General features: G+C 32.8%; 7 protein-coding genes across 12 annotated transcripts; 3 read left to right on the plus strand and 4 right to left on the minus strand.

The window, feature by feature from the left end:
- The first annotated feature begins 21066 nt into the window (after positions 1 to 21066).
- On the plus strand, positions 21067 to 25906 carry LOC113404459 (innexin inx7). The gene is made up of 8 exons (XM_026645353.2): positions 21067 to 21221; positions 21958 to 22250; positions 22653 to 22830; positions 23773 to 23920; positions 24006 to 24195; positions 24495 to 24645; positions 24739 to 24928; positions 25262 to 25906. Exons 2-8 carry the CDS (start codon positions 22011 to 22013, stop codon positions 25422 to 25424), a joined length of 1260 nt encoding a protein of 419 aa, XP_026501138.1. The 5' UTR covers positions 21067 to 21221; positions 21958 to 22010; the 3' UTR covers positions 25425 to 25906.
- Positions 25907 to 30186: 4280 nt separating this feature from the next.
- Positions 30187 to 83123, plus strand: LOC113404415 (innexin inx1). 3 transcript variants are annotated; one of them, XM_064220894.1, is made up of 8 exons: positions 30187 to 30501; positions 49224 to 49597; positions 59708 to 59815; positions 61156 to 61311; positions 74319 to 74476; positions 74719 to 74913; positions 76174 to 76335; positions 77796 to 83123. In XM_064220894.1, the coding sequence occupies exons 2-8, from the start codon at positions 49346 to 49348 to the stop codon at positions 77851 to 77853; spliced, it is 1089 nt and encodes a 362-aa protein (XP_064076964.1). In that variant the 5' UTR covers positions 30187 to 30501; positions 49224 to 49345; the 3' UTR covers positions 77854 to 83123. The 3 variants fall into 3 exon arrangements, with proteins under 3 accessions (XP_064076964.1, XP_026501085.1, XP_064076965.1); XM_026645300.2 differs by having other exon boundaries at positions 30187 to 30497; positions 49217 to 49597; XM_064220895.1 differs by lacking the exon at positions 77796 to 83123 and having other exon boundaries at positions 30187 to 30497; positions 49217 to 49597; positions 76174 to 76339.
- Positions 83124 to 85536: 2413 nt separating this feature from the next.
- LOC135194839 (U-scoloptoxin(16)-Ssd1a-like) lies at positions 85537 to 87349 on the minus strand. Its single transcript, XM_064221007.1, has 3 exons — positions 87172 to 87349; positions 86048 to 86174; positions 85537 to 85776 (listed from the first exon to the last, which is right to left on the minus strand). The coding sequence occupies exons 1-3, from the start codon at positions 87332 to 87334 to the stop codon at positions 85683 to 85685; spliced, it is 384 nt and encodes a 127-aa protein (XP_064077077.1). The 5' UTR covers positions 87335 to 87349; the 3' UTR covers positions 85537 to 85682.
- Positions 87350 to 89428: 2079 nt separating this feature from the next.
- Positions 89429 to 91581, minus strand: LOC113404417 (uncharacterized). The gene is made up of 3 exons (XM_064221009.1): positions 91423 to 91581; positions 90073 to 90199; positions 89429 to 89667 (listed from the first exon to the last, which is right to left on the minus strand). The coding sequence occupies exons 1-3, from the start codon at positions 91514 to 91516 to the stop codon at positions 89574 to 89576; spliced, it is 315 nt and encodes a 104-aa protein (XP_064077079.1). The 5' UTR covers positions 91517 to 91581; the 3' UTR covers positions 89429 to 89573.
- A 7985-nt stretch (positions 91582 to 99566) lies between these two features.
- Positions 99567 to 101784, minus strand: LOC135194840 (uncharacterized). The gene is made up of 3 exons (XM_064221008.1): positions 101644 to 101784; positions 100080 to 100206; positions 99567 to 99773 (listed from the first exon to the last, which is right to left on the minus strand). The coding sequence occupies exons 1-3, from the start codon at positions 101735 to 101737 to the stop codon at positions 99674 to 99676; spliced, it is 321 nt and encodes a 106-aa protein (XP_064077078.1). The 5' UTR covers positions 101738 to 101784; the 3' UTR covers positions 99567 to 99673.
- Positions 101785 to 107564: 5780 nt separating this feature from the next.
- Shakb (shaking B) lies at positions 107565 to 238598 on the minus strand. 4 transcript variants are annotated; one of them, XM_026645295.2, is made up of 7 exons: positions 238325 to 238598; positions 195534 to 195690; positions 193998 to 194130; positions 192211 to 192370; positions 112138 to 112357; positions 110090 to 110213; positions 107565 to 109917 (listed from the first exon to the last, which is right to left on the minus strand). In XM_026645295.2, exons 1-7 carry the CDS (start codon positions 238421 to 238423, stop codon positions 109512 to 109514), a joined length of 1299 nt encoding a protein of 432 aa, XP_026501080.1. In that variant the 5' UTR covers positions 238424 to 238598; the 3' UTR covers positions 107565 to 109511. The 4 variants fall into 4 exon arrangements, with proteins under 4 accessions (XP_026501080.1, XP_026501081.1, XP_026501082.1 ...); XM_026645296.2 differs by having other exon boundaries at positions 193998 to 194134; positions 238325 to 238597; XM_026645297.2 differs by lacking the exons at positions 192211 to 192370; positions 193998 to 194130; positions 195534 to 195690; positions 238325 to 238598 and adding exons at positions 129404 to 130189; positions 176990 to 177173.
- LOC135194836 (uncharacterized) lies at positions 213264 to 219900 on the plus strand. The gene is made up of 6 exons (XM_064220938.1): positions 213264 to 213626; positions 217522 to 217676; positions 218151 to 218241; positions 218630 to 218776; positions 219478 to 219597; positions 219676 to 219900. The coding sequence occupies exons 1-6, from the start codon at positions 213564 to 213566 to the stop codon at positions 219898 to 219900; spliced, it is 801 nt and encodes a 266-aa protein (XP_064077008.1). The 5' UTR covers positions 213264 to 213563.
- Positions 238599 to 243793: the final 5195 nt, after the last annotated feature.

The following is a 243793-nucleotide window of genomic DNA, read 5'->3' on the forward strand; positions in this document are numbered from 1 at the left end:
GTAGTGCAAACTATTTGAGCGTTACCAATTTTGTTATAAGATTGTAAATACATTAATATTATTCAATAAAGACAGAAAAAAAATCTTATAACATTTAAATGCCAATGCTATTGCTAAAGGCAAGAATACAATGTAAATACAACTTCACATAAACTGTCTTCATCGTCACCATTACAAAAACATTTTAATGCTTGAGAGTTTCAAATAAAAGTTATAAGAAAGGTTTCGGGGGAACTAAGACTGTTGTGAGAAAAAATATTTTCGTATAAATTTCATAATTACGTTGCGGATGAGCTATGCTCGTAATATTGTCATTTGAATTGAATTTTGGCATGACGGTAGAGCTGGTAATGAATACATAAATACCTCACGATTCGGCAACGCACCTGCAAGCCCCCAGGTGTTGCAGATGTCCATGGGCGGTGGTAGTCACTTTCCATCAGGTGAGCCTCCTGCTCGTTTGCGATCTATCACATAAAAAAAATTCTCTTCAAGTCGATGTGAGAGCTGCCTTTATTTTTCTCGTAATACAATGGAATGCGTTGCGCAAGTACGCGATCATATGGACGCAAGTTAAATTACATGACCTATAAATGCCATTAATTTTCTTCCATTACTAAATATCTTTGACTATATTTTATATTTTATCTTTGATTATAATTCCTTTGGTTTAGTTTGAGACGTAAATTGTGAGTTATTTACAATATTACCGTTGAGTAATCTTGCATAACATAAAATTATTAAAAATATGATTGCTATAAAAAAATATATATATTCTCAGTCGAAACGAATCAACAAATAAAACGTCATGTTACAGTGTTGAATTAAATTTAAAGTCGATTCTATCGAGAAGAACCGGCAAGAAATTCAGTAGTCACTCTTTCCATTTTAATTAGACAGTATGTCAGTAAAATACAATATTTTTTTTATACATCCTGCCTTGAAATCTATAAGTACTAAGTTCATAAGCAAATATTTTTTTATATGCTATTTTGGTTATCTTTTTTCAATTATTTATGTGAACAAACCATATGACCTCTGTGACATTTTACATGCTCATTATTAACATAGATTCAAATCTCACATGGGTCTGCAAACACCGAGCGACTTTAAGTGAGGAGGATCGACGATCAGGAAAATGTGTTGGAATCTGACATAACCCAGTTGACGGAGAACCGGAAGCGAAAGCGAAAACGAAAGCAACCGGTCGAATGGTGACGATGATGATGAATGTGGTCACCAAACATTTTGTATTTAGAAGTTTTGAGACCTACTAAAAACCTATATAAAATGTAACTTGATCCACCTATCTCTACCATACGATTGCAGGTGGTCGCGGGACTGCATCGTTACTGCATAAGTCATAGCTCTTGCAATTTGTATGACGAATGTAAACATCTTATTAGTAATAACATAATATTTTATCATAACATTCATAATATTTTAACAATCAATATTTTAAAACTAGTAGAGATCACACAGAGAAAATCGTTGTGTAAATTCTCAACATGTACAGCGTAAGTTGGACCAGTATCTATCACAAACATATATATTACGGGAATTTATGTATATCAAAGTTCTTCGGGTCAAGCGTAGGTAGAGCAGGAACGTGAAACCTATACAGTGCTCATTAATAGCAGTTATCTCGAAGATAGATCGGCAAGGCCAAAGCAATTGCCGCATCCCGCGGGACCCCGGCCAATTAACTTATGCCGTGACGAGGTGCACATCATGTATTTAAAATACGGGACAGGTTAAGGAATTTAACGTGTTAATCACGAGTAAGAAACGAGATTACGTCTACAGAATATTACATTCCGTTCGTACTCTGTAGATAAAAAACTGATAAAATATGGCGGCTATAGCGTTACGTTCGATTTTTAGAGTTCTTAGAATTTACGGTGTATGTATACGCGTCATTATCTTGGTCGAATCAGAATGATTTGCCGGATTTTGACAGAGTTGCCCTTAATTAGTAAGTGTTTTTCTCGAGCTTTCTTATTTCACTAAAAATAGATATTAGAAAATTAAATAAAAGTTATTAAGTTATTTAATTAAAAAAAAAAACTTCTTAAATTATTTACATAACGTGTGGAGTATCAACACATAACAATATATATAAATATGTTTTCCAAATAGCGTAGGTCTGTAAGGACATCCTCCTGCGACTGTTCCTACAGTTTGCTCCTAGGTAAATTTATACACTTTAATGGCCCCGACGATTGTAAATTATGATTTAAAATATATTATACAAAATGTATGCTAGTATATATCTATTTTGTTGTACATAAGTAAATAAGATCTCATTTATTGTCTTATACAGTGGTATTCGTTTTTAAGACCGTCTGTCTAGGTACCACTCACTCATCAGATATTTTACCGCCTAGTTTTAATACCTAGTATTGTTGTATTTCAGCGTGCGTGAGTGAGCCAGTGTAACTATAACCACAAGGGACACAACATTTTAGTTTCCAAGGTTGGTGGCGTATAAGCGATTTAAGGAATGGGTAATTTTATTATTTCTTACAGCCCACTATCAGTACACCGTATAACTGGTGATCACTTACTATAAGAACGCCAATTCGCCCGCCCAACTACCCATGATATAACAAAATAAAATCTAACTTTAAAATTATATTCAATATAATTTCATGTTTTAACACCGAAATGTTTAACTTAGCATGAGTTATAATTAAGTTGACTTTTACATACCTTTCTTTGTATAAAAACTTGTTTATTTATTTATATCTGTCTGATTGTATCTAACTAATGACAAATGTGTTGTATTCGAAAGGCATTATACACGACAGAAGTCGAGATGAAATTTAACCGAAACTTGAATCTCGCGTTTCAAACCTGAGCATTTTCAAATTTATGTTTTTAATTAATCTTGTGCTAATCATTTTGAAGTTTCAGGTGTCGAAACACGTCTATCCGCCTGGTTATGGAATAAGCTTCAATCCTTTTCTACCTCTACAGGAAGGGCGTTACTCAGCACTATGACATTTACAGTTTTCTACTTATTCTGAATAATTTTTCAGTAAAAACATAATCGGTGTATGAGTTTTTGTTCTAATATTATATCTGAGGTAATAAGAGGATATGTTCTGACTATCAACACACATCCAAAACTAAAAGATAACTATAATTTTTGAGGAGTTCTTCGTTTAGTAATGAAACATCAAAATGAGTTTGTGTTTTTTTTTAAATTTAAAATAACAATCTTTGATTGCATCTAATCGAACCGATCAAAGTAGCTTATCCTATCAATTATAGTCATAAATAAACAAAACGTGTCGTCCTGGTAACGTACTACTTTTAATTTCCGTGGGGAAGCCACGAATTATTGCTTGATTGCTTTGACGCAATTGGGGATCTTAGAGGATACGAGTGAAGAAGCATTCTGACCGCTTCAGTGGGTAGGAACTCATAACCGGGTCACCTCCGAGGATCTTCGGAAGATATCTGGTATAGAATATTAATGCGTTTTTTCCCACATTTTAGCGAGCAAATTTTCTCATTAAGTCGTATTTGTATTTTATCGTATTCCTAAATATAAACATTTTGTAGAAGTGGAATTGAAGATTCTTGATTTCGTTATTTATTTTGTAAACATATATAAGTGACATACAAGTCATAACAGGCTTAACTGCTTTGACTAGGTTTGTTTAATTGTTAATATCCAGCAGGTTTCTGTCCAGTCAACAGACACAACAATGACTATGACTTATATACGATTCACAGAAGAATCATATCTGTGGAAAGAATACGTCAAGCTAGACTGAAAATTATAAATTCAAAATCGGGCAAACACCAAACTAAATCAAAATATACTTTATTCAAGTAAGCTTTTACAAGCACTTTTGAATCATCATTTTACAAACTACATTAAGTAAAGTTATCACCGGTTGGGAATGTAGATTCTACCGAGAAGAACCGACAAGAAACTCAGTAGTTACTCTTTTACAACACTCAAAATACAAAGTGATGTTAGTTAAATACAATTATATATGTATGTTGTATGTATATGACATATCCTGTATTAGATCCAGGCTTTTTTATTATCTATATAACAACATATAAAAAGTTAAGCAAAGCCTAAAAGTATTTCATAAGCACCGTCGTGCAGCTGCAACTCTTAGATAGATGACGGAACCTATAAGGGAGTTTTAACATACTTGTAAACTTTCATATTCTTCTAATCAATAATAAAATTATTTCACGTACAGACTTCTTTTTTTACTTTGTGTAGTTAGTTGAAAGAGCGTGTTTCGAATTATAGTCATAATGACAATTACGTAATATATAAATTGGAGTGTCGTGCGCAATTAGGAGCGGTATCGAGTTTATAATTTATATCAAGTTTCTCTGTTAAGTAATGTATCAATTAAAACTTATCAAAGTCGCATTTGTTGTGTACTTTTGCCAACGGACACTCGATACATTCGCCGGTACGTTTACATTTCCTTATGCTAACATTTTGCCACAGTGTAAGATTTATTCCTGTTATTAGTAATTTAGTAACTATATAACAATAATTTATTAAATAGCTACGTAATATTAGATAAATATATGTATATATTATGACCACATGGAATGGTTTATCACAATTTCTTCGCTGTATCGTATTACCCTCTGGGAGAAAAATGAATCAATTCTTCTGTCACCAGTGGACGCGAAAACTATCAAATGGATTTTTATACGGTTTTCGTCGATGGACGGAGTAATTTACGAAGAAAGGTTTAATACATTAAAGGTTTTGTGTAAATTGACTGAAAAATGACGACGATTGATGAAGATGCCGGAAAAAAATCATGAAGACTGGACGCTTTACTGATGTGCACCGCGCAAACCAATGAGCATATTTCTTGGCTTGCGATATTACGATATAAACATGTTATTACAGTAAACCCTGATTCTACTTACATGGATCCGGGACGGGTAGCTTTGGTTAAGGTTTATGCAGTATTATTTTAAGGTCGAAGTGACTCAGCTGCAAACGGAACAAAAACATAATTTCTACTAACATTTGAATATTTAGTTCAAGTAAGTAGTAAGTGTTGGTAAGTTTTGTCTCCATTTGTGACACGGCTAGTGGAGGGGTGGAGCATGCTTTAATTATAATTACATCATTATCAAACCTGACATCTAAATACGCGTAAATAGATCAAGAATAATAGCAGCAAAAATTTGATCATCCTAATAGTCAATCTTTAAATCAATCCAATTTAAAGTTACATAAGTATAATGGTGTGAACGAGGCCGCCATTAAGGCGATGATGAATGTTCGTCTGAGTCACGGGCAGGTAACTCAGAACCTGATCTGTTTTTATATCTCACCCTCCGGTTAAGGTTGTGAAGTGTCGATGTCTTTATATCGATCATATTTTTTTTTATTAACTAATAAAAAAACTTATCAATGTGTTTTGTATTATAAACAAATAAAAAACATTTTCATTGTATTTATATAATTAGTAAAGCGTTAGTTTTAAAAAAAATGTGCAGATTAATTCGATGCAATATATCTAGATGATTAAATTATTTATTATTACAATAGAACAGTGAGAAATAAATTAATAACGTTTTAATTCATGTATGACAGATGTATCGACGTGAAAACCAAGAACGGGATACAACGTCGGTCGTCCAGCAGCAAGACAGTTGGATTGTAGTACAAAAGCCGTGGGCTGAATAAACTAGGGCACGACCGTGATTGGTACAGACAAGAGGAAGCCCATACTCTAGTCGCGGATGATGTTAACGATGAAGATCTAAATTATGTTTTATGAGTAGGTAAACCTTGTTGGATTACCATAACCATGAAACTTAAGGCATTTAAAAAACGAATAATAGTAATGTCTGCCACATTAAACATGACCCAACATCAAGCGGACTGTCCGTGCCAAGCAACGCGATAAAGGATCATAACATCAAATTCACCCTCAAGTAAAAGCCGTTACACAAAGACGCTAAGAATGTTAGTAAATAATATTTAATACAGATGTGGATATGTATATGAACTTCTATAATGTACTACAATTTAAATACGCAATTAACGGAGCGAAACAAAACAGATGTTTAAACTTGAAAAATATCACGGGTGCCGTTGTTGGACACAACTATAAATAAAAAAAAACGAGGTTGTGAGTTTATTATCAATAATGTTTGTAAGTCGTTATTGTGACTACAATTTTGACAAATTATAGTTATAGACTTAACTATAATTTGTCTAATTTTTTATCCTATCACTGGCTACCCGTCTTGGCGTCACTTGGCTACATTAAGGGTATATACACAAATTTTAGATTGAAGAACAAACAAAAATGATATATCGACTTTTCGCTTATATAATATGTTTGTACTATACATATAAACATATACGCCGTAAAACGACCACACCCTCTTCTACATAGATTACACAGTGACGACAATACTGACAGTATTTTTGAGTATTTTTTTATTAGTGGCCTGTATTGCGCAAGTAATACGCAAACCATTCTAATGTCTCCCATGACACATAGGATACTAAGATGTTTGATCTGTTTCAAACTTTGTAATATTGTTACATAATAATAATCACGACAATTGAAGATCATACGGAGTTAATAACTGGAAGTTTCAGATATATAAGACGATAACAGGGAAATAAACCGTTCCAACAGATCAGTCTTATTCGTGCCTCATTTATACGTGACATTGGCAGAATAAATTGCGCATAAGTCAATTAAATAGAAAAAGAAAACAAAATATTAATAAAAAATTCTAAAATATCATACCCATTCATTCGTTCATTCATTCGCGTTTATGTGACTGTATGTTTTTAGTTATTGGTAAAACAATGTATACTTGTACGAAGGAATTGTTGTCGTTGAAGATTAATTGCAGTTTAATTCGTCGTTCGTCATTTTAATGTTAATTCGGTTGATCATTTAAGACCATAATATGAGCTTTCATTTGGAATATTTACCTTTAAATACTAATAAATAACTATCTGTCAATCTTACACTACGTATCCTTCAGGTAGAATGTACTGGATAGACACTTATGAAATTCTTCAAGTCAATTGCCTATTGACACATTTTCATTGACGTAAATGAAAATGCTTCTGGATAGGCAAATAATTGTATATGTAAAAAAATAAAAATAAAGTTTTTTTGCTTTGTATAGCCCGTTTATTGAGGATGTTTGTGACTATAAAACTTCGAGCTAATCATTTAAGAACAGCTGCAGTAGCCATAAACGTCAATCGAACTGGCAAAATATTTTATAAGATCGACATAAGTTTATTCTCCTTATTTCACTCTAAAACTAATATACTAATGTAAATGCAAAATAACTCTGTCCGTCTGTTTATAACCTTATTATAGCTAAGCTGATTATTTTTAGCCGATCGTAATGTACAAAACTGTAAGTATTCTTAAGGATAATTAGTAATATATAAATAGTACGAACAAAGATCTGATTTTATTGATATTTTTCCCTTTATAAACAAAATGTAATATATATGTATTTCTTAGTAATGCGGAAGTATAATTCGATATCAATTTTAATTGTCACAGATAGTGAATTATGTGTAATAATTACTAATTATTATCAGTTGCTAGAATTTTTCGATGACGATTACTGTAACATTTAGTGTAAGCATTGGTATCCATCAGTTTTGCTGTACGCAATACCTGATCTATGTTAATTTGGTCAGGAGCGCTCTCGACCTTCCCGTGGGTGCCCGTGTGATGACTCGTTTAAAAGAACATAAGCCGAGGTGGGTGACATTATTCTTAACCAAAGTCCGAACAAGCACACCAATTTTAGTTTTGGATCAGCGTGGTAAACTTTACTCCTAACCAAGGACTCCTCTTCTCAAAAAGATTCTCTACTTTTGAGGTATTAGCCCAACAGTGTGATATTTAACGGTTTTTACAACAGACAGGAAGTTGACGCATGTTATAAATGTGCGCGACTAGCGGCTTGGATTGCCTTGCTATTTTAAATTCTGTGTACATGGATACTCTGCACATAACATTTGGATTTCATGGCTGTTGGAGCCTCTAAGCACTCACGAAGTCGGCGCCCCTGAATTAGATATAGCTTAAAATATTACCACCTCTTTCTTACATGTGGGTTTAAAAAAAGCAACTATTTTAGATCCGTCCGATATGTCTGAGTTAATTTTACATATATTGAAATGTTATCTCTTGTTTATGTGTGAGGTTGAAAGATAGCAAGTCGTTTAGTAAAATTAATTTATTTAAGATACTGAGTATCTAGTAGGTAGACAGGGCAGGACCATTATTTGTGTAAACACTATTTCGGTCGTAGCTTGAGACTTCGGTATACTGTTTTATTTAATGAGTCGAAAATACATATTCACTAAGAGTCATTAGTTTTCTAGTATACAATATTAAAAACTGTGCGGGATATCTCTCCATATAAACATTTTTATCTTGGCACGATCCGGTGATTGCTTCCAGGACTACGTATATTATGAGCACTTTTATGTATGCTATATATGTGTGTACACACATGCGTGTGTACATCTTTCATTCTAATCGTGAAGTTAAGTAAATAGTAATAATGTATGCTATACTGAAATAGACCTAACATCTCGTTAGCGTCCTGATGCCAATAGAAAATTCAAGCAACGTTCTTTATTTAACTTCAAAGACCAGTTATTATGCAAATTGCATCGTGTTTTTGGTCACGCATCGACGTGTATGGACTGGAGTTTTGCCTAGACAATATAACGTCGTTAGATTCTGAATCGGAGTACAAACAGTTTTTGTTCATTTGTTAAACTTTACTGTATATGGTACTAGCGACCCGCTACATCTTCGCAAGCATGCCATTTATTATTAAAGAAAATAATATGCTGTTAATATAATTTATATAGTGTAGCACTCAGGAACAATAGAATCTATTGAATAGATCTCTTTACCAGTGATAAGCTTTTAGTATTAGATTGTTAGTTCCGGAGATACAAACTAACAAATTATATTTTTTATTCTGTATCTAATGTATAATAAAATATATCATATTTTATAAAATAAAGAAAACGAAGATGGCTTTAGTGAATGTAATGTAAAGTTGAGCATTGTTATATTATTATATTTTATTAAAGGAAAAAGAATAAAAGATGTACTGTAGAGAAGGCAAGGCATAATATTAGAAAAAACTGTAAGATGTTTTTACCTTAACTTTTGTATTCCGAAGATAATTATTGAAATTTATTATTTTAATAAAAGCTTGATTGTTTTTTTTGTTTCATTTAAATTAATCTTTGGGTCGTTTCATTAATTTTTTATAAATGTGTATTAATTTCCAATGAGTTCGTTCGAAAATAATTAGCAACTTATGTACCTATGTGCATACAACTGTTAGAACATTTTCAGAAAGTCTGATAATATAAAAAAAAAAAAAAAAAATGTACATATATTAATGCTATGAATCATTTTTGAATCGTCAATATTTAAACATTACCATCGTTTCGGAAAGCAGTCTCTGGTGAGAAGAAACGGCAAGTAACTCGCATAGTTGTTCTTTTTAAATAAACAGATTTACAATGCTGTTTTTTCATAATTCGTATTTGATCAGTCCTGTGATGGACCCGAGCCTAATACCAAGAGATTTTTTCTAAAATGTTTTATTTTAATGAATAATAAGATTTATTGCTTAATTTAGTTTTAATAAACTTATTAAATTTGTTAAATTGTAATTCGGATAGTTTGTGTTTTTATGTTACAACTTTTAATTATATAAGTATAATTTTCACTTGCTTGGTGACAACACAAAAGTTGCAAATTTTATTTAGAGAAGACGCAGATTCATTTAATACTTATTATTTACAGTAAATATCAATGTTGAAATAACGAAATTAATCAATTCTTGACATTTTATTTTAATTCGCTCATTAGTTTGAAATTCTTTCATAATTACTGATTTCGAAAAGTTAATTAGATTATAGTTACATTTTAAAACATGCCTAAATTATAATAGATGGTTATTACTTTATAAATCATTCAACTTAGTTTATTATACAACTTTAATAAATGATTATATTAATAAATAGCGACTTTAACAGATTATAAATGAAAAAAACAAAAAAAAAATTATGATATGTTTATTTGTCGCTGGTTTGATAAAATAAAGACTCAATTTTTTTTCTGTGAATTAAAAACATTTATTTTTTTTATAATTTACAATAAGTACTTAGTTATAATGTTCAATAAATAACATTGTACTAACGAATTTTTACTCGCCTGTGAATTAAAAAAAACAACATTTAAGACTTTACATATCCAAGGATTATATTTTTATTAATATTAATTATGTTTGCCAAACTGTCATAATTCGACGAAAACAAATAATGAAAGAAAAACGTTTGTTTATAATGGTTTTCTTTACATATAGTATAGTAAAGTATATCGTAAAAAAATCCGATCTTTTACTTCATACATTTATGTGTAAAAGTGATACAAACTTAGCTTAATAATAATATTATTGTAGATCATTAGCATATAAGTCACTTGATAGTAAGTGAACGATGGCCTATCAATTGACCCACAGATATATTGACAGTGTACTGATCAATGTTAAGATTGAGCGAACCAATTCGTTAAAAAAGGTTTTAGTCCAAGTAATATCAGTATACAACTTGCTCGACATTAACGTGAATGTGTCTGTAAATGGCATTTACCGGAGTTTGTCTGCCAACATCAAGATATTCTTTTTTTAAAGTTATTATTACTAGAATGATATTAATACTTTAGGTTTTTTTAATTCTGTAAGTACTGTAACAATATATAATAAAAGTAAAATAAATACCTACTTAATGGCAATTTTTTTCCAATATAATAATGTTTGCAAACTGCCCCAAGTAGCTTACAGGTCTAGAGATTTCCGACGAAACATGTAGTTTGAAAATACAAGGTGTAAGCATTGTGCTTCGTGCTAGCGTATTTTATTCCAAAAAGACGATAACTATACTAGTTTAGTGCTACAGGAGGGGGGGGGGGGTGTTACAGATCCGTTCAGTCCTTTTATCGTAAATAAGTCACAAACATCCACTCGCCAAAATTTTCACATTCAGAATATTTGTAAGATTCTTATAAAGGGAAGAATTTATTTAAGTATTAAAACGAGTAATTTGATAGTTTGCTAATTACGACATTATAATGTAGAATTTGAATAATTTCAATAAGTTTAACCTCATTATAGTTTTATTAGGTAATACAAAACCGCAAACAATATTACATTACGAAAGTCCGATCGGATTCAAAGTGACGCAGCTCGTGATATCGACATACGCACATCACTATCCATGCGTAAACGTGGTAGTCGCGTCTACTTTCCTAACGGGTCATTTTATCTCCCTTTCCCACGCATTATTATCTATCAGCTGTCCTTGTCTGCGTAGGAGTTAGTCAACTATTTGGGAAGATTTTAGAGACCCTCTCCGTGCATCGGTAGGAATCGACAGTTAATATGTCCACATTTTTATGTCTTAATTTCATAACTCAATAGATAAAATAAGTCTGTCATGGTAACTGAATATTTAGTTACCGTTTTCAATGAATCGACTCATAAACTGTAACTTGTAAATCACTTTAATAGTAAGTTTAAATAACAGTATTAGTAGTCCATAGTTCCATACGACATATTTTCTAAGAAATTCTTTCGAAATATGTTTATTATATTAAGTTCACATGATTTAAAAATTTAATAAACTTAGAGATAAAAAATACAGATAAATAATCATCATATAAAATAAAGTTATAAAATCAAGTTAGTAAAACTCACTTGCGCTCATATCAGGAACGGGTCTCCTTCATGTGTGTGTATGTGTAACGTGGACACGAATACAATACACACGTGTATCGCGGGTCAGACTGGTCAGGTTTTGGATTGGACTTTGTCGCTTAGGTCCTGTTATGACCTAAGTCTAGGTTAACTTTAAGGACCAGGTGATTTATGTGATATTGTGTTAACCTTGACGGCAAATATGCCTGTATTTTAGGATGTATTTGTGTTTTATTTAATATACATATTTCTTGCTAGTTCTCTTTATAAATACCTATTACCTACATATTTGTAACGAGATTATTTTGAATACTATTCGAGACGGTAATTAAGAATATTCATTTTTAGATTAGGTATAACTCATTCATAATTGTTGATATTTAGGCGGAAATAAATAAACGATTACTTTGAAAATGCAACGAACGTATATTGTTACGCACAAAAGGTTAAGGCTTACGTGTCAATCATCGATTAAGACAAAAGAAAAAATATAAAAGTTGTCAACTAATGAAATAAGGTTGCGTTCTTATATGTCAATAACAATACATAGCTTAGTGGCAAGATAAGAAGGATTAATTCTTTAAACACAAATGCGGTACAATAGTCAAACATAATATATTGTATTTTATACAACGTCTTAAATTTTAAAGGCACTTTAAAATCAAATAAGGTAAAGTTAATTTTATAATAGATTTTAACAAGATCGTAAAAATTCATTCGTCCCGTTTTTCAACCAGATCGCGATGAAGAATGCAGTCTCACTGGCTCCAGACACGCACACATCCACGCGGAACAAACTAATTTACTTGTTTATTGTGTGTGTGTGGCTACTATAGTACACTACTGCTCTATTATAATTTAAAAAAAAACTTTTTACGGCACATAGTCAAATATTCCCCTGAAAAATAACTTAATTGCAAACTGTCTTTATAATTTATACATTAATACCATTGCCGGTAAATATGTTAAAAAAAATATATATATGGGAGATTTTTTCTTTTATGTTGTTACCTACACTTAATTACTTAAAACACATTTAAATAACGTTTTTGATGTTATAAGCAATTGCATTGTTCTGAATTGTTTCGATTTTGAACGGACAAAATGCTCACAAATGGTAATTTGATAAGCAGTATGTTGGTACATCATGGTAACAATACAAAGCAGTCAAGATATGCACCGTGTGATGAAAATTTAAATTTATTTTTTTTTGTACAAAATGTACGATGTTGTCAAGACATTTCAACAATTGTTTTCGCATTCGATAATATCAAAATGCAAATAAGAAACGTATTCCGTTTGGAATGTTCAATTCTTGTCTGATGTTCATCATTTGATAATATGTGTACGCTTATGAAATATAGATATATGTTTATAAAAATATGTACTTCAATTTAATTTACAACAACCAGGCGACAGAATATAAAAGTAACACACGGAAATGTTTATAAGTAAACAGAAAGAAGTTTACGATCAAGTGATTGTCGTGAGGAATATTTGCCGATTTAAGCTCGTTTTTTCTCGGAAATTACCTCGAAGAGACGATACCAATCCAAAACTATTCCTTTCGTATCTGCTTAGTGACTAGAATTGTTATGATTACTTTGTAAATTATTAAGAAAGTTTTGATTTGTCATAAAGAAATAAATGAAAAGGAAAACAATCCTTGTTATACGTTCCCGTTGAATCGCAATTCCAATTGCTTGATGATCATACAAATCCTTTTATAACAAGTAAACACAAAATACAGCGTGTTAAATTTTTGTTAAGTAACACTTGTGAGAATTGAAGCGAATTTGACGTGACTTTATTCAATAGTATCTCCACGTGTCTTAGTAGTCGTGAGCCACACATTTGCATATTTTATTGCAACAAATGGATTTTTAAAATTCGATACTGTTACTGGCTTTCCAGGAACCGGTAATATTATGACACTAGTTAATTGATGACGACGAGAAATATTTCGTTATTTTAATAAAATAATCATCAAAACATATAACAGCTGCGTTATTTATGCTTCGTTAGGATATGGCTGCAGATCATGAGGTTCCAAAGATTTCAGATTATTATTCAGGACAATAGGACATTAAAAGTCACCACAATTTGGTGCCAAGAGTTGGCCAGGAGTTTGGTCTGGAGTTTGCAATTTGGTAGTTTGCTCGGAAAGCATAAATAGCCGTTAGCCAGGAATATAGCAAAATATACAGACTTTTATTCCATCCAAACCGCTTTGTAGGAGCTTAGTGGAATAAGTTCCAATATTTCTCCTCAAGAGGTGGGTTTCTCTCAAGCTGTGGAATGTTTGCAGAAGTATAATTCACTTGGTTTAAGTGCCAAAATTTACGCGATAAAAGCAAGTATGAACTTGTATATAACTAAGGGCATACAACGATAACGCATGTACGTATATGTCTAGGCTTGTTTTAAAACGTTCTATTAATCAGTTGTGACACGGAGAAAAGTGTAATTTATTTTTTTGTTTTGATACTTAGTAAGCTTGGTAGATTGACAGGCTCGGTGGTGATAGGTTGGATTAAATTTCCAACAGCAGTGCACTCTACTAAGATTAAAATATTAGTAGCACTGCAGTTGGATTCTATGTCATTCTAAATACAAATTTAAAATAAAAAAATACTTGATTTGATTAATTATTTTTCCGTGTTCCGATTTGAAGGGTGAATTAGCCTGTGTTATTACAGGCGCAAGGGACGTAACATCTTAGCTTCCAAGGTTGGTGGTAAATTGGTGAAGATTGGAATGGTTAATGATTCATACGCCAATTGCTGATGGTGGTGGTGGTCCAATTGCAATTAAAAAATACTGGTTGAAATTAAAAAAAATTATCTAGCTATCATGGTATGGGCATGTTATGCGGAGGAATGAGGACCATGTTGTAAGAAGGTCTGACTGTGAAAGACAATATGGCTGGAAAGAATGTTATTTGTGAGATGACGTCTGACAAAGAAATATGGAAGAAGAAGGCATGCTGCGCCAACCTCAAATAAAATTGGGGTAAGGGCAGGAGGATGATGATTTTTACATTAGCTTTTACTTAAGTGTCAAAAGTCCAAAAGTCGCTTACTACGTTTAAAAATACGTAAGAATCTTCATATGCATTTGGCTTGTATGATTTATTTATTTGTCGTATGATATGTAGAAATGTGTATTGAATTGCAGGAAACAGCTGTTATCTGATGCGTTAGTCAGATATGATAGCGTGTTAACAGAACGGTGGACTATTAATAGACATTACGAAGAAACTTGACATTATAATAAATCGACTGATATTGTTTTCTAATCATTTGAACAATTCAATAAAATGCATGTGTTTTCTATTATTATTTGAAATGTATAATATTAATAGATTAAAATTAGAGAAAAACCTTGGTAAAATTTTTCAAATCATTTTTGTTGCATAAAAATCTTCCAATGTTTTCCATCAAGCCGCCGTGGTGGAATAATACAATTCTTAGATGTCTTTCGAAACATTGGAGGTATGTTTATCTTCGTTTGTCCATTAATTAAAAAATCAAAACTATAATGTCTTTTTAAATTTGAAATTCGAGTCGTAATTTTTTAACTTTTTATTACGTATTGTTCATATAACTTCATTCACGATAAGCCTCGTCGATAGCGTTGATAACCTCAATGTTTTATCCGAGAGTGTTCGACTTGAGCATATACGACCTATATTCCATGTAAGATCGTTGTGACATTTAGCAATCGAATCTACTAAGCTTTGCGATCTAAAATTGATATAACAGGCTGTTTTATTTTAAATCATTTGTTTAGTTAATATAATGTTATATTGTTAGTATTGACATGAAGATAAAAGAAAAAAGACGCCTAGAATGTCTAACAGCCTTTTCATTTTGGAATTAGGTACAAGACACTAATACAAGACATGAATAGATAAGTACAAAAGAAAATTACAAATAGCTACTGTAAAAATAATGACCGCGTGAAATGGTGACAAGAACGCCACGAAGAATCGAATGAATACTATCAAGAATAAAAAATAGTAATTCTGATTCTTCGAGCCATAAATAAATCAACCCAATTGTCACCAGAGGAAGCAACAAGAGAGGACATTAAGTATATGCTTAAGAAGAGCTTAGATTCCACTTATATGTTAAGTAGCTAATACCCGGTAGGCGTTGCTTTCCAAATTTATTTTCAAAATCGTTTTTCAATATGACTTGAGCGCCTTATTATGGAAAGGTACCATAAATGCATTACGGTGTCTATGTCGCAGCCATTTGGTTAAAATAGCCATTCGATGTAGCCTGTAGTGTGTACAAGAAAGTGGTTAGATTTGATATGGAAGCGGCAGTGAAAAGTCCAGTAGTGGATTGCAAATTATATGCCAAATTAATGGTTTAACAAAGCAATATTATTATACCATAAAATCTTTAAAGTGTGGTAATGACGATAGTAACTATATAGCTGAGTTTTTCCAAATTCCTCTCAGTTTGTCAAGATGATTATAATCTAATGAATATCCTTACCTGGCTGCAGCTGCTTTACTGTTACAGTACATGTAGGATACATAATGATTTAATTTTATTTATTTACTGGACCATGTAAATTGGTGGGAAAGAGTTAATGTAAATTCTTCTCAAATTTAATGTATTACTCTACCATTTTTAATATATGTGTCTTTACTCTACCATCGTTTCGAAAAGCAACCTCCAGCGAGAAGAAAAGATAGAAAATTTGCATAATTGCTTTTTAAAAAATGATGGTACCATTCACAATTATTGTTCTTAATCAGTCCCGAGCTTAAATCCACGAATCATCTCGATCCAAAAAGTATTATTTTAATGAGTAAGATCGATGATGTGTGCCGGAATTTATTACTCATTTAATTGATGTAAAATACTTTAGTTTAATACTATCCGCACAGACTACCCGCACCTATCAAATACATTAAGTACTTTATCAGTTAGATACTATTAATTAAGTCGATTTTATCAATCTGTTTTTAGGATTTCAGACGTATGATGAAAAAATAATTTCCTTATAGTTTTAATCTCGTGGATGTCTGTCTCTGGATAACAGCCTATTTTTTTCCAAATCTCCAATAAGAAAACATTAGAATTTTTTAGCAGTATTGAGTTCAGTGACCCTATCGCAGATGTACAGCGTACAGCGCAAATAATTTGAATCGAATCGAAGCGAGCAATGACTACAAATTTTAGAATTAAAGGATAGAACAATAAGATCAATAATCGACTTCAAACCAACATTACATACATTAGCAGCCTGTAAATCTCCCACTGCTGGGCTAAAGGCCTCCTCTCCCTTTGAGGAGAAGGTTTGGGGCATATTCCACCACGCTGCTCCAATGCGGTTTGATGGAATACACATGTGGCAGAATTTCGTTGAAATTAGACACATGCCGGTTTCCTCACGATGTTTTCCTTCACCGCCGAGCACGAGATGAATTATAAACACAAATTAAGCACATGAAAATTCAGTGGTGCTTGCCTGGGTTTGAACCCGAAATCATCGGTTAAGATGCACGCGTTCTAACCACTGGGCCATCTCGGCTTCAAACCAAGGGTCCCTCATACTGTAGTTACCTATCTATATGCTACCTTAGAATTCATATTTGTAATGGTGGTAATCTCCAAAAAAACAAAGCACAATTCATAAAATACAATCAAATCGGATATCAATATTACTTTAACCATTGTCAAAAACATTTAAATCAATCTATTCGTAATCCGAATCACCGTTTATCTATGATTAGAACTATCAACACTCAAACTTAGTTAATCCTTTAACCCAGAGAGTTAATTATAAGAAACGAATTTATCACGCGATTTTTATTGACTTCTGATTAGAATTAGACGACGTAGAGTTATTTAAGTTCTGATTAATCTAATGATTTATTGACAAAACAAATTAGAGCTTACGGTGATTAGTACTGTGCCACTTTATTAAAGAAACTGCTACATCAAACGGTATGTGCTTAATTTTGTGCAAGTCTAGGTGGGTATGAAACACTTTCAACCGCCTTATATTAAAACTTTTAAGTGCTGTTTCGGTTTAATATTGAGTGTGTTAATGTACTTACGGGTTCCAAGGGACAAATCATCTAACTTTCCAGGTTTTTTAGGTGTAATTACGCTGTACGTAGTGGTTTTTTTTTTGCAGTTTTCTAAAACAAAGGTGACTACTATCAGGTGACCCATTTTAGTGACTATTTTCTTAATATATACATACTAATATTATAATATATAATAAAGCTGCCTGGATATAAAAACATGCAGGCACATCACACTACGAAAATAAAAGAAGATACACCAAAGGCACGGACAGTCTGTCGTCGTCGAACATCTGTGGATACTATAAGACAATATAATAATAATCTATACTAATAAGTTACTCTGTCTGTAAACCCTAAAACTTGAGCAAAGCCGCGGACGACAACTAGCAAAATCCATATTATATTCATATTATAAATGCGAAAGTAACAGACAGACAGCTGTCTGTCTGTCTCGCTTTCACGCCAAAACTACTAGACCGATTTAAATGAAATTTGGTACACAAATAGTCTAGAGCCTGAGAAAGGAAAGCATGGTGTAAAGGGTTGAAAAGGGGGATGAAAGGTTGTAAGTTGTTGAAAGTATTGTAATTTTTAGAACTAGAAGCATAAAACTTATATTTTAGGCTGTACACTTATAAACTAACTTATCATGACACCCACGAAATTCTACCCCTAAAGGGGTGAAACAGGATTTGAACGTTTGTATGGATGTCCGTAATTTTTTAAGTTAGAAACATGAAACTTCATTTTTGGGATACTGATTAAAAATGAGTTCATACGTATTTAAGTTTTTCTGGATATTTTACGCCTAAGGGGAGAAATAGAGTTTGACATTTCGTATACAGGTTAGTCTGGAAGTCCGTCATATTGAAGTTAAAAGCAAGAAATTTTATTTTTAGGCTACCGATTAAAAATGAGTTGATTCGCATTTAAGCGTTTCTGGATATTCTACCCTAAGGGCTGAAATACACACCAATGTGGTATACAAAGAGGTCTTACATTAACGTAATATTTTAAGTTAATTTGTAAATATATTCATATTCTACGCGGGCAAAGCCGCGGGTAACAGCTAGTACATATATATTCTAGGGTTAAGAGATTGTTAGTTTGTTTGACGCGCTACTAATCCAATTTGGAGTATTATTTTTCGTTTGCACATTTATTGAGTTTATAAACTATACTAGCATTAAATAAAAAAGGGGCGAAGAATCAACGAAATTCAAACAAATTGCGTTCCATGTCGATTGGTCATATTGTCACACCGATTGGTTCAGTAGTTTTCACGTGATTGACGCACAAATTTGATATAGACACCTAGTTTTAATACTTTGTAATGACATTGTTACAGATAACACACTTGATCCACGTCTGGGTTTGAGCAGTAACGTGAATGAAAATGTGCAGAGTAGCTACGTTTAAGGAAGTCTCTCTTGCTGTTTATGATTCCTAGGAATAGGCGGTAGATTCAAATGTTTTCGTTGAGGACATTAGTAGTTAATATGGTATTACTCGCCGCTACGTCTAGCTGTGTTTGTTAAACGGCAACATCATATTGTATGAATAAAATCATACTGGACATGGGTGTCTATGTCGGGTTAATTTCTGAAAGTAATCCAGAAGTTTTATCATATTATGTTCTTTTATAAAAATGTGATTGTTATTGAATGTTAATTATATTCTGGAAATACATCCAGAATACTTAATTTTTCGCTTTTAGTTTTTCATTTAATTGATTTCAGGAATCTCACTACGCTATATAACAGGTAGTAAGGTAAGGCAGTGAAATCAGTTGATTAATTTAAGTGTCAAATAAATCGTAATGTATATATAACATTGTCAATGTAAACAAATTGGAACAAAAAAAAATTATACGCTGGTTTGTTTCAATTCATCTCGTCCTAGTGGTGGAAATAAAACGTGGTGATATAACATATTTTTCAAGCTAAAATTCTGCCAAATATGTATTCAGATCCATGAACGCGCATTAGATTAGCGTAGTGCTATCAGCTAGTAGTAGTAGCTCCTCAACAGGAGCTGATGGAGACAAAGTTGCGCTTGACATGAGTGTGTAAACAATGTTTCGCGTAGTTTAGTATGGGGGTTTGCGCAGATGGCACGGGCAAGTGGTTCGCTGGTCGAGGAGAACGACTTTGCTCATGATATTTATCACATGAGTATAATTATTGTCGTGTTAGCTTTAAATGTATAATAAACCAAATTTAATAATTTCTTTAATTTATTATTAGTAGTGTAGTCTTTTCCCCTATTCCGTGTTAATATCCCGGGTCACAATACGCAGTTGCCTTAGTCAGCCATTTTTGTATTGGTTGTAGTTAGTATAAAAATGAGAATTATCTTTCGACAAATCGTATCTTTACAGTCAAAGGATACTTCAAATAGGGCCTCAAAATGCAACGCGTCAACTCATTTGCATGATAAACTACGAGATATTTTATCTTCAGAGATACATACGCTCGAGCGATGCGATCTTTAGATAAATTCCATTACAAAATTTGCACATTAAATGTATATTTTTCGAAATTTAAAACAAATAAATTTTGTAACAACACAAAATGCATTTCTTTGAAAGATGAAAGAAGCCTTCTAGTTAAGTGTACCAATTAACCTAAAAGATCTCTTTTATATAAGATGAAGATGGGTTGGAATGCAGAGTACCAGGTACCTTAGCGCACCTTAGAAGAGACTCAGCACTCCAGCAGGGGATTACGATAGGCTGTGTAATATTATATATACTAATTAAATAAGATACAATTTAAGATTCTCGCAATGTTTTCCCCGTCAAGCTATGGTAGACTAAGAAGCCCTCGAGAAAATCTTTGTTGTGTAGAATGAAATTAAACTTCATAAATTATTAAAAAAAAAAATACCTAGAGATTTATGGCATATTATGCACGCTGCATAACTGTCTCTGCAGTCTAGTAAATCGTCGAATATTGATCAATCACATCAACGAATCTGAAATGAAAATAGTGACTGACGTGACATTTCATTTAAAACGAATGAAAGTACAGATAAACAAAGTAATAACATGTAGAATTAATTTCGAAGCTGACATAATTTTGCATAAACATGCTATGTTCATTTGAATTCTCATAATTCAAATTACAGAAAACATGCAATAGCGACCTGCTGGCTCGGATCAATAAAACGCCTTTAGCTGTCGAAATCGTATTATTGTCTATCAGTAGTATCTTATCATAATCAAATGATAGCGCTGACATACAGCACTTGGCTGAAGTGTGAAGCGCACGCAGTTACGCGTACCGCTTTTGTTTTAAATTTCGGTGATTACTGTTCGTGATAAGTTAATGCAAGTTTGATAACTATAGAAGGGTGTGGAAGGAACAAGGTGAGTTATGGAATACTATATTCTAGAAGTTTGTCGTTATGTTCACTAAAGGTGTTAATAATTGGACATTTGAAGTGATATGATTTAAGATTGATTTAGGGCTATTTTCTTGTAAAATATGATTTCCTTGGTTACGAGTGGTAAAATTGTCTGATTCGAGTTAATTTTTTTTTATTCAAAGACTATCTGTCATATCATGTTATTCGTTACCTTCTGGATCCGTAAGCAGCATGATAGCTTTTGAAGTACGTATTGTTTTTTTTTTCATCATAATCGGGCATTAGTCATATCCATTTAAATTTTATAATAAATCATACCTAAATAGCAAAAAATTTAATTTATTAATAAAGAGGTTTTATTTTATATGTATTAAGGAAAGCGAACTCTTTTTTACAAGGCAGTATTAAGTCTGTTAATTATTGTTAGTATTGCAGAGTATGAGGTGAGTGTTCCTAAATTACTAGATGAACATAAATTGTCTTACTTATATGCGCTGTTTAGAGGAGGTTCTGTTAAACCCTGATTTATCTCTTTCTGTCATCATTGATTTGATATTTGAAAGAAGAACACACCCAATTTTTCATCAACCACGTCTAATATATACCAATCTAAACCTGTAGACAATTATCTCGCTTTTTGTATTGGTACTATAATTTAAAATAATTATAGAGACATACTATCTAACTGATGAAATATTGTAAATACAATCAATACATGTAAACTCTTTTAATTTTAGGAGCCGGAAAGCAGATGATTTAGGACGTAAATGACATAGTGGACTAAATCAAAATGTTGGCGGCATCTCTGAGCACGCTCACGCCGCGTATACGGTTCAATTTTTCTAAGCCAAAGATAGAGAATTTTGTATTCAAATTACACTATAAACTTACTGTCACCATACTCCTGGCTTTCGTTATCTTGGTTTGCGGAAGGGAGTACTTTGGAGAACATATCAAATGCATTTCAGATCAAGGAGTTCCTAAACATGTTATACAAACTTATTGCTTCTTCATGGCGACTTTTACAATTGTAAGTTTTTAATTGTATCATTAAATTGTTATTAAGGTATTTCAGAAATCTATAAATTCAGTGATATAAATGTGAATGTGAACCAATTTTGTGACATTTGTTAAGAAGCAAGCGTGAACCAAAAGGAAGGGCGAACTACGCAAGTTCTAGAAGGATTTTCGTCACAAATTGAATAACACGTGGAAGAGGCCGCAGGTTCACCTCCTTACATACAAGTTAGACGGTGAAACGGTCACAAATACGGTTGAACCCTAAAATATCTCATAAACTAAATCATAAATATGCAGATATCCTAATTATATTTTCCTTTAGTTAAAAATTGAACAATAATACATATTTGAGAAAATGTCTAGTTGTTCTATGTATAATTTCGTGGACCACTCTAAAAAACCAAACTATCAGGTCCGGCATTACAACGAGAGTCTTCTTGAAGGCGGTTTCTTGCCTCACCCGGGTGTTGGTCCTATTCTTGCCACGGATGAAACATTGCACCACACTTATTACCAGTGGGTGCCTTTCGTACTCTTCATCCAGTCAATCTGCTTCTATTTGCCACATTACGTATGGAAGAAGAAAGAAGGTAAGTTAAAACGTGTTTTACATAAATATAATTAATTAGTTTTATTCAAGTCTGAGTAGATACCACTCATCACATATACTGCCACCTACTAGCAATACTTTGTGTATTTCGGTGTGAAAGGTGAGTGAGTCAGTGTACCTAACTATAGGCACAAAGGAGATAACATTTTAGTTATAAAGGTTTGGTGGCGCATTGGCTTTGCATTTCTTACAGCATAGTCCTACCTAACTATAAAAATAACATTATATTGCCTCAGTTCCTTTTATGGCATATCTGGTTTGTGAGAGAGGGACACAGCATATTTCAGTCTCAGCACGTCTATTAAACGTTACTGAATAAGAGGGAAAATCAAAACATTTAGTCTCGTGGTAAAAAATGAAAATATTGTTCCGTTTATTTTTTCTATAAATTAATGTTATAGTTTTATATAGATTTTTGACTATTAAATCTTAAATATGCGTCAAATAGAATGTCAGTGCTATCTTATCTAAATAATTCAGGTTAATGTTAAGAATTCTGAGAAAAATGTGTGATGTTTTATGGTTGTGTTTATTTTTTAGCATTTTTTCAAGACATGTAGGTTGTTAGGTTTGAACATACTTTTGTCTGTGCAAATAGCTTAACATATCAAAGTTTCCTAAATGTAAACTATAACATTTCATTTTTTATTTTCTGAGTAAGCATACCGGATCACCTGGGACGGCCATGTCTATAATTAGCTGTCTACGCTATTTTCAGATTGCAAAGAAACATAAACAGTGACAATTAACACTGTAATTTCTAATTATTTACTTCGAAAATAACTTATGTTTCAGTTAAGTATTTTAGTGTAACAGATCCGCTTGACAGTTTTATCGTAATATCTGACTTATTTCTATCAGACAGATTAGTTGCAAATAAATAAAACACTTTAATAGTGATTGAGTATTGTTTGTTTTGTAGGAGGTAGGATAAAGGCACTCGTGGATGGATTGCAATACGCAAGCTTAGCGTTAGCAGAGGAAGATATGAAATTCGGCGCTACAACAGTACCTTCTAAAAAGACCATAGAGAATCGAATTGATGTCATAAAGAAAGATATCATACTAAGGTATTTTGGTAGTCTTTATTTATTAATTGAAATCTTTATATAGTTATTTTAAGTCTGTTGAAAACTTTTTTTTATTTTCCATCAGGTTACGTGTTAGCAGAACTTGGTCGACTTGGCTGGTGGCGATGGAAGTGGTCAACTTGCTTCACGTTATGTTCCAAATTTGGATGATCAATTTGTTCCTTAATGGGAAATTCATCAGCTTAGGAGCGAGCGTGCTTCGATACAAGGAATGGAGTATGATTGCAGATCCACTAGAGACGATCTTCCCCAAGGTGACACATTGTATGAACAGTAGAATAGAATGTACAGTCAGCATGAGTGGCGACCAGTGTTGATATCAATGAATGTTAAAATGATTTCACTCCAGGAATTATGTCTAATTTTGAAATAATGTAACAGACATTCGATGAACACAAAGTATCAATAATGATTTTCACAATAAATTATTAGAGGAAATGAATTTTATTGATTAATTGAACTTTTTTGATGAAATTGCCATCTTTTACCATCTTTGTTAGTTTCAGGCGAAAAGGAATATTTATATCACGTTGACTATGTTACCCTTTTGTAGGTCACGAAGTGCACGTTCCATAAATTTGGTCCCAGTGGCTCGATCCAGCAGCACGATGCACTCTGCGTGATGGCTCTCAATATCATCCACGAGAAGATATACGTCGTACTTTGGTTCTGGTTGTTGTTCCTCTTTATCGCTTCTGCGCTCGGTAAATATACATTATTTATATTGCGAAATACTGAAAGGGGAACCTAAAACGTCCTTTGCAGAGATGATTACAACTTGCTTTTATTTGTTTCAGCTGTTATTTGGCGTATAATTTCGTTCTTCTTGTATCGTCGTTCACTAAGATTCAACGAGCTGTTGCTACGTCATGCCTCGCATAGAAAATTCAATCCTTACAATGTGATACAAGTAGTAAACGGCTGTAAATTTGCAGATTGGCTCTTCTTATATTATCTCGCAAAGAATATGAAAGGAATTGTCTTCCAGTAAGTTTCCGATATAAATTTTATTTTTAGCTGGTAGGTTGAGGGGAAAATAGTGTATCTGATGGTAACTGGTTACCCTCTGGCGTTGTAGGTGAAAACCATCCTTTACGTTTATTTAGCTGTTAGACCAAGATATCTGACCCTTGTGCTATTAATTAAACTGGCTAAACAAAATTTTGATATTTTGTTATGATTATTATATTACCTATATGAGGTACCTTATAGACTTTTTAATTATAATCTATTTTTATTACCTTCGATATGCATATATTTCATCTCAATTTAGTTTTGTAAATAGTTTAGACGTTTTTCATAAGTTTTTCGTTCTTCTAGGCAATTGTTTGAGCGCTTAGCAGAGGAGTTGCAGAAAAGAGACATGCCATTTGATCAAAATGGCCACGAGGAAAAAGGTGCAGAACCAGTACTTTTAGGAAAAGTTGATTATGCAGATGAAACACTCCCTTTGAAACAAGACTTAAAGGAGAAATCCAATTAAAATTGTAACTTAACTAAGCTGTGATAGCGAAATACGATATAACTCATTTTGTGATCAGCTTTTGTAGCGATGCTCAAATCTTAAATTTTACGAAATTTTACACGACATTTATAACAGAGATTTTCAGTGGCATAATGCGAGATTCTTGAAAAGACAATAATATTATGTAAATATTTAAAAATTACTTTAAGATTTTGTTCAAACAAGAATCCTTCTCCGTAAAGACATGAACAAAATGATATTCAAAATGTCTTTATTACAAAATCTTTAATAAAATTATAGATTGTAAGGTAGGTAGAGTAAGTTATAACGAACCAGGGTATTGAAAAGACAATCAACCTCAGTTTTTCAGCCATATGGTCGGCCTTATAGTTGACCTTAAAAGTTAAAAAAAAAAAAACAATTCGTTAATAGCTTCATTGATGTTTGCACACATAAAATTGAGTAAAGAATACATCGAGCTGACGTTGATGAAACACCAATTGCGTTAATTGATGTCATTGATGTAGTTTGTTGAAATTGGTTCAATTTTATCGTTAGAAGATTTGTTTTATTCACTACATGCTTATTTGTAAATATATACGTTCTAAATGACAGTGAAAAAAGACGTTTTGTGGTTAACATTTTCCAGTGTTAGTTATTTATTGTTATTATTTCACATGATAGCTTTGCAATTGTACAATTTGATGTTTGTTTCCTCATTTCAATATTTTTTTCTCGTAGACCTTATATAAAATTACAGTAGCTATTTTAATGGATCGACAATCATCCCTTTGGATAATTTTTAATGAAAAGTATTTTGTAATATTATATTAATCCTCACGATATGTACTGTTGAAAATTATGTGAAATATTTCAATGTGGGTGAGCTTATACTCAAACTCAAACTCAAATTACTTTATTCAATATAGAAGTATTATACTTACTTATTGATAGTCAAATTAAACACTACCACCGGTTCGGAAAAGGAAACAACCCTGACCTGAGAAGAACCGGCGAAAGAACTTCGCGGGTCCTTTTTTTTTTTTTCAATCAAATTAAGTACATATATTGAATATGATTAGAAATAGCCATATATAATCAATTAATGTGCATTTCATAATTGTTAAATGGATTGTAGTATTCTTTTCTAATTTTGGCTTATACATCATATAAAATTCCGTTTATATAATATAATACTAAAACTATAAAATCATATTTAAAGTTAATTTTAAAATGTACCCCAAGAATGCTTTGTGTTTTATGTAAGTTTTTATGTAAGTCCTAAAGAACGTCACGATAAAAAATTGTTTAAGTGTATAAATAAATATAAATATTGGACAACATCACATACATTACTCTGACCCCAATGTAAGTAGCTAAAGCACTTGTGTTATGGAAAATCAGAAGTAACGACGGTACCACAAACACCCAGACCCAAGACAACATAGAAAACTAATGAACTTTTTCTACATCGACTCGGCCGGGAATCGAACCCGAGACCTCGGAGTGGCGTATAAGAAACAGCATATCTGTAAAGGTTAATAAAATGTTTACTTCCTATTAATTCAAACCGCAATAAAGATACGAAACTTTATTTAGTTTAATTATATATTAAATTACTACAACAATAGCGTAGATAGTCTTTTGTGTGTAATTAAATTATAAGTTATTGTTAAATTGACATTACGATTGAAAATGTTGCCATTATTGTATAATATACATATTATGAACTTGAAGTTGTTTAGAACTGTGTTATATTATGAGGTGTGCATCGTTTGATATAAATAGGTTTTATATTTTGTAATTATGTAAAGTATTAATTATGAGTAGGTATTATAATTGTAATAAATTTATAACTTAATAAACTTTTTTATACTTCCACTAGGGTCCACTTTAGCTTATGTCCTTCTTTGGAGTTCAAGCAAATTCGGTTCAGTGGTTTCATCGTGAAAGAGCAACAGACAAACAGAGTTACTTTCGAATTCATAATATTAGTATATATTTTACAGTAATTAAAAAAAATAATGTAAATGTTAAGTGGCCTTTTCGAATATGTAATGGTTTTTCATAACTTGAATCTATTGAAAGGCTTACAAAGTCAACCACATGTCAACCGTGGGAACTATAACCTTATATAGGTATATTTACCTGCGTAGGTTGTTCTGACACAGTGGCTTATTACTTATTAATTCTTTATTATTGATCAAAATTGTAACCAAAGCCAATTATGCCAATGATGCCAAAGTAATAGATTAGATGAACTAAAAAAATCGGAAAACAGAGAACGTATTAAAATCACGAGCCAATTGTTTCACTGAAATTAAAACGAATCCTGAAATAAATAACGTTTTTCTGTCAGAACATCATGCTTAGGAAATCTTGTTCAAGATAGCTTTAGTTACTTTTGGCTTGCGGAACGAAGGAAGGTACTGTACACAATCCTTATACTGGCGTGAAGTAACTTACGGTTCTTTGAGTATCTTATGCAATTTCTCATTGTTTCTGATTTGGTCATCTACGTATACTTAATAGAAAATTCCACCCTCCTATATTTTTGCATCATGCAGAACATACGTGGACCCCGGAAATAATGTTATAAAATAACTTAAATACAATATATATGAATATAGTAAGGTCTTAATTATATGTTTAGAATTAAAAATAGTTTCTGTACGAATCATGATTGCGTGGAATGGCGGCAAGAATGCAGCGATTCCTCGTTCTATGTTTGTACGATTACTTACTTTTAATTACAGATTTTTCAAAGTTAACATTAATATCGAAACAAAGAAAAGCAGTTAAAATATAACTAAATTATATCCTTGCACATATAAATTGTCATAAAGGAAAACAGTATAAAATACTGAATCCGAAATGCGTAGAGGTCAAAATTTATATCTCATTTAATGGTCAGCTAATTCGTAATTTTAAATAAATGTCAGGTGAAATGATTCAGAGATGACGTGTCTTTAGTTTAATTTTCAATATTTGATCAGAGGATGGCTGATGCTGCGGTTATTAAGGGTTAGCTTCCCACATATCCCAGATATCCCAGAAAGCAATTTAGTTTTCGCAGGTTTCCCCACTGTGAAAAAAGGTGGATGGATAAGTGATCGGTGTACCTAGTTACCTACTACCAGCAAAGTGAGTATCGTATAGAAAGCATCTAGACCACGTGTAACGATAACTTATTCTGGAAGCCGGTTTACTTGAGAGTATTGACCCTAGTCGGAGGCTGCGGGACGCGCTTTAACCTACTTAGAAAAAAGCCAGTTTTGTATTTAAATAATAAAAAAAAATGCCTACTGATTTTTTTCATTATGTGTGGGCAAATGTATTCATACATGCGAAATAATAATTAAATTAGTTATAAGCATTATTGTTATTTTTTATTTACTCTAAGTTCAAGTAAATTCACTTTATATTTTAACCAACTTTTTTTTCTTAGAATAATAACATAATTGTATAATTGAATGTTATGACGTCATCGTTTTAAATTAATAAGATTACCTGAAAACTTCCTTATTCCTTGAAACTGTATAAAGAATGTTCATTTACATCTAATTACTTGCTAGGTTATTTTATATAAAAACCATCGTATGCAATAAAATGAAATTGGTCATATATTTCAATTAGCTGGGTTCATAATATTGGTATTTAAACAACGATTCTTCTGCCAGTAGATATTAAAAAATATTTACTAGCAGAAGAATACTGATCAGGTTTTGATTTAAGATGATGTACTTTGTTAATTTTAAAAAAAGCAGCGTGCGTTTCTTCTGTGTGTAAGTGAACAATACAGATAGAAGGAAAGATAATAAATAGCAATTATTATAACTTTTAATTTTTGTGATATATTTTCTATATCAAGAGCACTTTAAAAAAAAATTGTTAAAAATATTTTTAAAAAATTGAATGTTAGCAAAACTTCAAGCTTTCAACTTCATTTTCTTTTAATAAAACTATCAAATTTTTCAAACGTTTTAACCTGGAAGAGTAATTTGGGTAATGGAAATACATTTAAAGAAATGCAAACGTCCCGAAGCATACGAATCTACCTGGAATTTTGGCCTCACAGGTAACGAGCAACTGGTTCTTTTTTTGATAGCACACATGTTGTCGTTTCCTAGTAACTTTGAATTTACATGCGCAATCATCATCATACATCGATTAATTAAGACTTTGTTTATTTGAGTATCGTATTTGCACAAGGGAATCTCTTATTTTACTTAAAAAAATATGGTAAAGTAAATATTTAAATAAGGCATTTTTTTGTAGAAAAATCTGAACAAAATGGTTTAAGTTACAATAAATTCATATTTCAATAATAGATTTAGAAAATTCTATTAAACTAATTTGGCTGGAGACTGATTCTGCCCGTGGAAAAAATAAGGTATTTTTTATTTATTTTAACTTATTTTGAGTAAGTATTTGTTATAAAATGTCAACCATTTATGAGTTTTTACTTGATAAAAAATCTTATACATATCACTGTAAATTATATAAAAACTACGGGCAGAAATATATGATTATATTTATTTGATTGTGTGTAATCACTTTTTGTAAAAATATTTCATGAATTTACAACCGCATGAATAAGAGTAATTTTATTACGTAGATTGAAACGTTTATTTCTTTAAATATTATTAATGGTAACATTCGCGATAAGATGGCGCCAGCCCGCCATTGTCATTAGTAAGAGCAGACATTATTAGTGTTGTCTTATTCTATCCTTGTGATAGAAAGTATTGTTGTCTCTTTTACACTTAGCAGCAGATGTACCGGTGCTCTGGCATAGTAATGTATCTGTACTGTATCTGTGGAAAAACAAAATAAATTGTCGTGTGTACGGATCAGCCGTGTGTTAAATCTAACAATTTGTCTTTCGTTTTCTTTCGTTTTATGTGTTATAATGATAAATAACACGATATTTTACTTTGAAATTTTATAAAGTCGTGTGATATTTTCGTATTTATGACTGACGAGAAAGTATTAATTTAAATTTCGAAATTCGATAAGTTTAGTACAGGGAAATAAACATTGGCGAAAAGAGGTAAAAGCTGCCTAAAGCATACTAAAGACAGTGTTTTGGTAAGTAATATATATACTTTTTAAAAATACGTCCATTCTAATTCATAATTTATTACCTTATTTGGAAACTTGGAGATATATTATTTATTTATTAATTTTGCATTACGATTTTAACTATTCTTTGTTGATGGTAAATATTTACCCTACTGTAAAGGAAAACAGACTATATTTTTTATATTTTTAAAAAATATAGATAATATTTAAATGTCTTTCGTCATTATAAATAAATTTACGATAATTACATTATGTTATCCAGAGGTAAATAAAATTTATTAATAAATATAAATGTATTTGTCTTTTCAGTATGTATTTTTCCATTTACCTGAATAGTAATACTAATTATTTCAATCAGGGACATTAAATCCGATATAGAGTATAAGTAATATGTATGTAATAAGATATGTTTCCTTTCATATTTTATTTATAAGAAAAATGTTAATCATAAAAAGTCTGATATAATTATTGTTTTGCTTGACTATATATAATTTAATGCGAACCCAACCAAATAATGTTAAAAGTTCTTACAGAAAAAATTGAGGTATTGACTGTCCGCTGAGAACTTTTTAATTTTGCTGTGTTACATTGTCTAGGTCATATTTATTTACTGAGATAAATATTATATGTATAATTCACCAATCTCATTATTTTATATAGTAAAGTATCTACAGTTGGTTCAATGTGAACCAAAGATTAGGCAATAAATTCTCAGCTCAATTGGTGACTGCTATACTTTCACTTTAAGAAAAAATGCTAAGCTCAATAAAAATGCTGTGGCATGTCTAGAAAGTCAGTTTTATTTGTAAACTAAATGAACACTAAAATTAACATAGCTATGATGTGTCTTGTTATTTGAATAATATCTTTAATTTGTTAAAACTTAATATAACAGAAATTATAGTCACTATTTAACTTAATAAATATGACTCCGTGTTTTCATGAATATAATACGACTAATTGTTGAATGTATTATAGGCATTTATGATAATTTTTTATAAATATTTGTTGCAAAACCCTCATTAGGTATCTATAGGGAATGCCCTATGACACAGTGGTATAGTTTATAACTTTATATTGTAACTTAGCACTTTTATAAAGTCACTAAAAACATATATTATAATAATTTTACACATATATCTTGCTTAGGTGAAAAGAGCAACTCTAAAAAAAATATATTATATAATTATTATAAATGCTCTCCCAATTATAAATATATATAGTAATAATTAGAGTTACATTAAATATATATTACAAACACATTTACCTATATTATTGTATTAAATTTGTTGAATGAAATTCTTTTCTAATCATAATAGCTTTTCTTACATATCGCAAAAGTCGCCTTTTGCAAGATAGATGATTAAGATGCTTAAATAGGCAAACTCTACATGGTTTAAATCAAAGGCGCTTCCTGCCATTTTTACGCTTAGATCTTTAAAACTACGCAACGGATTTTGATGCGGTTGTCATCAATAAATAGAGTGATTCAAGAGGAAAGTTTATAAGTATTACATACATACATATAATAGTGAAGACAAGCCAATAAAACCAACTTAACTTAGCCGGAAAAAAATAAATTATTACGTTTGTTCTTCAATTTAAAAGTTGTATATAGACCCGTGCGAAGCCGGGACGGGTAGCTAGTTATTACTAAACTAAAACCTCTTCCAAGATGTCTTTGAAATTCACCTAAAAGCTTCTTTGAAAAATTAATTTGGCGCACGTGCGTGATACTTTCGGTCGGGGACCGCGGCGCATTTTTGTTGGCCACATCGCGGTCAGACCGTATAATTTGGTCCATCCTGCTCCCGCTTTAATAACCTTTAATGGTACATAGACTGGGGCGGTCTCACTTGATTTATGACAACTAGATCAAAGACCACCATAATCAGAACTATGAGGTTACACACATTTAAAGTTGTTCCCCACGCTTTAACAGTTCAGAAAAATCTGGTAACAATATCGTTGATTATTCTAATGGCACTTTTCGTAAAGATTATGTTTTAGTTCTGTATTGCTTTGATTTAAACGTGTTTTTAACATTTGTCGGCAGCTTGTCGGATGTTATAACTCATCTTCATGTTTTTTATGGAAGATTTGACTTAAAAGTTCATTAAAACTATTTTCATATACTGATATAATCAGGTATCCTGTAAAATTCCTGATACATATTACATGTCTAACAGCTTTTCCTATATATTTGGGGGATTTATTAAATAATGGTGTATTTTTTTTTTATTTGGCTGACTGTCACTGCCCATAACTACCACTACCAATTGTCATTGGTGCCATAGGAAATATTAACTAAACCTTATATGGCTGATGCGCCATCAATGTAGAGAACTAAGATGTTACGTCCCTTGCCTGTAGTTACACTAGCTCATTCACTCTCTCAACCGGAACACAGTACTAAGTAACGCCGTTTGCAGCTATGATATGTAACGAGTGTGTGGTACCTACCCAGACGGGCTTGCACAAAGCTCAAGTGAATGATGATAAAAAAGGGGAATCAACGTTTAACTAAATCCACTAAAAATGTTTGTAAGCGTGGCCGTAAGCGTCTTTCGATATAATATCAAGTATGTATGTAATTTTTTTTTAAAACTAAGCTAGTAATTTCGTATATTCCTAGATTGTATTAGCGTTAGCACAAAAAGTGTGCAAAATTTCAGCGTAATTTATTGTATGCCTTTTACTGCCTTATAATTGCATGATTTGACCAAAACATATGGAACTGGTGAAATTAATAAATAAATATAAGAAAGATGTACCCATCTGTTAGTATCATGTGGCACACATCAAATAACAGATGAGGTCTTATCTTGTCCTGTATCTTAGACTATTAGGGCGGTTCTTCAAGGACTGTACTTGCCCGAAATTTAACAATCCATCATTTGATTTCGAGTGTTCGCCTGCAATCATGTCAGTTGTTTACACCATAATACTCGATTCATTTTCACTGACGTAATGTCACAAATTATATCAATACACACTGTAATGCTCAGTTCTCACCTACTTATGTAATACTCTAATCTAAACTTTCACAGTACAGGCTAAAGCTCACGGCATCAAAACGCCCTTAGGCATAGATAGTGTCTGGGTCATTTCTCAACCGATATCACGTGAGAAAAAGTAAAGTTACTAAGTCTAAGGTTTGTTAAGCCTTTCCAGAAAGCCTTATAGTCTTTTATAACACGCTGCGCTAAGCGGGTTCTTAGCTTGTCTGTTTGTGCTTGTCTGGTTTAAGATTCCATCATAACCCATCGTGGCTCCAAAATGTCATGTATTGTAGGAAGTCGGCGTAGTTAGTAAACCTTTCTGAAGTGATCTCTAGTTTATTAGGTTTAATAGTAACGTGATACAGAACAGTACACCTGCTTGGTGCTCGTTCGCCTTGACCGCGAAGGAGACTCGTTTAAACCTTATATTTATGTAAATTATTATATAGCTCAGTTAAGCTTATCGATGATTTATTGTCATGAAAATGTCTGGAGTCTAAACTCGATCTATATATCCCTTGAAATGTTATTTTTGTGGCCAGTTGGTTACATCAAAAGTCCTTGTCATAGTGTTGATAATAGTATTTATATCCACTGCCTGTCATGTTTTTTAGTAACATAATATTTTCTTGTTTCGTACTCGTCGGAGTGTGATTTTTTTCGTAGTCGGATTACAGTTTTCATACTCATTTGTTTATAATGATTTGTATTCAATGCGTTCACTTATCGTTCATTCGATCGATTTTAAAATTAATGCAATTATTGCGGTAAAGTTTCTAGGAGGATAGATAAAGTGAATTTCACAATTGTTGAAGCGTTTAGAATTAAATACGACAATTGTTGATCATGCGAGAAGTCAAATACTTTTGGAATTCCCAAATATTTTGGCATTTTCTACAAACTAAACCGACAATAGTTCATTGGAAAAATCGAAGATTAGGTCCGCTGGTGCAGCGCTGTCGACGTGAAAATACAACGCAAGCCGGGTACTAGGTACTTTATTAAAAAAACATGAATATATCACGAATAAAATGTAAAATAACTTTGCTGTTATTAAACAAATTGTACACCGGTATTTGAATCGTTATTTAATACGTATATAATGATAATGTTTGACCTCAAAATTGCATAACATTCGTGATGTAATGTTTTTATGTAGGGATTAAAGCAAAGATGCAAATACCGAGAGACATTGTCTCAAATCAATTTGAATAACATAAAGCCACGTCACCACAGATGAAAAATAATAAAAAGGGATAATTGACGAGTTTTGTTTTGTTATAAAAGTTTCTGTAATTAAGTTGTCAACAAACAATATTCCAATTATGTATAATCGTCGTTGGCTTTTCAAACCGCTGCGAAAAAATTGCCGACTATTTCAGTGGAAGCGCACCATTAAATGTCAAACGTAGGCAGTGAACGAGAGACGTTAATTTGCGTGTACTCGCTTATCATGAACGAGGTTTGCTATTCATTAATATTAACGTCTTTATGAAGGTGATGACATAATAATGTTAAATTGCGATGTGGCAATTAATATTTAGTTATTTATGCAGGTTGCATTTAGCAGGAACAAATTGTTAGCAATTAGAGGAATGGCATTGTTACGTTTGGGAACTTGGCATTCGTGCACTTCTTTCTCAGTCTCATTTGCTTATTGCGTGGTCGCAACTTTGAATAATCATTATTAATTGTCTTTTCTATGTTTTATATGTAAATGAGCTACCCGATGGAAAATAGTCTCCAGTGCTCATAGACATTGCTACCTTATTAAATATTAGTCATTGCTCAGATCACCCTTGCGCCCCTAAGTACTGAAGTTACACTGGCTCATACACTCTTCAAACCGAAACAGAACAATACTATAAGTATTGCTGTTTGGCGGCAGAATGTACCATGACTCGGTTGTACCTTCAGAAGAGCTTGCACACATCTCTACCAATAGTGAACGCCATTAACGTAATTGTATTTGAAATGCATCTCGTACTCGGCGTTACATAGAAATTTTAAGGAAGAATTACGAAATGAACGAAAAAAAATTTTGATCATGTATATATTACAAAAAATAAAAAAAGTATAGAAACAGTCTACCTAATGTGCAACTAACTTTACTAATCCGTTACTTGGTCTTGAGATGTTTCGGAGCTGTGCCTACCGTGCTCCACTAATGAGGGGTGCTGGTTTCGCGTTAATTAAGTGAAATAGAATTAAACATATACAATAGCAGTGACATTTCGGAGACGTGGGGCTCTGCTACATAAGCGACTCTTTGGTGTAAAACTGTACCTACAGCGTTTTTGATACAGTTTAAGCATGATATTTGCAATTATTATGAAACTGTGCCTAGCAAACCATGATGATGAATGATTTACAAATTATACATAATTTTGTGAAGCATTCGCAAGATTAATCTATCAATAGCTAAAAATATATAACCTATTTCGAAAAGGAACTTATTTGAATTGAAAATCGTTTCGAATCATAGATGATCTATATATTAATATGTCTATGAAGGAAATGATTGTTCTAGTGTAGAAGGACGGATTCACAACTAATTTTTAAGGTGGCCCGTGTCTACCTACATTTAAAAAAACCTCGAAGGCAATAAGGATGCTACTACTGGGACCTTAATCGAATACTCTACCCCTAAGATAATATTTTTATATCAAGATATAGTCATGCTTACCGTTTATATATTTTGTATCACCTCGTCTTTGTTAATAAACCCGTCGTTATTATTTCAACAAGCGACAATCATTGTAGACGACATTGTTGTTTGTTTACAAATGTTTGTTTATTTGCTAATATATATCAATAATATTAGCAGAACAAGTGCGGACTGTTTAAACATTGAAAATATACGTCGTATACATAAATGGAGATTTCGTAAATCGTTCGTATATACATATATCTCATATTCACATAATATATCCCGGTTTTCTGTTTTAATCAAATAAATTATTAGTTATAAACAATTATGATAATACGATCAAAATTAGGCCAAGTCATTTGTCCGTACTATGGTCATACCGCACTCGTCGTATTTTTTCATGTGTTTATTTAAATAAACTCATCATACCTCTACTTACATACCTATTACTTTTGTTATGTATTTAAACTAAATGTAAATTCTTCTTATTATAAAAGATACGTTTTTATGTACAGAAATTGCTTAAAAATAATATATACGGAGTTACAAATCGACTGGAATGAAGTTATCTTACTTGTTAAAGGGGAATCGTTTATGTGACTTATTTATTAAGGATATATGATTTTCCGAATATTTTCAATGATCATACATACAAATATTTGTTGTGTATTTTATAGTGATAGGTGAGTGAGCCAGCGTAATCACAGGCACAAGGGACATAACATCTTAGTTCCCAAGGTTGGTGGCGCATAGGTGATGTAAGGAATGGTTAATATTTCTTACAGCGCCTTTGGGCGGTGGTGACCACTTACCATCAGGTGGCCCATATGCTTGTTCGCCAACCAATGCCATAAAAAAAAAAAAATAGTTTTGACAGGTTTCGCTTGCGCGGGAATGATAAATTGTCTTGGAATATCAATATCTCGGAAAAATCAGAAAATGTACAATACCTACATATACAGCAAAAAATCATTAATATATATTATATCATATAAGGATCTGCGTCCGTTCTGAGATTAAGATATATGTATGTGTTAAAAGTGATAATTCATGCATAGTTCATAGTCAATGCAAGTTCAATATTGATTGAATAAGTAGTTGTTGCGTGCATCCGTTAACAAACAAGCAAAACTTGAATGGAAAGCATTTTTTTTAAATATATCAAAATCTGAATATTCTTTATTCAAGTAGGCTCATAGAAGCACTTTTAAATTCGCCATGTTATAGTATATAATTAAATGACGACCTCCGTGGTCGAGTATTGTGTACACCGTTTTTTATGGGTACGCCACTCCGAGCTCCCGGGTTCGATTCCCGGCCGAGTCGATGTAGAAAAAGTTCATTAGTTTTCTATGTTGTCTTGGGTCTGGGTGTTTGTAGTACCGTCGTTACTTCTGATTTTCCATAACACAAGTGCTTGAGCTACTTACATTGGGATCAGAGTAATGTATGTGATGTTGTCCAATATTTATTTATTAAAAAAAAATAATTGAAAACTACCACCGGTTCAGAATGTAGATTCTACCGAGAAGAATCGTCAAGAAACTCTTTAGTTACTCTTTTTCACCATTTCAATTACAGGGTATGTCATTAAAGTACAATTGGGCACAACGGTCACGTTAATGAGGAAGTTTCATGATGTTGTTAATATTATATTCAACGTAATGGTATTAAAATATAGATCAAAACTAATCCATCACTGAAAGAATTTTTGAAATCCATCAATAAATGACTTAGAAATAGATTATTAAAGTTTACGTATTTTAGTACGGAACGTCTATAGTTTACGATTCGCCTGTGACGTCATTTGACCTGTTCGGTATCACCGCACCACGAAACGAATCATTCAAGTATTTTTCGTGTTTTTTAACGTAAAGTCGTTTTATTATTTTTTATTTATTAGTGTTTAGTTTTTATTTTACTATAATGGAAGAAGGTTTTGTCAAAGGACAAAGTGATAATTTGCCTAATATTGATATATACACAGTGATGGACTTTTTTTCTTCAAATCCGTTTTATGTTAGTGCTGAAATAAAAGGAGTTAAACTTTTTAAGTAAGTACATCCTTTTAAGTTTATTTAACCAACCACATGGTCTAACTTACAAATATGATTTATAAATAAAAAACCTAATTATAAGTAAAAAACAGATTCTAGTTTAGTACTGGTTGTTGGTTGTTTACTTGAACTCTTTTGTTTCTCTTTTTATTTGGATGATTCGAATCGATTGATTCTGGAAATGTAATGTTCTCTGGTAGCGGATCCTCTGTTTCATCTGACTCCATGGCATCACACTCAATAATTTCGAAACATTGAATAGAAGACGATTGACTTGAAGTCGACGGTGCTTCTTTTGTTAAGACTTTCATAAAATTCAATCCGACATCTTTTTTCATATGCTCCTCGTTCTTTTTGAGGTTTCACTGCCTTTTGACAGTCAAATTTATGAGAATATATTTCGGGTTTTAACTTTAATGTTCCCCCAACCAGTCGATGTTTTACTAAATTTTCTGTGTCATTTTCAACCTGTAAATAAATTATATTTTTACAGCACTTAAATAAATTTACATAAAATATATAGTTATTTTTACTGAATCAGTTATTCCAAACTTACTCACGACTCAAAAGATATATTAATAGTTACTTACATCAAAATGATCTTCACACACATATTTGGTGCTTTTAGGGCCAATTAAATCACGCTTCATTACTTTGCACCATTTTTTCCTTATTGTTATATTATTTGGTACACGAAAAAATATTTTATTGGGATTTTTAAATGTTGTGCTTTGACACATAGGAACAATATAATATTTGTAAGCATTTTTTTTTAACTTCTGCCATCGGGTAATAAACAAAATACAAATCGAATGGCATGAGCAACTACACAACAATACATTCGTATTTCGTACGTACTCGGCGAACACCCGATGTGTCGTTTAGGTCAAATGACGTCACACGACGGAACGCCACGTATAACAAAATTATTCTTAAAACCCCAACTTCAAAGTCCCATAACTTTCTTATTTCTTAAGATATTTTATCGATTCTTTCACGTGTTTGTTTTATTTTATCTAAATTTTTATAATGTATCAAAAAAAAAATTATGTAAACTTCTTCATTAGTTACAAAGCGAATACTATTTTAAATTATACACATTTTGATCGAAATAATAATTAATTTATATTTTTCCTTTTTTTCGGTCACGTAGTGATGTTTTGTTTGTTGCTTGGTCTTGTGGTTGACCGAATGATATTCATTATATTATTTTATTTGTTTTCCTTCCGCTTGTCACTCTTTCATTTGTCCTCTTTCCGAATTATTGCCTCTAAAACCATTTTCCAATAGAAGCAGCAAATACAACATGCGATTTGTTTATAGCTCTGATATCATACTCTTGTTTTCGTCCCCATAAGGGGGGAGCGAAAGTTTAGGCGTTAGGCATATTTATCCGGGATAAAAACCGTATCTGTTCTATTCCAGATCATATGTTCTGTGCCAAATTCCATTTAAATTCATACATCCAGCCGATACACTTTAAATGGATCTTTTGATCTATATTATATTGTAATGGATTCTATCTAACGTACCTAATATAATTTTTGAATCTAGCTAGCGAATCTTTCTTTCAGCGCTCTCATATATTACATAATATTTTGACAGTTTTTCTTACTTTAAACAAAATTAATCAACCAATCATTGTGGTTTTTTTTTGTTAATAATCTTTATCATCTTACGCAACGTGTTCGAAAGAAAGCGCTGTCGGTTCCCGATGTTGATTGGATGTCAATTGGTCGTGACATGATGATTGGCCAATTTGGGCCGACTTTGCCACGAGTAGCTGATAAATGCAGTCGATACACTCACATTCCACACTAGAACTTTAATTATACGGTAACAAGTACCTTTAACTGTGAACCGAGATGGCCCAGTGCCCAGTTAGAACGCGTGAATCTTAAGCGATGATTTCGGGTTCAAACCCAGGCAAGCAACACTGAATTTTCATGTGCTTAATTTGTGTTTATAATTCATCTCGTGCTCGGCAGTGAAGGAAAACATCGTGAGGAAACCTGCATGTGTCTAATTTCAACGAAATTCTGCCACATGTTTATTCCACTAACCAGCATTGAAGCAGCGTGGTGGAATATGCTCCAAAAACCGTCTCCTCAAAGGGAGAGGAGGCCTTAGCCCAGCAGTTAGAAATTTACAGACTGTTATTTGTTAATGTAATGTACCTTAAATTGTTTACATAAGTAGGGTATTGTATCGTACTATATTGTCGTCTGCCTTAAACATGACTTGACACCAATTATTTCTTTTAGTAGTCAATAAATATTAGTATTGATTACGTCGTTGGTTTAGTGGCTAGCTTATAGGGTCGGCCAAGAGTCAGAGCCATAGGTCAGTCCCATAGCAAGTTATTTCGTTTTTCTGTTGAAAAATTATCAATAGTAGCCGAGAATCTGTTTACATTCCCGTGCCACAGAATGTACGTAAAGTCGCCAGTACTGCACCTGAACTCTCAGTTCGTGTCGGATTTGCTCTTCTATTGGATGATGAGAGTGAGGGAATACGAGGTGCACCTGTGTTGCGCAATTCTGCACTGTAATATGTCCTTCGCAGACACATGTAGATTTTGTCATGATGTTTTCCGTCACCGCCGTGTGCGAGATGAATTTATAATTTATTGATAATAAAACATATAAAACGCGTGAGAACTCAGTTATGTTCAATTATTTATTTGTAAATGTTACGAAATCAACAATAAATGATTTCAATTTTAACACATTTAATTGCGTAATGCTTAGACCACTTCTCAATGTCAAGCTCATTGTTAGAGATAATTCATTCATTGACACAAAGGTAAAATTAATTTAAGCGTTTTCCGGTAAGTCTAATTGTATTTTTATATTACATGCATATAGATTAGTTCCATTGACCTCGGCTGCGTCATTACGTAGACGAGGAAATACCAGTTGTGAACAAGAATTTTTGTTAAAACAGCTGATTATTTGTAGGTAAATAGTACCACACCTACTTTGTTTTATTTATTAATGAAGTCGAGTATTAATGAAGTTATTTGCCGTAACCAGCTAGATTTAACGATAGTCTTCGATTCTTTAGCTGCAAGGGAATTTAGCTCTACTAGTCTAAATACTATAATAAAGTAGGTCGCGTCGGTACGTTCGTTAATTTCCGGGCTAAACCTTGGAAATTGATGCAACATGTGCAAGTTCCCCTCTTGTTTCTTACTACGGCGGACTCTAGGTGAGTTATTAAAACATTCACTATGTGCTTAATCAAAATATCATTAAAAAACTTAAGAATATGATGAGAGATCGTGGAGTTTGTACCCGTTGATTTTCGTACGTAATATTTCCTGTGTAACTAGAGGCATAAGATATATAACAAGTTAGTTCCTAATTGGCGATGTATAATTTTTTGTATTGGGAATAGTTAAAGTTTCTTACAGTGTCACGTCGATAGGCGGTGGTGGCATCTTACCATCAGATGTCCATTTACCTATATTACAAAGAAGCATACCTATGTAAATTCGGGGAGAAAAGTATCTACTTAGTGTGCTTTTACTTGGTGGTAGGGCTATGTGCAAGCTCGTCTCCCACTCCCCACTCATAAGATATCTGCCGCTAAACAGCACTATTGTTGTGTTCCGGTTTGAAGGGTGAGTGAGCCAGTGTAACTACAGGCACAAGGGACATAACATCATAGTTCCCAAGGTTGGTAGCCCATCTGTTCGTCCGCTTACCTATGTCATAAAAAAATAAAATAAAATAGAGTTTCTCGTCGGTTCCTCTCGATAAAATCTTCATTTCGAACTGGTACTGGATTAACATTTAATTGAATACTGTAGCATGACTATTCGGATGCTTTTATAAGTCTACTTAATATATATATATTTTTTTTTTTTTTGATTCTGCGATTGTGTCAGATTTACTCTGAGTACACAGGCCTCTCGCCGTTTTGCATTAGTCATGATATACACTATTTATTTCGATTCGACCTACGTTATTGCGTCATCTTCACATTAACGTCATTATAATAATTAAGTTTATAAATTGTTTATAAATAGTCGTTGATTCCATTGTTATTGAATCAAGGCAGTTTTCACTGTCGCAAAGAAAAACAATTGTCCTTTTATGCAAATTTTAGCGCTTTTTAATTTCTATCGTTTGCGTAGTGTTAATTAGGTAGGTATGGGTATATTGTATAGCATCCTAAGGTCCTGGGTTCGAAGACTGGGTCCGGTCAAATAAAAGTTATTGTAGTTTTATTAAGATTATTTAGTTAGAAGCTAAGAGATTGGAGGTTGGAAGTGTTTGAAATTCCGAGCACATAGTAAAATAAGGAACAAAACTGCATTCAGGTGCAGGACAGATAAGAGTTCAGACTCTTCTCTTCTTCCGTGAAAAATAATTACAAACCATTCAGTGCCTCGGCGATAGTGTTATTAGTTGTAATATGTTTGTATATTAAATCCAATTTTCTAATGTTATCCTTATAAATGAATTAACTTTATTTGCGTATTTCGGTATGGAAGAGGTTGAAGAGAGCCTGAGATCCCAAGTATACAGCGCATTGTTAATATTAGAGACAAAACATAATTTTGATAGTTTATTTGTTCACTGCCTCTGACTGACACCGAATTGTAAATTGACGTAATTTATTATTTAGTTTAAAGTAAGTAATATATTTAAAATACTTTAGATAAATAATGGTTGCGATGTGTTCATAGATAACGCGTCACTTAGTAGTCACTGAAATAGTTCAACGTCCCTACTACGTTATTTTATATTTCTTCAAGTTACTTAACTCTAAAATAAGACTCAATGCATACGTGAAGACATCGTACAGACACTTCGTTTCGTTTCGTTTCGTTTAAAGAATTAAGTAGACTGTTAATTTATCTTTGTTTCAATTTATTTATGACGGCGGATATTAATTCATTTTCAAGTTGAAATAAAACGTAAACACAGAATCATTTAAGTGTATCTGTTGTTCAGAGTATAAGGTAAGAAAAAGATAAAGAAAGAAATGATTTTAAACTTTTTAAAATGCAGCAAATGCATTTGAATAAATCTATTTTAGTAGTATTCATATTAGGGTATAATTTTTTAATACAGAAAATGATATGATATCAATATTATTTTGCATCCTACTTAGTTAATTTTGCTCTCTTAGAATTGGATCGTTATTAACGAAGAGAACCCCTACATACAACAAACAAATTTTACCTCTGTATAGTATTAGTCTAGATTTGTATCGATCGTAACAGTTTTAACGGTCGGCACGATTTCTAGACCTGGTAATTGATATGTTTAGGAAGCTTCGGTGTTTCCACATCAACGCCTTCATAGTCGTCTCGTCTTTTATATATCTTACCCCGAACAATCTCGTGGAACGCTTTGTTAGTTATTGAAGCCCTGTATTTATTTGAATTATTGATTAATAAACGATAGAATAGATTTTGGTATCGAATGACTTGATCTAAATGTATACTGGTCTCTGTTGTTTTTAGCATGAAAAGTTAACGCCTCAATAGGTGATATTATTTGACAACTTTCATTGAATTGCAATTTATTTATTTATTTCACAGTGGATTATAAGAAATATACAATAAAAATAATAATAAGCGCATCGAAAAATCTTATCTCCACGGATACTTTCGTATTGGAAACATAAGTTTGGCTGTATGTACTCGTATCATGATTCTTAATCCCTATATATAAAACGAAGTCGCTTCCCGCCGTCAGTGAGCGTAGATCTTTAAAAGTAAGTAACGGATTTTAATGCGGTTTTCATCAATAAATACATTTATTTAAGAATAAGGTTTGTGTGTAAATACACACAAACATTGTATGAGATCGCTATGAAGCGATAAGGTTTCCAAAATTGCACTGTATCCATGTTTTATTTTATTTTTTTCTTTGTGGCGTACAATCAAAAGTATATAAAAAAAAACATAGCAGAGAAATTCAACTTTCCTAGCCGGAAAAATAGAATTATTTTTATATTTATTCATCATTCTAAAAGTTGTATTATATCTTATTGTACCCGTGCGGAGCCGGGACGGGTAGCTAGTGATGTATATAAGTAAAGATGACAGTTTTTCTCAATTTGTTTCTGCTTTCCATATTATCAAAGAAAGAGGTAATACGACGGCGATTACCTCATGGCGAAATTATTCCTGAGCATATCTGGTATAATGATTATGAGGTCACATACTATTGTCGCAGACATTGCGATATATATATTTGTGGCCATTTTAAGTTATTTGTTTTTACAGCTATTTTATATTTTAAAATGAAATAATTATAATTTTCTCTTAGTTGTGGATAAACTGTTTTAAAAATGACGAAACTATATCGGAGGTATGGACTATGCATAAGGATCGTAACACATTTGCACAACAGATTCTCTAACGGTATGTTATCTACGTCTGTGTAAACACGTTTTATATATTTTTGAAGGACATTGTACACATGGTAAAGTATGATATTGTTGGTAAAATCAACACGGACTTCATGCATGTAGATTTCATTGTTTCCAGCGATCCACCATTGACGACAGTACAAATGAATTTAAGCTTTATACCGTTGTAATAAGGACGTAAAATAGTCAAAACGGGAACACAGAAATATTATGTACCAGTAACCCAAAACAGTGGGTACACGATCACGAACAATCGGTCATTGAGCAACGAAAGTTTGCGCAACTGCTGGAAAAGATTCGGTTAAATTACATCGTTATAGAATTGAATTAAAATACTATATTATTGACACATACATAATATTGACTTTTCAATTGTTCTTAAAATAATCAAGAACATATTTTATAATTTTTGTAGTCCGTTAATAAACAAATAATAATATATATATTATTTATATTTTATAAGCAAGCTTCAGTGTTAATAAGCACCTTCGGCCATTAACACTAATACTGCAAGAGGAATCAGCTAGTCTTAAACCGCCGCCGCTTCGGCCCCAATCTAACAAGATAAAATAATTCTTTGACCCTATAATTACGCTGGATCGATCACCATTCAAACGCGAGTATGGTTAGTTCTAGTGTTCGGAGATATATTACTAATAATACGAAAGATAGTGTAAAAACGTTTAGTACGTTTTATTGTCTATAATTTTCGTAAATATTCTAAAGTTTCTACTTTAGATGATGTTTATGATTTTTTTTATCAAAGTTACGTTCGAAGTTATGATTTGACCTGAGATGATTAGCTATAGAAATATTTACCTTAGCATGTATGCGATAAAAGAGCATTGAACTGAATGGGTTCTATGGAAAGAGAAAATTATCTGAATACTTTTATAATATCATTTTAACCCAAGCGTTTATTGTATTCATTTATAATTTGCTAGATTGTGTCTTAACAGTATTAAATAGCAATGTAAATTGTTGTTTCTTGGAACTACAGTAAAGTGTATAACTAATTAATTTTTTTTATCAACACAATCGAAGTTTATCAACGCCGGCAAATATAACAATGTCCATTTAAATATATGTATAGGATTATAAAGTATTATGAATAGGTTGACTTTAAATTAAGCTTCAATATCTATATTTACGGAAATATGATAAAAGTCAAAACAAATCAAAATATACTTTATTCGAATAGGCTTTTACGAGTACTTCTGAATCGTCCTTTTACAGAATCGTATTAAACGTAAAACTACCGAAAAGAACCAGCAAGAACTTACTATTTTTAAGAAGTTACTCTTTTTCAATATTTAAAATACAAAGTTTAATGTCCTGTAAAACTATCATAAGTACCGATAAATGTTAGCAAGTTCTAAATTTATTCATATTTTAGATGAAATTTCAACTGAAAGTTGTAGTTAGTGAAAGTGTATTTATAATCTCTGTAACAAGCATCTGTTGGCAGTTTTGTAAAAAAAAAAACGTGCTAGTTAGTTACACAAATATTATGACAAATATTAAATATCTTTATGATGCTAAAATATCTCTATTTGAATTTTCGTGTACACGGTAAGTGTTAATAAACGGATAACGACAATTTTATTATCGACTTTGAATATACATTTAAGTGAATTTTTTAGCGAGTTTCTTCAATAAATGTAAATATTTGATCCTAGCTTTTACTGGGCTTATTTTTGTTCTTACCAAAGTCAACACCCGTGTAGAGAAAGTGCGTATATTGTTTTATTAATTATTTTCTTAAAAACTCAACAGTATCTGTTACTTTTAATGTTACTGATATTTACAATTTTTTTCTTCACTTTCGATCACGAGATGAATTGTAAACCTAAATCAAGCTCATGAATATTTTGCGGTGCTTGTTAGGTCTGCATTTTGCTTCTTTGCGCGTTGTGGATATTAATAAGATTTTAGTAAAAAATAATGCATCTGAATAAATAAAACTTATAAATATATTTTACGGAGTAATCGAATTCTTTGCCAATTCATTTTTTAATCTATCGCGCTTCTCAAGTTTTATTGATTAACAAATTGCAATTATAATATTAGTTAGATAAGAAAACCTAGAACTATGAGACTATAGCCTATTCTAATCACAGAAGGTGTAAAGCAAATAAATAAATTTAATATTGAACTGTTATGATATCATTTTAGTCGAGATCAGTTATGGTATTCAATATATGGAATCAATGTTGACGATGTTGTTATCAGAACTTGGCTATAATTAATATATATAATATATAATTTAAGATATGTTAAACAAGAACAGTTTGTATAATATAGCAGAGTTTTTAGCAAATCATATGAAATATGTTAAATTTACGTTTTGTTTATCTTCTATCGGACTAGGTTGTCGTCACCGAACTGCATTACGAATTTGTATTTATCTTGACTGTCTATAAGCATATATATATAACTATAGCCACTTGGCCTATATCATATATAACGTAGAGACTTATTTAATTTTTTTTTAATAAACGTGCTGTAATATCGAATTAGGACAACCATGTCCTGTAATGATATGTATACAGTTTTGTATTATAAATAAATAAATGTAACACTTCTATATTGAATGAAATCTTCATTTGACTTTACAAATGATTCGATGGATTGAAATTAATAAAAAAAAACGAATAAGGGAAGGGTCGTTAGCCATTTGAGCAGGAACTGTTAGTAATGTATAAAAACAAAATTTTAATGAATAAAGTACACTACGTTTTTCTGAAATTTCTTTAACAAAAAGTGTATTTTTGTTATCTACCGAATGCAGATCTACAGGAGATCAATCAGTAAGCAAATCGGGGAGTACCAGTGCCTCGGCTAATTCCACATAAACATTAATTAAGTTTTAAACTTGTCGTTAATATTTTGTGGGTAAATGTACTGTAATGGGTATATAGATTACGTATTTATACATAACAGAAGTATTACGTAAGGACGTGTTTAATTTATATACATTAACTTGATTAATGTGAATATAATATGAAATCAGATTAGGCAAACGATTTTCTAAGATTTATTTAATTACATGTTTAAATATGTATATATCGTGGTTATTATCGTTTCGGACTTCATATATCCATCGTGTTTAAATGTCGACGTTTGTTCGTTGGACGTTTGATTACCAAAGTGAAAATTTAAAGGATATTCGTTGATTTTTATGCAGGATATACAACGTCTATATTCAGAATCTGTGGTTTTAAATTGATTTTATTTTGTTAATTGACGTTTCAAAAATGCTCATGTGACCCTACTCGGATTAGGTATGTTTTGTTTTTGCGGTAAGAAGTAGAAGGGTAAATATAAGAAATAAGTTATCGGAGCATGTGTTTACCTTAGATTAGAGAATTTCAAGTGATATACGAAGTTTCTCACGATGATTTCAATCACTGCTTAGCGAGGTATTGAGTGTAACACAATCTGAACGTACGAGAAACTTGGCGTAGCTCTCGTCTATCGGTGCGATATCCACGGGTTCTATCAATTTGACTTTCAAGTGTTAGTGGAGCACGATGCTCGAAATATGCCGATACAAATGTTGCATGTAAATCTATACATATAATAAAATTGTAGTGTCTGTTTGTAATATTAAAATAACCCATTTTACGAAATGCATATGTATGTATACAAGGTACATGTACCAAAATATATTTTTTTTACAATTTTTGTCTATCTGTCTGTCTGTTTGTTCCGGCTAATGTCTGAAACGGCTGAACCGATTTCGACGGGACTTTCACTGGCAGATAGCGGATGTAATAAGGAGTAACTTAGGCTACTTTTATTTTAGAATTATATATAGAATAAAAATAAAATTTTTATAAGTGATGGATTCGTTTTTGTTGATGTGACATAAGTCAATTTGTTCTTAATGACAAGTTGATAAGTTATTAACAAATTATTGTGTTGATTAACTACTGTGGTTAAAGAAGTAAAGGGCAATTTTATAAGTAAACTGATTTTTATGTTTCCAATATTGAACTTAAACGAATTAAATTCAAATAAACATTACAATTATAAGTATACCCGCGATTACTCTTTATCTAAAGCTAAAAACTTTGCGACTAAACATTTTTTGATTATATTTTACATGAAACATATTTCTGGGTGACATGTTACTGCATTGCTAACAGAAATGTATGACCAAAATATTCGAATATTCTCACTGCTGGTATGCAACTAAAGAGATTTCCATGCCATATAAAATTACTGAAAGAGCGAACACCCGACACCCCCGCCCCCCCTTACATATTGTTACCCGTTTACATTTATTATAACTGACAATTGATTCTCATGACATTGGGAGACGTTTTTACTGCCATTAAAATTTTATAAGCAGATAATTTCCGTATCAGAAATGCGAGACTACAGTTAGCGTAAAGTAATTCAACATAAGCTTAAATAGATATTGAAATATTACAGTTTATCTTTTCTATTTTTATTTTAAAATGTGATATCTTTATGGTTATTAAAGCGGATCGTGAGACAATTCGAAACTCCGACGGGTCATTGGAACGGAACGAAAAAAGCTATTAGCTTTTGTTTCTATGATTAACTTGTTCCCAGCTCATTTCAGTTCCACTCAGTTATCTTTCTTTGTTACAGACGAAAGCTCAGACAATAAACAAATATCGCAACGTCACATTCCGCGATATCAATTAGAGAAGACTGATTTTTATTAGAATACGAACATTCCTCGAATGATGTTATAGAAACGAATAGAATTAAATCAAAATGTTCAAGTTACTCGGAGGTCTGAGCGTGTACTTCAAGTACCAGCCGGTGAAGACTGACAATGCCGTGTTTAGACTGCACAATGTGTTCACGACGGTGCTGCTGCTGACCTGCTCGGTGATCATCACGGCGACCCAATATGTCGGACAGCCGATACAGTGCATCGTTGGCGGGGGACTTCCAGCGAATGTTGTGAACACTTTCTGCTGGATTACTTCGACGTTTACTATGCCGGATGCCTTCGCGAGAGAGGTTAGTTGAACTTGATTTTAAATCATGCTTTACCGAAAAATAAAACCACTTTTAATACGACTGTCCAAAAAAGGAATGTCTTTTCAGGTTTTATGTATGTGTATACTTATGTGGGTTCCTTTATTACATTTTAAATACCTAAACGGATTTGGATGTTTGAGGTGTCGTTTGAATCGTTACATCATCCCGAGCAGCCCACAGGCTATAAATAAATTGACTAAATGTTTCAGAACAGTCGTGTTTTTTAATTTCGTGGTAAGTAATAGTTTATTAGTCCCGTGTGGATATGTATCACCGGCTTACCAACGATTCTGTTTAGATAGTTTGAGTCGCTGTATTCAGGTTTTAAGGGCGAGTGAGCCAGTGTAATTACATGCACAAGGTATGTTCTCAGTTCAAATCCCATTTCTCACACTGGTCATGTCTAGGAGTTGAGGTGACCACTTACAACCTTTATAAATAACTAAGAAAATTTAGCCACTGACCAATGAAATGTAACTGATTTTAATTAAATCAGTGATGTTGTTATATAAGGTATGAGGCATGTGGATGATTAAATATTTTTATTTTAAACTATAATTAGTCTTAAAATTATTTAAACTTTTTGCAAATGATGACAATTGTAAACCATAATTATCATCTAATATCATCATAAAAGGTAATTATAAAGATCATCGCAGTACTCGTTTCCGTAGATAAAAAAAAACCGCAACTATAATGAGCTTTGAAAGGTATCCTAACGTTTGTTGGATTACATATAATTTCTATAAATGAGGACTTCAATAGAATTTCTACGAGTCGAGTACTAAATAAATTATGAAAAACTTTACAAAACACATCGCTGATTTCTTCTCTTTTGGTTTGAACCATGTCTAGTTGTTCGTATCCTATCCATATCAGTAGGATTTTTACTACGACTAACAAATGTACGGGTTATTCTCTAATATTGAACATTTTTGAATTTCAATGTTTAATACGTAATGATTTTTTTTATGATCGTCTAGAACTTTGTAATTTTGGAAACTATATATCCTTAAATGTCTTTAAATGTGTTCGTTTTGCGTAGGAATATTCTCTAATGAATAAATTAATTTTAATGAATATAAAATTTAATGAGATGTCTACACACTAATAGCATTTTAATACGCGTCCCGAGTTTCATTCATGTCTTGAAATATAAATAGTCATAATCCGAAAGATTGTTTTTGAAATTTGCCAATTTTATAAAAAATATTTGAATCATAAATGCCTGTATAAATCTGAGATTACATATAATAACATAATCAGCCTGTAAATTTCCCACTGCTGGGCTAAGGCCTCCTCTCCCATTGAGGAGAAGGTATGGAGCATATTCCACCACGCTGCTCCAATGCGGGTTGATGGAATACACATGTGGCAGAATTTCGTTGAAATTGGACACATGCAGGTTTCCTCACGATGTTTTCCTTCACCGCCGAGCACGAGATGAATTATAAACACAAATTAAGCACATGAAAATTCAGTGGTGCCTGCCTGGGTTTGAACCCGAAATCATCGGTTAAGATGCACGTGTTCTAACCACTGGGCCATCTCGGCTCAATCTGAGATTATATTTGTATATTCATGTATTTAGTCCAATATTTTTTTTAGAAAAATTAAACAATTGAAAGACTCAGAACATTAGCTGCATTTTCTATTCATACAGCCAATTTTAGATGCTTGCTGAAGCAGCTACTAGTTCCTTTATTTGTAGGGAATATTTAGTGTTTGACCGTAAAGTTAAATTTACCCTCAACTTACCTTTGTCTAGTGTTAGTTTATTACAAGTCGTTAGCAAATAACCGTTGGTACGTCCATCCGCTTCACTTTCAGCGTTGGCAGCGCGCCAGAACTTGGCTATTTCAGCGAACCTTTCAATCCCTTTGTCGACACTGTGTTTCTTTGTCTCGTATTGTTTAAATTTGAAAATAATCTTCTCAATAAAAATATAATGTTTGTGTTTTTGTCGTCTAAGACTTCCTAAATGATTCACTCGATTGAGACGAAACTTGTGTGTTGTTCTACTTACGTGTGCGGAAGCGGTCCAGAAATGACAAGATGTTTCTTATAACGATTCCTGTCTGATGTCCTTCAATATAGACGTTGGTTATAATCGTAATGTAAGTAGGTTCGTATTGTGATTTATTTTTATGAGATAATTTGACAATTACGTCGGATTTGATCGGCGAGACAAAATTCATTCGACAATTGTTGCGATTACGAATTTAGCTTTACTTCAAATTAGTCGCTGATCAATGGTAAAGAGATGGATTGCTTAAAAGTAAGCGATTGTCAACGTCATTTTCCTACCGTCGTTTGCTGGTCACGATCAAATACCTATCATTTCCGTACATTTCCATATTTTTCATAATTTCGTCTAGGCCCATCTATAACAATGTCACAGTTTCTGTGTTCATAATTTAGTTACAGTGTAAGAAATGCTCGTGCGACGTTATTTAGTAATCATTAGTTTTTATCTATCTCTCATACATTATGAAGCGACGTAACGCTTAAAGGTTATATCAGTAACATTTTCAGATATATGAAAATTGGTTTGTCTCTAATTAGCAACGTGTTTGTTGTGCAGGAGTCGACTAATTTGCGATGCATCGTTAAGTTTTGTTATGTTTATGTTACGCCTGCACATTTTATAAACAAAATGTTGCTTGTGTCGTTACTCGCTTGTTAAACGATGTTGATATTCAAGATATTTTTTTATTTATTAAACATTTATAATAAACATTCATAATAAAGTTTTATTATAAATAATGTTATTTCAATAGAACGGTTTAAAAAAGGAAATGTTAAGATTGCTTACCGACTAGTGACCACAGATGCACATATAATATAGTCTATTATATAATATTTATACATGGAAATATTGGTAGTTGTTTTTATTACGTTTTGGGTTCGAAGCATCAGTCAGGATGGTAAAAATGAATACAATAAATAATTAAAAAAATTGTTTAGTAAACAAACCGCTTTCGAGCATCACTTCAAACATGTTTCGTTTCGAAAGCATTTAATTTGCTTTAGACAGTATTTAAAACATATTGTACCTATATATTTATTGACCTATCCCGTCCCAGTACTGCTGAAGAGCTCATTCCATCGGCCTCAGTCCTTCACTGTCTCCATCCAATCTCCGTTCACAAAACAAACACCTTCGCGTCACTGCTTCCAAAGACGTTAGCCATCTGAAATAATTAAAAAATATATATTAAAACCGTCCAAATAGCACGAGTCAATAATATTCAGTATATCGCTTGTTTATATTCCAATTGGTTGGGGTCGAAGCAATCAACGATCATGACATAAATCGGAGAAGATGAGTCGGGCTAGGTGCTGCCAATTGAGAAGTAACTGCCCACATCCTCACTCAAGCTATGACGTATCAATATATCGTTTTGCTACATGAATTGGGCTCTTAATAAAAAATCTCTAATCATTAACTCGGTTCAAATAATTGAACTAAATTGAAAAGGTTCTATATTTTTTATTTGTTTGCACAATAAATGGGGCTTCGGTTTTCTTTTATAAGTAAAACGTAATATGTTTCTTTGATAGATTTATTTGGATCATTACGGGTTATGTAATTAAGTGCATAACAATTATTTTTTTATTAGCGGCACTTATTACATTTAATTTTCGAATGAAGAAGCTGTTGCAATAAACGAAGCGAACCCGAATAGTAATGAGGCCATTGTTCCACTTATAAAAAAAACTATTGAAAAAAGAATTTCATGGAATAATAATTAATGTTGCGATCTTAACATTGCAATCCACAAGTTGTCAAACATATATACATATATGAGAACTGTTATTGGCCTAATAGTTATTAAGTATTTGTTATTTTTGTTTATCAACGGCTGTATGTTCTCCAATTAAATAAATAAATAAATATGTTCAATGAAGTTCACTATTTTTTATTCAGGTTTTTCCAATGAAAAATTTTAAACAAATGAGCTGGATAAATCATAGGTATATGTGTCATGAATGAGTAAAATCAAAGTGATTTATAAGATGACAATGCACTTCTTGAGGTACTTACATAGGTTAATAGGGAAATATTTAAAATATATTAAACGCTGTAGGTATATGTCCCATGCAGAGCCAAGGCGTACAATCCTTAAAAGGAGGTTTGGAGTTTTTAAATTACACATCAAGAACAAAATAGGTTTTATGTTATGAAATATGATATTATTTCTCCCAAAGCGTTTGATCAAAGTTGTTGCATTATCTGTATTATGTATCTTATATGTATATAATTATATATAAAGTAATATATAATCGAAGGGATTTCTTTAGATTCGTTAAAATAAAAATGCCTCACGTCAAAGAAACAAAAATTATACATTATACTCCAAAAGCTTGTAAACCCACAAGCACACATTATAGCAAAAGTGTCGGGACGGGCGAAGTGTTACACTTTTTCGCCAAGTGTCGAGAGTTTGCGAACAAGAATTTCGTCCCAAAAACCCGTATGTTATGTCTGTCTCGACTGTTGTTAAGTCGGCTTTAGTCTGTAGCTAGACTATCAATTATAGTTTTCTTTGTTTAAAAATGACCCAATCAGTGAAACCGATTCTTTGCAATTTTACAAAAATATACGTGATCAAAGAATACGGTAACATTATTGTTATTTTTATGTTATTCTATGTTCTCTTTTTGAGGACGATGATTTAGAGATTATTTGACCAAGCTGCGCCAACGCAGGTTGGTGGTGCATATACAGGTCTCCTTAAGATCTTTTATTTCACCAACGAGCTCAAATAGATCAACACAAATGTGCTTAACTTAAAATTGTGTTGTGTTTGCCCGGTTTGGAACCTGATTTGGACCAATTCGGTGTTTATTTCGTTCAAATGTTCGTCTCGATCATTTAGACCTTGTAGTATAAGAATTTAAAAAAAACATTTGGCTGAATATGTTATAAGTTAGAATCAAATTGAAGACCTCAACATTCATAATACAAGAGCAAGATTGACAAGATCAAAGAGGTCTTTAATTTATCAATCGGGAGTCTTTGATAACCGAATTTAAAATACCGTTGAATTCATACAAGGCTGCTGTTGTTGTGTGATCGTTGGCGTCTCTTTGAATCATCTTCATTCATTATGATCTTGGGTCAACCAAGAGTTATCTTAATATATATTTTTTAATGAACTTGATCTCAAATTATAATTAAGATAAATATTTCATAAGTATTTATTAAATATATTTTTATTATCCGTGTTTTTTGAATGGAACACTTGCCAACTCTACAATTGTTATCAAACTGACCTGTTTTTCTTCTTATATTGTTATTTGAAGTCAATTTTTTACGCCATTGTTTATAAACATATAAGTAAGAAAGTCGAAATCTGGAGCAATGGTGTATCGGACCGAGAAATGTCGATTAGAGAGATGTCGAAATAAAATGTGCGTGTCTACATAAAATATTATATTTAATATTTACGTTTATGTATGGAGCAAACGAAATAATATTCTAAAAACGTAGAGCAAAGCCAAGCAGTCTGAGAAAACTAAAAAGAAAAAAAATAATCCGAAAATACATAACGTATTATATTTTTCCTCATTCAATTCTAAAAACATCAATGAGTCAATAATAACTACTAATAAAATTATCACAATCATTCTAGCATGGCTAACGCGGTTAACTTCATCCAGCAGAACTGACGATGTTTAGTCCCTGACTGGTACCATTGGTAGAATAGAAATATAGTATAACGTTGAATATTAATTCCATATGGTGTTAAGGACAGGCGATAAAGTTTATTGTCCTAGGAACAAGTGTAGTGAGCCGTGTCTCATGAGATTCGTGATTCATGACGTGTATCACGTGCACATGCATTTAATTCATATTCCTCATTGAATTACCATTTGTGCGTAGCTAGAGAGAGGTGAGGACAACGAAATTTATTGTATTTTGCTAGGGTTACCAACGCGTCACAATTAAAAAGTCTTTTGTGAAAATACTCTTTAATAAAAATGTGTTTGTTTTTTTAATATGATCCTACTAGGTATTGACCGAATGTATGTATGGTAGGTATGACCCGAATGAAAACTAAGTAATTATAAAAGTATAAATATAATACAATGCCTCCTTTATTTAACATCAAACACATGATAGAAATAATAAATGATAAAACAATAAAAGAAATAAAATACAAAAAGCGAGGTCTTAATACTTTAAAGGCAACGATAGCTCGTGACCACGACAAGAGCAATTCTGTCTAAACCTCTGGCAAATATAAAAAAGTATCGTCAAAATCCGAACATAATTATATAAAAAATATAATACTAGTTCGCGAATCCTCAGCTTCGCCCACTTGCAATTCAGTTTGTGACGTTTTCCTTGCACAGCAGTTACTTATGTACAGTCGGGGTAAGAAAAGGTTCGTCACCTTAAGATCTATTTTCGTTTGCTCAGTATGAGCGATAATCTGCTTTACCGATCGAGTTTGACATATTGCGTCGCAATGTCATTATAAGTCGTATCTAGAAAAGAGTAAAATAGCGTTTAAAAGCTATTATAATAATAAGATAGAGTAAAATAATATATACTCGCATCTAGTAAGCCTCTAATTGTTCCAGTTGGCTGTCGGTCGCCGTCATTACCAACTTTTCACGAAACCTCATAGTCCTTCGTGAATGCTCGCGTAACATCGGAGATTACGACATTGTCTTGTCTCTTATAAAAGAGAGTGCATAGTAGTAATCCTACTTCCTACTAATATTATAAACGCGAAAGTTTGTGTGTATGGATCTGGCTGATTTCTCTGAGGTGTCGATGTATGTTTGTTACTCTTTCACGTAAAAATTACTGAACGGATTTGGATAAAATTTGGCACACAGATAGAATATGTACTGGAATAACACATAAGACACTTTTTATCCCGGGAAAAGATAAAATCTCTAGTGAACGCGGATGAAACCACAGGACGGAAGTAGTAAATAAAATAATAAAAATAAATAGTAATTATGGTAAAATTTATTCATTTAAACAAATCTTATTTATTTTATTAAAAACGAGTATATCCGCCATTCGTGTCGATCACAGCTTGTAGTCGCTGTCGCAGTGATCCAACAAGGCGAGATTATATTTCGATTCCTCTGAAGCCCTCCCAGACACTTCGGCAATGTTCTACGACAGCTGCTTTGGTTCTATCGTTATTATTTATCAACCGCTGCACCATCCAACCCCATAGATTTTCGATAGGGGATATCCGCCGCTTTTGCAGGCCAAGGAATCACCACCACTTCCCGGTGCCGATGGAACCACTCATCACACGTCACGTCATTACATTAACCGTCACTTAAAATAGCGGCCAAATAATATTACAAGCGTTTTTATTCTAAGATTGCAAGATATTGCAACCAAATATATGACAATGACAGACTTTGACAATTCAGTAGAAGATATCTAATTTAAATCTTGTAATGACTAATTAGGCCATAAAAAAGTTTTTATGTTGATATGACAGTAGGCGTAGTCCAAAGATGTTACACTATTTTGAACCAAGTTATCATACTATGTAAGTTTAATTTTATGTGCAGTTGTCTGTTTAGTGCTTCAGATTCAAAAGGTACTAAGAGTTTACGACTTGATAAAGGAATGAATTTGAAAACTGACGAAGGTTTTCTTACTCTGACTGTACGTAATATGACAGACGATTGGTGATATTTTAGTTTACGAAGCATTGTGCTTCATACTGTTTTGAAATGTCAAGCTATTAGCAAAATTGATAATTATTAAATTTATGGTGATTGTGTATGAACATAATGTGGCATAACTTAGAGGACTTGAGATTATTTATAATTTCTTATTTGAGATTATGGCTTTATTAAACACTTTATCGCCTCATATCCGACGAATAAATTAGGTTTTATGATAGTATTTTGGCTAACTATTATTCGGTACAACTCACTTATGATGTGTTACTTTTACTTTCATTCATTTAATATAAAAACATCCTTACATAGGTACACATTTAAAAGAAAATTTTCACTCTCTACCTAATTTCTCACCTATAAAAACTATTTTATTAGCTAACGAATTTAAAAATAGACTATTTAAAAGTATTTATTGTACCATTGCCGTAATGATTGCAGTCTCCGGAGTACAGAGTAGAATGTCTTCATAAATGCGGACAATTTGCTGGCAATCTGAACGAATGTTTTTTGATTAACTTATACCTTTTTGTTTAACTTGTATCCTGTTATCTTCCGTGTCGTATAAAAGTATTCGCGATCCGGCACGTTTTGCATTTAATGCGCCTGCGCGTGACGCAAGTAGCATGTCTTAGAATCTATGAATAATTATATCTTAAGCAATTTAGTGACGTTTCATTTTATAATTTATTTTTGTATTTAAATATTAATACTTAAAATTTAAATGCGTAAAATATAATTTATGAAATAAAAAAAACCAGGAAACTGAAGATTGATAACACTAAACAGCGAAGTAAAATATATAATGTTATTATATTGATACCGTAATTTATTCTTTGAATGTTAAAAGCAAACATAAATACAATGTTATATACATGGTTATAAGTTAATATAACATTTTGATGATGATAGATTTTATTGGCGATTTATTCAAAAATATATTTAAATTCCTCTGCCCAAAGGTTGCCTGGAAGAGATCGCTGCTGAGCGATAAGGCCGCCTGTTGCACCTCATGCAACTTTTTGTTTCAATATTGTAATTTTTAGTTTTAAGTTTGGGTGCAATAAAGTATAAATAAATAAATAAATAAATAAATAAAATAAATTAGTTCCAAAACATTTGGCAATATTTACACCTAATGTAATATCACTAAGACCTAATCTATTTTGAAAAATAACATCTCCGATTGATTGTGTCGAATTGGTTTAAAATTCAGTTGCAAGATGTTACAGGTTTAATTAACAAAAGCTTATAAAAAAAATTTTCATCGATCTCAGAAATGCTTACAATATATTTCTATGTAAAATTATGATTATGGAAATATTTGAAAAGGCACTTGCGGTTCAAATTTTTGACAGTGATTCATGTTCAGCAGCGTGATGTCATAATAACAGGCTGTGCTGATTCGCATCGGCACTGATAACGGTTTGGAAAATTGACCCAATGATCCAGTGCCTCGAAGACTAAATATACTGATTAATTAGCATTTTTTACGTACCTTAGTTTAGTAGGTACAATATAAATAAAAAATGTTATAAGTTTTATTTACATATATCCTATTCCAATGGAAGTAGGAATAAAGATAAACAAACCTTATGTACCTTAGATTTAAGTATTACATGCGATTTTATAATAACTCAGCTAAGAGTTTATGATTAATATATTTTTATTTATAATACAACACTATTACACTTAACTACTTGTATCCACATTAATTATATTTCCAAAATTCTGATAACAGTTTCGTCGACGTTCAAAACACAATTTTTTCGCAAATCCCTAGTGAATATCATAGATTAATCAAGCTCTCGACCAATGATATCGCGTCAATTTTTTGTCAAATGTCGACCTATCAATAGTTTTTTTTTTTTTTTAATCTAGCTATGTAAATATGCCACACTAATTACTATGTTAAGATCAGTGGGTTATCGTTATGGGTTCCTCTCGATCAACATTAACAGCCTGTAAATTTCCCACTGCTGGGCTAAGGCCTCCTCTTCTTTTGAGGAGAAGGTCTTGGAGCATATTACACTACGCTGTTCCAATGTGGGTTGGTAGATACATGTGGCAGAATTTCATTGAAATTAGACACATGCAGGTTTCCTCACGATATTTTCCTTCTACGACGAGCACGAGATGAATTATAAATACAAATTTAGCACATGAAAATTCAGTGGTGCTTGCCTGGGTTTGAACCCGCAATCATCTGTTAAGATGCACGCGTTTTAATCACTGGACCATCTTGGCTCTCATCGTCTTGATCGGCCAACGCTTATATACATAATCATTTCTCTTATCTCAAATCAGATCTCTTCGACAATTTCAATTGCCGTGGGATTGTTTTGGAACGAAAAAATAAGAATGATTGTGCTGTTGTTATTTATATGTATGTCTATTTTAACTGTATTGGTTTTCCAGGCAGGCAAGGAGGTCGCACACCCGGGTGTTATGAACGAGTATGACAGCTCACAAGAGAAGAAGTACTACACGTATTATCAGTGGGTGTGCTTCGTGCTCTTCTTCCAGGTTCGTAGATTAGTTTTATACAGGATTTTTTTCGGCAACCTTGATCAAACGTTGTACTTATCAGACCGTCATCCTGTTCGGCGTAATTAACTTTTTCCTGTGTGTCTATGTAATGACGTCTAATTGATCTGATAATTTAGGTTTTTTGGTCACGAAATATACGCAAAATTGATTTTCCTTTAGATCTAGTATTTGTCCGAATATCTCGTATTTTATATGCGTATTTATTTATCCAGGGCGCAGACTACGTCAAATATATACCAAATTTCATTGCTATTAATTTAGTTGATTATTTTCTAACGGATAACAAACATTAACTTATTACTTTTGTATTTTTAATATCGGTTTGATTGTTTGAACAAGTATTTTTATTTGGATTTATTTTAAGAGATTACCGTAACCTTGAACTCACAAAGCGCCAAATTTATAATAGACTTTAAAAATAATTGTAATCTAGAAATATTTTACTATTAGGTATATAGGTAAATGAAACCAGGATATGTATATCTCAATTAAATATTACTTCGAAATCACTGATTCATAGGTGATGGTTATAAAAACGGATTTACCGCATAGGAATTTTACTTAAAAGTTGACATAACATGTATTAATTTAAACAATTTTTAATTTATTTTTAACAAATAAATAAGAAGTAATTAGCTCGCCTAAAATAATTTTAAAGTTAAAGAAGAAATGAAATAAATTTGTATGAAATGTTATAGAGGCACTGTTACAAGTACTAGTAGTAATACTAGGATGGTTTAGTATAGTTCACTAAAACGTTGCAATAGATAAAGAAAATGAAATTGCATTTGTATTCTTGCTAATATTATAATTTCGATATTTGTTGTGTTGTGTTCACTAATTTAATCATCATAAGATTTTGACCTCAGGCGTAGGCGAAACCGTAGGTCGAAACTAGTCGCTTATAAAGGCATAGTTTAATCATGGTATAAGTTAATTAGGCCCGTAGACAGTTATGTGTGTGACTTGAATGTCGATGCTAAAGTGGTGATCACACGTGCCAATACGGGCAACAGTCGCCACCGTCTACAGTTAACGGTGCTCTAGACATGTTAACAACCTGGTTATTAGTATTTAAAATTTGACCTAGAACAACTAGTTTCTTTGAAAAGACTTAAGTTTCATCGGGGACAGATTCGAGGCATTCAAAATGTCACCGACCCAATAATATTAATCTGTAAATATATTTTTAAAGTACATAAGGAAATATGAAATAATTATCCGTGTTTTAGTTCGAACAAAATTTACAAGAAATATCACGTAATTTTATTGATAGCGAGAGATTCGTGTGCTGAATTATGTTGCGTTTGTTCTAGGCTATAATGTGTTACACACCCAAATATTTGTGGGACGCGTTCGAGGGTGGACTCCTGCGCACTATCGTTATGGGGTTGAACATTGGCGTCTGTCATGCCGAAGAGAAAGAGAAGAAGAAGGAAGTCATCATCAACTACCTCATCAGACACGAAAGGGTGAGTGTGGCAATTTGTTTGATTGCTGTCTCGTTAAGGTTCAATCCTTATTAATATTAGTATGTCTCCCGCGAAATTTGCGTTTATTCAAAATATTTTTTATGAATTTCGAAACCTAGAAGAGGTTTTGTTTTGATTTCATTTTATTGTAAAATGCAAGTAATTCATCTACATTTGGCACCAAAATTATGAAATTATTTTAAATAAAAAATTTAATATCCAAATAGTGTACATTAGTTCAGTTAGAATTGTCGAAAAAAAATTGCTTTAATTTGGTTAATGTTTTTCATTTTTTTTTATACAGCCGTAGTACCGCTCTTTAACCGGCCAGTAACTTTTTTCCGATCTCTAAAATTAACTCTTCGTTAAATCGTAACAATTTAGTAAATTGCAATCGAGAATCCTTTTTATTTTTCTGCACATCTACGGCTGGAGCTCTTCAAAATGAGGCCATAGCCAATTTTTATATGCGGCTATCGTCCCGTAATCACTGGGACATAAATCGGTACGATATTTATGTATAAGATGTGTATAAAATATGATAGAATTTCAATATAGACAGTAGTGTGATACCCATGCTATACTAGTATACATTTTACCTAAAATACATAAATTTGAAATAATATATGTACTTTATTCAATACTTAATTTAATGTATCGGTCATATTATGATTTTAATGCTAGTTTAATTTTTTATTCGTCTTTTACTGTAAGCATTTCATTTAAATGCCAATTAAAATCGAGTTATTATTATTCAGTTATTAATAATGCATTGTTCAAATTTCCATAATAACTTATTTTCGATTATCATTAAAAATTAACGTCAACAAACAACACAAAACCACAAAATTATAATTAAAAGGAAAGTCATTTACATAGCCCAAAAATATACATGCCCTAAAATGTACCCCTGTGAAACATCAATTCTTAGTACAAAACCAAAAGACTTTATTCCATCTATGGGAACAAAATTAGGAGATTTCCCTCCATTAAACATTGCAATTTTGTAGCTTTTTTATATAAGCTAACTAATAGCAAAGAAATCAGACAAAAAACAAAGGTAACAGACGCCCTCACACGAGCTCTAAAATTGAAATGGCAGTGGGCAGGTCATATCGAGATACAAAGACAACAGGTGGACAATCAATGCCACAGTGTGGAAAGGGAACATCGGCAAAAGAAGGGTAGGGAGACCGAGTAGACGATGGGCAGACGACTTAACGGAATTAACAGGAAAGGACTGGAAAAATATCGGCAATGACAGAGATGTGTGGAAAGGACTGGAGAAGGCCTTCACCCGAGGAGGGGTCCATAATCAATAACAAAAACTAACTTTTACTAACATTTAGACATAAGCAAAACACTAAAATTTAACAAACTACTTACAAATACCAACATTAGATTTGGAAAATTAAGGTTATGGAAATAATGGGTTTATTATTATAATAAACTAATAGCTACAAACACCATCAATCTCTCGAGATTAATCTCAGAGTACACCATTAGCATTGTGATTTCTTCCATGCATCGCTTATATGCTTAAAAAGAAGGTAGGTAGAGTATTCGTATAGTTTCTTGTTCGAGATAATTCCGTTTAGCACGCAATGTAATTTTTTTGTATTATTTTATGTCATACTAGCGGAATCTGCGGCTTTTATTTATGTAACCTTATCGCACACAAACCGTCACCTCCTTCCATCTAAATCGGTTCAGCGTTTTAAGCGTGATGAGGTAACAGACAGAGTTACTTTCTCATTTATAATATTTATTAGTATAGATATGTTAAGTTTATTGATAATATTGATTAGGATTATTGACTTTATCGAAAAGGATCACGGGTATTTTATATTCATAGTAGTGTTGAATGCTGACAACTCCGATTCCTTCTCGATTTTTCGTTACTAATTCGCAGATAAGTGAATTGAATATATTTAATCAAAGTTACTTTTTATTTATTCAGGAGTGACTTTTTTGGATCGCAATCACAATATTACAATACTTATTGATTTTTTTATTGGTGTTGTAGTTGATAACTAGTCAGAAACTTTCACAAAACTGCCAGTAAAGTACTAGGTTTTAACTAGAGTTTGATGGACGTATAGTACACGAAAAAAACAAGCATTACGATATATATTATCCAACATTTATATAACCTCACTATATAGTTGCCAAAGCGTACTTACTACCACAAAAAATATAGAGAAAAATCCAGAAAATAGCAGTAAAACATTAATAGGATGTTATAAACCAGATTTTTTTAATAATATATATATATTTTAATTATTTACGAAAATGTCCAAACTTACCTTTAATTAATTCTCAAAGTTAATAAGAATCAATCCGGTCAAAACGCAAAAGCTAAACAATGGTCACACCAAGCGAATATCAATTAGTGCTGGGAGCGAAGACGCGTGTGTTGCCTCCTTAATGTTGCAAGTTCATTGCTTGGAAATGGTCGTACGTTGAATTGCAATTATATTTGTCGGCGTAGAAAGGATGTGCATTTTTTTCAAAATGCGAAATGAATATTAATAAATTTCAAATGCTATTATAATGGACAATTCTTATGCCAAAATTATTCTTTTATTTTGTGTTATCGGTTGCCCAATGTTCCACCTGGTACCGCCCATAGATATTGGCGTAAGTATTGATTATTTCTTTCAACCTTAATGCGATACTCATTGGAACTGAGATGGATATACCATTGTGCCTGTAACACTGGTTCTTCAAGTATTGCTGTTTGCCGGTCGAGAATTTGATGAGTAGGTGGTAACTTTCCAGACGGCTTTGCACAAAGCCCTGCCACCTAGTAATATAATAAGTTTTACGAATATTTTTGAATCGGCAACTTGGCTTAGCTTTCCACGGTTTCTAGAATATTACTCAACTGAAGATAGTATGAAGATACTCATCAAAAGTTTTTGTATTAAGTATGCAAGTCTGAAGTTTTTGAGTTGTTAACAAATGTGAGTTACCTTTTTGTCCAGGGTGATTTTGGAAAAATACCCATTGTTCCGTCCTCATTCACAAGCCAGTCATTCTATTTTGAAATTTACAAGAAATATCGCATTATATAAAATAAGATCATTAGGTAGGTTTCGCTTTTGAACCTTTTCCTAGCGTCTATGGACCGTGTCGAAGCGAGATCGTGACAGACAATCAAAATTGCACCAATATTTTTTGTACACGGTCGTTGACCACGATACGTTCAATGATCGGTTGCGTAACGTAAAACATCATCCATCAACGTTTTCCTATCAACAATACCTTCGTCTATTTGGCACAAAACGGCAATGGTTGTAGTACATTTCGAGCTATACCGTGGTTCGTTACATTTACGGTTTTGAAATTATGACTACATAGAAGTTTTATTCGATTAGCGTGACTTTTCCTCGTTTATCGATTCTTTGTGACAGCTGGAGTGAGTCATGTAATGAAATTTGTTTCTACGAAATTTCCCCTATCAAGCCTTGGAAAGTCTTCAATTGATCAATGTTTACATGAACAGTTGGCTTTAATTAAAACACGTCGTGTTTACCCAAATTTCCATTTCTGCCACTTTCTATTTATTTTTAAATTTAAGAATTTGCTCGGCTTTCATCTTTTATTCATTTTGCTTGAAATTATTTAATGCGTTTTATAAATGAATAAATGTTTTACTACCGTAACGAGTCAGACCTTTATAAGAAGTCACGGAAGTTAAACTTGAATACTGTTAAGCATCGCTAATCATTGTTTTTGTCGATGAATTTGAATAATCCTTTATTTTTATTGTTAATATCTTAGTCACATTTGTAATGAGTACTGCTTTTAAAATTGTAATTTGAATGTTGTACTTAGATATTATATTGTATACACTCGTTTGTTTAGTTAAGGCACTAGTGATCGTCTTGTTCAAGTCTGCGTGCGTGTTCCTAACTTACCGTGGTACGTGCTTACTCGAGCATGAAGCTCATTCAATAGTCACAAGTGGCCACGTGTTTTCATGTAATTGTTCCGTGAATGGTCTGTTTTTATGTTTGTTTTTTTTTCTTCAGTCGCTTCTGTATCCGATTCTGGTAACACTTGAATATGCTTAGTTTCTCACGTTTGTTTGTTTATTCAGATGGCATGTTGCTTACTACGAGTGCGTGTATTTGTTTTGCTTATTAATCAGAAATTAAATGTTAATAATGTACATACTGTTTCAAGATAAACGATCTTATACAACATAGTTCGAATTTGTTGAACAGACATACTTGTAACCTTTTTCATAGCTTCGTCATCTCTGCCCAAAATGTCAATATTCAGGGCGTAAAATTCTAAATGATCAACTTTGTGACGAGTATAATAAATGGCTACGTGGGCCGGCATTGCTACTACTTTTTGCCTTAATAACGGTACATAATACTTGTCGCTGTACGAGTCAATGTACGCCGTGGAATTGATTTAATGACGGCTTCAATCATTCTCGACCCTTTGCAGGATATAAAGTTTTACTTTGTCAAACAATATTCTGTATGCAATGGAATAAAAAAAATCGACAATTTCAAAAAATCTTTACTAGTTTTCAATAATTTATATTTAATGTATGCAATATTTGTTAGGTCTATTAATAATATAATACTACTAATATTAATTAGAATTAGCAACTTTATCAAGGAGGATCAGCAATTAACGCAGTAGGTATTTTATATTACGAGCAGTACGGGTGTTGACGTCTCGTTTTTAGCTCTCAATTCTTTTTCTACTTCGCAGTGTAGTAAATTAAATATGTTTAACAAAAATTACTGTTTATTTATATAGAAGTTTTATGTTATTATAACAAAATTTTATACGTATGATTTATTAACAAAAGGAATATTTTGGAATGAAATATAATACAAGAAAATAAAATATTGTACCGAAAAATATTACTCGGCATTGCCCCCGTTTTAAGGGTGTGTGCACCGGTGTAATTGACGTCCCCTCTTGTTCATATAACATCTTAGACCCTTTGCCCGTTGGTTGATGGAGTACCTACCGACGATGTAAATAGTCATTTATGCTTCTAGCAGTGCCGGGCGTATGCGACCATTAGTTTGCCTATTCGCTTGTTGCCCTTTTTAAAATATTTTCATTTGTAGTAAAAAGTTATATTTTTGCCAGTTCTTTTATGTAGTATCTACATTCCGAAACGGCGATAACTCCAAAGTTAAAGTAACCTTTTAAAAGTCCTCGTAAGAACCCACTTAAATAAAGTTTATTTTTAAAGTCACAAAACCTAATTTGCAACCACTTTCAGGGTTAATGTATGCCAGTTGCAAAAATAAAAACAAGTTAGATACGTGAAATGTACCTAAACGTGACGCATCCTTACAATTTTAATCTTAAATCCCGGGCAACAATAGATTACTTATCGAATCAGCAAAATATATATTTAAAAAATAATGATCGCCCACTCGAGTTATAAAGCTAACATAATATGACACAAGGAAACCGAACCCATCACATTCTCTATCGAACTTATAACCGTAATGAGTGGTTATTTAATCTTGAACGCAGAACGTAAAACGATCCACCATTAGTGGTAACTTAGGCGTCGGCTTACATTTTACTTAACACAGGATTCGATACCACGTGTAAATTGACCCACACTCGCTTCCACGAACGGACGTTATGTGAATTGTTAATATTTGAATGTTCGACATTATGTTCTGTCTTGTGATAATTTAGAGTGTTAAGTGTTTGTTTCAACACATCCTCGTTTCATTGGTTCCATTACATTACGAACCGGTGGTAGTTTCACATTAAAAATTCAAGTGTTCGTAAGAGTCTACTTGAATAAAGTAGATATATTTTGATTGTGATCTACATTACAATGGTTTTAAAATACGTGTTGAATGGAATGATACATTTTTCTTTATTACTAATATTTTATGAGCAATTCTAGCGTGTATCCTATTAGTGTTCACATACGTTGCATAAGTAAAACCGTTATTCAGTATTCTAATTTTATATTAGACAAGTTTTTAATTGGCTACGTTAATAAATATTAAGCAATTATTAACGTCAGAAAACCTGTCAAATTATTTGATGAAATTCTGTTGCACGTGTACGTTTATCTCTAAATCTTTTTTTAAAGACGGTACGAGGTCTTTGCCCAGTTGCCATTAATGTTAGCCACAGGTATGGGTTGTTATTTTAGTGTATCCTACTCCTTGCTAGCTTTTTATATAACAAGATAATTCTGTATCACTTTAGAAACGTGCCGATGGTAAAAAATCTGCCGCTGCTTATACAAAACATTCGGATAAGAAACTAGAATCCGGAGTTCAATGACTGTGTATTGAATGCCCGAAGCAAAACCATGATTAGTGTATTATCGAAGCTTTATTAGTAGGTATTTAAAGCACAGACGATAGATGATTATATGATACTACTTTTAAAAAATGTTTTGAAATATTAACTAAGGCTTTTGATCAATTTAATATCGCTGAAGTAGAATTTATCTTCCCCATATAAAACCTCTACTTCTAAAGTGAACTTTAATATTTGTCTTAAACAGTAGTTCGCATATTTCAAGATACTGCGTCATACAAACTATGGTTATTTGGATGCGGGTAAAATGATCAGAGTTGTAATGAACAAATAGCATCGGTGTCCCGCTAGGCGCTTATCCAGGCTCCATTCTTTACAATGTGTATGGGAGAGACTCGATTGGAGGACCACTTCAATTGAACACAACTTACAAAGGCGCGAATTGCAATAGGGCGAGAAAACAAAAAGATGATCAAACACTTGTTGTAATTTTGGATTTGTAAAGAATTTTATAGATAAGGTTTATTGGAAATATATATGTAAGGGTCAGTGTTGTTACATGATCATCGTCGACGATATTTGTAATGGTTTCTAAATTATCAGTTAATCTATTATTATTACCAAAACATTAAAAACGTCAATCTAAAAATATATATAATAAGATATAATTGTTAGAAGATACAATATATACAAATCGAAACGCTTTAAATGTTTAATTTTATATTATGTGTACGTCGAATATATTTCAATAGCAGTACAACCATTACAAATTGAGGTTTTTATTAATGTTTAAGGATGCGTGAAATAATTGCAGCGACAGTTTACGTAAATTCGTAATGCCATAGTATCATGGTGGTATAAGGAAGATGATTGCTGACTCGATCCATGTCACGGCACGCAACAATGACCACTCGGGTATGGCAGCGTGCATGACAGCGATTGACATAACCTCGTTTACGAACTGATCGACATATTGCTCGTTTACTTGTAGCTGTAGCTACACGTTTAGTTCCATTTTGGACATTTCTATTATTGTGGTTTTTATAACAAAAATCAACGCGATTGTTCTTTTGTTTTGAAATGAACAAAAGAAGGACATAATCAAATATGATAATGAAATAAGCCCCAAGGATATTTTTTAAATGTTGCTATGAATATTTTTGGTGCATTTTTTGATATATTAAAAAACACCGATCTGTTCCACGACTTCCATATTTTATAACCTAATATCCTAAGATGTAAGGGTTATAATTCAACAAAAATGCTTTGCATCTTTTCGGAAAGTCCATCTATTGCAAAAACTACCAGGTGCGGGTTTTACAAAGGGACGTCGCCATCTGCCTGCCCTGATTCGACATAATACACTAAAACGATACAACGGCTTCGCTAGGGTGGCTAAGGGCACTTGAATTTTGTATTTTTGTGTTTTAAAGAGCATAGCTATTTCATATTCTTATATTTATCTGATAGTTAAATTTTATTTATAAATCGATTTACATGAACAAAACAAGAAGTCACAGATTATACAATAATATCCTTGAAACAAGGATTTGATATTTATGGATGGTTTTTGTTGACAAATTTACCATTCGACATTACGACACACTTATGTTTAATTTACGCGGTTTTTCTGTTGTTTGCTCGACAGCTCGAATGTTTTATTCAAACGGTCTGTGATTTGATGCAGAATCTTAAAGTAGAGGACGGGAAATTCAATGGAAAGCGAATTATTGATACCAAGAAAACAGACACGTTTTATGAAAGTTGTCTTATCAGCGAAAACTGTGAAATGATTATAGGTACCTACTTTTATGGAGAGCAAACAAGAAAATGATCAAATCTTTAGTTATAATTTTGTAGTGAGTAAATGCAAATGTGGTCGTCTCTTTGTTTGTTTTATGATATAGATTGAGAACCAGCAAATTGACCACGTAATTGGTCACCACCGCCTATAAACATTGGCGCTAACCATTCCTTATATTGTCAATGTACAACTAACTTTGGGAACTTAGATGACGTCACTGGTCCATGTAGTCACGCTGGCTCATTTAATCTTTAAATCGGACCACCAGTGGTAAGTATTGCTGTTTGGCGGTGGAATATGTAATGGGTGGTGGGTTTACCTAGACGTGCTTGCACAAAACCCTGGCACAAAGTATTTTATTTGTAAACGAAAAATACTCATCGCCAATTCGCTGAAACTAAATTATGGCAGGTGTCTTATAAATATACAATATTTTGTAAACTAATCTAACGGAAATTTACCCCCTCAGGGTGTTTGTAATTCACGCCCATGGGAGCGAATGTAGGTAAAAGGATTTTAAATAAATAAACACCCTTAGTGAATTGTAATTATATTATTATAAATTATTTATATTGTATGCCTCGAACGCGGTGTAGCGTGGTTTTTCATAAATTATATTATATATACATATCTAAACGAACCCGCTCGAATTACGTAGATACGTTACGTTTACATATATAGTTTTTAAAAACAAAAGTTCGAGCAGTAACTTAGACTAGATTGGCAAAACCCAGCCCGCATAGGCGGGCCGACCGTCAGGGCGTCACGGTAGCATGCGAAAGTGACCCCGTGGCGCCCGCCGAAAAGACGGAGAGGGTACCGCTGGTTTTTTAGTGGGTATTCCATTGATCTGGGCGCACTCGGCGCCCTCGACATCGGCGAGTCCCACATACCCCCCCCACTTCCATCATATGGGGGAAGCGCGTAACGTATTTTTCCAGCGAGAAAAAAAAAGAAAAAAGATTGGCAAAAACCATCCGACGCGGTTAAAATTACATAAATAGTTGGTTATCAGTGTTTATTTAATTGACTTCAATATTATATAGCAAGCTTGCTTCGGATTGAACCCGTAATCTTAGTTTAAAATGCACGTGTTCTAACCATATCGGGTCCAAAGCTATTTTATTTCAAATAAACAACAAAATAAAACATATAAATTCAATTCTCTATGTATTTATGTAGTTGTTACAAGCGGGGAAAAATGATTGTGCTAATGTCACGTACATTGGAGATTAGCAGTCCGTCCCGACTTCATACTGGTAAAGTTCATACAAAGTTACGTCCTTAAAGTTGAAAATATCTAAAAATCATTTCTTAGTGAGCGTCGCGAAAGGAAAAACTATGTAAAATTTCAAGTCAATGAGACCTAAAGTTTTGGAGATCTCGTGACGATTGATATTGCGCTTGCATAGATGAGTAGCCCGCTATAAGTTATAATTTATATATATTGTTATCTCTATCAAAACTATAAATATAAATGCGAAACTAACTCTGTCTGCTATTTCTTCACGCTTAAACTGCTGAATTGATTTAGATGAAATTTGGCATGGAAATAGTTTTTGTCCCGGGGAAGGCCATAGGCTACAAAATTAAAATCAAAATATACTTTATTCAAGTAGGCTTTTACAAGCACTTTTGATTAATTCGTCATTTAATAAACTATATTAAGTGAAGCTACCACTGGTTCGGAATGTCGATTCTACCGAAAAGAACCGGCAAGTAACTCAGTAGTTACTCTTTTTCAACAACTAAAAATACAGTAATGTTAGTTCAATACAATTATATATGTATGTTATATATTCTGCCTGGTATTCAACAAGCAGTAACTCCACGCTTTTTTATCATCTATATAATCTTGTATCGAATAATATGCCTTCTTTACTAATGTATTTTTTACAAATGATTTCAATTTATGAAAAGTTTTTTAATTCACCCACCGAGGGGGTAAAAATGGAAGTAACGGTTCGTGTATTATGATGTTTTATAAATTGTTTGCTAGTAAACACCGCCTCGGCTGTTAAACAAGGACAATCAAATTCATATCAATTTGGAAAGCATTTGATTTCTTCAAAGCGATGGTTGTATTAGCATTAGCAGCCTGTAAATTTCCCACTGCTGGGCTAAATCTCTCCCTTTGAGGAGAAGGTTTGGAGCATATTCCACCATGCTGCTCCAATGCGGGTTGACGGAATCCACATGTGGCAGAATTTCGTTGAAATTCGACACATGCAGGTTTCCTCACGATGTTTTCCTTCACCGCCGAACTCGAGATGAATTATAAACACAAATTAAGCACATGAAAATTCAGTGGTGCCTGCCTGGGTTTGAACCCGAAATCATCGGTTAAGATGCACGCGTTCTAACCACTGGGCCATCTCGGCTCATGGTCGTATAACATAATGTTTTGATATTGGACATTGTTATACGTAAGCTGTTTCAATTGTTATGTTTCAGATCATATGATTGTTTAAATAAAGAGACGAGCCGCTTTGATGAGTGATTTTAAACATATCGGATTATATGCACGGATCATTGTAATTGATACTGTAGTAAGATAATCTGGTCGCAAAGTTATCTTTGGGATTTATTATTTTACTCTCACCAGTCTATGTGGTCTAGTACGGGCGAGCTCTAAGGTGTATACGCTTGATTTGATGTGCCTTGCCATGCCTATTAATCGTTCACTGCGACTAGTTTCACTTGGAGCGATGTAAGGTTGAAAAATCAAAGGGTCTTCCGAATTTGAATGCTCCTGTTCTAACGTATAATAATTATCATAATGGTCATTGCTTATCGGTGTCATAAATGTGAAAGATCGTATGTTTGGATGGTATATCGTATACAGATAGCTTATCTGATACCTTTAACAAATAACCCCCGCCCCCCCTTATTTACACGTGGGAGGTAATTATTATATGTAGTTATATTAGTCGACTTCTCATGGATTTCATGGCGTATTCCATTAGTTTATCATATAATTTATAAATATTAAAAATGCAGTTGTTAACGTGAGCGAATTGATGAGATGGCGACTGTTATAATGGAGGGGTATAATCTATCTGTGTTTAAACACGATACAAATCTATCCAACTTATATACTAAACTATTGAACCGATGTTAATTACAATAGACATTGCGGTAACCTGGGCTCTCGATAAAATGGTCTTAGAATATAAATTATGGAATCTACAAGAAGAAAAATAATACACCGACTACGTTATGTGGACCAGATATTTTGTGTTAAGTAATTTTACTCTTTAGTTTTATCATAACTTTGATTTTGTTTACTTTTGTCTATGTAATGGACTGATAACAGTGCTCATGCGTGTATTAATGAACATCGTATATCGCGGTCGTAAAGAATAACGTCTTGGTAACATAAACGTGCGGGTCACCTCCCACTGCGAATTTCAAAGGACACTACTAGTGGCCGAAATTAATATTCAAACTGAGCTAATATAATAGATTTAAGATCGAATGATGTCGTTTATAGATATTTAACATTCATATTACTAATTTAATACTAATATTCGATTTAATTTTATTTCGTCACTAGGATAGTATGAAATTAGACCGCGTTTATATATTACCGGAAATACTTACAAAAATATGTACGTTACAAATTTTTTTTTTTAATTTGCTATTATTTGTATTGAGAGGGCACAGATTATTTCGCCAATGTCACATGCGAATAGCATTTCTAGTTCTTCTCTAAAAAATTTAAAACTATGATATAATTAAAAAAATGCTTATGGGAGTGACAGTACTTTTGAATTATTAACATGAAGACGCGGTTTTGTTGCTTCATTATAATGTTCCGCGCGCTCCAGGTGCGTTTTGTGTTACAATCTGTAAATAATAACTAGTTGAGTTTGATTCGTAAGACAAACATACAGTTTGTATGTATGTTTGTCCACGAATTTCTCGAAAACTAAAAGTCGTATCGAGATGATCGAACGCCTTAACTTGGGAACAGTGTAACTTTCATTAAAATCCAGTAGTTTAGGAGAAATAGGTAAATTACTCGTAAGAAAATATAGGTAGGTAGTTGTACAGTTATTATTATGTTCTTTCGTAAAGTCGTTGAATTAAGAACTTAGTAATTTTGAAGTCGGTTTTTTTGTGGCTTATATTTATGCCTGATGTCATTATGCCTTTAAATGTCAGAAATGCCTGTATATTAGAAATGCGGGTACTTTATATTAACGACTACGATAACAGCTGACAATTAGATAACGCAGTAATAACGAGTTGAGATGAAGCAGTGGATACAACTAATGGTTGTGATTGCCTAATGACCTCAAAAGTTCAATGAAAAAAAGAACTTTTCAAGGACGTTCCATACATAAATCAAGTGTAATTATTGAAATAGAGAGACATAAAGTCTTAGTTCCTCAGTTTGTAAGGAATGGTTAATATTCTTACAGTGTATGTCTATGTTGAATACCTCCTATTGTGTGGCTCATGTGCCAGTCCTCTTACTTTTAAAAAAGTCAAAGTTAGCATACATAGTCACGTATTTGTGGCTGTGGCCACAATTACTTAGTGGTATGGCTTTCTGCAAGCCCACTTGTCTAGGTACCAGCTAGGTACCAGCCATTCAACAGATACTCTACCGCCAAACAGCAGTACTCCATATTGTATTCTGGTCTGAAGGGTGAGTGAGCCTATGTAACTACAGGCACATGGGATAACATATAGTTCTCAAGGTTGGTGGCGCATTGGCGTTGTATGGAATGGTTAATATTTCTTACAACGTCATTGTCTACGGGCGGTGGTGATCAACTGCCATCAGATGGCCGATTTACTCGTCCGCCTACAAATATTATCAAAAACAAACAAGTGCTTTTGAAAGAGCTGTTACGCGTATACCTTAAGTTAGATAAGGTCACATAAAATTAAATAGTCTTTTCTGTGATTGCAGACCCACAAACTCTACGCGTTAAGATACTGGGGCTGTGAGTTGCTGTGCCTCATCAACATCGTCCTACAGTTGTGGATGATGGACGCCTTTTTCAACGGCGAGTTCTTCTCATACGGTACTCGCGTTCTAGGATACAGTGAGGTGCCGCAAGAAGAGAGGTTTGTAAACATTCTTTGTAAGGTTCTATTTGTTTTTTCATGCCCTAAAGCACTAACTGCCCAAAAAGGAGAGTAATGTTTTCGGGGTCTATGCGTTTGCGAGTTTCTTTATTCCCCCATAAAGTGAGTGCGAGAAACACTGGCTATAAAATACAAAAAATATAATGGCCTTGTGTTTTTTAAATTTCGAAGATAATAAAATATAATTAATATTTTATTACCTTTACTATTTTCGTTTACAGATACGATCCAATGATCTACGTGTTTCCACGCGTCACAAAATGCACCTTCCACAAGTATGGTGCGTCCGGCACCATTCAGACGCACGACTCACTCTGCATCTTGCCTCTGAACATCGTCAACGAGAAGACTTACATATTCCTCTGGTTTTGGTACATCATATTGGCGATCATTCTCGTACTGCTCGTTATATACAGGTTAGATTACGTGTGTGTGTGTGTGTACATATATATTTATATCTTTCTCCGCAGGTATTTGCGTCCGTGCCACTTTGAATTATATTTCCGTACTATACCTTATATTAATATATTGGTATTTTTAAAGCTTTCAACGGTCACATTAGTCAACCTGATGGTGACCTCTGACAATTTATTGTTGGTTGTATTTAAAGTATTGTTTTATTTATTAATGCCCAGTTGATGGTGGTTCTTATCTATGTGGTTATGTGTTTATTGTCCATGGAATTCCACTGCGTAACTCAATGAGAAATGTAATGCATTTGTTTATCAGTGGAGTCGTACTTATCCGACATATCGTATCACATATACTTAAACCAGTTAACGATCAAGTCAAGGTCAGTTTTAGAGAGAGTTTTAGACTACGCTAGATACTTCAAGCCGGTCGTACGACCAATAATGCTTGACCAGAAATGCAAGAGCAAACAGCTCTATGTACAAACTTGACGCGCTATTACTTTAGTTTGAGTTCGTGTAATAATGACGTTACAAAACTTTAAAAATTCTTTTAGGGTAGTAAATGGAGTCAATAGAGGTAATAGGTATTAACCTATTATTAGTAAGCAATTTGGCTGATATACCAAAACCGAATAGTTTTGATCCATTGTTTTAACAAAATTTGGTTTTTACCGTCTAAGTCTTCCTAATACTACCGTCTAAGTTAGGATATGACTAGCATCGTTCAAACTCGTAGAACTTGTTTACATGTCACAGATAGGTTGGAATGTAAAGTGCATTGGGTTCCTTTTATAGATCATTCGAATGTAGATAACTTATTAAAAGTTTCGGTTTATTGCATCGAAAAAGTGGAAAAAACATTTTAAGTAGGCTTTCATCCTAGTAATGTATAACGTCTTAATTATCAAGGTTAATATTTCTAAAAGGCTAATTGCTGTGGACGCTAATGACCACGTCCATCTGGTCACCTGATGGTGACTCACTTGTCAGTCTGCCTGCCTATTAAAAATTAAAACAAAATGTACAAATTGTTACTACGTGATGTTTAGGGGTTTTTTAATGGTTAATAACAATAGTTTCGTTACACTAAAAAGTTAATATATTTTTTCAAATAAGCAAATAGACTATAATTAGATACGAACCTTATCAGTTTATTAGGTTCGAACCCGCAATCTTCGGTTTAAGACTCCGGTGTTCCAAGTTAATTTCTAGTGAAGGAGATACGTCGAATGTGTATTCAAATAGCGAACGTTCCCCGAACAGACTGATAATAATCTTCGTGCCGACGGTGCGGCCGCGCCTGCTGCACGCGCGCGCGCGCACCATCGCCATGGAGGCGGCCGTGCTCGTGTCGCAGCGCACCGACGTGGGCGACTGGTGGCTGCTCTACATGCTCGCGCGGAACATGGACCCGCTCATATACAGGTGAGCCGCGCTGTGCTTACGAATTCACCGGACCGGTCCTGTTACGGACTCAGTCCGTTATTTTGTGTTGTAGGTGTCCGCTTGTTTGTATCACTTTGAAATTGTCCTATTTTAGTATGAATTTTTATATTTACATGTCCATTAAAATGATAGCGTTCCTCTTGCCGCCTCAAATACGATTTGAATAGTATCAAGTATGATAGAACCGTGTAGGTAATACTATGACTAGATATGTATTTTCAGTCAACCGTTGTGAGTTTATTACGGGAACAGTGAAATGCACCTTAGATAATAAACTTGTCGAATTGTAGCACGACTTGTATCTGTTGTGTTCTGCAAAACAATGTTGTATTGTTGTTTTCCGGAAGGCGAGACTGTTGTCATATCGGAAACGAGAGAGAGTAACTTTCACTTTAGTTCGCACAACTATGTTAGTGTCTGCTCTATTGTCGTTCGTGACTAAACGTGACTGCCTGCCATGCCGTACTTTGAAGCTTACCTTTAGCGCGCTTTTTTATATATTTACTAGCAGCCCGTTCCGATATGGAACAGGTGTGTAAGTAATCCACGAAACATATCGCAATGTAAACCGTCCAGTAACTAACTTAAATACAATATATATGTAACAGTATTTAAAACGGGATATTTACCATGTTTTTTATTTTTATTTGGTGGAGCTCGATATTTCGACATTATCTACGAATGTCTTGTTCACGAGACTCTCGTGAACAAGACATTTTAAATACTGTTAGTAATAAAAATAACCATGTTAATTTAAAATCTAATATATATGTAGTTGGTCCAGCCGTTGCCTAGCCAGAAGGAATGATATAGGCACTGAAGATTTATATGTGTATACATATAAATGTCTAAAGATAAAACTTAAAATGTAAAAGGTTAAGGTGAATAAGGCAGTAGAGATACCACACATGAACCTTACGACGTCGTGACGTAGAATCAACGTTGCACGTCGTAAAAAATGATGTCACGACGTCGTTACGCCCTACGTTGCAGGGTATGGACCTATTCGATCACGAAGGTCGTGTCCATATCGATGGTCGTGTAATATCTATATCCCTCCACGATAAATACAATTGCCGTGCATTGGCACGAGTAACTGACGCTCGCTTACATGATATTTTCATTACGTGGGACGACTTAAGAGTAGAGACAGCAAAATAATACATATTAGATTATATTTGGTAAGATTTTTTGGCGCGCCTTCGTTAGTGAATCTATCTATACGATGACGTAACTTATGTATTGCTGTACAGTATACGTAATATACGTAAACAATACTATCTTTTGCGAAGTATTTTATCCATTTTCAATGTAAGGTTCACGTTTTGTCGACGGGCATAATCAAATTAGCGGGATTGATCGCGGTTTTATCTCTAATTTGGTGTATAAAGTGGACATATTGATATGTTATAAACGTATATTTTCTTTAAATATTTCAGGGAGCTAATCTCGGAACTCATTAAGCGAATGGGGGAGAAGAGCGGAGCCCGCGCGTGACGACCACCTAAATTTACCGCCATCGCCATCGTCGGCGACTGACAACGCCTCACAAGTTTGTATATAACGTTTATTATTCAATATCCAGCTTCATCCGGAGTACTAGCTATATTTTGTTATAAAGACACCACGAGCGAAGAGTTTAACATTACACTTGGATCATTTATGTATAAAATAAAACGTCCAACGTGCGATAGTGCGTCGTTGGATGATTATGTTAAAAATATAAACTTCCTTGTAAAATGTTACTTATAAGACTTCAATATATTAAAAAAAATATCATTTTAAAATGTACCCGTCGGTGGTGTATACGCTTAGTAGTTTATGAGCCGATGTGTAGCCGATAATTAAAAACACTATGAACCAAAATGTGATCCACTTTCAAATTATTTCTTTAACACCCTACCGAACAGTCGTAGTGTTATGAAATGCAATAAAATAACTTTTAAAAGATTTTTTACTTCAATGTGACAATACAATAAAGTATAATTAGAATGATTCTTGAATAATTGACATAAGCGTAACTGTTTTAATACTATTATGTAAGGGAATAGTGCCGTTTCGATTTGTCAAATCTGACAGAACTAGAATACTTGCTATCTCTTTTAAACACCATCAGACAAGAAAGAGACGGCAATTATTTAGTCTTGTCAAATTTGTTACCATATTGTGTATCATAAAATCGTAAATACATATTATGAAAATGTATTAATATTGCATGTAAAGTGATACGACTTTTCGTTCGTAATGTTTGATTATACTGTACGGTGATTAAAGGTCAGTGCGATTAAACAAACTTTAAATTAATATATGCGCTCGCGCAGATGCTTAAGTCAATTCTAAATAAGTTCGTACAGACCACTGATATAAGCAATGAGGTGCTATCTCTAGATAAAAAGTAAAAATGTCTCACGGTGAAATTAATGTTTAAATAAAAAAAAAAAAAGTTTACATTCAAAATTATAACTTTATATCAGCCCTCTTCTAGACACGTTATGTAGTTTCCAAAAATATTTTGTCTAGAGATAAAACATCATTGCTTCTGCTGTCGTTACTAAATTAAAGTGAAAGCAATATCTTGAATATAGAAGTATTAAATTCGAATTAAATGTTCCTAGCCATTTTAAAAATAGACGTTTCAAATTCAGCCGATGTATTATTTTATAATAATAAAGAATCTTATTAATCCTATGTGCTATCAGCGCGATATGAAAACTAAGGCCTTTGATATTATTAGATATTAGTTATATAAAGTAGAACTTAAGAGAACATAAGTTAACATTCACTGCCATTGTTAAAATGTTTCCAAGTCGAAGAGTTAGTCTTAAGATATGTCTTAAAATATATTATCTTTTAATAAAATTAACTCATGATGAAAGATGATAAGGCTGTCAAATACTGCAGAACTAAAACTGATTATTACTTGAACTGAATTTGAACTATGAAAATGTACCGTACGCATAAGAATATAAAAAAGCCGAGTGATCTTATCACTTCGCTTCGCTTCGAGGTGTGCAGTAGATGAATAAAAAATGATCATATATCTGATTTTCATGCTATCGTTACATCGTGGGTTAATTTTATTAATAGGGAAGCATTCTTAAACCACGTATATCTTATACCTCTCCACCATTCATACCTAAAGAGATCTTATTCCTTCCTCCCAAGTTATACTACACATTTTTTAAATTAAGAACGCCTCGTTCTCTAGCCTTCCTAGAACCCCCAAGAGAGACCTCATCCATCCTCATGCAGCCCAGTTTTCGCAGATCACGTAGTTTACGAACGCTTCCCGAGTATTGTAGAGATGCTAGTTCGTACCAGATTTTTGGTACACTATAAATCATTTTTTATACGAAACAATAAAAATATGATGATTGAATTGTAAATAAATATTTCCAATTACTCATGGATTCCATGACACTTCTAATAGCAGTTTTTTTTTATGCGATTTTTTTATAAACTTATAAAGTTGTGTGACTAATTAGTATTGTATCTAAAAAATACAGTTTTGAATTACAATGTGATTATTTTAATTAATCAAGCGTGATTTTTATTAAATTTATTTTAAAAGTTATATTTAAATACGTTTACGTATTGTCTAACTCTTTTATTATAGTGACTTTACCTAATCTCTTTCTCTTTCACAATATTCATACGTGTCAAAAGAGACAAAAACAAGTCGATCTGTTTCTATTCGAATATAATAATTGCATGTCTTAAATGAAGGTTGTAATTAGATTAACGTCTATTAAAGTATTTGTATATTTAAAGTTCGCAAATTTTGAGGGACCTGATATTTTATTCGATTTTATTTCCACGAGATAAATTAAATAATTAAATATTTGCAGTGTTGCCATGTACGATACCAACTACCAACGACTTGCAATAAGGCCTCGAGATATATTTAAATGTTTATGTGATTTGGTGTTACATATTTAATGTAACAATCGTGTATTGTTTTATTTAAAAATAATGTCATAGTAAGTAACAAAGGTTTGTTAATTTTGACGTTATAGTTATGTGGTCGTGACGTAGACAAAGTGTGTTCGTTTAAAAAAAAAATATATCTCATAACAAGTATGAGCTGTATACGTTTGAGTCTTTTGAAACTAAATTTCAACTTCTATAGATGTTTTAGTGATAATTATACTAAATAATGTCTTTAGAAGTTCTAATTTGAATTGAATTAATGTTCGCAAAATTTTTTGCCATAATGACGTGAAATTAATCAGCACATATAAGCCTCTTTATTGGCTGGTGTTATCAGTAAATCGCGCCTTGCGTAGCCGTTGGTAATATAATTTTTAATTACTATTAATAATAATAGTAATTATGTATGTATGTATTACTTAAGTAATATGAATTAGATCTGTAAAGTTTTCCGTTTGATATTCAAAGTTTAGTTCTCAGTACAAAAAATGTACTGCGAAATCTATTTGAATATTTCTGTCCCGTTTCATAAAAAGTTAAAACAGTATAAATATTTTTTTATCAATTTATCAATATAAATTTAATGTGTGATGGTCATATTATATTCGTTTTTAAAATGGGTGACCGCTAAGCGTTATGTTATTTCCATATAATTTTTTTAGCGAATTTGCCAGCGAATATTTGTAAATACTGTTTTGCTTTTTTTTTGAAATAGGATCACTAGTAAATCTCTTTCAAAAGTCTCGTATCGTTTTTAATATTTTTTTAAGCCTACAATAAGAAATGTTTGTGAATTAGAGAGACTTCAATTTTTTTTTTTGTAATATAAATAGCGAGTGCCAATAACCCGTTTTTTGAATAAGTTTTTTTAAAAAAGACATTTATAATTAAGTTAGTTTTGTAACATGTATTCGTCTCTCAGAATTATTTTGTTCCGTATTTGTTTAGAAATATTTTAACCACATGTATAACTTGTTTACTATTTTACAAAAATGTAAAAGTAAAGCACAAAAATTACTGAAATAAAAAAAAATATGTACGAATGCACATTTTCCCTGTATTGACTTACATTAGGTGTAGTGTTGCCAGAAAAATGAACTGAATGTATAAATGATAGACTGCAAAACGCCTTTCTTGTGTACAATGTGTTGGAGTGGCAGTGGGATGACTGTATGTACGAAGTGATGACATTATTAAATGTATATCGATATTTCGACATTAAGAAGTAAAGACTAAGTATTGAATTGTATTCAGAAAATCAATTTATAATTACTATTTAATAAACGCCATCTAGTGTCAACAATTTGAACTGTAATTGAACGCGGTATCCAGCGGTATTCGTTTGAACTAGATATATTGTAATAATCGCAACTATCGGCCTGATGCGTGTTCGTTTATCATATTGTGCCTCTAATTTATATGCTAAGGGGTTTTTTGAGATATTTTACAAAATGTAAAGCCAATTTTTAAGTGTTAAATCTATTGGAGTTGTTAAGTTTTTTCATGTTGTCATTTCTTAACGTGACGTAGCGAGAGATTATCTTAAGAAAATTATTATATTAGAATGGCTTGTTTTTAAAAGTTGTTTAGCTGGTATAATCCAGCAGCCAGCACGAGTCGTGATGGGCAGTAGTGGGGGCAAGTTCGCACATGTACACTTATGGCCAAATTACAGCCGATTGACAAGTGGTCGACCAATAGGTGACATGCATCGACTGATGGACCAATCGCGTACAGACTCGTCGCCATCGGCTGCTTCACTCCTCCAAAGAATCCACTCATGGCACTAATATATGTAATTAAGCACTCATTTCAAGTATTACAACGAATACTATTCAATGTAATACGAATATCAAACTATTCGGCAATTACGAATAATTCAACGAGCAACCAATTTAGTAATTTAAAAAAAGGTTTGACACAAATGTTGTTGTGAGAAAGGTTTTGAAAATGGATGTGGATGGATATAGAGGTAGGGGACGACCCAAGAAACCATGGATGGATTGTGTGAAAGACGATATGGTTAGAAAGAATGTTACTAGTGAGATGACGTCCGACAGAGAAGTATGGAAGAACAAGACATGCTGCGCCGACCCCAAGTAAAATTGGGATAAGGGCAGGAGGATGATGGTTGCTGGTCGAGGTCTCCTTATTTTTGAAAACAAGGGAAGCAAATGTTAGGAGATCGAATAATTGTTAAAGATCAAATGTCAAATAATAATTCTACTAGAAACGTCGCTACGTCACACATTTCATCACATTATCGTTCATTCAAACTTTAACGCATGCCATAATCAATACATTTGTTTAAATTCAAATTTAACTATTGATCATTAATGTTACAGCTTGCGATGCAGAATCTGATACGTAAAACTAATCGCTTAATAATTTCGAAAATTATATCGATAATAATCGCAATATCGATATATCGGTACAACGCGTTTCGATCACTGGACACAGATTATAAAACATCCAATAAATTTAGCGGCGTTCCGATACGTCACAAACGATTTTACGACTGAATTTTTTTATTGTTTCTTTATTAACTACGAATTTCATTTGTGTCGGCTCATTTTGTAATTAGGAGTTAAGTTAGTTTTTAAATGTCGCATTTATTTTAATTAAGATGTAAATTTCTTTTTTTAGAATGTTTTGAGTGTGATTCGAATGTGATCGAACATTCTCGAATTTTTGACGTATTTTAAATATACTAGATGATACTAGTGAAATTTGTAATACTTTATTATTTATTACAGAGCTATTATATGTTAAGTTACGATATATTTAGCATGTAAGGATTTCGGTTGAAAGCAAAATATATAATTTTGATTTTTTTATTATGTCGTTTTAATTATTGGTCCAAGAATTGTTCACATAAAATGCATCATCACAGTGTCGGACTAGCCATACAGTCGAGGTGGCGTTGCCAGTTGCGACCAAGCTTGCGCGGGCCCTGGACCGCGATCGTACTTACCAGGGACTTATCATCCCCGCTGTAATTATAAATGCGAAAGTAACTGTCTGTAACCTTTTCAAATAACTAAAATATTATAAAATATTATATTATTTTCATTGTACATGGAAAATGGTTAAAAATATATATATATATATATATATATCCCGCTGAGTTCCTTTCGCCGGTTCTTCTCAGGTACGAGGTGCTAAATTCCGAACCGGTGGTAGATTTTTGACAGTCAATAAGCAAGTTTAAACACTTCTATATTGAATAAAGATTTTTGACTTTGACTTTGAGTTTGACTTTTCACGTTTAAACCAAAGATCCGATTCAATGGTTTTTTTTTTTTTATGAATATAGTTTGAGTCCCGGTGAAGAACAGGCTACTTTTTAATTCATCCCTCGAGGGGATTGTGGTTTGTGATTTAGGTAAAGTTTTATAAATTTTGCGCAGGTAAAGCCGACGCTTCAGCTAGTACTGCATATAAATAATACTCAAATGTCAAGATATGTTCGAGCCAGAAGGCATGTTATTTTATCCGCAATAAATTTTATTTTGTAACGAAAAAAATAAGCACTCTCACAAATCTTAATACAGATTTTTGTTCGAAAATGTAGAATACATTTTAATGGTACGAGATTTTAAGTTCAATAGGCGGTCGTGACCAAAATGGCCTTTTCCCTTCCTCTGCCAATGCGCTTAATTTTATTATTCATGCAATCACGAGAGTTGTATATATTGACAATTCGATGAAAATTCGAGAAAAAATATCTTTTACAAATATAAAGTTAGTCCAAAATATTCAAAGAGAAAAAAAAGGAAATAAGGGTTTAAAAATAGTAACAATTTAGTTAATAGACAATATTTTTTGAATAGTTAAAATGAATTACTCAGAGACGGTTATTTTTCAAAAATAACAAAATGCATTAGGGGAAATATTCAAAGGTAATCTTGTAAAGAACCACAAGTATTCTTACGAAATAGCAATTCAAATTAACTTAAAATTTCTAGGAAAGATACATAACTTACGGGGCGACAAATATCCCATTTTATTAAAGTGATCATTTAAGAAATTAATCCTAACCAAGCAACCTCAACCTCTCAAAAACAATTACAAAAAATTCATCCATCGCAAACATATTAAATTTACATATTTTAGATATGACATTGACATTAAATATCAAAGGTGCATAATCTGCGATTCACTAATCAATTGTCAAAGCCAAATGACAGATGACTTTATTAAAAAAAAAATGTATATACAGTGCGTTACAAAGTTTATAGCACGATAAAACTGTAGATATCAATGATTTTTGTAATTACAGTCCTAATAATACTTAGGACTGTCCATTCGTTTATTATTCAAGATTACATGAGTCGTCGAGAAGTCAGGCAAATAGAATATTTGGCAAAAATGAAAAGTTGGCAAAAAAGGAGCGACGAAATATTTTTATTTACCGGAAACATTTTTTAATCTACAATGTTACCGTATAACCTATAATAGTCTATAATATACTTATGAGTATTGAGGCGAATATGCGTACACGCACATGAATATCGATGTGCTTACAGTATTGATGTACACTTGATGCTTGTATCCGTATAGTGTAAACATGTCATATTTATGATGTATATTTTTTGTAAGATGACATACATCTTTCAGAAATTTCTATTTCGTATTCTGCGGTGAGTTTCGAGATCGTTCTTATAGAATAGCTTCAGAGATTAGGAACAGCTAAGAATACAATAGGTAGTTTTCGTGACTATTAGTAGTAAGTATCCCATCAAAAACATAAATGTAAAAATGAGAGCCAAGTCCAATATTATGATATATACCTTGGTTGTTGACTTCAACGACAAAAGAAGTGAGATCTAAATGGGCGCCAAGTTCAATGGTCCTTCCTGAAATTTTATTTATAACTACATAAAATATCATTTCTTCTTATAACTTAGGATAATATATTGTTGCCTAAGGTCTGTCTTGGCTAGTTCTCATATGCTAATTATATTATAGCCTTCGCAAGTTCTAAGCCTGTTGTAAACAAATGAATTTCAGACACAAATTAAGCACGCAAAAATTCAATAGTACTTGTCTGGATATGAACTCGCAATATCTGGTTAAGATTCATGTTTTCTAGTGACTAGAACTGGTGTCTAGATATTTGACCATGCAAAAATATGCTCACTACTTATATACTTCTATTTATACATAAATCTTAGAATAAATAATTGAGTAAAAACAAGCATTAAATCATAAGCAAGGCTTTATTACATTCACAACAGTAATGACCACACATGTTTTAAAGATTATATTTTACATCAGGTATATTATATTTAGTCGCATTTAAAAAATGGGCTGTATAAATAAAGCTAACGTTAGCTGTAAGTAAAAGTTTATACACTGTTCAGATTGATACGTAAATGGAGACTTAACGAGGTTTAAGGACAAGCAAGTCGAGGACAACAGGCTGGATAGGGCTTCTCTTTGTCCGTTATTACTTTACAGGGGGGCATCGCCACCGCTACACCACATCTGTAAAATAATTTATATTCTATACTAATATTTACATTACATTAGCAGCCTGTAAATTTCCCACTGCTGGCCTCCTCTCCCTTTGAGGAGAAGGTTTGGAGCATTTTCCACCACGCTGCTCCAATGCAGTTTGGTGAAATACACATGTGGCAGAATTTCGTTTGAAATTAGACACATGCAAGTTTGCTCACGATGTTTCCCTTCACTGCCGAGCAGTGAGAGATTCGAGTAACATGTGTCCACATGTAATAAATAATAAAAAGTAACTCACGTCACATATGTGATCAGCGTCGTGCTACATCTGTACTCCATACAATTACCCGGAGTCTCGGATGGCCTCGACTGACCGAATGGGATGACCGCTTTCAGATCATCTATGTAACATCCTTCTTGGTCTCCTGTTATAAAAAAAACCTTGATGATGTGATCTCATACACATACTCATTATTGCACATAGAATTTGCTACGTAATTGAAATCTAATTTGAAAATTAGGGCCAGTAAATTACTCGTATTAATTACCAGCAGGCAGGTGGCAGTTTGGCTTGCTTTTCCGTAACACATGATACCATTTTATTACATTCATTTATTCCATTGTGTGTATCTATGTGTTTATGTGTGTTTGCGTGTGTGCGCTTGTGTCACACACACAACGTAACTTCTGCATTTATAATATTAGAATGATAAAATTTTGTTTTAAAAAATATCTTTATCCATTCATAATCAACAAATAACTTATTGATGTAAGGTTAACAAACACTTTTGAGAACACTACCGAGAAGAACCGACCAGACACTCAAAGTAAGTAGTTAAGCCTTTTAAACAATATAATAAAATGCACATGTAATAATCATGTTCAATTATATGGAAAAAAATTTAACATGTGTTTTTCATTTAGCTGTAGGTAAATGTAAAATGGTCTGTGAAATTTAATTATAGAATCGAATACTCTGCCCCCGGGATGGATGTATTAACTTGATCGAAAGCTTGATAATACAAGCTTATTTTTACTTCACGTGTTTATACAGTGTTTGTCACTGTTTCTTGAAAAATTATCGAGTTTGTTTTATTATGCAATATGTAGGTAGGCGGACGGGCAAAGGGGCCACCTGATGTTAAGTGTCAATGTGACACTAACCTTGGGAACTAAGATGTTATGTCCTTTGATTCTTTAGTTACACTGGCTCACTCACCCTTGAAACTTGGAACATAACAATACTAAGTATTGCTGTTTGGCGGCAGAATATCTTATGAGTGGGTGTACCGACCCACAAGGGTTCACACAAAGCCCTACCACCAAGTTTGTTATGGACCGAATGGAGGCTCTTAGTTCTTAGATTACAAATTTTAGATTAGATCTCAGATCTGATATTTTTAGAGAGGTAATCATTCTTACTGAATTCCTTTGGTTTCGGTACCAAGGGGCCGATGCTGAGAGCAGCGTAACCGACGCACATACACGCGGACAACACAACCAGCAACTTGAACATGTCGGAATCAATATCGCCACTGAATTGACACAGAGTTTGACCGTCGGGGCCTTTTATCGCTGTGACCATGTCGTTATCATATTGTCTTCGTGCTACTATTATAAATATCAAAGATTTTTTTGCTCCTTTCCGGATTTTTTTTTGTACCTCATGAATAAAATTATGTTTTAATTGACATTAAAAATAAAGGCAATATACCATAGTAGAAGACCTAAAGATGCCGACAGATGTACGTGGAGATGTATACTTAAAAAGAGTGATAAAACATAGAACATAGATAATACATAACAGCAAGTTTAATTGTCTTCTAGCGAGAAGCCACTGGGTTATGTAAGTAATTCTTTCGCGGGTCATTGAATACGCTTTTACAACATTGTCTCAGAAAAAATCCAAAAAGGATGATTAATTTAGTGAATCAGGTGATACTGTCTAGCACAACTCGTTCTAAAAAAAATGTTATCTGCAAAGTAAAAAAAAAACGCCAACGCATTTCTTCCCAAGCCAAAGGTCTATTTTTGACAATCAATACGTTGTTACTTGTAATTTCCCTTATGGATTTGCTAATTGCCGTATCCAATTCTCAGGTTACCATTGCTATAAGTTCAGTCGTAAGAGTAGTAAGTGGCAGTCGTGATTACACTAATAAACATACATAATTTTAATATGTTACCATGTGTAATGTTAGTAAGATAAAGATTTTCGTTAAGATACGAACTCGTGTCAAAGGGCTCCACCATATCATAAATTTCAGTTGCATCACTTATCTAAAAATAACATTAATTGGGTTTTTATTACTTTTATATGTTAATACTATTATTGTGTGTTTTCTGCTGCTAATTTGATTGATGTACTTGCTCTGTACTCTATGGGGTACTTAATCGGAAATACATTTTTTTTATGATATCGGTAGGCGGACGAGCAAATGAGCCACCTGATGGTAAGTGGTCACCACCGCCCATAGACAATGGCGTTGTAAGAAATATTAGCCATTCCTTACATCACCCATGCGCCCCCAACCTTGGAAACCAAGATGTTACGTCCCTTGTGCCTGTAGTTACACTGGCTCACTCACCCTTCAAACCGGAACACAACAATACTGAGTACTGCTGTTTGGCGGTAGAATATTTGAAACACTTTTCAGAATCCCGCTGAATTTTCTTGAATTTTAGTCGGCAACGGCACAATTAAAACCCTCTTAGGCAACGAATTTTTGGAACGGTATTTAAACAGTCTTACTCATAAACAGAACACTTAACTCCGATTTACATTCTCCTAACTTTCAAAACTTAATTCCATACAAACGTTCATCCTATGTTTCGCCTTTAGGTGATGAGTTTTCAAACATCAGAATTGATGAATTTACATTAAAATTTTGTCTTTCGTCATTGCGTCACCCAAAGCCTAAATAGTGACATGACGCAATTTCTGGTTATGGAAATAATATATGATTTAAGAAACTAATAAATAAATATTCTGTAACATAAATAAAAAAATAGTTTCATTGACCTAATAAATACATATTTCTTATTATTAAAGACGCTCGATTTTACGGATGCATTTCTTTCATATTTGAGTTTTTTGTATCCGAATTATACAAGCCAATGTATTGTACAAAGACGAACAAAAAATGACTTAATTATATGGTCACATGGGGGCGGACAGTTCGTTTGTAGGCTTTTGTTTACGAGTAGAAGAAAGTTGATTCAATTGGTGATGAAATATTACAATCAGTGTTCAGATTCATAATCATAAAATAACCGTTCCCCTTTCTTAATGTTTAGTATCGAGCTGAAATGTCGAGTAGCTTCGTTTTACGTCCAAATGTCTACTCCACGAAAATCCTCGTTATTGGTAAATAAAATTGTGGGTCTTCTGTCAAAGAATCTGTGAATCGAGCGCATTGGCTTCTACACCGAAAAAAAATATAGAAAGTTTCATTGCAGGCTTATTTATTTTTCTATACAGATTTTTATAGACGGTTTCTAAAAAATTCTCGACTTAATTCGTTGACGATGGTGCTTGTAATTATTCCGATAGGAAATACAATCGCGGCTGATATTTTTTTTTATAATTTAATAATAACTATAAATAAAAAAAATACAAAACGTTGTAAAGGTTGTAATCTGAAATAGAAACCTTGGAATTAAATAAAATATATATATATCATTAGGTAGAAAATAATTTAATTACATTATGTAGGTACCTAATATTTTACAGCAGGTATATGCAATTTGGTTCTGTTAACGTTAGATGTCAGTAAAAGTGTAGTACAGTACAGATTGACACATAAATGGAGACTAAAAGAGGTTTAAGGACACTCAATTCGAGGACAGCAGTCTGGATAGAGCTTCTCTTCGGACGTTACTATCTTACAGGGGGGAGCCGCATCCACCGCACCACACCTGTAAATATTGGACAACATCACAAACATTACTTTGATCCCTGCTATGCTAAAGCGCTTGTGTTATGACCTGTAAAATAAATAATGACATAAAATATAATAAATTAACATACTCAGTGTATGCTTCCAAGCAAACAAAAAAGTAACAGCCCAAGGCGCCTAAGCCTCTCCTTGGCGTGAAAGAGGTTTGGAGTTTACTGCACCGAGCTGCTCCAATGCGGGTCAGTGAATTTGGAAACATTATCATCCAACACGAGCATTTTTTAAATGTTTTCTTTCACCATCGAGAACCAGATGAATTATAAACGCAAAAGCACATGAAAATTCGATGGTGCTTTTCTGAGTTTGTTCAGTAATATTAAGTTAAGAGTCCCATACACGTTACAAGTAATAAAAAGTAACTCACGTCACATATGTGATCAGCGTCGTGCTACATCTGTACTCCATACAATTACCCGGAGTCTCGGATGGCCTCGACTGACCGAATGGGATGACCGCTTTCAGATCATCTATGTAACATCCTTCTTGATCTTCTGTTATAAAGAAAAAAACTTAATTTAGAAAACTTACACACACATATAATATCTTATATACTCGCATTAATATCGTAAGCCGATTGTCCCAGAGGTGATAGCTGCATAAAAAAATCGGTTATAGAAAATTAAAGAGGAATGTTGATTTACTAAAGTGTTACGATTTAACAATGAATTAATTTTAGAGAGCGGACAAAAGTTACTGGCCTGTTAGGGAGCGGTACAACGGCTGTTTAAGAAAAATGAAATAAAAAACATTAACAAAATTAAAGTAAATTATCGTTTTCGACAAACTCCAATTGTAACTGAACTAATGTGTACTATTTGATATTAAAAATTTAATTGTAAAGAGGTTTTATCATTTTGGCGCCAAATGTAGATAAGTGACTTGTAGTTTACAATGAAATAAAATCAAAACAAAACCTGTCATAGGTTTCGGAAGTCCTAAAAATCTTTTGAATAAATATCTTCCTAATATTATAAACGCGTTTGGATAGCTGAATGTTAGTTACTCCTTACTCAGATTAGTTCACGCTAGAACGGCTTAACTAATCTGTATTAAATTTGGTACAAAGGTAGATTATAGTATAGACAGCACATAGATTACTTTCATGAATTTCATTCATAGATGGAGAACGTGTTAAGCACGTTTTTTTTCCAGGATAAAACGCCATATAGGATAAAAAGATCATTTGTTAAGAGAGAGCAAGGGAAACTAATATTATCTATAGACATAAAGGTGCTTAATAAATATATATTTATAGAGTCAATGATCAACGTCCAAATGCTGGGTAAAGAGATGTAGAGTCCATTTCACCACTATGTTTCAGTCCGGTTTCGGTTTTGTATGAAAATTAATTACTGATTTGAGCTATTTTATTTTGAAAAGTAAACACTTCTAAGGAACAATTTTAACAGTAATAACTATAAATGAATAACATATTTTATATATCTAGTGATTTCATATAAATATATAATTTGACAAATACTATACCAATACCAATTCATACAATAACTGGATGATTTTAATTAATGAAATAATGTATTCGTTATATAAATATATCGATAAGCACTCACTGACAATCCGTGTATACAAATAAATAAATATTGTAATTATACATAATACACTAAACAACATTTCTATCCATTCGAGATGCCGATAACACACGTGTTAAGTAAATAATTGTTATCAGCATTGTAGCAAGAGGGATAACAATTCTTACTGAATTCCTCTGGTTTCGGCTGCAAAGGGCCGATGCCGACTGCAGCATAACCGACGCACAGACACGCAGACAACACAACCAGCAACTTGAACATGTCGGAACAAATGTCACCAATGAATTGACATAGAGTTTGACCGTCGTGGCCTTTTATCCACGTAAACAGGTCGTAATTATACTTGCCTTGAAACTAATTATCGCCCCGGCTTCGCATGTGTGCAATATATTAATAAACAAAATGAGAAGTGTGCTTTGCAAGTAAATATTAAGTAAAAATATTTATTTTAAAGCGATTATTTAATTTATTAGTTAATTAATTAGTGTGTCGTATGTCAATGATACGTATGAATTAAACCAAATTATTGTTAATCGTAGTACAAAATGTGCACGGCATATGTATTCAAATTTGAATAATTTATACGATGGTCAAGGTAAAATAGAGTCGCTTCTCGCAGTCTATACGCTCAGATCTTTCAAAGTACGCAACGTATGTTAATGCGGTTTTCATATAAGAGTCATTCAAGGGAGAGGTTTATATGTATAATTTCAACTTTCCTAGCCGGAAAAAACAAGGTACGAGTCGTTTGTGCGCAAATGATTTTGGCTACGAATAGACTCTATTGGTTACAATAATGACACATGTATCTTTATAGTTACATTTTTGCTATAATTTTTCATAATGACGGTATGTAATATGTTCGCGCTAAATTCTTTGACGAATGGTTTATTTTCTTTAAAATACTAATTATGTCAACGCAGTTAAAATATATCAGAGGCATCATAACATTGTAAGCAGGATTTGTGAATGTTTTATGCATATATACCAGTTTTGTATTGCATAATAACTTATAGACAACTTTATAATAAAGATATTAAAATATTTTTTTTCTTTTTGGAACAAAGTTCTTTTACATACAGTCGAGTGAATTGGCAGAAATCGTGCCATGAAAAACGCGTTATACCACACTCCGGACGATCTTCCCTCTCTTTCTATTTCTCTCTGTCCTTTTCTATTCTATTTCTATAATATGGTTTCATAGAATATTATTTCAACTATTTTTTTGTTATTGTTTTAATTTACACGGGATTTTTAATAACAACTTTGTCAAATGTCAAATCATTCTATTATTGTAAAACATGGTTTATTTATTTTAATGTCTATTATTTAATACATTATATATCGAAGACAAATTCGTTCCAACCGGATGTCCCACGACACCTCCAGAGTTATAAATGATTTCTTTTAAATTAGCTTCACTTGTAACCAAGTCTGTATGCAGACTAATTTAGGAAATCAATGTACCAATTTTATGTTTGCAAGTATCTGTTATTAATAATGTCGATGCTAAAGTATGAAGTATCCTTGGGACGGGTAGCAAAGTTCTCAAATGGCTCCTAGTACGTACCTCGAGTTCGTTTGACATATCTCATACATAGAGCTTTGGTAAGCTATATGTTGATGTTAGGGTAGATTTGTTTTATTGCAGCCTGAGTGAACTCACAATTATAACCACTTGGGCTATATCATATATAATGTAGAGACTTATTTTAAATATTGGTTACAAACGTGCTGTAATATCGAATTAGGGCTACCAGGTCCTGTAATGTATACAGTTTTGTATTATAAATAAATAAATGTTTTACACGATGTCGTATTTACCTTCTTAAGATCTTTCTTAAGATTAAATATCTTCTACATTTAAAAAATCTTTACCCTTAATTGTTGGAAGTTTTAATAATAATACATATATTTAATATTACATTGCTCATTGTGTATCCGTGTGGTTGATACTTTGTGCAGCTGTTAATGGTTCTCGGAAGGTTCTGCTGTAGTATCATCAACATACAATACTTGTACTGAAGTTGTATCATATAAACTAGGTAGTTAATTAGGTAGCAGCCTGTAAATTTCTCACTGCTGGACTAAGGCTTCCCCTCCCTTTGTGGAGAAGGTTTGGAGCGTATTCCACCACGCTGTTCCAATGCGGGTTGGTGGAATACACATGTGGCAGAATTTCGTTGAAATTATACACATGCAGGTTTCTTCACGATGTTTTCCTTCACCGCCGAGCACGAGTTGAATTATAAACACAAATTAAGCATATGAAAATTCAGTAGTGCCTGCCTGGTTTTGAACCCGAAATCATCGGTTAAGATGCACGCGTTAACCACTGGGCCATCCATGTATATGTATTTGCATAGTAATAATTAAAACATTAATATTATTATGCAAATGCAAATATCCTATTGAGCTAAGGCCGTAGCAATCAGTTGCTTACAATGTTCTCTTCTGTCTTCTTCCGTCTTCTTGTTGTCTCCTTCTATATCAATAATGACTGAAAGAGAGAAATATACATAGCATACACGCCTTATAAAGTTTATAAGTATAATGTATGAATATATCAAGCATTAATAAGTACGACACTGTAGTAATACCATCCCTGTTGGGCTTCATATACGTTTTTAAGTGGTTGAATTAATTTTTCGTTAGATCAAAATAAATCCTGAATAAGGCCTCAATAGTCACATCTAGTTATACATAGTCAGGATTTCGTTTTCTCTGAAAAAGTATTTCTCAAATAAAGATTTAGGTCAAAGTTACAAATATGATAAAATTCGAGTTATAAACAGTCCGAACTGCTCTTATTGTTATTATTTAAACACTCCACGATTCGACAAGAACTCGCGTAAAAATAATATCTTAACAATTTGGCAAACAACATGATACCATATTTATTTAAAGATAAGTCCAAAGTCTGATTTTTCATGCTTACATAGCAAAAAGTTGCTGATGAGAAAAAAATATGATGTGCTTAGTGTGTTTTTTAATTAAATTAATAGACAAACATTTGTGTGAGGTTAACACTGACCATATTTATGGCGATCTAGAGACAGTGTCTTATATCTTTTTTTATGATGTAGGCATCAGTAGATCACCACCCTCCATAGACATTAGCGCTCTAAATGATATTAATCATTATATACACGGTCAATGCGCGACCAACCATGGCAACTAGGAGGTTATGTCCCTGTGGTTATGTCCTAGTGCCTACAGTTACACTGCTTCATTCAACCTTCAAACCGGAAAACAAAAATACAAAGTATTGCTGTTTTTCAGTAGGATATCTGATGAGTAGATGGTACCTCCAAATGACTGAGTTTCTGCACGTATAAAAGACTTACAGATTATAATAAAATACTAAACTCTAGTTATCTCAGAAAATGAAAATAAGATCAAGGTATCAATATAAGCCACTGAGCAACTGTTACTTTATTTAAGATGTACATATATGGGTCACGTCTGGTGTACCCCTTGGATCTCACTTAGGTCAAAACTTATTATTGGTGCATATCAATGAATTTCAGGAAGTATTTAGCATAAGTATTTGTATATTGTCTTAAAAATCTAATTATAATTATATTGGTTTTATAAAATGTACTTGTTATAAGGTAAGTTTATTCTACAAATGTTGTTTACGTTCTTAATGGTGACGCACTTCGTCTTGTTTATCCTTTTAAAATTGTTATTTAAGTGTTAATTAATAAATGTATAAAAAGTTTGTATTATACTTAGTACATTAAAACATTAGTATTACAACAAAATAATGTATGTAATTAGAAAACGTAACATTATATCTGTAACCATTAGATATGCTGATAACAAGTACGAAACAAGGTCGTACTAGAAAAAAGTACGGATTGAATCTTATTGAATTTCATCAGCTCAGACTGTTGACAGATATCAATAGCAGCGAAAGACAACACAACTAACTTGAACATGTTTATAAGAATATCGTTGCAGTGACCCCTCACTTGAACACATCGTTATGATATGCTAGGAACGTATTAGACAAACAATATTATTTATATTGAGAAGTGTGAGACTGTCACTGTCATTAGGCATTAGGCCATTCCATAACCGATCAACAGCGTCGCGGGATACGCACGGAGCGTCCACATTTTACGTAGAGAATATTTTGTCGGTGCCAATGCGCTAGGTTGAAACGTTATATTAGTGTAGTAGTCCTAATATGATTTAACAATAAATAGCTAAGCTGTTCTATGCATCGAATCAAAATTTCTAAATAATTTATAATAACGATAATCCGATCGTAGTTTCACCATGACATGACTGTCGCACTAAGACTTGTCTCCTTATAACTCCTCAATAGTTAACAGCGCAGGCGTGAAACTTCGTATGTGCATTTAATTGTGATATTTCGTTCTTAGAGCCATTGTTACAGGTCTATTGCATTTAGGGTTGGTTCCTCACGAGACAGTCGCTCGACAGTCAGCAGCACATACGATAGTTTGGTAAACGCATGCAATTGTCATAGCCTGTTCTAATTCGAATTAAGATGGTTGTCTTGCTATTCAGATCTCTGCAATTACCGGTAAAATATATGATGTTGCAAATTCTATCATGCTGGTTACACGGTACTCATGAAGTAACTTCAGGTCACAAGAAAGTATTGAAGAATAGAATTTTAGTAAATTAACAGGCACATGACCGAATTGGATTAAAATGAAAATATAATAATCGAAATGATGTCTTGTCCCGAAAAATACAACAAAAACTTATAGATGCTATTTTTTTATTTTTTTTTTCGATTTCCCTTCGACATGCCTTGTGTCAATTAACTATTTTAACAAAATGTAGGTATTTCTTTTTGTTAGCTTGATAATCAGTAGAACGAAGACTTTAGGCGGAGTCTCCGGTCCTGAAGCCATAGCGCTTGATGGCGTGGCACTTCCTGTCTGCTCCGACTTCCGATATCTTGGTTCACTCATTCAAGGCGATGTCGAAATAGATCGAACGGTGACGCACAGGATTAACACAACGTGGATGAAATGGCGGTAGGTTACGGGAACAATTTGTGAACGCCTTATTCCCCTTAAACTTAAGGGGAATATCTATAAGACTATGGTCAGACCTGCTGTTCTTTATCATCAGATCAGAGTGTTGGGCTAAAAAAGGGATAACTGAAAGACAATTGCATGTGGCGGAGATGAGAATGGTGAGAGGAATGTGTGGTTTTACGGATAGAGTAAGGAGTACATAAGAGGAAGTTTGAAAGTGGCACCGGTTACCGAGAAGCTATGTGGAAACCGGCTGTCATGGTATGGATATGTTATGCGGAGGATGATCATGTTTTGAAGAAGGCCTTGAGCATGGATGTGGATGAATATAGATGTAGGGGACGACCAAAGAAACGATGGAAGAATTGTGTGAAAGACGATATGGTTAGAAAGAATGTTACTTGTGAGATGACGTTCGACAGAGAAGTATGGAAGAAGAAGACAGGCTGCGCTGACCCCAAGTAAAATTGGGGTAAGGGTAGGAGGATGATGCTGTAGGTATTTCTTTTTACCTGAAAAGTATCGGATAACTTATCGCTCCAATGCCGCCGTTTACATGCACTTACGTCTTTTGTACGTATTTACGTCTCTTGTAACAAATCTTACCAAACTTGGGTAGTTTTTCTTAATTTTTATAATACTTGAAATTAAGTCATTGAATTAAAAAAAATGAGTTTCTTTAACCAAATCAATATATTTTTTTTTATTTTTGAAATTTATATACATATGTATAAGCGAAAATCTCAAACTAACTCATCACGAGATTTCAAATATTGGACTTAAAATTTTGCAAAGTTACTAGTTAACGTAATTGCATGCTTCTTTTATTTAGGCTGTATTCATGTTTTATTTATTTATTTTATCCTTGTGATATACAATAAAAAGTATAAAGTAGTTTCACAACGTGGACGTTCACTAAGAAAGGATTTTTGAAAATATCAACTTCAAGCGGGGAAATGGAGAGACAACTTTATATGAATTTTAAGCAACTGTTATATCCTGGTATGATCCTGGTACATAAGCTGCTAAAACTAAATAAAATTATAGAGGAAAACCCCGTATTTGTAAGTATGCACCGATGTTATCTATGCACTTTTGCCATCTCATAGTTCATTGATCCCTTTACTAAAAAAACTTTGGTGGCGAGAATCAATAAGCTCTTTGAAGGCGGTTTGGACTGGCGCATCGGAGTTGAATTTTTTTCCTTGTAAGAAGTTGTCCAAATTCGGGGAAAAATGGTAATGTGTTGGAGCAAGGTCCGGGGAGTACGGTAGAGGTCGCAGTCATTCCAATTGTAGCTCATCTAACTTAGTGGTTGTTTGTTGTGCAGTGTGTGGTCTTGCGTTGTCGTGAAGCAGCAGTAGTCTAGAGCGATTGACCAATCTGGGTTGTTTATCAGCTAGTTCTTACTTTATGGTTTGCACTCGCTGATAAAAGATATTTGCCGTAATCGTTTGGCCAGATTTTAGAAAGCTGTAGTGAATGACGTCGGCGCTAGTCCACCATACACTCACAAGTAACTTTTTCTGAGTCAATTTTCGTTTAGGACAGGATTTGGTTGCGTCTCCAGGGTTCAGCCATTGCGACAAGCGCTTCCTATTATCGTACAGTATACAATTTTTATCGATTTAAATTCCCTTCATTATTGTGTCGGTTGAGCAAAGTAACACAGCAGTCGACGCGTGGTTGCAAGTTCGATTCACTCAATTCATGAGGTACCCATCGTTCAAGCTTTTTTACTTTCCCGATTTGCTTCAAGAAAATTAATACAGTTTTATCACTTATCCTCAAGCCTGCAGCTATATCTGAAGTGCTTTGTGATGGATCCGCTTCCACAATAGCTTTTAATTATTCATTTTCTACTTTGGTGTCCGGCCGTCCACGGGGTTAGTTCTGAAGGTCGAAATTTCCAGAACGAAAACATAGAAACCAAAAACGTACCGTGCTTTCTTTTGAGACACCAGCGCTGTATACATCATTAATCCTTTGAGATGGTTCTGCAGCACTGTGCCACATTAGCACTCCGTAAATATACCGATATTTGATGTTTTCCATTGTGCGGTAATAATCAAGGAAAAAAAAATGACGAAGAAACAAATGAATAACTGTTTTCAAAACTCAACTGTATCAGCTAAATTAATTTATAAATTTAAATTTGGAATTCTTAACCAAAGAAGAGATATTTCAGATCAAATTGGTCAGTACGACAAAACGCTAATTTCATATGTAGAGACCTAATATTAGGCTAAGTTACATATTACTTATCAAAAACCGACCCCTACCAATAATTATTTTAAGCTTCAATGCGGAGATTCTGCTATTCCATTGCCTCGATTGAGAGAAGTTCTTGAATTACTATAATCCATTGAACTCCGTTATTTTGTGTCTTCTTGCACTTCAATCTTTTCGGGGGTTGTTTTATGCTGGTGAAGTCAGTACATGAGCTGACCATCATTTTTGGATTTGCTATTTATTATTATTAGCCTAGTGTAGTGAGGAAGGCAGCCAGTTGAGTCTCAATCTCTGTACGGATCCGAAATCAAAATTCTTAATCAGTAATATTTTACTAATTCTAAAACGTAAATATTATTTAATTATAATTCTATAATAAAACAATCAATGTGTTATTAAATGTTTTTCTCTTTTTTTAAAGCAAACACCTAAAGCTCATGTAACAGTACAAAGCTGAGGCGGCAGACAGTATTATATAGCATCGATATAAAGCACACGAGTCGAGCGATCAGTTTAAATTATATTAAATCTGTAACTTAGGTATGAACAGAGCCTGGATTTTTAAAAAGTTATCCCTTAAGATAGATAGTTAGGGATGCAAGCTTGTATGAGAATTAGTCACTTACAGGGCTGCCATTAGAGCCAACTTATATTACACATGTGAAATGACGTCATAAGTTAGCAGTAAAAGTTTTAGCGTATATGTTGATTTTTTTAACGCATTTAAAGAAAAGCTTGTTTTTAAAAAGGTTTTTTTTACTTTTAATTTATGTTTTACTTTTTAGTAATTAAACTCGCATTCGTATTCGCAGTAAGTCCTTACATTTGATACCCATATTGTAGGAATGAATTAAAAAAAATATCCGCCATCTTGGGTATTCCGCCATGCAGGATTTAGAATGACATCACTAAGCGTACATTGTCATCCAAACTGAATGTATATACAAAATTTCAGCTCAATCGGTTAAACATAACTGCTTTTAAATTGTGTTGTAACAGTTCACTCGTACATACTTACATTGCAAATTAAATAAAAGCTTGTACAAAATAATAATAATTAAACAAAAATCATTAGGAAGAAAATAATTTAATTGTATTTAGTTCAGTTCACGTTAGCTGTGTGAGTGTACAGATAGACGCGTAAATGGAGATTTAACGGGGCTTAAGCACAAGGACAAACAGCCCGTGGACAGCAGTCTGGATAGAACTTCTCTACGTCCGCTACTTTCTCACAAGGTGCCTCCACAGCCACCGCACCACATCTGTAAAATAAATTATGACATGAAAAAAAAAATTAACATGCTCTGTGTACGCATCAAAGCTAAAAAAGTAACAGCATGGTAAACCCACTAGTTGGCTAAGGCGACCTGTACTTGATTTGAAAGAACTTTGAAAGTTATTGCACAACGCTGTTCCAATGTGGAATGGAAATATTTTCATCTGACACAAGCATTTTTTCTCGTGATGATTATAAACACAAAAGCACATGCAATTTTTTTATGTTCTTTGAACCAGTGATATTAAGTTAAGATTCCCATGTATCTAAAAAATAATAAAAAGTAACTCACGTCACATATGTGATCTGCGTCGTGCTACATCTGTACTCCATACAATTGCCCGCAGTCTTGGATGGCCTTGACTGACCGAATGGGATGACCGCTTTCAGATCATCTATGTAACATCCTTCTTGATCTTCTGTTATAAAAAAAAAACCTTATTTACACACACACATATCTGGACAGATGGATATTATGTCAATTACGCTAGAAGGGCTTAACGGATCTGAATTAAATGTGGCACAGAGATATTGCCTGAAATAACACAGCTTTGATTTTTATCCTGGAAAAACGTGCCTAAAACCTGTTTCCCTTCCCCTCCCCTCATACGCGCCGCTGTTTTTCTTAGAATGAAAATAGTTTCAATAGCTGTAGCGTTACCCCATAGCCAAATACCGTAAGACATAATGCTATGAAATTAATCAAAGTATTATAGTATATTAATCGAGTAGTATCAACATCAGATAGTTGTCTAACTTTTCTAGCTGCTTGTGGTGCGGAGCTGAGTCTCCCTTTCAGGTATGATTTATGACTAAAGTACTTTAAGTAGATAAATTTAGATCAATATTGTTTAGTTAGTATAAAATTTTGCTTTCTTACATTAAGGCAATCATTTAGAACTTAATTCTTTTTTTGGAAACCAACTTTGTTTCAGTGATAAAGCATTTTTAACATTTTCTGACAACGTTAAAAAGTAATGAGATAACATCAGCAGACAATATAATATCACAAATAAAATAAAAAAGGACCCAAAATGAATCCTTGTGGAACACCCATTCTTTTAACAGATTCAGAAGAATTTATTCCATTAACAGACACCTGTTGAATGAATGAGGTATGAATCAATGAGATCCGGAGCTTCATCATTAACACCGACATGTTTTAGTTTGTACAAAAGAGTTTCGTGCTATACACAATCAAACGCTTTGGATAAATCACAGAACATGTAAATATCATTCTGTGATTTCTTCCATGGATCTATTTCAAAGTATGGTTTATATGTCTAAGTAGTGCCATTCCAGCACCAGTTGTTGAGCGAACCCTGGTAAAGCCGAATTGTTCACTATGAAAAAGAGTACTTATACAAAATTGAACCAGAATTTTATTTAACAATTTTTTTTTAAATATTTTGCTCGGCGATGGAAGTAAAGAAATAGGCCTATAATTACACGGATTGCTGTTGGACTATTATAATAAATGTATCAATTAATACTGTTACCAAACATTTGTCAAAAATTATGGTTATTTACGGAGTGACATCATACCACATAAGTGATTAGTTCTTTCAATGTTAAAACTTTTAATTTTAATAGCTTTATAATATTTAATGCAGTAACTCGTTGACAAGAAAATTCAACGCTACATTTAAGAACATTTCATCCAACATTTCATCTTTTTTATCGTACCGTATTAAATATTCAAAATGGCTTTATATTTTGTATTAATTATATATTTTATTTAAATTGAAATGATTTATATATATTATTTTACAAAAACTACAAATTCATAGAATATTTTTAAAATATTGTTACACACTAGTTAAGTATATAAGTGTAAGAAAGGTAACAATTCTTACTGAATTCATCAGGTTTCGTCTCCAAAGGTCCGATGCTGACTGCAGCATAACCGACGCACAGACACGCAGACAACACAACCAGCAACTTGAACATGTTGGAACAAATGTCACCAATGAATTGACACAGAGTTTGATCGTTTGGCCTTTTATTGCTGTGAACAAGTCAACATGTTCTCATACAAATTTTATAAACTAGCGGTTCGCCCCGGCTTCGCGCGGGTGTAATTTATTAATAAAGAATATGATATTTGTGCCTAGCAAGATTTACTTTTTTGTATAAATTAGTTTAGAAAAGAGAAATATGAATTATAGTTTTAATGTACTGGACAGCTACAAGAGACATAGGACAGTGTTTTAAAAAAAAAAAAAACTCTTTTGGTACTGCTTTATATGGCTCACCAAAATGAAATGAAATGAAAATTGTAGATATACTATAAAAAAGTCCGGGATAGCATATATTTTTCTACTAAGTTAAACTATTAATAACTATTTTTTAAATTACAGATTAGTAAAAAGCTACAGGGCATAGTGAAGCCATTTTTTCCAATTCATTATTAATCCTTATTCAGATAAATATATTACTTAAATATTATTATTATGGGTATTCAATAAGGATTAATATTGTCTTTTATATACTGATATATCATTTGAATACATATTTTAGTAGGTATCACCGTTTCCAAATTACGTGCAAATAAAAAAAAATGTTCGTTCCGAAACAGGTGGTCGGATGGCAACAGGCTGTAACAATAAATCTTGACCTTGGGTGATAAAATCATCCAAATTTAAGTAAAATTTATCTATATTTCACAGTAAAATTACTCTACTGTCTGTACGCTTAGAGCTTTCCAACTACGCAACGGATTTTAATGCGGTTTTCATCAATAAGACAGTCATCAACTAAGATTGAAATTTATATGTATAATATTATAGTAAAGAAAAGCCGAGAATTCGATTCGAAGCCGATCGTTTCATTTCCGAGGTGTGGGTATCAATCATAAATTCACTAATTGTATAATAGCCTTTAGCACCGAGCGTTCCGTAACAATTTTTTTTTAATTTGGCATAAGAGGCATTGTAACGCTTTCTGGGATCCTGTTGTACCGTATACATTTCCCCACAAAGTAGTTACTGACTCTATGCAGTCGAGTTACAGGAGTAACAGGTTTGTGTTTGTGTTGTTCCTTGTACCAATGATATGAGTATCACATTGTATTATAATATCATTAATATTTTTCCGTACATACATACATAACATTACAAAATATATATTGAGAAGCAACAGCAGAAGCAACATATATATCCCAGGACCCATTGCAACTTGGCATCAACAGGTCAAGAAACGCAGTTGAATCAATTAGATCCATCGATTCCCCATTTACAAGTACATCAGCTTTTACATTTTGTACATTTGGTTTACTAAATTTTACAATTTTTGTTTTTTTATTATTTAGCCTAAGATTATTTACGCTAAACCATACTATATCAGAGATAGCATTGTTTACGTCGTCATACTGTATCTGTTTTCTATTAATTTTAAAAGCTAAGGAGGTATCATCAGCAAACAATACTATATCATGTTTGTTCCCAACAAGAAAGGGCAAGTCATTAATATATATGAGAAATAGAAAAGGTCCAAGAATTGATCCGAATTGTGCAACAGCCATGTAGTGGGGAAACTTCGATCGGATTATTATTAGTATATATAAATTTTGATTCGACACAAAGAATAGCTAAGCTATTTACGTAGTGTCCTCTTTTTTTATGTTATAGGGGGAAACGAGCAGGAGGCTCATCTGATGGAAAGTGATTACCACCATTCATTATTTTCCATTCATTCATTATTCAGGGTGTTGACCGGGAGGGTAGAGGAGGAGGTGGAGTTTCTGACGGACCATAGATACGTTCGTTTAAAGATCACAGGTCGCCAAGACTAAGAGGGTGCAGACCTTGCCGCCAAGGACTCTGGGACAGTTTACCTCCAGGATCGAGAGGTCCTATAGCCAGGGGGCGATGGGAAGCTGGTCCAGTGTCGGGTAGGCTACGGCGTTACACAGGGCTCGGTTCTCAACTCAATACTATGGAACGTCGTTTGGGGTGTTGTGCTACACAGTCACCGTCGTCGGGATTTTAATACATTGTTAATCTTTATTCAGATAAATATATGAACTTACTTGGGTATTGAATTATGATTCATATTTTCTTTTATAATATATCATTTGAATAAATACTTTAGTAGATATCACCGCTTCTAAATTACGTGCAAACAAAAAAAACAGGTGGTCGGATCAGCTGTAAAAATAATTTTTGACCTTGGTCGTTAACATTATCCATTATAAGTAACATTTGATCTATGTTTCACAGTAAAATTATTCTAAATTTAAATTTTATATTAGTATTAATATTTTCTAGCAAAGCATGCTTTACATTTTCTTATACATATATAGTCATTCAAGGCTTAAAACATGCATATTATACAATAATATAATAATAAATTCTCGGCTTTTCATTAGAAAAGCCGAGAATTTCAGCTTTCCTAGCCGGAAAGAAACAAAGATTTTGTAATTTGGAAGCGATGATAGCTTTTAAAGTACCTAAGCCAATAACCTTCGAATAGCCAAGACCCATGCACTTGAAGCAGTACAAAGAGCGCTGCTTCAGTACGTACACCCTGGATGAGCTGACTACGGACGACGACGGGTCCGCGTAAAACCTCTCCACACCTTACCATTTCAGCGGGGAAACTCAACCCGCGGGCGAATGCGGCGATTATCTTATTTTTGATGGCGGGTCGTGTAATCCTATCACCTACATGTCCACCTTTCTTATGGAACTACGTTGGCCACCCGATCCAACACAGTGCGGAACTCCGAGCGGTACTGTTGTCCCGGTCACCGAGCGTCAGACTTTGAGTCAGCCATTGATCCCGAGGTCTTTAAGTTTCACGCCCTGCTCAGCGCGCACGAAAGTCTGGACATAAGTGACGCCCTTCTGCTCCGCTTTCAACACGCTTGCAGCGCTACCACAACTGCATATGGTTGAGCTGCGGCCTGCTTGGCCGCTGGAAGAAAGAAGAAAGAATAGAAGAAGATACCTGCCTTCTTTTTTTAAGCACAGTGGACCACCTTTAGTGGAATTGTCTCCGGCGTGGTAGGAGCGCTTGATGGGCCGGTGTTAGGTGCTGGTGGAACAGCTAGAGGTGCCCGATTAGGTGGGGGTATTTCGGCCTTGAAGCCGGATGGACTGAAGAATCGGCAATTTGTTGGGCCAACTTCCGCTTCTCATCCGCAACAACTGCAGCTAATTCAAATGCCGATTGACGAAATATGGACTTAAACTTCTCCATCTGAGCGATTTTTTTCAGATTCTTTATAAACTCTCTTTTTAAATTAGAGTATTTAGCTACTGCGGTTCGGTTGCCCCTCCGATATTTTTCTGAACTTTCTAACAAATACTTAGATATTGTAAACTTAAAAAAAAAAATCCCGAACTTATTCACGATTATGTGTTAAAATATTAATTATAAACATGTCTTAAGAACGTTGCTTCATTAGATTAAAACAATTATGTTTTGTAACTATATATATTTATAATGTATATATATAAAAAATCGGATTTGATCCCCCAATCCATTACAAAATTTACATTTTATATCAACCAGACCATCTCGGCTCATCTCTTGTCTCAGCTCATAACTGTATGCATAATTTATATTCATAATGAAAAGAAACTAAGAGCCAATGTTAACTATCAAACTTACTTAGCTGAACTTCGTATGTACCACACACTCATCAGATATTCCACCGTCAAACAGCAGTACTTAATATTCCGGCTTGAAGGTTGTGTAAGTCAGTGTAGCACAAGGGATGAAACATCTTAGTTCCGAAAGTTGCCATGCAACAAATGCATGATTGGTGCTGCGCATCGGTGATGTAACTAAAGGTTAGTATTTCTTAAAACGCCAATCTCTGTGGGCGGTAGTGACCATTACCGTCTGGTCCACACATCCGCTTATCTATTTTATATAATAAAAAGTAAAAGTTACCAAGCATGTCATTATAGCATGTAGGAATAAAATGGGATCCTTTCCTCATAGCCTGATGAGTGATATACGGAACGTTCGAAGCGAACTTTATCGTTAAATTTAATCTTTTCCGTAATTACTATGTTCTTAATTGTATTTATAGCCGTAGAACTCGTCCTAGATACAATTTTAGACATTAACAGTTAAAAGGAAATTGTTCTTTATTAAAAAAAAAAAACGAAGATAGTCGAAGAAATGATTCGCTAGAATCGCTTTCTTAAAAGATTTTAGTGCAAAAAAATAGTTAGGTGATACACCTCTCAAGCAAACTTTATAAAGTCTATTTGCAATAAACACTATGTTCTTTGAAATTTTAATTTTGTATTGTAAATCCTGTCCTTTTGGTCTCAACAGCCACACACTATGGAAATTACACGGGTATGTGCAAGAAAATTTACACTTTCGTAGTTCGATTGAACGGCCTAAATGACAGGTGCTTTATCAGGCGTACAACTGTCTTACGTATCTAGAAAGCGTAGAAATGTAACAAAATCAAATATTTTGCCAATAAAGAATGATGTAGTTCGCAATTTGAATCTACAAACTACTTATGCTTAGCTATATCACCAGCTTATCTCATGGGATTGCCTATATAAGGTATGGCTTTCTTCATTTGGAACATTTCAGGATATCCTGATCCTGAGATGTAACTATCATCAGCTATATTCTTCTGTTGATACTGCTTATTATACTGGCGTTTGTCGTTTGATATCATACTCTAACTGTCGTAATATTTGCCTGCCTGAAAATAATTGCTTGTCTCTCAGTTTTATTCATAGTTAAATTGTAACCTTCGTTTAATTATTTTATCTTACAAATGAAATCTAAGAATAAATGAAAGAATTCCTATATTTTCTTAACTAACGTTGTTGGTGACTTATTAGTGTAGCTATTTAAGTTATTTTCTTAATTATAATTCAGATCAGTAAAACTTAGCTCTTTTGTAAAGTATTATAATGTGTTAAAAAATCTTGTAAAATAACAATTCAAGGGATTGTAAGAGCATTTGAAGTGTATATTTTGATTTTATTAAGCAATATTATTATACTCTTTGACAGCCTTTGCTCGCCATCTTCGGTCAGGGACAAATTCCGATGTCGTATCTTTCGTAGAGAATTCATTTTATTTATCTCTCAGTAATCGTAGTCCTGCTATTGTAATTACCTCGAAGATGTTTTTATGAGCTTCGAAGAGGTTAGTGAATCGTCTGCACCGGATGTTTTTAATAAGGAAGAAATAACCGTCGCAATAATTTAACACACACGTGATCTAATTTAATTTATTTTTACTTGTTTTATTTTTGGAGCTGAGACCAACAAATGTACATCCTGGAATAAATAAGATTCTTTTTTATGATAAGGGTAGGGTGACGGGCTATCAATTCGGTGTAACTACAGGCACAAGGGACATAATATTTTAGTTACACAGGTTGATGGCGCGATGGCGATAAAATGACTGGTTAGTTTTTTTACAGCAGCAATGTCTATGTGCGGTGGGGACCACTTATCATCAAGTGGTCTATATACACTTACATATGCCATAGAAAACTCGAAATTTCATGAGATTTCATGCATTCGCTAAGTTTGTATCTCATATTTTCATAGAGCAATTTTATTCACGGGACAATCGTATCGTAGGTTTTATTTTAAATAAATATACGAATCTCTTTTCCCTGCTCTTGTCCCAAACAGCGGCTCGTCTTGTCTGCGCAGCGTGTCCTTTCATTCCATTCTCCTCTACTATCATTCATTTGATCGTTCACATCCATCTCTCTCATATCCCTCCTCACACACTCTATCCCTGTCCTCAAATCTCTTTTAAAAATGAAAATGGTAGATATTTTTTCCATTATTTATTTGTTATTTTTCATGGTAACCGTCTCCTCTTTACAATGTCGCCTCTATTATAACTTTGGCACAATATTTGGCATATTTTTTCTACGTATTACAATACTGATCCGACTCTCATTTATCGTAAATCTGCATACACTTTGGTTTAAAGAGCAACGAATGAAAACAACCTGAGGTACACCCGCTTCGTGACGAAACGCAATGGTCTTTGTTATTACGCGGTCGACCCCGATTGTTTACATTTATTCCATTATATTAATGACTAGATAAATATACATGTTTGTGTTACTAAGCCCCGCAAACTAGATTCAATTTATATTAGAATTGAATGAGAACTTTCTAGAAAGCACTTTCAAACATAAACACGAAATGTTTTCTCAAAAACTCAAATTACAGTGATGTAACAAATCGAAATTTATACATTTTTTTAAACGGCATCAATTAATATTCTTGCTATGATTACTGATCGTCGTTTGCTGGGCCAGTAACATAGCTATATGTCCACTTTAAACCAATAATAAATTATAAAACCTTTTATTTTACTAGATATAAATATTTATAAAGTGAACGCTTAGAGCTATAAACAATTTGTTGTGATGTTAAACAGTACTAGGGTCGTAATTAAGATACCCAAAATATAATTATCTTAGAAGAATTTAAAAGCGAACATTTTGGGTATTATAATTATAGGATTCTAGTCAACGTCTAACATTGCGATTAATACAAAACAATTGTAAAGATGGTGCCACATTATCCTTTAAATCGTTATAGACAAACAACCGTCATATTAACAATATTCTCTACTAATAAACACAACAGCTTTTTAACAACTTTACATTTTCTAACACGATTAACGCATTAGTCACAACTATACCATCGTCTAACTCGGTACTAAACTCTAAACCATTTTGGAATCATTAATATACATTTCAAAATAATCCAAATGCAATTCAGGATTCACGGACTTACGTTCGATTATATTTTTCAATTATTTTACAATTTCCATAATGTCAGTCACTTTCGTAAACGTACTTACTACTTTGAACACGTATGAGTGATTGTCTATTTTTATAGTTTCGTTTCGACAAAAGGAACTTATTTAGCAGTATATTGTGTTAATTTTATGGATGCTGCTTATATTCTATAAATATAAGAATCATTTCCTTTAACTGTATTAAAATTGAACGTAAAATGTCTTTTGGCGCGCAAAAGGTAAGTACGTCAGTTGTAAATGACCAAAGTGGACGCCCGACTCGAGAGCTCTGAAAGAGAGAACATATATATGTACCTATATAATGCGTTATATATAATGCATTTTCCAATTACGATAACTAACGCTATAATACTTATTCGTTTCTTTATTATTGCTTTAATTCCTTCTTGGTCTGTCAAATCCTTGCAAGTGAGAAATCGTGTAAAAGGTAAACGACGTGCCATCTGTGTGCTTATTCTCGAATATTAGCTAGAGTAGAAAAAAACGAAGCGGTCTTGACAAACAGTTACTACGAGCAGCGAAACTACAAGTAAAAATACTTCTAAAAGTTGAACACTAGTTATTCTAACGGGATAGCCGTCACTGTCGACTTCGATAAGGCTTTCGATAGGATTCATCCTGAGATCACATTCTTAAATATTAAGTACAATTTATTATTTTATTGCATATTTAGAATTGCACTGTACGATTACGAGTATCTTTTAAACAAGTCTTTGATATATTATCGTACACTCCGCGTAATAACAGTCCGGCCTGGGCGAGGGGTGCCGCAAGGCAGCTGACTTAGCCCGTTTTAATTTTGCTTACATACGAACAAAGAGATTGTTCTCTTTGTAGTGTGTAGACACTTGATGAGTTCCAGCGCACTTTAGACGGGCGGGTCCATGTCGCGCTGCAACGACGTCAGTCACGTGTGGAAAACCCACCCTGGGATCGGAGGTCACGCGTCCGGAACGCCGTGAATGTGGTGCTGGTAGTTGTGATTCAGCTTATTAGCGAACTCGTGCATTATATCTCTGAATATCACGGAGTCAAGGTTCTCTCCGAGAATGTAGAGCAAGTACCAATCACCCATTTTACTCCTCCGAACGATGGTGTCGACGTTGTCTCTCCGCACCAGCCTGAAGCGCATTCTCATCATGTAGACGCGCATGCGCGGAGAGAAGATAATGACGATTCGATAGACGAGAGTGATGAAGGTGAGGGTGCCGAGGATGACGAACCAAAACCAGAGGAATATATAAATCTTCTCGTTGACGACGTTCAACGGTAAGATGCACAGCGCATCGTGCCGCTCGACCTCCCCGGAGGACCCAAACTTGTTGAATAATGTGCATTTGACCATCCTGAAAATAGGAAAATTATAACTGACAGTTTAGATATTCATATTTATATAGTATATCTCAACAAGCATTGCTATGATATACTTTAATAATTTAAATATAATTTTATTGGATGGTAGACATAATATTATGTAATTAATTGTCAATAATCAGCTATTATGGAGCTCTTATTTACCTTGGAAATATATAGATCATAGGATCTATCCGGTCCTCTTGGTCGGACTCCATGTAGGCGATCACATCCAGACCGAAGGTCATGAACTCGCCGTCGAAGAAGCGGTTCATTAGAAACATTTGCCCTGGAACAATTTAAAATAATACTTAATCAAAAGTAAAAGAGCTTAAGTGTTTTATATCGCAATATGCGAAATAACTTTGTATAAATAGAAGTTCATAGTTGATTTTATTGTGATATTATTTTAATTTAAGATAACATACATTTATACAAGTTAGTTTAAGACGATATCAGATTTGATTGTGAGAAAGCGTCGGGAAGATAAAACTTAAGTAGTATGTGTAAACATATAGATATATATTCGTTATACGCAAGGCAAAAACAGTATTCAGTATTGTAGTCATATGAATGAATCTTCATATTATTGAAGGTAAAACTTATTATTTTCAACGTATAGCCCTACTTCCGCTAGTGTATTCAATAACAAAAACAGCTCCCTTCAGCGCGGCCAAATTTGCTGCCCATGCTGTCCCTACACGGCTGTGGCTAGGAAAACAGCGATTTATAACTAAACTATTTTAGACCCGTTGATGTATAATATTAAGAGCTTCTATAATTACACAAATATTTTTAACTGTTAGTAATCTAAATAAATGATTTTAGATGCTGGAATGTAGAAGTATTTATTACATAGATTTTTTGATTTTATGTAAATCATAAAATATATACCATAAAAAATAAACCTATTAAAAATACAGTACATATATTATTTACTTCTCATTCTTGGTAAGTTGGCTGTATAGGCTGGACTTTTGTCTTAGTTTTAATAAAAAACGAAAAAAGAAAGTTATGCAATATGTATAATTATATATATTTTTTAAACTGACAAAACTCCACAGACGTTTTGTCCTTGTCTTTGGACTATGTTCTATTACGTATTTTAATTGAGTTTAGTATTTCGTTTTTTTTTTGCATGTTTTCTTAACAGATATAATTATAGGTTAAAATATGTATTTAAAATATCTGTATCTTATTTGAACGATCTGCAGTAAGTTTAAAAGTAATAATTATCTCATAACCTATCATTTCATGGCCTAACGTTTTCACAAAATGAAATATCAGTAAGCCATCTGTCGCGAGCGTCGCCCTGAATCACCAACTAGTGCAGCCATTGTAAATCATATATTGAATTAAATAACAACCCCAGGCCTTTGAGAATTATACTTCACGTTCATCTTTTATTAAAAAAAAATACCGGTTTTTCTGTTTGAGATTAGACTTCGGGACTGATTTACTAATCACAAAGATTGACTGAGACCATGTTCTTTTTAATGGAGGTGATTTTTGTGAGGATAAAAACAGACATAATAGATAAATAAACGCTGACCAAAAAATTGGTGTGACATTGTAGCCATGACAGTTTTACTTTACTTAATATTGTGTATATTCTACTAAAATAAGATGATTATTAAATTTTACTGCAATAGCCAATAATGCCATATCGTTACTTTGTCCGAAGTTCTATTTTTTACACAAGACATCGAATGCTTCAAGGAGTAGGTGACTGCGTGGACGTGCGACAAGAAAGCATCAGTTCCCCTTATTATCATATTATTTGGATCCCAGAAAACGTTCAAAAATATTCAATTATAAAATTTAAAAGAATCGTTAAAGAGCGCTTGTGTGCTAAGGGATATTATAACACTAATGACCTTTAAGTTGATTGCACCTTGGGAATGAGTCGATCGCCTCCAGGCTGTTTCAAATAACGAAAATATTTTTGTTATTATTGTACATGAAAACATGAAATCTATACCTACATGTGAAAATGAAATGTAAAAAAAAAAAATATCCCGCTTTCGCCGGTTCTTCTCAGGTCAGAGATGTTAATTTCCGAACCGGTGGTAGATTTTTGTCTATCAATAAGCAAGTGATCATCATTTCCATATTGAATAAAGATTTGTGACTTTGACTTTGACTTATCAATTTCCAAGACGAAAAATGAATTAACTAAGCCTATCAGGTGTTATTTGTAAAGAGAATCTCACCTATAACGTTTATAAGAGCGAGCCCTTCGCACAAGTAGTAGCGGTAGGCCCACCAGTTGTGGTAGCGGAGATTCTCCCACAAATAGTCCAGTATGAGTTTCTTCTTCGTCTTCTTTTCTATCTCGGTGCAGACTCCCACATCAAGATCCATCATCAGCGCCCGGATCTTTCCCCCCTCCCAGGATTTCCACAGCCAGCGCGGAGCGTAAAACAGCATCGCCTGGAGACAATTGAATCACATTGAAATATTTGCGATTTATACGGCATCATATATATACAGTTGAATCGATCAAGATATGCTTTGTTCAAGCACTTTTGAATCGTAATTTTACAACTTAATGTTATTTATCGGTACCGCTGGTTCTACAACAGTAGTTACTGATTAGCTGCAGCTAATCAATTAAACACCGAATTGTAAAAAAAACAACGCAAATAAATATCATTATCATCATTACATACTATAAAACGAAGTCGCTTACCGCTGTCTGTCCTTATCTATGCTTAGATCTTTAAAATTACACAACTGATTTTGATGCGGTTTTTTTTAAAAGATAGATTGATTCAAGAGGAAGGTTTATATGTATAATACATACAGAATATAGGCAAACACATTTTTTGCGATTAATTGCAAACGTTGGCTGAACCCTACGAGATAGATCAAAATAATGTACTACAGTATTGTACACCTTAAAAAGGTCTTCAAATAAGCCCGGTATGGTATATGTCTATCTCTTAGGGATAACCCACAATAACTATTTTTTCGAAGCCATTATAAGCAATACAGCATTAATCTTTATCCAATTAAGTTAAATATATTATGCATTTAATATACGTACATCGATATGGCCCTTTACACCATGTAATTTAAATGAATATTTTCCATATCACAGATTTAAAACGCAGGGACATAGCGGTTTGTATTTTCTAACGGCTGAAAACTGTGAACGTTGTAAGACATTCTGTAGTATATTTATTATGATATATGTAATATAAAGCTAAATAATTTACAAGCATAAAATAACAACATTATTTTGAAGTCGTTTATAAATTCTCAGTTCATAACCCATCATGAAATAAAAATATTTACCGATTGTTTTAATTAAATTTAAACATTAGTGCTTTGAAAATAAAGTCGTAAATGCAGTAGTGTACAGCGATCAATAAATATATTTGCCTAGACGGCATCGTAAAGCAAAATTTTATGGATTTGTAGCATTACACTTTCGACGCGAATGTTTAGTGGCAGCATTTCCATTAGCTGCCGTTTCAAAAATCACCGTAGCGAAAGATGTTCTAATTATTCATTCTGCGTCGATAGATGGCGTTAGTTTCTTTAATAACTTGGTAAGAATTGTTGCGAACGTTCGTCTAATGCTGCTGAAATAGTCATTGAATAGCTCCCTTTTCAGTTGTTTTCTTGAAATGTATGTATGTATGCTTGATTCTATATTTAAGTTATTATGCTTTCCTGCGGATTGGTGGGACTCACTACTCAGATGATTAAGTCACGTTTTCTTTTACGTTCTACAAAATATATTTAAAATAAGAACTCGAAATATTGAGAAGGCTTGCGACGGATTTACGACATTTTGCTTCTGATGTAACAGGATTTATTTCTAATTACAAAAGATGATTTGGTTACTACAGTTTTGTTTAATATTTTTTCATTTAACTCATTGACGATATGCTTATTTTTCATCTATTTTTATTATTTAAATTTAATTTTAAAAGTATATATTCGTAAAATGTTTCAATATTTAACGTAATGTACACTTTGTGGTAGCCATTTGTGCAATCCCGTCTGAGTATGTACCTACTAATTATATATTCTTTAAATGGTGAGTGAGCCAGTGTAACTACGGGCACAAGGGAGAAAATATCTTAGTTCCCAAGGATGAAGACGCATTGGTGTTGTAAAAAATGGTTAATATTTTTTACGGTGCCAATGACTAGTGGCGATGGTGACCACATAACAGCAGGTGGCCTATCATCTGTCTGCCTATTGTATACAAATAACTATTATATAAAAGATAATAACTGTCAATAGTATTTTTATAGGAAACAATATTTGTCGATTGAAAAACTTGAGTCGAGATGGCCCAGTGGTTAGAACGCGTGCATCTTAACCGATGATTTCGGGTTCAAACCCAGGCAGGCACCACTGAATTTTCATGTGCTTAATTTGTGTTTATAATTCATCTCGTGCTCGGCGGTGAAGGAAAACATCGTGAGGAAACCTGCATGTGTCTAATTTCAACGAAATTCAGCCACATGTGTATTCCGCCAACCCGCATTGGAGCAGCGTGGTGGAATATGCTCCAAAAACCTTCTCCTCAAAGGGACAGGAGGCCTTTCGCCCAGCAGTGGGAAATTTACAGGCTGCTAATGCTAATGCTGAAAAACGAAATTAAAAAAAAAACGCCTGAGTTCCACATTTGTCTTAAGATTGCTCATAAGACAGGCCACTTTTTCATTACATAGATCTTCTATATACCTAACGCAGGATAAGAGCGAAACCCGAGACTCTCGGATTATAAACTAAAGTTATATCTAACGGGTCCATCTCCACTAGTTGCTCGCGATGTGGATTGCCAGCGTCTTGTACGAGCAACAGGTAATGTAACCATGCTCGAGCGAGTACGCAACGAAATGCAAAGATAAGAGTAGGAAGTGCTGTCGTCAGTCGATGCGTTTGATACCTTCAACAATACGAGTATTGGTCGGAATGGTTCGCTTCTGTAAAGTGGGCCAATAAGAACAGTGTAGCGGATTTCTGGCTAATGTTGGATTTGAACGCTTCGATTCGTCGAGGTTTGACACAGTGACAGTTTGCGTAATATTTTTGGGATCGTTACGTCATTCTTTGAGTGGGATTTCCCTAGATTTAAAATTCGAATGTATTCCAATTGAAAACACAAATCGATATTTATTGGGATATGATACTCTAAAAAGTAAGGTATAAATAGTTTCCGGCCGCGGCTTCTCCCACATGTGGGGGGAGAGTAGGTTTATAGGTATTTTATGTGCTTTTTTTACTTCTGACCATTCTGTTGTATGCTGTCACGAGTATCGGTTGTGAAGTTAGGACGTGAAAGCGAAAGAAACTAATTAATTCGGATGTAAAAGTTAGTGAAACTCAAACTCAAATTAATTTATTCAATATAGAACCATTACTCTTACTTATTGATAGTCAAATGTAACACTACCACCGGTTCGGAAATTAACACCTCTGACCTGAGAAGAACCGGCGAAAGAAACTCAGCGGGTTTTTTTTTTGTCAATTTTATTGTTTATACAATTGAATATGAAAAGTAAAACAATCAATAAAATAACTGACTAAACATTATTCTAATAGTATAAATTCCTTTTTCTTGTGTGTTCGTTTGTTCGCTCACTTCTCTAAATTACGATGGATCCCAATTGCTAAAAATTTGAATGATGCAGGATTGTTTTTTAAATCGAATGCGTTTCAATATTACGTTAAATATTGTATAAAATTTTGATACATTGTTGATTTCGCCTGATGTCAATTTTACTATAAATATTGTATATATAATTTGTCATACTAAAATATTGTAATATTGTATGACACAGGGTTAATAAATACAATAAGAAGTAACTCTTAATGTCTCACTGTTAAACAAAAAGCTCCACTCCTCTAGAGGTTTTTCGAATGTTAGTGGTTACGTATGGTACAGGATTTCTTCCATCACACCATATTTACTTGGTGGTACGCCTTGGGCAAATCCGTCTGGGTAGCTACCCAGATTTAGACGGGTTTGGGGTTGCTCATCATGTATTCTACCGCCAAACAGTAATACTTTATATTGTTTTGTTCGGGTTTGAAGATCGACTCATCAAGTGGAACTACAGGCACAAGAGGCATAACATCTTAGTTCCTAAGGTTGATGGCGCATTATTTCTTGGAGCGCAAATATCTTCAGGCGGTGGCAATCACTTATCATCAGACGAGTCCTTTGTCAGTCTGTCTTCCCAAATTTTATTGCTTAATCGTCGAACGAAAATTTATTAATTATTTACAAACACAAAATCATACGAGAATTCCATTAATTTTCCGGATTTGAAATGAAAATTCAATTAAAATTATAGATTTGTAACGATGAAAATATAAACTACGTTTTACTTTTTATTAAACAATTAACGTCATATGGGAACACTATCAAAGTTTTTATGGACTTACGTGACATTTCACGGTCACGATATAATGTAGCCCACAGCTCGTCTATTATTGTAGTGAGTTATTGTCGCAGTCGCTGTTATTAGTGTGTTGATTTATTGCGGAACCTGGCAACATTTGACGGTTTGTGAATAAATGGCGGGATATTAAATAATAAATGAATACAGCAGCAGATGCTAAGTAAAATAATTTGTTACATTATATTAACCCATTAAATGAGCCGTTTTCTTTAGCTCCTTGGATTTAAAACTACTCGTTTTTAAATCAACTCATGGGCCGCTTTAAAAGTGGTAACCGCCCATAGACAAAAGCGCTATAAGAAATATTCGCCATTCTTAACATCGACAATGTGCCACCGACCAGGGACTATGATTTCATGTCTCTTGTACATTTAATTACAATGGCTCACCATTCCATCCGAAACGCAATAACAGTAAAAGTGATGTTTGGTTATAGGATGTGTCGTGAGTGTGTGGTTGGACCAAGCTTGCACAAAGCTGTACCACCAAGTAAAAACGTATCGTTGGGAAATCCATATTAAATAACAGCCATATATGTGCTCAACCACCATCCAGTGTAGTGTAGTATAAGTATAGAAAAAATACTCATCAATTAGTCAATGCGATACTTAAATAATTAAAATATACTCGATCAAAACGGACATTCTATACGGAGATTAGCTAACTGGCGAACACAAGTGCGTACAGAAGAGTATAATTCTATGCCTAAACTTAAAAATCCGATAGAATGGCAATCTGTCACCGGTAAGAGTTCAGGAGTGGGACCAAGATTTTGACGTGATTTGCGGTATAGATTCTTGTCAGATTCCGGGCTGTTACTGAGGATTTCTCAACAGAAAAAACCTCCAATGAACCACTTACTTTTGCGTCAGTAACTTTAGGTACTCAATCATTGATAACTCAACACTGAATTTTACTAAATATTTATAAAAATATATTTCTCCCGGTTCACTTCACATTGAATTCACAATGAATTAACTTTAAAAAACCAATGAATATATGATTGATCACGTTATAAAATAAACTCACAGTTCGTTGCACTTGAATGATAACAATAGGTTTAAAATAAAAATGCTAAAACTTTTGTTGTCATTTAAGCAATGTCGATTTTAGTATATTTTTAGTGGGTATTCAAACGGACACATTCATCATCACGCGTCGTTTCGACTGACTATCGTATGTAGGAGCTCGCTGGCCAGCGCTTCCGACTTCTAGAGTTATGATTGTGACGTTTTAGTTCTGAGTCCCGACTTTTCAGTTTCGGTTCAGTTAATTTCAGACTTGGTGCAGTTAAAAATCGATTTTCTATATTTTATTACCGACTTGGACGTGATATGAGCAGAGAGAAAAAAATGGTTGCAACATTTTAAATTTAACGTTTGAGTGAAACGCTTCTGACGTGCTTCGCCGGCTAATTGTTGATCCCGATTCTATTCGGATCCAACTTCGACTTTTCCTCACAGAAATAAATGTCAGCTTAATCGTAAAACGTCAGCTGAGGACCAATGCTACTTATTTATATCGGTTATAATACGATCCCTATTATAATCCGATCTAACTTCGATCGAAACGCAACTGGAGAATAGGAAAACAGATGAATAGCAAGGATAACTTTTCGATTCGATTGCGAGACAGTAACAGTTTGTTAGTGGAATAGGCGCCCCGATATTGTTTCACTGCTATGATTTTAATGTGTACGGATGATGTATGTACGGTATGTTGTTGTTGACCGTGGATGAGAAGGGCCGATGATCGGGCTCAGTGGCGCGCCTTGCCTACGTCCAGTTACTACAGGCATGAACTGATTCTACGCCTAGATTTGGCTCCAAACGAAGGAAACTCTCAACGGACCACAGCATACGTACCACATTTTGTATAACTAAGCTTGTTCTTATAAAACTAAAAGTCAGTATGTAAATATTGCAGTGCTGGGCTGAGGAGAAAGTTTCTCTAATATGGGTTGGTGGATATGCCAGAATTTCATTGATATTAGACATGCAGGTTTTCCTTCACCGAGCACGAGATGAATTATTAACGCAAATTAAGCACATGGAAATTCAGTAGTGCTCACCTGGGTTTGTACCCTCAGTCATCGGTTAATATGCACACTTTCTAACCCCTCGGACATCTCAGCTCGTAAAAGTCTTTACTAAAAATTTTGTTATTGATCAAAAGATCTCATCTTAATTCCTAACCACTTACAAAAAAGTAATGACAAATGACAGCTACGAATTTGATGATAGTTTTTTTAATCTGTATTTACATATTGATAAAACTATATTGTGTTTATGATTAAAAATACATAACTATAAAAAGTTAAATTATTAAATTTTCTTGTTTTCGTTCTAAAATCAAAAAAATATTGATTACTTTTTAAATTAGAAGCATTTAGCCAATTATTTTGTGAAAAAATATTTTAAGACGATGTAATTAAAAAAAGTTTTTGTTCAACAGCGCTCTTTATTGTTATTTGATTCAATTTTCATTAATTTATCATTATTTAAATATGTATCGATAAAACATACATAATGTATGCGGAAATACGCGTGCCAACGATTCTAAGTTGGAGAGTTATGGCCGCGACATTATGATTTCGAGTTAAACCTTTGCTTGGCAGCGGCTAAATTTTGTGCAAATTGTACCCATAGGAATAGTTACATTAAATTTAAGGCATCGAATATAACTTTACATTTAAATTTATACTAAATTGTTACATACCTTAAGGAAATCAATTTTTTTTTATCTCAAAATTAGTTCCTGCATTATATATCCTGTGGTTAACATTTTTAAAAGAACTTTTAGTATTAATACAACGGGAAATTGAAATGTTTTCTAATTAACTTTCACTTTTTAAAATTAGGCTGAAACTAAACCAAAAATTAAAAAATATGACGGGCCACTGTGTTTTGAGAGTGTCAAGAAACGAAAAAAAGTAATAATGACATTTTTGACAGTAACATTGGAAATAGTGCGGTTGGACGTTTCTTCACTCTGACGCAACTTCAGGCTCTTTTGTGTAATGCAGTTGCATTTCGCGTAAGCAAGACGTGCCTGGTGGAGCGTCGTTACTTTATTATAATATCGAAAGTGCTGATTGTATTACTGTTATATTGTAAAACCTTCAAACACGTGGTTTTAATTCTCCTCGCCCGCCTACCCACGATCGCTCGGCAGCCACAGATGGATACAGAAAATAATGATAATGGCAATGTGTCGTTAAATATATATATTTTATTCGTAATTCGCAATAAAATATGTATTTGGCAAACATATTTAAATTTAGAACGTTATTTATTATTTTAAAATTCGTAACATGGCTACTGAATATCAATATAAAGGCTATAATATACTTTATCTGACGAAACTATAAACTATAAGATATGTATTATTATTAAAAATTAGCGGCTGCAGATAATTATAATTTAGGTCATTTTTAGGAGCAAAGGACTAATAAAGGACTGAAAAGGGAACTTGTCAGGACTTCGTTGTAAAACGCTTAAAGCGACGCACGTCTCTGCGGCAACTTCATCACGTCGGCGCGAGGGTGCTCCACACAAGTGTAGGTTACATGTTTGAGTGTCTGCTGTGTTCTAAGTATTTTTAGGATTATTATTTTTAAGAAATTTATAATAGCTTGTGTTTTTGTTTATTCGTTTCACATATAGTTATATTGTCTACACAATATTCATCAATTATAAATAAAGTCAATATAGATTAGAAGAATTTGTTGGTACGTTTGCGATAATCATGACTAAATAATGTTTTCTGAATGTCATTTATTGAGAAAGGATGAAAACAACATAACATCACGCTATGCTTCAAGGAGAAGCAGCTTAACGCTTAACGCAGATGAAACCACGCGAAGTATAAAGTATTATATAACATTAATTTTATCAAAAAAAGAACTGACTAAATGTACTGTGAGAAAATAAATTATGAATAAATGAAATTCGAGCCCATAAAAAATATGTTGTCAATCTCCACCTTCAACTCTCCGGGGTGGTAAATTTTCAATTGTAAATGGAGCAAATCGGAAAGTAGCCTCCTAAACAAAACAAGAATTGATAAATTTATTCATAAATGCCGACGTTCACAAGTAATAAACATATTATAAAAAAATTACAATCGAATTTAAAAACCCCTTCTTTTTTAAATCGCTACAAAATCTAACGTCTTACAATTTTATTTATGTCAATTTTATTTTTTTATTTTTTAGAGCCGAGTACGCCCAGTTGTTAGAACGCGTGCATCTTAACCGATGATTGTGGGTTCAAACCGAGGCAAGCACCACTGAATTTGTTTGTTGAAGGTGCTTAATTTGTGTTTATAATTCGTCTCATGCTCGGCGGTGAAGGAAAACATCGTTAGGAAACCTGCATGTGTCTTATTTCAATAAAATTCTACCACGTGTGTATCCACCAACCCGCATTGGAGCAGCGTGGCGGAATAAGCTCCAAACCTTCTCCTCTAAGGGAAAGGAGGCCTTTACTTTACAGTTACTGTTATTCTTTTCTTCATTTATTTTTCTTATACATATATGATCACTTTTGATGAACGTTAATTTGACAAGACTGAAGGGAGATCAGAAGCAGCGGTTGTGCGCAGCGGTGTGCCGGTGTGCGGTGCGGTGTTGCATTGAGAAAAAAATATGATATTTGACAATGACGACATACGTCATGTCATTGTCAAAAAATAATCTAGATTTCCCATACGATGTTTTTTTCGAGCGCCCACCGGGGGCGATGTGATTTTATAATACTTTTTTTTTAGACGCACGGGTAATTTTTTCAATCCAAGTCGATTCCTTTCATGACATTGTCAAAAGATAATGTATGTATATTTCCGCACGCTTTTATTACTCACCGAGCAAGATGTGATTTTTTTATATATCTTTAGATGCACTGGTAATGTGTTTTCAACACACGATGACATACTTCATATCATAAAAAAAACCGTTTCATTTTCCCTTTCCATATTCGTTGAATACCAAAATATACAAATTGTATATTCTCATGATCAACATACGACATATAACGTTAGTTTTACTAATAATATCGAACTTAAACTTAACATTGAAAACATATTTTCAGTACGAACATTGGTTTCCAACGATTTAAACAAATAGCGAATTTAACGCTTCATTAGTATACCCGAGTGACTTAGGTGCCAATATTTCATCGCTTTACAGCGGTTTGAGGTCGTAAATGTGAACTATGAAAACAACGTGTTAGTTATTTGTTATTGATAGTTGCTCGTTAAGTGGACGGCTTTTAATAAATTAAAAATATATTTTATTTCACGGTACTAATAATTATGTATAATAAATAAGGTAACAGATCTTATTTACCAGTGCTCGGTAAAGGTCTTCTGTTAGAAAAAATATTTGGAGACATGTTGCCACAATACTCGTAAGTCCGGCCATATCCGATCAGGATTTGTGGACGCGATCTTCGGTTAAGAGAAGAACACTTTTCTTCTATGAAAAAACAAACTTTATTTTTAAATTTAGAACGCCTTCTTGAATGATATTGGGTATATAAAGTTTCTAGGCCTCTAATTTCCAAACTCCTCACTCTGAGGGACTATTTTCATTTACAAATTCAATTCGTGCTTTGGGGTAAAGTGAAATATGTTTAAGAAACTGCATGTTTTGGAAGGAATTCTGAGACATGGCTATTTGCCAGTAAGTAGTAAGACAGCGTACTCTTAGTAGACATGTTAAAGTTTTAAATGTAGGGGTACGAAAATGTTCAAAGACGAAGAAATAAAGTGCGTGTTACTATGAGAAGTTAAACTTCCTCGGCGTAAAATTACAATTAAATAATAAAAATGTACTTATTTATTTAAAAAGATCATAATTATTATTATGGTAAGTTAGAAATTATTCTAAAACAACTGACATTGTTAAATAAGATAAGCTGTGAAGTTGTCTATTTCGAAGGACTTGACGTTACGGTTTTGACCCAGATTATTTTTTCATATCGCGCCGAAAGAAGTATAACTCCAAAAACACAATCAAACACCGATTGAAGATTCAAATCCCGGAAAACACTACAGAGATTCGTAAGTGAGATGCGCTCATACTTTATATTTCGTTGCTACATAGTTTTTATATTATATTTTTTCTTTTGATAATGGATTCATAGTTTCCACGTAACCCGTACAAATTTAGACTTGCATTAAGCCGGGCTTTGCCTATCTGAGAGCAAACTTCATCTGCTAACGCTCATAAAGATAAAATATGACTCCGCAATAAACTAAAGTTATCAAATCTAATGCTTACAGAACTAGAGCAATGCGCCTGCGCCGGTGAGAGCTATGAAGCCTCGTTTAGATCGAAAAGTGCTTATGCTAGTCAAGACGATTTATTTTAGTATATTTGGAAGTGAATTGGGTCAGATGATATAAATATTATGTGCGTATTTATTTTTTTAATATACATTTTATGGGATTTTTTATAGCAAAATCTTATGAACAACGGCGTTTGGACAGTAAACATTGGAATTTTGAGATGCTTAGCCGTTTCAGTACAAAGACAGTCAAATTATAAGACTCGCTTGGTTATCGGTAACCTGCCACTCGTTCTGGAATAGATATCTCGTAACCTCACTTGATAAGAACCGGTGAACTGTACGGGATCACATTACCTTAAGTTTAGCTTCCAAATTATCTTACTGTGCTTGAACTATTTTCACCCTGAGACATACGTCTACGTCAATAATAAATATGTATAAATTAAAAAAATGTTTTTATGCTCACTTGAATTTTCTCCTCCCGTCTAATATGTATTATATAACTTTTACATACGACGTTTTACAATAACAGCGGCGAGGTACTAAACCGTGATCGCTCATTACTGTCTGGACATAATATTAGCTCGTCCACTTGAGCTTCCATTATTTTAACGTACTTTAGTATTACGAGACGAGGACGTTTTCTTGTGAAAATTTTACGCTTATTAATACATTCGAAACTAACTTCATAGTGCAGCACTCGCGTAACTGTTTCTCCTGCATTGTATTCTAAACTCTTAATGCAGTTTTAATGGTATTGAATATTATGATTCTTTAATAAATAAACATTTTAAAACACAAATTGTCCTTTAACAAAAAAGGTGTGGAGTGGACACCCGAGTCCAAAACATTAGAGCAACTTCTTACGATCATGCGATATAAATGGGTGATACCAACCTGAATGGGCTTGCAATAAACACAACTCAGTATGTGTTATGGTTATATAAAAGATTTTGTCAGAAAAGCGCCATCTGTTGGCGTTAGGTTAACTTTAACAAAAATGGTCTATTCTGCATCGTTGGATATGACAACTGACTGGCAAGGACTAATTGCGAGGAAATTATTACTATTAAAGATTACTCTGGGCTTAAGATGTCCTCAACTTTCAGGTCAATGACTGCTGGTGGCTGGTAGCAGTGAGAATAATTAAAATGCACACATCATATCCGGAAGAGGCGACGTCTATGTTAGTGAACATTTAGGCCTCACCGAAGGCCTTAGGATGTTGCGACTTTGAACCCTTAAGTGGGTTCGGAACATCTGGCTTGAATATGCGGCATGCAGTCTGAAGAAAAAGAAGATATACCTGGGTAACGAGATAAGCATTAAATATCAAACCCAGACTACGTTACGGGCAGTCAGGAAGTGCACCCACAATGTATGTGGCACGCAAATTTCTCTCAACTGTTATTTTTATTTATTGACATACTCTGTGATTAAAATGACAAAGAGTAACTACTGAATTTCTTGCCGGTTCTTCTCGATAGAAGCTCTCCGGACCTTTGTTAGCTTGACATTCAATTCATTCTTTAACATGACGATTCGTAAGTGCTTTTTTGAGCCTACTTACATTACATACATACATTAACCGCCTGTAAATTTCCCACTGCTGGGCTAAGGCCTCCTCTACCTTTGAAGAGAAGGTTTGGAGCATATTCCATCACGCTGCTCCAGTGCGGGTTGGTGGAATACACATGTGGCAGAATTTCGTTGAAATTAGACACATGCAGGTTTCCTCACGATGTTTACCTTCACCGCCGAACACGAGATGAATTATAAACACAAATTAAGCACATGAAAATTCAGTGGTGCTTGCCTGAGTTTGAAGCCGAAATCATCGGTTAAGATGCACTCGTTCTAAACACTGGGCCATCTCGGCTCTTGAGCCTACTTATTCAATTACTAAGTCTACTTGAATAAAGAATATTTTGAATTTGGTCATTAAACAAAAGCCTGTAATTATAATGTATTATATTTACTGGTGTAATTGCTACCGATGGTCCGTTGTATGTTATGTGGGATAACATTAGCGTCATATTTAAGCAGAGTCTATGGCTTCTTGTTTCGTACATCAGATTTGTTATTTTTTATAGTAAATCTATACTAATATTATTAATGCCAAAGTAACTTTGTCCATCCATCTGTCTGTCTGAATTTGATGACATTTGGTATGAAGAAAGTTTAAGCCCCAAGTATAAACAATCATCATTCAAATAAATATACAGCAAAAGCAAAAAAACTGAATAAACAAATCGTTTTTTTTCTCGATAAGTGACTGTTAATGTTTCACTGTTTGGCTATGTTAGTAAGAAAAATTTTGTAGTTACCGTTTAAAGTTTTTACAAATATTTTATAATCAGAAGGCTTGAACCCTCAATTTTCGGCTACGATTTATGCAACCACGAAGCCATATCAGCTGAATTGAATTATATTCAGATGCCTCATGAAAACAAACCCACAATAGTCGTTATTTAACTGGAAACAAAACGACTTATGAATTAGGGTAATACTAAGAGCAAAAAAACGCAAAGAAGCGCGTGTATTATAGCTCACATCCAGCTTAAAATACTGGAAGCGCTTTAAAAATAAGATAATATTCGCGTTACAATTCCTTAGCATAATATTCAAGCAATGAATGTTGAAAAATCATAATGTGGAAACGGAAGCAAAACGCTTACCGCATACGTACATAATACTCGTTTGTAAATAAGTCTGTGTACTTTTTAGCATTGCAGGAAACAGCTTCGGATGTTAAAAATAAGAGCTGTAAGCCATTATGGAGAGAATAAACAGAAAATTAGGTCGCATTTTTGTTTGTTAAGATGTGAAGGCGTCGGCCGGTCGAACGCTAAGTATTGGTCGTGTCATTTATTTTACGCAAATTTTATACAGATGATGCTGTGGAGGATTTGATTTTAATTCCATTCCATTTCTTACCTTCGAGGAACTGTGCTTGTTTTTATTTTAAATAATATTTTTTATCTGGTTTCAATTGGCTGTAGAAGTCAGTGTTATTGCCTATAGGCGTTGAAAAAAAAGATAGATTATGGTTTAAGTTATTTGATATTAGATAGTGGAAAAGTAAACGACCAAGGTCTAGAGTATGGCCCTCTTCTCTTTATGAAAAGGTTTCGAGCTTAAACATCACGTTGCTTCACGTGTAAGTTGGTGCATGAGGAAGATTTTCACGATGAAAATTACAGGATGTCTTTCAGCTAAAATTCGTTTGTAAAGTAAAAATATAGAGTTTAAATAATCGGTGTCCTTGATTTCATAATATTCGTGCAACAGTTTGTAGGAAATCTATTTAGTAATACCGAAAATTACTTAATATTTTAGAAAACGACTGACACATAGTTCAATACTAGAATAAATGCATGATGCAAACAAAATCTGGAGGCGCGGGGAAAATGTTAACAATACGTTGATTAAATATAAAATAAATAGAGACTCCTCACAGACCTGTTTATCGGACCTTAGGTGTATAATTCTGTTATATTTCATGGGCCAGGTTGTATCACAATCGAATCTTCAAGATTACTATTTTAATTGCTGTCTGCGGTATTTTTTGTTTGCGCCTTCTTACACACAGTTCGATGCAATTTAATTAGGACATTGATAATGAAGATTAATTTACGAAGTCTTAACAGACTCTAATCAGGATGACCCAGATTAAGAGACTGAGGTTTTGTGTGCGAAGCCTATCAAATTGATATGGCGGTTAAACTAACTGTCATTTAAGGTTCTATGAAAGGATTTTAATAGTAGATATGAATATTTTTCTTAAGGTTACTTCGACATATTTAGTAAAAGATATTTTTTAATTACAGACAAGCTTACAAAAGAATTTGGTATCTAATAATAATGTTTATTTGGTATAAGCATCGTGCCCAGTCGTAAAAGGACTTTCTCCTCAACAGAAGAGGCCTTTTTATATTAATAATAACTAGTTGCATCCGCGGCTTTGCTCTCGTTTTAGTGGTTGGTTGCCAGATGCTATACATTAAAATGTACTGATGAGTTCAAGCTGGCTTCATACCAAATTTCATCGAATTTGGTTCAGTGTTTGCCCGTGAAAGACCAACAAACAGACAGACAGATAAAACGACTTATTTTTGCATGTATAATATTAGTAACTATTAATAATTGTAACTTCTAAGATTTAAGACGTTTTGTTGTGTTTTCAACTTTAAAATTTCGATATTATTACTAAAACATTATATTATAACGTATGTATAAACATACATATAATTTCATACTTAATCTTAATCTTATATTTTTCTAATTAATTTGCTTCTTTGCCTGCAGAAAAACATTAAACTAAGCAACGCAAGCCTCGGTTCCAGTCAGGCATTTACTTGCCGTTACTTTTATGGAAATACTAAAATTTAGAATATCAGAATATAAGCGCCAAAAACGAATGTGAATACTGTACATATAAAAGACAATGAACAAGATAAGGCCAGTAAGTTGATCGCTTTACTTTTTAATTTTTGGTTCTGAATATTTTTAGAATTACGGGTATCGTTTAAACAGCTTTAAATCAAGAACACCTCAAGTTCGATGTCATATTTTTCAAAGAAATTTAACATCATTTGATAATATCTAATTGCGTGATTTAAGTATTGTACAAGTAGTTTTTTTGTTTTATGTTTGTGAACACCGCGGGGGGTGTTCACCAACCATGCTTGAAAGCGCGTTCGTAAGTAGATTTCTTGTTTTACATTTCAATCAATAATATCTGTGCATAGTGTTTTTAAGTGAAATTTCTTCGAGTATGATGAGATTAAATATTAAAAGTATTTAAGCGCAACGTATTAATGATGTATCTTTATAGTTAAAGAGATTTAGCGTTGTGGTCGACGTCGCCGCGTCGAGTCGAGTGGATTCAGTCATTAATAAGTGTTATCCTCGGAATATTATTTTTATTGAGATTAAAATAATTATTATTAAACTTATGGTCGTATTTTTTTTTCCAAACAGTATTATATTCTGGAACTATGTACTTTAAGTTTCGCATGTAATTATTCCATATGATATTCCTTGTAAGACTTGCTTTTTCGAATAACGAACAGATACGGTATAGCTTTTAGATTGATTGTTTTAAAAAAACGTTTAAGTCGATTTTTATTGATTGTTAATGTGGCGTTATTTTTTTAATCGGATATGGGGTAGATGGGATTATAATTGACGTCAGGCTCCAAAATCCATTTATTTTTAATTCGTTTATTTTATGGCTTTATCTTAGGGTTCGAGTGTTTCATTTGACGCTACTGCAAATCAAAATAATGTGTGTTGAATAAATCTGTCTACGATTTGACTAAGTCTGAATTGTGTTAGATTTGAAAAAAGGTGATATATATATTGAATGTAATTTTTTAGAAATACAGACTTTGGAGCAGCACGCTGCAACATATTGTTGACATATTGGTAAAAGTAGTACCGGAGGTGTAGCCGAGGGAAATATTTTGATTACCCCGAATTCCGATCCATTTTCATTAACGGCCCAGAATAGCATGTTTACGGATCGTTAAATCTTTCATAAAAATTTAATCGGGTCGAGGTATAAACTATTGAACTTTTGTTTGTGTCGTTGCAACATCCATGTGTCTATCAAAATTTCTTGAAAACATATATATATATTTAAAAAACTGACTGATAGTCCGAAAGCTTCCTTTAACCGATATTATGGCTTTGTGCAGACTAATTATTCTACCAAGGTGTGTCAAAGTTTAACCGGTTTGAAAGGTGAGTGAGCCAGTATGATTGAAGACACCAAGACAGATTTCGCATCGTCTCAACAAGAACTATATAATAGATAGATATCCGAACATAACTTCCGAATCATAGTGAGAATTCTTCGATAACTATAGTGAATTAAATCGGAATATTTGAATGAGATGCAATATAAAAATGATTACGTACTTTATAAATTATGATCGCGTGGCATGGAGGCAATAATAGCAGCACTTCCCCGACTCTAGTCGAAACCGAGCCCTGTCACCAGTGGAGGAAATAATATGGTATTATACCCTTGTGAGTCCAAGGTCCGAGTGCAATCCGGCTACTAAGATATTAACCGTCTTCAAAATGTACTAATATTTCGCTTAATCATTAGTCTTGAAAATGCATCCTGTGTTTCGTATCATTTCAAACAGACCGTACTTAAATATGATTCATATATTTCAATAAAATTTCAAATGTATTCTCTGCTTATGTAGATATGTAATTATTTTTCAGGAAAATGACTGAATAGCTTCCAGTACGTCGGGTATTACGAGCGGCATTACGGTGGATTCATTCGGAAATCTGCCTGATGACTGTTCAGTCTCTTGAGGATGTGTAATCCAGATTAAAAATAGTACAGGATATGTAAGACTAAAAACGGATGTGCTTAGTTAGAACTGCCTTTACAAAAGCTATGACGTATATTTTACGTGTCTAATATTTCAGGCACAAAGAAATATTTTATTTATTATGCTGGAGATTTTATAACTAAACGGTAGTTCAATAAATATTCCTTTAATACCGTCCTATCAACTACTATAAACACTTTTTGATTCAGTGATTGTTTTCATAACTGTATTTATTTATTGATTATTTATAAAAATTAAATCATTTGAACTTCTGATTTGAAACTGATTTGATTACATATGTTATAAATAAAATAACATATAATAAAAGAGAATCATCTGAAACATATTTAAGAAATATTTTATCGAATGCGTTAGAAAAGTTATGAGGCTAAAACTTACCTGGAAAAATAGGCAGAAGCAGACCCATTGGTAATACTTGTATATCTTCCTGTCACTCATATCTTCCTTCCCTTTCTCTCGGCTGTTCCCGATGCCGGGGTACGGCACCTCCACGCCGACCTTCTTGTGGAAGAAACTCTTCAAGGTGTACGTGGAATGGATCCAGCAATACGTGTTCAACACGTCCTCCGGAATATCTTTGGTGTGGATACAGTCTATAGGATTCCCCACGTATTGCCTCGTAGTCACGATCAAGCTGAACGCTATCAGCAAGATGACGGTGATGGAGTAGTGTAACCTGAACACTGGCGAGTCAATGTGTACATAGTTCACCTTTATAAGATTTTTTAAACCGCGAAAAACGTCTAACATCTTAAACGCTTGAGACGGATCTCACATACTCTTTGTCCCCTCTCCGTCACTAACATTATTTTGATCCGCTACTCTATTTATTGTTTCGAAGCACCAGAATTTTTATAATTAACTTTTTTTTAAATTCACTTACAGTTCGTTGTTGGTAAGGCACTTTTTGTAATGGCAGTGGTACGAGCGTTGGTCATTTTATCATAGACTCCGTTTGTGCTGGTGTATTTTTTTTGGTATTTTTATGAACTTTAGAAATGATACCATCGTGTCATATTTTCTACGTTTCATAATTTATTGTTTTTCGACGCGATCATTCGCCGCTCGTGTCCATGTTACGAGCAGCTATCTCGGCGTTCGGTGTATTGTCATCAGAGTTTTAAGTTAACCGGACCCGAATTACGGTTTGTAAATTTGGACGACCTAGAATATATTTTTGATCATTAAGTAGATTGATACACGAATGGTATCATAAAACGTCACCGATTCTCCGGAGCAGACGATGTTACAAACAGAACAGTCAGATAAAGAGTGCAATGTAAAACTGAAGGTCTGAAGACGGAAATTTACTAAAAATTATGAAGTTGTAACTTTTTGCGACTCTGTTTTTTCCTCATTTAAATAATATAAAAACTTTTTAATTAAACCTTTTTATTATTAATGACAATATTATAAATATTCTAAGCTTAATCGAATGTGAATTTCTTTAGACATTTTAATATTTTTTGCGATGATTTATATATGTACCCACAAATAGGGAAATTATAGTACAAATATAAATAAATATTATAATTGTTGGACAATTTTTAAATTGTTAACAGAAATGCCCATAGACATTTGCGCTGCAAGAATATTAACCATTACTTATATCTAAAGTGCCAGCAACCTTGGAGGCAAAGATGTTATGTCCCTTGTGCCACGGCATTACGAAGTATTGCTGTTTGGCGGTAGAATATCTAATGAGTTGGTGTTACTTACCCAGACGGGCTTGCACAAAGTCTTATGACCAAGTAAATTTATTAACTAAGGAATAATATCTCCATAAATCTATGATTTTTCATTGTATAGACAAACCTGTTATTTAAATATAATTCAAAATTAAGTAAAAATATTAACGCGTTTTAATTCGACTAGTTTACAGTAAAACCAACCTTATCGCGTTATACGTACTGTCTCTTAAAATTTCTAGTTAAAAATATTTTCAACGAGGCTCCCCAACATGATATTTCCGAGAGGGCTTATATTTCTGAATAGACCGGAGCCCTACCGACTTTATATGGGTATGAATTATGTTTAACGAGAAATGCAATTCCGTTGCCGGGGAAGTTACTTTATTGAATGTAAGTACTATGATTTTGTATTCATTAAAATACTTTCTGTTGACCTGTTGTTGCTTCATTACATATTAAATTATGTAGATATAATTCAGCTCTGAAATGTGGTTTGAATCTGTTTAATAATGTCATCCTGACTGATTTTGGAAACGGCGACCAATTTTAACGGATACTAGTGAACTACGCAGGACATAATATTGTAGGGCGACACGAGTGTGTCAAAACACTGATGCACTCTATATTCTCCCATTGTCATAATACAACCTGATGGCAAATCTGACACGACCGGAAAGAGTTTAGTTTTGAGGCACAATTCCAGACTCTGGTCTTTTACTTAGAATTTTACAATAGAAATCCCTATTACTTTTTAGCCTGACCTGGGGTTTATACTCGGGATCCCGAGATTTGCGGCCTGATACCTAGCCACTAGAAAAACGAAGTAGCAAAATCTGTGTATAATACCTTATTTGAAGATGAGTTGAAATTTAAGAGTTTTATACGTAAAGCTCGTATTTCAAATAATAAATTCAATTTTTGTGTAGAAAAATAAATATCACTCATTATAAGATAAGCTAGATGATAAAACGTGAAATTAGTAATTTTATTTTATGAATATCTATTTTATTTAATTCATGGAAAAAACTGATTGAGATTCTTTTCGGTCCTCCTCGTTAGAATCTACATTATGAACCGATGACTGACATTTAATAACCTCTTACAAAATGTTCAAAAGCGCCCGTTGAATTAAACGCGATATTTTTACTTTATCATCGCAAGAAATATATTTAAACAAAAATTAAAGTCAAATAAAAAAAAAATCATGACACAAAATCACATAAATATTTATTAAAAAAAAAATCTTTGATCGTGTCTCATTAAAACACTTTTATAACGAAACAGACGATTAACAACAGAGTGCATTTGCGTAAATAAAACGAAACAAGATGAAGTACTATCAATATGTCAGTTGGTAATTATAGGAATTTATAAGCGCGGGTCGAGTGTAAATGTTTCAGTTGACTTTCGTACACCATTTAAAGATCCGAAGGTGAAACGATAGAGCGGCGTGACTTCGATGACATGATTCTAATGGCATGTTCTAATTCAGGATCCTCACTCTGAGAGGAGACATCTGATACGCTTTTTTTAACATTTTAATAAATTATGTACTAGTAATAAATTATTTTTAAAGAGATTAATCCTTTCACTGATTGAATGAAAGTTGACTGACGTGAGATTCTGTTTTTTTGTTTCGGTTTGAAGGGTGTCAAAAGAGTCTTGACATCTTAAATCTCTAGCTTGGTAATGCCATTGACGGACATGTTCTCTATGCCTTTAGTGTATCTTGAATTTGTATTTTCTATTATTATTTTTTCGTGCACCTGCTTGCACTTCTCTGAATGCTTGACCGTTTGTGTTTCTAATATGCATATAAACAAATATAATCCAACATAATTTCGATTGGATATTTTTCTTGTTTAATTAAACATTGTATAAACTGTTTAAATAGGTTATAATTTGTACGATGATTTTACTATATTCAACCACGTAAAACTAGTAAAGTAACAGCCTGGTAATATCCCGCAGCTGGGCAAGGAATTCCCCATTCGAGAGGAGGTTTTGGAGCATACTTCACCACGCTGCTCCAAGGCGGGTTGGTGGAGTTCAGAGCCTAGAGTATAAGCTCAGAATCATCGGTTAAGACTCACGTCTGATTCACTGGCCATCACGGCTCACAGTCACTCCCACGTGTTATGGTTCAATTGCCAAGTATCCGCTCGGTCGATTGAACGAAGATTTTTCTTTGAAATTCAATATTTTCTGAACGAGCGGTTTTCTGATTTACACTATTATGACAGTAGCAATTTATCAAAAAATTTACGTGAGTTTCTGTTCTTAGAACTATTTACGGGGATAATGCTTGAGTCACTTGCGCATGCGCCGCGCCGGCCGTCGCGTTTCTTTGATGTTTTATGTATGAAGATAAGTGTCAGAAGCGTTCGACATATTTTCCGTTGGTTTGTATTTATATGACATTTAGTATTTTTTTATTATTTTTAACACCATTAATTTAATCGAGGGAAATTATTTCAACGAAGGATGCGTATGTAAAAACTTATTTTTCAAGTTTATGTTTGAAGTGATATTTCATTTGGCGTGTTATTAAAAATTGATGAGTGTTTTTTTTTTTTTTTATGATGCGCGCGCACTGGTTTCCATAATATTAAGCGTCAAGATACACCTTACCTTATTTTACAATGTTTTATTACAAATTTACGTTGCGTTTGTTTATATGTGTGAGTGAGTATTACAGCAGTGTTGAAAAAACAAGGAATTAAATTTATCGTAATCATAATTATTATTTAAGAAAATTAATATTATTTTATTGTAACTCATTACTATCAAGAAATTAAAAGCTATTTTGAATTACGCCGTAGAACTTTCTCGCGGACGTATATAAGTACAAATCTATATGCACCTTTTTTTATTAAAGTTAATCTTAATGTTCAATTTTGTAATAAAAAAAAAACCTAATAAGAACAATTTTAAAGGTTGGATCAGTAATTTATGTCATTATACATCATGATTATAAAAAAGGTTTAGAAATTTATTGGCACTTAAACTATATAGTTTATAGTTCGTGTAGAACCGGTTTACACTAGCTCGTAGCGGAATTTTATCATAAATTCAAATTATTTGAAAAAATACAAAAGAAAAAATTGGTAAAGAAGGCATATTATTCGATACAAGATTATATAGATGATAAAAAAACGTGGAGTTAATGCTTGTTGACTTCCAGGCAGGATATATTACACACATATATAATTGTATTTAACTAACATGACTGTATTTTTAAATGTCGAGAAAAATAACTACTGAGTTTTTTGCCGGTTCTTCTCGGTAGAATCGACATTCCGAATCGGTGGTAGCTTCACTTAATATAGTTTGGTAAATGACGTTTCAAAAGTGCTTGTGAAAAGCTACTTGAATAAAGTATATTTTGATTTTGATTTTTGATGATTAAAATTGCCATATTGAAAAAAATATAGAATCGCTTTCAGATACATACATTTCTCAAAAGTTTTATATATGTTTTAATGCAATTTACGTTGTAATTTTAGTGCATATTTATTTTAAAGTATAAGTAATAAGATTGTCTTATCTATTCTAATATTGTTAATCTGAAGAGTTTGTTTGTTTGGTTGAACGCGCTAATCTCAGGAACCAATGGTCAGATTTGTAAAAATGTTTCAATGTTAGAAAGGCTATTTATCGAGAAAAACTAGAGACATTACACACACTTATATATCATTACGATACGAGCAATAAGGGCGCAGTGTCAATGAAAAATGTTGCAAAACCGGAGAATATTATCATTCCTTTAGTGAGCTTCCGTTACGTGCGCTGTGTAAACGGTTTAATCTTCGCAAAAATCATATTTTACAGAATATCATATATAGCCGAACTAAGTCGAGCAGCTTGTCATATAATATTAGGTATTGCCAAAAGTAATTTGGTTACTCAGTAGCTGACCGGTCGTAAAATTTTACAGTCACTGTTAAATTTAATCAAAATTTTATTTATTTTTTCATGTGCTTGATAAAACAATGGAGTATTTGAAAATCATATAGACAGTTAAGTCCTAAACTTAAAAACACGATTAAGGCAATTACGTACTCCGTTTATTTATCGTTATTAATACGTAATTCGTTTATTTAAGAAAGATCGTTACGATATAATATGAGTCGGTTCATAGTAGGCGGTAAGTCTTCGCTGGGACCGATATGCGTAACGGGTGTCGAATCTAATAATAATATATTTTATAAAAGCATCTTGTAATGGGAATTTTTGTTGGCAATTTATGATAACCGGGAATATATATCAAAGGACTTAGTTTATCCTTTTTTAATTAAAAAATGTTTATACTGTATGTTGCTTAGTCATAGACATTACTTTTTTATTTAAAAAGTTAATGTCACTTTTGAGCGGGAAATGAATAAAGAAATGTTTTTTCATAGTTGCCAATGTGGAATCTTAACATATTATATAGTTATTTCTATATAATCTACATTTTTATTTTATACTAGCTGTTACCCGTGGCCTTGCCTGCGTAGAATATGAATATATTTACAAATTAACTTAAAATGTTACGTTAATGTAATACCTCTTTGTATACCACATTGGTGTGTATTTCAGCCCTTAGGGTAGAATATCCAGAAACGCTTAAATGCGAATCAACTCATTTTTAATCGGTAGCACAAAAATAAAATTTCGACCTTCTAACTTCAAAATGACAGACTTCCAGACTAACCTGAATAATAATATCAAACTCTATTTCTCCCCTTAGGCGTAAAATATCCAGAAACGCTTAAATACGTATCTACTCATTTTTAATCAGTATCCCAAAAACAGTTTTTTGTTTTTAATTTAAAAAATGACGGACTTCCATAAAAACTTTCATCCCTTATATCACCCCGTAGGGGTAGAATATGCAGAAACACTTAAATAAGTATCTACTCCTTTTTAATCAGTATCCCAAAAATAAAGTTTCATGTTCCTAACTTAAAAAAATCCATACGAACGTTCAACCCCTATTTCACCCATTTAGGGGTAGAATATCCAAAATTCCCTCCCGAGTGGGTGTCATGATATGTTATGTAAAATGTGTGTTAGTAAAGTGTACAGCCTAAAATATAAGTTTTATGCTTCTAGTTCTAAAAAATCTAAACATGACAATACTTTCAACAACTTACAACCTTTCATTCCCCTTTTCAACCCTTTACAGAACTTTTTTCCAAATAAAAAGTAGCCTATGTCCTTTCTCAGGCTCTAGACTATTTGTGTACCAAATTTCATTTAAATCGGTCCAGTAGTTGTGGCGTGAAAGCGAGACAGACAGACAGAGTTACTTTCGCATTTATAATATTAGTATGGAAGTATGGATTGTTATTTCAATCGCTAGAGAGCTCCGATAATAACCGCGTCCGATCGCTGCTAAATTCTACAATGAGACAGTGCTACAGGGACAACCGCGGCCTCCGACGCGCCTATAGCACGCTCCCGCCACCCCGGCCTGCCGGTACCACCGCAAACGCTACGTTCCGCAATTTTTAAAACTGTAATCTCTTCGAAAATATTCATTTAAATCGTATAAAAATCCGTTGCATAGTTTTAAAGATTTAAGCATAGACAGGAAAAGACAGTCAGCGAGAAGCAATTTTGTTTTATACTATGTAGTGGTAACAAATAGGTACAACGTACTCAGTTTTCACTCATTAGGAAATACAAACCGCTATGTCCCTGCGTTTTAAAACTGTAATGTCTTCGAAACTATTCATTTAAATTACATGCTGCAAAGGGCCATATTGATCTATATTTAATGTACAATTTATTTAAGGTACCTAATTGGATAAGGATTAATGCTATATTGCTTAAAATCGCTTCGAAAATAAGCCATTATTTCTCGTAAAAAGTAAACGATAAAAAATGTTTATTGTGGGTTATCTTTAAGAGATAGACATATACCATCGCAGACTTTTTTATAGACATTTTTGAGGTGTACAATTCTGTAGCACATTATTTTGATCTATCTAGTAGGGTTCAGCCAGCGTTTACAATGTAAGGGCAAAAAAATTATAAATTTACGACATCACATTAGAAACTTTTAAAATGATCAGTGTTACTTAACTATATTGTCTATGTATTATATACAAAAACCTTCCTCTCGAATCACTCTATCTATTAAAAAAAACGCATCAAAATCCGTTGCGAAGTTTTAAAGATTTAAGCGTACAAAGGGACATAGGGACAGAGAAAGTGACTTTGTTTTATACTATGTAAAGAAGATGCAAAATTTGTTAATTAAACAGAAATATGTATAATTTAGTCACAAGTTATTAACAACGCTATAAATTAAACACAATGTTTATTTATAAAAGCTATTAAAAGTAGCACGGAATGAGAAAATCACCAGCTAATTATTTCACCAAAGGAAATTGCACAATTTATGTTAAACCATAATACATAATAATCTTTCTTTGGGGTAAAAAGGAATTTGAACTTTAATGTACTACATTTGGGTCTTAATTAGAGTGCATTTTATCTTTTGAGGGTAATCACCTCATGATCTGGAATACTCATTGTACAATGTATCGTTCGTAATCTTATTTTTGTTTTATTTTAAACCTTAGCCCTCAACAAATAGAGTTTAGAAAGGAAACGATGTTTTTTTAAAAATATTGTTTTAACTCATTTCAATCTTTTAAATGGTTTTTATTTTGATTTTTAATTAGCAGACATACTAGGCCCACATGGGGCCATCTGATGGTAAGTGGTCTCCACTGACCCTACATTGGCGTTCTGAGAAATACAATACAAAGTGTTACTGTATAGTCCACTATCGATAGACTATCGATAGTATTACTTTTAACATAAACTATCGATACTCCAAAACTATCGATACTATCGATATCCTGAATAGTTTTGGAGGTCAACTATCGATAGTTCTGCAACGCTGTTCCAGATTCAACACTGCCTCATGTCACTGCCAGAAACGTCAGCCAAGTCGTGCGATCCGGCTCACTTAAACGTTGAACTGTCATTTCGATTATGTTTTTTTCACTAATTGTACCAAATGTATCGTAAACGAAATTAACCGTCCTAATTACACCCACTTGGCGAAAAGTGACGAATTTAGTGAATGAATAATACGATCTAATTAAAGAGCGTTCAGCTTGCCAACTTGGCGGACGGGTGACAACAGAAAAATTATTTAATAGTTGATATTTATTAAAAGAAACGCTCCTACCATTGTTTTCGTCAACCTTGGCCCAGAATTTCGGGTTAATTGTATTTTAAAGTATCTCCATCGTGATTCCGAACGATACTATATTATAAATTTGATAACTTTTACAGTACATATATTGTTTTTTTTTTTTTTTTTAAATGACTTTTAGTGTTTTTAAGTTTCTTGTACGAACCAAACGCCAGCTACGGACGGTATGTAAATTCAATATTTTTTTACTCATCAAAGAAATTTCTAACAGTAAACTCAAGAAATAAAAAATCTTATCAGTAGATTAAAAAAAAAAGTATTATTATTTTTAAAAATAAAAAGGTTGACTGGCTTTTGCCGGTTTAAAAAAATGTGGCCGGCACTGTGGCTTATGTCACATAATTATATTACTAATTAATTATATAAACATATAATATATTTATAACAGTTTATATTAAGGCAGTATATTCGAAGAAATATCATGTAGTTTATAGAGTAATTATTCTGTCCTCTTTGTTACAGGTCTATACTTGTATGCCTGCGTTCTCTATGAACGCGTAGCTTTGTAAATTACACGGACTATTAATATTAGCCTTTTATTTAAATGGTTATTTTATAAAGAGTTCATGAATTTATAATATATATTTGTAATAGAACTTTTGAACTCTGATTTAAATTTGCAAAGTCAATAAACATATGTTAAACGTTGAAATAAATTAATAGTTGAATTAAAACATTTAAAAAAAGTTTCTATATGCTCTTGGCTGTCAAGAAGTTCCTTTGTCTGGAGCTATTTCTTTGTGTAGGATCAGGTTATGCTTACCATGAAAATGTATTGACATCGGAGCTGAACCAACATGTAAAATTACAAATCCGTGGTTTAAGAAAGGCTTCTAATTCAGCTTGTATGATTCAACCAAAATAAATTAACAAGCAATCATTGCAATTAAAATAAAAGCTTTAAAAATATATTAATTATATATTCTGCCTTGCCCTCGCCACTAACATATACATTTTACATAGTATATGTGGAATGTATGTATTATGTCGGTAGAATAGCCCTTGCTATTTTTGCGCACAGATAATGTTAGCATTAAAGGTACTTGATGGAACATTTCAAAATATTAAATGTTTCAAATTCAATGTTTCAATTACTCAGCGAAGGTCGACACAAAACAGTTGCCAAGCAATTATAGATTATAATTTGATGGTGATATTATTTCAAAAGCTGTTTAGATATGTTTTTTATTTATATTTTAATATAAGAGGAAACATTAGGTGGTACCGCCCGTAGACATTGGCGCTTTAAGAATTATTAACCATTCCTTTAAACGCCAATCTGCACCAACATTTGGAGCCAAGACGTTAAGTATCATATGCCTGTGGCTCATTCATCTCTTAAGCCTAAACACAACAATACTGATTATTGCTGTGTTGCGATATAATATCTGATGAGTGGGTGGAACCTACCAAGATATTGAAAAATATTGGAGTAACGTATATAAGAAGGTTCGAAAATCACAGCTGGACAGTTCTTATTATATTGAAAGAAAATTGGGAGCTGAATGCACCACGGTACTCTAATGCGAGTCGTTGACCACATATGTACCTCATTTTCATCACCATGATTTCTATACCGCCAAGCGCGAGTTGAATTATTAAAACGAAATTATTCAAATAAAGCCATCGCAGCTCATCAATTGCGTCTAAAATAAATACTTACATTTTTAAAATAGTGAACACTAATGTTCTTCTAATATACGGTCGCCTCTGTAAATCAAATGCTGCTGCGTTACGTTGCTGATGTTGATGTTAAAAAAATAGTTTTAAATTGTTAATGTTTTAAATGAAATTTCATTTCTTTTTATTTCGTTAAATTATCTTTCGGCATATATGTTTATCTAAAAAAAATATAGTTTTCTCCCGGGGCTTTGGCCGCGCGATAAGGAAGTAGGTTTGAGGTATAAGAATAGGGCCATGTCTTTCATTGGGGCTCAAGCTTGTTTGATACAAAATTTCAATAAATTCGGTTCAGTGGTTTAGCTGGAACAGCGTAACAAACAAACAGACAGAAATACTTTCGCATTTATAATAAAAATACAGATTATTCTTAATTTAAAAAAAATAATTATAATAAAACATTTCCAAAATTGTAAAGTTGTTTAAAATGTTAAGCTGAAACAGTGCGTTTTAGTATGGAGTCGCAATATTAATACGATGTTCAGACAACCGAAAATCTATACGACAGTATAAATCTTTAGTTTTACAATTATTCCGGGTTTATTTGTGCGAATTCCTAAGATTTTATGTACTTTATTGTATGAATAAATTGCATATTCAATGAGAAAATCGCTTATTTTGCTTTTATAAGCACTATCATGCTGTCCAGTTTGTTATATTAGATGTCAAATACGAATCTATATTTATATTGTAAAGCTGGACTAGTCTGGTGGCCAGTTTATGCGGTCGTAGATCCTATGCTTTGGATTTAATTTGTGGTACGGCTTTGTCCAAGCGCGTCTGTAGGTACCTGTTTATTACATATTCTATTCATTATGATCCTGTTTGAAGGCGACATAACATATTGGTTCCAACGATTGGCGTATTGGCGATGCAAGGACGGGTTAATATTTCTTACGGTCCCAATGATGGTGGCGAACACTTACCAACGGGTAGCCGTGTCTCGTTCATACGATAGATGCCGATGTTTTGCTTGTCGGCTACTTCATTCCCATTATAATATAACACGAGATATACGTATAAACGGGATTGCGAGTAATACCATAGGCGGTAATTCGTAAACACTGTACTGCAACGATCTGCTCCGACCGACGAGAGACGTGCAACATTACGATTTCGTTCAAACAAACTACAATTTGCTTTGAAAACTTTTGTTTAATTGGATGTTTGATCCCGTACTTTTATGACTGATTCGAAATTCGAATAAATCTTCTTTATATTTTTTTGATAATTCGAATAGAATACGTTATTACGTTTGAATTTTAGTAGTTCCTTTGTTCTTTGAACGGTTTGAAAATCGTTTTCGGGAAGTATCTTTTCGATTATTATATTTCTTTGAGGTAGCGTCGTTAAAGTGTATATGATATTTTTGTTTCTTTACCAGTGGAAATCATTGTTATTTATGGTTAGCTTCTCTTAGAAGACAAGGTTATGTGGTTTTTTAACTATTGTTTTTTTTTTTTTGTGATAGCATCCGTATACATCCTAGCCATTTTTTATATGATCGCTGCTAAGAAAAGGTGACTGGAAAAGATTGCTGTTTGCAATAAGATTTTGTACTGAGCTTACTTGATTTACTTGATTTTGTCAAAGATTGGATATCCAGTGTAATTTAAATATTTAAAATATTTAATTATATATTAAATTTTCGACTGACAATTGACTTAACGCAAGATTATTAAGGTTTTCAATTTTAAGAGGTTTGGGAAAGGAATTTTCTTGATGTTCATATGTTTTGTATACAAGTATTTTGTTTCGCAAGACGATCAAATCCAATCAAATCAAAATCCTTTATCTAAAATATACGCATTACACATATTGATTGTCAAATTTAAAACTGCCTCGATTGCGAATTCAATGTACTTTTTTATGTTATGGTTGGTATTGAAGCAGAACATACATTACTAAATACATATACATATACAATACAATGAAATATATCGCACGAGTAACAAAATGCTTTGGTAACTTTACGTTGATATAATTCTGTACAAATATTCTGATTTAAAAGTGCTTGTAAAAGCCCACTTGAATAAAGTATACTTTGATTTTGATTTTCACATTTAAATTAACTTTGTTTTTGTAGTTTTGATTTACTGTTATGTTTTTAGTACAGGTAGGTACGGGTTAATAGGCCACCTAATGGTAGGTCATAGATGTCATAGACGTCATCTCATCATCTATCCGTCATCAGCGCTGTAAGAAATTTTAAACATTCCTTACATCGCCAATGCGCTGCCAATCTCGAGTGCTAAAGTGTTGCATCCCTTGTTTCTCAGCAATACGAATACTACTTACCACAACAATACGAAGTTACACACACAGCAGTGTTTCGCCGTAGAACATCTGATCAGTCCTACCACCGAGTAAACTTTAAAGTTACTACAAAAATCACAGATACGTTATATATTTTTCAAATTGAATAAATTAACATTCTATAACATTAAAAGTGTTAATTTAAAGCATTAATTTAATTATATTATATACAGTATTTTTAATCCATTTAATATATTGCAATAACTTGGTTATTAAAATATCTACGGTTTTAGAAACTTTTCATCCAAACGTGCTGTGTTAAAATTATCTAATGATTCATACACTACACGAATATCCTAAATAGTTCGACTTCCTCGATGACTACCATCCTTATGTTTATATTTAGGATCTGTTCCAATGGTACAAAAAACGCAAATAGTGTACATTCTGCGAAGTATCTTATATCATGGTTTTATTTCTTGAACGCAAATTCTTGCAAAATGTATTCATAGAATCTTTTAATGTGCGTATATAATTGTCTGATTTAGAACGACTGCAAAACGTTTAATATAAATATATATTTATACGTCAAAGATGCATCGGTTGTTTTATCTGACACTTAAAAGAATGACATTGTTGTCTATAGTTCGTTTGGGTGAAGAAGATCGATCGCTTGCGAATTATATATATATATATACCAAATTATTAAAAAAATAAAAAGGGAATAAACGATTTTTAAAGAGTAAAAATATTATTTGAGTCTATCTGTCAATAACCAAAATATAATCAAGAAAATATATAATATTACAAAATTGAAAAGTATGTTTCTTTGATCAGTTTCTTGAACGCGCTAGTCTCAGGGTCCATGAATCCGATTTGAAAAATTATTTTAACTTTAGATAGCCTATATAAATGTAAATGGTTTAATAGACAATAATACGTATAATATAACGATACAATAAATGGGAAGGGAGCGGCAATGCTTAAACGTGAGTGTACGATGCAGCTAGTTTTTATTTATACATTCGTCAAATTTATAAGCACATTGCGATTTTGATTATGAACTAGTATTAACTGTACATATATATAATTTGCATTGCACGATGGAAAAGGGAACCGACAGCTTAGGTGAGACGCAAAATTTGAAAAGAGTCATGTATTTTGAAACAGACTGTCTGGCTTATATTTTGAATCAGATGGATTTTGGATAGAGTAACTACGATAGGATTTTTACACAGGCTATTCTGTACTCACTTCGTATCTCATTCAATATTCTTGAACACCGACTTACGATGGTACGCTGTTTTAATTCCTGTATCTCTTAATTATTATATTTATAATAAATTCAATTTTACATAAATCACTTTCTCATATTTCACGATCGCGTTCTGCGTTGACGTTTAAGTTCGTTCTTACAGAATAGATCTACCGTTCTTTATTATATTAACGGCGCACATCTAACGTGCAATTTTATTATTGGGATATAGCTCAATCGTATGTTGTCTGTGTATTCATTCTATAAACAATATTAAGTTAACTGTATAAAGTTCTATGAACTATGAAATTAATGTCATAATATATAATAAAAACATGAAATAAAATCTCTTTTAAGAACGCTGTTTGTTGATCATCTCTGACGCAATTTCGTCATCTCATATCTAAATATTTTTCTGTACATCTGTACACCGTTTTATTATAAACATCGACTTCACACGACTCTGGAGTCGCAGATCACACTGTCAGATGCCAGCGTCGAGAACAAGAGGCTTAGTGTACTAAGTCTCAGAGACGGGTACTCTTAACTATTTCGATTCTTGTGCACGATGCATTCATATTATTTGAATATATTATGCTCTATTTTGTTAACCTATTTCGCATATCATTTTATTTATTTTAAACGCTCAGTAATTACGAACAATTTCGGGCGTTTTCTAGTTAGTTTACTGGGTTTAGTTGTATGTCACAACTTTTAAACATAACGATTTAAAGGTACGTTTATGATCTTAAAGATATATTTATTTTTATTTTTAAAATAGTTCAATGCGTTTTTCTATTCAAAAAATTTTCATCGTAACTATTGTTCAAAAATATATACCGCGTCGGTAAATTCAGAAGGGTTTTATTACGAGGTGATTTTTTGTTCTGTTATTTACATACTTTTTATATTATAGGATTAACCGTCGAATTTTCTTAGAAACCCTCCTGATCAACTATGATCGTAATGTTTAGCGATTCAATTCGAACTCACAGATAATGGAAAGTGAGTATTACCGATTTGATTACTTTAATGATTCCAAATAGACTCGTAATGGATAATTCACCTTTTCTTATATAGAAACGAAATTAGAATATACGCAATTACTAACGTAGTATGAACAAATTATAACAATTTGTAATATTACAATGTACATGGTATTTCCAACTAATAATTATTTATGTCTACTCCACGAGAATGACAATTTTTATAATGGAATAATGACCCAACTTAAGATTTTATTATCTGTAGAAAAAGGATAAGTACTACTTATCCCTTGGGCGGGCTTTTAAAAACAAAACAAAGATTGTAGAAAAATAAAATGGCGGTGTTTTTGTGATCACAAATATAAATATAATTCATAAATATAGAAATAACGTTTAAAATTTAAGTAATAAAAACTATAGAAATTAGTTTCTTACAATAGTAATGAAATTATGTTTTATTATTTTTTAATTTCTCGAATCTTTTCGAATAGAAGATGTCATTATTATTTTTTTCATAAAATTTCCTTTGAATTGGGACGCACGGAACACAGTTCTTACAGCCAGGAATAATTTTATCATCACCATAGTTTATATTAAAATGAATTATTACAAATAAAGTTTCATCTCTCGTCAAGACATGATGTATTATTTTATACCTATTGATCATTTTAAGATTGTGACGTTACGATCGATGACCAGATTATCAATGCGTGAAAATCGAACATTAGTTTTTTTTTTTAAATGTACATATGTAGGTGAACGGGCATATCGTCCACTTGACGGTAAATTTAATCACCATCGCCTTTAGATATTGGTGTAAGACGCACATCGTCAATGCTTCCAACCTTGGGAACTAAGATGTTATATTGTTTAAGAAGAGAGAAGCTGTAATATTATAAAAGAAGGGAAAATTATATCATATAAAAGGAAAAGCCATACGAACTAATTTTGACTAATTTCAGTCAAACAAACTAATATTAATATGGTGATTGGCCTTATCCCCAATTCAATGCTCCGCTATTGAAACGCAGATAATTATTATATTAGAGCTTAAGGAAAATTTAGGTTATTTAATTTGCAAAGGATTTTAATCTAGATTGCCATATTGTGAGCGAAGACAATCTCTGCATTTGAAGTTGTCTATGTTATTACGTATCCGTTTCTATTTCCAATTCTTTTCTTTTTCTATTCTTCATTCAGTCTTCATTATAAAGTTTTAATTTCATAAAAGAGTTAATATATGAATTAAGTTATGGTAAGTGGTCACCATCACCGCTTGACACTGTTACACTCCTTACACTCTGAATTTACCACTAACCACGAATACAAAATTTTATATCTTTTTACCTGTAATAACACTGGCTAACTAGAATAAGTCAAGATTGTTCGGTAGGTAAATTATACAATCAAACGTTGCCTTCAAAATTAAAAATAAATTGTAAACAGTGTATACTAACCTTTGTATAATTCTAGAAAAGTGCAAGAAACTATATCGTTCTAACTCCGGAAGTGAAGATAAGTATCAAATGACAGATCGTGTATCCGCTTAAGCGAGTACTTGTCTAGGTAGTCTAGGTAGTCTAGGTAGGAGACTAATAGTATTACACGTGTAAGAGAATCTTGACGTTTCACTGGCTTATAATAACACCTAAGACGTATTAAATGTATGTACAGACGGATATTACATAGTAACAATATGAAGGCAGGATCCAGACTAAATATATATAAATCATATTTTCTTTCAATAACACTAATAATTATTGCTCTGTTATTTCACTTTTTTTTTACGATGAAGAAAATATTGACAGAAGCATTATTTTCATTACGGCCTCGATGTACAACTAAAACTTAATTTTTTTTAATAAACAGTCAATGTAAATCATGCCAGCGGAATGGTGGCAAGAATGCTAGCAATACCCCGTTTAATTACAATTCCGATCCTCTGCCCAAATTATAATTTGATAGGATAAGATAAGATGTTAAGTTTATGTGTGAAATTATTACACTAGTCCACCCAATACCTTCAAACCCAAAAACAAGACAAATAATTAGCATTTGGAGGAGATTAGCGAATGAAGTTCAGTGGTTCAATCTCTGTTGTCACCAAGAACACTGATTACAAGTTACACTGGTACCACTTTTGAAAGATCAGAAATTTAAGAAGATCTTAATGTATAATTTGTATCCAAAATGTCCATAGCAAGGAGCATTTATTTTCCAATTCATTTTAAAATCGATATTCTTAGAGGACAAATATAATATATTAATTTTATACATTACTAGCTGTTACCCGCGGCCTTGCCCGCGTAGAATATGAATATATTTACAAATTAACTTAAAATCTTACGTTAATGTAATACCTCTTTGTATACCACATTGGTGTGTATTTCAGCCCTTAGGGTAGAATATCCAGAAACACTTAAATGCGAATCAACTCATTTTTAATCGGTAGCCCAAATATAAAATTTCGACCTTCTAACTTCAAAATGACAGACTTCCAGACTAACCTGAATACGAAATGTTAACACCTATTTTTCCCTTTAGGCCTAAAATATCAAGAAAGGCTTAAATATGTATCTACTCATTTTTAATCAGTAGCTCAAAGATAAAGTTTCATGCTTCTAACTTCAAAAATGATGGTCTTCCAAACTATCCTTTATACGAAATGTCAAACTCTATTTCTTCCCTTTGGCGTAAAATATCCAGAAACGCTTAAATACGTATCAAATAACTTTTAATCGGAAGCGCAAAAATAAAATTTCATGCGTCTAACTTCAAAATGAAGGACTTCCAGACTAACCTGTATACGAAATGTCAAACTCTATTTCTCCCCTTAGGTGTAAAATATCCAGAAACGCTTAAATACGTATCATCTCATTTTTAATCAGTGGCACAAAAATAAAGTTTCATGCTTCTAACTTAAAAAATGACTGTCTTCCAGACTATGCCATATACGAAATGTTAACTCAATTTCTCTCCTTAGGCGTAAAATATCCAAAAACGCTTAAATGCGAATCAACTCATTCTTAATCGGTAGCCCGAAAATAAAATTTCATGTTTCTAACTTAAAAAAATCCATACGAACGTTCAACCCCTATTTCACCCATTTAGGGGTAGAATATCCAAAATTCACTCCCGAGTGGGTCTCATGATATGTTATTTTATAAGTGTACAGCCTAAAATATAAGTTTTATGCTTCTAGTTCTAAAAATTCTAAACATGACAATACTTTCAACAACTTACAACCTTTCATCCCCCTTTTCAACCCTTTACAGCACTTTTTTCTAAATAAAAAGTAGCCTATGTCCTTTCTCAGGCTCTAGACTATTTGTGAACTAAATTTCATTTAAATCGGTCCAGTAGTTTTGGCGTGAAAGCGAGACAGACAGACAGACAGACAGAGTTACTTTCGCATTTATAATATTAGTATGGAAGTATGGATTGTTATTTCCCTCGCTAGAGAGCTCCGATAATAACCGCATCCGATCGCTGCTAAATTCAAAGTGCTACCAACTACAGGGAGAACCGCGGCCTCCGACGTACCTATAGCACGCTCCCGCCACCCCGGCCGGCCGGTACCAACGCAAACGCTACGTTCCGCAATTTTTTAATCTGTAATATCTTCGAAAATATTCATTTAAATCATATGCTGTTAAGGGTTATATAGATCAATATTAAATCAACAATGTATTAAGAGCGTAGTTTGTAAGCGTGGGAATTCATTTTAGAACACACACATAGGTACTTTTCAATAATACAGTTGCATTGTGCAGTGTATCGTACGCATCCCCGGAGATAATTAGTTGCTTGTTTTCGGTGCAACGAATAAATTAAATTTTCATTGCGCGTTCATAACGTAGGATTTATAAAAATACATTTAATTACGAGTAATGTATTAGCTATAAGGTTGTCACTCGCAAACGCAATTATAAATTATTTGTTAGCATAGGGTGCGGTCAGAGTGCATTAAGATGCCAAATATTCATTATGATTTTTATTGTTTCAACTGCTTTCGTCTAACTAAATAATAATAATTATTTTCTTGATATTTTAAGGTTGGTAGATATACCGAATTAAATTAAAGTAAAGACACATTAAATAATCACTTCTTAAATTTTATAAATATAAATAACGAAGTTAAATATAATTTTTTTCAATACTCTATTTTTAAGTAAAATATTCGAAAAAAATATTTTAAATCAACTTCTCGTCCATTTCGGTACAAATACTATTTTTCATAGTGAGCAATTCGGTTTTACAAGAGGTCGCTCGACAACTGATGCGAGAATAGCACTTCTTAAACATATTTACGATGCTTGACAAAAATCACAGAATGCTATTAGAGTATTCTGTGATTTGTCTAAAGCATTTGATTGTGTAGAACACGAGACGCTTCTTTATATGCTCAAATACTACGGTATTAAAGGTAAAGCTCTTGATCTCATTGCTTCATATTTAAGTCAAAGAGTCCAGCAAGTTTTCATTAATGGCATAAAGTTTTCTGGATCTACGTTATAAATGAGTGTTCCACAAGGATCAATTTTGGGTCCCTTTCTATTTCTAGTATATATAAATGATCTTCCTTTCTATGTTAAAGGTATTTGTGTTATAATGTTGTTTGCTGACGATACTTCACTGATTTCAAGGTAGACAGGAAAAAACTGACTATGACGATGTGAACGGTGCATTATCACAGATACACGATTGGTTTACAGTAAATAATTTAATTTTGAATACTCAAAAAACGAAATGTGTAGTTTTTACCCTACCAAATTTTAGAAAGCAAAATTATAATATATCTTTAAATGGTTGCCGTCTTGATGTAGCCAATATTACGGTTTTTTTTGGGAATAGCATTGGATTCCAAACTTCAGTGGAGTCCTCATTTATCGTCCCTGACAGGAAGACTCAGCTCCGCAGCATAAAAATTAACAATTGTGTCCCACGACACTCGCGCCCCACCCTTATGCTAACTTGTCTATGTGTGCGTAGACGTTTTGCGAAATTATAAGAGTCGGCTCGAAATAAAAATTGACGTGCTCTCACCTTGGGCTCTGGGGAGGGACTGAAAATTTATTGACAGCGATGTCGAATAATAAGTCAAAACCGTCAAATGATTTTCTCCATACTAAAATGTATGGACGACGAATGCCAAAAAGTAAGCAATATTTAAATAAAAATTACTATAATATTGTGAGATATAATAGAAATTGAACACGGTGAACTTATTATTTACACTTTCGTGTCCCCATTTAACCAAAAATACATGTATAAACTAGCCGCTAAATAGCTTAAAAAATGTTAATAGAAAAGGTCGATTTCAGTGTTTGGAGTGATGTTGACGATTAATTTACCAGGTTATTGATACAAATTTTATAAATATCGTCCGGTGAAACTTGAGATATATCTATTGAGATACTGAATGTATTTTTTCATCCATAATCAATGCTCCAGTTTTAAGATATTTTAAAAATAGTAAGCGCTATTTTGGCGTTCCGCAAGGACTGTCCTCTTAAAGGTATTTCATTGGATAAGGATTAATGCTGTATAGGTTAAAATCGCTTCGAAAATTAGCCAATATTTGTGGTAAAAAATAAATGACAAAAAAATGTTATTGTGGGTTATCACTAACAGATAGACACATACCATCGTGGACTTTTTTGTAGACATTTTTGAGGTGTACGATTCTGTAGTACATTGTTTTGATCTATCTCATAGTGTTCAGCCAGCGTTTACAATGTAAGCGCAAAAAATGTATAAATTTACGACATTACATTAGAATCTTTTAAAATTATCCGTGTTACTTAACTATATTTTCTATGTATTATATACAAAAACCTTCCTCTCGAATCAATCTATCTATTAAAAAAAACCGCATCAAAATCCGTTGCGTAGTTTTAAAGATTTAAGCATACAAAGGGACATAGGGACAGAGAAAGCGACTTTGTTTTATACTATGTAAAGACACAATGTTACATGCTTTAGTGCTTATTATATAATATGATCCTCAGTAAGCTCGTCTTATTTCCCGTGTCTTCGTGGAAGCCATAAAACTGCAGCTTACTTTCAATAACGCGTCTTTGACAGTGCACCTGACTCTTGGAGCTCAGGGTCTGGGGGATTATCGGAGATCTCATTATTATTCGGTTTAGCGAGTGAAGTACATTCGGATTAAAGGAGTAATTGGATCTCGCTTCGTTTATTTTCATCGATACGAAGATAAAGATTAAACTTTAATATAAATAGAATATAATCTTAATAATATTATAAATGAGAGTTTTGATGGATGTTTGTTAATCGCGTCAGAACGGCTGGATGGATCTGGATGAATTTAGTGTAGAGATTAATAGTCTGGAATACAACATACTTTTTATTCGGAAGAAATGTACGGTACCCGTGGTATAAATTCGGTTTTGGTTTTCATAGTTTTTTGCATTTTTGCCGGAGAAATGCATGATTCCTATAAGATAGGATACGAATTTGTTTGCTTGAAGTCGATAAAGTCTGGAAATACGGAACGAATTTCAAAAATCTTTCTTTTCATTCATCATCGAGTCCCAGTTCTAACTTCAGTAATATTAAGATTATAGCCTGAAATAATGGTATTTGTTGTTTCATAAATGAGCCAGTAGGAAAAAGAGCTACGAAGCTGCTTTATCCGGTTGCGCCAACTTCGATTCGATGCGATGAAAACGGACATAACTTCGAAACGTCAGAAGTGAGTGCCTTGCGATTTAAATATTTTGGTGATAGGACTTTGTGCATGCCCGTCTGACGAGTCGATGGTACCCACCCAGGGTAACATCCACTCGTCAAACAAACGCAACAATATTTTGTATGTTGTGTTTCGGTTTGAATTGCACAAGAGGTATCACATCTTATTTCCCATGATTGGTGACGCATTGACTTGGTCTCTGAAGATTACTCACAATCAGGTATATCCATAGGTCAGTCTTCCTACCTATTAAATAATTGAATTGAAATTGAACCTCAGCGACGCCAGAAATGGAGAAACAGATTTTAATTCCTAATCCTTATAAATTCCCGGTTTAACGTTGGAAAACAAATACAAATCGATATATTATTGTTTACGTTTGGTAACATATCCCAACTTGACCCAAAACTCGCATGTAAGATCAAAAGCAGTTACGGCATCGTATGAAAACACCAATAGAAGGACGCTTATCATTGCTGCTAAGATAACAAAAGCGATCTGACAGGTTATGATAGATTTGGCAGTGGCTCTCGTCAGATCGCGTGCCAAGATGCGCCGGCGCATCGGCCGGTGATCCGCGCTGATGCCTTCGAGGAAACAGACGAACATACGTATAGAGCATTTAAATTATATATATATATATATAAACAAAACTGAAAGAAGTTTTTTAGTTTGCTCAACTTACGTCCGCTCCGTTCATATTGTTTTGGAAATGATCATTAAAATGTTTTGACTACTCTTTGTAATTACATCTACTTTTAAGACTAAAATAAAAACTACTTCACGAGCATTTGCTATTTGAGAGTATTAACCATCTTAACTTTTCAGTTATTCTTACGTCTTTATACAGACGGAAAGAAAATATTTTGATTTTTATAATGATTAATTATTCGTCGTTAAAAATTATTTAATGTTATGTTGGTTACATGTTACTTACTCTGTATAAATATATGACATTGATATATTAATTGCAAAAGTAAATAAATTAACAGCCTGTTAATGTCATACACAACTGGTTATAGAATAGCACTGTTGTAGAGTTATTGTGAACAAATTCGAAAGTCACCGCAGAACACGATCGTGAAATATCAGAAAGATATATGATTCTTTACATATAATAAATAACATTTTAAGGATACTCGCGTCATACACCATAAGTCGGTTTTCAACATTTCAGTGAGATACAAAGTGGGTCTAAGCAGAAAGTCTCTGCTGACTGCTTAAGTTTGGGAAGAGCCCAGAGTGACATTTCTCTTCTGACTACGTTGACATATTAAGCTTTATCTAAAAAAATATACTGATTACATATTTACAAGCTTCCTATAATATTACAATTTTCAAAGTTATAATTTAATCGGATTTGTGGAAAAATATTATATTTGTCACCTCAGAACTCCTTATCTATAAATTTATGGAATAGGTGACATACGAGCAGGAGGATCATATGATGGAAAGTGACCACTATCGCCCATGGAGGTCTGCAGATGCGTTACCGATCTTCAAGGAATGAATAGGCTGAATATACATACCGATTTGGAAAATTATTTATTTGTTTGGTAGTCTATACTTCCCGGAAGTATAGACTCATTTCCATTTAAATTTGAAGAAAAAATATCACAACTAAGTATATAAAATATCGGATGACTTTTTTTATTGGCTCGAATTTTATTCACAATTTATCCAAAGTCAAATGGTCACTTTAATTATAAGTGGTGACCATCTGCCCATAGTCAGTGGCGCCGTTGAAGAAAAACCATAATTACATCGCCAACGCCCCAACCCTGAGAACTACGATGTTATCACCCTTGTGCCTGTAGTTACACTGACTCACCCTTTAAACCGGAATACAGCTATACTAAGAATTGCTATTTGGCAGGAAAAATATCTGATATGTGAGTGGTATCTTCCAAGACGGGCCTGCACAAAGCCCTGCCACAAAGTAAATTTCATTATTCCTAAGAACAATCTCGTACAGAGGACAATTCAATCTGTAAAAATCTGTATTTACTCGTTATTTATGAGGTTAAAAGTGTCATAGTAGATGGCGTAAGATCACATTCGAGTCAATGGACGATCGAGTGCCAAGACGTTTTCTTGAGATGAATTGCTGTTACTAATTACTGTCTCTACATTGTACCTTCTGTTTTTTTTCTACGTAATCTTTTTCAATTGTTTTTTTATATACATTTTACCTACTACATATGGATGATATTAGAAGACTATCTCTACATCATTACTGTTCTCCTGGTACTATTTCTCGATTTTTTAAATATTCTCATATATGATATGAATGTCTTCCTTCACTCACAACGCGTTTAATTTTTTTTTTTAATTAGTCTATACATCTAACTTGTGTTTTTTGTCGTCTTACTTTCTAACTTTCTAACTTTTATGGTAATCGTCTCATGGAGATTGATGATGATCGCGCCTGATTTCGGTCACAGGGGCCATACTCAAGGGAGACCAGGGAAGAAGGCATATTATAGTGTACACCATAGATGCACTCTCAATTCCCTTATCTTATAATCTGATGGGCCAGTAAGTCGACCGGAAGGAGATCACGCTCGCTCACTAAGATATATTGTAAGGACGAGCGTCACTCACGCCAATGCCCGCTCATAATGATACGCGGAGAAGCTCGCCTTCGTGTGTAAAATCTTATACTCGTTTGGTTAAAGAATATTTTATTGAATAGAGTAACCATAATTATGGTTCATGATAAACCACAATGATAATTTCAAGCTTTGTACGTGTTTTTTGAATACTTAGAGCGTTGATATGACTTTGTGCAGCCACGTCTTTCAGGCTACAACTCACTCAATAAATATACACACCAAACATCAGTATACTGTATTCCGATTGAATGGTGAGCCAGTTCAATTACAGACACAGCGGACAAAACATCTTATTTTATGGCGTTTTGAGAAATCTTATTACAGATATCCATGGCATTGTAACCACTTCCCATGAAGTAATCTATTCCGCTAAATGCCATATATATAAAATATATAAAAATAAAGTATATAAAATATCATATAACATAACATTTGCGCTTATAACAGGCAAACCGAAATGAATACAAAATTAACACAAATTATTTGAATGTACGGTCTTTGAAAGAAAATTAATATTGTACGATGCGGCTCATTGTGGTCTGAGAAAGTTGAACAATAGCCTAATAATGTTATAGAAGTGTATTTTATTATTTGATAGAAGGTGACAGTTAAAAGTTCAATGATATTTTTAAAAATAGACTTTTGGGTATATTTATCATTTGTGTTTTAATGTGTTGACGAAGCCACTAGATACGAGTAGCGTAAGACCAGATTTTGTGGAGATTTTTTGGGGAAGGCCTTTGTCCTTTTGGGAACTATAATAGTTTTTATTTATATAAATTCATAAAACTTAGGAAACATAAAACAAAACCTCATCAAACATACATTGATTGATTCTCCATACAAAGTTCCAGCCAGTTCCAAAGTTCCGGCCAGCATTCTCCATACAAACTTAAGAGATCATATTCGTGATAAAACTAACCTGTCTCCTTCCCTAAGACTCGAACTATTTCCATACCAATTTTCATCTAAATTGAATCAACGATGTAAATGAGAAACAGGTAACAGACAGAGTTACTTTCGCATTTATAATATTAGTACGGACAAACAAAAATTTAAACGGAATAAAATAAAATATCCATACGATTTTGGATTTGTAGAAAAACGTTTTATTTCCGCTGAGTTGCCACGTCAAAAAAAAATAAAATAACACATCAATTTCCAATCCACCACAATTACAAATAACTTAACCAAGTCTAGAGTTTTTTTTACCGTACATATTGCATCTCTGTTGCAATATTAATAATATTAATCTATATAATAATAATAATATTAATGAATTTGACACATTTATTCTACATACACCATACCACTCTATTAAAATTATTTAATTCAAGTGAATTTAGACCTATCTAAAAAAAATAAACGTCAAAATACAATTAATACCCAAAACAAAATTAATCTTGTTATATTTTTCGAGATAATTTAATTAGTAATGTTAATCAAATATTAAATAAAATAGAAAAATGTTTTGCTATCCGTACTTCCCGCTATTTATAAATCTTTTCTTTATTGGCACGCGTTTTAGGATCTGTACAAGGCATTACAGGATACGAGCAAAAAGGATACAAGATATATACCCGTCAAGAAAGATAAAAAACTAAAACTAAAAATAAAAAATATATTTGTACAAAATGGATGACATGGAAAAGACTTTAAAACCAAAACTCAGTGTGATTGTGATTAATACATATAGTATTAATGCTATTTTAAAATCTTTCTTAAAATAATCAGGTTTACTTGTTTACTTCTTGATGGTCAATAAAATCTATCACGTCTGAGAATATTATAATAACTTAACCTGAAAAGAGCTGTTGCTAAATACAAAAGGATTTTTTACTGTCTATTTTTTTTAAATTGTTTACAATACAATAAACAAAATAACCGGTGATTCTTTCATTCCCCAGAAATAATTTTATGAAAATTAATGACATAAGATTATTTTTTATCTGTCAAATTTTGACAATTCTATGCCTTTGGCGTTTCGTTCTATTATTTAATTGAATTTAGTATTTTTACTATATTTATTTCCAAGAATATCATCATCCACAAAAACAAAGTCATATATTATATATGACGTACTATATCTGAAATAATATAGCACTCTGTGTCTATATATAAACTTATTTTTGACACAGGCATTACAGATGCTGTTTTACGAGTGTGTATCGAATAATGTATCGAGTGGATTGAATAAAAGTCGATTTATTCAACGAGATAAGGAAGTCATTGATCCAATTGTGATACCTTATAATGTACGCCCGGGAACATGCGCAAGAGTTGTAAATAGCACGTAACTAGGTTAATCCCCTGTCGGTTTTTTGCCGATCGCCAGACTTTTAGCTCGTTTCGTTCAGTCCATGTATAAACGCTATTAAAGGAAATTTGTGAGACTGAATTATTGTTCGTATTTCTAAGTAACTGACGAAGGTTTGGGTAGATTTATCTGTTATTATGTAGTAGCTACTGACTTTTATATTTCTGATGAAACTATTCAATCAAATACTTTTTTTTGGAACGAAGTTCCTTTACGCGTCTTACATTAGAGTGAACTGGTAGAAATCACGTAAAGAAAAAGTGTTATTCCCCCTCGATCTTTCCCTCTTTCTCTCTATTTCTTGTCATGTAATTAATATTAATCGAGATGTTATTTAAAACACGATACACAGAGAAAGCAACTTCGTCCCGACCGGGTTACCACGGAACCTCTCTTTTTAGTTTTAAATTAAACTAATCATCCAAATAGGGTTAGTATTTTTTTGTGATTTAATCTTATGCTGCCTGATTATATTTTCTTCTTAATTGATACCTCTCTGGTATATAAGGTGATCTTTCAAAGTTAGTATCGGTACTTCTGTAGCCGATGTCATTGGTCAACGTATTTAGGTAAAAAACTAAAGTGTAATGTTATTTAATGGCTTCAACAAATATTATTGAAAAAAATAATATATACGACGTTTTATGTTTTTTAGTTTTTTTTTTATTGTTAGTTTGTGTCCCATATTTTATAAGACGAATTTAAACAAAACTTGTTTCTTAATAATAACAGATAACATTTTAAAAACGTACTGTGTAAATGTGTATGAAATCTGAAATCCGCTCCGTACTTTTTGATATCGAAACTTTTATGAAACAAAGTTGCCGCGAAACTGTTCAAAAAAGCGCTAACGAAAGCTGTTTTCGGCACAATGCATTTTACGAAACGTTAGCCGTTCGCCACAGCTTTGTTTGGTTAAAAATAATCCATAAGTCCGAAGTAATATATCGAAAATCATCCATAAAATTTTAATCCAAAACACATACAAATGTAGCCGATAAATTGAAAAAAGCGAAACGCTGCTTTTGCATTTATGTTTGAAAAACTAACGTTGATTTTTAGTCTGTGCTGAAAAAATATTTTCACCTGCTTGCAGATTTTATTGTATATTTATGAATACTAGGTCGCTCATTGGTCGAAATTCGACCGCCGTTCATTGCTAAAAAAAAATATAATATACTACGATTGCAAAGATAGAGAAAATGAGGCTGCGTTGGACGATACCTTGTCGTTATTACAATGAAAAAAAAAACGTACAAAACGTAAAAAGTGACATTGATTTTTAATTTAGTATGACGAGTGTTCTCTTTCGTAGTGTGTGTATATATGTCTGTGTCAAATGCATGGTAGTATGTGTAATTTGTTTTAAATTACTTTTACGTATTTCTAATATATATGATATGTATTTATTTCTATCTCTCATTTTTACGCTCTGAATATTTTTATTTCACTTATAATTTATAGATAATATATTTATAAACATACGAATTTGAACAGTATATCTATATCACAACATTTTTAAATCTAATACTCTGTTTCACCAAATTTAAGACTGAGGAGACAAGTGTTAAATTCATGTTATTGTAATAAACGATTTTTATGAACTACATAAAATAACCTGTAAATGTCCCACTGTTGGGCTAATCTTCTCTATTTTTGGCAAGAAGGTTTAGAGCTTATCACACACGGTCAAATTGTCGTTTGTAAAATACAAATGGCCTCTGCCGCTGACTGGGCCATCACCAATTGAACTGCATATAAAAGATAAATTGCTTAAAATGTACGTTAATTAAATTTGATTTTAGATTCCATCATAAGTAACATAAGAACTGACTTAAAAAAAGTAGAAAAATTGTACGAGTTCCCGATAAAATACATATACCGTTGGATGTTGGAAAAATTTAAACGATCAACTTGTAAAATAACTTTCAGAAGATAAACTGAAGATCTATTCGATATTCATCTTAATTTCAGCGTCGAGATGGATCTACGAATAGACACAGATATTATTTAATGTTTTTATAATTCCATAAATATCAGCTACGGCAAGTAGTATGGTGTTTTTTAATGGGTTCCGTGGAGTAGAATAAGGTTCTCCAAGTGTGGGTATCGTTAGAGATGATTAATAGGAATTAATTAATAATGTACGTAACGGTCTCAACCTCCCTTCGTGTACTTGCGAAGAACCAGAATAAGATAAAAAATACATAACTGTAGTATGCACAATATAGTACTGATCGATTATTTTAAAGCGATCTAAGCTAAATTCGACGAATTTCTAAATATTGTGCAACTAAGCAAGACAAGTGACTTGATTATTTTGTCAAATATAGAAATATTTAAAAGAGAACAATATTAGTATTAAATCTGAAAGTCCTAATATAGAAACGAGAATGGAGCCAAAAAAAATATGTTATTAGTTTTATTTGACAATAATCAAAATATTATCAATAGGACCTCGGTATTAGATCTTAGCAATGTTAACGTATTTCGGAGAGCACGCAAAACATTGGTCCAGCGCTCGAACTTTCCCCACAAATTATCATTGAACGTTTGATATATCTCACCGGGAATTCGATACTGAAACTAATTTTCATCACCATTTGCTATCCTTTAAATCGCAGTTAAATATTAAGTACTGTTCAGAGTATTTTATATACACGAAGCCCGCTTAATAACTCGTTTAGTACAAAATATATGAACAGCCATACAGTTTACGTTATAAAGCTCTATTGCCTGGAATCCGAGTGGGTTATAAATAACAGTCAAATAGTAGTCGTCGATAAGTGAATCTATGAAGCGATAGCCCGATGTACACGTTTCATAATATCTCGTAAGAGAATGTTCGTGATCAAAAATATTATTTGATATTTATTTGACTCGGTGTTAGGGTTTTGTGAGGCTTGCATAAAGCCTTGCAACCAAATAACGTTCCAGAGTTTTTAACCGCAATCTTAGGTTAGAATAAAATTTATTTTAGTAATTTCAAATTCTAAAAAGGACTTAAGACTTCCTAAGCATAATGTTACTTAAATTTGATTAGTTCTAAATAAATATCCTTGTTCTTTATTAATAGTATTAGATAGGCAATTGTATGTGTTTATAAATCAGTTTGTTTAAGAAAAACATTTTTTTAAAGACAACCTTTGTAATATTTACTTATCACAGTATAACTACCGACATAATTTACATTATAATAAACGTAAAACGTAAACAAAACCGGCCTAAAGACCAGACTTGTTCCGCGTAAATCATCCCGTCGATACGATAATTCGCTAAATGTTTTTAAAATTACAAAGATCATTTCAAACAGAAATAAAATTAACGCAACCGTATGCCAAGTTCGCTCGTCTTGTATTTCTTTCTCTGACGTATCGGACTTAGAGTTAGTTTACATTTAGTCGGTCCGATAGTTTTTTCATTGGTCTGCTCAGTTTTGACGTCGTTGTCGACTATTTTTGACAGGCTCTTTAGATTAGTCAATTTGTTTAAAATAAATTAAAACATTGTCTTCTTTTTCAATTTGTGTTGGACGAATCCAAGATGGCCCAAAAAAAAGCAAAGCCGAATTTTCCTATGCTTCATTTGTGTATAATTCAACTTGTGCTCAGCAACGTAAGAAAACATCGTGAAGAAATCTACATATGTCTATTTTCAATTAAATATCATATGTGTGTCCAACCCGCATTGGAGCTGCGTGATGGTGGAGGCTCCAAACCTTCTACTTCAGAATAAAAATTCAAAGAGAGAGGAAGCCTTAACCCAGTAGGGGGACACTCACAGGCTGTTAGTGTTAGAAAAAATAATGACTTTTCTATTTGTGACGGTGAAGGAGATTATAAAATTTCAACCTCAGACTTAGTAACTGTTTAATGTTTTAATGTATACGCTTTTACAACAGAATGCTAGAAAACGTTCAAAGGCTTTCGTAAACGAAAATAAATATGACATCGTGACTGAAGGTCCGATAAATATGTCGTAGCTAGTAGTTTTACCGGATCCGAATCAAAACCTGCTTAGTTAAATATATATATTTCTCCGTACGGCAGCACTCGACGAGACGATACATCGAACTGACTCCAGTCCGATATAAAGTGAATCAATGTTACTTATATATTTACACTGTGGTAACTATATTTACTGTTATTTATTTGAAAAACTATTCTGGACGATAGAAAAATGCCTGCGTTTTACGTAAAATAAATAATTAATGAGGTAATTAACGGTGATCGATTGAGATCTGAAATTCGTGTGCGTAATTTAAACGCAAACTATCGTGTTCGCGTTTACAAATAAAACATTACGGAGAAACGTCACTTCATAAATGATTTTGTATATGAAAATGAAACGATCTGTAAACGTCGTATAGAAGAGTGGGATCCTCTCCATTCAAATAGAAGATTTGCAGTGTATAGTATATTAACACCTGTGGCAGTATTTTATCCGATTCATGTGGGTTTCAATTAGATACATTTTTCAATCAGTAAGATTGACGATAACTCTCGATGATAGGATTTTCTTCTGACCCGTCTGGGTACCTCCAACTCATCAGATATCCTTCCGCCAAACAGTAATAATTGGCATTGTTGTGTTCTGATATATAGGAACGTAACATCCCAGTTCCCAATTGGTGACTCATTGGCAATGTAAGAAATGGTAAAAAAATCTTACGGCGTTAATGTCTATGGATGTTGGTGACCACAAAACATTGGTTGGCGTATTGGCGCCAAAGTTTATCATAAGAAGCGTTACTAACTGCTACCCGTTTTACAAAACATATTGCTCTTCTTATAATTCTAAATATATATAATTAGAGTAACGTGTCGTATAATAAATGTCAAAGCTAAGTTTAGTTATCTAATAATAGTAATTATATTTAGAACATTTATTTATATGTACGTTATTGCATCGCTTAAAGAACACATCACGTTAGAATGGAATAGTGCGCTGAGGCGGTTTTGTGTTGCCTATAGTGATATTTCACAGACAATTATTTGAAAGAAATTTCGTAAGAAAACGACAAAGTGCAGGAAAAGAAGAAACAAACTATTGTTAAAATTCTATGACATGATTCTTGGATTGATGAATGAAAGACAACTGCATGTAGCGGAGATGAGAAGGTTGAGAATGTCTGGAGGTTGGAGGAAAGGTTGGGAATGAGGAAGTTTGAAAGTGGCAGCGGTAAGCGAGAAGTTTTTTTTTTTTTTATGTCATAGGTGGCAGACTAGCAGGAGGCTCATCTGATGGAAAGTGACTACCACCGCCCATGGACCTGGGACATGAAACCTGCTGTCATTGTATGGGCATGTAATGCCGAGGAATAAGGACCATGCTGTGAGGAAGGTCTTGAGCATGGACGTGGACGGATATAGAGGACGGGGACGACCAAAGAAACGATGGACGGATTGTGTGAAAGACGATATGGTTAGAAAGAATGTTACTTGTGAGACGACGTTCGACAGAGAAGTATGGAAGAAGAAGACATGCTTCTTTTTTATTTGTGTTTATAATTTTGTGCTCGGCTAGAATGATTCGTGAAGATTTGCATTTGATAAATTAATATTGATTTTTCGAAAAAAAAAAAATTACGATGTCATAAATTCTTAGCGCATATATACTATGCAGGATATAATTGCATTTGTTTGACATCACTTTGTACCTTAAATGTTAAAAAGAGTAAGTACTGAGTTTTTTGCTGGTTCTTTTCAGTAGAATCAACATTTCGAAGAGGTGGCTTCGAATTTAAACCAATTCTGTATAATAACGATTCAAACGTGCTTGTAAATATCTACTTGAATAAAGTATATTTTAATTTTCATTTAGATATGATAGTGTTATTACATTTATGGGGAAGAGTAACTACTGAGTTCCTTGCGAGTTCTTCTCATCAGAATCTACATTTTGAAACGTTGTGAGTTATTTACATTTACATGAGGATGACTCTAATCGTCAGACAGTCAGACTGGTTACCTAAATTTTATTAATTCAATAATAAAACGATTTAAAAAATATATTATATTATATTATATTATTAGTTTATTCGATACGACACTTCGTTTATTAAATCCTGTTAAACGTTTGAAAATTATTCTAAAAGTCCACTTGAATAAATAATGTTTGATTATTATCAAATTTCATAAATTTAAGGAAATAATTCTCTTTAAGCTTCAATCACTTACATCAACTCTTTTAAGTAGGTCGACGTATACATATATATAATTATATTCATTTGATATATTTTTATATTTTCATATTTTCTATCTATCTATCGAAGCTATTAGAAGAAATTACTTGTTGCGGTTACTTTGATGATTTTAACAATTGGTATATATTTACGAGTTGTCTAATGTCTAAGCCTAGTTCGTACGTACATATGTGTATATAAATAAAGATAGACCCAACTTCAATAATAATAATAATAATTGAATTATATTTGTCATTATTGCATATGTCGTACGTAATGAGTAATATATTTGAATGACATAACTATTTGACAAATAAGAACCGTGTCGGCTTGACTGCCTCGAGCTGGTACGCCAAGCAAGGCCCAATGGGCTATAAATACAACAATAATATTAGCTCCAAATAACTTCCTAGACTTTAAATAGCTCGCCTGGAGATATGTTTTCATCGACAGAAAGCGAATATACACTACTCGCTGCAAACTCGATCAATGTTACTGGATAAAAAAATAAACTTACGATTTGTTATACGATTTACGATTGTAAATAATTGTAATGATCGTAACAGGTTTCTGTTACTATCAAGGCTTTCGGAAAATTCAAGGTTTATTCTTTACGATTGTGTAAGGCTGGCCACAGACGGAGCAATAGAAAAACTGTTCATTTTTTTGTACTCGATCAGGCGATCGATGTACTATATGGAAATATGTTCAGATAAATTATGTTAAGATTCAAGTGGAACTTTTAGTAATAGTTCTTCATGCGTGGAGTTTTGTATCAATTGTTTCTTTAAAAAAACTCATGTATGTCAGTTCTATCTAATCGAAAATTTGAAGTGTTATTGTAGGACAAACTGTAATTCACTTACATATTTATTACATATCATAGAAACATATTATTATGTGTATTAATATGTCAAAAATAGTTATACTAGTTTTGGCGATCTATTTGGTCTGATATACACTAATATTTTTATGTAAAAAATATCGCTACCGAGCGAGGTATCCAAGCTTACTAGAACGAATAACACGAAAATAGAAACTTCTATCAACATTCGATACGATATATAAACAACCCAAAAAAAAACGTATACGTTCGGAAATTTAATAAAATCGATATAAAATGCCTCGTATGTAGGCTGCCTAACGATTAGTTAATGAAGTTTGTTTTATCAGTCAGTGCTAAAATATTGCGCATAACATAACATATTCTTCCGGGGAGTGTTATTTGTCGTTGTAAATGTATAAACAATAAAGACGTATGTTGGTTTAAGTTTACAAGTGGGCGGATGAAAGTTTCTGGTATCCGGTGTACTGTTGGTATTCGTTATATTAAAAACATCGTGTTTACAATAAAAAAAAAAATAATCATTGCCTTTCGCGTGGGCTTTATCAAATGCTTTGTTTATATTTAGAGCAATATTATTAAATATGTTTTCATATGTATGGTAATTACCGAGGAGTACATGAACTGAATTAATATGTTTAACGTCGTATGTACACAATTTATTATTTTATTTTAATGCTCAACTACCCACATGGACAAATGATGTACTGTTTGGTATTGATGTGGATAATGTTTGCCTGGTGTGCTGTAGTCCACGGTATAATGTCTTACGGTATTTTGTGCAGTCGATATAAATACGATTTTTGTCCTGCAGAAGAGGGCTATTCGGGAAATTTATGATCTCGGCTCTTAATCTTCACTAAGAAATAAATTTAACAAAAGGAACTTGTTACCTCTGTTACGGGACTACACGGGGTTAATCATTCTTTTGTGCAAAAATTTATACGCAATAAGAAAATTTAACAACGAAGGCCATTAAAAATATATATAATATGTTTTGAATCGTTTGTTTACTTAAAATGATTAATTTATTTATTATAATACTGACAACATCGTATATTTTAACATATATTTGGAATCCAGCGGTCGCCTCTAGTTCGATTTACTTAATAAAGTCAAAGTTGTTGATATGAGTAAGTTGTTATGTTTCTTGCTTATGATCTTAGATCTAGTTTCGTTTTTAAGTAAATTATTTACCAAATAATAGTGTACAGTGTAATATAACAACAATTGAAGTATCTGTCTTTGATATCTAATAACTGACATTTTAAATAATATTGTCGTTTCAAAGTTTCCAAAATTAATACAAACACTGTTTTTGTTTTCGTCCGTCTGTCTGTCCAACGTAATCTACATAACGTTTACAAATTACAATTGTTAACAATATCGTGTAGTCTTTATTTCAAAATAAATTGACTCTACACAATGTTTTTAACAGATTATAATCATACAAATTATAAACATATATATATAGAAACTTCTTTCAGCATTTATCATTTCTCCAGAAAAGATATATACCATACCAGCGTCTGAGATATATAATTTTATCAGAAAAAGTTTTTTTTTTGTCATTATACAAAAGTAGCGCGAATGAAACCGCGAGGCCCGAGTAATATGTAAAATCTAAGTAGGCCTATATCTGATCTTCATATGGGAAACAATGCACAAACAAGAACGCTCGCAGCAAACGCCATCTTTGAACAAAAATTACAATATTCTTACAATAGCTATATAGTTCGCAGTCGCGGTCAGCGACACGAGGAGTTCGTAAAAGCCTAAAGCACAGTTGCAAAAAAAATATTCAACGGAAGTTAAATTTCTCTTTGTTCAACTATGAATGAATGCTGCATTGTAGCATTATAGAGGATTTTTTTTTGTCCTTTTTCTGCATTTTACCGAGCATTTTTAACAAAATTTTAAGTCCTGCGTTTTGTTGAATAACATTCATACGCTAAGTACGATGGATTAAAGTAAATTGTTAGCTGGCTAGCTTTGCTAATGACGATGAACGTTAGAGAGGGACAGCTGATCTAATGTTACTAATTATTGTAGCTGACTTTTTCAAACTTTTTTAAAACAGTGATCTTTTTGATTTAAATGTCATGCCTAACTATATTAACGTGCTAGTCGACTTTGTATATCTTAACTAAGCCAAAACGCTCAATTCCTATCTTAATAATATGCTTTAAAATTTATATATAAATTTATCATCCAAAAATCGAACCATTTCAATATTGAATATATCAATAACTAAAATATAAAATTGACTTATCTAATAAAAAGAAAACGTTCCAGTACAGGCGCCCTAAATTTAAAAATGACATGTAGGATGTTCTATCAGACCGGTATAAGACTTCGACGTTCGAGAGTCTATTTTTTTTTTCGCTCCCTATTACCAGCTACGCGCATCTTATTTCCGTCGAATTCCCTTTACCGAACAAAAGACGATTGACGGCTTTTTAGCGATAGGACACGAAGTACTGGCGGTACGTTTATGATGACCCAGTTCAGGTGCTCTTTTGTTGTTTTGAATTTCAGGATAGTATTACTTTTGATTGGTCGTCGTACACGAGCTTATTATTACCGAACTGTCGATATTGAAGCTCAATTGGAGGTCGATGACCTCGATATTTGTTTTATTCGTGTAAGTTTAATGCATCGTTTGCAGTGGACTGCTTTTATGGCTGGAGATCTTGGGGTCCCGGGTTCGAATTGGGGGCCGGGCTAGATTAAAGTTATTCGATTTTTCAACTCTTCGGTTGTGTCAGATTACAATTCCACATGAATTTGAGATTTTTTTTATCATGAAAACATATTTAAATCAATTCGAAGTCTTATTAAAATTATTTTTTAAATTTGTTTTAATGTTTTAAATTCTGAATAATGCATTGAGACTACTGATACATTATTTATTCCTGTTGTTTGATTTCTTAATCTGTATAATGTTTTACTTTTTACATAAAAAAAATCTATTCTAACATTATCAAGAAATAAAATATATTTGTTTGTCACTTACAAACACACAAATTTTACCACGAAAATGACATTATTTATAAATATAATAAACACTCTTCAATTAATCGCCCGCTAGTTATGGGAGGCGTTCGAAGACTTTAGGTATAATAAAGTTAGCCTATATCCTTTATTGGGATTCAAGCTTGCTTTATAGCATTTTTTATCAAATTCGTTTCAGTGGTTTGGCTTGAAAGCGGTCGGAAAGGTTGGAGAGAAAGACACACACGGAGTTACTTTCGCAATTATAATATTAGTGAGGAATGGATAATGTTGCCACCAGCACTATAAGTGTGATCTCCGTTCACTAAGTTGAGTTGAACTGTTCTAATAATTAATATATCAATTACAAGACTTGACGCATACATACGAATTAGTAATATAAATATCAAATATGAAATATAAATCGATAAGGAACCTTTAAATAATAAAAAACTAAAACTAAAACGAATGTTAGTAATTATTGTTTGAGTTAAGATCATCTTAACCGATGATCGCGGGTTCAAACCCAGGCAAGTACCTACTACCGAATTTTCATGTGCTTAATTTGTGTTTATAATTTATCTCGTGCTCGGCGGTGTAGGAAAACATCGTGAGGAAACCTGCATGTGTCTAATTTCAACGAAATTCAGCCACATGTGTATTCCACCAACCCGCATTGGAGTAGCGTGGTGGAATATGCTCCAAACCTTCTCCTCAAAAGGAGAGGATTTTAATACAATAATATAAGTCATGTACTATTACGTCATTTATATTTTCTATATTAGTGACGTCATAAGCAAATGTCAAAGTTTCCTTTAGAAGCAAAATCGTTAGGCGTCCAACGTCCCACAAAACGGTTCTAAAACTGCAAGTGTATACATCTTGACATTCAGGGAAATCCAGTGGCACTCAAACTGTGATACCGCTGCTCACCCGATAAAACAAGGACCCTTGAGGTGCTACAGTACCTTATTAGATACAACCCTTATTGTGTAAGACATAAGAGACAAAATGCAACGTAATCAGAGCCTACATGCGCCCACCGTTCTAGGAACGTGACTCGCAGACAAAACTCTATGCGTGAATCCAATTAGGACTTGGAAGCTTATTTTTAGTATATTCGTTCTAATTGGATGTATAAGTTTATTTCCTTAAACTTATACTGTGTTCTCTAATTATAGTTTTATTGCACGACTTCTGTTTGTACGCTAGGTGGCGCTGTATGCTATGAAAATTCTAAGTTACTTTGAAGAATTTTGAATAACTGATTCACTTTGAACCGAACTTTTGTATATCTTATCAGTAGTTATCGCACGCGGGTTCGCTCGCTCGGTTTGTTCGTCAGATATAAAAAGCAAGCATAAAAAGTAGCCTATATCCTTCGTTGGAATTTAAGCTAGCTTCATGGCAAATTTCATCAAATTCGGTTCAGTTATTTGCCCGGAAAGACCAACAGATAGACAAAACGAGCTACCTTCACATTTCCAATATTGGTAAAGATCAGTCGAAGTATTTTAAACGGAAAGTAAATAAGCATTTCGGGCCTTTTATTGTAGACGGCCATACTATTTGTCATTTTCACTGGCATTAGCGATACCTTGTACTGCCAATGCACTAGAAACGCTTAGATTTATAATTGGTAGGCTTTTGTGCAAGCTAGTCCGAATATGTACCACGCAGTCATTAGTTATTATCCCGCCAAACAGCTGTCCTTTTATCGCTGTTCCATTTTGAAAGGGACATAAGTACCATTGGTGCCATTAGACTATTATGTGAGTGATGGCGGTGACTTAAGCCGTTACTGATATCAGCTACCAGAATGTTTCGTCGGATTTAATCGATAAATTTAGTCAGAAGTAACTCAACTATAAAAGGAAGCGAATCACAAAGCAATTGACTCTGCAATTAACTCTGAGAGCGCTTCGGATGGATCAAAACGCGCCACGGGAGTGGCTTTGTACAGCCTTTAAAATGTTATATACAAATTTTTTATCTGTGTCAGAGATAATTCAACATCTTGCTTGTATTTTGACTGCTATTAGCCGACTTTAAACAGAAGGAGGTTATCAATTCTTATTTATTTTTTGTTTTTATCTTTCTTGGTAGCATAATAGGCACAAAGGACGTCACATCTTAGATCCCAAGGTTGGTGGCGCATTGGTGATGTAAGGAATGGTTAATATTTCTTACAGCGCCATTGTCTATGGGTGGTGACCACTTACCATCAGGTGGCCCACTTGCTTGTGCGCCTACAGATAACATAAAAAAAATATTATTATTATCGACCGATTAAGATAATAATATTTTTTGATGGTTTATATATTATACGCCGCTACCTAAGAGTTGGTGTGATTTTAATTTAAAAAAAAAATGAATAGACTACATATATTGAAGAATATGACTTTAAATCTAATTAAAAAAAAATATTTTTTTTTTGTGCAACGATTACGATGTTCAGTTCAGTAATTAATTCCGAACACACACAATAATTTTATATATTATATAATAACTAACCATATGTTAAATCGTATCGTTTAAACGACGATATTAATATACATTTAACACGATATGTATTTACGAAATAATAAAACTGATCATTCGGAGTGCCATAAGGAAGGCTTGGATAACCGTAAAACTCGCTAGTGATTTTATGGGAGTGACATCTATGGATAATGAAAGGTATATGGGAATCGTTAAAATCGTGGCCTTTACTAAACACGCGCTTTGCGGGATTTATTATATATTATTCAGTTTAACCGACGGTGTAGCCGTGAAGGATAATGTTTGACGGATTTAATAAGACACGTTGTCGCGAAGTTTTCGAAATACCACCAAAATATTTATTCTAAAAAGTACACGTATTTCGAATTTCCATGTTTTGAGTATTTTATTCGACTATAAAAATATTATTTGTATGACACTAGAGCTCGATAATAGTTAACAAAAAAATTTTTAAGTAAGTTAATGTATGTAGGTCTGTATGATCATTGTATAAAATAAAATAATTATTTGTTTTAGATAAAATTCAAAGAACAACATCACCAAGTAATAAAATACGACTTTTGTAAATCTTATTTTTACATGATATTTAAATTTACTCATTGACAGAGCGAATTACTAAAAAAATGTTCGCTGTGTATATACATAGGAACATTCTTTTTTTAAATTGATTAATCTACGAATCAAACTTCATATCATGGTGAAAATATTGAATAACATCGATGCGTTATACTTGCTTATTGCCTGTCAAAAAACATTCACCGGCTTGGAAAGAAGTGACTTGTGGGAAAAATCAGCTAAAGAAAATCAATTAGAAACGAACACATCGATAAATTAATTTATAACAAACGAGAAATGTAATTATCGATTACTTAAAGTTAAAACGATGTAGAGTTGAAGTTAATATGTTCGTTTTGTTTTAGTTGTTTGTTAAAGATTTATAATACAGCTCGTGCCCGCGAAACTTTTGCTTCATTACTGATTTCTCATTTCATCAAACATCTGTAACCTTATCTTGTGATCTTATCTTATATGTGAAGTGATCTTATCGTCATCTAAACTAAAGTACGACAGTAACTCTGACGATCTGAAACGCTTTCATTAAAACACTGAACCGAATTTGATGAAAATTGGATAAAGAAAACTTGCTTTTATATACCTCAATACTACGACTCCTAACACTTAGTCATAACCATAAAAAAAAAAGTTTCATCAAAATCAGTTCAGTCGTATTTATAACATACCTGCTAACAAGCGATCATATTTTGTGTACTTTTTTTTTTTACGTTTTCAGGAATCCCTAATATCAAAATCATAATAATAAGCAATAAATGACTCTGTCCAGTCGGGTAACAGAGGTTACAATTTTATGTCTGTTCCTGGTAAAGCGGACCGATCAACGTCAAAATCCTTATAAAAAATGTTTTCGTTATATATGGCCAAGTTTCAATTCCACTATCGATCGCCAGTAAAGAAGCGCTGTGAGGCCACGAAAAAGAAAATCACCACTTAATTTTACGCTTATCGGTAAGCTAAAAAATTTCTGCTTCATTGGCCATATGCAAATGACCCGGAGACGACCATAAGGGCTGAATTTACATAAAATATTTGACCCATCAACCGCGGTTCAACGATTCGAATATTCATGATAATGATTCTTCAATACCTCTCATCAATATTTTGAATGAGAAGTTTCGTTCCCCATGTCACCGATTTAGTTTCGCTCGCTTAAGTGGCGGCGGTTCGTTTTTTTTAATTATTGTTTGTACTTAGCACACAAATCAACTGAGACGAAACTGTGCGAACGCGCGCCGTTACGATTTATATTTTATAAAATACTTGTTGTCGCCCGCGGCTATTGGCATAAAAAGTAACCTATGTCCTTCCTTGGAGTTCAGACTTGCTTCAAACCAAATTTCATCGAAATCGGTTCAGTAGTTTGGCTATGAAAGTACTACAGACAGACAGGTTTACTTTCGCATTTATAATATTAGTAAAGATGTAAAAAAACTTCGCCTAATGATAAGTTTTAATCGAAATATAATAATATAATATTAAGTTAGCCGTACTGTCTGTCTGTTTGCAATTTTTTTTTTAAATGTACCTTATTGGACAAAATCACATACATTACTCTGATCCCAATGTAAGTAGCTAAAACACTTGTGTTATGGAAAATCAGAAGTAACGACGGTACCATAAACACTCAGACCCAAGAAAACATAGAAAACTAATAAACTTTTTCTACATCGACTCGGTCGGGAATCGAACCCGGGACTTCGGAGTGGTATACCCATGAAAGCCGGTGTACACAGTACTCGACCACGGAGGTCGTCAATTTCAAAAATCCCGAAATCCAGATTGGTTATATATGAGGTAGAATTACATACGACACAGCTTTCTAAAGACGTTTTCCTTCACCGAGCACAGTATTCTAAACTCAAATTAATCAATTTCCAGACAGAAAATCGAATATTATTTTCATGATTCGACCCGGGATTAAATTCAGTACCTCGGAATCTGCAACGCTATAATCTGACTAGATCAACAAGGCATTTATAAACGATAAACAAGCCTAATCGTAATGCCTAAATATTTGCTGTAGAATGCTTTAATGTTAGATGCAACGCCGACGCGGTCTACATATCGTTTTCATCGCTACAAACAGATATCTAGTTTTTTTTTATATATATAATAACATCCGTTTATATATTTCTGATGTTTCAAACACAAGATAATTGCAGTATTTTAACAGTGTACCGCGTTAAATAAATATTTACGTTACCATTTAAATATTTATACCGAATGTTCGTTTTGGATTCGTGAAGGTATTTCGGGAAAATATATTTAATTCGCAATTAATTTAAAGTTGTAGAGGTAGAGTTGCTTAATGTATTAAAAAAATACTGACCGGAATATAGCGAAACACTAGTAACTCGCCCTGGATTCATTTACGAATGTTTTTCTCTATTATTTTCATTGGTATTACAATCAAAATTAAAAAATGTACTATATTCAAGTAGGCTTTTACAAGCACTTTTGAATCGTCATTTTACAAACTATATTAAGTGAAGCTACCGCCGGTTCGGAATGTAGATTCTACCGAGAAGAACCGGCAAAAAAATCTCAGCAGTTATTCTCCTCGTTATGTTAGCCAAATACAATTATATGTATATATAATATAGGATATAGCCTGTATGTCAAGAAATATTAGTTCCATGCCTTTCTGTCATCTATAATCCTGTACTGAATAATATGCTTTTTTTATTCATGTATATATTTTTTACAAATGATTTGAATTTATGAATCGGCAAAGTTAAAAATATCTGCGAAATTTTATTATAGAAACGGATACCTTGCCCCAAGAAGAATACAAGCAATCCCGGCTCCGCTTGCGACTAGAATAAGGGTATACTTGGAATTACGGTTATATTTAAGGACTTACAATGAAAATGTCTTTTTTCATGTTCCAAGAACGTTTGCGAGCGCAGAAATTCTCAATAGTGTTTCGTCAGAATCGGAAGAATGGTTAAGCAACACGTATACAAACATTAGTTTAAATAAAGTAATACAAATATTAATTTAAATTTATTAAGATAACCAAAAAAATTACAAGATTTTAATAAATAGTTTTTGACAGAATCTCGATTCTATCAAAATTCGTAGTCTAAAATATTTCATAATAATAATATTTGCATTATATGTTACCAGTAAATAAAATTAATATCATGTTAAAAACATATAAATTAATAAGGCACAGTTACACTATTCAAGATTATATCAATATTATTGATGAAAAAGTAACTACTGATATTTTGCCCGAAAGATCTTATATATATATATTTTTAATATTTGAACGATTAGAATACGCCATTGGAATATACTTGAAAAAATTGTTATAAATTTTATTATTTATAATATAATAAAAACTAATTATGTATAATATTAGGTCTGGGGAGGGGCAAGTGTTTTGCAAAATTGAATATTACGGTCAAGTAGTTAAGATATAAAATCATATCAAATAAACAAATAAACAAATTTACTTTCTTATAATACAACTGATATTATTATTATTAACTGGCATTGTTTTGGTATATAAAATAATATAAGCAAAATAATAAGACAATAGAGACTTGATGAACATTTTAAAAAACGCATGTCAAATTTTAAAATTCGAATTTATATTTTTAATAGATTATTACTTCGCGTAGTTATTAAAATTGTTATTATAATACGTTTTTTTTAAAATGTGATCAATGAGTCAAGCGCACGCCCGTGCTGATAATTTTTCTCGCTAATTCTTTGCTTTTTTTTTCTTTTACGTTTATTTAAATGTGTCGAAAACAAAAAGTATAAACGATACAAAATAATTATGTTTGTACTTATATGGGTAAGGTAAGGTTTTGTAGTTTATTTTTCCTATTTTTTAAAGATGAAAAACGTTATCGTTACTGTTATTTTTTTATTATAAAAATTGATACGATATTTGGTATGTTGTCTATAAAGAAGAACCGTCAAGAGCTGTGTTTACCGATGTTTTACCCTGTACTTTTACAATAACTAAATTCAATGAAAACTAAATTAAGCATAATTATATTTGTGATAATAACTTATTATTGACTGAAAATATTCATTGAAAGAATAAAAAACAACATCAAATAACCTAGCTGTATGGTTATTGCAACATATAAAATAGGTAAATATCACATGAGTTTTTTTTTTATTTACATATAAAGCGAAGGAAGCATTCTTTTATTATCAAACTTTCAACCACGTATGTTTTATCAAAGTAAATATTGGCAGTCCTGTCTAAATTTAGTTTTCAGTGAAGAATGAAATTCAGATAAATTCAGTATCAGCATGCTACAATTCAGAATCGTTATGATTCATAACGGTAATAATTTTATTTTTATGTATTACTAATTTAAAAAAAGAACGATAAAAATGGACTAATATTTTAAATTTCAGTCAAATATTCGTTTTTTAAATGTTGGATGCAATAAATTTTCTTAGAGGAAATGTTGGCAACCCTGTTCAATATAAAATATGCATCTTCGTTGCGGTATTTTAGATGCACGAACTTGGTCTACGTAAAGCCTAACTAAAAGGATTTCTAGTGTCACTTATTTTAACTTGTCAAGTCTTTTTAAATTTAAATTTCGAATGAGGTAATTCAACATATTTTATTCCATTCCAAACATTCGTTACGGTTATATGTGTATTAAAAACAGTACGATGTTAAAACAAAGTAACAAATAGTGATCGCTAAAAGGTTGACTTTAATGTGAAATTCTCTGGTTTAAAGGACGTTTTATTTCGAGCGTCACTTTAGTTCGTACGTGTCGGTCAAATCTTGCAGCTGAATTTTAAAACAGTTCGACCCGAACAGTTAACTTGGAATTTTGTACACCCGTTTTTGCTGCTGACAGTACCATCTAGCATACTAAAATAATATTGTTTTTTTTTTAAATGGCTACAGAACAAAGGCTTCTGTTTAAAAAGTTTTCATTTACTGTACATCATTTAAATTGTATTTTTATATATTGCAATGGTAGATTTGTAGTAGCTGTATGAATTTTACCCCTACGAAGTCGAAACAGGTAGTTATTCATTTAGTTATTATGACTGCAAGATCGAAATTAATTTAATTTAAACGGAAAGAGATAAACTTATGACCTTTCAACACGAGACGATGACGTATACCGTAAGCTTGCGAGATTAAAATATCTGAAAAGATAGCTACCTGCGCGTGCGTCACCTGGCGTATAAAACCCGGACGTTTACGGTCCCACATCTTAATTTATGTCTTTCCAATAGCATCTGTAATGTTATACGTATTTTTGTAACCCTACGATGTAGGAATGTGAGCATCGCAGTGGGTTGTTTTATGACGGGGATGTCTTAAATTAGATTACTGTATTATGTTCCGGAAATTTATACTCTTATATAATGTGATGTTTGTTTTTTTCGACTAAATATATATATATGTATGTATGATGAACACATTTTGTCGATAGCATAGATTAAATATAATAAAAATACTTTCTCAAGGATTCATGATCTATTTTCTTACTATTTCACTTCAATACAATTATATATTTTTCGAATGAAATTCAACAAATACTAACAATAAAACCCTAATCGTTTTTAATGTCAATGTATATAAATATACACTATGCCTCTTATTCAAAGACACTAAGATCCATTTTAAAATAATAAATAAATTTGAAAGAAATATGCGATTTAAGAATCAATATTTGCCTAAACGTTTCTGATCTTACCCCGAAATCACCTAAATTGCAATAGTTCCGATAAAAAATATCATAAACATAGATTAATTATTTAAAAAAGAAACTAGCAACATCTGAAAAAAGTCATATAGAACTCATATAGATCGAACGTGTAACCTCTTTTTACAGTTCGGAACGGTCAAAGCAATTCCGCGATTTCGTTCTCTATTTTTGTTTCAAATGGCCAAAAAACTGGATAATAAACATCGCCCGAAGCACCATTGCGGACAAAAAGATACGATAATAAAATCCGTTCAACTCGTAACCCTTATAACATAATTCTGTTTGCTATATTGATGATATTTACGAATCATATATCGCTATAATCCGCCTTAAGAAAACAAACTTTGCACAACAGAAACAACGGGATATATATAATTTGGACGATTTATTTTAAAACATCGGATCAATTAAGTGGAAGCTCCGGCCCGCTTCGGGCGGCCACTCGGAGATTACTTAGCACTCCTGCATTTGAATTATTGCCAATAATTTAATTCCGATTGAATTCAGCCAAGTAACTGGTACCGTCACAGAGCGTACATAATTTAGCGGCTGCAGTACCTTTTTTGGAATGCCGTTTTAAAATAAGAATGTGGCTGAGGCTGAAAAAGTGTTCGCTGATTTCTCTGACGTTTGAAGTTTCATTCTGTGGAGAGGAAAATTGTACAGGAACCGAATCGGCAATATATATGTGGAGTTTATAAGGAAAAATGTCTGAACTGGTCGCTCGGGAAATGTGTGGCTTTATTAATGACAGTAGAAACGTAAATGGTCAGATCGATGTGTTATTACGATAGTATTATTCTTTGATAAAAATTAACAAAATAGTTTTCGTTATAATTAAAATTTGAAAAAGTTTTGTACGTAAATTTTCGAGCAATTCATTGTTAAGTAATATTTATTTAATTGAATAAAACTTGTGAAACATTTTGTGTTTAAAAAATGACGCGAAATTTCGAATGAATTACGAAATGAAAAAACCGTTAAAGTGACTTTAATACAGTGTGACGTAAAAACCTCAACAAAAGATTTCTATAACTTTTAAGACGTCGACTTATAATTATTATAATATAATAACCATTACTATTCTTAAAACAATATTATGAATGAGTCAAAGATAAAAACTTATTGAATCAATTTTTCGGTTGTTTCAAATCTATCAGCGTACCCGTCAAAGAGACATCAATCGACGCGCCATTACAACCGCGAAAAGCGCGCGAAAACAGTGGACTACAGATAAGGAACACCCATTTGTAACACCCGATACTGCCAAACGCACATCATTGAAACCGATAACATCAAAGAGGTTTTAATGACGTTTTAATTTTATATCTTTAGCATGGTAATGCATTAGTGGTTAATTCATATAAATATTTCTATGAATCATTTAAACGGATGAGATTTTCATAAATAAAATAATTTCGCTGACTTATTTTTCTAATATAAAATGTTACATAAAGATTTAATGTGAGCTCAAGACGTTTGATATTTAAATAGTAAAATTACATAGTGTTGAGTAAATTGTGACCTAAATGTCGTTGTAATAAAATTATATTTTTAATTCTAAATAGAAGCAATCGCGCCTGCCTCGGTTATTATAATAATATATTAGGCAGTATGTAATGATTCATTAGCGAGCATGCAAAAATAAAATCATAACAATTTTTCCTTAAATCATTTAAGAAACAATCTGCAACAACAATTTCGTTGCAATATTAAGACGAAGTAAAGACAAAAATCACATCCGGTATAGTCAGAAAAAACATGATTAGTGGGTGTTTAATGTTGTGGTACATTGTAATTTGCTGCCGACGGTTTTACTCGGTTTATATGGGTCAACATTGTCCAAATGCCTCGTGCGATGAGCTATGAGCATTATCGGGGCATGTTTCGCAACACCATGTAAATTACTGACCTGCCTTGCCGAAAATTCTGATGTTAAAAGTTTCCGAAAGAACTCTTCCAAGTAATTATGTATGATGAATAGGAATTTAAATTCTGTTTTCATTCGCTACGTGTGTATTATAGAGTCGAGTTAACGTGGCTATATTATCTCGATTAAATGAACTACTTTTACAAATAATTGTAATCTTAGTCAATGTTTGACATAATAACGCTCACTTACTCGAACACAATAATAAGAATGGATGTGCAATTTATCACAATAATTAAACAAAAACTTCACAACAAACCTTAACGCTACATGACAAGTTCTGCTTGTGACAATAGATTCACGTTACAATAAAATGACGACAGTCCAGTGACGGTCGTTCAAACACATAATTTAATGCACGCTTTTTATTTTGTCATTAACCTTCGAGGTGCTCCGGTTTCGAATCGGCAACGTTTTATTTTTGAAACACGGTTACGCGGTGATTAGCCGAAACGTTTAACACGTTCAGGAATCGACATCTGCACTCACTGGCCGAAAGGTGCCACGTGGGGACTCCGCGGACTCCGGCAACGTTTCCTTCGATACGTTCGCGTTTTAAAAAAAAAGTCGATTTTAAAAAATAATTGTTTCGCGATCTGACAAGTCTGTTGGCGGGAGTCGCGCGGAGGGCGCGAGCGGCGCGGCGAAACGTTCTCGTCGACTGGCCGCCGGCCACACTGAAAAAGCTCCTTACGTTAACTACATACAGAGCCGATGTGCAATCTATTTATAAACTTAAGTTGAGTGCGGCACGCGCGTGCAACGCACGACCACTGCCTACATTAACATCATAATATTTGAAGTTATTAGGTCGACTGGAGAAACATGCCGTGTTGTTTATATACCATATTCCGAATATATTAAAATTACCGGCTATCATTCGTTGCGAGTTGATAAAGAGGTCGGTTTATAAGTTACGATATTGGAAGGGCTCCAAGAATAATAGAGATGTTACGATTATTATGATCGTGTGAACCATTTTGACATCCCACTCGTGCGATTTAATTTTATTTACAGAAATAACAGCTATGAAATTGTGAGCTATCAAAATGTCGATAAATATTGAATCCATTTGGAATTTATGAGATAGAATTTTATAGATGGGTATTTACCAAGTATGCCGTCGATTAACCGTGCAATTGCTTCGCGACAAACTGACATAATTCTAAAAACTGTCACCGGCTGTCATTTACGTTAAGAGTTTGTCGGCAATATTTTGTTTTTGACATTTGACTGGAAACAAATGCGACACGCGGAACCACAATACTATCAAAATAGTTCCTAGTTTAAAACAAGATAAATATAGATTTGAATAGTTTCGAGTAAAAATATTTTATACTGACTAATATAAACGTTACTATTTATTGTACAATACATAATATACTATAGTCTGCATATGTATAGTTCCTATGGCTTTTTTTATATCCCCCCCAACGGAACAACTATTGCATAAGGTCCTTAATATTCTGCGACTTAAAAATAATTGTAAAGATAATTTAATGGCGATTAAATCTGTACTTTTTAAAAATTGATTTAGTATGATCGAAATAAAAAAAATACCAAAATCTTTTAAAAACTTTTCCCGTCAATCAAATGTGAAACCAGAAAACACCGTGACTTGTGAAAAAAAAAACTATTTAAGTAAATTATATTAAAAAAACTAAAAGACTTTCATATATCTCGGTTTTTTTATTTTCATTTGACATTTGGTGATAAGTAGATTCTTTAGAGACAATGAGCGTTATTTGTTGTTACAATATTTTTTTGTATCTTAACGAAACATGTAAAGCTGCCAACGGCTCGGAATGTAGTTTCTACCGAGATGAACCGTCAATATACTCATTAGATACTAAGTACCACCAAGTAAATAATATAAGTCTGTTAATAAAATACAATTACATGCATGAATCTTATATAATAGCTTGATTTATTAATGACAAACAATTTCTTACTCAAAAAAAAGAGCTATTGATATCACAAAGTAACAGTCTGTACTTATCCAGCAGCTGGGCTTAGGTCTGCTTACCCATTGAAGAGAAATTGATATAATAAAATTAATATTTCACAAACAGCATTTTAGAACATGTTGGGGATGATTTAGGAAAATATAAATTTTATGTATAATAAATATGGCTATCCAACCAAGTTAAGATGATCTCCGGCTACCCTAGCTAGGCTATTAATATTCTTTATTGAGGATATCTATAATAATATTGTATACTTTATTTGTTTGTATATTTATCTCAGGAACTAATGAACTCTAAACATGCTTTCACTGTTAGAAAGATAGATTATTCCTGAGTTCTATATAGTATGAATTACATTTATATAACATAATTTTCTTTATCTACAAACTGCACCGGTATAAGTCGGGTCGTGTCACTAGTATGTAATATTTCAATATTTGAATATGATACAATTATACAAAAATTATGAACTAGTGGGTCGCACGCGAATCTTCGCGTTTATTCAAAATATGTTTTAGGAATTTCGAACACCTATGACAGGTTTTGTTTTGATTTTATTTCATTGTAAACTGCAAGTCACTTATCTACATTTGGCGCCAAAATGTTGAAACCTTATTTAAATGAAATTTTTCAATTAGAATTGGAGTTTGTCGATAACAATTAATTTTGTTTACGTTTTTATTTTATTTTTTTCTTTCTTATATAGACGTATCACTGGTACTTTACATTTACACCAGCCAGCAACTTTTTTCCGCTCTCTAAAATTAATTCTTTATTAAATTGTAACAATTTAGTAAATTACAATCAAGAATCCCTCTAATTTTCTGCGCGTCTACCGATTTTTTATGTGCAGCCATCGTCCCATAGTCACTGGGACAAAAATCGCTGTTTTACTTTAAATTATAAACGCAATTTAAGCAGATCAAAATTAAGCGATACTTACCGGTTTTAAACTGATAATTTTCGGTTAAGATTCATTTGTTGTAACCGTTATGCGAAGGCACCATCCACGGGGCTGAGATACCCCAGTGATTAGAACGCGTGCATCTTAAGCGATGATTGCGAGCTGCAAGCACCACTTAATTTTCATGTGCTTAATTTGTGTTTATAATCATCTCGTGCTCGATGATGGAGGTAAATATCGTAAGAAACCTACACGTGTTTAATAAGCTGCCAACCTTCTCCTCAAAGGGAGAGGAGGGCTTAGCCCGGCAGTGTGATATTTACAGGTCGTTAGTACATATATATATAAGTATGTTTTTTTTATGATAATCGAGTTTAAGCAAGAATGAGATGAGCATTCATCTCGTTACGAACTTTTATTTAACCAGTGTGTATGTGTGCATTTCATCTTACTAATCAGATATTCCACCGCCATACAACAGTACTCAGTATTGTTGTGTTCCGGTTTGAAGGGTGAGTGAGCCAGTGCAACTCCAGGCATAAGGGACTTAACATCCTCAAGGTTGGTGGCATATTGGCAATGTAAGGAATGGTTAATATTGTTATTGTCTATGGGGGTGTTGACCATGACTTAAAAAATCTATGAAATACTACTGAATTAGACTAATAATAATTCCATTCTAGTTCCATCCTTGTATATTTGGTTCTGAAATTGTTAAATTCAAAGCAAACAAACATCCGCCATTACAAATTTTATTATAGAAACTGACACTCGCTATAGAGTACACACTACATAAAAACTTTCTTTATTATTTGTCACTGGCCACAATATTTTAATTACAGTGACAATATGAAGTGGTGTTCTAAATTTGAATTATTCTTATGTGCGAATAAAATCGCAACGAGTACGTTCGCGGTAGCCTGGGAGCACGTGACATCGCCGACAAGAAAACAAAGCAGGCTGCGCCGGTTTGGGCACATCAGATCTCCAGAGTACATAGGAGATTTAGTGACCAAACTTAACGTTACAGGGTCAAGACCCAGAGGGCGAGATTGACAGATGGGGTCAGAAAAGATCTTAGTTCCTCCAATGTTACTGAAAACGATACGTCAAATAGAGCGAAGTGGAAGCCAAAGACTAAGAAGGCAGATGCCACCATAAGATGAGAATCATAAATGCACAGGAGATAGAGAGAGAGTGTGAATAAAATGAAAATCTGAAACCTAAAAAATATCTAGACAAGCATATGAACCTAACGGTGTGTGGTCACCGCCACTTATAAACATGGTACATTAAGAATACTAAACCAGCAATGTGCCATCAACCTTAGGAACTAAGAATATAATTTTCTTCTGCTTGCAATGTGGCTCTTCTCCTATCAGTACTAAGTATTGTTATTTGACTGTGGAATACGTGACCAGTACCTCAAAGTTCTTAATATTGTATGTATTAATTCAACTTATAATTAAATTTCATAAACATAAATAATATGAAGTAGAGTAGCAGTTAAACAAATCACACGCAATTTAAAACAATCTTCCGGGACCGAAACGATAAATCTTAATAGTTTAATCGGACCAAAGTTGTCCAATGCCAGCGATCGCGAAGTTATGAGCCAAAGAACGTTAACTAAAAAGTATTGCCAGTCGTAAAAAATATATATTTAAATAATTGATTTTAACTATTCACATTTGCTTTATTAAATAACTTTTTTTAATCTAAGTAAATGACCAGCCCTTTTTATAAAACCGGCCATCTGATGGTGAGTGGTCACCACCGCCTATAGACATTGGTACTGTAAGAAATTATAATCATTCCTTACTACGCCAATGCACCACCAACATTGGGAGACAACAAGAATATATAATGACTGGGTGGTACCTTCCCCAACAAGTTAGCCATACCACCAAATGATACTCATATTCTGGTTTGCCTTTTGTTTATCGCTGCTTACGGTCAGCTTACACCGCTGGCCCAAATACCGCGGATTCGATTCCCGGGTCGAATAAAGTTACAGAGATTTTTCTGTTAAGTTAAGGAAGATGTTAGTAACAAATCCATGCCTTAATCGTTTTTCCTAATCTTGATTTATCCCTAATCACTTGGAAATACCGTTCGGCGTAGTTAGCTAGTTTAGCTCAAAAAAGGCTATGGTCCATATGGACCATGTGGACATAATTATATTTTACTAGCTACCAGCCTCGGCTGAGGACGGGTAGAATAAGGGTCTACATAATAGGACGCATTTAACAATGTTTGTCGTATTTAAGTAAATTTACACAAAGCTGTAATACACCTAAACTGTAAAAACAGTATAAAAATCTATTCGGAAGTTTTTGAATTTATTGCTTTCAAACAGACAGATAGACAAATATTTGCGGTGAGAGACTTTGTTTTATAATGTTATATAGTTAATTATTTTTATGTTAATTTCGAAATATCTTTCCAAAGTGTACGGAAATTAAGTTGAAGCCACAGAAAAATTGAATTTAATTTAAATTTCATAATTTCAGAACTTCGAAACTTTTAAATAAATAAAGCACTTTGATCTTCCAATATTGAATAGCTGTCAAGCGATATTTTTAAACGTAGTTTCAATAGTACTGCAAACAAAATACCTAACATACAAACAGTTGAATAGCTTAAAAATCGCTTTCACGTGAATATATGATGACTTCGGCTTTATCATTCAAACAAGGGGATGTTTATTATAAATGAAAAAAAAAAAAACTCAAATTAAAAACTTAGTATAATTTAATATTCATAAGCACGTGTTATATGTTACGAGGTCTAAAAACAAAAACAATTCGAAATACACCGCAGGTGACAATTATTGTTATTTTTAACCGACTTCAAAAAGGAGGAGGTTATCAATTCGTCTGTATTTTTTTTTTAGTTAAACGGACTATTTAACTACCCCAACTTACATACATCGATATTAACTATTCATATTCAATTGTGTAAATAATAAAGTTGACAAGAAAAAAAGATCCGCTAAGGTTCTTTCGCCGGTTCTTCTCAGGAGGAACCGGTGGTAGTGTTTAATTTGACTATCGATAAGTAAGTATAAATATTCTATGTTGAATAAAGGAATTTGAGTTTGAGTTTAACAAAGTTAACGGAATGATATCGGTCGTTGGCGTACATATAGTATACCATATGACAAATGCGTTGTCTATTGAGGAGTCTCTGGGTAAGGTTAGCCTATCACCATCTATCATCTACCTTCCACTATATATTTCATTTAAAATAGTAACTCTACAAACTGTAACACAACAATAATAAGTATGTTTATCGGTAGAATGACTGATGTCCATCAAGACTGGAAAGAGCTCAAGCGCAGGACTCCGCGCTGCTACTAAAAATTTACCGACAAAAAACCTTATCTTTTTATTCGCTCAACCCGGGGCTTGAACTTAGGACTCCGTGATCTGCAGCGTTATACCCGAGCCACTATACCAACGAGGAAGTCAATAATCTAAAAACATTGCGAACTGTTACAGTTTAAAATTACATACGACCTTTTGCACAGCAGCGGTTTATAAATGACTAAATGTGGGATGAATGACATGAAAATACAACTCAAGTTGGTTCGGTCTGGAGAAGTTAAAAATACCTTAAGCATTTTATTAAGTGCACTTCCCCTCTAGGGATGGACCGGTGCGCTATTCCTAGATAAAATGTGGACGATAGAATTCTATAAAATCCATATACTTTATTCTAGATATAGGTAGTATTTCGGTGTGAAGTTCAGTGAAATTTTATAGACTATGAAAAGTTTATGCATTTAATCCATTTATTTTTGTAGCAATAAATATGATGATCATTCAAATGGAATTCGACTTTTCATGTGGGAGAAAATTTGCGCGACAACTTGATTTACTTTAGTACAATTTTTTGCTTACTGGCAACATTTCACTTAAAACATCAATTGATTTACTCATGATATAACATTTATTGTATCGCAGGTGACATTGGCGAAATAATCGGTGTCCTCTTGGCACAAATAGAAGCCAGAACAAAAAAAAAATATTGTAAGACTTAAGCTCAAAAAACAACACAGATTGAACGTGGTCACAAAAAATCCATTTAATTGGCAGATAATTTATAAAATTTGCTTTTTTATATTATAATGTCATTGCATTTAAAACGATTGACCGAAATTGTGTGCAAAATTACAGGCAGGAATGGATTCGATACCTTGGCAGTTCACTTTCTTGGGACTATGCAAGATAACTAGAAGATGCTGTGAGAAATTTAATAATACAACTCACGGTTGATTGTAAAACGTTTCTTTGTATACGCGACTAGTAAATAAAAATGTTACCAAATTTTAGCGCCCCCCAAATTCTGACACTCTAGGCCCGGGCGTTTTCTTAACTCATTTCAATGACAGTCGGCCTAGAGTTAGCACGCGTCTTGTAATAAAGATGTTCTGATTTCAAAAAAAGTTATTTTTAATTCAAAAATTGTTGCTTTACTAATATATATTAATATGCAATCATATAAATTACGCTATAGATTGCTTACGTCACAGAAATATATATCATATGTGTCTGTCTCGAAAATGAGTATAGAAATATATAACAATATTTCTAGCATTCATTCATATTCTATAATATATATTGTAGCTAGATGTGTGACTGGCTCAAAGGGTGAATATTTGCAATGGAAAACTCACAAACTCCAAATTTTCAGTGACATGTGACATTTTTAGATACCTCACTCTTTAACAGCACCTCTCGCGGCGAATTTGAAACCAATTAATAATAGCCATCATTGGTTCAAAATGAAAATGACGGACGAAGATTTTTAATTTTTAAATCTGTCAGTCCTTTGTCAACATGTAATGAAGATTAAAAAATTAACTCTATTCGTGTGATGTGATAAAAATACACTGTTTCATTTATTGTGCGATTGGCGTTACAGAAACTAAATACGTTCCCGCCGGCAGCGTCGCTGTCAAATTTGTCAGTCCGTTGTGATATTCGTTACACTTAAAATGAGTGCGATTCTTTCAATTAGTAATCCTTTAGTCATGTCTATCGTTTCGTCTGGCACTTTTCTTGCATGTATTGTGTATTTTTTTTTTTGCAAAAAATCTATGATACTACAAAAATAAAACTGATTTTGTATATAAAACTTCTAAAAGAAAACTAATCGCGTTACGTATATATAAATAAATAATTATATCTAACATAACAATATTATGAAATAAAACAATATTCATAATTTACGATGTACTAAACAATTTATCAAAACCGGCGGTTAATTCTTCAAATCTTAAATGCATTAGTGAGGTAATTTCTACGTCTGAGTCAGGAGCCGTCAAGGATGCACGTAATGATACATGAACATACGGTTTCCAGAAACATCTAAGAATAATTATGACACATATGTCATATTGACAGCTCACGCTGAATATGGAATACAGGTGTCGTATAATCTGTGCTCTGCGCCGCGTATGATGTCGTAAAGAAGGTTTTTAACTTTTAGCGATGTTTTATTGCCAGACTTGTTTAAACTTTTTTTTATGTCACAGCTGCAAAATCTTTTTTCTGTTTTAATTAAACTTATCTTTTTTCTTCCAACGAAATGACATAGATCTTAAAAAAATACAAGCTTGTATACAAAAAATAATAATTTAGTTAAAATAATTAATTTTAACTTGAAAATTTGTTCAAGTCGGTTCGTTCGTACAGGCGGGCCAGTTGATCCGTCGTTTTCAAGAAGAACCAGGAAAAACTTAATAGTTATTCTTTTACAAAGTATAATGTTAATAAAATTCAATAAAATGTATACATCCTGTCAACAAATAACAACTCCAGGCTTTTCATCATCTATATTAAAACATTTATATCATCGCAATATAATATTCTATTAAATAATTATTATGTTTATTTCGCGATAAGTTGTAAGATAGCAAGACTACATATTATTTGGGTTTATTTCAAAATATAATTGTTTGTTTTTTTGTCATTGTTATTTGAAATCAGTTCCCTTCGTGTAAATAATCATCGAATTTTAGCGTACGAACTTCTGTTTACCTAAAGCCATTGAAAAAACATTTTAGACACAATATATCAAAATATACGTAACCTCTTTTTATTTCTTCCAAGAATATATTGATTTAAAAGTTTTATATACAATTTGTAACAAAACAAAAAAAAAATTGTGAAAATATTGCTTTGTTTAAATTAATACAAATGAAGTTTCCGTCTCGGTAACAAGACGAGACAAGTTGTAACAACATCTGACAATTTAATTATCATATACTGTCAAGCTTGTCACGTTCATGGCAGTCTTTTGTATTTCACCGACGATCGTGTTTAAATACAACGTACCAACGCGATTTTGCTACACTTTTAGAAAAAAATGGTATTTGTAATGAGCGCCTTCGCCTATATTTAAATGTAGTCACCGGCGAAGGCTCCATGTTAAATTATAATCATTAATTTTGTGACGCAGCTTTGTATTCGCTGATATTTAACGTACGATATTTATTTATTGTCTGGAAAATATGTCTAATTAGCCACAAGACTGTCTCGTACAATGTAACATTTATTAGTCCTTAGCAATTTGCTGTATCCTTAGAATACGAGAAACTTAGTGGTGTACAATAATAAAAAAATATTTTCATGATGACTAACATAACTTTTTTATTTGACAAAATTTTATTGTTAGTTTTACGAGATTTCTATTAATTAAAAAATAAATCTCTTTAATATTTCGTTTAATATTCTAAAAAAAATAAAAGGCTTATGAATAATACCACCTTCAGATAGAGGCATATAATGGCCATCAATATTTTCGCCTACACCTTTATGTAGTTACTGGCGAAGGCGCGCTCCATGTTAAAATATAATCAGAGTGCATTGAGTGAGTGACGCTCTTAGTGTGCGTGAGACTATATTTTTATTATTTTATAGTAATGTATGTACGTATATAATTCAATGTGATTTTGTACATCTTAGTATGTGAATAGAAATATATTTATTAGGAAAACATTAAAATTATCTTTTTAGAAAGAAATATTTCAGCTTCATCAGACATTCTACCAAACAGCAGTACTTGGTATTGTTGTTCCGGTTTGAAGGGTGAGTGAATCAGTGTAGCTACGGGCACAGGAGACATAGCATCTTGGTTTCCAAGGTTGGTGATGCATTGGCAATGTATAATATCTCTTACAGCGCTAATGTCTCTCGGCCAATAATGTGGTGACCACGTACCAATTTGCCCGTCTATCCAATTGCCTACCAATGTTATAAAAAAAGCATTTACTGCTACTACGGATATATCGTACGAATATACAAAACTCAGTGCGTTTGAATGTTTGTTGATCAATCGATCAATCATATCAACAATCAATCTCAATCACGAATGATTGAATTTAAATTTGGTACAGAAGTTGATTATATCGTTGAACAGGATTTATTTTTTTTGTTTACTTCAATTATAGCACTTTATATTTTGACTATCGTGTAATAAATGAATAATACAATCATTAACACTTTTTAGAGTCGAGATAGCCCAGTGGTTAGAACGCGTGTATTTAAACCGATGATTGCGGATTCAAGCTCAGGCAAGCACCACTGAATTTTCATGTGCTTAATTCATCTCGTGCTCGGCGGTGAAGGAAAACATAGTGAGGAAGCGTGCATGTGTCTAATTTCAACGAAATTCTGCCACATGTGTATCCACCAACCCGCATTGGAGCAGCGTGGTGGAATAAGCTCCAAACCTTCTCAGAGGGAGAGGAGGCCTTAGCCCAGCAGTGCGAAATTTACAGGCTGTTAATGTTGTGTAACACTTTTTGTATTTCAAAAAGCAGCACGATCGAAAGCAATCATTTCTTTTTTTTTATTCTTTACTAAAAACTTGTGATATTGGTAACGACTAGTTTTAAATGTAAAAATTGAAATCACACGTTAATGTGGACTAGGTTTCAATCCCGGGTAGACACTACTGAGTTTTCTGTATCCATTTCATTTAATAACTCCTCTGTGTATAATAGTTAAAAGTAATATGTACCCAGAATTTCCTGCTCAAGGAAGTCGTTTTCACAGTAACGACATACTAACAGACTGTTATTATTATTTACTTTACCGCTTTGATAATTCATCAGAGAATTTGTCTCAAAGAAATTACTTATGTAATTTCTAATAATAATATAAATAGAGCATTATTGCTTTATCAATCATATTTGAAAATTTAAAGTCGTAGACTAAAACACACCGGCATATCAAAATAACGTAAATCCACGAATAAAATAAATTAAACCAAAAGTTATACCAAATGTACGCTATCTAAACGGACAATATATCTACGCTGATATGATTATTCGAGAAAAAACAAAAACGTTGGGTTTTTGTTCAAACATTCATTTTGTGATTATACTGATATTTAACGTACGATATTTATTTATTGTCTGGAAAATATGGCTTATTAGCCACAAGACTGTCTCGTACTATGTAACATTTATTAGTCCTTAGCAATTTGCTGTATCCTTAGAATATGAGAAACTTAGTGGTGTACAATAATAAAAAAATATTTCCATGATGACTAAACTTTTTATTTCACAAAATTTTATTGTTAGTTTCACGAGATTTCTATTAATTAAAAAATAAATGTCTTTAATATTTCGTTTAATATTCTAAAAAAAATAAAAGGCTTATGAATAATACCATCTTCAGATAGTGGCATATAATGGCCATCAATATTTTCTGAAAAAATAATAATCAAGAAAAACTAAAGTATGAACCAAGATCAAAATATTCTTTATTCAAGTGGGGTCATAAAAGCACTTTTCGATAGTCATTTTACAGTGTTGAATTAAATATAAAGCTACCACTGGTTCGGAGAGTAGAGTCTACGAAATGAACCGGCAAGAAACTCGGTTACACTTATAACTTAAAATTTAAATTTTAGACTTTCAATTGTCTTGAAAAAAGCAAAAATTTTGACGTTGTTTTGTTTAATATGGACAAGGGACTCTTTGATTTCTTAGGACGAAAGTAACATTACACTCGCCTGCTAGAACGTGTATTTACGAGAGCAAAGACGCGGGCACTAACTCTTTATTATTAGAAACAAACTCACTTCTTCGTTTCTTCGTTATCTCGACTCGACGTACAGATTCACTTCTTTATAACAGCGTATTACAAGCGCGTGTCTTCCAAATATATCAGGAGTTCCTTGAACGAGAAACAGATGTGGTTTCGGATAATTATCTCGGCTGTTTGCTAAATATTTATAACAGTTACACTTTACTGTTTTATTCCAGATTATTGTGTTTATTTTTTCATTACAATAATAATTCAAACCTTGATTTAATTAATTAATTATCTTGCATCAGTTTCAAAACTACTGTAAATCACGAATTCGCAATTTACGTCTAAGAATATTTCTTTTAATCCTGATAGAATCAAAACTTATTTTATTTTATTTAAAATAGGTAGAGTCGTAATCGACATCTAGTGCTAAGTGGTCAAGGCCGCCCATAGAAATAGTCAGTGTAAGATATATTACCTACCTTTACATCTCCAATGAGTTTCCGACCTATGTGCTTTATGAATGTTAGTTGCAATGGCTTTCACAAACCGAAACACAACAAAACAGAGTATTGCTGTTCAATGGGTGGTACCTACCCAGACAGTCTAACACAAAGTCTTACCAAGTTGAACATAATATAGTGAAACGTCAAAAATTCGTACCAAAAAGTTTCGCTTCACAAATTCAAGACTTTGAATTTCAATCAAAAACTCTATTTTTTTTTTAAATATTTTATCAATAAAAAAAAAGTTTAATATCCGCCTTCTTGTTAAATGTCACCGTTCATAAAAGACGGACGAGACTCGTACCATTTTAATATTAATGTCTCAGGCTTTCAACTTCAAAAAATTCACACCTTTATAATCGAACACGTATCATGGAAAAATGTGATATCATTATAGACCAGAAATAGATTGAAACTGATTAGCAGTCAGGTTTCTGAAGACAGGTGGAGCATCTAGAGCCTACGATGGGGTCGTGGCCTATTTGCCTCACATTATAATACGTGCAAATCAGGTCGATCGGCCGCCGAGACGTAAAATACTTATATATATGTACACGTTATATAGTCATATATAATTATGTAACATTAGAAGTATTCAAAGTTTGAGAACATGAAGACATGTCCTAAAACTCACTCGCTTCAAAAAAATTTTTTAATTAAACAGGAGAATTACTGCATTAGGCTCATAAGTTGCCAGGATTAATTGAAGTGTTTTTTTGGGTAGCATATAATACAAATTCTACAAATGAGTGCAAGCATTTAATATATTGTAACGTTTTTTATCTTTCGCTTTTGTTGCTTGTACTAACTTATACGCGCAGTTTTTGGTTTAAACTAAGTCAACATGCATATTATGTAAGAATATTTAAAATAAATTTAATAATTGCCATCATTACGTACATTTTATATTCATCTATTAAGATTTGTAGATTTTTACAACAAACTTATAGAGTCATGGTTTAGTAGAGCTGTAGTTACAGCTTGTAACAGTACTTTAAATATAGGTTAAGTTTTTGTTGTTCTTTCATAAGTTAAAGATAATTTTATACAGAATTATAGTTTTCATAAATTGATTAATAATTCTATTACATAATATTAACCTTAAGTAATTTTATGATAATTCGTAACAAATGGAGCGCAACGAAACAAAAAAAAAAAGAAAAATGACACAGACACAGAAATTTCTAGGAAAAATAATTTATAACTAGATTTATAATATCAACTATAATATCTATTTCGTTCAAATCACTGCGACTAAAACTTTATTAAATTTTTTGTAAAATAAAATTCAAATAATTGTGAAAAACGCTTAAAATATGATTTCTGAGATGTATTTGAGCGGAACAGTGCTCAGGTATAAGAGATATTAAGTTGGCAGCGCATCAGAGGTATCACAGCTCGCTGAGATAAAGAGGCTCACTTATCGTCAATTGACCTTTTTGCTGATAGCATTCTTGTTTTTAAAAATAAAACGTATTACATAGAGTTATAATTAGAATGACGTCTACATAAAGATTCAGTAAATGTCGACTGCTGGGCAAAAGTCTTCTTCACAAACGGCTTGGAACATATTCCGCCACGCTACTTTGATGTGGGTTTTAGGATTATTTTTAATTAAAACAAACAGTTTTTTTTTTCTTTTCATATATCTTTCAAATGTTAATAATATAATATGAGTAATTCATTTTTTTCCACTTCAAAATGTATTTGTCTAAATATCTCTTGTAATTTATTTAAGGATGTCAGATGAACAATTTACTCTGATGTTAAGAGGTCGCGTTCGCCTATCAACAATGACACCTTAAGAAATATAAATCACTCGAAAATTTTACATCGTTATTAAAGAAAACAAATTAAACAAAGTCTAGGATGTTATGTGTTTCTATACCACTGGCCTACTCATAACTAAAGCTCGATGATTAAACTAGTATTTATTAGAAATATATTACTTTTTTATTGAAATTTCATCTTTAATAAGATTTGTACAAGTTTAGGTATCGTTCGTGGTAGCTTGTAATATTTAAAATGAATGTCGCAATGCTACGTCGTAGCAAGTACCGTAGACTGGTCGTCTACGAGAAAAATAAACGGCGTAGCAAATAACTTCGATTATTTTAATTTTAATGTAAATTTTCAAGATTATTACAATGATTATTACACTTCATTGCAAATAGAGGAAATAAAGATCTCGAGTCTATCGTTTAAACACAGCACAGGGTTAGAATATCGCTTATGATTGATATTTACAATTGTTTTCATTGTCAAACCATTTACTTCCCTTGGTCACATGTCTTAAGATTTATTTATTTAAATTTGATCGAATTATTCTAGCACGTTTATTTTAATTAAATTTTAATAGCAAATAATTCATATTTCCTCTCTAATATAATGGTAATGATGATAAAAATGTATTTACGAGAATATTATTACAACATACTATATAATACAACAATGAAATTTATTACATACATACATATAATATAACATACATAGACACGCCGTGAATGCCGATACGCTATGTTGTTTATATATGTATTTATTAAAATATTACTTATTTTTGGTTTATTGTTGTACTTGTAATTAACCCTTAATTTACTGGTACTATTAAAAAAAATTTAACAGATAGTCTAATATTAATACATTATTTATATTCATCGTATTTCTTATATATTTTATATTAATTCACGCAAAATGTAATAAGAATTAAGATTAATGTATTCTAAAAAAAAATTATGACAGCGATACATTTATACGACCAGTACGCGTACGCAAATGTAAATCTTAGTACCATTTATATAGACACCAAAATAGCAGTCAAAGGTTAGTTCTTAGAATAGTGAAGGGTTTAAGTGATTGGTTTTATATCAATCAAATATATGAAGAATTGATCATAATGAAAATCACATTATTGTAAATAATATCTTTTGTTAAAACGAATCTTTTTTGCAACTACGATCACGTCGTGGCTTTTCATTTTTTTTTTTTTAAGTATATTTTAGTTAGGTTCTATTTCGCTTCTGAGATCTGGCCTCCTATCATATAAACCAGTTTAACACAACTGGAAATAATACATAACCGGTATGTTCTCACTCTTCAATTTCAGTTAACAGTTAAAAGGTTTCTCGTTAAAAAATATCAAAACGATATAAAAATTTTTTAAACAATTTTTATTGTTTTTCTTCTCACCGTTTATACCGATGCTAAGTAGTTAGATATATATATATATATACAGGACGTCTGTCGATTTGTGCAATGTAAAAGTTTAATAATTTACAATACTGACCTGTAGGAACAGCATGAAGGCGACCCACTGGTAGTACTTCCCGTACCTCCGCGGCGAAGTGCCAGCGCCTCTCACCCCGGGGTAAGCACCCGCTTCCCCCGCCACGGTGAACGTGGAATGGATCCAGCAGTAAGTGTTAAGGACGTCCTCTGGTATATCTCTAAACAAAGAAATGTTTAATGTGCGTTAGTGGTCATAAACAAAAACTTACTGCGTGATTAAAGTCTTACTATGTCTTGTGTATGTATATGTATTTGTATATATGTACCAAATGATTTAGTTGATCTCAATTATGTAAGAACAACCTACTGATACAAAATTGAATATTTTATAATGTTATCTCTTTTAGTATAACGATTAAATTAAGGCTTGTTTTTAAAACGTTTACATAAAAATTAATCATCAGTATGAGATATTGGCATATAACCTATACCCAGGCCCGTCTTGAATGAGGATGCAGGGGGAGCAAAAAAACCAGGCGCACACCACCAACCGTTCTAGGTTTGACCATGATCGGTCAAAGGGTCTAATAACTTTTTTTTTTTTGGAGATAGTTTGCTAAACTCTGCTCGCGGCTGGGCGCTTGTTAAGCTTATCACCGAACTACCTATAGCTACGTGTAGTTCTATGGTTAGCCATATAAGTGGTTAACCACGCGTAAGATACATTACTTAATAAGGAACATAACCTTTTGTACATCGACATAAAGCGCCATTAGTGTGAGTTTCGACTTTATTCTTACTAACTAATAACTGGTGGCTAAAAAATGAACCAAAATTATTATTTTTTAAAAATTTACTGGAACTTGACTTATTAAATCTACATATTACAGGAACTGTGCAAAAAATTCATCCTTTTAATATACATGAGGTGTTTGCTATTTATTAGGTATAGAAATAATGTTAGTCAGAAATGAATATCGTAAATAATTTCGGTATATCTTTTTCTTAGGTTTCATAAAAAAAATTTTAAATTAACTGTAACATTCAGCGCCATCTATCTCGATCACAGTGCACTATTTTAGTACGAGGTTGTCTTCATTTAAGACATGCAGTCTATAGCAGCGTTCACAAGATGGCGTCTGATTAAACTTCACTCATTAACAATGATGCCATGATGATATTTGTCGTTAAAATTGAAATTTAACTTAATACGAGCATAGACTAACTTTAACTTACATCAGATATTTTATAGTTAGTTCACTATCCATACTGGAGTTAACTTTGCATTTAAATAAGTTAGTTGTTTAAGTTTTGGAAGTAAAGATATTGCCTCGAACATACATTGTTCCTCTATGATATACTTAACATACATACTCGATTGGTTTTCTTAATTTCTTAGTAACATACCATTAGTTTAGCCCTTAGCGCTTCGGCGTTCTAGTAAGCTATTACAAGTAGCGAGAATGATAAACATTATTAGTAAAATCTATGCAATATTGAATTCATAAGCTATATTATATGTACGTAACAAGTGTAACGAAGTGTGTTAATAAAATAAATAAATAAAATAAAAATGTGTTATCGTTTTTTAAATCTGACAATCAATGTTAAATCCCAGAGTCTGAAAGCTTCTCACAATACAAAAGATAGCTCTCAAGTGCTCGAGTATAAACAAAAACTTGTTGAAGTCTTATTCTCTACGCAATATAATTTTAATATGTATGTACGTTTACAAAATAATATGCTCAATATCTTTAACAGTTGCCAAGAACTTCTACCGTGTTCAAAGTGTTGTGTGGGCGCTAGTTGTGTCGTTGTGTGTCACGTATGTTGCTGTTGTGTTACCTCGTGTGTATGCAGTCTATCGGGTTGCCCACAAGATGGCGCGTGGTCAGAGCCGCGCTCGCTGCCAATAGCGCAGCGGTGGTTGCTCCGCAATGCAAGCGGAACGCTACAGAGTCGATCTTCGGGTTAATACCTTGCTGTGAACAAATATATTTGTTACAAATGTTACCCACCGTCAAATATGTAAAATAAACATTTTTTTTTTCAATTAAAGTGGCCTTTACGAAGAAATTTGGCTTACTTTTTAATCTTTTGTGGACATTTTTATTTGCATTATGAAGAGTTTTAGTTAATGTGCTGAACGTTCTACTAAAAACCTATTGGCTTTATTAATCTAGTTTCTGTAAAAAAAATAAGATATTTAAAAAAATTAAGTTAAATAATCGATCTATCCTAAACTTCCAAACAAAAGTTAAGCTTAAGATCGGACCTCGATCTTCGAAACAGTTAAATAAATGCATATTGTTTCTACTTATTTAATTAAAAAAAAAACGAATTCCTACTTTTCAAACAAAAATATAAATTTGATTGCTGAAAATTTTAGAAATATACGCGAATTTTGTTTTGAATTTTGCACGATTTTAAGTATTCCTATGTTACTTTGACCAACATCCGTTATTAAAATAAGTCAATATTTTCTTGTTTAAAAAAATAAAAAAAGCTTCCAACATCCTTACTCATGCATTATTCCAGTTAAAATTGTATTACGAATTTTTACAAAGACCTGTCAGACGAACCTCAAAACGAATTAACAGACATTTTCGTATAAAATGACCTATTTCCTGCAGTCTTCGTATATTTATTCCTTTAATTATAAACGCATGTCGAGTTTCAATATAACTCGTTGTGTTTATAGTCGCGTGCTCTTTCATATTTGTTGACGTGTTCAACTTGGGAATAATATTTACATCACAATACAGTTTTGTGTTAAAATTAAAAAAACAAAACCGCTTCGGCCAACTAGCTATGGAATCCAAATTAACATATTTAAAAATGGAATCATTAAATTTATTATTGTTAACTGTTTCGTTTAATGTTAGTGAAAACTCTTAGTAGTGCTGGTTGTCCAATTTTAAAATAATTAAAATTTGTTGCGGTTTGGCCTCTGAAAGGGTAGGCTTTGCATACATTTGTTATTAAATTTAAACCATTTAATTAAAAATATATATTATTAGTTAAACAATACTCGCTTGACCAATTCTCTAATTACAAAAACAACTGTGTCATAAATATTTTAAGATTTAAAATATGATGTTCTCGTTTTACATTTTGTTTAGTATGTCTATTATGAATTACAATGGAAAGAGTTTGACTTTATGGGAGAACAGGGTATATTAACAAAATGTAATTAATCCCAATGAAGGTATCTGGTATGAAATCTGAGTTCATACTCAGATTTTTCTCCACAGATATCACACAATTACAGACTCTTTGTCTGGTAAAAGGCCATTGACCTCATGCAATCTTAATAGTTAAATGTGACTACGAACGTCAGCCATTCGCCAGTCTTCCTATCCATAAACAAAACCAACTCACCCCGCCAGACAGCAGCGCATAGAGGCTGGTGAGGATCTCCATGGGCCTGCGAGACTGCGCGAGCCGCTCGCGCCGCCGCCACGCGCCCGAGCTGCCCGCGCGCGCGCCCCCTCCCCCTACCCCGCGCCCGCGCCGACCCCACGACACGCCGGACTCCCTGACGAAAGAGATTACATATTTATTTGAAACGTCTAAGAAATACAAATAAAACAACATAGGATGTTAATTTAATAATTTGGATACAGCTAACTCTCTCTGGACGAATTAACCGGAGTAGAGAGTCGATTCAGCTTTTTATTTCAAATCACATTTAACACTTTTTCGAATCGTAATGTTCGTATCCGTCTAAATATTTCCTATAAAGAATAAGATAATTAAAATAAGACATGCAGGATATAACCTAAAAAACAGCAGACGATTGAATAATATAACAAAGGTAAAATTGCAAGCGTGAGTAATCGAAAACAAAGCAGAGACGGCAAAACGTAAAAAAAAGTAAATAAAAAACAAGTGTGCATGTGTGTGTGTATTTCAAAGAGAAGGAATAATTATACTTGACAAATGATGCAAATATCCAAAACTCACCGACAAAGAGTTGAACTATTTTTTATTGGTCGTAAGTAGCAAACGGATAACGAGACAGAACAGACCGAAATAAATGAAAGCGTATAGTTCGGACGCTTGCGTTTACAGCTTGCCATTAACTAAACCTAATTCTAATGAAACCGAAAAACACGTCGCCCGATGATCGACGAAATGAATCGATGAATCTTATTAATGAATGACATTGAAATGTTATCTTCACTGAAACCAAATGTACAGGAGAATTCGTGTCTTTAAAACTGAACGAGATTAATTAATTTGTTACAAAAATAATTTTAATTTTCAGGCACCTGTTCGACAAATTTCGCAATTTATAAATTCGTCTATTCCTTGGAATCCGTAATATCTCATTGGTGATTAACATTCTACTGCAATTAATAGTTTATTTATCCTAACAATAAACGTGGCCAATTGATAACGCTTTGTAAACTTTACATAGTTTAGGACGTTTTGTGACGTAGCACGTATCTTCCTATGTTTTTTTATTTCCAAATAAATCTGTACTAATATGATAAATGCGAAAGTAACTCTATCTGGCTGTTTGTAACAATTTCACGGTTGAATCACTGAACAGAATTTGATAAAATATGATATGAAGGAAGCTTGAACTCCAAGAAAGACCATAGAGTTGTTAATACCTACGACCCCCCTAAAATTCAGAGAGGACGCGAGTGAAAACTAATCTTATATAAATTCAGATGGATCAGTTTTACTTGAAACTTACGTGTCTCGATGTAACGGCGATTATTTCATTTTTTCCAACATATACTTTAAGTGTTCAGAAAATATATAACCTTTAAATAAAGTATTTAAGAAATCTTTTGTGTCTTAACAAATACTTAAATTTGTAACTAATCACTTGCTGTTTGTCCAAACCGTTGCTTTCGTACAAAATAGATTAATATAAAATGATTACATAACCAAAGCCAACCAAAGCTGACCAAAGCTGTGTAGCTAGACTTATTTATAATGCTGCGATTTGTGTCCTGTAGTATTCAATTTAAATTGTTAATAGACTATTATTTATTTAGTTTAAGATGACAAATGTGTCAGTCCTGAAACCAAAGACTGAGCTTTGGTTCTCATTTAAACGATAAACGAGCAAAAATTTCAGTTGGAAAGTCTCCAAGACCATTCAACGTTGATAAATGAACTTTTGAGTGCCCTTACACATAATCCTAGTTTACATAAATCGCCCAATTAAATTAATTTCTTGAAATGTCCGATTCAATTAATTTATTCCGACGATTTGAGAAACTTATCTTTTTTAACTGTGCCAAATAAAAAAGCATTGCGAAATGATAATAATTTCGTAAGCCTTTGTTGTAATCATTGATGGTATAAAATTAGGTCGCAGCACCAAAACATTACCTTGAGGCACTCCATGTAATATTTTAAGCAGCTTGAAATTCGAAGATACAAAGGTATTTAAAATAAAAATTAACTGACATCAAAATTGAAATCATCACGTATCACGATTGACGTTTGAACATAAATAAAATCCTGTGTTTATTAAAAGGTCTATCGTGTCAAAGGCTTCCCACATGTCGAAGAATGAAAGATTGACGGCCGAACATCTGCTTTTACAGTTAAAAAAAAAATTCATTGTTTTTATGTGATAACGTAAATCAGGATCTGAGTCGACGTTCTGCTGAATTATATCAGGTTATTCATTACCATCAGCGGAGATGGCCCAGTGACTAGATCAGGTTAATCTTAACCAAAGGTTACGGGTTCTAATCCACACCCTACTAAATTTTTACGTGTTTATGTTTTGTTTATAATACTCATTCTCGGCGGTGTAGGAAAACATCGTCAGAAAACCTACATAAGTCTATTCAGCAATTAGAAGATCTTGGAATAAAGTTCAAAATCTTTAAAATTATTGTGAAATTGATACGTAATAATCTCAAGAGAATAATTCGAAACGCATAGATTTCTGAATCATAGTTTTGCAATCATTATAACTTAGCTACCGATAGTAAATAAGCCTAGTAACCAGCTTAATTATATACCGATGTTTATTTTTGTAAATAACCCAAGATAAAATTATGGGATAATGTTGTGTTGGATAACTATAAATAATCTAATTCATCTCGAACAGATTTAGTTTTACGTAAACAATCATTAAATTATACTAAACCTTGATCTAGAAATAATTTACTAATGAATAATGTGCTAAAAATAGCACAGATAAAATGTTCCTCGTGTCGAAACTGCATCATGTACGTCATGTTGCGCCAACAGGTGGCGAATAAAGATTTTATGACATATATATTTCATCTTTTGAATAAAATACGCGAGATCGTGTCTAGTACAACGAAGAAACGACGATTTTCTTTAGTCGAACATTTCATGCGGAAACTACCAAATGGATTTTGTCGAAACTTTTAATAGTAACAGTTGACAGCTTCCCTAGATCACAATACAGAGGATTCTCTATCTCAGACAGCTAAAAAGTTGACAAAGGTTTTTAAAAACTCTCTGCTCCAGTTGTCAGAGCTTGTAAGAAAACTGAAAAAATAAGTTTATTTTGAAGAGAATTGTCATGAATACAGTATATATTATATATATATTTCACTAATAATAAATTTAAATTGAATCGATCCCAGAATTAGGTGTTTATTACTGAGATGTTATTTTGTAAAAACTCGCTTCGTATATTACTCGAAATATATTGTATACCGGATTGCTGCGATAAGCTATTCTGATTCGTGTATCCTTTCAAAATTATACATATTATATTTATAGAAATAATTTCGTGCAGGTCTACAGTAGATCGAAACCTATTCACAATTAAAGATCCTTAAAAAATAATGATTTTTAGTCGACAACATTTATATCCGCAAAATTCGTATAATCGATATATTAAATCCATAAAATTGAATAACATGAAGTTCAACAGGCGGCCATGTTTGACGTTTACGGGTGCGTTCAGTGTGTGTTCTAAATAATAATTTCGTGCAGACAATTCACAATCATTTTCACCGGTAATTTTCAAATTATTTGTATTCTGTAACCGTTCACTCACCGTGTTTTGATTGTTTTTTTTTTTATTATCAAACGAATATCAAAAGTGTACTGTATAATTAACGGAATTGACTTCCAAATTCAATTAGAATATGCATCTTCAAATTTATACATTACGATTACGTTTTCTATAATATTATGTTAAGTAAAGTAAGGAATAACCTTATAAAAAAAATAACTTCGTATCCACGTACGGATGAACTAAAAATAAATATTATAGGCATAAAGTTTAGACGTAATGAAAAAAAATAAAGTGCATAAAACTAGCGACCCGAACCGGCTTCGCCCGGTGCAATACTGATACAAAATATACTACACAATGTCTTTATGTACAACGTTCACAGCTTTTTTTTCATTAGACAATACAAACCGCTATGTCCCTGTATTTTAAAATTATAATATCTTCGAAAATATTCATTCAAATTACATGCTGTAAAAAGGTCATATTGATCTATTGGTCGTATTACTTAAAATCGCTCCGTAAATAAGCCATTATTTCTCGTAAAAGTAATGGGTTATAAATGGTTATTGTGGGCTATCCTTAAAAGATAGACATATACCATAGCGCATTTTTTGTAGACCTTTTTAAGGGGTACAATACTGTATTACATTATTATGAGCTATCTCGTAAGGTTCAGCCAGCTTTTGCAATGTAAGCGCAAAAATATTATGCATGTATTATACCTATATATTATATTATACCTATGTATATTATACCTATATAGAAGTACATAGACAGACAGCGGGAAGCGACATTGTTATACTATGTAGTGATTAATAATATTTACTTATGTGGTTTTAATCAGAATGCTCATTGGTCGGTGGGATCCGACGACGCGATAGACGGCTAATGAGCTTTTTGATTACAGCCAAATCAATCCATCTATGACCAAGTATTTGCTAACGGAAGTTTAATTACATATACTATGTATACTTATATTTTTATATTATATATTTCATAATGCTTAATTTCCCGATGAAGCGCTACTTTCTTACAGTATATTATACAGTATTTTTGAGCGATTCTTGTACGCCACATTCAACTTTATAATCCTGCAGGATAAGTAAGTATTTACTTATATAGCTTAAATTAATATCCCAGTGCATAATAAAAGAGAACAGCGTTATAGTAGCTGAAAAGCGTTATCATGCGTGCGATGTATCTGTAAGCTGCGTTTTTTGCAAAGTATTTTAATATGCGGCATGCCCTTTTACAAATCATCCAATTCACCTGCGGTTATTAACTCTGTGTGCGCGGACTCCTGCCTCGGGACGTCCCCCAGACGTCTTTCCCATCGGGTGGTCGGCGTGAAACTGACAGCTTAGCGCCTACCTACGATTCCCAAACAGCGCCATCTAGCGAGCACCTAAGACGACTGGAACAGCGATGGAACGTTAATTTTTTCGTAATAAATTTGAATTTTATTTTCAAAAATAGAACATAGGCTTGTATTTTATTTAAATATATATTTTTTAGTACAATTTTGTTTTTGAATATTCGTAGTCATTCAAGCAAAACAGTTGTAGTTGACAGCAATTATATTTATAGGATCTTGTATAACAAAATAAGGGTAATTCTTTCGAACTTGTCCTACTGACTGCACGTGGTGAGATATAAACCAATTACGTGCGAACTAGCGGCGACGCGCGTATTTACTGGAAGAGATTTATTAATTAAATCTGTTTCGTTACATTTTTATCGCTTTATTAGTTGTCAAAGGTGCTCTTTTAATTTGTGCTAGATGACATTAGCTGTCCATAAATAATCCATTCAATATTTATTTAACCAGAAACCCACAGTCCTTCTTATTTAATAATATAATATCTTCATACTTAACGATAAAGATTCATCTTATTACTATGATCACGTTAAAACTTATTTGAACCTTTAGCGCTTAAAGTCAAGGTTTAAATTGCATTAAACAATACGTCAGTATACTTCCTTTGAGACTTGTTAAAGCGCACAAACACATACATACAAGTTCAGATTCACTATGCGTATTATTCATTGAAGCTATAGAAATGACATTTGTACAATTAACTTAGCAACGCGGTGAATATTAATGGTTGTGACACACTAGCGCGGCCAAGCGAAGAAGCGATTGACCGCAAATCAATCGCTAAACCTCAACTTGAAACTCATCGATTTAATAGTTAATTTCTAAATTCTCGCTCCTCGTATTCTTGCTGGTCGAGTTATGAGGTTATCTATCAATAAATCTTAATTAAGAAATCAGCTGTTTTACTCTGTCGTGCTGTACCACGTTAAGTCGTTAATCTGCTCAATTTTCATTCGTGCCATATTGCCGTCTTATTATTCGCTATATTGTAGCTATATTATATGGCACTCGCTCATATACTTGGACACTCATAATCATCAATCCCGTTATCGTCCACTGCTGGACATGCCTCTCCGATGGCACGCTACTGAGCTCAATCTACAACTTTCAATTTCAATTCCACTGCCAGCCACTTTCTGTCTATCATGAACTGTATTTTTTTATTATGATTTGAAATTGTGACCAAAATTTAACTTATCGAAGTAGTAGCTTTACAATCGCCATTGCTTCGCTCAGTCATGTCAGTACGTTCGAACCTTAGTACATGATAAACGGAGCAAGCTTATTTGACACAATTTTAAAAATTCTTACAAATGAATCGATCGGTATCAGCTTTTTTTACCGACTTAAATGAAGAAGGGATTATCAATTCGGTCGCAATTTTTTATGTCATTACCTCATAACTCCACTATTGATGATGAAATTTGGAATTTAAAAAAATCTGATTTTTTTTTTAAATACTGTTTTGTAATATTTATTAAAAATATTTAAGGATGTGCAGGTAATTTTGTAACCTAGTGCAACTTTCATTCGATCAGCGTGTATGTACATATGTACGTACCTACATAGAAAAGAGCATCTGCAGTTACATACGAATTCGGGAATTTATTTGCTTTAGTTTACCAAAAAGAGAACAATTTCGTCATTGATTCATTAAACTTTGCACAATGACAGGACTCAATTTTTATTTACCCATTAGTAAGTGTTTATAAAACTTTCAACTTTTCAATCCAACCCAGGATTTGTATATTAAGTACAGTAAGCAGTGGTCCTCCCTTGTGGAAGTGGAACTATTTCCAATCGCATCTGATTGCCGTCCTGTGCACCTTGGCAGTTAGGGAATAGGATAAGGAATACTATAAAACAAATTCGTAGATACTCTGCCAATGTGCATATTAAAAATAAAGTGTTAGTATTCGGTGACTTTCAAACAAGGCATAAATGTGATAATTTGTTTTAATACTTGGTGGTAAATCTTTGTGCCAGTTCGTCTGGGTACTCACTCAGGGTGGTGTGCAACTCGTTAAACAACAGTTACAAGTCAATTCATTATTACTAAACGATGGAATCCCATTAGCTAAAGCTCATAATGAAACGTACTACGTGATACAATCTTACTACTAAATGAACAGTAAGATATAATACTATTATAAGTCTCTTCACGTCTCGTCTCGATAAAGAATGTCACGAAGTCACCAATAACGAGAGACAAATAATTGGTGTATTTATTATAAAAAATACATAAATAATTAACTCGAATCATATACAAGAATTTTTTAAGTTTCTAAGTACTTAAAAATTAAACGAAAATTGCCAATAATATCATTCTATATCCACCCATAGCTGGGTATTGAGTCCTCGTCTTTGTAACGTCAACCTCTACAGTCTTCTGCCCTCCGCACCCACAATTTTCTGTCTCAAAAATGCCGCCTGACCATCAACCAACTAGTCTGACCACTGGTCGTCAAACTCAGGCCAGAAAATTAGTAGCCAGCCACCAATAGTCACTGTAGGTAATATTGAGAATGTTGGCCTACTGTAACTCCTAGTCGATGTGGGGCCCCTAGGCATACCAAATAGTAGGAAATAAGGTGTTAATATTCATTGTTAATGAAATTATCGGAGGTAAATATTTCTGAATATATTTATTTAATAGATTATGGCATAAAACAAACATTGAACACGAGGAGATACATAGACAATGCGGCGCTGTTCAAACTACTCGTAATTCACATTGAATAAGATAATATTCGCATTGACCATTCGCATTGATTCGCAATCAATATTTCTTCCCACCGATCATTTCACTTGAATAAAATGTTGCGTATTATTTAAAACTACAACAGAATTTAAAAAAAAACATGTAATCTATTCAGCGAGTGTCAGTTGAACCAAGAAACTGTTTTAGAGTCTGGCAAACGAGCAAGTGTATAAAAAATATATATTTTTTAATTAGGTTAATCACCTAATGGCTAAAATACAACGGATCGAGTATCATAAATACGTTCATGGTAGAGATGTCTGGCGCCCGGGCCTCACTGTTAATGTCACCTACTATTTTTTGTCGGATTCTTAAAAATATTTCTTTTGTAGTTATTCTGTAAAGAAATTCTCACGATCAGTCACATCCTATCTAGGATGTCACGGCAATTGTCGCACTGGTGTGCCCGCGAAAGCATGTGAGGTCAATGGTTCTGCGCTTAAACTCTTTCTAGACGTTTCAGGCTTCTCGTACCACCGAATTAGGGGAATGCATTTGTATTTCCTCACTAGTATATATGTACATATATATCTGATGACATCGCCTTGATTTTATCGCCTGTTTTAAGATAACCAGCCAACTACGCAAGTTTGTGCGCAAACGCAAGTACATACTCTATTTCCTCACACTCATATATGGGACAGCAAATTCGACAGGAGTGGAAAGAGTTCAGACGTAGAACCGATAGCTTTACGTGCTGCCTGAGCCACGGGATTTAACGCACTTCCAAATTCAAGACTTCGGACTGTTACTCAAAACTTTCGGTTAAAAAACTCAATAAATTTTTATCGGCCTCATCTGGAGTTTTAACCCAGGACCTCAGAATGTAGTTCCATATATATAGCCACTAGCCCAACGAGGCTGTCAACTAGTATTTGGACTGTACATAAGGCTATTCCTTGAGAAGAACATCTTTCATATACCCAAAGGGAGCTTTGTATTTAAATTACGACTTTAACACTTAACAACATTTAACAAACTTACCACAGTGGGTACATATATTATATCTAAATAAATATAATTAAGCATAATTCCTATTACAAAATAAGAAATGCTTACCAATGGTAGGTATGCTAAAAGACCAAACAGCTGCACTTGAATTGATTTGTTCCCATGTAAATAATGATTTATTTAGCGTACTGACAGGTACAAGGGATTTATATTTTAGATATAGTAGCTGCCAACAAATGGACAATATTATATGAAGAGTTTTGTCTATCGTTCTTCTTCTATCTGAGATATTAATTTAATAATCTGATCTGATGTAAACTATGTTGAATAAAAATATCTGAATTTAGATGAGATAGCCACTTGCTAGGTAATTAATAAGAGTATCCTTCAGATTGTGATATAAATAACAATATATGGGTATCATAACTAAGAAATCCTGATGAGTTCCTTTCACCGATTGATTTTAGGTCAAATGTTTTATAACCTTATTTCAATCATTTTATTTCAAGTATTAGCTTTGAACAAATACGAATTCAGTATTGCATATCGATTTTGACATTCGCCGTGAATACAGTTGACGTTTAATTCTCAAGTGACCAATTCACCCGTCTGGTTTACACGCAAATATTTTACGTAAAATACGGCAAAATTATTAAAATGATTCGGCGATAAAAAATTAGATAATTTTAAATAAGATTGTAAGCTTGTTATGTATTCAAGTAAACTTAAAAATATTACTTCGTGGTAGAACTTTGTACCCGACTGGGTAGGTACAAACTTAGTACATATTTTACCGTTAAGCAGGACTACTGGTATTGTTATTGTAATTACAGACATAAGCTCAATTAAGTTCCCTAGGTTGGTGGTTGAAAGAATGGTTAATGTTTGTTACAGCGCCAATGTCAGGTACGCAGATGACCGCTTAATATAAGATGACAAACCCCCGACTGAATTACATGATGGGTACCATACATATGTATAATTCCTCTCGTATTGTTATTTCAGATGTATTTAGGAAACATTTTCTACCAACTTGAAATGGAGCATTCGATGAAATAAAATACAAATTGTCTCATAAAAGATCCTTTGCCCACTAGTCTATCTATGTTCAAAGAACCAAGCGAGACTTCGGATTTACAGTATATTTTCTATAATGGAGCTAAGATGGACATTTCGTGAAAGGATGACAAGTAGATTAGAATGTTGACGGAGTAAGCAGATACAAGGGACAGTAAAAGAAGCCTCGGACAGCAGCAAAGTGATCAAGGTTCCTGTCAAAGTCGTGGTCAAATCCAAGCCTGATGGTGTAAGACCGAAGTTGATGAGAGAAGAAGAGAAGATGAGAGTAGTACATCTCTGATTGAGAGCTATACAGAACAAGAGCACTGCTGTATACAGCGACGATATGGTGCTGAGGGATCAAGATCACTAAGCACTCCCTTCGACTGAGCAACATTCTACTAAATGCCAACACACGGAAAAAAATCTGTGAATCATTATGTCACAACGATTCTATTGCCTTTTCGATTCTTGGACCTAGAAAACATTCAAAGAATTTTGAAGGTTTTCTCTCCGTAATTAGAATGCCGAGGTGGATAGCGTGTAGATAGTGAGACCCAACAATAACCTAAAGAAGGATGATGAAGATGATGATTGAGGTTCTCTCATATCTCTCCAACCAATTTCACTTGGATATTTCATAGAGTAATAGCCGCACTCAGAGATGGCAAGTAAACGTAATGCCAATTAACTATTTTTAAAACTATAAGCCACTTAGGGTAATTAAGATGCTTTTAGTCTTAACGTCTCAAGATCTGTCTAGAGTTTAAGAACTTGAATGATGTTGTTATTTTTCATAAACCGTTATGTGACTATGGTTATTTGGCATTAAAGTTAATTGACATCTCTGATTAAGGCTGTTAGAGACTGTAGAAATAATTTAGTCGCACATTAAAAAATAAAACTTTATACTTTAGACTAATATAAAATAGTGCTTCGAGATTCAAGATTTAAGCTGCGAAGTAAACAAAATAAATCGGTACTGATTATTTAATATATTATTTCATGATATTACATAATACGACACTTGAAGCTAATCTAAAACATAACATTACCCGCAACTATGTCTCCATGCAAGTCCGTTGATATGTCCCGACAGTAGAAGAATGAGAAAAAATATGATCAATGTCCAAACAAACATCGTGATGAACGGCTTTCAGTCCACATCGGTAAACATTGGAACACACACATGCACAAACGAAGCTTACATTAAAAATGCCTAATGACATCATTTTACTGGCACCACCACCACAAAAGACAACGGACGAACAAATATTGAAGCCAGCTATTGATTGATAATCCCGTCCTAGTGACGTGACGCGTGCTACAAATCTAATGTCACTTGTACATGGTGTATTGAAATAAAAAATGTTTTGGAATTGCACTGACATATGCACCCAGATATTTTTTTTTTAATTTGTGCACAACATACGTCTACGCTTAAATTAATTATTTTGTATCTGTTTTCGAAAACAATTATTACAATATGGATTCCTTCGTCCTGTATTGTTATACTATTAATTTGGGCTTCAATCCTCAACATTTATTGCTTGATAAAACTGAGGTTTTTTAAATAAGTAGTGGGTGGGTGAATAAAAAAATCTATAACAAAATCCATATCAAAATAGTCGTGGAGTAAGAAAGGATTTTGAGATTTACTCAAGCGTGGCAGATGAACAGGGGTATTACTGCACCATATATAAGTCCTCTATATAGGGACGTACGTTCAGGACAGCCCATCAAAAAATCTTCCATATGGCCACCAGCATGAAAGCTGGCGGAGTAGTTAGAGTGACTCTAGTACATATACCTTCGTTATCGGAGGCATGTTGGGGCATCTGTGAATCTACACTGATGTTTTTTAAACTTCTGAAAAGTTTTAAACACTGAAACATTGTATAATCTTTTATTTTAGTTATCATATAATTGAAGAATAATAATAGACGCTTGAATAAATCTCCAAGAAGTGTCATCCCTACTATAATGTTCTTTAGAGATTTTTGAGAGATTTATGGTTTAATTTTTATTTTGCGCAGTTACTTAAATAATTTCATGTACTAATAATAAATAAAATTCAAATATAATGCATTCATTTATTCATAAAGATAACTTAGTATATAATATGTGTATATACATATAGTTGAAATAAAGATTATTGGTTAAAGTGAATACCGAACAAAAGTGCGTCCAGTGCATTCTGTATATATAAACATAACTTTAAATATAGCTAAAGCATCGAAAATAGAAAAAATTATAAACACCACCCCTTACATGGTACAATTAATTTAGTTAATTAGGCGAACACGAGTTGACTCGTCCTTGACGCCATGAAAGTATACGAATATGATATATGATACTTCAAAGGAAGGATTTGTAAGTAGTATTTGTAACACCGCCTATAAGACGATTACCATTATGTCAATGTTTTCAATATTAGTGGCACACCTTCGCGTCAATAGTTGTTACCACGTAAAAAAAGAAAATACGATTCTGTAGACATTCACTTCGTAACTAACAGAATTACGGTAATAAGCTATTTTGGTACACATATCCGATAAATTTTATAATCAATGTCGCATATAATATTCTAACATTTCACCCTCGCGTTCTGCGGTGAGTTTACAGTTTCTTCTTATAGAATACCTCTATTGAACACTTTTGTCTTTGCCTATCGATTTTTGGTTTTATTTTGTACTGCAATTATTATTACACGTTTCAAATAAAATTCACTCGTATTTAATATGTCACTTATAAAGACAGACGTGAAGATGCGACCACTCTGTTTAAAAAATAGAGGGGTGAATTACTAGTTGAGATAAGAGTTCAGTTACTCTAAAGTAAAAAAATGGCGAAACTGGTCTATGATAGCAGCGCTTGGTAAAGCCGGTAGAAGCGAATATGAAAACCGAACCTACGTCATCATGAAGCAGCAATCGAATAGAAAATCATTAGATCGACATGATATTCTGATCACCAATGTATATACTTGAAATGTAGAGAAAGAATACACTTCTATATGTTCAATGTGCCAATTAATAAATAATAACAAAAAGAAAATCAACTTTATTCGAGTAGGCTTTTACAAGCTCTTTTGAATAGCCGTTTTACAGAACTATATCAAAAGTAAAGCTACCACCGGTTCGCAATGTAAATTCTACTGAGAACACCAGGCGAGTAAATATGTGTTACTCTTTTCGAATATTTGAAATACAATATCAACTAAGCAATAAAATAGTCAGCTAAGCAAAAAACAAATATAAATATCTAGCAATTAAATTAAACATGGGCACGAAGGCTTAATCAGTGAATATTTCACGATAAACAGTATTAAGAAACAAACTAATTAAGTCTACACGTATAAAAATTCAGAAATTTGATTTTCATCTGTTCCTAAATGTCATTAAGATTCGTAACTTTGAAATAATTGTAACGAGCTTTGGGTATGCTATTGGTGAAAACAAAAACCTGTACTTTATTGACACAGCACAAGAAATACACTAATCAAATATTCCGAATTGCTTAGTAGTTTAAAGAGTTGCATAAACTTCGCCATGGACATAAGCTTTCATTGAATTACGCTATCCACAGCTACACTCGGTATTGCTTCCAAAAGTAAACTTACTAAATGAAGCTTTTTATTTACAGTTAGATATTACTAATAAAATATCATTTTGGTGACACTCAAAATAGTTCGTATTCGTTTTATCATCAATTATCCATTTTGTAAACCTATGACAGTGACAGATTCCCGATTGAAGATGGCATTAATAAACAATAATAGCTAAGTGCTCTGGGAAATGGGCCATCTGATGGTACTGGTCATCATCGCCCACAGACATTGACGCTGAAAGAAATATTGACCATAATCATCTTTGGGAACTAAGAAGTTGTGTGGCTTGTGACTATAGTTACTGACGCACCCGAAAACGGGACACAACAAAAGTATAGCTGTTTAGCAGCAGAATAGACGGACTTGTAAAGAGTCTACCACCAAGAATGTATTCGTTAATAATAGATTCGAATATTCAGTAGGCGGTATAAGGAAAACCCGCTCAAAACAGCGGAAAAAAGACCAATAAAATAACTATTAAATGTAGTATTCTTAGTAAAAAGGACGTAAACATGACCAGTAATGTTGTAAAAACGTATAAGTGTCAAAAGTTTCCCTCTGATCATAAAAAATAAACAAAATACGAGATAACTATGACCGTAAACCTCTCAAAGATCGTGTCGGAATATTTTATGAACGCGATAAGCTCGTAAGAACGTATTTTATTGCTGGGAAATTGAAAAGAAATTTGAAAGGAAAAAATATTACTATTATTATTAATACGTGTCTATATGTTTGATCACATCAGTGGACTAACATCAGCCGTCGTGTGGTTTTTTTTATAGTGTGTAGAAGACACGGCGCGCCACACTCTGATGGAGTGCGCCTCTTGGGTCCCCAGCGCTCTTCCCTGGTGGCCACTATCGAGGGAGTCTTCTCGCTACTGTCCGTGATAAATGCCATGCTCGAAAGCGAGAGGAGATGATCTGCGAAAACGATATGTCATAGTAGGAGACAATAACCATTCACGAGGTGAAAACACTCTTTAAAACTGTTATTATTTTAAATATAACAATTATATTTTACAACATGTTACCTTTTTCTACAAATTACACTGGCATATTCGCCTTTCAAACCGGAGCACGGGTATATTAATATTTGGCGATAGATTCACTAATCACTAGGTATTGACCCAGTAACAGCAATCGGAAAATATACGATTTACATACTATGCCCTGTTCAACTTAGCTTGATCTTTTTGACAGACGGACTAGTGATGAGAAACAGAAAATATAACATATATAACAGTCGATGAAACGATGGAATGCGTTATTCAAATTAGAATTCAATGTTTTTTTAACTAATTTTTCTAAAAAGTGTTATACCAGCTGAAGAGACCCCAACCAAAAGGACCCCCGTTCGTAACAATAACTTAACAATGATCTTTAATAAGGTTTTTGTAATCGATATTTGTAGGAGTTACTGCCTGTACAATTCGCGTTCCTACCGTCATTTTTACAATTTATAAAATCATTAAATTAAGAAAATAATATGTTTTTTTAAAATTATGTCATTGCAAAGTTATGTCGATCAGAAAAAATTACATCTGTCAAAAAGATCAAGCTATCTTGTACAGAGTATAGTGGTGTTTAAGCTAAATCATACATAAGTATGCAATAGTAATATTTCCTTTATCGAATAACATCGAATATCGACTATCGATTAACAATCTTGCAATCTATACTAATATTATAAATGCGAAGGTAATTCAGTCAGTCTGTCTGTTGAACTCAACATATAATAGAACGTGACAGATATTTAAAAAAAAAAAACTTTTTTTTAAACGAATATGACAAAGATATGTATTCAAAAGTATCATCAGTAGTTCATAAGGAAAAATAATTGAACTCCATACCGTACGGCACGGTATTTATATTATAAAACGTAAATAGTGATGGCACAGGTTTAAAAATATATATAGCTTCAAAAGAATAAAACATATTATAATATGTTGCGACGTGATGATATTTTTATTACAAAAGTTATTAAACATTGTGACACATTTACACAAAACTATTTGCGTTTTCCTTCATAGATGTTATCAATTTATAAAAAGGGAATACATTTATTTTATTGATTTGATTAATGATATTAATAATTTAAATAAATTTAACACAGTTCAATTTTAGATAAAATTTTCCTACAATTCGAATGCTTCAAGATTTTTATTATAATAACATATAATATCATTAACACTAATTCGGCTAAATATTTGTAAGTTGATACTTATATTTTATGATGTAATAAATATTTTTAATCCTTCAGTAAATAAAAGTACTAATGTCGACTTTATCAAAATTGAATTCACATGATTACTTTTTTGTGTGATAACTTATGCATAGTTCATATTACTATTTTGATTATCGGTATGTGTTTCGTATACTTGAGTCTCATATGTAATAAAAAAATATTTATAGTACATTAACGTCCGACTGCTGGCCCAAGGTCTCCTCTCCTTTAAGGAAAAGGTTAAAAAAGATGCGGGTTGGTGTAAGAATTTCATTGAAATCAGACACATGCCGGTTTCCTCGCGATGTTTTCCTTCACCGCCGAACACGAAATGAATTAGAAACACAAATTAAGCACATGATTTAAGTGGTGTGGTGGTTTAAACCTACAGTCATCAGTTAAGATGTACGCGTTATAATTATTAGAAGTTACATTTTTTACTGAATACAAAAAAAATTGTGAGATAAAATATTTTTTACTAATATATATTTGTAATCTAGTTGGAGCCGTTGTTTAAACATAATAAAATACGACATCCTTATAATTTCTTTCTTCTATAACTCCTCGACCAATCCGTGAAGTAAAACATGATATTTTGTGGAACAATATTTTATTTTATAAAAGTGAATTTGTTGAAAGCATTCACTTGGCGGAAAGAAGGCGGAAATTGAATCGAGTTCGGAGATTCGTGGATATGTTCAGCGGGTTGTCGTTCCGTGTTGATAGCGGCCTTGATGTGAAAGTCGATATTATATTATTTAATTAAAGAAAAAAAAGTTTAAAATACATTCTAGTAAAAAATTATTATTTGTCTCTTATTCAAAGATATTTCTTTGTCCTATTTGCAGTTGAAACATTTGTACCTTCGAGTAGTAGTGCAAAAACCTTAATTAAAAGTATAAAAACTCGCCTTATTGCCTCCACCGGTGACAAGAGGGCTTCGATCGCTGGTTCATTTTTGCCCAGAGAATTAGAATTTTGCGCAGAAATGCTGACATTATGACCACCATTCCATGGATCATGATCTTTTAAATTTTTTTTTATTTTATATAATTATGGCCCTAATGTTAATAATTCTTATTTAAATAAATAATTATAAAAAAAAAACATATATATTATTTAGTAAAAACCGACAGGCCCAATAGAAAGAATACGTGGATCGTTCTCGAAGATCGCGAGTTAAAATTCAGACACACTAGGTATTTATTTTATGCTTATGTTGTATGTATAATTAATAACTCATTTGGTGCTAATGATGAAACCTGCACGTGTGGATTGAAACTCTGACACATTACTCATCCACCAACCCGCACAGCAATGGAATAAGTTTCATAACAAAAGAGGGGAGGCCTTTGTCTAGGAGTAAGGTTTTACGGGCTATCAGCGTACTACCGCTGTGTTGTAGCAGTACCCTAATGCTATATTTACACGATTATTAATACTTTTTATGTTTAATTGAATGATAGGATACGTAACACGTTATAGATAATTTTAATTTTGCCGTTTACCTTTTTTGTACTTATTTAAATATAATTAAAACATTCGTGATTAATGTTTGTGTTCATAATTATCAAATTATAATTGCAATAAAATTGACCACAAACTTATTGTCATATACATCCAAAATAACATGATAATTGCTTAAAATTTAATTTTATCTTAAATAAGTTATATTTTATTAGATAAAAATATTTACTTAAATGTATATTTTTTTATTATAAACTCCTATTCAAAAACCTGCAACCTTTTTGCAATAAATAAAATGCAGAAATACAGAAAAGGTCTTTGTAACGGAAATATAAACAGTTACATCAAAAACATAACAGCAAGGCAACGTTACAAAATGGAAACATAAAAACAATTTCATTTTATTGCTCGCCGCGTAAACCTGAAATATCATTTTACGCCACTTTAATATTGTACTTGTGCTCAACCGTGGTTTTACTTCAATAAAAAAAACACTATTTTATATTTCGAACAGTTGTTCCATTATAAATAAAGCTAAATAAAATAAAATAAATATATTTTTTATTTTATATTTATAAACACTATGAGATATATATTTTTTTAATGTCAATAAAAACATTTACACTATTAAAAGAACAAAAATATTATTGTAAAATTAAAAATGAACGTCATATTTTTTATACACCATAAAAATACAACGAAGATAAATTGACAAACTTAATTTCATGAACACAAACAAACCAGCCTCCGGTTTCTAACGCCGTATATTCGTAGTTCAACGTCTGGCCAACAGTTTAAAAAACTTTCGAGAGAGACGTCATAGTTAAAATACATTTTTAAAATATTCCTGGCTCCATTTGCGGGGAAGAATTCCCTGGACGGAATTTTAAATCGGCCATATTCGTTAAAAATTCACTCTGAGACTAGATATGTTAGTGGAAATGAAATGATATAGCTGTTAACATACAACGCAGTTGAAAATGTCGCTGAAGACCGCCATTTTGTTTGTCATTTTTTATTTAATTCCCGCCAATTCTCAAGAGGTAATTGATTACACATATTTTTATACTTACTACGTATTTTAAATAGTGTGTTTGTTGTTGTTGATAGATCTCGTAAAAGTACAAGCTCACTTTTTATTATTTCATCATGTGATATTATCTATCTATTTTATTTCTATAACGTATAAAGTGTTAAATAAATAAATGATAATTAATTATATAGGGAATAGATATTTTAAAAAAATTGGTAGTTATTTTTGTGTTAGCTTGTAATAATTAAAAAAGGATTTTAAAACGGCAGTTTTATAAAATTTCAGAGCAAACGACTATATAAAAATTCACAGTACGTACCGACTAAGTGCCAGTACTTTGCCAAACGCTGGCATGGATATTATTCGTATAGACGTGACCACTTACTGTGAAATAGATAAGCTATACTCTATTCCAATGGGAATAGGAGAAAACATAAATAAACAACTTTGACTTTGAATTGACAGAACATTTTAGTTACACTAGTGAGGAGAAAATTATTGAGTGAATGCCTAAAGAATGCTAAGGAACGATATATTTTATTGGTTTTACGTAATTTTTTAAATAAATTTTATATAAATTGCAAGAAACGTACATATTCAAATTTTTAGATAGCAGCATTTTTAGGCTTAAATAAAAATTAGGTCGTTAGTTTTGATTTGGATCGTGGTATTTCGCAAATAGCCTTATTAACTTATAAAGAGGTAGTTATTTTCAGTGATAAGTCATAGAAACACTCACAATTTCATTTATATGAATAGATTTTTATTCCATCATTAATAAAAAGAAATATTGTATGTTTCAATAATGAAGTGGCATTTTCAAGACATATGACGTATTGTATAATACTAAGGTTTTGAATAAATAACATTTTATATATCTTTCAAAGAAATTCTTAATTTATCTTACATCTAAAACGACTTTGACCTTGAAATACATTTCTTAGCATTAAATTTTTTGAAAAAAAAAAAAACAAAATGTAATTAAAAATAACATCTTATCTTAATCTTCAAACCGAAAAAGTAATGTTCAATCAGCGTAGGCCGTGTTGATGGCAAATCAAAAGTCAGTAGGCAAAGGCAAAAGGTCGTAAATACTAAATCGGTTACAGTTCGTTTAAACAAAGCCAGGTCGTAAAAAAAAAACTTTTGATAATTCCGAATAATATCTTACTTTTGTATTATTTTCAAAACTGTAAATTAAGTGTTGCTTTGCATAAAACTGATCTATATTTTAAGATTTTTTATTTCGTTAAAATGAATTAATTCTTTTAAATTTTTTGTCTATACCTTACTATATAAAATAATAACATTTTTATCGAACATTATCTGACTTTCTATAGGATATATTATATTTTATTATAATCCATATGATTGGTTATAATCAAATAAATATATATTTAAAAAAAGTCTAAACTGTATGTTAAAACTAAAATAATATATTTTTTATCTGTATAAATTTATTCATTCTCCATTCGTCTAGCGAACATCCTTAGTGAGGCCTCCATTTTAATTGTTCGTTCATCGAAAAATGGCGTTTTGAATGTCGGCAGAACTGTTTTCGTTACTTTCGAAGTCTAATTTAAGTGGATTTACGTAGTTAAGTGAAATATTGTTATATTAAAAGTGAAGATATATTAATCAAGAACTGTTTGTAGTAAATCATAAAGCGGACTTATCAACAAAACACTCGTGATATTGAAAAGTACGGTTTGTTTCGGTTCTTTCCTATTCCCATTGGAATAGAGTATGCTTTGGTGGCGTGCTTAGACCGCCTTCTTTATATATTTGGAGTTCGATTCCAGTTTACCAAACTGATGCCGACCACAGTGAATATAGCAAGCGATATTATGTGCTTTAGGCTTTGTTATATATTTTTAACCTTCATATATTCATATTCACATTAACAGCCTGTAAATTTGCCACTGCTGGGCTAAGGCATCCTCTCCCTTTGAGGAGAAGGTTTTGGAGAATATTCTACCACGCTGCTCCAATGCGGTTTGGTGGAATACACATGTGGCAGAATTTCGTTGAAATTAGACACATGCAGGTTTCCTCACGATGTTTTCCTTCACCGCCGAGCACGAGATAAAATATAAACACAAATTAAGCACATGAAAATTCAGTGGCACTATCCTGGGTTTGAACCCGAAATCATCGGTTAAGATTCCTTCATATATATAATAACTTAATTGTTTATATATAATAGATAGATAGGTAGATAAGATCATTTTTAACCCAACCAATTTGTAAATTGAATTATTTGGTAAAACCGTAGTATTTCTTGATTTTGATAAAATATTTATTATTTACGTACATAAATAGTTTACATTAAAAAGTAAAAACATAAACTACGTATAACCGTAGCATTCACTGATATATCAATTAAAAATGTACACAACATTCACAAGTTTTAACATGTTAACTAATTTCAAGACGGTAGTTGATTTTAAATGAATTTAGTCTTGTTAAATTGCTTCTCGAAAGTGCTTGTACGAGTCTTCTTGAAAAATAGATACTTTTGTTTCGAATCATATTTTATTAATAGTTTAAAAAAAACTCGTATTCTTTTACCATCGTATGGTTTAATAAGAAGGCCTTCACAGCACACAAACAATGATTTTAACACGTAACATCCGTTGACGTATCGATTTACGGTTTCTCGCGAACGTGGCCCCAAGTGGCCCGTCAGCCTCTCACCCCCAGACCGCTCCATTCCCATTGACACTTCGAGACTTGCCTATTGACATCACCATACAAATCGTTATTCATACGATGTCTCTTTTTGCTTTTTATATATTTAATTTTATTGGGATTTGCACCAGAAGACCCTGACTCTAACAAAAAACTTTTTTTTCCTTCTATGTATATTCCCTTATTCTTCCCGTGCGACGCCGCGATCAGTGGATTAGTATTAAAATTTAATTATTAGTTATTTAGTTTATATATTTAGCCGAGATGGCCCAGTGGTTAGAACGCGTGGAAATTAATCGATGATTGCGAGTTCAAACCCAGGCAAGCACCACTGAATTTTCATATCTTTATAATTCATCTCGTGCTCGGCGGTGAAGGAAAACATCGCGAGGAAACCTGCATGTTTCAACGATGCAATTTCAACGAAATTCTGCCATATGCGTATCCACCAACCCGCATTGGAGCAGCGTGGTGGAATATGCTCCAGACCTTCTCCTCAAAGGGAGAGGAGCCCAGCAGTGGGAAATTTACAGGCTGTTAATGTAATGTTGTATTATATATTTATATGTTTTAGTAGTCTGGGTATTAGTAGGATCTATTCACACAAAATATTTTGCCGGAAAAAAAATTGTATGGCTTTGTTTCGATTCATAGGATAACTTAGCCAGTGTAATTACAAGCACATGAGTCATAGGATGTTAGTTCCATTAGTTCTATATACCCGTATTAACTGTGTATGTTATAATTAGCATTGCTTACATTGTTAATGTCTCTGGGCCATGGTGACCAGATGGTCGATGTCCAATCTAGCTTTCTATTTCAATAAAAAAAAAGTAATTTTTGTAGTAAATATTTAACTGTTGATCAATTTATAAAACAGTCGTTTGTTTATGGTATAAGTTCACACCTCGTCCTTTAAATCAGAAAACAACATTATTAGTATTAATTAATAACATTAAAAGTATTGGTGTTTGCCGCTAGAATATTTGATGAGTGGGTTGTACTTAAACAGCCTTGCACAGAGCCCTAGCAACAAGTGAATTCATTTTTTTTATTAAAATACGTCAAAAATCGAAATGTAGTACTTGTTTAGTGGAAAGAATGACAAATAGATATTTTCCAATTTGTCATATAATAAAAATGATCATCTGTTACAATGAATCAAATGTTATAAAATAATAGTATTAAATATCTATGACATTCATGTTATTTAGAATGTTTTCCAAGAAAATCGTCGTTTAGCTAAAGCAATCGTAGAAGCATTACAAGATACTAATTTCGACGAGGAACTCGTCTTCGACCTGAAGAAGGAGAACCAGGTGTATCTCAACCGCACCATGTCACTGATCATCAAATATATTGTGAAACGGTAAGAAAACCGAGTTTTATTCGATGAATAAAATGACCATCTCCGTCCCGAGATTTGTATAAGCTCTATACGAATATAATATTGTCATTTCTAGACCTTACTTCTACATTAAACTCTACACTGCTGGCGTTTTTATGATATAGGTAGGTTATGGTACATGATGGCAATAGGAAACGGAATGGCAATGGTAAGCGGTAACTACAGCCCTTAATCATTGGCAATGTTTGAAACTTCAACAATTCCTTCTACCACACCACCTGCACCACCAGCCTCTTAACTTATTGGTAGAACACGTATAATATAATAAGTTAGATTAACAAATTGCTATCAAAATATTAAATTCTAACTCTCAAAGCGTAATTAACAATCTTCCATACAACTTTATTTACTCAATTAGAATCACTTACAAACTTCCAGAGAATTCTTTAGACGTTATTATTCTGCATAATAATGATATCGCGTTATCGTTTGCAGGGAAGTTGATAATTACCGCTCGAGGCGAACCGACGCCATCAGCCGGCGCGTCTACTCCGCCCTCATCATGAAACTCATTGACATCGCTAAGGTCAGCTATTGTTTTGACTGCTGAACTCCAATTACGTACAGTTTACGTTAAAGTTTTCAAAATCCGTTTCAACACTTTCATCATAGTTAGCATCACAGCGTATGTCGTGTTGACACAATTTAATTTTGACATATTAAATTATAAAGTTCTGTAAAATAGCTTATAGGAAAGATGGGTATTTCCATTATTGTTTTTCTGGTTTTATCTTAGCAATTCTTAATTGAGTTTAACTCAACGAGAGATAATATTAAGCAAGTGTGTATGATACTCTTGTAGCAAACTAATGTGACATAATAACAGCCAACTTCATACGGCTGCTTGTGAATTTTTTTAGGATAAGCCAATAGACTTTCCATCCTAATCATGGGCTACTTAATGTTGCCTCCAGGACCTGCCCCGCAACAGTAGCGCAGCGACTCGAATTGACACCGCACATCGTTACTACATGTCCGTCGAGAGCAAAGACATGCACGACCAGATGGCTGATGCGCAAGTTTTTCACGCATGTGCACGTCTGTACGATGTCATGTTAACCGTAAGACCTGAATATTTCTCGGATAGAACAAGTACCATTCCTTAAATGTATCTTTGACATGGAGCTGAGACAGGTTGGAGCTAATGATTGAGGTTCCTCATTGTTTTTGCAACCATGTGCTTACTACCAGTGTGACGGCCGTCTAAGATGAATTTACCTGCTCTCTAAGGCTTGGATCGGACACTGAATATATGTATGGTGATGCGAAGGTGTCAGTTATGGGTGCAATATCTATAGGAAAATATCACATGCCATCAGTTGAGCATTTCTTCGTTAGCCTTTCTACTTTTGTTCAAAAATATAGACATGCAATCAAGGTCAATGGTCGGCGACCCGTACTTCAGGCCAAGTACAATCCCACGTTTGACATCACATCTCTTGAATGAACGATACTTTATCAGCGAATTTATTATATTCGCTGACTCAATTGGGTCACAGTCTTCATCATATGCATTTTAAATTACATTAAACTAGTTTCAGCTACAAATTATGCGAAATATATTCATATACTGTTCGAAAAAAAAATAGAAAATTTTATAGTTTTATTGACCGTATCACAGCTACAAGGTTTTTGAAATGTCAATATTATTCTGTGACGTATTCATAAAATTTACAATGCTTCACAATAAAAAAAAATTCAATTCATGTTTTATTTGATAAGATCATAACAATATTTTATGTTTAATTAAATATTTTCACAGACGCCTAGAATAATGGCCGAGTTGGGTAGCGTGGACGACTTGACGCCTAAAATCTTGATCAAGAAACTCAAAAACTTGGAAATAAAGCCGGTGCATCTTGGAGTCGCCTTACTTATTCAAGTATTTAAGTTTTCTAGTAAAACGATATTAACTCATATTTCTTCGAATAATAAAAAATACCTAATAATTATATTACAGTATCATCTTCGGAACACAATAAACTTTGCAATTCGGGTTAAATCCTTGGACGTTCTGGCAACAAAGCCGCAGATGGTGGGGCCTCAGGTTATCGACATGCTGAAGGCATTAGCATCAAGGCTGTTACCGGTTGCTGAACTATTGGACATTCATTTGGCCCATTCAAGTCCTGCGTTCAAAGATACCTGTCCACCCACTTGGCTTGGAATTGTTAATAATAAATAACCTTGAGAATATTTGTCTTCGATTGAACTTGACCTGCAGTCCTGTTCTGTGAGAATTCACTCGGGAAATTACTGTGATACGATATTTTGATTCGTGTGTCCTTTAAATGGTATAAACATAGTGGTCAAACACACTTACAAATTTTACAAATCGACTTGATACATTATTTTCGTATCGTATATTAATAACCTTTTGACGTTTCGCGATCATGTTCCTTTATGAGTCCAGTTTTGTTCTTATAGAATAGCTCTACTTATTTTTGTTTATTATTTCTAAAGTTTAGATCATTCTTTTCTTTTACATTTTTCAACCTCATCACAGTTCTTTTCATCACTTTCGTGATTTTAAATAGCTTATTTCATCAACAGCAACGGAGCAACGTCATCGAATAGGTTCGAATTCATTTGCAGTTTATGAATAATAAAATTAAAATTATAGGAGAACGCAATTTGAAAAACTCCAGCGCAATTCTCCCCTATTTCTCTGTTAATATAATATGCCTCGTATATTTTATAGCAACACGAAACATTATTTAGAATAAACAAATACAATCAGAAGACACGTGAGGTTCAGTTTAAATAATCCTTGTTTTCGTTGCGAAATAATTTAATCCCGAAAATGCACACTATGTGGCACGCGTGGCTGCATTAAGAATTTTGAAAGCAGTACTTGATAATATATTGCAATAAAAGCTAAGGTACATGTAAAATGCAAATTCGATAACCCCATGTTTGGCTTGCGCCCAGACCGGCTCTTCAGAAACTCGAAAGAGCCTTTGAAGCTCACTTTGTACGTTAGTTCTGCAATTGCCAAGTATTGACCTGTCAGCTACGGCTCGGATAAGTAAATTTGAGGCGATTTACAAAATCTACCATTTGGTTCTTTTTTTTTTTTGGTTCAAAATCGTTTTAGTAAATATATCAGAATTTTTATTTATAATATATCGGAAATTTTTTTTTTTACGCATTGATATTAAATAAATCATAGGAATGTTATATGATAATAACCTTTATTCATTGTCATTCAGAAGTTAACGTAATAGTTTGACGCTATTTGCTTATTTATATGACACTCAAAACTATAACTATACGTATATTTCACCACGAGCGTACACACATAAGTTTTTATTAGACCGACCAGATTTATAGGTAATAAACTACAAATTGCTATACGCTTGAATTTTACATTTATTAGGCCACGCAACGAGCGAGTCATATCCGTTATAGTATAGTATTTACAGTCTAAATTAATGCTCCGCTGGACAGGCAATTGAGCAGTATCCTGGAAAAAACTTTCAAATTGCTCAAAATTATATATTTCTACTATTAATTTTTTTTTAAATAAGACTAAGGTGAATGATTGGTGCGACACTACCATATTTCTTATTGTACATAATATATATTATATTTAGAAGCTTAGAATAATTCACAAACATAATTATAATCTTACTAACATGAGAAACTATTTTATAAAGACAATGTGACCGGAAATTAAAATAAAAGGAATTTTATGTACCGATAGCATCTAACGTGGTCACGAGGCCAAGACTCAAGAACTAGGAAAAGTATTCAAATTTACCTTAAACCTTACTGCTATTATTATTATTTAGTAAAACCGCGTACTATCCCGTTATTTCAGTAGCCCCATTCCAAGTACAATTACAATCGGACCGCGCGCGCAATACGTTCTATATGATTTATTACGAATCTTATGTCTAGGTTATTTTTATAAAAAATATTATTTGTTGCCCTATAAAAAATAGAATTTTTAACTTTACTGATTTTATATATGAGCTTGTTTTGTTATTTAATCTAAAATGTTTTCATAGCTTAAATATGATGCCGGATAAATTATAACTTTGGATTGGAACCGAAGTGCTTTTTCAGAACTGACTTGAATCTGTACTAATATTATAAAGGGATACATTTTGTTTGTTTATATGTAGCGGAAAATTTTCGGGACTAAAGATCCATTCCAAAATTATTTTTCACTGATAGAAAGCTATATTTTTCCGGAGTGGAACGGGGTGTAAATTATATTTATATTATTTTCTTTATTAATAATTTACCCGTGCGAAGCCGAGACGGGTCGCTAGTAATAAATATTTTGATTTTAACACGACATACACTCGTACGAAATGGGCTTAGTCTGACTTTCATATTTGAAACAGATTCAGAAGAGAGGATTTACTTTTGATGGTAGCTATCTGTAAGCACGTCTGGGCACGTACCGGCTACTCATCAGATATTCTACCGCCAAACAGCAATACCCAATATTTTTGTGTGTGACAGGCACGAGGGACACACATAACATCTCAGCTCCCAAGGTTATTGCCTATGTAACGAACAATTAATATTTCTTACTGCACGTCCCTGTCGCCCGTTTGCTTGATATTATAAAAAAAGTTGCGAAGTACACTTCAAATCTTATTTCTGGGTTATTACTTTTACCTTTGAAAAGTTTTGCACTTATTTGGGAGACAATAGAAATTTCACCATTGTCTCCACGTCAGACTATCCAAGTATTTAAAAAAAAAACTATGCAATTTTTTGTGTTCCGTTTCATTCGTTCCCCAGGTGATGTCAGGACAGTTCCCGACAGCAGGACGACTTTTTTTCAGTGCCATCGATTTTTCCACGGAGCTCATTTAGTCGCGGTTCATTGGCTGGAACACTTGACACTTTGCTAAACATTTTCGTCGAATAACCTCATTTAGGCTTCACATACATTGAAGACAAAATATTTCTTTGCCACTAACGATATCTTTTCAAATATAGTCTAGTGATATATTTATTTCTATTTACAAATGTGTTGTTAATAAAAAGTTACTAAAAAGATTCATTTGATCGTCGAAACAAAGAGAAAATTATTTTATTGACTTATCAACGTTAAAACGATTTAAAACCATAATTAACGTAATTACAATTTATATTCGGTAATTAACCGTTATTTATGTCATTACATTGCTTTTAATTTAAATAGTGACGTACTTTAATCAAGAAACTAAAATATTATATCACAGAACTCTACTAGTTTTATTATAGAATTCAATACAATTGTATATTATTACCAATAAATCGTGATAAAATTAAACGATTTAAGAGTCGTCTAGCGATGTGAAAATCGCAGGTTCAGTCCTAACTCTAAGACATTTTTTTTTATTTTACGCTTAATTGAGTTGTACGCCGATATGAACGCCAGTACAAGGTTGTACTTGTTCACACATCACACAGCTCATTAAAAAGATAGGCCTTTACAAAATGGCGACGCGTCAAAATGTTCCCGCCATTTCGCTATTCAATGCACTATAATTTACATTATCTAATGTTTGACCCTGACCCTAGAATTTGCGCTAAAATAAACGAAACCGTATAAAAAAGGTAAATCGACGATTATTCTGCGGATCCTAAAGTCGATGGTGTACTTTAAGACCAGATCAAGGGTCTGGATGATGAAGGAACTGGTCATAAATTCAGGGTTCGCTTTCAATCGACCTTCATTTTACATAGGTCTGTATTCAATCTCCGGTTTAACATATTTACAGCTACAGCAAGTTTATATTTACCTAAAAGAAATTATGGTATATATTTATCGTACGCGTGCGTATACATAAGTCTTTGAATACTTATCGTTAGTCTGTTACTGTGACAACGTTTCTAAATAGTTTCGGTCTCAGCACGAAACATATGAAACACAAAGGTTATACCACTTTGTCGAAATTAATTTAAATTAACATACATTTTTTACATTAACAGCCTGTAAATTTCCCACTGCTGGGCTAAGGCCTCCTCTCCTTTTGAGGAGAAGATTTTGGAGCATATTCCACCACGCCGCTCCAATGCGGGTTGGTGGAATACACATGTGGCAGAATTTCGTTAAAATTACACACATGCAGGTTTCCTCACGATGTTTTTCTTCACCGCCGAGCACGAGATGAATTATAAGCACAAATTAAGCACATGAAAATTCAGTGGTGCTTGCCTGGGTTTGAACATCTGTTAAGATGCACGCGTTCTAACCACTGGTCCATCTCGGCTCAAATTTTAAATTAACATTTAGAACTAAATTAAAATGTCATAAAAATCCAATTACATTGATAGACCCGACTCGGGATAATCAGCTTATTTGTTAACAATTAATTTATATGATTATATTTTTTGATACGAGACAATTGCAATCGTTTCATAACCAAGGCTCGGTTACATTTAAATAGTTTACTTCAGCACAACTATTAAACCGATTTCCGTCTATTCATTACAGGTCTACCGTAACTAAAGGAACTCGACTCATAAATCAGTCCAATGTCACGATCGATTATATTACTAGTATCTAGGCTAAACTAGTTTAAAGTCGAGAAGCCAACAATGCTACAAAATCGTTAGTATGACGGACGCTTACAAAACTATTTCGTAGTATTTGAATACAAGTTATTTTATGAAATTACCTTTACATGCCTATAAGTTTTTCCATTAAAATCATTGAACAAAACAAATTATGTAGTTCTCGAGTTTGGTGTCGAATTGTCAACGTAATATCTCATATTTTATATCTCAGACAATGCCAATGTCTAAAGCCGATGATGATCACCGATTCGACCGGTATACCTATCTATATTAAATAAAAAAAAAAAAAACCGTATATCAATTTTGAACCGCTTATTTTATACCTAAGTGGTAATACACACATACATGATTAAATATCGCACCTTGACAGTGTAGAGCTTAAACCAACTCCAGCTTGACGTAAATATTAAACTTGTTAAGTATATCGACGTGCTCGGATTTGAATGCCAATCCATTTACGTATTGACCCGTACCTAATCCCGCGACGTATACGTACGACTATCGAAAATGACGTTGTCTAAACAATATATAATTATTTTATGTGTGTGTATAATTTAATCATTACTAAATAGTTAATACAGCATAATAAATAAACAGACTCACTTCGAATTTGTAATTTTATTAAAATTATATTTAATTTTGTTGATTGTCTAACTATAAACATTTTGGTGTATTTATATTAAAATATATCTTTATTTACATAAGAATTCATAAAATAAGTCCCTAAATTGTATATATTTAGTAATATGAATTAAAATATTTACTGTATAAATCTTGACCGCGTGGAATGGTGGCAATAATGATATTAGCATTTCCCCGTTGAAAGGCAATTCCGATCCTCTGGACAAAAAACGAACCAGCCCTGTCATCAGTGGAGGCAAGGCGAGGTGTTATACTTTTAATGAAGCTAAATACAATATCAATATTTATATACCTAATTCTAAAATCCGTCCGGTTTTTTGACATGATTCTTATAAAGATAATTAATATATTTAGCGGATGTCATACAAGTTCAACCTTCCCAAATGAAATTAAACAAACCGATTGTGGACATAATAAGTAAGTAAAATAGATAAATCTTCTTCTTTAATTGTTCTCCTTGTAAACAGGTCTTCAGGTCTTCAGGTCTTTCCATAATTTAAATTCATAACAATTACAGCAAAAATTTTTTACTATGCTTAGTAAAAAAATTGGTCCTTCGAGCAGGATTTGATTTACATGGTAAGATCTTTTGAAATTTATAAACATAGAAACTTAAAAATAAATAAATGTAAAACACTAAAAAGTTATGAATCAATCAATTTTTAAAACAAATTACAATATCAAATTAAATAATAAAAAAAAAACAATAGTGTGCTATATCATAAATAAATATGGATATATTATGATTTAATTGAATTTATCCTATGAATATGAATTCGAAGGAAAACTCTTTATATCGTGTACACAATGATACTTTTGCACAGTGGTCACAGCAACTGGCTTCTGACTTAAAAACAACCTACATTAATGCCATTAAGCTTAAACTTTTTGTGCAAAAATCAAGCAAGATTAACTTCTTATTGAAAAGGATTTGCAATGTCCGCTCCCTGTAAATCTTCCTTCCACCCAACAAAGCTTAACACGCCACACCCCAGTATTAAGGGTATATATTAATTCCCCAATGCATTTATGTAAGCTCCGAAGTGCGTGAGCGGCGATTTTTCCCAATAAATAAGATCCGAAGATTTATACCGCTGAGTCCGGCGGATCGAACGATAACACGGTCCAAATAAATTCTCTACGTCATTGTTAGCGAGCATTATGCCTTGTTGATTTATTTACTTTTTGAAATAATACTTTTACTTGAAACCAATAGATTCGGTACAGTAATGATCATTACGTATGTTACAGTCAAACAAAATAGCGTGATTTAATTTGAAGCTACCACCGTTTCCGACAGTAGATTCTACTGTGAAGAACCGACAAGAAACTCAGTAGTTACTCGTTTCCATAATTTTAATTACAGAGTCAGTAAAGTAAAGTACAATTAACGAAATTGATAAATACTGAGTCCACGCTTTTTTTTCTTTAGTATAATATTGTTTTGAGTAATACCTTATTTATCGATATTTTTTGACAAGAGCTTTAAATTTTTAATAGATCGAGTTTAAAAAAGCTGTGAAACGTTACTATAGGAACGAATAACGTGCCCAGGAAGGATATGACTTGACTTTGCGAAGTCGAAAACTAGGTATTATTAGTTTACCTTTCCTCCTCGTGTCTATACAATAATGTCACCATTTTTTTCAAAAATATCTTATTGTGAATATACATAATATTTTTTTAAAAATATTGTGACTGTAAATATACCCACTTTATTAAAAACATCCCGAAGAGAGTCCGAGCGCCAAGAGTATCAACAGACCGGACAGCTCATTTGTATTTTTTCAATATATATAGCCTTACCCTGATGCAACATGCTGTAAGACATAATTCTATGAGGTAAACAAAGTATACTAAACGAGCAGTATCAACATTAGTCAATTATCTAACTTTCCTAACCGCATATACTACGGAGCTGAGTCTCCCGTCAGGGACGATAAATAGTCTAAGAGCCAGTGTTCCGCAGACTTACAGTATAGTAGCATACTCATACTAATGCCAGGTATATTGTTTCACCTGCCGTTGGGCAAATGTGCCGAGGGGGAGGTTCACTATTCCCATCGAGGGTTCCTTTGAACGTGTCAATGAGTCGAAAAGTTTAAAAATTGACTTTCAAAACGTAATCGCAGCATGTCTGCTGTTTTTATATCTTAAAATATAAAAGAAAAAATATAGAAAAATTTAATGGCAGACACTTATTCCCGTTCCTACTATATTTTATATAATTTCATAGCTGCTTAAATTTTATACAAATTTGCGTTATTTGAGCAAAACTTAAATTTATATATAATATTTATATTATTATTAAATACATATATTTACAAAAGCAGACACATAGGGCGGTTGTAAGATGCAGGCAGACCACAAAGTAGTTTCTTAGTCGTGCTAATTAAGGTGCATTATTTTGATTCTCACACTCTTAATTTCGCAGGGCTAGGACTTTGTTCCCTTTATCAAAAAGTACTAACCCCATTTGAAATACAATATTATAATTACAATTACAAAGAATTATCATTTAGCATCGGGTCTATTTTTTATGTTACACCTGGGTACACTGAGAGTTTAAATAAGGACCAGTCCAGATTCTCGACCGACGATCTCGTTAATAACGTTAAAGACAAGTTCAGAGGACATTAAAGCGACGGATTTTGTAACAAATAAAGCTAACAAGATTAATATATCCTTACTTACGTTCTTTATGTAAATATAACACATTATCTTGAGCCAGGCGTTAACCAAAACATGCACTTAAAAAATTACGCGACTTTGTTGGACGTGTTAGATATACTGCGGTTTAATTCTTAAGCCTGTTTTTTTATGAAAATAAAAACATTTGAAAAGGCGTGGCGTTATTTAAATGACTAAGTATAAAAAGTCAGCTATTTTAGATATGGTTTTATTAAAAATATACAAGTACATATGTTTTAATTGCATTTTTTTTTTTCATAAGTGGACTGGCAAATTATCCTAATGGTAAGTAGTCACCACTGCCAATAGATACTGAACCACCAACCTTGGGAGATAAGATGTGTCTTATGCCTGTAGTTACACTGACTCACTCACCCTTCAAACGGGAACGCACCAATATTAAATATCGATCTTTGCTGCAAAAATATACATATATTAGTGGGTGGTACCGATCTAGACAAACAAAGGCCTACCGCCAAGGAAAAAAGTAGAATTTACAAAGACCTACTGTAACCCTGGTGGTTCATAGAAAAATAACAGTAAACAGCGTGCAGAGGCCGCTTGTTTAATACGGCTTAAGACGGGGCGGAGTATACGCTACGCTTTTCATCACATCGTAAGGAAATCTGCATATTGGATGAAATTCTACCACGTCTGTAACTACTAATGGAGCAGTGTGTTGGAATAAGTTTCAATCCTTTTCCATAAGACTAGAAAACTTTACCCAGGTCTGAAAACATTTACCCTTTTCCGAGACAGTAGATGTTTATAAACGTACTAAGGGAGTACTTTGTGGAGCTTAGTAGTTTAGTTAATAGAGCTAGAAATAAATTCTGATATACAAGCGACACATTCAACAGAACAGCATCACATTTATCTGTCGAGTTGTTCGGTCCGCACAATGGTCCCTCACAATGTAGTGTTCAGTTTGGTCAACCGCTCTTTGTGATTGCACACAATATACGATGTAGTTTTATATAAACCTGTATTTTTAATCAATGACAAAAGAATAATATATTTTTAAAATTATTGTATTCTATATTTTAGTTCTCGAATTTTTATTTCTTATACACTTTTGATTTATCGCAACTTCTCGTCGCAATAATATAAATATTTTAAACATTTGTTATAACTACATGTACAGCCTGTAAATTTTTCACTGTTGAGTTAAGGCCTCCTCTCCTTTTGAGGAGAAGGTTAGGAGCATATTCCACCACGCTTCTCCAATGCGGATTGGTGGAATCACATGTGGCAGAATTTCTTTGAAATTAGACACATGCAGGTTTCTCATGATATTTTCTTTCATCACCCAGTACGAGATGAATTATAAACATAAATTACATACAAAATCAGTGGTGCTTGCCTGGTTTGAACCCGCAATCATCAGTTAAAAAGTACGCGTTCTAACTACTGGGCCATCTCGGCTCATTCGTTATAATAATCGCACTGAATGTGTATATTATCTGGTAGTAACGGAAAGCGCCTCTTTTTATCTTTTATAACCAGTATTATAATTTTTTTTATAGATTACTAACACTTAAGTATTTATTTTAAAATTCTAATAATTACCCCTCGATTCTCTATAAAATGTCAAATGAATTTTCTGTCACTAGCCACAGATTAAACACATATCCTTTGATTATTTATATATCTAAATTGAGTGACGCACTATAAAAACAAACAAACTTTATGATCTTAGTGTGCATGAAATTTTTTCAACTCGTTTTCAGCTTTGACAGTCTCTCTAGTATAAATAATCTAAGCACATATATATGTCATAGAAAATATATCTTTTACATAGTAAAACTAAAGAAATCTTTTTGCTATCATTGTTCGTTATGTTATATTCAAAACAATGTCTAAATATTTGTTTTTAAAGCATCAAACTAGTTACATCTAATATATGTTAAATATATGTTAAATACCTTATTTTAAATTATGAAATCGATGCATGGTATTTCTAGATATTGTAATTTCGCCGATAATGGCAATAATTAACGTGTATTCAGTTACTAATGTATAAGATTTGTGTCGGCCATGTTGTGTTAATTTTGCCGCGCTACCGGATTGTCAGTTTGACGTATTGGGTGCGTTCTGAAATAAGGAAATATTAATATACAGTATAATTTATCACTGCCACTTAAAGGAAAACTCTAGAAGTAAAATATGTGTTTCTCTATTAAGTCATACATCATACACTAATAAGAGACATATATTATTTATGAGCAGTATGCATTTGTTGTATTTCGTAAAATAGAAAAACATTTTTTGCTTTGAAGTTCCAAAAAAACTTGTAACATTCCTCATTTTAATTGAAATCTCTCGATTCGTCGGGACAAAATTTATTTCTTATCATAAAAGTATACGAGGCTATAAATGTGATATTTAATTACGATTTCGCTTCATATAAGCCGAGATGATCTCAATCTGGACGCTCGAACAACTTTAGCGGTTAATTTAAGTATTTTGAAATGACTTTTGTAAGTACGGTACAGATGACGAACAATTCTAGGTAATGAATACGAAAACCTGGTCTTTGCTTTTAGAGCAGTCTGTATAAGTGTTATGTTATAATAATTAGAGTGATTCTGCTTGATAGTAATAGTATAGTCATATATAAGAGTAATAGTTGATGTCACTATATACAGAGTTATTGGTAATTCGACGTATTTCCGTTAGGAGGTGATAGGGGTGACTATTTGCGACAATTTTAACCCCATATGCATATTGCAAAAGTGAACCATTTTGGATTTATCGCGTTTTTAGATTTTTCAAAATAAGTCAAAAATTTATTTTAAAAAAAAATATCATTTAAAATCTATTTATTTTCTTCTGATTCTCTTAACTTAGCTACTGAACTGTTTATGTATCTAAATTTTATTTTAAATTTGCATTAAGTATGTAAGCTAAGTAAATAAGTTAGTTTTTTTACATTGGATATTATTTTAAATCAATTTTGTGGGAATTTTAAAGAGCGACCTTTAGTATGAATACGAATTTCCACCAGCGTCCTTTCTGATCATTTTATTTCGGTTGCTTTGATATAAATTCCTAGTTTTTATACATTTTCGGAAAGCTAAGTAAACGATTATGTTTTTAAAATAATCTTCAGAACAAGTTTAATAATGTTTTTTTTTTGTTTTTCAGGCATACTAGAGAGAAAAAGAAATTGAAATAATATCGTTTTCCGTCTCGCATTTTTAAATTTGGACCGATAATTATTGTTTAAATATTGAAAAATATCCAGTGTTTAATAGTTTTTATAAATTAGAAGAAAAAAAAAGATTTTAATTGATACTTTTTTTTTAATAAATTTTTGAAGTTGCATTTTTGACTTATTTTGAATAATCTAAAAAACGCAATAACTCAAATAGGTTCACTTTTTCATTATGCATATGGGGGTTAAATTATCGCAAATAGTCATCCCCTATCACCTCCTAACGGGAATACATCGAATTACCAATAACCCTGTATATAATATCTAAATTGCTGCTTAAGTTTGAATAAAAAAGTAACAGCCTGTAAATGCCCCACAGCAGGACTTAGGTCTCCTGCCCTTTGACGAGAAGATTTGGTGGTGATTCCACCACATTCACCCATTTTTGTCTGATACAGATGTGGTAGATTTTCATTTGGGACAAACACATTTCTTCCATGGCGATGGAGCACTGTGATGGTACACGGTACTCGGTGGAGCACGAGATAAATTATAAACAATTCACAAGGTAGATATTAAAGTACATAAGTATGTACGTACACGAGGCTTTGAGTACTTTAAAATTAAAATTAAATAAATAAATAAATATAAACAATGATATAAATAGTGATGGTACAGGTTAATAGGTGTTTAAAAAAAAATTAAAAATAAACCTTGGTAACCATACAAAACTCTGGTAAACATCGTTGATAATTTTTCCCCTGTCATTTTACTCATGCATAAAAATATTTTTTATTCGTTTAGAAAATTTGGAGATTAACACAATGCTTTAAAGATACGTTAGATTATTAATATTTATCTACGTAGAGTGTTGCACTATAAAAGAACTAAAACAAAAGAGTCAAATTTATGATCTTGGTTGCGTGACAGCTACGCTTGAGACTCGCCAAACGTCATCCAACTTTACTAGTGTCCTTAATTGCCAACTTTTTTCGACGTGTTCTTAACTTCGACTGTATAGAAATATAAATAACCATCGTTTTTACGTCTAACAACACCGATCTTTAACTGTATTATCTAATTAATATGCCCCAAATACTGGTATTCAGCGTCCAAATTGAAGTTCGAAACTGAATTTAGATGTTTTTTTTTTTAAATATTCAAACATGTTTATCAGAGCTTGTCAACCAAAAAGTTCTTACGTAACAAATAATTATTGAAATAAAATAACTTAAATGTAATCAAAATAAGTCATGACGTAGAGTCGTGTCGTCACATAATTAGATGTTCTGTTCACGCCCGTGCATGTCTTAGCTTAAAGAAACTTAGAAGATAATTTATTTAGGAGTTTTAATGTGTATTATAAACTATGTTAAAATAACGATATCAGTGTAAAGCGTGGGCGTTAAATTGTATAAAATTAATAAGTTTTCAAGGTGTTGGCTTTCATCGGATATTTTAGCTGCAAACAGCAATGCTTAGGATTATTGTGTTCCGGTGTTTTAAGGTTGAGTAAGCCAGTACAACAGGCACCAGCGACATAACATCTTAGTTCCCAAGGTTGGTGGTGAGTTGGCGATGTAAGAAATGGTTAGTATTTCTGACAACAAGGATATCTAAAAAAGACCTCGTAAATGTCTCACTGCTAGGCACTGGTCTCCTCACTCTCACTTACTCTTAAAGATAATATTTGGAGCTCATTCATTTGATAGAATCTGTACTGATATTATAAATGCTAAAGTAAGTCTGTCTGGCTGCTCTTTCACTGCTAAACAACTGTACTGAATTTAATAAAATTTGTGAATCAAATGGCTTGAATTCCAAGGTAGGAGTTCAAGCCTACTAGCATAGACTACTTTTTTTGTTTAATACCTAACGATCTAAACTAAATCGCGAGCGAAACCGCGGGCGGCAACTAATGTTATACAATTAAAAGTTCTATAAATAATGTCAGTCTTCCGTAATTCAATTAGGCTGTAAAAGCATTAAAATTTCATATCTTTGTCAGTATTGTTTTTAATTAAACAAGCGTTTGACCCTGCCTACAATTTCCTGCTATTTTCGAGCTCGAATTACTCGAATATGTATACATTTATTTTGTTTTTTGAGCTTTCAAAGCTCAAAAGATGATTTTTAGTGCATTTACAAACGTTTTAAAAAAAAATAATGAATAAAACTTTGATACGAATAGATATTCAAATATATTTGTGGGATTCCCTTGCGTAAACATGCTGATAGCATCGCATATCCACAGAACGTCCCTTAAAATCTGTGCAGGTGCTGGAGCTACTCAAATACTAAAGCACACTGTGAGCCTATGAGTATCAATTTGCGGGGTTAGGTATTGAAGCATTAGGTCCGTGGTCACCACATATTAAGACAGTCATAAAAGACATTTCTCCAAACTTCTGGTGTCCCAAGAGAGACGCTTACCTAGCTCAAAGACTGAGCCTTGCATTCAAATATTTCGTAACCAGGTTTCTTGTCATCTCTTACGTCAGTGTTTATAAAACAACACGAGAAAACGTTTTGGTATTAAAGAAAAACATTATAAATGTTACGAACATTTCCGATTATATTTACAAAAGCACGTAAATAAACATAATCACCGGATCATAACTCAAGTAAAACGTAACGCGCTTGTTAAATATGGCTTACGATAATAATGGGCTATTATTTTAAACACTTGTATTTTTTCAACTTCATTCTTAATTAGAGGGAAAGAGATGGAAGATCTCGAACGGGAGGCTAATTTAATTTTATATAACATTAGCTACCCGACCCGGCTTTGCATGAATTGAATGAGGGGCCACATTAAACGTTTATATAATACTACATATTCTATTGGTCGGTACACTTCGGACATCTTCAAAATTATTTATCATACTTCAGACAATTTACAACAAAATGTAATAAATTATCTATTTAAACCTTCCTCGTTAATTAATCCACAAAATTCGTGAAAACTATGCGAAAATCCGTTAAGTAGTTTTTGAGGTCGCGTTCAGAACGTCAGACAGAAGGCGCTGGAGGAACCTTGTTTTATAATATGGAGTGATAACAGCCTGTAAAGGCCCCACTGCTGGGCTAAAGCCAACTCGCCAAGATATTTATACATTGAATTATTTTAACTAGTAATCAGTCCAGGTGAATCTGGGTACTATACACAACGTTAATTATGACAGACACAAAAATAATTAAGTATTAAATACTGCGATGATGTTTTTTTATATATAGACTTGATAGGTGTATTAGAAAATGATCCACCTGGTTGGAAGTAGTCATCATCGTCTACAGATATTGGTGCTGTAACAAATATGAACCATTTCTCACAGCACCCACCTTCCTAATCTAAAAGTGAATGTAATTATACTGACTCAGTCAGCCTTTAAACTGGAATTCTGCAATTCTAAGTATTACTGTTTAGCGGTAGAGTATGAGTGGATGTAAATACTCAGATAGGCTTGCTCAAAAGTTTGACGACCAAGTTAAGTAGTGCTCAGTAGTTGATTTAGTAGTGTAATCATAAAAATACCTTTCGATTACGGATTTCGATAATGACAGTCTCAAGATAGAGACTTGTCCAAATTACATATTTTAGTGCGGAGTTATGTACGCAAACACAAACTTTCATAACCTGATATTATCATGCAGAACAAATGACTCGACGTGCTGTTCAAAAAGCAGGTGTGTTTATTGACTCGACTCAAGCTTTAAACTTAGGACCACGGAATGAGCGACTTCACAAGCCAGCCAGTATACCGACGAGGTAGTTATTACCATTAGGTGTACGTTGGATTTTCCATTTTATGAGTATATGAGTAATGACTTTTGTAAATATTTCAGAAAAATAATAATTAAATTGTACCTATGGAAGATTTTTCGCCTTTTTATTTACAAATTATAGAGCTACAATTTATTAGTTTTAATGCGCTTACTTTTGGATCTACCAGTCAGATTTGAAATCGTTCGTTTGATGGTCCATTTATTAGGAAAAGTGACATCCGCTACTAACCACGAAGTCGTACTGTAAAGTTTAATACCTTAAGCTAGTTTATATAATACTGAATTTCTAATTTAAAACCGAGATGATCAAATTTAGACGAAATTTGCACATTTTGGATGAATATCTGATCAGGTATCCACCAACCCACCTCGGAACAGCATCGTGGGCTAAGCCTCTAGCCTTCTAACCTCAAATTAAATTATGCCTTAACAGCAGTGGAACACTTACAGACTTTTATATTTACAATCATATTTTCAGACGTTTTTAAGTGAGGACTTCACTCAAAATATACCCCGAACCTTATAATTTAAGTAAATAAAAAGTTTCTATATATTAAAAAAAAACTACGCGAGAAAACGAGACATTAATCTTTACTGCGGGAATACGCGGACGGCGTATTCCCTGAAGCAAATGTGTGGATATGAAAGTCTGTAACACCAGTTTCTTATCTACACGACCCTGCTTTACTGCGTTACGATGGTAATGTCGACATAAAGCGCGACTTGATGAAGACGCTAATTAGATATTAGGAGCAACCTAAAGTCGCATCGATGGGCAATTTATCTTTGATAATATTTTTATCATTGAACAAAATGTCTATAACGACTCTGAATTTCCATTCGGTGATAATTTTCCGTTTATTTACAATATATGTCTATGTATACATAGTATTATGTACTAACTATAATAATATTGTTCTACTTCACTTGGTGGCAGGGCTTCGTCCAAGCCTGTCTGCGTAGGTATCACTCATCACATATTCTATGACCAAACAGCAATACTGTGTATTAATGTATTCCGATTTGAGTGAGCCAGTACAGGCTCAAGTGACATATCTTGGTTCCCAATGTTGGTGGCCACCATACCATCATATTGGCCCATTGACCAGTCTGCTTACATATGAGATAAAAAATCCGGTTTGAAATAAAAGTGAGGAGTGAGCCGAATCAATGTAATCAATCAGTGAAATCATAATAACATTTCAGTTCCCCTGACTAGCGGTGTATTGATAGCGGTATTAATTAATCAGGGACAATGATTGTGACCCAAAAGCTCAGCTCTCGTTTAAAAAAAAAAAAACATTAACCTTTCGCATTTGTTGTATTACTAAGATACTTTTATTTACATAAGAATTATTAACATTAATTCCTTAAATATATACAAATATGAATTAAAAATAGTTACTGCATAAATCTTGACTGCGTGTAATGGTGGCAAGAATGCTAGCAGCATTTCTCTGTTGAATCTCAAATCAAATTTATTAAGATTGGAAATATAATTAAGTACAATTTTATACGTTTTCGTCAACTAACCTATATTTAACTGTTAGAGCTGAGCTAATAGCCGAAATACTCTAATGGTTGGAACACGTGGATTAATAATCGAAGGGTTCAAGGCCGGACAAGAAACACTGACTTTTCATGTGCTTAATTTTGTTTATAACACATTTCGAACGAAGAAAAACGTCAATGGATTAATGTCTCGAAAATGCCAAACGTATATTCATTTATCATCCAAGACGCGCTAAAGAAGCGTGGTGAACTATGCTCTGTAACATTCTCCTAAACGGAACCAGGCCTTGAACTAGCTCTAAAACATTTTCAGGCTATTCATCTGTTACACACGTCATGATTTAATTGAAACAAAATAGAACATAACGAACTGAAATCCGACTGATAGGGCTAACAAACCCTGAACGACACACGAGGGAGTCGCGTCGTTAATCCTGGGCGGCACAACGTTATAAAAACCGCTGTATTTACAAATACATAATGGCCTATGTACGAAAATACCGTTGCAATATCAACTTTATTTCAACGGAATAAGACATAGAAGCAATTTCCATATGTGTTTTATATAGAACTTTAAAAGTTTAAAGTAATTTAATTAATTTTTCGCCATTCTAGACACTATTCAAAAGAAACAAAAACGATACACGATATTTATACAGCGTGTTGTTAAAAGTTATACTTGCCCCGTTACTTACCTCGTTGCCGAGATACGAAAACGACTTAGTCTATACTTTAAATGCGAAAATAACTCTATCTGTCTGTTGGTCTTTCATGAACAAGCCACAGAACCGAATTTGATGATATTTGCAAGAAGCAAGTTTGCAAGCAACTCCAAGGAAGGATTTACTTATTTTCCCTAACACCTTACGACCAACCACCAAAACGCGAGTGACGCCGAGGGCTACAACTAGTTTAGTACATCTAAAGTATAATATAATAGCTAGGTAGTTGTGTTTTATTAAATTACAACACCACTTTTAGATATTGTCAAGGTTGGAATAGAAGACAAGGCTAGAACAGATTAGTTGGAAAATTCTTAGCTAATAAATCGATAAAGATTTAACGGCCCCATGACCATATTATACACCCAGCTCATTTATATAGCAACAATATGTATCCTATGATTACAAAAACATATAATTATACATGGTATTTTGTATATAATTAAATCGTATCGCTTTGTTAATGAAAATTATTGAGTTATTGGTTTTAATAATGTAATCTAAAATATTAAGAGACTTACATAACTATGTATTAAATTATTTAGTAAATAGAGTAACTAATGAGTTTGTTGAAATATTTTTTTGGTAATTTATCTTTTCTATATCTAATTAATATCACTATACAGTGAATTATTCTAAGATAAAAAAACCTTATTGTTTAAAATATTGAAGTAATTTAAAAACAGATCGGTATTCTGTCACGACTATATTTCGATACCAATAATATTAACAAAAATTGTAGTTTTCCACGATAACATTCTTTCATATTAGAACGTTTTCCGTCGGTAAACAAAAATTGGACACAATAATATAATTACATACATTACATAAACAAATTAAACCATTTGGATAACTCCTTTAACAATAGCATACATTTTTTCCATGTTAAATGTAAAATACTCACCAAATTTTCGGTCCTAACAGTAACGCACTCATTCACTAGCCTTCGAGACATTTTTTTTTTAAATACCTCCTTCGCATTTTCCCGATTTCATAAAACGTAATCATCATATATTCGCTCGAAATTCAAACATTAAATTAAAAAAAAACAATCCATCACGACCAAGGCCTCATTATAACAGCTTTATATTACTTATTATTCACAATCGTCTATTATAATAGACGCATTTAAAGTATATTAAAATCAGATGACATAGCGAATGCACAAATACACTTATAAAATGCCAACGAAAATCACGTGTGGACGCTGCACTTAACCAATCATAACTAACGCAAAAGTTCTACATTAACAAAAAGAAAATCCCTTTTCGCGCCAAAACCACGACTCCTGCATTCTGTTACGGATAATAAGGTGAACGAAGCCTGCGTTTTAACGCTTTGATCTTTTGATAAACTCTTCAGTTTAAACTGGTAGACAAGAATCTGGGTCGAAGTTTATTTTGTAAAATGACACAATTTCTTTGCTACGACTATTAACGCACATTAGTTTATTGCATTTAAATTGTACAAATGTGTATATGTGGTATCGTATTTATTACAATGATTATATTACAATGAGGCAAATACTCAATCATTAATCACCCTTCGGTATCTATGTTACTTGAACGCACCTGAAGAGAAAGCGCGCGAAGCTCATCTGTCAAATTCGATGACACCCAACTTTGCCGCCAAAACGCTCCATTCAATAGAAACCATTCACACGATAGCATTGTTCTTGGCACAAATCACTAAAGTACGACCATAGAGCTAGGTTTTTTATAAGGTCAATACAGTTATGTTTTTAATTGTTAAAAGGTTTTTAATCGTGTCACGTTCCGGCAGCGCATAGTCGACTAGCGCGCGAAATGTTGTAGGGTGAACTGGGCGTTTGTCGCCGCGAATTCTTGTGTTCAGTTTTTCTTGAATCGAATCATATCAGTGGACAGTAGGTCACGCTATTTATAACCAATCGTATCGGCTTTTTAATTTTCACGTTTTATTGTTTTCAGCGAGTTATTTTTATGATACAATCTCTTATATAGTTTATTAGTAATAAAATCTTTCGATCTATGATAGTGAAATATAATAGTGTCAGGAACATTTATAGAACTATTAAGCTTTATTATTATTTTGCTGTTAAAAATATTCTATGGCTGTAACCGAAAGAAAAATTTTGCATTGCAAATAATTCGATGACACGAATAAAAAATTAACATGCGTAATTTTATATAAACACTCATCATATACACTAGAAATATTAAAAGAAAAAACTGATTACTCTTAATGACGTTATAGAATTATTTAAAAAAAATATATAATAACTCATTTTGCAATCAAACACATGTTACAGATACATTAAAAACTGTAATCAAATAAATCATAACGAGCGAGGAATAACGAATGTATCAAGAGATTGATTACTCTGTAATGTAATAAAAACTGAATTTATATTTATTGAATTATCATTCGCAATAAAAAAACTTTAAGATTTAAGTGTACGTTAATTTTTTTTTATTTGTTTAGGCAAATGTATAAATATGAAAGACGAGCGATAACTTTATAGCAGAGGAATTTCAGTATGTTTTTTACATTACAGGAACAGCGGATGTCTATCGTTTTACGATGGTAATATACATAATGATACGCAAACCCTCACGGCGGTACAGCCGCAGGGATTATTGGAACGATTATTCTTGAATTTTTTTATAATTTTTCGAGAAGAAACATATGCAACACTATGATGAATCATTTGAAGATGGAATATATGAAAAGGTTTTTGCATATTTTTGCACAGGATAAGATCTGAACGTTCTCTTCAAAACTCTTTTTTTTTTTTTTTTTTCTTTATAACATCCACGGGCTCACAGTTGCCCGTGCCTTTTTTTACATTTTATTTTTATAAATTGTGGCGTTATTTTATATTTTTACTGAACATAAGCAGATCTTCGCTGGACTTCAAACTTGTCGTCTTCTTGGAAGACGTGGGCCACACTGTCATTTTTTTTTTAATTTAAAATAATATATAAATAGTCCATAATAAATAATATATGATAATATATAAAAATACTATATATGGTGATTTTTTTTATTTTTTAATCCTAATTACTGCAATCCAGCGGGCCCTGCTACGTGCTCGATCAGAGAGAGCACAGCCTCGGCTACTCTGATGTCGCGTTTATGTATAGATGTCTTAAGGCTGTGCTCTAGGATGGTCTTCAAAACTCATTTTCTTTTGATACAGATTTCTGTTAATTTGAAACCAATCCGTAGTGGTTAATGTGACCTAATATAACTTATGACTAGTACTAGACAACGCCTCTCTTTAGTCTTATAATTTTCATATTACCTATGACCGCATATTTTAACGTACGGATATTAGAGATCAAGAATACTTCTATTTCTTCTATCACTATTGAAACTTATTCCTTATTTTAAATACATATGTTACATCAGGTATCAATCACATTTGCTAAATACTAGTCTCAATTTGTTTAAAACAAGTTAAAAAGTTTACTTCCGATCCCTTTAACTATTATTAACTATTATTTTACCTAATATGTCAATGTACTTCTCAACTATAGAGGCGGATAAATTAAAATATAGAATAGATTAATATTTTTAATCTGTATTAAATTGGTTTTATTTGACATATATATTTATGGCATTTATATTTGAATATGATTCCGGGCGTTTAGCTATCGGAGCTGAAAGTGCCATTTTCACACACTTGTATAGGTATTATTATAAATTAATTTACTTGTAAACACATATCACAAAAATATGTCAATTATACAATAATGAAATCTATTTATTGTAATAAAGATTGCTATTATATTATAGATTACTTGTTTGTGTAATTTTTTTTATATTTCACATTAGCAGCCTGTAAATTTCCCACTGCTGGGCTAAGGCCTCCTCTCCCTTTGCGGAGAAGTTTCGTGTTTGTGTCAATGAAGAGCATTATTTATACTACCACGAAACAAAATAAAAAATCAAAATATTCTATATATATGTAAGTAGGCTCATAAAGGCTCATAAAACATAGTATTACTATCAACAATACTGTTTTCTGTTTACAAGGTAAACCTGTTTTTTTATAAAAAATGTTTGTGTTTGAGATTAATCTTGGACACCGTTTGTCCGATTACCTAGTGAAAGTTAACACAATTTTTTTTTTATTTCCTTTCGAGGCAGATGAGCAAACAGATCACACGTAAGTAGGTAAGTGGCCACCGTCAGTTATGAGCGAAGGAAACATCAGAGCCGCTGTCTTTCGAAAAACAAATTATATTTTTTCATGTAAAATGTTTTTATTAGTACTTTCCTTATATTTTATCACCTGTGCCTGTGCGTTTATTTCAGTCACGCTATCACAGAGTATAAATCCATTACAGTACTGCCACAGCGGGCCTACCGCGCTACGCATTCGAATAAAAAGTTACTATCTTGGCATACTCCAAATATTAAATGGATTCCAAGATCTGAATTAAGTTCCACGGCTAAAGTTTTCGTATACATTTTAATGAAGTGGTCCAAATGTGTTATGGGTACAATGTTTTGTATTGCTTAATTTTATATTAAAATAGGTGGTCACTACTGACCGTAGAAATTGCCAAAGTAAGACATATTAACTACTCCCTACATTATCAAAACGCTATCAATCTTGGGTAGTAATATATTATGTCAGCAATAAAAATACCTATTTCCATTTGACTGTAGAATAAGTGATAAGTGGGCAATGGTTACCTACCACAAGGCACAAAGCCATATCACTAGTCCAACAAATATTTTAATATCTACCTAAGTTCACAACTTACATCTTTACATAAAATAGTATTTCATATGCAATGTACCCTTTTCTTTTGATTTAAAAAGCCACGTGACTACACATGTGGGTGGCCTATACACAGACAATCTTTCACCATTAAATTTATATAAACCAATCTGCCAAAATTTAAAACAGTCTAATTAATAAAATCAATATTAATCACGAAATAATCAAACATATTAGTGTCTTTTAGTCACAATTGAAAGCATATTAAATTCTTTTCACGGACATAAAGCTAAGCGAACGTGAGCGATAATCGAAACAGTTGAAAGGGTAGAAAGAAACAAAAAGCGCAGCGCACAGTTTACTCAAAGACAAAGGTATTTAAGGCGCTTTGCTGACATCGACGACAACTCTCTGAGAATGCTATCGGCGAGGCCAGCTATCCATCGAATGCTATGCGCTATATCAAATTTAATCATAAACTGACGATATTATAACATACAACAATATACAACATACAAAATATATTGTTGTATGTCAATTTCCTCCTAAATTGTCGAGCCGATTGATATTTATTTTTTAATTTGATTGTTGGATGGTTTAAATATATAACGTATATCTTTTCCAGTTTTATCAGCACGAAGTTGGGACGAGCAGCTTGTACTATATATTTTTAACGGTTATTTTAGTGCACAATTCTGGGATCATAATCAGACTGCATAGAAATGAATTAAAGTATCAAAAGCTTGCAAGGTGCGTGGAAGAATATAAACTACTACCTTCCTAGTACCAGGATACTTCTGAGAATTTCTCGGAAAACTTACTTGGTGGTTGGTAGATACAAGCCGGCCTGGATAGGTACCACCCACTTATCAGATATTCTACCGCCAAACAGCAATACTTAATTAATGTTATCAATGTATGTGCAGTAATTAGTTGTGTACCGGTTTGAGTGGTGAGTGAGCCGGTTTAGCTCTCAAGGGATATAACACGTTAGCTCATAATGTTGGAGCTCCCAAGGGATCGATTATAAATAAACTTGCCTTGCAAAAATATTCGTAATGAAAGATTATGAAACCTATCGCCAATGTAATAAGATAGAGAATTGAATAAACAATTACTGCGTTTTATGATATTTATAAATCAAAATAGCCAATTTGAGATAACATTTTTCGATTTAATTGATCGATATTTATTGTTACAACTTACTTAAACTAATTGGAGAATTATTCAAATGTCTTAAGACCTTTTCGTTTGATACGAGATAAAACTAACTACATATATTATCTATACATATAATAAAATTGGAGTGTCTGTTTGTAATATTAAAATAACCGCGCTTTACTAAATGCATATGTATGTATACACGGTACATATACCTAAATAACATTTTTTACATTTTTTTTCTGTCTGTCTGTCTGTTTGTTCCGGTTAATCTCTGGAACGGCTGGAACGATTTTGACGGGACTTTCACTGGCAGATAGCTCATGTAATAAGGAGTAACTTAAGCTACTTTTATTTTAGAATTATATGTAAAATAATAATAAAGTCACGCTTTGTTATTAAATTCAAACGCGCACGAAGTCGCGGGCACAGCTAGTAGTATAAAAATATATTCTATAAAAAATATTTGATAAAACATTTATGAATGATTGTCTCAGATACAATTCACGCCATACCTAAATCGAAGTTAAATACATTGAAGCGCAGTTTCGCTTCGCATTCAATGGACGGTCACCGTATCCGACTCCTTGATACCAACACGTCTTAAGCTACTACATTTTCTAGAATAAAATGTGGATCTTCCTTTGATGTAGCAAATTATTAAAATGTATTAAAAATGGTATACATAGTTTCTACGTAAACAATAGTCTTAGTGTTTACAAAAACACTAATAGACGTGTTGTACGGTATACTTATAATAATTATGTTGCCAGTAAATCGGTTTTATGAGATCAATGGCTTCAATGCCTTTGTCCTTCTTCAACTTTCAACTACAGACCGGCGAAACATCTTTGACACCCAGAAATCCAATCCACTCTCAGAAAACATGTCGAGGTATGTCCTACCTGATGATGCAGGATTTTCACATTTAATTTCGATGTTTTAAGAAAACATTGAATAGATATCTTCTACGCCAGGGCACACTGAACTACTGCCATACATTACTTTCAACCAGACATGATTACATAAGCCATAATTTATCAAATATTTAATAAATATATCTTACAGTTTCCAATATTGGGCACAGGCACACTTAAGCTCACAAACTACACTAACTGACTTAGCTACCCAATTTATTTATTTGCGTCGCATAATAGCTCACATA

Source organism: Vanessa tameamea, chromosome 5, assembly GCF_037043105.1.
Source record: "Vanessa tameamea isolate UH-Manoa-2023 chromosome 5, ilVanTame1 primary haplotype, whole genome shotgun sequence".
NCBI lineage: Eukaryota > Metazoa > Arthropoda > Insecta > Lepidoptera > Nymphalidae > Vanessa > Vanessa tameamea.

Coding starts and splice junctions, on each gene's coding strand:
- LOC113404459 (XM_026645353.2), top strand. CDS start 22,011: ATGTTGGCGGCATCTCTGAGCACGCTCACGCCGCGTATACGGTTCAAT. Junction 24,646..24,738: donor CTTTATCGCTTCTGCGCTCG/GTAAATATACAT, acceptor TATTTGTTTCAG/CTGTTATTTGGCGTATAATT. Junction 24,929..25,261: donor ATGAAAGGAATTGTCTTCCA/GTAAGTTTCCGA, acceptor TCGTTCTTCTAG/GCAATTGTTTGAGCGCTTAG.
- LOC113404415 (XM_064220894.1), top strand. CDS start 49,346: ATGTTCAAGTTACTCGGAGGTCTGAGCGTGTACTTCAAGTACCAGCCG. Junction 49,598..59,707: donor CGGATGCCTTCGCGAGAGAG/GTTAGTTGAACT, acceptor TTGGTTTTCCAG/GCAGGCAAGGAGGTCGCACA. Junction 74,477..74,718: donor GAGGTGCCGCAAGAAGAGAG/GTTTGTAAACAT, acceptor TTTCGTTTACAG/ATACGATCCAATGATCTACG.
- LOC135194839 (XM_064221007.1), bottom strand. CDS start 87,334: ATGGTCACAGCGATAAAAGGCCCCGACGGTCAAACTCTGTGTCAATTC. Junction 86,175..87,171: donor ACCGAAACCAAAGGAATTCA/GTAAGAATGATT, acceptor TTTTTATAACAG/GAGACCAAGAAGGATGTTAC. Junction 85,777..86,047: donor ACGCTGATCACATATGTGAC/GTGAGTTACTTT, acceptor ATTATTTTACAG/ATGTGGTGTAGCGGTGGCGA.
- LOC113404417 (XM_064221009.1), bottom strand. CDS start 91,516: ATGTTCAAGTTGCTGGTTGTGTTGTCTGCGTGTCTGTGCGTCGGTTAT. Junction 90,200..91,422: donor GCCGAAACCAGAGGAATTCA/GTAAGAATTGTT, acceptor TCTTTATAACAG/AAGATCAAGAAGGATGTTAC. Junction 89,668..90,072: donor ACGCTGATCACATATGTGAC/GTGAGTTACTTT, acceptor CAATATTTACAG/GTGTGGTGCGGTGGATGCGG.
- LOC135194840 (XM_064221008.1), bottom strand. CDS start 101,737: ATGTTCAAGTTGCTGGTTGTGTTGTCTGCGTGTCTGTGCGTCGGTTAT. Junction 100,207..101,643: donor GACGAAACCTGATGAATTCA/GTAAGAATTGTT, acceptor TTTTTATAACAG/AAGATCAAGAAGGATGTTAC. Junction 99,774..100,079: donor ACGCAGATCACATATGTGAC/GTGAGTTACTTT, acceptor TTTATTTTACAG/ATGTGGTGCGGTGGCTGTGG.
- LOC135194836 (XM_064220938.1), top strand. CDS start 213,564: ATGTCGCTGAAGACCGCCATTTTGTTTGTCATTTTTTATTTAATTCCC. Junction 218,242..218,629: donor AACTCATTGACATCGCTAAG/GTCAGCTATTGT, acceptor TGTTGCCTCCAG/GACCTGCCCCGCAACAGTAG. Junction 219,598..219,675: donor GAGTCGCCTTACTTATTCAA/GTATTTAAGTTT, acceptor ATTATATTACAG/TATCATCTTCGGAACACAAT.
- Shakb (XM_026645295.2), bottom strand. CDS start 238,423: ATGCTATCGTGTGAATGGTTTCTATTGAATGGAGCGTTTTGGCGGCAA. Junction 112,358..192,210: donor CCTTCATGCTGTTCCTACAG/GTCAGTATTGTA, acceptor AATTGTCTCCAG/GCGATGCTGTTTTACGCTCC. Junction 109,918..110,089: donor ATGATCTATATATTTCCAAG/GTAAATAAGAGC, acceptor TCCTATTTTCAG/GATGGTCAAATGCACATTAT.